Source organism: Oncorhynchus gorbuscha, linkage group LG24 (genome assembly GCF_021184085.1).
Source record: "Oncorhynchus gorbuscha isolate QuinsamMale2020 ecotype Even-year linkage group LG24, OgorEven_v1.0, whole genome shotgun sequence".
Lineage (NCBI taxonomy): Eukaryota > Metazoa > Chordata > Actinopteri > Salmoniformes > Salmonidae > Oncorhynchus > Oncorhynchus gorbuscha.
Window position 1 is genome coordinate 33,909,985 of NC_060196.1, and position 236,611 is coordinate 34,146,595.

At 42.6% G+C, this 236,611-nt stretch overlaps 5 protein-coding genes and 1 pseudogene across 5 annotated transcripts; 3 read left to right on the forward strand and 3 right to left on the reverse strand.

Annotated features, from left to right (window-relative positions):
• Positions 1 to 14,440: 14,440 nt before the first annotated feature.
• On the reverse strand, positions 14,441 to 35,757 carry dus3l (dihydrouridine synthase 3-like (S. cerevisiae)). Its single transcript, XM_046326471.1, has 16 exons — positions 35,634 to 35,757; positions 35,019 to 35,112; positions 25,205 to 25,475; positions 24,645 to 25,020; positions 24,126 to 24,205; positions 23,832 to 23,921; positions 23,606 to 23,647; positions 23,144 to 23,296; positions 22,248 to 22,364; positions 22,062 to 22,127; positions 21,798 to 21,908; positions 21,580 to 21,676; positions 16,194 to 16,269; positions 15,562 to 15,750; positions 15,153 to 15,281; positions 14,441 to 14,753 (listed from the first exon to the last, which is right to left on the reverse strand). The coding sequence occupies exons 2-16, from the start codon at positions 35,102 to 35,104 to the stop codon at positions 14,681 to 14,683; spliced, it is 1,956 nt and encodes a 651-aa protein (XP_046182427.1). The 5' UTR covers positions 35,105 to 35,112; positions 35,634 to 35,757; the 3' UTR covers positions 14,441 to 14,680.
• An 8,184-nt stretch (positions 35,758 to 43,941) lies between these two features.
• On the forward strand, positions 43,942 to 62,719 carry LOC124012638 (zinc-binding protein A33-like). The gene is made up of 6 exons (XM_046326479.1): positions 43,942 to 44,166; positions 59,647 to 59,742; positions 59,977 to 60,207; positions 60,581 to 60,603; positions 61,085 to 61,215; positions 61,393 to 62,719. Exons 2-6 carry the CDS (start codon positions 59,665 to 59,667, stop codon positions 61,941 to 61,943), a joined length of 1,014 nt encoding a protein of 337 aa, XP_046182435.1. The 5' UTR covers positions 43,942 to 44,166; positions 59,647 to 59,664; the 3' UTR covers positions 61,944 to 62,719.
• LOC124012634 lies at positions 44,068 to 48,167 on the forward strand (annotated as a pseudogene).
• Positions 62,720 to 65,636: 2,917 nt separating the features above from the next.
• LOC124012637 (transcription termination factor 1, mitochondrial-like) lies at positions 65,637 to 68,539 on the reverse strand. Its single transcript, XM_046326477.1, is given in 3 exon segments — positions 65,637 to 66,791; positions 66,794 to 67,451; positions 68,416 to 68,539. Coding segments are annotated over 2 exon segments (1,161 nt in total). The 5' UTR covers positions 67,422 to 67,451; positions 68,416 to 68,539; the 3' UTR covers positions 65,637 to 66,258.
• An 8,858-nt stretch (positions 68,540 to 77,397) lies between these two features.
• Positions 77,398 to 218,822, forward strand: LOC124012228 (A-kinase anchor protein 9-like). Its single transcript, XM_046325704.1, has 55 exons — positions 77,398 to 77,655; positions 99,092 to 99,370; positions 102,328 to 102,372; positions 102,939 to 102,998; positions 103,983 to 104,132; positions 104,725 to 104,880; positions 105,356 to 105,553; positions 105,817 to 108,861; positions 112,800 to 112,883; positions 113,998 to 114,145; positions 114,675 to 114,745; positions 114,928 to 115,057; positions 115,365 to 115,462; positions 116,015 to 116,126; positions 116,317 to 116,554; positions 134,516 to 134,576; positions 137,236 to 137,595; positions 139,355 to 139,648; positions 143,444 to 143,542; positions 144,514 to 144,641; positions 149,268 to 149,457; positions 150,401 to 150,428; positions 159,578 to 159,822; positions 169,236 to 169,398; positions 178,226 to 178,320; positions 179,254 to 179,371; positions 181,709 to 181,941; positions 182,206 to 182,325; positions 184,952 to 185,119; positions 185,806 to 185,910; positions 186,252 to 186,404; positions 189,322 to 189,408; positions 189,878 to 190,924; positions 191,129 to 191,269; positions 191,363 to 191,407; positions 191,578 to 191,694; positions 191,889 to 191,933; positions 195,300 to 196,031; positions 196,941 to 197,001; positions 203,810 to 203,931; positions 209,020 to 209,220; positions 209,363 to 209,530; positions 209,841 to 209,979; positions 210,625 to 210,778; positions 210,968 to 211,118; positions 211,320 to 211,676; positions 212,395 to 212,694; positions 214,815 to 215,044; positions 215,197 to 215,302; positions 215,552 to 215,737; positions 215,972 to 216,175; positions 216,350 to 216,582; positions 217,187 to 217,281; positions 217,600 to 217,839; positions 218,025 to 218,822. Exons 1-55 carry the CDS (start codon positions 77,608 to 77,610, stop codon positions 218,066 to 218,068), a joined length of 12,627 nt encoding a protein of 4,208 aa, XP_046181660.1. The 5' UTR covers positions 77,398 to 77,607; the 3' UTR covers positions 218,069 to 218,822.
• Positions 218,823 to 218,851: 29 nt separating this feature from the next.
• Positions 218,852 to 225,096, reverse strand: LOC124012635 (lanosterol 14-alpha demethylase-like). Its single transcript, XM_046326475.1, is given in 11 exon segments — positions 218,852 to 220,649; positions 220,947 to 221,115; positions 221,402 to 221,497; positions 221,832 to 222,027; positions 222,198 to 222,317; positions 222,618 to 222,792; positions 223,716 to 223,817; positions 223,820 to 223,841; positions 224,012 to 224,188; positions 224,375 to 224,473; positions 224,621 to 225,096. Coding segments are annotated over 11 exon segments (1,506 nt in total). The 5' UTR covers positions 224,792 to 225,096; the 3' UTR covers positions 218,852 to 220,470.
• Between the last annotated feature and the right edge of the window lie 11,515 nt (positions 225,097 to 236,611).

A 236,611-nucleotide genomic window follows, 5' to 3' on the forward strand; every position in this document is an offset into this window, starting at 1 on the left:
CCTCTGTGACGTGGATTATTTTCATATAACTCCAACCTGTTAATACAATGGCTACTTGCTATAGTAAACTAAACTAACACATGAACTGGTATAAATGTTTTCAGTTTAGAGAAAACGTATTGTCATCTTGCAGAGGGAAAAATACCCAGTCAGAGTGTGTTGGCAAGTTGCTTCGTGGTTCAGTCTTTAGATCAGTGATTTTTTTAGCAAATATCCCAACTAATGACTTGCATTGACCCAATCGTAACAACTTATATTTATCAGATGTGAATTGTACAACTTACTCTTACACTTAACCTTATTTGGATGTTTGAACTGTGATTCTGATGATTTATTGTTGTCTTAGGTGTTGCTGTCCACCATTAACTACACTGTTCTGTGACTTGCCACACCCTAAGAAATCGTGGTTGATTAAATACTGGTCTGGTTTGTCATTAGATGACATATAAGATGGCATGTTTTTTAGGAGTTGTATCACTCCCTGACGTCTCCCTGACGTCTCGTATGACGTTTAAAGGTGTTTGAGTTTCTTTTAGAATCTGCTCTATTGAACATACCTCTACATCCATAACAAGCAACATCCTCCTTGTTTCGAAGATGATTTAGAAGATAATTTAGAAGATGCTTTTATCGAAAGCAACGTACAGTAGAGCACGCATACATTTTTGCGTGGCTGACCCCAGGGGGAACCAAAACCACTACCGTGGAATTGCAATCGCTACACTCTACATAATGGTACACAATGCCCCTTTGAAAACTTTTAATGCTTGCTTTCATCAATTCAGACATGCAAGAATGCATTTTCTAAGTATTTGGTCCTGGGCCTATACACTGAGTATTTATTTATTTTTATTTCACATTTATTTAACCAGGTAGGCCAGTTGAGAACAAGTTCTCATTTACAACTGCAACCTGTCCAAGAAAAGGAAAGCAGTGCGACACAAGCAAAAAGACAGAGTCACTCATGGAATAAACAAACATAGTCAATAACACAATAGAAAAGTCTATATACAGTGTGTGCAAATGAGGTAAGATAAGGTAATAAATATGCCAAAGTGGCAAAATAATTACAATATATAAATTAAACACTGGAGTGATAGATGTGCAGAAGATGAATGCAAGTAGAGATACTGCGGTGCAAAGGAGAAAGAAATAATATAACAGTATGGGGATGAGGTAGTTGGATGGGCTATGTACAGATGGGCTATGTACAGGTGCAGTGATCTGTGAGCTGCTCTGACAGCTGGTGCTTAAAGTTAGAGAGGAAGATATGAGTCTCAAGCTTTTTATTTCACCTTTATTTAACCAGGTAGACTAGTTGAGAACAAGTTCTCATTTGCAACTGCGACCTGGCCAAGATAAAGCATAGCAGTGTGAACAGACAACACAGAGTTACACATGGAGTAAACAATAAACAATAAGTCAATAACATAGTAGGGGGAAAAATAATCTATATACATTGTGTGCAAAAGGCATGAGGAGGTAGGCAATAAATAGGCCATAGGAGTGAATAATTAGAGTTTAAAAGATTAACACTGGAGTGATAAATGATCAGATTAACATGTAAAGGTAGAGATACTGGTGTGCAAAAGAGCAGAAAAGTAAATAAAATAAAATCAGTATGGTAAATTGGGTGGGCTATATACCGATTGACTATGTACAGCTGCAGCGATCGGTTAGCTGCTCAGATAGCAGATGTTTAAAGTTGGTGAGGGAGATAAAAGTCTCCAACTTCAGAGATTTTTGCAATTCGTTCCAGTCGCAGGCAGCAGAGAACTGGAAGGAAAGGCGGCCAAATGAGGTTTTGGCCTTCTCTCTTTCTTTCTCTCTCTCTGAGGACCTGAGCCCTAGGACCATGCCTCAGGACTACCTGACATGATGACTCCTTGCTGTCCCCAGTCCACCTGGCCGTGCTGCTGCTCCAGTTTCAACTGTTCTGCCATATTATTATTGGACAATGCTGGTCATTTATGAACATTTGAACATCTTGGCCATGTTCTGTTATAATCTCCACCCGGCACAGCCAGAAGAGGACTGGCCACCCCACATAGCCTGGTTCCTCTCTAGGTTTCTTCCTAGGTTTTGGCCTTTCTAGGGAGTTTTTCCTAGCCACCGTGCTTCTACACCTGCATTGCTGTAATGAATTTCCTCCTCTTCTTCCGAAGAGGAGAGGCGAAACGGATCAGAGGACCAATGCGCGGCGTGGTAAGTGTCCATGGTTCTTTTAATACGTTAAGGTACACATGAACAACTGACTACAAAAAAACAATAAATGTGAAAACTCAAAACAGTCCTATCTGGTGCAATCACAGAGACAGAAACAATCACCCACAAACACACAGTGAAACCCAGGCTACCTAAGTATGATTCTCAATCAGAGACAACTAATGACACCTGCCTCTGATTGAGAACCATACTAGGCTGAAACATAGAAATGCCCAAAACATAGAAAAACAAACAGACTGCCCACCCAACTCACGCCCTGACCATACTAACTAAATACAAAACACAGGAAATAAAGGTCAGAACGTGACAATTGCTTGCTGTTTGGGGTTTTAGGCTGGGTTTCTGTACAGCACTTTGAGATATCAGCTGATGTACGAAGGGCTATATAAATACATTTGATTTGATTTAGACCTTCACAAGTCTAGTTCATCCTTGCGAGCAATTTCCAAATGTCGGAAGGTACCACATTCATCTGTAGAAACAATAGTATGCAATATAAACACCATGGGACCACGCAGCCGTCATACCGCTCAGGGCAGAGACATGTTCTGTATCCTAGAGATTAATGTACTTTGGTGCGAAAAGTGCAAATCAATCCCAGAACAACTGCAAAGGACCTTATGAACATGCTGGCTGGAAACAGGTACAAAAGTATCTATATCCACAGTAAAAATTAGTCCTATATCGACGTAACCTGAAAGGCTGCTCAGCCTTGAAGAAGCCACTGCTCCAAAACCGCCATAAAAAAGCCAGTCTACAGTTTGCAACTGCACATGGGGGCAAAGATTGTACTTTTTGAAGAAATGTCCTCTGGTCTGATGAAACAAAAATAGAACTGTTTGGCCATTGTTATGTTTGGAGGAAAAAGGTTGGAAGCTTGCAAGCCGAAGAACACCATCCCAACCGTGAAGCCCGGGGGTGGCAGCATCATGTTGTGGGGGTGCTTTGCTGCAGGAGGGACTGGTGTACTTCAGAAAATAGATGGCATCATGAGATAGGAAAATTCTGTGGATATATTGAAGCAACTTCTCTAGACATCAGTCAGGAAGTTAAAGCTTGGTCGCAAATGAGTCTTCCAAATGGACAATGAACCCAAGCATACTTCCAAATTTGTGGCAAAATGGTTTAAGGACAACAAAGTCAAGGTATTGGAGTGGCCATCACAAAGCCCTGACCTCAATCCTATAGAAAATGTGTGGGCAGAACTGAAAAGCCTACAAACCTGACTCAGGTACACCAACTCTATCAGGAGGAATGGGCCGAAATTCGACCAACTTATTGTGGGAAGGTTGTAGAAGGCTACCCAAAACATTTGACCCATGTTAAACAATTTAAAGGCAATGCTACCAAATACGAATTGAGTGTATGTAAACTTCTGACCCACTGGGAATGTGATGAAAGAAATAAAAGCTGAAATAAATAATTCTCTCTACTATTATTCTGACAATTGACATTCTTAAAATAAAGTGGTTATCCTAACTGACATAAAACCAGGAATTTGTATTCGGATTAAATGTCAGGAATGGTGAAAAACTGAGTTTAAATGTACTTGGCTAAGGTGTATGTAAACTTCCGACTTCAACTGTATAAGTATAAAATATAAATGATGAGCAGTGAGAGAGTGGCTAAGATGCAAAAGATAGTTAAGAATAGATAGTGAAGGATACAGTATACGGTATATACATATGAGATGAGTAATGCGAGATATGTAAACATTCTTAAAGTGGCATTATTAAAGTGACTAGTGTTCAATTTATTAAAGTGGCCAATGATATCAAGTCTGTAGGTAGGGAGCTGCCTCTGTGCTAGTGGTGGCTGTTTAACAATCTGATGGCCTTGAGATAGAAGCTGTTTTTCAATCTCTCTGTCCCAGCTTTGATGCACCTGTACTGACCTCGCCTTCTGGATGGAAGCGGGGTGAACATGTAGTGGTTCGGGTGTTTATTGTCATTGATTATATTTTTTGCCTTCCTGTGACATCTGTTGTTGTAGGTGTCCTGGAGGGCAGGTATTTTGCCCCGGTGATGCGTTATGCAGACCACACCACCCTCTGGAGAGCCCTGTGGTTGTGGGCGGGGCAGTTGCTGTACCAGGCGGTGATGCAGCCTGACAGGATGCTCTCAATTGTGCACCTGTAAAAGTTAGTGAGGGTTTTCGGTGACAAGCCACATTTTTTCAGCCTCCTGACGTTGAAGAAGCGCTGTTGTGCCTTCTTCACCACACGTTCTGTGTGTGTGGACCATTTCAGTTTGTCGGTGATATGTAGGCCGAGGAACTTAAAACTTTCCACCTACTCAACTCCTGTCCCGTCGATGTGGATGGGGGGGTGTTCCCTTTGCTGTTTCCTGAAGTCCACGATCATCTCTTTTGTTTTGCTGACAGTGAGTGAGAGGTCATTTTCCTGACACCACACTCGGGGGGCCCTCACCTCCTCCCTGTAGGCTGTCTCGTCATTGTTGGTAATCAAGCCTACCAGTGTAGTGTTGTCTGCAAACTTAATGATTGAGTTGGAGGCGTGCATGGCCACGCAGTCTCGGGTGAACAAGGAGTACAGGAGAGGGCTGAGAACGCACCCTTGTGGGGCTCCAGTGTTGAGGATCAGTGGAGTGGAGATGTTGTTTCCTACCTTCACCATCTGGGGGCGGCCTGTCAAAGTCCAGGACCTAGTTGCAGAGGGCGGGGTCGAGACCCAGGGTCTCAAGCTTAATGATGAGTTTGGAGGGTACTATGGTGTTGAATGCTGAGCTGTAGTCAATGAACCACATTCTTACATAGGTATTCCTCTTGTCCAGATGGGATAGGGCAGTGTGATTGTGATTGCGTCGTCTGTGGACCTATTGGGGCAGTAAGCAAATTGGAATGGGTCTAGGGCAGGGGTGTCAAAGTCAAATGGACGGAGGGCCAAATAAAAATTTTAGCTACAAGCCGAGGGCCGGACTGTTCGAATGTTCATTGAAAATTTTTTAAATGACGCATATAGTCTAGTGAACCTAATTGAACCTACTGAAAACCTAACAAATATATTCCAATATGATCAGATAAATAAAGCAATATTTTCTTATGGCTCTGTCAGTAATCTTTAATTTTCAACAGACACAAAAGACAAATTTCCTTTATATAAAAATCCCCATAACATGAACATTAAATTAAAGAAACCGGTATTCAAGGCACCATCAGTAGCCTATATTTTCTATTTTAGCAAAAGTGGGCTAAATTTACTTCAAAGAAAAAAACAATAATAGCAATTTTCTATCATCCACTCAACTGAAATATTTTAAAAATATAATTGGATTGAAATACAATAAAATAAAGTGCAAAAATCTATTAATCAAAAACAACACTTTGTTTAAGGAGAAGTAACATGCAGTGAAAACAAATATTAAACTTTAACTTTTAAACTTGAACTGAGTAAAAACTCTAAATATGTGATTGCACAGTAATGTTCACTTGTTTGAGGTTGAGGGTGATACTTGGTGGTGTCCCATCTTTTCCACAAGTTCATCAATGTTCGGGGTAAGGCTCTGAGCTGAGGAAATCCTCAGAATTGAGTGGAGGTGTTCAGCAGTAAGTCGACTTCTGTGTGATGTTTTGTTCAAGTTCATCAAAGAAAACAGTTGTTCACACAGGTATGTGCTGCCAAACATAGACAACGTTTGAGCAGCCTGGATGCGCAGCTGGGGCATTGTGTCGGGGAGGAAACGGGCGAACTCCGCAGCACCCACTGCCGCATATTTTGCCCTCAGTGCATCATTCCATTGGAGGTCAATCAACTCCATTTGGAGGTTTGGTGGTGAGCTTTCCACGTCAACAGCAAATGGGTTACCGAGCAGTTCCAACCTGCTTTTTTGTGCTTCAAAGTCAGCAAATCGGCGTCGAAAGTCAGCGGCAAGCATACCTATTTTATCAGCCAACTGTGCGCTCGGGAACGCACTGGTAGAGAGCTTCTCTTTCATGGTCTGGCAGCTGGGAAAGTGGCTCAAATTTTCTTTCCGCATCTGCGTCTCCCACAGAGTCAGTTTGGTTTTAAATGCCTTCACTGTACTGTACATATCAGAGATGACACGATCCCGACCCTGCGGCTGCAAGTTCATTGCATTCAGATGACTCGTAATGTCACACAGAAAAGCCATTTCACACAGAAACATTTCGTCTCGGAGTTGTGTTGTGTCTTTCCCTTTGCTGTCCAAGAACAGACAAATCTCCTCACGAAGCTCGAAACATCTTTGAAGCACCTTTCCCTGGCTTAGCCATCGCACCTCTGTGTGATAAGGCAAATCACCATGCTCCGTTTCTAACTCCGTCAGAAATGCCTTGAACTGGCGGTGATTCAAACCTTTGGCTCTGATAAAGTTAACTGTGCGCGTGATGATGCTCATTACATGCTCCATTTTCAAGGCTTTACCGCACAACGCTTCCTGGTGTATGATACAATGATAAGCTGTCAGCTCACCTGTCGCGTTTTCCTCTTGCATCTTTTCCCGTATCTTCTTCACCAGTCCGCTCCTGTGTCCACACATCGCAGGTGCTCCGTCGGTTGTCAAACCCACAAGTTTTTCCCAAGGCAGCTCCATCTCATTTACACATCTTGACACCTCTTCATACAAATCATGCCCCGTAGTTGTGCCATGCATAGGACGTAAAGCCAAAAACTCCTCTGTCACGCTTAGGCTGGAGTCCACTCCGCGGATGAAAATTGACAACTGGGCAATGTCAGAAATGTCGGTGCTCTCATCCACAGCCAAGGAATATGCAATGAAATCTTTTCCCTTTTTCACAAGCTGCTCTTTTAGATTGATGGACAACTGGTCTACTCTCTCGGCAATGGTGTTTCTGCTCAGACTCACATTTAAAAAGAGTTGCCTTTTTTCTGGGCAAACTTCGTCACAAACTTTAATCATGCAGTTTTTGATGAAATCCCCCTCCGTAAATGGCCGGGCTGATTTAGCGATCTCTTCTGCCAAAATAAAACTGGCCTTGACAGCAGCCTGGCCTTGTGATTTGGCTTTTTTGAACAGAGCCTGTCGAGATTTGAGGCCTCGTTTTAATTCCTCTGCCTTTTGTAGCCTTTGTTCCATGTCCATATTCTTGTTTTTGTCCGCGTGTTTCGTTTCATAATGTCGTCTCAGATTATACTCTTTCAGTACCGCCACACTTTCTCCACACAGAAGACACACAGGTTTTCCAGCTACCTCCGTGAACAAATACTCCGACTCCCACCTTGTTTGAAACCCCCGGTTCTCAGTGTCCACCTTCCGTTTTGCCATTTTTGATGGGTATCTGAAAGTTAATTTTACTGTGATGCTGACAACTGCTGTGCCAATAAATATTGAAATGAAGCAGCCTACTGCTCGGTGCGTCACCGTTGCATTGTGGGAAATGTAGTATTGGTGCGTGTAAAAGATCTGCGGGCTGCCGGCTTGCTGCGGTCTGCGGGCCGGTTCTAATAACAAATCAAGATCATCCCAGGGGCCGTAAAAAACCTTCTCGCGGGCCGGATGTGGCCCGCGGGCCTTGACTCTGACATATGTGGTCTAGGGTAACAGGTAGGGTGGAGGTGATATGATCATGACTAGTCTCTCAAAGCACTTCATGATGACAGAAGTGAGTGCTACAGGGCAATAATCATTTAGTTCAGGTACTTTGGCATGTAGGGACAGCCTACCGGGATAGGCATTGATTGAATATGTCCTTAAACACACTAGCCAGCTGGTCTGCACATGCTCTGAGGATGCTGCTAGGGATGCCAACTGCGCCAGCAGCCTTGCGAGGGTTAGTACGCTTAAATGTCTTACTCACTTCGACCATGGAGAATGAGAGCTCACAGTCCTTGGGAGTGGCGGTGGCCTGCGTCAGTGCCACTGTGATCAAAAAAATGTTGAAGCATGGATTCCAATTACTCAGACCAGCGTTGAACAATCATTACCACCCTTACTTCCGGTTTGAGTTTTTCTCTATAGGAAGGGACGAGCAGAAATGAGGTGTGATCTGATTTGCCAAAGGGAGGGTGGAGGTGGGTATTGTATCCGTCCTGGAAGGGAGAGTTGCAATGGTCAAGAGTTTTGATGAGCGTGTAGCACAGGCAATGTGTAATACTTTGGTTGCGTTTTCCTCAGATTTGCTTTATTGAAGTCCCCAGCTACAATAAATGCGGCCTCAGGATATGCGGTTTCTAGTTTGCACAAAGTCCAGTGTAGTTCCTTGAAAGCCGTCGTACTTGAGGGGGAATATACACAGCTGTGATGATGACCAAAGAGAATTCTCTCGGGAGGTAAAATGGTCAGCATTTGATAGGTCGGGTGAACAAAATCACTTGAGTTCCGATACCATACCACAATTACACAATGAGTAGTTATGATTATCATGGAACATATACCTCCATCTTTTTTTCCCCCAGGGAGTTCTTTATTCCTGTCTGCGTGATGTACTGAGACCCCAGTCCCTAATGTCTCCCTGGAAGGAAATCCTCTCCCTGAGCTCATCTACTTTATTGTCCAGGGACCAAACATTAGCGGGTAATATACTCAGAAGCAGTGGATGGTATGCACGCCTCCTGAGTCGGGCTAAAAGTCCACTCTGAATACCTCTTATCTGCCAGTGGCGTCGTGGAGTAGTCTCTGGGATAAGTGAAATCCCTTTGGGGGATACAAACAAAGGATCCAATTCAGGAAAGTCAGATTTCTAGGTGAAATGCTGGTGAGTTAACACTGCTCAAATAATCCAAAGGTATTTCTGGCTGTATGAAACAATGCAAAGACAAACAGGCGACCATGACTATCGGCAACATCTTGTAAACCAAGTTCAACACTTTCTTCAATTCATTTCAAAACAGCACATGGATTGGGCAAACGTCTTTGATTGCGCTGGTGAACTGCAGCTGACGTGTAGGAGCTTCCTGCAGGAATGTCTAGTCTTGCTGAGGTCTTCTCTGTTGCTAATTACCATTTAGAAGTTTTTACAGTAACTCGAGGCGAAAATATATTTTTTAGGGGGTATATCAGCTTTAATATTGAAGATAGATTGTGGCTTCCATCAATGTAATTGTCTGCATCATTTACGATCCCCCATATATATTTGTTTTGTAAAGTTTTAGAAAGTATTCAGACCCCTTGACTTTTTCCACATTTTGTTACGTTACAGCCTTAGTCTAAAATGGATTAAGTCATTTTTTTTACACACAATACCGAATCATGACAAAGCAAAAGCAGGTTTCTATAATTTTTGGCAAATTTATAAAAAAGAAAAAAATACAAAATACTTAAATTTACATAAGTATTCAGACCCTTTACTCAGTACTTTGTTGAAGCGCCTTTAGCAGCGATTACAGTCTCAAGTCTCCTTGGGTATGATGCTACAAGATTGGCACACCTGTATTTGGGGCTGTTTCTACCATTTTTCTCTGCAGATCCTCTCAAGTTCTGTCAAGTTGGATGGGGAGCGTTGCTGCACAGCTATTCAAGTCCGGGCCACTCAAGGACATTCAGAAACTTGTCCCGAAGCCACTCCTGATTTGTCTTGGCTGTGTGCTTAGGGTTGTTGTCCTGTTGGAAGGTAAACCATCAGCTTATTCTGAGGTCCTGAGCATTCAAGAGCAGGTTTTCATCAAGGATCTCTATGTACTTCGCTCTGTTCATCTTTCCCTCGATCCTGACCAGTCTCCCAGTCCCTGCCGCTGAAAAACATCCCCACAGCATGATACTGTCAAAACCATGCTTCACCGTAGGGATGGGGCAAGATTTCCTCTTGACGTGAAACTTGGCATTCAGGCCAAAGAGTTCAATATTGGTTTCATCAGACCAGAGAACCTCATTTCTTATGGTCTGAGTCCTTTGGGTGCCTTTTGGCAAACTCCAAGTGGGCTGTCATGTGCCTTTTACTGAGGAGTAGCTTCTGTCTGGCCACTCTACCATAAATGTTTCTCCCACCTCCACAGAGGAACTCTGGAGCTCTGTTAGAGTAACAATCAGATTCTTGGTCACCCCTCTGACCAAGGCCCTTCTCCTCTGATTGCTCAGTTTGGCCGGGCGGCCAGCTCTAGGAAGAGTTGGTCGTTCTAAACTTCTTCCAAATAAGAATGATCGAGGCCACTGTATTCTTGGGACCTTCAATGCTGCAGGCATTTTTTGGTACCCATCCCCAGATCTGTGCCTCGACACAATCCTGTCTCTGAGTTCTACGAACAATTCCTTCAACCTCGTGGCTTGGTTTTAATTCTGAAATGCACTGTCTGTCAACTGTGGGACATTATATAGACAGTTGTGTGCCTTTCCAAATCATGTCAAATCATTTGACTTTACCACAGGTGGACTCCAATTAAGTTGTAGAAACATCTCAAGGGTGATCAACAGAAACAGGATGCACCTGAGCTCATAGCAAAGGGTTTGAAAACTTATGTAAATAAGGTATTTCTGTTTTTTTATGATATAAATGTGCAAAGATTTCAAGAAAACCTTTTTTCACTATTTAATTGACATATTGTGTGTAGATTGATGAGGAAAAATATAATTTAATCAATTTTAAGAATACGGCTGTAATCATTTACATTTACATTTAAGTCATTTAGCAGACGCTCTTATCCAGAGCGACTTAATCAAAGGGTCTGAGAACTCTCTGAATGCACTGTGTGTGTATATATATATATATACAGTTGAAGTCGGAAGTTTCCATGCACTTAGGTTGGAGTCATAAAAACTTGATTGCTTGTTTTTCAGATTTCTTGTTAACAAACTATAGTTTTGTCAAGTCGGTTAGGATATCTACTTTGTGCATGACACAAGTAATTTATCCAACAATTGTTTACAGACAGATTATTTCACGTATAATTCACTGTATCACAATTCCAGTGGGTCAGAAGGTCACATACACTAGGTTGACTGTGCCTTTAAAATTCCAGAAAATGATGTGATGGCTTTAGAAGTAAAATAAGAATTTGAAAATAAAAATTTGTTCTTAACTGACTTGCCTAGTTAAAAAAAGGTAAAATACAATTAAAAATAATCTTCTGATAGGCTAACTGACATCATTTGAGTCAATTGGAGGTGTACTTGTGGATGAATTTCAAGGCCTACCTTCAAACACATTACATCATGGGAAAATCAAAAGAAATCAGCTAAGACCTCAGAAAAAAACTGTAGACCTCCACAAGTCTGGCTCATCCCAGGGAGCAATTTCCAGACACCTGAAGGTACCACGTTCATCTGTAGAAACAATAGTAAGTAAGTATAAATGACATCGGACCACAAACCCGTCATACCGTTCAGGAAGGAGATGCGTTCTGTCTCCTTGAGATGAACATACTTTGGTGCGAATCAATCCCAGAACAACAGCAAAGGTCCTTCTGAAGATGCTGGAGGAAAAAGGTACAAAAGTATCTATATCCACAGTAAAACGAGTCCTTTATTGACATAACCTGAAAGGCCGCTCAGTAAGGAAGAAGCCACTGCTACAAAACCGCAATACAAAAGCCAGTCTATGGTTTGCAACTGCACATGGGGACAAAGACGGTACTTTTTGGAGAAATCCTCTGGTCTGATGAAAAAAATATATAACTGTTTGGCCATAATGACCATCGTTATGTTTGGAGGAAAAAGGGGTGGGCTTGCAGCCGAAGATCACCATCCCAACCACAGGGGTGGCAGCATCATGTTGTGGGGGTGCTTTGCTGCAAGAGGGACTGGTGCACTTCAGAAAATTGATGGCATCATGAGGTAAGAAAATTATGTGGATATATTGAAGAAACATCTCAAGACATCAGTCGGGAAGTTAAAGCTTTGTGTCTTCCAAATGGACAATGACCCCAAGCATACTTCCAAAGTTGTGGCAATTAAGGACAACAAAGTCACGGTATTGGAGTGGTCATCACAAAGCCCTGAACTCAATCCTATAGAAAATTTGTGGGTAGAACTGAAAACGCGTGTGCGAGCAAGGAGGCCTACAAACCTGACTCAGTTACACCAGCTCTGTCAGGAGGAATGGGCCAAAATTCGCCCAACTTATTGTGGGAAGCTTGTGGAAGGCTACCCAAAACATTTGACCCAAGTTAAACAATTTAAAGGCAATACTACCAAATATTCATTGAGTGTATGTAAACTTCTGACCCACTGGGAATGTGATGAAATAAATAAAATCTGAAATAAATCATTCTCTCTACTATTATTCTGACATTTCACATTCTTTAAATAAAGTGGTTATCCTATCTGACCTAGATAGGATAACCTAGGAACAGAGACTGTTCCTCCTCAGTAATCTAGTATGGTACTGTAACGGTACAGCGCATTCGTAACGTATTCAGACACCTTGACTTTTTCCACATTTTGTTACGTTACATCCTTACTCTAGAATTTATTAAATTACATTTTTTTTCCTCATCAATCTACATCCAATACCCCATAATAACAAAGCAAAAGCAGGATTTTAAAAATGTGTATAAATGTAAAAAAAATATATATATATATTAAAAAACAGAAACCTTATTTACAATTCGTTTTCTGACACTTTGCTGTGAGACACAAAATTCAGCTCAGGTGCATCCTGTTTCCATTGATCATCCTTGAGTTGTTTCTACAACTTGATCAGAGTTCACCTGTGGTAAATTCAATTGATTGGACATGATTTGGAAAGGCACACAACTGTATATAAGGTCCCACAGTTGACAGTATATGTCATAGCAAAAACCAAGCCATTAGATCTAACAAATTATCCGTAGAGTACCAAAAAATGTCTGCAGCATTGAAGGTCCCAAGAACACTGTGGCCACCATCATTCTTAAATGGAAAAAATATGGAACGACCAAAACTCTTCCTAGAGGGGCCTTAGTCAGAGAGGTGACCGATGGTCACTCTGACAGAGCTCCAGAAATCATCTTTGGAGATGGGAGAACCTTCTAGAAGGACAACCATCTCTGCAGCGCTCCACCAATCAGGCTTTTGTGATAGGGTGGTCAGATGGAAGCCACTCCTCAGTAAAAGGCAGTGGTGGAAAAAGTACCCAATTGTCATACTTGAGTAAAAGTAAAGATAGTTTAATAAAAAATGACGAGTAAAAGTCTAAAAGTATTTGGTTTAAAATATACTTAAGTATCAAAATTAAATGTAATTGCTAAAATATACTTAAGTATCAAATATAAAAGTAGGAATCATTTCAAATTCATTATAAGTAAACGAGACATCAATTTTTTTTTTTTTTATGTATGGATAGCCAGGGGTATACTCCAACACTCAGACAATATACAAACAAAGTATGTGTTGAGTCAGTCTGCCAGATCAGAAGCATTAGGGATGACCAGGAATGTTCTTTTGATAAATGTGTGAAATGGACCACTTTCTGTCCTGCGACGCATTTCAAATTTAACTTTTGGGTGTCAGGGAATGTATGGAGTAAAAAGTACATCACTTTTACTTCTCTACATTCCTAATATAAATAGTAAAGTACAGATACCCAAAAAAACGACTTAAGAGATGGCGGAGTTTTGATAAATTAGAAAATCAGATTTTACGTGTCCATTTAAATGCTTTGTAAATACACTCCACAAATGGTCTATCAACTTGAAACTGTGTATTCATCAAATACATTACAATAATGAACCATGTTCCATTTTGCGTTGATATCTTTTAAAAAAATCTAACAATTAACTGTTTTGACTATGTAACACTAATGCTTAAAATAAATCATATCAAATCTTCTCATGGAGTAAAATTCAGATTCACTCCAAATTTGGTCCCTGGACTCATCACAATAGTCCCTAAAGAGAAAATAACATTGATACATTCAAAGATGGCCACTCTATACCAGGAGATGCATATTAGCACATACGCCAAAATATTCTCCCAAACCATACGAACAAATTGGAACGTCTAAATTAACTTAGTTGGAAAAAAAAAGCAAAGGGATTGGTCAAAAGATGACTGAGTTATTGACAAAATTCTGACTATCTGTCCATTTAAACCACTGTATATCCACTACAGTGGCCTACCAATTTGAAACTTGTCATAGCTATTATGAACATCCGTAACATGAACCACACTGCATTTGGTATTGATATCTCAAAAAACAAAACTATTAACAACTCATTCTTTGCAAATGTAATGCTAATATTGAAAGATATCTGCAATCCTCTTCTCATGACTCATGTCAGATTCACACTAAGACAGTTGTATGTTAAACGAGAGAATCAAAACTCAAACAAACATACTAATGTAAAAACTTCAAAAGATCAAAGTATTTTAGATGTATTTTATTCCATATACAGTATTTATTTGGTGCAATGGTAAAACAAATACATCTCCAAGTAAAAGAAACTCCACTCCAAACAAAGTTGAAATAAATCATTTACGTAATTTTTAAATTACTCGTGTATTACTCATGTAATAGGTATATTCAGGACTGCTGACTTGAATGGAAATAAAATTGACAAAAGCTTTGCCTTCATAACTTTTTGTTGAGCATTCATACACAAAATTCATTTGTAAGCATTTGCTTTATGCTTGGGCAGAAAGTTGAAATTCTTGGGTACAGGTCCAAGCAGCATTTCACTGTGGAGAAGGGGAAAAAGACCATTATTAAAACCCCCTTTTCCATGAAACTATTCAGCATGCTGTGTGTAATTGGAACAGATATTCAGCCTGTATAGATACATTAGTATAGAGGTTGTCTATACTAATTCAAACCAACTGAGAGATGCTAATGGGACTATTTTTTTAAGTGCATTAACGCACTCATCTTATTGGCTGGTTTAGCTAAAACCCACCATATAAAAGCCCTCAAGAATATGGATTGAGACACGAGACATCGCTCTTGCAACCTCCTACTATGCTATTTTTAATTGGAAGCTTCAACTACTGAGAATGATTCAAGAGGTCAGTGTGAATGAAAACCAGAATACACTGGCAGCCATAAGAACCTAGGTTAGGATAAGCAATAGTGATCTTCACCTGATCTTGATCCAGTCCCCTACGTGTTGACTGGCCATGAGAGACTCCATGTAGTCCCTGCCCATGTAGTAGGGTGGTCGCTCGTTGATCCTCTGGGGCACTTGTTCCAGCAGCCCAACTGGTATGTACCTATAAAGGAGAGAGGGTAAGATTGACATGTCCACATTAAATGTGTTATGGTGTTAATGTTTAATAAAGAACATTTTGAATTGGTTGAATTCTAGGTTTGTGAAAGACGGTAAATACAGAGAAAAAAAAAGATTTAGCAGCCCTGCAGGTTCTCGTTTGTCTTCACCTACATCAACATATTGATCAACCTATAAAGCACTAAAACAACTATTGTGTATGTTTCTAAGCATTATTACAGTGTGAATACCACCTGATACTTCGTGCCTATACGAGTACCCACCTGCACATGAAGGACAGCCATTCCAGCAAGAAGTTCCTGGTCTTCTCCAGGCCTTGGGTGTCCGAGCCCCAGTGCTCCAGGCCGTAGTGGGTGAAGTCCCTAAGGACATCCAGCCGCTCGCTGGACGAGATGTCCCAGTCCCGCCTCTCCTTGATCTCGGTGAAAACCCAGGGCTTGATGAGCGCGCCCCTGCCCGAGAGAAAAAGTATTACAACTAGAGCTGGAGTCGATTAAGGCAGGGGTTCTCAAACCTCCTCGGAGACTCCCAGCTGTTCCATGTATTTGAATTATTCACTGCTAACACACCTGATTCAAATGGTCAACTAATTATCAGCCCTTGACTAGATGAATCAGGTGAGTTAAGGGCTACAACAAGATTGTGAAATGTCATGGAGGTCCCTGAGGAGAGGTTTGAGAACCACTGAGATAAGAGACTGAATCTAGGGTGCTTCTCATCTCAAATCAAACCATAGCCCTTCATCAAGCCTCCTTATGCACTTCATTAGATCTGAAAGGGTTGGATAAAAAGTAAGCTATATGTTATCCACTCTTCCTATCAGAGCGCACTACTCTGATCAGTCAAATTGTGTGAAATCAAAAGCATGTCTATTCTTTTCCATTAAGATACCAACCTTGCCAGCATTATACCCGAAACTTCAGTCTCTCTAGCCTTCATGGCGTCATAATAAGACAAAATGTCTCCATTACCTGCATATAAGAGAGATGGGGTTTAACAGGTGCACACACACAGAAAGAAAAACACGCACGAACACACTAACTTTGTGAGATTGAGACGCCACACGACCCGTCCTCCATTACCAAGCATACTACTTGCCAATGTTCAATCATTATAGAATTAACTTAGTGAACTTAAGATCGAGGACCTCCTTCCAAATGGACATCAGATTCTACAACATACTTTGCTTTCCTCCGGCATACAAACTGATTATATACAACCAGTGGGTTTTACAGTTCATTGAGCGGATAGGAAGCGGGTTCTCTCTGGCAAGAACAAAGGCTTTATGACCAATAACAAGTGGTCCCACGGGGGAAACGTACAGGAACTTCCGAGCTTCTGCTCTCCCGACTTGTAATACATGTCGCCCTGTTTAGATTCTGAGAGAGTTCTCCGGGATTATAGCCATGTATGTGTAAGTCCCGCCCCAAGCAGACACCAAAAATGCTCTAAGATCTTCATTGGACCCTGAAAAAGATGGCGACCACATAACCAGATGCAGCATTTGTCGCAGTGAACTAAATCAAATCAACGTTTGTCACATGCGCCAAATACAACAGTATAGTGTATTGATTACTTACAGGCCCTAACCAACAGTGTGATTTTTAAGTAAAAAAATAGGTATTAGGTTACCAACAGATGAGTAAAGAAATAAATACAACAGTAAAAAGAGTGAAAAATAACAGTAGCGAGGCTATATACAGGCACCGGTCAGGCTAATTTAGGTAGTATGTACATGTACAGTGGGGAGAACAAGTATTTAATACACTGCTGATTTTGCAGGTTTCCCTACTTCCAAAGCATGTAGAGGTCTGTCATTTTTTTTATCATAGGTACACTAACTGTGAGAGACGGAATCTAAAACAAAAATCCAGAAAATCACACTATGATTTTTAAGTCATTAATTTGCATTTTATTGCATGACATAAGTATTTGATCACCTACCAACCAGTAAGAATTCCGGCTCTCAAAGACCTGTTAGTTTTTCTTTAAGAAGCCCTCCTGCTCTCCACTCATTACCTGTATTAACTGCACCCGTTTTCCACTTGTCACCTGTATAAAAAACACCTGTCCACACACTCAATCAAACAGACTCCAACCTCTCCACAATGGCCAAGACCAGAGAGCTGTGTAAGGACATCAGGGATACAATTGTAGACCTGCACAAGGCTGGGATGGGCCACAGGACAATAGGCAAGCAGCTTGGTGAGAAGGCAACAACTGTTGGCGCAATTATTAGAAAATGGAAGAAGTTCAAGATGACGGTCCATCACCCTCAGTCTGGGGCTCCATGCAAGATCTCACCTCGTGGGGCATCAATGGTCATGAGGAAGGTGAGGGATCAGCCCAGAACTACACGGCAGGACCTGGTCAATGACCTGAAGAGAGCTGGGACCACAGTCTCAAAGAAAACCATTAGTAACACACTACGCCGTCATGGATTAAAATCCTGCAGCGCACACAAGGTCCCCCTGCTCAAGCCAGAGCATGTCCAGGCCCGTCTGAAGTTTGCCAATGACCATCTGGATGATCCAGAGGAGGAATGGGAGAAGGTCATGTGGTCTGATGAGACAAAAATAGAGCTTTTTGGTCTAAACTCCACTCGCCATGTTTGGAGGAAGAAGGAGGATGATTTACAACCCCAAGAACACCATCCCAACCGTGAAGCATGGAGGTGGAAACATCATTCTTTGTTGATGCTTTTCTGCAAAGGGGACAGGACGACTGCACCGTATTGAGGGGAGGATGGATGGGCCCATGTATCGCGAGATCTGGGCCAACAACCTCCTTCCCTCAGTAAGAGCATTGAAGTTGGGTCGTGGCTGGGTCTTCCAGCATGACAACGACCCGAAACACACAGCCAGGGCAACTAAGGAGTGGCTCCGTAAGAAGCATCTCATGGTTCTGGAGTGACTTAGCCAGTCTCCAGACCTGAACCCAAAAGAAAATCTTTGGAGGGAGCTGAAAGTCCGTATTGCCCAGCGACAGCCCCGAAACCTGAAGGATCTGGAGAAGGTCTTTATGGAGGAGTGGGCCAAAATCCCTGCTGCAGTGTGTGCAAACCTGGTCAAGAACTACAGGAAACATATGATCTCTGTAATTGCAAACAAAGGTTTCTGTACCAAATATTAAGTTCTGCTTTTCTGATGTATGAAATACTTATGTCATGCAATAAAATGCTAATTAATTACTTAAAAATCATACAATGTGATTTTCTGGATTTTTGTTTTAGATTCCGTCTCTCACAGTTAGTGTACCTATGATAAAAAAGGACAGACCTCTACATGCTTTGGAAGTAGGGAAACCTGCAAAATCAGCAGTGTATTAAATACTTGTTCTCCCCACTGTATGTATGGTTAGAATGCCTACACCTATATGATAAACAGAGAGTAGCGTAAAGGAGGGGTTGGCGGGTGGCGGGACACAATGCAAATAGCCCGGGTAGCCAATGTGTGGGGGCACCAGTTAGTCGGGCTAATTGAGGTAGTATGTACATTAATGTATAGTTAAAGTGACTACGCATATCTGATAAACAGAGCAGCAGCAGCGTAAAAGAGGGGTTGAGGGAGGGACAATGCAAATAGTCCAGGTAGCCATTTGATTACTTGTTCAGGAGTATTATGGCTTGGGGGTAAAAACTGTTGAGAAGCCTTTTGGTCCTAGACTTGGCGCTCCAGTACCGCTTGCCATTCGGTAGTAGAGAGGACATTCTGTGGCTGGGGTCTTTGATCATTTTTAGGGCCTTCCTATGACACCACCTGGTGTAGAGGTCCTGGATGGCAAGCAGCTTAGCTCCAGTGATGTACTGGGCCATACGCACTACCGTCTGCAGTGCCTTGCGGTCGGAGGCCGAGCAGTTGCCATACCTGGCAGTGATGCAACCAGTCAGGATGCTCTCGATGTTGCAGCTGTAGAACCTTTTGAGGATCTGAGTACCCATGCCAAATCTTTTTAGTTTCATGAGGGGGAATAGGCAGTCTAGTGCAGTCTTAGTGACAGCATCTGTCTGTGAAGGTAAATAAACAGCCACGGAAAGTATGGATGAAAACTCTTGGCAAATAGTGTGGTCTACAGCTTATCATAAGATACTCTAGAGACTTTAGATATTGTGCACCAGCTGTTGTTTACAAATATGCACAGACCGCTCCCCCTCGTCTTACCGGAGTGTGTTTTTCTATCTAGCCGTTGCAGCGTATATCCCTTTTGCTGAATATCCATGTCATCATTCAGCCACGATTCCGTGAAACATAAGATGTTACAGGTTCTGATGTTCCGTTGGTAAGATATTCGTGATCGTACCTTGTCTAATGTATTGTCCAATGATTGCACGTTGGCAAGTAATATTGGCTAACGGCAGCTTTCTTTCTCACTCGCCTTCTGCGGAATCTTACGAGGCACCCCGCTCTGTGTCCTCTTTAACTGCGCCTCTTTCTCTTGCAAATGGCGGGGATGTCAGCCTTGTCGGGTGTTCGAAGTACATCCTGCTTGTTGAAGAAAAAAAAGTCTGTCTAATCCAAGGTGAGTGATTGCTCTCCTGATATCCAGAAGCTCTTTTTTTGCCGTAAGATACGGTGGCAGAAAATGATGTACAAAATAAGTTAAACACCACACAAAAAAAACAATAGCACAATTGGTTAGGCGCCCGTAAAACTGCTGCCATTTCTTCCTGCGCCATTTTCAATTTTTAAAGTAATTTGAAGTCCGTGCTCCTGAAATCAACACATTGACGGTCCAACACGCGCAAATTCCACACTTGACCACTGCTACACCGCTTTTCGACATGGGTATTAGGCTCTATTCCATCCTCAAATCTGACCGCGACTCCATTTTGCTCCTACCTACCTACATACAAAGACTCAAGAGGGATGTTCCAGCGGTCAGGTCTGTACAACACTGGTCCGATCAATTAGAATCCATGCTCCAAGACCATTTTGAGAACGTGAACCGAAGTATGTTCCAGATTGCCTCTGGGGATTAAAATTAATGAATACACCGACTAAAAATGTGATACCAACGATGTCTTTCAAAACTTATCCAAATTAAACAGTGGATAGATGACACCCGTGTCAGGAAACTGAAGAATGGCCATTTATCGTGTTACAGTTGTCAATATGTATATATAATGTAAGGGATAATTAACGAGGGGCTATGCATTCACTGGAAAATAATGACATGGAAGGTGTATGCTAGCGGATTGGAAATAACCTTTCACGGAGTTGCATTATTTCCCAGAGAACGCATAGAGCCCCAAGTTGATTATCCCTTTATACCATGGGTATAATTGAACACATTTACAGCTAGAAATTAATTAATTTGCAGGTAGAAATGTGTTCAACATCCAATGAAGTAGCTAACAAGTTTACTAGTGTTGGATTCTGGGTAAACTTTGAACACTGATTTTTCTAGAGACATGATAGATCAGAAGTATGGCACCTGAGGGATGATAATGGTTTTTACATCAGAAGTTAATGGTTATCTGTAGGAGTTAGATGGCTTTGGGAATGTGTAGGGGAGACGGGTGGAGATCTTAGAAACTAACAAGGTCACTGAGGGAGAGAGGGTGATGTATAAAGGTTACATTATGTCAGGATATGTTATTGTTAGCCATCAGGGATCTTCTGTGAAGAGAAGAGACAGTCTGGTATCATTAACCATGACAGCCTTGAGTTGGGTAGCAGTGAGCACTTTTGGGTAGAGGTCAGGTTAGATGAAGTGAGGAATAACAGATATAATTAAGGTTCTGTCTATCAACGGAGGTGCATTGGCTGTTCAGTGTGGAGGAGGAGACTCAACCTAGAAGTGTTAAATATCAGTGCTTGTGTGAAATGTGATGTCTGAATACAGCTGTGTCGACCCTTTGGGAAGAATTAAACTTGGTTAAGCTTCTCTAGTGTCCGCGAGTTATTTACTCTGAAAAATAAGAACCTAACACGAGATAGCGACAGTAGTTGCCTTAGTAACCAAACCATCAGTCCTAGCTTGCCATTACGGAAATCGAATTCAACAACGCCAATGTTTTCAATTAGACATCTTCTTTCAAAAGCAGCTCAAACATGTAAGAATTATAAGCCACTGAATTCTACCTTGCAAATACACTGTGCTTTATATATAAATAATGCATGCTCTAGAATGACCTTCAAGCCAATCAGAAATTAGTATTCAACAATGCCAGTTTTTATTGTTTCATTCACTTCACATTGACCTGCACTGTTGAATTTCCCTGTACCCTGCTAGATTTCCAACCCTGTGCATGTGACAAATAAACTCTAAATCCTACTTACCAAAGAGTGGGATGGGGCTGGCGAGTTGGGAGCAGGTATTGATGTAGTCCCAGTCAGCTGACTTAGTATATCGCTGTTCCCTGGACCTGCCATGCAACTGCATAGAGACTTGAAATTACTCTTATGCTACACATCCTTGCCTGTGACGAAACCAACACAGAACAGTTTACTTAGGCTAGATCGATTTAGGATCCAGCATTACATTCGGACAGACGTACCGTGATCATGGACACCCCCCAATTCTTCATCTCTGGGATGAGTTTATGTGCGATGTTGGCCTTCTCCTGAACACCGGTACGAATCTTGACAGTCAAAGGGACATCCAGAACCTGAGGAAAGAACAACAAAGTCCCTTTACATACCAGACCTGAGTTCAAGTAATATTTGTTTTCTTTCAAATGCTTTGAGGGTTTTATTAAGCCTGCATTAGCGCAACATCTCCAATACCATAGCTGAGCAAATAAGGAATTCGCATCACATACAGAGTTCATTCCTCGGATGATTTGCTCAAACTTGTTGGTGCGCGTCATCAGCCCACATCCTCCGCCCTAAAGAAAGGGAAAGGAAGATCATACTGATCATGTTTTAGAGGGCTGGTTTCCCAGACACATTAAGACAAATCCTGGACTAAAAAGTAAGCTCAATGGAGAATGTCCAGAAGATTACACCTTCTTGTATACAAGGTCAATAGGACACCCAGAGTTGATGTCCACAAAGTCCACGTCGATTTTGTTGTTGAGTAGCTCTGCACATCTGGTCATTGTGTCAGGAAAGCATCCCTCCACCTAAAAATGTAAATTATCAGACTTCAAGTACGGAACAAGCTAGAATCCTTAGTTGCTATATATATTTATTGATTTTCTTCTTATAAATTAATGATAAACCATTGATTCTTAGATAATATAAATTGTAAAGACCTCATGAGTTTAGTTCAACTGTCGCACCCCATCAGAACCCAAAATATACGCTTGTTTTACTCCAACATTTGTAAACCATGTAAATTTAAACAAACACTGTATAGCCCCAAAACATGGTTAAAACTATAAAGACATTATTTTATAATAATTTGGACATCATGTACGGTCAGTGCTTCCATCCATAGCTCTGTCTATGAATTTAGACCCATTCCTCAGCATTTTTACCAAACATAGGTGGGGTGATGCTTTGTTATCGCTTCAATTAAGGATTCTACCTTTAAAATTGAACCGTTTCAAAGATATTTACTTTGGGCTCAAATACCCTGGAGGTTCAATCTAAAATGATTGACTAAGATAATCCCCATCTTCCCCATTAATTCAGGATTGAGGCAAATAGCTAGATCTACGCAAATGAGGGACATAGGACTAAACTCATAGGAATCAAAAAAAATGTCTTGACAAATTTAGGAGTGATCTACTACCACTTCTATCACTTTTAAAACCGCCATGGGGTGGAACAAGCTCAAGCAAACTGCCCAGAACAAAGTACAATGAAGTGGAGATATCCCTGGGGAGCAATGGGCATAAGTATGTATTCAGATGTGTAAAAAAATAAAATAATTCTAGCACTTTCAGCCTGTTCTAACCTGCACACCAAAAATGTCCTCGCTCTCATGTCTCTTGAGGAGCGCCCATTCGGACGACTGGCCCTGCAGCAGGTTGGTACACATGGCCATCTCTCCGCATGTAATGTCAGCGCCGAATCGTTTGCATATACGACGGAAAGGCAGGTTTCCACACTGAGACAAATGTATTCATTTTATTAGATCATTCTAAAATACATAATGCAGAAAACAACAATACACACATAAAAAAATCTGATTATATCTAACAAAGTCACTTATTTTCATTCTGGTCCTCTTTGGTGTATGAAATATCAAGCCATTAGTGTGTGCACATTGGGTCGCTTTCCCGAACCCAAAACAAGCTTATTCCTGGACTAAGAAACCCTATTAAAAATTGATTTTCAGTTGAGCAGGGGTTTCAGTCCAGGAGTAGGATTAATCAGTCTGGGAAAGTGACCAATTCTGTTCCAAGGACCGACTTACCGTTGTTAAGGGAGCAAGATACAGCTTGTCTTTGAAGTCCACCTTCAGGAAGAATAAAAACAATTATTTCTATTCATAACGTTACTATTTGGTTTATACAACTTCTTAATATTAAAAATGGGCAGTTAATATTTAAATGAGATTAATATACAAAGTGCCACTCAGATGCCCGACATGCAAGACAAAATACCTAGCACTGTGTTTAAGTCAAGCGGCTCAAACATACCTGCTTCTTTTCACATTGTCGTAACTTTATAACATCATCATCAGTCAACGGCCCAATGGTTTTCACTAGAGCCAGGTTCTCCTGGCTAACCTGCAATTTTCCAAAAGGTAAACAACTTGAGGAAAAACTTCTAGCCACCATACAGTAAATCCCAAAATAGCATAGATTGATTTATTATATTTCCCAGCCAGGCAGTTTTTCCCTTGTCACTGTCAACTCTAATTACTTTTTGAAGATTAAGATCCAGGTTGCTGTTAAGCGCTTGTGACAAATGTAGTAGTGTTGCTACAGTACCTCAGTTCCCTGGTTGTCTGTTTGTGGTTTCTCCCCTTCAGAGCACTGAGAGTGCACCACCGCTGAACAACAGTTATCAACTAAGGAAGATAAAACATTGAACTATCAGAATAATTATCATCAACACCTGATTAGGGTGAAAATCAGATTATATAATAGCTGAATTAATCAATTTAATGTATTCTAACACCATCTCTGCACCTGACAAGTCTTTTACAAACAGTAAAGCCACTTGAAATGCAGTTTGGCTTTGAGAGTGGTACACAAAGAAAACTGTCCAAACAAAAATATGGCCAATTCTGCAACTAAAAACAGTGAAATTCCTGCAAATATCAGTCGCAAAACCACCAGGGATGTATTCACTAGTAACCAAACAGAAGCAAATAGGGAGGGACCTACCGGAATTTGCTAATATAAACTCTTGTTTCATTGCAAAACGTTTTGCTACGGTGTATGACTAATGAATATAACCCAGGCGACATATTGCTTCCACAAAATGGCAGACCCGCCGAGCCTTACTGTTCTCTGCTGTCGCAGCCTTTTTCCAGCCCTCTCCTGCTTTGTGTCCGCCTTTGAAAACGGTCTTCATGTAGGCGTCAGATGCTGTAAAGGGGACCACCTTCTTGCGAAGGCGCCACTGCAGGTCCTTGTCCAGGCTATTCCTCACGGGTGTTCTCCCCTCCATGGCTTTCACACGCTCCTCGTTAGCCAGGTTTTTTAGGTCAGCGCTGGTGTGGGCCCGGGCGAATCGGCAGCTCAAGCCGTAGTGGCACTTCCCGAAGGTGTCATAGAGGTAGCAGTGCTCTCCAACGTCAGCGGGCTTTAAGGCCATGTACTCAGCAACATCATGGATGAACTTGCATTTGTCGCCGTAGACACATTTGGTCTCACGCTCCTGGGGGAGTTCAATGAGAAAATAGAAAAAACAATTTGGTGTTGATAAACAATTAGGTCTACAGGAAACTCTAAGGAAAAACATATTATTGAAATGACTTGGGGGGGATTTCAAACATGGCAAGTCCCAGGTTGCATGAAAAGTAGTTGGCCCTTTCATCTAGTCGCTAAAGTGACAGTCCTACCTGAATTATGGAAGGACACAGTCGTCTGTTGTCGTAGCTCGTGGGTTTCATATGCGGCCGAGACTTGTTCTGTCCTCGCATTCGCTTCCTGTCCCGTTTCTCCTTCCTCTCCTGCTCATCCGGGTCCACTTTAATTTTTTTCTCTTGAGGCTCTTCCAGAGAGTCCTCTGCTGTCTCTTTTGGTGCTGCATCGTCACTGGCCTTGTCATCGTTAGGACCCTTCCCTCTAGAGTCCAGTAACTCATGGAACTTTTCTTTGGTTGTGAGAAACCTGAAAAACGAGAATGCTGATCACATTCATATATAATTGATACAATTCAACAAGTAGGCCTAATAAGTATAAATTATGGCTGTCCCCGAATACAAAAAATATTGGTCGGCCGAGAGTCATCTGTTCTTTTGGTCTAAATGTTTAAACGTGAATTTTTCCATATACAGACACGTCCTATGTGTTTTAATATGATTTAGTATGAATTTTAAGTAATTAATTTGCATTTTATTGCATGACATAAGTATTTGATACATCAGAAAAGCAGAACTTAATATTTGGTACAGAAACATTTGTTTGCAATTACAGAGATCATACATTTCCTGTAGTTCCTTGACCAGGTTTGCACACACTGCAGCAGGGATTTTGGCCTACAACTCCATACAGACCTTCTCCAGATCCTTCAGGTTTCGGGGCTGTCCCTGGGCAATACGGACTTTCAGCTCCCTCCAAAGATTTTCTATTGGGTTCAGGTCTGGAGACTGAACCCACTCCATGACCTTGAGATGCTTCTTACGGAGCCACTCCTTAGTTGCCCTGGCTGTGTGTTTCGGGTCGTTGTCATGCTGGAAGACCCAGCAACGACCCATCTTCAATGCTCTTAATGAGGGAAGGAGGTTGTTGGCCAAGATCTCGCGGTACATGGCCCCATTCATCCTCCCCTCAATACGACGCAGTCGTCCTGTCCCCTTTGCAGAAAAGCATCCCCAAAGAATGATGTTTCCACCTCCATGCTTCACGGTTGGGATGGTGTTCTTGGGGTTGTACTCATCCTACTTCTTCCTCCAAACACGGCGAGTGGAGTTTAGACCAAAAAGCTAAATTTTTATCTCATCAGACCACATGACCTTCTCCCATTCCTCCTCTGGATCATCCAGATGGTCATTGGCAAACTTCAGACGGGCCTGGACATGCTCTGGCTTGAGCAGGGGGACCTTGCATGCGCTGCAGGATTTTAATCCATGACGGCGTAGTGTGTTACTAATGGTTTTCTTTGAGACTGTGGTCCCAGCTCTCTTCAGGTCATTGACCAGGTCCTGCCATGTAGTTCTGGGCTGATCCCTCACCTTCCTCATGATCATTGATGCCCCACGAGGTGAGATCTTGCATGGAGCTCCAGACTGAGGGTGATGGACCGTCATCTTGAACTTCTTCCATTTTCTAATAATTGCGCCAACAGTTGTTGCCTTCTCACCAAGCTGCTTGCCTATTGTCCTGTGGACCACCCCAGCCTTGTGCAATTTTATCCCTGATGTCCTTATACAGCTCTGGACTTGGCCATTGTGGAGAGGTTGGAGTCTGTTTGATTGAGTGTGGACAGGTGTCTTTTATACAGGCAAGGAGTTCAAACAGGTGCAGTTAATACAGGTAATGAGTGGAGAGCAGGAGGGCTTCTTAAAGAAAAACTTACAGGTCTGTGAGAGCCGGAATTCTTACTGTTTGGTAGGTGATCAAATACTTATGTCATGCAATAAAATGCAAATGCATGACTTAAAAATCATACAAATGTGATTTTCTGGATATTTGTTTTAGATTCCGTCTCTCACAGTTGAAGTGTACCTATGATAAAAATGACGGAGCTCTACATGCTTTGTAAGTAGGAAAACCTGCAAAATCGGCAGTGTTCAAATACTTGTTCTCACCACTGTACTTATTCATTTTACCATACTAGAACTACTTTACATGTATAATGTTATTGTTAAATCTCATGAATCCTATTGAGAGGGCCAAAGGGTAAAAGTTTGGTTTCAGTCACTGATAAGGTTGGATAGCCGTGGATTAGGGAGGAGTGAGGAAGGTTAGCCGAGGTCAGGTCAGATGAAGTGACAAGAAACCGTTCTATTACGCACACACCACCTACGTTCCTGCTAGCAATAGAGATGTATTGGCTGTCTGGATGTCAAATCAAATGTGCCGAATACAACATCTGTAGATGTAACAGATGTAACCTTCCGTCCTTCTCCTCACCCCTACCTGGGCTCGAACCAGGAACAATCTGCACGCATCGACAACAGCCACCCTTGAAGCATCATTAACCACCCTCCTTCGTGGCCCTTTGAGAGCAAGGGGAACAACTACTTGAAGGTCTCAGAGTGACGTCACCGATTGAAACGCTATTAGCGTGCACCCCGCTAACTAGCTAGCCATTTCACATCGGTTACATAGACCTTACCGTGAAATGCTTACATAAAAGCCCTTTATTTCTTGAACTGCATTGTTGGTTCAGAAAATATTCACTAAATAAAGTGAAGTAAAAAATGTAATATAAAGTAACAATAAAGAGGCTATATACAGGGGATACCGGTACCGAGTTAATGTGCGGGGGTATAGGTTAAACAAGGTAATTTGTAGTACCAGTCAAAAGTTTGGACACACCTACTCATTCCAGGGGTTTTCTTTATTTTTACTATTTTCTACATTGTAGAATAATAGTGAAGATATCAGAACTATGAAATAACACATATGGAATCATGTAGCAACCAAAAAATGGTTTAACAAACCAAAATATATTTAATATTTGAGATTCTTCAAAGTAGCCACCCTTTGCCTTGACAGCTTTGCACACTTGGAATTCTCTCAACAAGCTTCATGAGGTAGTCACCTGGAATGCATTTCAATTAACAGGTGTGCCTTGTTAAAAGTTAATTTGTGGAATTTCTTACCTTAATGTGTTTGAGCCTATCAGTTGTGTTGTGACAAGGTAGGGGTGGTATAAAGAAGATTACTTATTTGAGCCATTTTGCCAAATAGGGCAAAGAGAAATGACAGTCCATGAAGGTCAGTTAATCCTGAACATTTCAAGAACTTTGAAAGTTTCTTCAAGTGCCTTCGCAAACACCATCAGGCGCTATGATGAAAATGGTTCTCATGGGTACCGCCACAGGAAAGTCAGACCAAGAGTTACCTCTGCTACAGAGGATCAGTTCATTAGAGTTAACAGCCTCAGAAATTGCTGCCCAAATAAATGCTTCAGAGTTCAAGTAACAGACATCAACATCAACTGTTCAGAAGAAACTGTGTGAATCAGGCCTTCATGCTTGAATTTCTGCAAAGAAACTACTACTGAAAGACACCAATAAGAAGAAGGGACTTGATTGGGCCAAGAAACACGAGCAATGGACATGAGACCGGTGGAAATCTGTCCTTTGGTCTGATGAGTCCAAATATGAGATTTTTGGTTCCAAACGCTGTGTCTTTGTGAGATGCAGAGTAGATGCAGAGTTGGTGAATGGACGATGTCCGCATGTGCGGTACCCACCATGAAGCATGGAGAAGGTGGTGATGGTGCTTTGCTGGTGACACTGTCAGTGGTTAATTTATAATTCAACTCACACTTAACCAGCATGGCTACCACAGCATTCTGCAGCAAAATTCCATCCCATCTGGTTTGCGCTTAGTGGGACTATCATTTGTTTTTCAACAGGACAATGACCCAATACACCTCCAAGATGTGTAAGGGCTATTTGACCAAGAAGGAGAGTGAGGAGTGCTGCATCCAGATGAAATGGCCTCCTCAATCACCCAACCTCAACCCAATTGAGATGGTTTGGGATGAGTTGGACCTCAGAGTGAACGAAAAGCAGCCAACAATATGCTCAGCTTATGTGGGACCTCCTTCAAGACTGTTAGAAATTCATTCCATGTGAATCTGGTTGAGAGAATGCCAAGAGTGTGCAAAGCAGCCATCAAGGCAAAGGGTGGCTACTTTGAAGAATTTCAAATCTAAAATATATTTGAGGATCTGGGGGTTCATGCCAAATCTTTTCAGTCTCCGGAGGGGGAAAAGGTGTAGTCATGCCCTCTTCACGACTGTCTTGGGGTGTTTGGAACATGATAGTTTGTTGGTGAAGTGGATATCAAGGAATTTGAAATACTCGACCCACTCCACTACAGCCCCGTCGATGTGAATGAGAGCATGTTCTGCACCCCTTTTCCTGTAGTCCACCATCAGCTCCTTTGTCTTGCTCACGTTGAGGGTGAGGTTGTTGTCCTTAGCACTACACTCCCAGGGCTCAGACCTCTTCCCTATAGGCGGTCTCATCATTGTCAGTGATGTGGCCTACCACTGTTGTGTTGTCAGCAAACTTAGTGATGGTTAAGAGTTGTGCTTGGCCAAGCAGTCGTGGGTGAACAGGGAATACAGAAGGGGACTAAGTACGCACCCCTGAGGGGTACCTCGAGACTTCTGTAATATTAGACATCGCGCACCAGCAGTTATTGACAAAAAAGACACCACCACCCCTTGTCTTACCAGTCATAGCTGTTCTGACGATGCACGGAAAACCCAGCCAACTGTACATTATCTGTGTTGTCGTTCAGCCACGACTCGGTGAAACAGAAGATATTACAGCTTTTAATGTCCCGTTGGTAGGAGAGTCTTGAATGCCGATCATCCAATTTATTCTCCAGTGATTGCACTTTGGCCAATAGAACTGATGGCAGAGGAGGGTTACCCACTCGCCGACTAAATCTCACAAGGCACCCCAACCTCCACCCCCTGTATTTCCATATTTTCTTCACGCGAATGACAGGGATTTGGGCCTGGTCTCAGGGAAACAGTATATCCTTCACCTCAGATTAATTAAAGAAAAACTCTTCATCCAGTTTGAGGTGAGTTATCACTGTTCTGATATCCAGAAGCTCTTTTAGGTCATGAGATAGTAGCAGCAACACTATGTACAAAATAAGTAACAAAAAATGTGAAAAAAACAAAATAGCACAGTTGGTTAGGAGCCTGTAAAACAGCAGCCATCCCCTCTGGCGCCATTCCTTTATTAGACAGGAGACTCTATATATAAATACTTGTGCTGATGGAAACATGTCTTTGTCTTCTCAGCTCTTTGACCCAGTGGGTGAATAAACTTGCTTTGACTAATTGTCCATTAGGTTCTGACACGGAGTGAAAAACTAACAGCTGAAATAAAAGGCCTCAGACATTATCAATAAGCACAACAAAAACACTCAAATTTTATGCACAAATTGTTGTTTCTATCACTGTCAGTGGCCATTTCTCCTTGGTCAAGATAACCCATCCAGCTGACAAGTGTGGCATATCAAGACGCTGATTAAACCAATTGATCAATACCCAGGTGTACCTTGTGCTGGGGACATTTAGAAGGCCACAAAAATGTGGTGTGTTGTCACACAACAATGCCACAGATATCACAAATTTTGAGGGAGTGTGCAATTGGTATGCTGACTGCAGGAATGTCCAACAGAGCTGTTGCCAAATAATTGAATGTTTATTTCTCTGCCATAAGCCATTTCCAACTTTGTTTTTAGAGAATTTGGCAGTACAACCTACTGGCCTTACAACCGCAGACCACGTTTAACCACGCCAGCCCAGGACCTCCACATCTGCGGCATCGTTTGAGGATGGGGTGCTCAGTTGTAGTTCTGTCTGTAATAAAGTCATTTTGTGGGGAAAAACTAATTCTGATTGGCTGGGCCTGGCTCCCAGTGGGTGGACCTGGCTCCCAAGTGGGTGGACCTATGCCCTCCCATGGCTGCGTCCCTGCCCAGTCATGCGAAATCCATAGATTAGGGCCTAATGAATGATTTCATTCTATTAACTGTTACTCAGTAAAATCTTGTGTGTATGACACTTTAAGCAAACATTTGATTGTGCCAGGCCAAGCTCAGACTTGCTGCCCTGTGTTAAAAATGACAGCGAGTGACTGTGTGACTAGCACCTGTTGTCTCTCTCGTCCCTGCTGCAGCGACCACCACATAAAATCAGTGTTTATCGTGGTGTCCGTGTTACTGAAGCTGCAACATAATAACAGCCATTTCTTAATGAAAAGTTACGACCAAAATCCCAAATTTATTTAGGAAAAGCATTCCCTATTACTTCAACCCTTGCTCTCATCACGTGACACATGTATGGATGTGACAAATAGAGCCTGACTTTAGCATATTACAATCACATGAATAAATTGGTTATAACCAACTATGAACACCGTAACACATGTGACAGCAAAACGGATGCAAATGACATGACAAATCGGGGGAATGTTTGGTTGCTCAGAAGGCAAAGGGAATGTCAGATAAGGAATAAATTTGACTAGTTGTGGAAAATACTGGAGCAAGTCCTGCATGCCAAACAAGTGCTGTTAGATTAAAATATAATTCTGACTGTATTGGAACAATGTAAACACGAAATAAATTATAACCAGTACCAGCTGGCTGGTGTGTTTACAGACATATTCAATCAATCTCTATCCCAGTCTGATGTCCTCACATGCTTCAAGATGGCCACCATTGTTCCTTTTCCCAAGAAAGCTAAGGTACCTGAACTAAATGACTATCGCCCCATAGCACTCACTTCTTTGATCATGAAGTGCTTTGAGAGACTACTTACTTACTTGTCCCCATGGGGAAATGTTGTTGCAGTGTCATGTACACGTTTAGATTGGCATTTATATACAAAACAAAATTGACAATACAACTTTCATAACAGTTACATACCAATTCAATAAAAAAAATGTTTTTAAAAAGACTAGTCAAGGATCATATCACCTCCACCCTACCTGTCACCCTAGACCCACTCCAATTTGCTTACCGCCCCAATAGGTCCACAGATGATGCAATCGCCATCACACTTCCCTATCCCATCTGGACAAGAGGAATACTTATGTAAGAACACTGTTCATTGACTACAGCTCAGCATTCAACACCATAGTACCCTCCACACTCATAATTAAGTTTGAGACCCTGGGTCTCAACCCCGCCCTGTGCAACTGGGTCCTGGACTTCCTGACGGACCACCCCCAGATGGTGAAGGTAGGGAACAACATCTCTACTCCGCTGATCCGCAACACTGGGGCACAACAAGGGTGTGTTCTCAGCCACCTCCTGTGCTCCCTGATCACCCATGACTGTCTGGCCATTCATGCTTTCAACTCAATCATCAAGTTTGCAGACGACACAACAGTAGTGGACTTGATTACCAACAACGAGACAGCCTACATTGAGGTGGTGAGGGCCCTCAGAGTGTGGTGTCAGGAAAATAACCTCTCACTCAATGTCAGCAAAGCAAAAGAGATGATCGTGGACTCCAGGAAACAGCAAAGGAGCACCCCCTATCCACATCGACGGTACAGCAGTGCAGAAGGTGGAAAGTTAAGTTTATCGGAGTGCATATCACCGACAAGCTGAAATGGTCCACCCACACAGAGTGTGGTGAAGGCGCAACAGCGCCTCTTCAACCTCAAGAGGCTGAAAAAAATGTGGCTCGTCGCCAAAAACCCTCATTAACTTTTACAAGTGCACAATTGAGAGCATCCTGTTGGGCTGTATCACCGCCCATTACGGCAACTCCACCGCCCACAACCGCAGGGCTCTCCAGAGGGTGGTGCGGTCTGCACAACGCGTCACTAGGGGCAAACTACCTGCCCTCCAGGACACCTACAACACCCGATGTCACAGGAAGGTTGTAAAGTTGTCTCGCGCACCTACAGTGCTGGTCATAAAAAAAAATCTAGCTAGCTCATGGATGCAAACAACGTTCTTCCCCAAAAACACAGCAAAAGACAGTTTCAGTAGCTATACTTAACTAGCTAACTATATAGCTAGGTGTTATCATCTAAAATAAACCTAATTTATAAGACAGTTCTTACTTGATCAACCCATCTATGTGAAGCTAGCCACAATAAGGATTAGCCACAATAGTGGACTTAGCAGTTAGCCTTCAAAATAAAGGTATAGCATAATTCTACTATTTGTATATATTTGCCCTTACTGTCAATGACATACGTCATGTGTGCATACATTCTACGTATGGGTGGTCCCGGGGATCGAACCCACTACCCTGGCGTTACAAGCGCCATGCTCTACCAACTGAGCTACAGTTCAATTTCAATAGGCGAACAACAAGTGGCATCCAAGCTAATACTTACAAGGATTCCTAAATCTTTGCTAAGAATAATTTAAATGACTGAAGTTTCTACTGGTCAGTGTTTTCAGGCTGGTTGTATTGGTGCTTTGGTTCTAGCTCGGTACCAAGCTAGCCTCCCCAGAAGTTGCAGTCGCGGTACTGTTGCAACGCGGTACAGAAGTTGCAACGCAGTATTGTAAACACATCGTTTGTGGCCAGTGTTTGCAAACTTTTTTGTACAGATTTGACAGTGCTATTGTATTTATTTTGACACGCAAAGACCCAAACGGCATTCCATAGTATGTATGTTGTGAAGCTAATATCAGCGATGCTATTACTGTGTAACTCCGGTAGGGCAACATCTGAAAAATAGAGCACTTGGTAGTGTGCACCGGTGCTCGACCAGTCGGCAAAAGCCAACATCACCCACGACAGAGAACGGTTGATTGTCAAGGGCAATGAATTCCATGATCTTGGCTTTAATGGATTTTGCCTTTTGAGTTGTCTCGCTAAAATGTTCTTACTCTTTCAAATGACTGCTGGACTTTTTGACTGCTCGATCCACACAGCAGACATTGTGGGCTAGGTTAGGAATGCTGTGTTACACGTGTAGCGCAACATTTTACATGGTGTCATTATGTCATGTACCTACGTTATATAGGTTAGCAAGTCTGCTTTGACATTAGTTTTGCACATCGGTGTTATACTAGATATCGGTCGATGCCGATGTTGGCATTTTTAGCTAATATCGTCCGATTCCGATATGTTCAAAGATATACCATGCCCCTAAAACTAACACTCAAACAGGCAACACAAGCAGGACCTGTCTTATTTCTGTAGCTAAATATATATGGATGATTTATAGGTCAGGCACAATTAACAGTTTGGCTGTTGATTATAGATCTATTTAAGTTGGTGTTTCCTCTCTCCTCACTTTTCTTAGACAATTAAGGCAAGGGCTGTTTTCTCATCTCATAACTCCACTGCTGCCTCCGCCGCATTGTTCTCAACACAAATATGCTGGGTGACATTGCTATTACGCACATAGCAAGATGTTCTTAGAAAAGGCACCAATTTAACAGCGCACTGATGTTTCAGAAGCGCAACCGCTATCAAAGGAAGCGCATTTGTTATAAAATAATATTTGTATTAGTGTTGCACCATTTGTTCTTATGTAAAATAATAATTTACAATTTCAGTAGCATGTCTTAAGGGGAGGGTTTCCCAAACTCAGTCCCAGGGCCTATCCTGGGTGCACGTTAAGTTTTTTGCCCTAGCACTACACAGCTGATTCAAATTATCAAAGCTTGATGATGAGTTGGTTATTTGAGTCAGCTGTGTAGTACTACGGCAAAAAAAAAACATGCACCCAGGGGTGGGGCCAGGTCAGGGTTTGGGAAAACCTTTAAGAGTGATCCCCACAGCCACCACAATGGATTAGTCCACTCAGACAAGCGCAAATCAAACTGCGACTAAAGAAATCTCGGTCGACCAACAGCCTATCGACCAGTCTTTTTTTTCATTGTATAGTTTCTCTCATTGAAGCCTGTTCTATCAGTACATGTCAGACTGGTGATGGTCTGGGGTCTGGGGCAGGGGTGGCCAATTGTATCCACAGTTGTGTGTGCAGGATTTTTTTCCAGCCAAGTAGCAACAGGAAGCACACTTACTGGGTTTTAATGGCAGCTCTGCCTTTATCAGTCCCATTCATCCCATGGCTTTCTGTGGGTATATTTGGGGTTGTCTCGGTCTCCATAACTCCCTCTGAAATAAACATTGCAACATTAGTTAGTAAGTAAGTTAGCTAGCACAGTTGCTTGCTTGAACACTTAACGTTAGTCGACACTGGACTCGGATTTTGGCTGGCTTGAACAAGGGTGGTAACTTTAATGCATTATGGCTACTGTAGCTAGCTAGAAAACAATGTCAGCAACAAAATACTACTGCAATGTTGCAGTAGCACATTAGGAAAAGCAACATTCATAGCTATCATGATTAAATTATACACTTAGAGATAAATCCATGGAAACGTCATGACAAGTAAAATTAAGCAAGCAAAGCTACTTAGCTACACTTGGCGAGCTGCATTTCATGACAACCCATGCATGACAGCTAGCCGTGCACTGCAGCTAACTAGCAAATCAAGTTAAGCTGCCCGTAACGTTAGCTAACCATGTCGCTCTCGAATAATTATGCGTTGATTAAGTGGAAGAAAGTCATTATACAAAAATAAAATATCACTAAAACTATGGTAATATGCTGAGGAGTACTGAATTGAAGAGTACCTGACAATCCAAAACAAACTAACTACCGCGGCAAGACAATCGACCCGTGCAACACCTTATATCGGTCCGTGTGACGCATTTTCTAAATATTTGGATCCAGGCAAATAAATAATTCCGTTAGAGGTTCAGTTGTCTTCAATCTTGCATATTTATTAATTGATACTATAATGTAAAAAATATATATTTATTAAAACCAACTGTCAATCACTTAGATCATGTAATTTCAGGTAGAGATATCTTACAAAGCAACTACTCTCCTATCAATTTCGCCTGCTTCTATTTATTTTATGTAGCAGGCTTGACTTGATTTATCTCTAGGAAACTGTGCATTGAGTCAACAATGCAGTTTTAAGAAAAAAAGAGATAAGAATAACAAATAAGTAAAGAGCAGCAGTAAATAACAATAGCAGGGCTATATACAGGGTGTACCGAGATAATTATGTACATGTAGGTAGAGTTTTTAAAGTGACCATGCATAGATAATAACAGAGAGTAATAGCAGCATAGAAGAGGGTGGGGAGTGGGGTGCAATGCAAACAGTCTCGGTTGCCATTTGATTAGCTGTTCAGGGGACGTATGGCTTGGGGGTAGACGCTGTTTAGAAGCCTCTTGGACCTAGACTTGGCGTAAAGTCGCACACTGTGCTGGCTGCTGTAAAGTCACACACACACACACACTTCAGCTGGCTACTGTAAAGTCACAAACTATAGCTGACTACTGTAAAGTCACCCACACACTATAGCTGGCTACTGTAAAGACTTACATTCACTATAGCTGGCTATTGTAAAGTCAGACACTATAGTTGGCTACTGTAAAATCACACACACACACTATAGCTGGCTACTGTAAAGTCACTCACACACACAGACACACGCACACACACACGCACATGCACACACACACACACAGCGTTTTCCTGTTTGCTTATGGCAGAATACAGCTCATTCAGTACGGTCTTAGTGCCAGCATCAGTCTGTGGTGGAATGTAGACAGCTATGAAAAATACAGATGAAAACTCTCTAGGTAGATGTTGTGGTCTACAGCTTATCATGAGATACTCTACCTCAAGCAAGTAAAACCTCAAGACTTCCTTAGATATCGTGCACCAGCAGTTATTTACAAAAATACATAGATCATCGTTTTTATTTTCCAAAGAATGCACGTTTGCTATCAGAATTGGAAGAAAGTGGGGGTTTATTCGATCGCCGACAAATTCTCTCCAGTCCGTGGTGAGTAATCGCAGTTCTGATGCACAGAAGTTATTTTCGGTCATAAAAGACGATAGCAGCAACACTATGTACAAAATAAGTTATAAAGAGAATTGCCCTATAACAGTGACAAACGGTTCCCACAACCTGTTATGGCCTACATAAAGCTGTCCAAGTGGCAGAGTCCCAACAGCAAAACCTTACCACTGCTACACCTGGCTATCAGAGGAACTGTGTCTGGCAGAGAAACAATTCTTTCAGCCTCATGTCCTGCCTTTAAAAAACAGCAAAGCTGATATGACTGACTTGCTTAAACACATGTAGTGTCTAGAGACAATTGAGATGTACAAACTATGGCCAATTTGTAAGTCGCTCTGGATAAGAGCGTCTGCTAAATGACGTAAATGTAAATGTAAATGTAAATGCATAAGGAGACGACGAGCGCATAAGAGGCAATCCGTAATTTTGATTAAGACATTAATGTGCGAGCGAGGACAGATGTAGTCAATAAAACTATTAGTTCAGCACTTTTGAACAGGACACTATGTACAGCACAGTACAGTACAGTATTCTCCCTGTTCACCAAGTCAGAACAGTAGGATAAATAAAAGGGGCATGTAAGCAGACATTGAAAGCTCTTACAAAATTTTGATGATGACATTTCTTTAAAACAGGCTATAGGCTACATGTACACCACCAAGTCAGAACAGTAGTTAGAATTATGAGTGAAAATGGATCAAATTATTAGGGTGAGGCTAACAGCTTACTACACAACATACACTTGATATTACTTTCTTAGTTACATTATACATATCTCCCTGGCATATAACTTCATTTACGCAGCAGCATGCAATGCATTTTTGGACTGACCTTGTTGTGCTGTGCTCACTTGAACAGGAAGGTTGTGTGGCTGTCCTTTGAGGGCAAATTTTGTCATCAAACTTTGTCATCAAAGTCTGGCATTCTCTAGATTTATGGTACTTTCAAGGCAACAAAGTTGACTCATGATGACATCAGTGACCTTCAGGCCCGAGTTCCCAACTTGAAATCCCAAGTTGGATGACCATTCAAAACCTATTTTCCCAATCAGAGCAAAAAAAAAATGAGTTCCCAGTTGTCTTGAACTCACTGAAGTCTGAGATTTCCCAATTCCGAGTTTCCATTTTTTTTTTAGCAAGGCAGAAGTCCTGCTGGATTGACAGCATGAGCACCGATTTGTTTTATCTATAATTTCTCTTCTTATTTTCTCTTCATATGACAAGGATTGAAAAGGATTCCAGTAGATTGTCGACTTGATTCATGATAACTGCTAGCTTGCTAGTTAACATTTTGAAAATATGATGTTGACATGATCAGTCCAATCAAAGCTACTGTAGATATAACGTAATTAGATTTTGTTTTGCCTTCTTGGACGGGCACTTCTAATGTAACTCTATGGCAGCACCTAAGTAGCTTGAATATTCGAGCTCTACCTGTAGATTTTGTGGTGACGTAGTGTCCCTATGAGTGACAGAACACTGAGCCAATCGTGGCGCAACTAGAGAACATTACCAGCCCCTACGCTCTGTATTTTCAGCTGGCTGCCCAACCACCACAGAAAGCTAAGCTGAAACACCTGCATTTTGGAGCTGCCTTACTTAATAAAGGAAAAAAGAGACAAAATGTGTATGCGACTTTATTAACTCAATTATTTAGCTCTTTTTTAAACATTGTTTGCAAACTAATATGTGACAAGTATTAATGCCAAAATAACATGCAAAACAGGCAAACATATATCTTTCTTTTTTTTAAGTATAAATTACTGGGGTTAACCCCCCACTGAAGAGAATACACAGTGAATGGCACAAAAAAAAGTGTTTTGGACAGAATTGACCAAATTTAAGTATGCATGTAGGCATACATTGTGTTTACACAATGACATCGATCAAGTTTTTCTATCCTTACAAAATATTTATTGCTTTTTATCATATTTTTATTTAAAAAATCTTAAATGATTTCAGAATCCCCTTTCAACACAGCCAGCCAGAACTTAAAAAGAACAGAAGATGCATTTCTTGCTTATAAAAAAATAAAAAGACAGAAGCTCCCAGTATGATCTGCAATGTTTTTCTCTACAAACTGGTGTGTGTGTTCACCGACAGTCCTTCAGGTGACATCCTTTTAACAAAATAAATGTTTTGAGATCGATTGACTCATCATGCCGGCATAGAAGGGTGGCAATTTTACGCTTGGTTGTTGGCTAACAAGACTCCATGCACAAGCAATTCTCAATTAAAGTCTGTCTGATTTGCAAGAGCTACAGGCTAAAATGAGGCAACTAAGGTTGCCGCGGAGACCGCCTGAATGGTTGCAGGCCTCCCATTGGTGAGGGGGATTGTTTCCTCCCAGCAGATGAAGGACAGATCTGAAATGAGGACTATAAACCCACTATTCACATGGCGAATAGGTTATACCAACATGGAACAAGGCAAACTTATAGGGGCCATATACTGCTAACTTGTTAACCCAGTCCTGATTCAAGGATGGTGTGTGGGGGATTTTGATGATACATCCCTGTAAGAAGACTTGCTGTGAGGGTCTGAGGGAACCGACGTTCAACAAACCGCATGCTCCCAACATGGATCATTAGAGGATGAATTTCCAGGCCCCCAAAATATACCCTAATTGTTTGGCTAAGTAGATCTGCTTGGCAGTGAGGCTGAGGATCCAGATTGGGATCAGGAAAAGGAGGAAAGAGGCGCTGTTCCATCCCAGTCTGATCCACGGATTACTCAGTTTGGAGCCCCATGGGTTACGTGGCATAGATATCAGGAACATAAGTCATGGAGAAGAGTGAGAGGAAAAGTGAGGGATGTAAAATGTGTCCGGAGTAATTAGGTTTTAATTTGAAACATGGGGGTTCAGTGAAGGCACGCAAGGAAAAAGCATGCATACAAATGCACACTCACAAACATATTTTCTCTTTTTCTCTCAACTATCTCTCTCACACACACACACACACACACGCACGCACGCACGCACGCACGCACGCACGCACGCACGCACGCACGCACGCACGCACGCACACACACACACACACACACACACACACACACACACACACACACACACACACACACACACACACACACACACACACACACACACTGTGTGTGCACACCCAACATGTTTTACTTAATTTTCCACCTGGAATGAGAGAAGTAGCCAACTTAAAACCAAGTATTTTGGCAATTTACCACAAGAATACTAAATGAATATATATTTCCAATCTTAGCCTATTTCCATCCTGTCTCAGTGGTCTGTAAATGCATGCAAGCACATTTCAGAGCTGATATACTTTTCAAGTCTCCTCTTTAATTGTTATGCACACAAATACATTCATTAAACTGACTGGGTAATTAGACAAGCACTGAGTAACCTAATTTATACACTAGAGACAATTTATAAATGTACGGTACTCTTGTCTCCAATGGAGGCTGGTGGGAGGAGCTATAGGAGGCCAGGTTCATTTCAATGGCTGGGACGGAATTAATGGAACATACCGTCCCATTAGTACCACATACCGTTCCATTAATAGTGTTTGACTCCATTCCATTAATTCCATTCCAGTCATTACAATGAGGCCATCCTCCTATAACTCATTCCACCAGCCTCCTCTGCTAGAGTCATAGTAGTATTAACTAAAGTATTAACTAAAGTTGACTACGAAATAAATAATAGATTTTTCTTCCTAGTTCCAACAATAGGGTGAACGAATAATGTTTGTTACTTTAAATAAACCCATGGCTTATACCTCGGGCTACTGTAACACACTCAATTCAACTGGACCTGCATTGCAGCATCTATTCTACGTTGTTCGACATCGTCTGAATTAATCTAAATCTCACAGCTGAGGTATAAGATACAAGGAGTAAAATGTCTCCTTAAGTTACTTCAAACCAAGGCACAGGCATAAACATAAGATACTTTGCATAGGAAACAGACCCTACACAGTAATTGCTACCATCTATCTTGGCATTTTAAATTCGACCAGAAAAATATCCCCTCTTCCAATGAATCTCTGGGTCCTTTCCCTACCTTCTCCCCCAGGACATGACCTAGTAACATTTCATTAACCCTCTCTCATAATTCCATATGCTTGTAGTCTGAGTAGGCACTATATGTTTTCTGTAAATATGGCAATTCTTCATTGTAAATATTTCTCAGTTAGAACTGCAGTACATCTACTCTACAGGGTATGAGATACAGTATTTACAGTATTCCCATTGCCTTTCTGACATAGTCAAGAGGTGAAACCAGAAACAGTAGATTGTCTCAAACACTTTTCTGTACACTAGTTAGTAGACTGAACAGGGGAACAGTCAAAAATACACTGCCAGCTCAAAACCTTATATACAATACACTGATGAAAACTACTATGCTCTTGTTCACACTCATTAACTCTGATTTAGAACAGCAACCCCATGAGTCTGCTGTACTGCAGCGCTCCTTAACCAGTGTTCTCAAAGACCTGAGGACATTCAACTTGATACGCCGTGTTCTTTAGAGCTCTATTTGTTGAAAATATCGCAATGGGGGAGAGGAGAGGAGGGAGGGGAAGAGTTTTCATTCTTGTCTGTCAGCTTGTTGCTCCAGGTATGAATGAGCTACAATACCTTTCCCATGCAGCGTTGGTGGAAGTGGCGCCCACTGGTGGACTACACTTCACACGCAGAATGCAGACTGGGAAAACTACACTTCACACGCAGACTGGGAGACTACACTTCACACGCAGCATGCAGACTGGGGGACGACACTTCACACGCAGAATGCAGACTGGTGGACTACACTTCACACGCAGAATGCAGACTGGGAGACTACACTTCACACGCAGAATGCAGACTGGGAGACTACACTTCACACGCGGCATGCAGACTGGGAGACTACACTTCACACGCAGAATGCAGACTGGGGGACTACACTTCACACGCAGAATGCAGACTGGGAGACTACATGGTTGTGTTCAATAGGCAGCAAACAGAATAAAACTGAGTAAAATGGGGAATTACCTGGACTTGTCCAATGACAAATTAAAACGTTCTTATTATGTTGAATGCACCCTAATGAACACGCCCCAGAATTACCCCTGACCTTTAACCCCTACATGGGCAATGACCCAACAGGTTCAATAGCACAGATGGTATATGGGGGGGAGCACTGTTCCCTGTGCGCAGAAGACGTGGATGTCGATTAAGGAAGCCCTACGCACCACTCTGATTCAGAGGGGTTGGGTTAAATGCGGAAGACACATTTCAGTTGAAGGCATTCAGTTGTACAACTGACTAGGTTTCCCCCTTTCCCTTTCCTTTCCCTTGCAGCAACCTAAAATAGTACGGAGGGGAGCTTGCCAATCAGAGGAACTGTTAGAATTTTATATTTGGTTTGGTACCACCACCAGCGTAGCTATGAAAATGTATTCATACATTCCCTACAGGCACCCAAATAATGATTCTCAAAATTTTACCAGCATGTACCCTCTAATTTTGAAATGCCATTCTCTCTGCATTTCAACTCAAATTGAATTAGGAACTAATCCTTTCACAGCAGAAAATGCCGGGAGCTGAACCTGTGTTCATTTCCTTAGTTTGTGGCATTTTGCTTGCCGGGTCAAGGCCGATAGCCGGGACAAGCTGTGTTTGCACACTGGCATTGCCAGTGCAGCGGGACTAACCTGTACCCCCGCACATTGACTAGGTACAGGTGTCCCCTGTATATACTGTGGCCTCGTTATTGTTATGCAGTTTTCTTGTGTTACTTTTTTATTTTATTTTATTACTTTAGTTAATTCAGTAAATATTTTCTTAACTCTAACTCTTGAACTGCATTGTTGGTTAAGGGCTTGTAAGTAATCATTTCACTGTATAGTCTACACCTGTTTTATTCGGCCCACGTGACAAATATATTTCGATTTGATTTGGTTTGTGTAATTAAAAGATACTGTGGCTTAGTGTGGAGACCGAGTATAATGTGTCCATTTCAGAGTGAGTTCAAGAGACACAAGATACAAGTCTAGTTTTTGCTCCTCTCTCACGAGGAGTGAGCTTTTGAATGGTCACCCATGAGGAACACTGGGGATAAACAATGTCCATCAAAAGTGGTGTTAATAGGAAATGAAGTAGGCTTACTGGGCATTGATACTTAGTAGTCAAGTCTGGAGATGTACTACAGTAGCAATGACACAATCATAATCAAGACAGTTGTTTTCATAAACATTATGATACCCTGTGAAATCCTATTTGAGTAATATGCTAGTTGTAAAGGTGAACAGTATGACATAATTGCACAATGAAGCTGTGAGGTTTGAAAATGGTTAATTAAAAGATCACCTTTAGCAAAAAGCAGCATTCGAAGTACTGCCTGTACATTATCCGTTTTACACTGCTGCCCATTACAAAACAAAAGATGTGTTCTTATCTGGAGTGCAGAAAATTACTCATTGTTAAAAAAGTGCAAATGTCGGGCTTTTTAAGACCCACATCTGTTGGGAAGTGCTGACTTCCAAAGCCAGGACTGGGAGGGGGGACTGGAAACGATGCATAATTCAGTAGGAGGAGCCATGAGGTCAGCCCATTAAGGCAAGATAATGTGGCCAGATCCGGACTGCTGCTGGGACTGCAGTGACAAACATAGAAGGATAGTGCTTTTTTGCTAATATTCATTAGTGTGTGCTTTTCGTGTGTGTGTGTGTGTGCGCGCGTGTTAAGTGTATGCTAACATGTGCTGCAATATTTCGCTTTCTCCACTTTTAATATTCCTTGGCTGGCATAGCTAAAGTCTCCCTAAACCCCCCTTCCACCAGCAGCCTGCAGGGTTACTGGGGCCAGCTGTGAATCTGTCACTCCACAATCGTCTTTAATTTCACACCTTCTCTCCACCAGGCCTTTAATCCGACCAGGGAAAGTGGCGTAGGGAAAGTGGCGTGGTGCACAGCAGTCTACTCTCCCAGCCTCCGAGGAAGAGGGAGGATGCAACTTTCAGTACCCATATGATACGATAATGACATGGTGATGGTAGAGTAGATACGTAGATGTAGTTTTCTCTCGAAAAATGCCAAATAAAATAGAATACACCAAAAGAATATTCACATTTTTGGACCAAATATTAACAATCTTGTAAAATTGAGATTATTCTAAAAAGTAACCTACAGTCTGTTTCAAGGCTCCTCCCTCCGTGAATAGTGGGGGAATCTAGAAACCTGACCGCAACCCTCACAGACAGTTGGAGGAGATAGAAAATGGCTACACACTGACAACAGATGGATTTAAAACCTCTTCCGAGTACCCGAGGTAAATTGTGGAAGCGACCACGCAAGGATATAAAGTAATGTATGTAGCCTGTCAGAAAAGTCTTGTCGTTTATGATTTTGTTTTATCCGGGAAAATAATCTCGTGGTCTCGAGCCTGCGTGTTTACGCGCGGACTAAAGTCTCGTGTTAGAATTAATTTGGAATGGGGAACAACCAAGTTTGTATAATATCTTCCCATTTGCTGGTTCTGATTATTCTTGCACTTCTACGGGGAGCAGATGGTCAGCATGGCCTCAGTGGAATGTCCGTTCCTGAACATGGCTTTTGCCAACCTATTTCCATTCCTCTCTGTATGGATATTGCCTATAACGAGACTATCATGCCAAATTTATTAGGGCACATGAACCAAGAGGACGCTGGGCTTGAAGTGCACCAGTTCTATCTGCTTGTGAAAGTTCAATGCTCTCCTGACCTGAAGTTTTTCCTCTGCTCCATGTATGCCCCCGTTTGTATGGTGCTGGAACAAGCACTGCCTCCATGTCGCTTGCTCTGCGAGAGAGCGAGGCAGGGCTGCGAGGCACTGATGAATAAATTCGGTTTCCAGTGGCCTGACAGCCTCTCCTGTGAATCGTTCCCTGTTCACGGAGGGTGAGTTGTGCGTCAGGCAAAACGTGTCTGGTAGAAGCACTCCTATTAATCATACCTCGGATGTAACAGAATCACCTTATGGGCAGCGTAGGGCTATAAAGGGACAGTTTCGATGCCCAGTTGCATTGAGAGTACCCCCCTATTTGAACTACTGTTTTCTTGGGGAGGAGGATTGTGGTGCACCTTGTGAGCCCTCAAAACCACATGGAATGATGTACTTCAATGAGGACGAGTTGAAATTCGCCAAGATCTGGATTGGAATATGGTCTGTGTTATGCTGCGGGTCCACTCTGTTCACAGTTTTGACCTACTTGGTGGACATGCAGAGGTTCAGCTACCCAGAGCGACCAATCATTTTCCTATCGGGCTGCTACTCCATAGTATCATTAGCCTACATTGCTGGCTTCTTGTTGGGGGACAAGGTGGTATGCAACAACCGCTTTGACAGCGACGTCAAAACAGTCATCCAAGGCACCAAAAAGGAGGGCTGCACCATTTTGTTCATGATGCTCTACTTTTTCAGCATGGCCAGCTCCATCTGGTGGGTCATCCGAGGCCATCGAAGCCAACACGCAGTACTTCCACCTGTCGGCATGGGCGGTTCCCGCCATCAAGACCGTCACCATCCTGGCGGTGGGGCAGGTGGACGGAGACGTTCTGAGTGGCGTGTGCTACGTGGGCATTAACAGCGTGTATGCTCTCAGAGGCTTCATTCTGGCGCCGCTCTTCATCTACCTCTTCCTGGGGACCTCATTCCTTCTGGCCGGCTTTGTGTCGCTCTTCTGCATCCGGACCATCATGAAGCATGACGGCATCAAGACGGAGAAGCTGGAGAAGCTCATTGTGCGCATCGGCATCTTCAGCGTGCTCTACACGGTGCCCGCCACCGTCGTCATCGCGTGCTACTTCTATGAGCAGGCGTTCAGGGAACAGTGGGAGAAGAGTTGGGTGAGTCGGACGTGTAAGAACTACGTGCCGTGCCTTGGGCACCACCACCCGCAGATGTCGCCAGACTTTACCGTCTTCATGATCAAGTACCTGATGATGTTGATTGTGGGTATCACCTCTGGCTTCTGGATTTGGTCAAGTAAGACGCTGAATTTGTGGAGGAGATTTTATACGAGACTGGCGAGCAATAAACAGGGTGAGACAACAGTGTAAGACCTAATACTGTTTGTTGTCCCCTGAACACACACACGCACAAACACAGATGCATGAACTGAAGAAAAAGCTACTGTGACACACTTTAAAAAAAAAGTTCTAAATAAGCTTTTTGGGGGAGACATTTTTACATATTTGTATTTAAAATAGCCCACACATCTGATTCTAATCCATCACACTTTGATATAAAAAGAAGGAAAGCTCTTATCTAGTTCAATGAGGAGAATTAGACTGTCTGAACTTTTTCATTAATTCCATTTGTGCTCCATTGAACTTTTTCATGTCATCCCTTTAGTGGTGTTTCATGTGAACTATGGGAAGATCTCAATTGCGTACTCCTCGCATCCTCATCTCCTTCTCAAAAATGAATTGGATGAGAGCCAGTGTACACTCCCCTGTGCAATTTAGATCTTCCCTGTATTTGAGAAACAGTCATCAAGGTTCTGTTGGACTTTTGCTGTATTTTATGGGTCATAATAACCTTCTTCACAATCATTCCATAGACCACTATTTCAAACCTGGTTACAGGCCACTTCATAGTTTATTCTCGTTTCTATTGATGTATTTGTTTTACCATGTGTTTTTATGGGATGTCTGAGCATTCATTTTTCTTTCGCCATGTGTATTTTGTGTTTTGGCGATATTTTACCATTAAAGTGAATGCAGACTTCTCCAAAGAAATATAAGATTAGCGGATGAGATCAATACCCCTTTGTGTAAACAAAAGCCTGTCGCTATTGAACTACTTTGAATTTAGCACTCATTCAAAGGCCTTCTACTTACGGGGATAGATCCAAAATGATTACTTTCTGCACACACAAGCTATATGACTGGAATTGACTTTGACAATAATGGAATGCTCAGTCCAGTGCCTTTGTTTTAAGAGAGTATGGGTTGAGTTATTGTCGTTGAAGTCCAATAATCCAGCTTTCCAGCTGTCTACACAACTATCCATCCTCTTTCTAGTCACCAAGGGATTGTTTTCTGCTGACTCCAAGCACATGATTCTGCTTAAATGGGTGAAAAATGTAGTAATACCGCACAACACTTGAATGAAAAACATGCTCAACTTTAATGAGGAGTCCTCCTTAGAAATCTGTCACACTGTAGTGCATGTTGCGCATAATGTCATATTCATTATTCTATAATTAAGGAATAAGGCACGGGGGGGGGGTATATGGCTAATATACCACGGCTAAAGGCTTTTCTTTCTGGATACAGGCCTTAGCTATGGTATGTTGGCCATATAGCGCAAAACTCTTGAGGTACCTTATTGTTATTATAAACTGGTTACCAACTTACATAGAACAGTAAAAAATATATGTTTGGGTCATACCCGTGATATACGGTCTGATATACCACAGCTTTCAGCCAATCGGCATCCAGGAGCCAAACTTCCCGGGTTAGTAATACAAAACAAAGCTTGCATCTGAATTTTTTTAGAGTCACAGCTCTATAATGGATGGTATTTTGAATCTCAATGAAAAATACTGATTAATTTTATAATTTCTTTGATAGAGCTCAGTCATTGAGCTTTTGTTGCCCTAATGCACATGGAGGGTTGCGTTCATTAGGCACCAAACAGAAGAAAACGGACAAACCGGGAGGGAATATATGGACTTGTCCAATTATCCTTTGCAAAATATTCTCTGTTGCATGGCCTAATGAACACGACCATGTTGTACACTTGTTCTTGATGATTCTTCATATTATGCATTGCTTCACTCCATTTATGCATTTTTGTCAAAGGCATCAACGCTGATATTGTTCTTTCTGTTTTAGCACAGTGGTATATTTTCTTACCCAGGGATTACATTTTCTTAATCAGAGCCATTCATTTTTTTATAGCACTATGTTTGTATTGAGGTCAATGTTGTTTGTATGCCGACCAATGTTTTTATATTGCATATGACTTTCTAACACCCCTTTTCTGTCTACCAATGTGTATATTAAACAGATAATACTAGCTTACCATTATTTAAATGAAAATAAAAGCTACCTCCAATGTATTCACTATAATTGTTGTTTGGACATAATCTTCCTTTGTGGTGAGAGTTACGAACCTTTTTAGATTTCGAAGAGTTTCCGCTAAAATATTGCCAATGTGGAAGTGTGCAGTATAGTGCTTTCTCCTTTGCTGCAGATCCTGGTTGTCTTTTTAGTACTGTAGCTAGTGTAACACTAATCTATCAAATGTAAGCCAACAAAGGTAACTCAAAGCTATTAGACTTTTTGTAACCGCTGACAGTCTAGTGGATTTACTATTGGGTCGTGTTCATTAGATACTAAATGGAAGAAAATAGGCTGAAACAGGGAGGCAAAACCAAGACTTTTCATTTTATGTTGCAAAACGTTAACTGTTCGCTGTTGTGTGCCCGAATGAACACAACCCTGGTGTTACTGAACAGAAAAGTATACATTGAAAGAAGGTAATAAAGTATACGGCCTAGACCATTGGTTCCCAAACTTGGGGTGAAATTTAAATGGTGTCCCCTGAGAAAATCTGTTTATATTTTCAAACAAAATGTAAGAACTTTCTTCTCTTAAAATGAGTATAGAATACAAACGTTTAGTGTGTTGAAACAGCCTGCTGGACCTAAAATTGAGTGGATATGAAACACACAGTATTAACTAGGGTCTAGTGTCAATTTGGGGTTATGTGCAGAAAAACGTTAGGAACCCCTGGCCTACACTAAAGACCACTGTCATGCTTGTAAATACTGAGTGCAATAATGGTCTTGTATCTACACTGACTATACCAGACATTAGGGCCCCTTTTTCCATCAGAACAGCCTCAATTTGTTGGGGCATGGACTCTACAAGGTGTCAAAAGCATTCCTCAGGGATGCTGGCCCATGTTGACTTCAATGCTTCCAAAAGTTGTGTCAAGCTGACTGGACATCCTTTGGGTGGTGGACCATTCTTGATACGGGAAACTGTTGAGCGTGAAACTCTGCTGTGTTTGCAGTACTTGACACAAACCGGTGCCAAGTAAAATCATGCTTTATCCTGTCTCCTCCCTGATTGAAGTGGATTTAAAGGTGCAATATGGAGAAATTCTAATAGTTTGCCTAATTTCAGTTTGCTTGTTTTGTCACAATCGTTCTACCATCTAAATCATTGTTGCCCATGAAAGTAAGTTAGGCTAGCGAGCAAGCATTTTAGCCAGGTAGTTTAGGACAACAAAAACTAAAAGTGTGTACTCTATGACAGTCATAGACCGTTTAGGCAACATGAAAGAGGAGGATGGCATTGGCTATTCTCTACAAGTGAGTGTCTACAAGTGAGTGTTATTTTCTACTTGCAAGCAGACACAGAAATCAGTACCATGGACAGCTACATCATATTTAGCTTACGTTGATTGGACTAAGTTGTTTTTGCTGTCTTTAGTCACTGTATTGGACGAAGCATAGGGGATTAGATGATGTTGAAATGGAGCTAGAATTGAGGAGGCAGCTCCTGTTTTCTTTGCGACTTGCTAAGTGGTTCAAAATCAATAGTTGTTTAGTGGTCCGAAAATGGTGGAAGGATTCACTTGCTTCACCATGCTGTACATCATGTAACTGTTTGTTACGTACAATATGTTTTGTGGACTTCACCAGACAGATGTTGCTCTCCGGTTTTGTGATGAAACAAAGGTGTGGTTAAATTTATTCTGCCACTGTGACTTCTTATTGTCTGGGCCTTATGCCTATATACCATGGTGGCAAAGGCATATGAACTAACCGGTTATAGAGCAAACAACGCAATTATCATAACACATAGGTTGTAATATGGAATTTGTTTCCTGGCTTGGCTTACCCCGTGATTTTACACATGCACCGCTACTGCCCAAAGGATATCTGTTACAATTTGTTTTCACTTTGCATATTTAAATGAGTATTATTGCACTTTTATGTAACTTGAATGTTTTGTCTCTATTTAAAACTTCTCCCTTAAACAGCATTGACGCCAGAGACTAAACTAAGAGAGGAAATACTCTGTAAAGCTTTTTTCAGACAAATAAATCGATGAGAGATGTGTTTTCAGGTTTTGTTTACTACATGTTTTGAAACTGAAAGTTGAAGGCATTTTTGTTAACTTTTTGGTGGGTCCCGTGTGTTCTGAACAAGAAGACATATCACACGTTACATGTTTCATATAGATATGGGGATAACTAAGCATGGTTCACAGAAAGTTCCACGTACATCTTCATACTTAGAAATGTTACTGGTTGCTTCATATAGGCCTACTACTACACACCAAGCCTATGCCTATTAGCCATAACTGTTATTGTGACCATGACCTGGAGAGAACAAGGAACAGACAGTTCCTGATCAGATGTGACTTTTTTTTGAGAGCCCAGCAAAACATACATTTTTACATAACATGATGTTAGTAGATTAGGTTTGTTATAATCTTGTAGTTTATGGATTTTATTGTGTGTGTGTGTGTGTGTGTGTGTGTGTGTGTGTGTGTGTGTGTGTGTGTGTGTGTGTGTGTGTGTGTGTGTGTGTGTACATTTCCATAGATTTCCATAGATGTTTCCCATTCATTTACTACTTGTGCTACTGATGAATTAGTGCAATGTATAAGGGGTGTTTGTGTTGCCAAGGTTGGTCTATAACACTGCCACCGTACATCTAACACTCTGGAACACCAATCAGCTCTCTCTCTCTCTCTCTCTCTCTCTCTCTCTCTCTCTCTCTCTCTCTCTCTCTCTCTATGTTTGTTTACCTGAATGTGACATTCCAGGTGGCATCAATCATCCCAATTGATGTCTCCTTATGACATGTGACTTAGTATAATTACTTTTTGTCAGAAGATAATGATGTGCATTTTTGCTTAACTAGTTATGCACTTTCCTCTGTCAGATTCACAGTTATTGGTTTTGATAGCATAGAGAAACAGCACTGCAAATGATAATGTTTAATCATTTATCGACTGTGCATACTGAATGATTTCCTGTTTTCCTACTGTATCAATGCCAATGAACCATGGGATTCTTCACCAACATACCTGAGGCATCTCTCTCTCTCTCTCTCTCTCTATAACGTTGGATTGTGCTCCCTCTAGACAAGACAGCTACACACTGCTGTCTTGGACCAAAATCGGGATTTAGAATTCCCATGTCTCCATCATCTGTCAACTCCAGCATTTGAATTGACGAAATAACAGAGCGATTGTAACATACTGACCCCTACTGGGCACAGAAGACAAACATCCTAGAGAGCTAAATTGAAGTAACCATACCCACAAAAAAAGTTATATTACAGGTTAAAGGTTATTTGAATTGAATTAGGTATTGAGAATATTCCTTATGAACCAGTTGCAATCCTAACCTGAGTTATGACACATTTCAGAACACCAGGTTTGGAACGTCTTGGGGATTTTACTGTAAAAGCTTTGAAATTAGAAATGGGCACGGCTATATGAATCAAATTAGAAGCCATGCCTGTACAGCAACAACTTGGAGCCTGTTAAACACATGCTTTTGCACACATTGTTCTAAGACTTACATGATGGTGGTGATTCTGCACATTGAATCAACAAATCATGACGGATAATGCTTTACACATTACTTTTTCATGTGCAGTATGGGCCTGTGTTCAGGAATGAATAGTAGTAGTGGACAACATGATATGACCCATAATAAAGCCATGTACATGTCAGATATAGAATAACAAATAGCTGTGTCACAAGTTAATAAAAAAAGTATAATAAGATTGATTTAAATTGTCAATCTTGAATTTAAAAAATGTAAGACCACAGGAGAGGACGGCAAATAGGGGGCAGTACTTCCTGGAATACACAAACACACACACACAGAGAGGATAAAATAAAGTTACCAGGAAATATATAAGCCCCATCATTTCTATTAACAGATTATTAATAGCAGTTTCATTTTGGACGCAGCGGGTGTATTTATCTACACACAATACCCCATAATGAAAAGTGAAAACTTGATTTAGAAATGTTTGCAAATCTATTGAAATTTAAATATATTTACATAAGTATTCACACTCCTGAGTCAATACATGTTACAATCACCTTTGGCAGTGATAACAACTGTCCCAGAGCTTTGCACACCTTGATTGTATAATATTTGAAAATGTATTATTTTTAAAATTCTTGAAGCTCTGTCAAGTTGGCTGTTGATCATTGCTATTCAGCCATTTTCAAGTCATGCCATAGATTTTCAAGCTGATTTAAGTCAAACCTGTAACTAGGCCACTCAGGAATATTCAATGTCATCTTGGTAAGCATTTTAGGTTATTGCCCTGCTGAAAGGTGTATTTGTCTCCCAGTGTCTGTTGGAAAGCAGACTGAACCAGGTTTTCCTGTAGGATTTTGCCTGTGCTTAGCTCTATTCCGTTTCTCACTAGTCCTTGCTGATGACAAGCAAACCCATAACATGATGCAGCCATCACAATGCTTGAAAATATGAAGAGTGGTACTCAATGAAGAGTGGTACTCAATGATGTGTTGTGTTGGACTTGCCCCAAACATAAAGTTCATTTGTTTACCACATCTTTACCACATTTTTTGCAGTTTTACTTTAGTGCCTTATTGCAAACAGGATACATGCTTTGGAATATTTGTATTATGTACAAGCTCCTTTTTTTCACTGTCATTTACACTGAACAAAAAAATAAACGCAACAATTTCAAAGGTTTTACTGAGTTACAGATCCAAGAAGGAAATCCGTCATTAGGCCGTAATCTATGGATTTCACACGACTGAAAATACAGCTATGCATCTGTTGGCCACAGGTACCTTAAAAGAAAGGTAGGGCGTGGATCAGAAACCCAGTAAGTATCCAGTGTGACCACCATTTTCCTCATGCAGCGTGACACATCTCCTTTGCATAGAGTTGATTAGGCTGTTGATTGTGGCCTGTGGAATGTTGTCCCACACCACTTCAATGACTGTGTGAAGTTGCTGGATATTGGTGGGAACTGGAGCACTCTGTCGTACACGTCGATCCAGAGCATCCCAAACAGGGCTCAATGGGTGACATGTCTGGTGAGTATTGTGGCGGATGAATCAGAATTAGTTGGGAAACATAGATAATTAAGATGTTTTATTTGCATAATATGCTTATGTGAGATACTTGTCATTAGAATGTATCCTTTTGAACTATAGTGTTGGCAGTTGCACTTTTCCCTCAGCTAGGGCTCAGTCACTTAAACCATGTGGAGGGATGGTGTGATTAATGGGGAACCAATTACTTGTCTCCACAATGTCTGTGCGCCAGTCACTCCCTCCTTTTCCCATTGTGGGGAGGTGTATGGCAGTGTCTGGAAATATTGTATGTCCTCTCTGATGCTGCACTTATGCTGGGACAGTGTATGACCTAGAGGCTCACTCCCCTCAGTGGGCTTGTTCAGGAGTGGGGTCAAGAGGGAGTCTACTTTAGATGGGGGTATCTAGAGTTGACAATTGAATTATGCCTTGGATGAGGTAATGGTTCTGTGCTATGAAGTACCAGGAACGAGATTAGAACCTCGTCTGAGGGACTAAAATCAACTATAATTAATAGTGAATGTTATCTGGCTAAGGGATACTCCTTTCTCAAGAAAAAGTATTTCTTTGTGAACAGTTCCTAAGATCTGTGATTCGTCATGTAAGTTGAGAGGGGCGTATCTTGGCTATAAAAGATCTTTGTACATTTCTGTTGGTACTTTTCAATGGTTCATTAGAGATGGCGCATCATGGAAAGTCAATGGCTATTGCAAAGCTCTTATTAAACAATATGTAGTTTAAGTATAACTCTGACTGGTGTGTGAAGTTTGTAACTCTCCTCATTTGGTAAAGCAGAAAAATGCCACGACAGTATGCAGGCCATGGGAGAACTGGGACATTTTCAGCTTCCAGGAATTGTATACAGATCCTTGTGACATGAGGCTGTGTGCATTATCATCCTGAAAGATAAGGTGATGGCGGCGGATGAATGGCACAACAATGGGCCTCAGGATCTCGTCACGGTATCTCTGTGCATTCAAATTGCCATTGATAAAATGCAATTATATTCGTTGTTCGTAGCTTATGTCTGCCCATACCCTAATCCCACCGCCACCATGGGGAATTCTGTTCACAATGGTTGACATCCGCAAACCACTCGCACACACGCTACACTGTCTGCCATCTGCCCGGGAAAGTTGAAACCGGGATTTATCCATGAAGGGGACAATTCTCTGGCGTGCCAGTGGCCATCGAAGGTGAGCATTTGCCAATTGAAGTCGGTTACGATGCCAAACTGTAGTCACGTCAAGACCGTGGTGAGGATGAAGAGCACACAGATGAACTTCCCTGAGACAATTTCTGACAGTTAGTGCAGAAATTCTTCGGATGTGCAAACCCACAGTTTCGTCAGCTGTCCGGGTGGCTGGTCTCAGACAATCCCGGTCCATTTTAAATTCAGTCTGAAACACAATAAAATGTGGAAAAGTCAAGGGGTGTGAATACAGGCAGTGTATCTGCTGTGTCCATGCACTCAATTCATAGTATTCGCAGTAACAGTGAACTTAAAGTGACCTTGTGTGTAACCTTACAAATTTTGCCCAAGTCTGCTGTAGTGGTTTAAAGCAACATTTAACACTACTCATGTCAAATAAGGGAATGATCAATTTAATTGTGATATAATTCAGAATTTGCTTGACTAAATAGACTCCTAAACCACGTAAACAGTATATCTTCATATTTGTTACGGTTAAAGTCTGACAGTATTTCAGTCATCTGCACTATTGAACCCGGACGTGATGGCCTTTTATAGATGAACCATTGAGCTGATGTGCAATGATATTGCAATAAACATTTGATCATATTATCTCAAATTGTTCCGAGAAGAAACGCCATTTCAAGGTGTAGACATGGCAGACTTTCTCCTTGAGAAATATCTTTGCTGCCATGTGTGTTCTGAGATTTATACAGACCCTGTGTCTCTTAGTTGCCTCCACAACTTTTGTTTCGGCTGTATTTCCAAGTTCTGGGATGAAACAAAAAATAGTAACTGTCCGATCTGTAAGAGAAAATCTTCCAAAGGGTGGATGCCTAACTTTGCCCTGCAGGACCTGGCAGACTCATACACAAAGAAGGAGAAAGGGGTATACGTCATTGACTCAATGACCGATGAAGTGATCGGATCTACAGGCTGTGGGAAGGAAGAGAAGAGGGGGTCCACCAGCTCAGAGAAGGAAGAAATGAGGGCGTCCAAAGATTTACGGATGGAAGAAAAAAGGGAGCCCATAGAATCAGGTGTGGGAAAAAAGAGGGGTTCCACAGGCTCGAGGAGGGAAGAAATAAAGGGGTCCACAGATTCAAGAACTGAAGAAAAGCAAGTTTTTCCTGGCCTGGCTGGACAGGTGTTGTGCAGTAAACATGCAGAGAAGCATAAGTGGTTTTGTATGGACGAGGGGAAAGCTGTGTGTAACGTCTGTGAAAATCCAACTCAACACTCTGGACACAAGGTCATTGATATAGAAAAGGCTGTAGTTGACCTCAAGGTAAATGTGTGCATCTGTTTCAAATTTCTACATGTTACTGGTATAATTTTGACATGGTTAGATTAAGTCACATCCCCTCTAACCTCACCTGGTGTAACCTGGTGTTGCTTGCCAATGCCACCTTAGCTGGCTTTTATCAAATCAAATATAAGTTTATTGGTTGCCTACACAGATTTGCAGGTATTATGGTTGTGCAGCAAAATGGTTATATTACTAGCTCCAACAGTGCACCTGAGCAGTGTCTGAATCCAGAATATTCAAATGTGGTATGTATTGAAAATCTATCATTTGGAGAAGAAAATGGTATGTACAGTAGTAGGTATATTAGGATGAGCTACAGTACAGTGCATTATCAGAAAGTACAGTGCCTTGCGAAAGTATTCGGCCCCCTTGAACTTTGCGACCTTTTGCCACATTTCAGGCTTCAAACATAAAGATATAAAACTGTATTTTCTTGTGAAGAATCAACAACAAGTGGGACACAATCATGAAGTGGAACGACATTTATTGGATATTTCAAACTTTTTTAACAAATCAAAACGGAAAAATTGGGTGTGCAAAATTATTCAGCCCCCTTAAGCTAATACTTTGTAGCGCCACCTTTTGCTGCGATTACAGCTGTAAGTCGCTTGGGGTATGTCTCTATCAGTTTTGCACATCGAGAGACTGAAATGTTTTCCCATTCCTCCTTGCAAAACAGCTCGAGCTCAGTGAGGTTGGATGGAGAGCATTTGAACAGCAGTTTTCAGTTCTTTCCACAGATTCTCGATTGGATTCAGGTCTGGACTTTGACTTGGCCATTTTAACACCTGGATATGTTTATTTTTTACCATTCCATTGTAGATTTTGCTTTATGCTTTGGATCATTGTCTTGTTGGAAGACAAATCTCCGTCCCAGTCTCAGGTCTTTTGCAGACTCCATCAGGTTTTCTTCCAGAATGGTCCTGTATTTGGCTCCATCCATCTTCCCATCAATTTTAACCATCTTCCCTGTCCCTGCTGAAGAAAAGCAGGCCCAAACCATGATGCTGCCACCACCATGTTTGACAGTGGGGATGTTGTGTTCAGGGTGATGAGCTGTGTTGCTTTCACGCCAAACATAACATTTTGCATTGTTGCCAAAAAGTTCAATTTTGGTTTCATCTGACCAGAGCACCTTCTTCCACATGTTTGGTGTGTCTCCCAGGTGGCTTGTGGCAAACTTTAAACAACACTTTTTATGGATATCTTTAAGAAATGGCTTTCTTCTTGCCACTCTTCCATAAAGGCCAGATTAGTGCAATATACGACTGATTGTTGTCCGATGGACAGAGTCTCCCACCTCAGCTGTAGATCTCTGCAGTTCATCCAGAGTAATCATGGGCCTCTTGGCTGCATCTCTGATCAGTCTTCTCCTTCTATGAGCTGAAAGTTTAAAGGGACGGCCAGGTCTTGGTAGATTTGCAGTGGTCTGATACTCCTTCCATTTCAATATTATCACTTGCCCAGTGCTCCTTGGGATGTTTAAAGCTTGGGAAATCTTTTTGTATCCAAATCCGGCTTTAAACTTCTTCACAACAGTATCTCGGACCTGCCTGGTGTGTTCCTTGTTCTTCATGATGCTCTCTGCGCTTTTAACGGACCTCTGAGACTATCACGGTGCAGGTGCATTTATACGGAGACTTGATTACACACAGGTGGATTGTATTTATCATCATTAGTTATTTAGGTCAACATTGGATCATTCAGAGATCCTCACTGAACTTCTGTAGAGAGTTTGCTGCACTGAAAGTAAAGGGGCTGAATAATTTTGCACGCCCAATTTTTCAGTTTTCAAATTGTTAAAAAAGTTTGAAATATCCAATAAATGTCGTTCCACTTCATGATTGTGTCCCACTTGTTGTTGTTTCTTCACAAAAAAATACAGTTTTATATTTTTATGTTTGAAGCTTGAAATGTGGCAAAAGTTCGCAAAGTTCAAGGGGGCCGAATACTTTCGCAAGGCACTGTACATATAATATACTAGTAGCCTTACAACTTTTTTATTTATTATCAATGCCAATGGGGTAGTTGAGCCCGTACGGGAGTTGTAGCGATGAGACAAGATAGTGGCTACTAAAAAACAATTAGAGGTGTGACTAGGGTGGGCAATCTATGTTTTCTATTTCTTTGTTGGCCGGGTATGGTTCCCAATCAGAGGCAGCTGTCTCTCGTTGTCTCTGATTGGGGATCATACTTAGGCAGCCTTTTTCCACCTGTAGTTTGTGGGATCTTGTTTTGGTACTGTGCTGTTTAGCCCTACTAAGCTTTACGTTTCATTTGTATTTTTTTCTGTGTTTATTGAATAAAATAAGATGTATGCCTACCACTCTGCACCTTGGTCCGATCCTTCCATCGACGAGCGTAACAATATCCACAGTAAAACGAGTCCTATATCGACATAACCTGAAAGGCCGCTCAGCAAGGAAGAAGTAACTGCTCCAAACCCGCCATAAAAAATTCAGACTACGATTTGCAACTGCAAATGGGGGCAAAGATCGTACTTTTTGGAGAAATGTCCTCTGGTCTGATGAAACAAAAATAGTACTGTAAGGCCATAATGACCATCATTAAGTTTGGAGGAAAAAGGGGGATACTTGCAAGCCGAAGAACACCATCCCAAATGTGAAGCACGGGGGTGGCAGCATCATGTTTTGGGGGTGCTTTGCAGCAGGAGGGTCTGGTGCTCTTCACAAAATAGATGGCATCATGAGGAGGGAAAATGATGTGGATATATTGAAGCAACATCTCAAGACATCAGTCTGGAATTTAAAGCTTGGTGGCAAATGGGTCTTCCAAATGGACAATGACCCCAAGCATACTTCCAAAGTTGTATCAAAATGAACAACAAAGTCAAGGTATTGGAGTGGCCATCACAGAAAAACTGACCTCAATCCTATAGAAAATTTGTGAGCAGAACTGAACAAAAGTGTATGAGCAAGGAGGCCTACAAACCTGACTCAGTTACACCAGCTCTGTCAGGAGGAATGGGCCAAAATTCACCCAATTTATTGTGGGAAGCTTGTGGAAGGCTACCCAAAACGTTTGACACAAGTTAAACAATTTAAAGGCAATGCTACCAAATACTAATTGAGTGTATGTACATTTCAACAATTGGGTTGAACATGGGTGATTGTGGAAGCCAGGTCATCTGATGCAGCACTCCACTTTTTTACAAGGATTAAATGTCAGGGATTGTAAAAACTGAGTTAATGTATTTGTCTAAAGGTGCATGGAAACTTCCGACTTCAACTGCAGATGCACTTGTTTTGAGATCCACGTGTGCACATTTGTTCATATCCTTTGCTAGTTAGTGAGTTATTAACCCAGTTATAGATCATTTGTTGTCAGCACTGGGGGAGTGACTGCTTCCTACAAGAGCACAAAATGTGTACATTTCTAGACATCTTTGAAAAGGGAGTCAAGCAAAGAACTTTGGGGGGCAGTGTTGTATTTTGAGACAGGCTTGAATAAGCTAAGTAGCCAATGGGCATGATTTGTCTGATTCTCTGTAATAATGGTACAGTGTGGATTTTATTTTGTAAAGTGGTTTCTTGCATCAAACAACACCTCCTTGTCTGAAGGACAAGTGGATTATTAGGTTAATGTCAAGCCCAGCATGTTTTTTTTGAAAAGTCTCGTGGAATGTAGGCCTACATTGAACACCACACATTGGCTGCTACTGTAGGCTGAATGACAGAACAGCTATTTCCATGTTGAAATGTTATGGGATGCATTTACTCCATTGTTTTTTATGGTAGGCCTACTTATGACCAAATAGCCACAATGGCCTACTTTACCACTGAAACGGCAACTTAAAGCGGGTACAGCCTCAGTGTTCACAGTAAACCTGTGCTGGAAGTTGCACAGAATTTTCGCAACCTTATATTTTGCACTCAGCAGCCTTGAAATGTGTTCAGTGCCTACATTTTTTTTGAGGAACCATTGCAGCTAAGCACAGGAAAAGTCCTTGCCATACATTTAGCAAATTCATAATATATACGTTTTTCAAATTCTTAACATATAATACGGATTGTAATTCGTAACATATCATACGAAATGGGTGATCCATTTCACATCCACGAATAAATACATACCATATGAAACAGAACATATACTAAATGGAGTGTCCTGGATTTACCTACAGAATAATATGAAATACTCAGACCAGGTTGGGCTATATTAACAACCTGTACAATGTCACACAGGAAAAGCTGAAGCTGTACATGAAGCCTATGCAGGACAATCTGAAGAAATGTACTGAGACTGAGAGAAAATACAAGCATATTGTTCAACACACAAAGGTAAGTGTATTGGCAATGGAAGCAACAAAATAAAATACAAATATAGAATTTTATCTGAATTAAATTGAACAGGCTTTTTTACTTTATACTTTTTTAATTGGTTAATTTGTGTTTTCTATTAATTGTTCTGAAATGTTCTAACTATTCTTCAATTTTTCTACCTTTCTAACAAAATCACGACATCATTAGCCCCAAACGGTTATTTTTGCTAATTAAGATGTTTCATTGTCATAGACACAGTTGGTGGACACTGAGAGGCAGATAAAGGAGGCTTTTGAGAAGCTTCACCAGTTTCTGAGAGATGAAGAGAAGGTCAGACTAGGTGAGCTGAGGAAGGAAGAGCAGCAGAAGAGAGATACTATGACCACAGAAATGAAGATCATTCACGACCAAATCTCATCTCTTACAACGGGTATCACTGCTTTGGAACATGACTTAAAGAAGCAGGATTTGCGCTTTCTGAAGGTATGAAACACAGTAATCCCAAAACTAGACTGCAAACATTGCATGTTGCATCTGTTAGTTAGGATAACGGACATGCAATGCTAGCGGTTTAGCTTGAGGGTACGGATTAGATCATTTTACAGTATCACCACCACAATATTGCAGTGCAATCAATGTGATTGTGAGTGACGTATACTCCCCAAGGTGCTGTTGCTGATAAGAATAAAGAGACATTACTGCAGCTTTTGGGAAGGTATCCATTATGGTGATGGCTTTGATTCCTTGTCTAAGGTTTAATCGGTTGTTTTCTGCCCAGGATATTCCAATGTGTTCTTGACTATATTCTAGCATAATATGATTAACATTCAGTTTTTCTCTGTCTTATCATTTCTAGAGCTACAAAAACATCCAAATGAGGTACGTCCAATATATTTTCTTTCTCAATATTATACGATATCTGCTTGTTACTGATATAGAGAAATTACTCCTCTTACACATACACGATATGGCCTAAAAATCACATCTCAATATTTGAATGGATGGTGTTCATGGATTGCTGGAAGATCCTTGGTGTCAAACTCAACCCCAGTATAATTGTACTGGAACACACCAATGTGCATCATCAATGCATGCAATGATCAAGCAGAACTATGGAATCAAGCTGCCATATTGGATTAGCAATAAATCAAAGCATACTCTTAATTGATGTGCTACTCCTAACTTGACCAAGTAGCTCAATGACTTGGTTTGAAGCATCTCAGATTGTTTGGGCATTAATTTAAAACATTTTGATATCAGGTTAATTGATTTCCAGTTTTAGCGGTTAGGAGGACACATTCCTTGTCCATAGACTCCTTACAAGCTAAGGAGAACACTCACCCATTATTATGATTTACAGTTGTAGGGCCCAGCTGCAGTGCACACCACAAGATCCTAAAATATTATCGGGAGTGCTCATAGATGTGGCCAAACACCTGGGTAACCTCAAGTTCGGAGTCTGGGAGAAGATGCTGGTGATTGCTAACCACAGTGAGTAACAGTTAAAAGAGAATATGTTTGTGATTAATATGTATTGTAGATGATAGAGTAGGTTTAACATAACATTTTATGTTATGTTTGTCTTTATAGTCAGTTTTCATGATGTAGCTATACCAAAGAAAAGGTATACACTGTATAGAACTAACAGAGTATCTCCTTATCTTCAAGCTCCTGTGATTATGGACCCCAACACAGCTCCCAGCTTTCTAACTTTGTCTGATGATCTGACCAGTGTGCGAAACTCAGGCACGCAGCAGATGCTGCCAGATAATCCAGAGCGATGCACGTTTAACGCAAAAATTTTGGGTTCTGAAGGGTTCACCTCAGGAAAGCACAGCTGGGAGGTGGAGGTGAGGAACCACCCCAGCTGGAATTTGGGTGTGGCAAAAGATTCAATCAACAGAAAAGATAGGACATTCGCAAATCCTAAATATGGAATCTGGGCAATAGGTTTAGAAAACAGTGAATATACAGATCCAGAGGCTAGGCTTCTTGCTCTGAAGAGGAGACCCCAAAGGGTTATGGTGCAACTAGATTACAGCGGAGGGGAATTGTCCTTCTATGACCCCCGTGACATGTCAAAAATCTACACTCACAAAGACACATTTAATGAGAGACTCTTCCCATACTTCTCTATTGGAAAATGTAAAGATGCCAGTGAACCTGGATTCATCCAGATCTGCCCCTCAAAGGTGTCTCTAAAAGTGGTGTCATCGTAAATTTAACAAGGAATTTTTCATAGATAAAGGCATCATAGAAAGCCTTTATAGTGGGATTTGGTACGTCATTCCTCGTAAAGACTGAATAGAAATGTTCATGAAAGGTAGTGTTTCATATTTAGTAGAAATTCAACAAATACATAATTTAGAGTCATTGCGGTATATATCATGAACATGTGGATATTCAAATATACAGAATTGGTGTCATATTAGTATGCTAATTCAACTTGAATGACAATCTAATCTACTTTAATGACAATCAAAGGGCATGTTATAAAACCCTTAAATCAATTATTAAAATGTAATAATTAAATTGCTGTGGGTAATGATTGCCTCTTGTACCCAGCTCAGCTTTTAGCTGTAAAGCTTTTGACACGTAGCGGTAAAGTTATTGTAACCTTTTCTTGATCCAATTCTTCCTTGTGTTCTCAGAAAGGAGGATGTATACGTAATGAAATAGTAACACATTTATGAAAGCAAGCATAATAAAGCTTTGGGTTGACATAATCTGACTTGAGTTATTGTAGTACCGGATTCTAACACCAGGGGGGGCCTGTTCATCATTGGAATAAAAATGGTCCTATTCTATGAATTAGATTTGCTCACCTGCGTCCTCTCGCCTCCTTTTGAAAAAGGTCCAAATGAATCGAAGAGTCTGCGAGGAGAGTGAACGTGGATGGAAATCTGATTGCTTGAAAACGAGACAGTCCTTCTCAACTCGCAAGTCATTAGGCAAATTACGTTTAAAGGGGGTGGAACCCAAAATAAATGTGTAAAGTGATAAAAACAAATGAAGTTAATTTTTTAGATAAAACAATAAAGTTCCTTTTTTTTAAACGTGTGCATATTTTTCTCCTCTGACAAAACTGTTAAAAACGTCTGCATACAAGTGTATAGTGTTGGATTCAACATTTTGAACATTGAGCCATTAAAGACATGATAGATCAGACGCATAGTATATTAAGGGGTGAAAGAGCCTAGGTCTCTGTAGAAAGACAGATAGCTGTGGAATGTGTTGGGAGACAAGAAGAGAGCGATGTGCTGATACAGGGGAGACAGATGGACCTCTGTGGATTAGATGAAGGATGGGTTAAGGTCAGGAGGTGAGGACAGATTCTCTTAAGGAAGTAATAAATGTTTGTTATCCTGTTACCCTCTTTATTATCTTCCTGTAGAGCCATAAAATGTAAGGATTGGAGAGAAGGAGGAGTGGAGTGTCTTAAGTGGGATATAAATATCTGGATGTGACAAATGTTGTGTTTTCTGATTACAGCTATCCAGAACTTTTAGGAATAATTAAACTTGGTTAAAGCTTCTCTAGTGTCCACGAGTTATTTACTCTGAAAAATAAGAACCTAACAATAGTCAATGAAAGTTGGCTATGGTGCTGGAGAGTAACTTTTACATTACTACATTCCTAATGAAAATAATAAACTTTTTCCTCAGTACATTTTCCCTGACACCCAAAAGTACTCGTTACATTTTGAATGATTAGCAGGACAGGAAAATTGTCAAAGTTACGCACTTAACATGAGGTCATCCCTACTGCCTCTGATCTGGCAGACTCTAAACACAAATGCTTAATTTGAAAATGATATCCGAGTGTTAGTCTGCCACTGGCTATCCGTAAATGTAAAAAACAAGAAAATGGTGCCGTCTGGTTTGTTTATTAAGGAATTTTAAATGATGTATACTTTCACTTTTAATACTTATGTATATTTTTGCAATTACATTTACTTTTGATACTTAAGTATATTTAAAACCAAATAATTGAAGACTTTTACTCAAGTAGTTATTTATTGGTTGACTTTCAATTTTACTCAAGTCATTATCTATTAAGGTATCTTTACTTTTATTGAAGTATGACAATTGGGTACTTTTTCCACCTACCAACAAATTGAAACACTCCTCGAACACTTATTGGTTTTACCGAAACAATCATCTCCCTCTTTCATTCTCTTGTGTTAGCAGAATGCCATCCATTCCTCAGTTCAATGAAAATTGCACTGTAGCCTTTCACTGTAGAATATGGATAAAGTTATATTGAATACCATTAATTGCAGGTAGCCTCTCTCTGCAGGTTTTCAGATAAACACACTCAATTCAAGATATAGAACTTTCAAAATACAGAAAATGACATTTTAAATCCATAAGGTTAATTAAGGTTAACGGTCATTTTATTACAGTTTATTGGCATATATTTGCATCAAACAGAGAACATACATAACTATTACTTATAGTAAACCGAATGCATCATATTTTGTGATGCAATTCAAACAACCTTGATTTTTCACATATTCATTCATTCAGGCAGATCCAGTGCATTCAGAAAGAATTCAGACACATTGACTTGTTCCACATTTTGTTACGTTACAGCCTTATTATAAAATGGATTCAATAGTCCCCCCCCGCACTAATCTACACACAATACCCCATAAAGACAAAGGAGCAACATGTTTTTAGACATTTTGAAATATGAAATATCACATTTTCTAAGTATTCAGACCCTTTACTTTGTTAAAGCACCTTTGGCAGCAATTACAGCCTTGAGTCTTCTTGGGTATGATGGTACAAGTTTGGCACACCTGTATTTGGGGAATTTCTCCCATTCATCTCCGCAGATCCTCAAGCTCTGTCAGGTTAGATGAGGAGCATCACTGCACAGCTATTTTCAGGTCTCTCCAGAGATGTTCGATCAGGATCAAGTCCGGGCTCTGGCTGGGCCACTCAAGGACATTGAGACTTGTCCCAAAGCCACTCCTGTATTGTCCTGTTGGAAGGTGAACCTTCGCCCCAGTCTGAGGTTCTGAGCGCTCCGGAGCAGGTACTCATTAAGGATCTCTGTACTTTGCCCCATTCATCATTCCCTTGATCCTGACCATTCTCCCAGTCCCCGCCATTGAAAAGCATCCCCACAGCATGATGCTGCCACCACCATGCTTCATCAAAGGGATGGTGCCAGGTTTCCTCCAGACGTGATGCTTGGCATTCAAGTCAAAGAGTTCAATCTTGGTTTAATCAGACCAGAGAATCTTGTTTCTCATGGTTTGAGAGTCTTTAGTAGCCTTTTGGCAAGCTTCTAGCAGGCTGTCATGTGCATTTTATTGAGGAGTGGCTTCTGTCTGGCCATTCTACCATAACTGCCTGATTGGTGGAGAGCTGCAGAGATGGTTGTCCTTCTGGAAGGTTCTCCAATCTCCGCAGAAGAACTCTGGAGCTCTTTCAGAGTGACCATTGGGTTCTTGGTAACCTACCTGACCAAGTCCCTTCTCCCCAAATTGCTCTAGGAAGACTCTTGGTGGTTCGAAACTTCTTCCATTTAAGAATGATGGTGGTTAATGTGTTCTTGGGGCCCTTCAATTCTGCAGAAATGTCTTGGTACCCTTCCCCAGATCTGTGCCTCGACACAATACTGTCTCGGAGGTCTACGGACAATTCCTCCGACCTCAAGGCTTGGTTTATGCTCTGACATGCACTGTCAACTGTGGGACCTTATATAGACAGGTGTGTGCCTTTCCAAATCATATCCAATCAATTGAATTTCCACAGGTGAACTCCAATCAAGTTGTAGTAACATCTCATGGATGATCAATGGAAACAAGATGCCCCTGAGCTCAATTTCAAGTCTCATAGTAAAGGGTCTGAATACTTATGTCAATCATTTGTAATACAACTAAAAACCTGTTTTGCGTTGTCATTATTGGCTATTGTGTGTAGATCGATGAGGATTTGTATTCATTTAATCAATTTTAGAATAAGGCTGTAACGTAACAAAATGTGTAAAAAGTCTAGGAGTCTGAACACTTTCCGAATGCACAGTAAGCTAGGAAGAAAGGAGTTTGGCTGATTTCTCATCAGACAGCTCATCTGGCAAAAAAGAAGTTTGAGAATCTGTCAGTGAAAACAGTGTACTGATGCCTCTTGGTAGTTTACAGTTCTGTAAAACCATTGGTAAGTTCAATAAGGTGCCTCAGAATCAATCATGAGAAATACATTGACACAGTATTACAATACACAGTTTGTTAGCTTACGTAAAAATCTAAATCATAGTTCAAATATAATGACACTACTTTACATACTCTTTTTGGTTCAAATTAAAATAAATGTTTCCTGATACTGACATGATTCTCTTTATCATTGACTTGTTTTTACCTACCGTATGTATACCTTGCTTATTATAGCTATGCACAATCAAATCCTATAGTTTAGGAGGAGGACAGTGATATGTAGAGGTTATGCTTCAGGCAGCAATGAAAAAATCTAGTGCAAAAAAATGTCTGATTCATTCTAAGCATAACCCAAATGTCGATACAACTCATTCCTCTGTCGAGAGAGCCAGTCTTTCCAACTTGGCGTCGAAACGTTTTCGGCTAGAGTCCAGAATGTTGATGCCGTTCTTTTCAAAGTCAAACCGGAGTTTATGCAGCTCCTCCAGTCGCCCTGTGATGTTCTGCGTGCTGTACTCCAGGACTTTAGGTTTCTCCAGTATCTGCCTCATAGTGATCCCTCCCTTTAATAGACAGTCCAGTTTTGAACTCAGCGTATCCGACCCGATGAACAGCACAGTGGGGTAGCAGACGATCAGTTTCTTGACGTCGACTTTCCGACAGCCGAGAGACGCCAGCTTCTCCTGAAGCATCTTGAGGTTTCTCTTCAGGTACTCGTTAGAGAGGTCCAGGATTTCTGCCCCAGCACCCTGCAGCAGAGCTAGCAGCTCCGGATCACTCATCTTGAAAGTCACCTTGAGGAAGTCAATGTTTGCCTTCACCCTCTTGGTGCTGCGGATGAGGATATAGAGGTTTCGGGAAATCACTATCTTGGCGAACTGCCCAGGGTCTTCTCCACCAACTCGGCGCACACATCTTCCAGGAACTCCACCATCTGACGGTTGAGCTCGACACTGTTGGAGAAGGTCCGTGGCGCCGTGGTCAGCAGGCGGTGGAGGTCCTTGGCGTTGAGGCCCAGCGAGCCCAGGAACACGATGTTCTTCTCCAGGTTGTCGTTGTCGCTCGAACGGAAGAAGGACTCGGGCGAGCGGTCCAGAATGCTGACGATTTCGCTGTCGCTCTTGAAGACACTCCGCCACATCGCCCAGCGTTGCTCTAAGTGCTTTCCCGAGCGAGTGATGGCTCGTGGGTACCGGGAGATGATGCCGGCCACCACTTTGCGGCTGGCGCCTTTGCCATGGAGAAAGTGAGCCAGACCTTGCTCATTGGTGATGATCTTGCGAAGCACTCCCGGTTGGCGCTGGCGCACCATTTTCACGTCCACCCCCATGAAGGTCAAGCTCTCCAGCAAGGACTCATTCTCAGGCCCCACTGAAGGCTTTGAGTCGCTGAGGGGTGCAGTGACGGTGCAAAGCCCCCTGGGAAGACCGACAGATGTCTGCTGGGCGGGAGATAAGACAAAGCGGCGAAAAGCTGGTACAAGGGTTCTGTGAAGGCCTAGCAGACCCTGGACTCCTGGCATTAATGTCATATTCAACACTGTTGAAACATGACATCAGACCTAGAAGATAAAAATACAAGATAATATTATGAATAAATTCTACCTCCAGTGAAATTATAGTAGACATTTAAAGTCTACTGAAATCATTAATGATACTGATCAAAGTCCAGCTACTTTGTGCATTCTCGAAGCAGGACGAGATATTATAAAAAAAGGTTTCTCCAAACAACTGTGCAGAGAATAGTCATTTTATAGGCCCTCAGTTTGTGCACCATTCAGCAGCACTGCAGTAGCTTCTAGCTATAATTAATACCAGTCCCACATATACAAGCTATCAGTGTTAACAATCTATTGTAAGTGTTTCATGGAGATAAGTAGCTAGTTATAACAGCCTAGCTAGCTAAATGTAAGCAAGTATTTAGCCTGCATGCTAGCTGACGTTGCTGGGAATTAGCTTGCAAAAAACGGAGCTAAATACAATTATATTTCAACTTACTCGGTCGATTGTCTATAAGCTTGATCCATATGCATTGGAGGGGACAAACATCTAATGGAACTTCATTACCAAACGTAGGCAGAGAGGAGGTAAATCTACAACAGACCCACGTTTGGAACGTTTGTTTAATTTATGTTCTATTAGATTATTTTTCTCAATTTCCCCCTAAATAACGACCAACCCTACGGACAATCGGCAATGTTTAAATTGAATGTTCCTTAACTTCTTTAAGTTAAGTTTTTTTGTAAGCTAATTCCAACGATAAAGTGTGTAAATACTAAGCGCTGCTAAAAGCAGTTACTTACGTTAGTCATTAGCTACTGTAAATTATGCACTACTGATCCTTAAGAATTTATGCAATACCAACCGGACATATTTAGTCTACTCTCCCATTGACAGTGCACGCTTTGTGCCACATTGAAAATGCTTTTAAATACATGAATTTGCTTGTGTACTATTACTAACATTAGCTAGCTACCTAAACAAATCCTTATTGAAAGTCAGCTATTTGTCTTAATAACTGCTCACCCTTCTTTTGTTTGGTTTCTCCTCTACCACACACTGCATACCGTTTCCCAATGACCAACAAACGAGGAACAAGCAGGTAGTTTGTTTACATTCATTTCCGGTCAAGCCTTTAGCGCTCTCTATCTGCGGGGGTGGACGTGCAGTTTGTAATTCCATGCAATATATAGCAATATATAGCAATAAGCTAGAGGGCGCCAGAAGTCCTTGGATGGCGACATTCAATTTCTGTAAGAGGTGTAAACATAAATAAACATAATATTTGTTATTCCTGCCTCCTGTAATTCTGCATTTGCTATCATATTTATATAATTGGCTTTCTTTACCATATGACAGAGTTATATAGGCATAACGTTATGCTACTGTAGTCAAAGTGTAGTCAAATTTGTTATACGCCACTGAAAGGGCTTTGGCCAGGGTAGGCCGTCATTGTAAATAAGAATTTGTTCTTAACTGATTTACCTAGTTAAATAAGGTTAAATAAAGGTTAAATAAAATAAAATAAAATGAACAAAAATATAAACAACATGTAAAGTGTTGGTCCCATGTTTCATGAGCTGATATAAAAATCCCAGAAATGTTCCATATGCACAAATAGCTTATATCTCTCAAAGTTTGTGCACAAATTTGTTTACATCCCTGTTAGCGAGAATTTTAAATTTTCCAAGAGAATCCATCTACCCGACAAGAGTGACATATAAAAAAGCTGATTAAACAGCATAATCATTACATTACACAGGTGCACCTTGTGCTGGGAACAATAAAAGGCCACTTTAAAAAGTGCAGTTTTGTCACACGGCACAATGCCACAGATGTCTCCATTTTTTAGGGTGTGTGCAATTGGCATGCTGACTGCAGGAATGTCCACCAAAGCTGCTGCCAGATAATTTAAATTAACATTATCTTCCGTAAACTGCCTCCAACGTCATTTTACAGAATTTGGCAGTACGCCCAACCGGCTTCACAACCGCAGACCACGTGTAACCACACCAGCCCAGGACCTCCACATTCGGCTTCTTCACCTGCGGAGTTGTCTGACTGGGGTGGAGGTGTTGCTGAAGAGTATTTATGTCTGTAATAAAGCCCTTTTGTGGGGAAAACTCATTCTGATTGGCTGGGCCTGGCTCCCCAGTGGGTGGTTCTGGCTGCCAAGTGGGTGGGCCTATGCCATCCCAGGCCCACCCATGGCTGCACGACATAACCTGAAAGGCCGCTCAGCAAGGAAGAAGCCACTGCTCCAATCCCGCCATAAAAAAGCCAGACTACGGTTTGCAACTGCACATTTTTTTTTTTTTTTTTATTTCACCTTTATTTAACCAGGTAGGCTAGTTGAGAACAAGTTCTCATTTGCAACTGCGACCTGGCCAAGATAAAGCATAGCAGTGTGAACAGACAACACAGAGTTACACATGGAGTAAACAATTAACAAGTCAATAACACAGTAGAAAAAAAGGGGAGTCTATATACAATGTGTGCAAAAGGCATGAGGAGGTAGGCGAATAATTACAATATTGCAGATTAACACTTGAGTGATAAATGATCAGATGGTCATGTACAGGTAGAGATATTGGTGTGCAAAAGAGCAGAAAAGTAAATAAATAAAAACAGTATGGGGATGAGGTAGGTGAAAATGGGTGGGCTATTTACCAATAGACTATGTACAGCTGCAGCGATCGGTAAGCTGCTCAGATAGCTGATGTTTGAAGTTGGTGAGGGAGATAAAAGTCTCCAACTTCAGCGATTTTTGCAATTCGTTCCAGTCACAGGCAGCAGAGTACTGGAACGAAAGGCGGCCAAATGAGGTGTTGGCTTTAGGGATGATCAGTGAGATACACCTGCTGGAGCGCCAGACACCTGGGGACAATGGTCGTACTTTTGGAGAAATGTCCTCTGGTCTGACGAAACAAAAACAGAGCTGTTTGGCCATAATGACCATCGTTAACTTTGTAGGAGAAAGGGGGATGCTTGCAAGCCGAAGAAGCACAGGGGTGGCAGCATCATGTTGTGGGGTCCAATTTGTAAGTCGCTCTGGATAAGAGCGTCTGCTAAATGACTTAAATGTAATGTAATGTAAATGTAATGTGCTTTGCTGCAGGAGTGTCTGGTGCACTTCACAAAATAGATGGCATCATGAGATAGGAAAATGATGTGGATATACTGAAGCAACATCTGAAGACATCAGTCAGGAAGTTAAAGCTTGGTCGCAAATGGGTCTTCCAAATGGACAATGACCCCAAGCATACTTCCAACGTTGTGGCAAAATCGCTTAAGGACAACAAAGTCAAGGTATTGGAGTGGCCATCCCAACCCCCCACCTCAATCCCATCGAAAATGTGTGGGCAGAACTGACAAAGCATGCGCGAGCAAGGAGGCCAACAAACCTGACTCAGTTACACCAGCTCTATCAGGAGGAATGAGCCAAAATTCACCCAACTTATTGTGGGAAGCTTGTGGAAGGCTACCTGAAACGTTTGACCCAAGTTAAACCATTTAAAGGCAATGCTACCAAATACTAATTGGGTGTATGTATGTAAACTTCTGACCTACTGGGAATGTGATGAAAGAAATAAAAGCTAAAAAAAGCATTCTCTCTACTATTATTCTGACATTTCACATTCTTAAAATAAAGTGGTGATCCTAACTGACCTAAGACAGGGAATTTTTACCAGGTTTAAACTGTGTTTAAATGTATTTGGCTAAGGTGTATGAAAACGTCCGTCTTCAACTGTATACAGATAAATAAATACAGAAAAAAGAAACAGAAGGCATTTTAATCCAGTCCGGTACAAAGAGAAGATTCATATGGGAAACAAGCCTATATACCAAGTTCCCAATTACATGTCAGAATGATTTAAGAGTGTTTTACTGTTGATCATGGTTCTCATGGGGTACAATGTTGGGTTGAATGGCGGGAACCCGGTTTCTGAGATTTACCAGGATTTATCATCCAAAACCACTCCCTTTTCCCGGGATAAATTACTGCGAGCAACCAATAAATTATAATAAGTTCTTTATATGAACAGCATGGCGTGAAATGGAACTGTTAAATGATATGCAATGTCTAAATCTGGCTTATTTATGGCCTCTACACAATGAATCAACGCTCGGGTTAGGGACAGACCCATCTCAGTATGGAGCGCAGTTCACAAAGCATCTAGACCTATCATCTCATCATGGTGACTTTTTTTCTTGTGACAGGTAAGCATACATTTGCTGCTAGCGTATTTTGTGCTACAGTAATATAAATACCAAATGCGCTTCTAATTTACCCATATCCATCTGGCTTCACCTTGTTTTTATTGCAGCAGCAGAGTATTAAAACAGCCTATCACTCGAATGCTGTTGCTTTAAATCAGTGCACTGGCGAGCACTCTCTCGCAGTCTTTCTCTCTCTCCATCAACTCCATTCAAATTGCATCCAAAATTGATAATCCTGTTCTAGATTGATCTATAGCCCTATATATAGATGTCCTAGCCAGTGTCGATTTTAGCATGTAAATATTTTTTGTTTGTTTATGCTTGCCAGCAAAGCCACAAGACAACACAATACATTACTAGCACTATTACATTGACAAACGATGCCCACAAACAGCACCATGGAGTGAATCCTTACCACTGCTACACCTGTCTATCAGCAGAGCCTTGTCTGGCAGCGAAACAGTTCATTTGCTTTCTACCTTTAAAAAAAAACATAGCTGATATGGCTGATTTGCTACTGACAATTGAGATGTACAAACTATGGCATAAGGGGATGGCGGGCGGATAAGAGGCAATCCGTAATTTTGATTAAGACATTAATGAGCGAGCTAGGATGGACGTAGTCAATATAACTATTTGTTTTATTTTTTAAATGTACAGCGACAGAATTCAGAACATGGGCCGTTCTTACAGTATTCTTCCTGGTCCTTCTTTTGGGCAAATTTTGTCATCAAACTTTGTCATCAAAGTCTGGCATTCTCTGGATTTATGGTGCTTTCAAGACTAGAAGACTGGAAACTGAAAAAAACAAGGTTGAATCATGACGTCAGTGATCTTCAGGTTGGAGCTCTAGAAAGAGGCCCGAGATCCCGACTTAGAATTCTGAGTTGGATGACCGTTCAAAATGTTTATTTCAGAGTTCCCAGTTGTCTTGAACTCACTGAAGTCTGAGATTTCCCAGTTCCAAGTTTCCAGTTGTTTTGAACGTGGCAGTAGTCATGCTGGATTGACGGCATGGCAAATGTATTCAACATTTTCTGGCCCATTGTGTTGCATGTGATTGTTTATCCTTTTAAGCTTGGAAAATAGACCTTTAAACTCAGACTTGGACCATACACCCACTCCACTGAATAGCAGACTAGTGATTGCTTTGCAACTCTTGCAGTTAGCCACTGATTCCTTCCAAACCACTCATTGTTGAATTTGCAACTTCCAACTTGTTGTGTAACATTTATGTCCAATTGCCAATGAGCAGCAATATGTTTTATCTATAATTTCCCTTCATTATTTCCCTTCCTATGACAAGGATGGAAAAGGATTTGCCAGTAGATTGTCGACTTCATTCATGATGGTGACTGCTTGTCTAGTTTTCTAGCTAAGATTTTGAAAGTATGATGTTGACATGATCAGTCCAATCAAAGCTACAGTAGATATAACGTGATTAGACTTAATTTGATCTGTGGCCAATGACCTTGAGCCTTCTTGGAAGGGCTCTTTTAATGTAGTTCTATGGCAACACCCAAGGCTTGAGTTTTCGAGCTTTCCCCATAGATTTTGCGGTGACATGGTGTCCCCATGAGTGACAGAACACTCAGGCAGTCACGGTGCAACTAGAGAACACTGCTAACCCCTACACTCCGCATTTTCAGTTTGCTACCCGACCACCACAGGAAGCACTGAGCTAGGCTGAAACACCTGCATTTTGGAGCTGCCTTACTCAAGAAAGCAACCCCTGTTTGTACGTGGCTTTATTAACTCAAATTGTTATTTTTATTACATTGTTTGCAAACTGATATGTGACACGTATTAATGCCAAAATAACATGCAAAACAGGCAACAACAACAATACAAATATGTATTTTTAATTTGTGTCAATTTTTTTGCTAAATAGTTTCTGCCTCACCTGCCCTGTGATCGTCTGGCCTCTCTTTAAAAAAACGCTCCTGACGCGTGAGTACATTGTCTATGCCAGGCAAAATCGCGCCTCATTGTTATGGATGTGTCCAAATGAATGTCACAATGAAAACAGCTTCAACAAATGCAAATGCAGCAACTTTGCTGTTATTCTGGTGCACGTTTTGACGTGACTGGAAGTTAGCCGTAGTTGGCTAACTAGCACGCAAGAGATAAGAACATTATAGATACAGTACAAAAAGACTGAAGACTGGGTCGGGTTTCTGGCAACCAAACCGATAAAAAGGGACTACCAGCAGGCCTGGGTAGCGACCCTATATTTGTGGCTGGACTATATCTTGTGGAAGGATTAAATAGTATGAATAAATCCATCAAAATAATGTTTTTAATTAAAATATTTAAATCATTATTTGAATATGTTGGTAATATGTTGTATAAAAGTGATAATGCCCTTGAAATCGGTGTTTGGAGGATATATTGGCATGGTTTGCCAGCCCTCGACTTGGTCTCAGGCCTAACAACACCCATGCAAATATATCCTCCAAACACTGACCTCTTGGTCATTATCATTTAAGTATAATACAATACAGTACAGTAAGACTATTTGGTCATTATCACTTAAGTATAATACAATACAGTACAGTAATACAGTTCACACTCAAAAAGATTAGCCTACTGGAGCTAGTTTCATTTATTTACCCAAGAGATGATATAGCTAGCTACTTCTATGGGCTTTTATGTTTTTCTTTCATGCATAATGTGCAATAGCCTATATCATACAGTAGTCTATATGTATTGAATAACGGCAAAATCTTTTGGGCATTTTTGCGCTTCATTAAATGTCATTAATGTAGGGCTCATAAAATGTATTTAATATATGGCTCATTAGGATCAGGTTTGAATTTTAATGCTGATCAAAGCTCTGATCAAATCCAGACATTTATTTGCTTCATAATGCTTTTGAATGACACTTCCTGTTTAGCGGGAAATACCTGGTTACCCGGGACAAAAGTCATTAATTCTCGGGATGGAACATTTGTAAAATACCGGGAAAATATTCAACCCTAGTACAATGACTGAAATGCACTTGGGATGGTCACCTAATCACATAATTATTGTTAGAAGAATATCTCTGGTAAATTGCAGCAACTTCTTGTGTATTGAAGGCCATCATGACCATGGGCTCCTCCAATCAGCCCATCTCAAGGCTGGAGAAGGAGAACTATCAAGATGTTGTTTGGCATTGGACAATGAGACACAAAGGCCCTTATACTTTATTCATGCCATCCATCTAAGTTTCAAGTTGTTATTGCCAGGTGCACAAGTACAGTGAAATGGCTTTCATTTTCAGTGCCCCAGCAGCCAGCTGACTCTGTGCACCTCTGTCAGCTGTCCACTTCAGTTGCAATCCTTGCAGCTCAAGAGCGCGACTGCGGGAAGAAGTATCATCCTCCATCTCTTCCTTGATGAGCCCCTGCGCTCATACATATTTTAATATGGCACATAGAGCTATCTTTATTATTCAAATGGTTTTTCTTCCACCGCTCGGATGTTAAAGGAAAGATAATGCTTTGTCAAGGCGCCAGTCTCTCTCCTAATTTAAGTCATGTCTGGCGTGAGAGAGGCTCAATATTACCGTTCTGTACACATAATCAGCAGTGCAGTATGTTTTTCATTATGATCGCCTTCGCTTCCTTATTCTCCCACTCGATCCACAGCTCATAAAGAGAGTCTCATCTGTGTCTCGTTACTGATGTGATGAACAGTTATTGTGTTGGCTTACACTTTTCTTTAGTTTGCTTGTTGTTGTTATGTTCATCCCAGTGCACATACACTTAACATCTTAACTTAACTTTCTCCATACCTTATGGTATTGCCTAAGTCTCCTGCTGAAATGTGACTGCTTTATTTGTATGCACACGCTTAAAAAGCGAGCTTATTCATATTTTATCAGACACTCTTATCTAGAACGATTTACAGGAGCAATTAGGGTTAAGTGCCTTGCTCAAGCCTACATCAATCAATTTTCACCTAATTGGCTCAGGGATTTGAACCAGAGACCTTTTGGTTACTAGCCAAACACTCTTTTCAACTAGGCTGTCTGCCACCCCAGTGAAAATCGGTGGAATTCAATTTATAGAGAGCATAAAGAGTTTCTTTATTTTTACTCGAAATAGGCCTACTCTATTGGTGATTCAGAAAGGCACCTAACCAATACATTTGTTTATTATTGTATCATATGGTTATTTATTCAAGCCTTGAATGCTTGTTTTGTTATAGTGCAAATCATGGTCTTGTAGCATTTTTTCCTCAAATGTATTTGTTAAGGGATTCTGTTGAGACCTCATAGGGCAGCAGCGGTATCTGATATGACTGTGCATATCCCATAATGCTAAAACCCACAGGAAGCTGCTGGGGGGAGAACGACTCATAATAATGTCTGGAACGGCATGAATGGATTCACTAATTCCGCTCCAGCCATTACCACGAGCCTGTCCTCCCCAATTAAGGTTCTGCCAACCTTCTATGCTATAGCTGCCCCTGGATTGGTCTCTCTGATAATGGCTTTTAGCAGGATTGTGATCCTCAAGACTAAATCAATAGGGAAATAGATATTGACCAACAGTAATGTACCAAAGCCTATTTTCAGGCTCTTCTCAGCCCTCGTTGTTTCTTTCAAGATGAACTGGAAACAAACAACCTCTACCAAAACAACCAAACTCCTATATTTTAAATGTCTATGTGGACTCTATGAAAACTGCCACTGTGTTGACATAATCTAGATCTGTTTCCTGATCCATTTGTTGATGCCCTGCAATCGTGGTGGTGCTTGGGTTACAGTGCCACTGACATAGTACTCCTCAGAGCCATCCATTATTAAAAGCCTAAAACTTTCAGATGGGCAGCAGGTCTTGCTGAAGGTGCTGCACAAACAACACACGTTCACAGGTGGGATCTGAGCTGAGGATGTCGAAGAGAAGATGGGTGGAATTCAAGATCTGCCAGACCATAAGCTGCATAGCTCCCATCAGTCGAAGACACAGACCCCCTTCTCCTGCTGCTGCCGGTATGTAGGTGTCACTGTCTGTGTAGAAGCTTCAAAGGTTTGATGTTTCTTTTCTGTGAGCTTTCTTGACCTAAATCACATTTCCAATGCTGATTATCAGGGTCTGCATGGTTTTCCAGCGCAATGGAGAATCCAGAGAATGTTCCTAAATGCTCTAAGTGGTATAATTTGTGATGAGGTTGGGTTGGAAGCATTGACTGTAAATGTCAGATGGACATATTCTATGATTATGTGCAAATTGTGCTCTCATTTATTATACGTTTTAATACCAAAATTGCAGAACTAATCATTTGGAGAGACCACTATAAATTCGTCATGATATTATTATTAGAATACGAAAACTTTATTTAAAAAAAAACCTCTAAACTCAGTTTGAACAATATTGTGAATGTTTTAGATCTGTTCTTAACTGGGCAGTGTGAAATTAATCACGATTGTGGTCCTTCTGTAGCTCAGTTGGTAGAGCATGGCGCTTGTAACGCCAGGGTAGTGGGTTCGATCCCCGGGACCACCCATACGTAGAATGTATGCACACATGACTGTAAATCGCTTTGGATAAAAGCGTCTGCTAAATGGCATATATTATTATTATATATTAATTGTGCAACAGAGACCTTGTTTGCACCTACACAGAAATGATTTTGATTTACTCACGCATATGATTTCAATCAATGTATATTTAATTTGTATACAGTATGTTTCCCTCTGTAATCTGTTTTAATCCAATGACACGTTTTGACATTTCCTGCAGTACGATCCTAAAGGGGCGTAGCAGCAGAAAACAGCCACCTACGTGACGTAAACGCAATCGTGTTTACGTGGATAACATGGCGGCGGAGATGTGGTTGTAGCAAGGACTATGTCTTCTCCTAATGCAAGCCTGTCGCAGTGATATGAAACCATTACTAAACAAAGTGAATGTCAACAAACAGAAACTTTCCCCACAGACTCTGGGCTAATTCGCTAACTCTTCGCATGAAGCCCTTTTCCTCTTTTCTCAGCTACATACAACGGTAATGGAAGACGAAGAGAGGCAAAAGAAGCTCGAGGCCGGCAAGGCAAAGGTATGATAGCCTACTACTAGCTATCTAGCCGAGGTCAATTATTTATTTGCGTTTCAAAGTTTCTGTTAGTCTGGCTTGGGAACCACAATCATTGCTGCACGTGGTTCCCGTTATACATGGGCTTACATCGTTTTATTTAGGAGCTGTTTCGGGAGCCCCTTCCGTGTTCCCCTCCCTGTCAGCTGTCACTACTAGAAAACATGCACCCCCATGGCATGGATGACAGCCTGGGGGTCTTAAGTGTCTGTGTTAGCCAGCTAGCAAGACTTCCTTTGTCATGTGAAGTTCCATTGGTATCTCATAGAAACGTGCTGTTTCCTCCTAATATGTAGCTACCAGTTTTGAAGAGAAGTATTAATTTGAACTTGGATAGTTAGCGAACCAATTCATCCTTTCCTGACAACGTGATTAACACCACGTGATTGAAATCTTGAGATTCTTGTGTGACAGGTTCAGGACATGCCCCTAGTTAGCTTGAGTAAACTCACATGTTCCATACGTCACGGATTCTTGGCTTCTTTTTTTATGCACGCTAACGTTACTGTAACCACCAGTGCTACAAATGAGGTCATAACAACCATGTTGAATGATATGGAAAAAAAGGTGCTAACTGCTAATCTCATGCAGAAGGCGAGGTCACACAAGCTCTGCTCTCCATGAAACCAATCAATTTAGCTTTGCAATGCAACATATGCTCACCTCACATACTATTTCAGTGTATGATTTATTTTAATCAGAATTTAATACAATTTCGAAATATCCAGTGCACAGGCACAATAGCCTACTTTATGATGATACGATAACCCACCCTCATAGTTAACTGAGAAGGATGATGATGATAGTGTAAAAATAGAATAGTCACTTCCCTGCTGGAGTCCCCAAAATATATAAAAGGGTGCTTGTAGGCAGATGGAAAGAAAGTAGACTGGACTGTTAATGCAGGTTAGCCTCTACAAATCTGAGAGTGGAAGACTCCTCCCTCATCTCATACATGTAGGCTCACTTTTTGTGAACAGTCAAGTCACAAGTCAGACTATTGAATAAACTTCATTTGAACAAACTTCATTTGAACATACTTCACCTGTTGTCTGTTGATTTTGTCCATATGTAGGAGGTAATCTGAGACAATATCCACAGAGTAGTGTTATTAACACAACTTTCTGTACGCTGGTCTGTATGTCGGTTTGTATTTTCAATTCTGACATAATACGCACGAGATTTGCATATGTCAACAATGGCAGAGTTTAACTGAAGCACAGACCAAAATTTGTCCCATGCAATGGGCTAGCAAATTTCACAAGCCCTTCCAGCTGATTGCGAGGTAACGTGCTTTGGTCAACAATATTTGGCTATTTGTTTACATATTGTGCATCATGTGAAATTCATTGGGAGATGGAAAATACAAGTAACGGAACCGACCAGCGCTGCAAAAAAATTGAGTAAACAACACTTTCCTGTGGTTACCCTATCTCTACTTCCTACTGCCAAAAGGACCAACAGCATGGACAATTGGTAATGTGCATTTAAAAATGATTGTATTCAACCTTCTGGCTTGTAGAGACTATTGCATTATTTTTACAGTGACTTCTTTCAGACTGATATCCATGGAGAAAGCATGGTAACAGTCGAATGTTTGGACAAACTGAAAGTCCTTTCAGAATTTGAGGTTACCGACCTTTGCAGTGTCATTCCCCTGCCTAAGTCCCTTAATGAGCTTATGCCCTAATGAAGTTTATTTTGAGTCATGAATCTATCTATTTTGAGCCAGCAGTATTTATTCAGTATTTGAAGGCTAGATCTATTGAAAGGGAAAACACTTTTGGAACGTGCAAATTGGAACGTGCAAATTTAAACTAGACTGTCTCAATAATCAACTAGCAAGGCTATATTTAAATGCTCAGTAACAATAGCAGTAAGGCACCACTACATCGCAGTGTTGTTGCAATACAGCCTGGGGTTCGATCCCAGGCTGTCACAACCGACCATGACTGGGAGCCCCATAAGGGGGTGCACAATTGGGCCAGTGCCGTCCGGGTTAAGGGAGGGTTTGGCCAGAGGGGGGCTTTCCTTGTATCATCATGCTCTAGCGACTCCTTGTGAACAATGTTTCCCCTGACTCATTGGTGCGGCTGACTTACGGGTTAAGCGAGCAGTCTCTTAAGAAGTAGGCGTTCAGGCGTTTGGAGGACACATGTCTCGACCTTTGCCTCTCCCAAGCCCATTGAAGTTTCAGCGATGAGACAAGGTTGTAACTAGCAATGGGAGAAAATATGTTAAACTACTTCAGAGTGGTTGCAAAAGTATAGGTCTAGGCCATCCGTCCTCTCCTCGACTCCTTTGTCCTCCTCTGATTGTGGGGATTTAGCAGGCCCCACAATCAGATTGAATTATTTTCTATGGAAAGGGAGGCATTGCTACTAATGTTAGTGCTATCTGTTCCCATAGACTTTCAGTCATTGAGTAATTGAGACTATTTAAAAGCGTGTCTCAGCAGAAATATATAATTGTTTACATAAAAAAAATCTCAATTAATATAGGGAAAGCACTAAACTCCAAGACCTTGAATTCCATCAAATCAAAATGTATGGTAATCAACCTAAGTGGAGGCTCAAATATCTTCCATATTCTTGAGTGCGTCATCTTCAATCAAGCAGGATGTTTTCCTTTTGCGTGCCATCATTTTATCTGTGAATGCACACAACTTTGCATCTGGAAATTGTGACATGGAAACAAGCATCACCAGTCAACACTTAATTGCTATGATGCATATAGTACTAGGCTTGTAAGTCTTTCAAAGACACTCGCCAACTAGCCAATATGAGACATTAGTAGACCCAGACCTAGCCTTTAGGTTATTGATGACAGAGGTACCCAGCATAACCTGCTTGATTAAGGATAATCCCCTGTCAGGACACAGATCATGGCTTTACCTCATTCATCTAACTATAGGCTATATTATAGAACAAAACATCTTAAGCTGTGTTTCTTTCAACACTTATCTTAAACTTTGATAGTTTATCTTTCATAGAGCTCTCCCCCAGCTCAGATTCTCTGCTATATTAACGTTAAAAAAGGACTGCTAGGTTGATTTGGAATTTGATGGACCAGGGGAAAGAAAGACTGAAAATGGTTTTGTATTAGCTATTTAGAAATCAGTTAAATCAGTTAATCTGCACATAGCCACAAGTTGAATGATTCCTCAACAATAAACAATTATTTTCACAAAATATAATCCATAGGAGGGTCCTTTTGGTGGAAGGATTTTTGACACATATTTGTATCTTAATAAATAGTTGAAGTTGAATATTTGCAACATTCTGGCTTTACGCAGGCCTCCTTTAAGACTATAATGTTTCTTCTGTAGGTGCTACAAAGCAATAATTGGTGTGATATGAAGCTTTACCGCTTTCTCTGTATTATGAGTAGTATTTTGATATGACATTTTATACAATAAAATGTCCATAAAACGTCCATAAAGATGGCAGAGTACAGATAATTACATTGTTTTAGCAGTATCCACATTTTTTTAAATGACATGGTTCAATGCACCAATAAATCAGCACAATCTACTTTCTCAGTTTTTCAAATTGCTGACATCTTCGAGCTAGAATTGTGATTATGCTAATGACGATACAAAAAGTAATGTAGAGCAATTTACAATCTGCCGAATTTAGCACATGTTTGCCATTGGCATAGTAGGCAATGTAACAAATCACCAGCAGAGGGCAAACATTTTGAATCCATTTTACATTTACATTTTATTAATTTAGCCGACGCTCTTATCCAGAGCAATTTACAGTTAGTGCATTCATCTTAAGATAGCTAGGTGGGACCACCACATGTCACATTTACTCTGTTGGTAGCATATATATATATATATATATATATATATAAAATCATATTTTGAAACGGAGCCCAAGCACATACACACGTGTACAGACCAGACACTCTAACACACACATTATTCTTTAGTTGTATTGTTTGTACAGTATATAGTTGTATTTTAAAATTGTGACTGTCCTTGTGTATCAGTGTTTTTCTTGTTTTTTTGTGAACCCCAGGAAGAGTATTTACAGCTTCTGCAAAAGCTAATGGGGATCCAAATATACAAATCCAAGCTCATGCTTTTTTGATCCACGTTTCGTCTTTCCCTACCCTCTTTAGTTTGTTAGGGAGCAGCCGTAGTGTTTTCAGCATGATACCGATAGAAAATCCAAATCCTTTTTTCACAAGCATGTGTCTCTCGTGTTCATATATCACATCCTCTGCAGACTTTTGTAGTTGCCGATACGAGATCGGGCAAAATAATAGGCCTACACTTGATTTATGCTACATTATTGCATGCTAAATGTTTCTGATCAGTGATAAATGAGCAAACAATAGATTAGTTTATACCACCTCCACTTATTTGCCCAGTCAGAAACCAATTAACCAAATAGCCTATACAGGCAGATTCAGTGAAACAAATTTACATTGATTGATTATCAGACAAGTCAGTGAATTCACAGGCTCTTGGTCGGGAGTAGCCCTAGGCTACCAAGCAACTGCAAGTGAAGAGTAAAATATTCCACTTGTTAAACTACATAACATGCTGGCACAATTTTCTAATACATGAGCCAACTAGACAAGATGATCATGAGCAGCACTCCCCTGAACTTAGCTAACGTTTCCCCAACCTAATTGTAGCCTAACCAATATCTAAACGGAGATTCAGTAAAAACTCAAATCTGACCTTATTGATTTATCAAGACGAATTCCCACCCTTGTCTCAAAGCAGCGCGACGGCACTGTCCCAATTAAAATAGTGCTGAAATGATCAAGTTGACCACTAGGTAGGCTATTGCTTCAAATTTATTTCAAGGATTGGGTGACTTTGGGAGATTCAGAAAGCAACAATTTGCCTAACCTTTCAGACATAAAGAAGAGATGGAAAATTATGGTAAAGTTGGCAGAAAAACATTTTTTTTTTTAACCAGGCAAGTCAGTTGAGAACACATTCTTATTTTCAATGACGACCTGGGAACAGTGGCTTAACTGCCTGTTCAGGGGCAGAACGACAGATTTGTACCTTGTCAGCTCGGGGGTTTGAACTCGCAACCTTCCGGTTACTAGTCCAACGCTCTAACCACTAGGCTACGCTGCCGCCCCAGCAGCATATAGGCATATAGGTCATAAAAGGCATATAGGTCATAAAAGGCATATAGGTCATAAAAGGCATATAGGTCATAAGGTGGCTTTGAATTTGCCATAACCCCCTAACCTTTTCAGATATATGAAATATGTATGATATGATATATGAAAAAGCTAGTATAAAAAAGCAGGCATGGTAAATTAGTGCGATTTTGGTCTGTGTATGAAAATAATAATACAGTGATTTCCTTACCAATGCTCAGTTATGTTGTCTCACCTGAAGGAATTTGACCTCCATTGACTTCAATAGAAATGTTTTGAAGTTGGCTTCCATGGTGGCTGTTACAGGTTCCTCTGCACCCCGCCATCAACATTTTGTTTTTAGGGAAAACATTGCAAGTGCCTTACTTTTCCTATTTCCCATTCACCCAGGTGGCTTTATCAAACCTCATGTGTTTTACTGAGTATATAGCCTATTCTACAGTCAAGTCAAACCCTCTGCTCCATGGTGTTGTAATTGTGCCTCAATAGCTTCTCCTTTCACCATTTTTTTGCGGGTCCTGATATTATGCTAAATATTTAAAGGACTGGAGCCATCATGTAGTAAGTTTGTGGCTGAGGAGAATCATAAAACCCACCATGTTCTCTGGAGCACAGAGGCCCAAAAGGCTCTCGCTTAAAAATAATACAGAGGAGCCTCTCAACAGTCTGCAATGGAGAACTGTTGGAAAAATGAGATGTCTCATTTATTTTATTTCAATTGCAATACTGGCCTTTTTAGATCATTGACATGTTTTATTTTTTTCCCCTATTAGATTTTGCTGCCTGTAGCCTATGCTTTTTTTTGATGGTGTCGGAATCACTGTGTCATGACTGTGTTGATATGCCGACTTTTGATTGTCGCAGCACCAGTCAAGATGGCTGTCAGGCATTGTGCCAGCAACAGCAAGTGGCTTTCCTCATCACTGGAACGACACTAATAGTGCTTTAGAACTCTGACACAGCCCATTTCACTGATCACGGAAATGGAGTTTAGGGCTAGTTGATTTTATTCATCAGGGATTTTTCTGCCATTGAAATCCTTGGGTGAGCCGCCTAAGCGTTTTTTTTGCATGCAATTCCAAACTGTGAAAAAAAATATATATATACACTACCGTTCAAAAGTTTGGGGTCACTTACATTTTTTATTGTTTATCAAAGAGAAGCAAAAAAAAAAGTCCATTAAAATAACATCAAATTGATCAGCAAAAATACAATGTAGACATTGTTAATGTCATAAATGACTATTGGAGCTGAAAACGGCTGGTTTTTAATTGAATTTCTAAACTCATCCAAAAAAAACACCCTCTCACTGTCAACTGCGTTTATTTAAAGTAGACTTAACATGTGTAAATATTTGTATGAACATAAGATTCAACAACCGAGACGTAAATTGAACAAGTTCCACAGACATGTGACTAATAGAAATGGAGTAATGTGTCCTTGAGCAAAGGGGCGGGGGGGGGGGGGGGTCTAAATCAAAAGTAACAGTCAGTATATGGAGTGGTCACCAGCTGCATTATGTACTGCAGCAACTCCTCATGGACTGCACCAGATTTGCCAGTTCTTGCTGTTGTTACCCCAGTCTTCCACCAAGGCACCTGCAAGTTCCCGGACATTTCTGAGGGGGATGGCCCTAGCCCTCACCCTCTTATCCAACAGGTCCCAGACGTGCTTAATGGGATTGAGATCCGGGCTCTTTGCTGACCATGGCAGAACACTGACATTCCTGTCTTGCAGGAAATCATGCACAGAACGAGCAGTATGGCTGGTGGCATTGTCATGCTGGAGGGTCATGTCAGGATGATCCTGCAGGAAGGGTACCACATGAGGGAGGAGGATGTCTTCCCTGTAATGCACAGCGTTGAGATTGCCTGCAATAACAGCAAGCTCAGTCCGATGATGCTGTGACACGCCGCCCCAGATCATGACAGACCCTCCACCTCCAAACTGATCCCGCTCTAGAGTACACGCCTCGGTGTATTGCTCATTCCTTTGATGATAAACGTGAATCCGACCATCACCCCTGGTGAGACAACCTCGACTCGTCAGTGAAGAGCACTTTTTGCCAGTCCTGTCTGGTCCAGCGATGGTGAGTTTGTGACCATAGGCGACGTTGTTGCCAGTGATGTCTGAGAAACTGCCTTACAACAGGCCTACAAGCCCTCAGTCCAGCCTCTCTCAGCCTATTGCAGACAGTCTGAGTACTGATGGAGGAATTTTGTGTTCCTGGTGTAACTCAGGCAGTTGTTGACGCCGTCATGTACCTGTCCCGCAGGTGTGATGTTTGGATGTACCAATCCTGTGCAGGTGTTGATACACGTGGTCTGCCACTGCGAGGACGCAGTCTCGGTGTAGCGTCTTGTCTCCGTGTAGCGCTGTCTTAGGTGTCTCACAGTATGGACATTGCAATTTATTGCCCTGGCCACATCTGCAGTCCTCATGTCTCCTTGCAGCACGTTCACGCAGATGAGCAGGGACCCTGGGTATCTTTCTTTTGGTGTTTTTCAGAGTCAGTAGAAAGGCCTCTTTAGTGTCCTAAGTTTTCATAATTGTAACTTTAATTATTTACTGTCTGTAAGCTGATGGTGTCTGAAAGACTGTTCCACAGGTGTATGTTCAGTAATTGTTTATGGTTCATTGAACAAGCATGGCAAACTGTGTTTAAACCCTGGATTTTTAAGAATTATCTTTGAAAGACAGGGTCCTGAAAAATGTTTTTTTTTGTTGCTAAGTTTACATAGGTGTTCAGAGGCCCATTATCAGCAACCATCACTCCTGTGTTCCAATGGCACCCTGTGTTAGCTAATCCAAGTTTATCATTTTAAAAGGCTAATTGATCATTAGAAAACCCTGTTGCAATTATGTTAGCACAGCTGAAAACTGTGGTGCTGATTAAAGAAACAATACAACTGGCCTCCTTTGTACTAGTGGAGTATCTGGAGCATCAGTATTTGGGTTCGATTGCAGGCTCAAATTGGCCAGAAACAAAGAGTTTCTTCTGAAACTCGTCAGCCTATTCTTGTTCTGAGAAATTAAGGCAATTCAATGCGAGAAACTGCCAAGAAACTGAAGATCTCGTACAACACTGTGAACTACTCCCTTCACAGTACAGCATAATTGCAAAAGCCTTTTTTTAAATGATCAACTTGGATTAGCTAACACAACGTGCCATTGGAACACAGGAGTGATGGTTGCTAATAATGGGCCTATGTAGCTCCAATAGTAATTTACAACATTAACAATGTCTACACTGTATTTCTGATCAATTTGGTGTAATTTTAAAGGACGAAATTAGCTTTTCTTTCAAAAACGACATTTTAAAGTTGACCCAAAAACAGGGACATTTTTAAGTTACCCCTAACTTTTGAATGGTAGTGTATATATTTTCTGTGTTGGAAAAATGCTTTTAAATGACTACAACCATATATAAAGTACATAGAAAATACCTGATATATATTTTTTAAAAGCTGCAATATGTCACTTTTTGGATGACTTGATCAAATTCACATAGAAATGAGAGTTATAGATCTGTCACTCATTAAATGCAAGTGTAAGTGGTAGATCTGTTTTATGGGCACTAATTCTATGTCTCCCGTTCTTAAGTTTTGTTTTTGCATCTTACTTTTGAGTTTTGTACACCTGTTTCAATCAGCTGAAAATACAATATTTTTAGAAATTGAAAATATATTTTACAACTGTTTAGATGTTACTGTAAAACTCTACACTATGCATTGTTTTTTTGTTTGTCACAAACTGAAATGAGTTCCAACTATTAGAATTTCAGCATCCATCAATAGACAGCGCGATTTCAGCAAATTGCACTTTTAATAATATTATCTTTGAGAATTTACAATCACCAAAATAAAAGCTAGACAGGTTGAACTGCCCCCCCCCCCAAAAAAAAAAATACAATGTATTGATTTTGTTTGAGCAAATGAACACAGCATTAGCCATGGCAGAATGCATAGAATTGCATGAAATTTGCTTTCAAACGGCAACATTTTCTCTTAGCTCCATGGAGATTTTTTTTGAATTGCAGGAAATTTGATGAAAAATTGTCTCTACTCCACCAAGATAGGGGCCTCTAAATACCTACCACTTAAGCTCCTTTCAGCAAGATCCTTAAAGTAATAGACCTATCTTTACTTTGTGGGTGTATGACATTTTCTTCTGCTCTTGGAGGTGGCATGTTGAATCAATCCTGCAATTCCTATAGTAAAACTGTCTGCTACTTCCAATTCGCAAGCAATTACAAGTTTGAATCAAGGTTTAATACCCCGTATGGTGGTCACACTCTGTTTAGTCCATATTGAGCGTACGTTCGGAGCCTTTGGGTAATTAATCAGTCTTGACTCTGCTAATGACTCCATTTCGGTCTAAAGCTATCTTGTGTAATGGTCTAGTCTCCAGAGCCAAGTGCCCTTAGTTCAACCACAGCCAACTGAACATATTCATGACCATTTAGAGGTACAAAACTTTTAGGCTACCTATACATTTTCTGTTTGTACAATCAGCTGTGTTTAGTGTGTTGTTTTGCCTTTTGCTTTTGAGAATCTAATGCTATAGCCGAAGTCATTCTAGTATTCATCTTGGCATTAAAGACGGGTGTTACAATTGTGATACGGGTCCCATGTATTTAGGCCTATAACTACACTACCGCCTAATTGAATCTGCTGTTGATCGTTATTCATTGTCTTTCAATCAGTGCTTGTTACAACAACATAAAATTCACAGTAGCCTAGTGGGCACAGAAAACAAGCTATCTATAGTGTGATCTTACATGTTACAACAACATAAAATTCACAGTAGCCTAGTGGGCACAGAAAACAAGCTATCTATAGTGTGATCTGTCTTAAGTGAACAATCATTACTCACATACAGCAAACATTACTCAATGTGCCATAATTGATCAAATAGAAAGCCTCAAAACACTGAACCTAGTATGGTACGGTGTTCGATGTTAATTGTGTTTATCTATTGTTGGTATCAGTGGGGGATAAGCAGTGACACTGAGTAACAGATAATCGCTCTCTTGTAATGGTGCCAGCGGCTGAATTAGCTAACCTAGACCTTTTGTGAAACAACTCAATGATGGAATGCTTGATGCAGAAATCTCTAGAATTATTATCCAACAAGCCAATGTTTTGCTTTGAAGTGCTTGGAGTAGCATAGGAATAAGCACTGAAGACTTAATTACCTGTCTGTCCTAGATAAAGAATGTTTGCAAAACAATATCAGAGTTACTCCATCTTTGAGACTGCAGATGGCATTATACACCTACTACGCAGGTCATCTTAAATAACTTTTTTGCCCGCTTTGAGGACAATACAGTGCCACTGACACGGCCTGCAACGAAAACATGCGGACTCTCCTTCACTGCAGCCAAGGTGAGTAAAACATTTAAACATGTTAACCCTCGCAAGGCTGCAGGCCCAGACGGCATCCCCAGCCGCGCCCTCAGAGCATGCGCAGACCAGCTGGCCGGTGTGTTTACGGACATATTTAATCAATCCCTATACCAGTCTGCTGTTCCCACATGCTTCAAGAGGGCCACCATTATTCCTGTTCCCAAGAAAGCTAAGGTAACTGAGCTAAACGACTACCGCCTCGTAGCACTCACTTCCGTCATCATGAAGTGCTTTGAGAGACTAGTCAAGGACCATATCACCTCCACCCTACCTGACACCCTAGACCCACTCCAATTTGCTTACCACCCAAATAGGTCCACAGACGATGCAATCACAACCACACTGCACACTGCCCTAACCCATCTGGACAAGAGGAATACCTATGTGAGAATGCTGTTCATCGACTACAGCTCGGCATTCAACACCATAGTACCCTCCAAGCTCGTCATCAAGCTCGAGACCCTGGGTCTCGACCCCTCCCTGTGCAACTGGGTACTGGACTTCCTGACGGGCCGCCCCCAGGTGGTGAGGGTAGGCAACAACATCTCCACCTCGCTGATCCTCAACACTGGGGCCCCACAAGGGTGCGTTCTGAGCCCTCTCCTGTACTCCCTGTTCACCCACGACTGCGTGGCCACGCACGCCTCCAACTCAATCATCAAGTTTGCGGACGACACAACAGTGGTAGGCTTGATTACCAACAACGACGAGACGGCCTACAGGGAGGAGGTGAGGGCCCTCGGAGTGTGGTGTCAGGAAAATAACCTCACACTCAACATCAACAAAACTAAGGAGATGATTGTGGACTTCAGGAAACTGCAGAGGGAACACCCCCCTATCCACATCGATGGAACAGTAGTGGAGAGGGTAGTAAGTTTTCAGTTCCTCGGCATACACATTACAGACAAACTGAATTGGTCCACTCACACAGACAGCGTCGTGAAGAAGGCGCAGCAGCGCCTCTTCCACCTCAGGAGGCTGAAGAAATTTGGCTTGTCACCAAAAGCACTCACAAACTTCTACAGATGCACAATCGAGAGCATCCTTATTCATCTCATATCTATACGTATATACTGTACTCTATCATCTACTGCATCCTTATGTAATACATGTATCACTAGCCACTTTAACTATGCCACTTTGTTTACATACTCATCTCATATGTATCCAATTTGTAAGTCGCTCTGGATAAGAGCGTCTGCTAAATGACTTAAATGTAATGTAAATGTATATACTGTACTTGATACCATCTACTGTATCTTGCCTATGCTGCTCTGTACCATCACTCATTCATATATCTTTATGTACATATTCTTTATCCCCTTACACTGTGTATAAGACAGTAGTTTTGGAATTGTTAGTTAGATTACTTGTTGGTTATTACTGCATTGTCGGAACTAGAAGCACAAGCATTTCGCTACACTCGCATTAACTTCTGCTAACCATGTGTATGTGACAAATAAAATTTGATTTGATATGATTCCAGGCTGTGTCACAACCGGCCGTGACCGGAGGTACCATAGGGTGGTGCACAGTCAGCCCGGTTAGGTGAGGGTTTGGCCGGGAGGGCTTTACTTCGTTCATTGCGTTCTAGTGACTCCTTGTGGCGGGCTGGGTCCCTGCAAGCTGACTTTGGTTGTCAATTGAACTGTTAATCCTACGACACATTGGTGTGGCTGCCTTCCAGGTTAAGCGAGCGGGTGTTGAGAAGCACGGCTTGGCATGTCATGTTTCGGAGGACGCATGACTCAACCTTTGCCTCTCCCGAGCCTGTTGGAGTTGCAGCAATGAGACAAGATCGTAATTGGATTGAAATTGGGGAGAAAAAGGGGGAGAAAATTTAAAAAAGGTAGCATGTACAGATTTTAAAAACAATGTTTTAAACTTGCATCCTGTTTGCAACAAGGCACTAAAGTAATACTGCAAAAAATGTGGAAAAGCAATTAACTGTTGTCCTGAATACAAAGTGTTACGTTTGGGGCAAATACAATACTAGACATTACAAGGGTACAACTCTCCATATTTTCAAGCATAGTGGTCGCTGCAACATTTAATGGATATGATTGAAATCGTTAAGGAATGAGGAGTTTTTCCAGACACTGGGAGATGAGTTCACATTTCAGCAGGACAGTAACCTAAAACACAAGGCCAAATCTACGCTGGAGTTGCTTACCAAGAAGAAAGTGAATGTTCCTGGCCGAGTTACAGTTTTGACTTAAATTTACTTGCAAATCGATGCCAAAACCTGAATGTTTATCTAGCAAAGAATGTGCAAATATTGTACATTCCAGGTGGGCAAAGCTCTTAGTCTCACAACTGAAAGAAATACGCACAGCTTTAATCACTGCCAAGGTGCTTCTATGAAGTATTCACTCAGGTGTAAATACTTATCTAAATTATATATTTTTAAATTTTTTAATACGTTTGATAACAATTCTGAAAACATGTTCTCACTTTATCTTAACGGGGTATTGTCTGTAAATGGGCAAGGGGGATTTAAAAAATAAATACATTTTGAAATCAGGCTGTAACATAACAGAATGTGGAATAAGTTAAGGGGTATGAATACTTTCTGAAGCCACTGTACATAATGATATATGCAAAGGCTAAGGGCATAAACTACACAAGTACATTTTTGTCTTTTATATATAGTACCAGTCAAAAGTTTGGACACCTACTACTTTTTTCTTTATTCTTACGTTTTTCTTCAATGTAGAATAATAGTGAAGACATCAAAACTATGAAATAACACATATGGGATCAAGTAGTAACCAAAAAAGTGTTAATCAAAATACATTTTATATTCAAAGTAGCCACCCTTTGCCTTGACAGCTTTCTTTGCACACGCTTGATAATCTCTCAACCAGCTTCACCTGGAAGGACATATTTACACTGGTCTAATGGCCATTGCTCATGTTTCTTAGACCAAGCAAGTCTTATTATTGGTGTCCATTAATAGTGGTTTCTTTGCAGCAATTCAACCATCAAGACCTGATTTCTTGAAGTCTCCTCTGAACAGTTGATGTTGAGATGTGTCTGTTACTTGAACTCCGTGAAGCATTTATTTGGGCTGCAATCTGAGGTGCAGTTATTATAATGAATTTATCCTCTGCAGCAGAGTTAACTCTGGATCTTCCTTTCCTGTGGCCGTCCTCATGAGAGCCAGTTTCATCATACCGCTTGATGTTATTCAATAACAAGGCTATATGCAGGGTGTACCGGTACCGAGTCAGTGTGTAGGGGTATAGGTTAGTTGAGGTAATTTGTACATGTAGGTAGGGGTGACGTGCCTATGCATAATAAACGAGTAGCAGCAGTGTACAAAACAAATGGAGGAGGGTGTCAATGTAAATAGTCCGGTGACCAGTTGATTAATTGTTCAGCAGTCTTATGGCTTGGAGGTAGAAGCTGTCAAGGAGCCTTTTGGTCTTAGACTTGGGGCTTCTAACACCAAGCCATAAGACTCCTGAACATCTAATCAAATGGCTACCCAGACTATTTGCATTTCATCCTCCCTCTTTTACACCGCTGCTACTATCTGCTGTTATGTGGCCATAGTCACTTTAATAACTCTACCTACATGTAGTCACAGATTCTGGATAAACAAGCTTCTGATCTTTCTATCAAAAAACACCCTACTGCCATGTGTGAGGAATGCATTTCTGCATATATTTCTAAGGTTTCACATAATTTTCAATATGTCAACAATGGCTTCAGTAAAAGTCTAAAGAATGCATATCAGAAAAAGCACACACAATGTAGTTAATGCACGTTTCTGAAGATGATATCCGACCGTTACATCATAACGCTGAAAAAGGATACGGACAATAAAAAGAGAAACCAATTATAGACCATATAAAATCTTTATCAAAGTTAAGCTTTGCAGAGAAAGTTTCAAAACGATCAATGTAAAGAGCGTGTTTTACAAAAACGTAACAAACAAGGTGATCAAATACTTATGTCATGCAATAAAATGAAAAATAATTACTTAAAAATCATACAATGTGATTTTCTGGATTTTTGTTTTAGATTCCACCTCTCACAGCTTAAGTGTACCTATGATAAAAATGACAGACCTCTACATGCTTTGTAAGTGGGAAAACCTGCTAAATCGGCAGTGTATCAAATACTTGTTCTCCCCACTGTATATAGCTGCATGCACTAGGTAGAGCTGCATTGAGGTCTAGTGCTTTAGGATAACCTCAGTCTGGAAATGTGCCCTCTTTTAAGCTACGTTGTCTGACGGTGCAGTCAGCCCCCCCAGGTAAGTGGGGTGTAGTATCCTTGGCAACAGGGGCTACCTGTTGCTCGCCATGCCGTGTGACATCTGCTGCCCATAATAGCCTGCTGTGTGAGCTCCCCTGCTTTCACCCAGCTCCCATAGCCGGCCATTCAGTTCACTGACTGAACTCACTCACTCACTTCACCCCACTCAGTGGCTGTCACCAGTCCTTCATCCATAATGGATATCAGGGCTTTTACTGTCCAAGTCATGTAATTAGTGCCAGCATTCACTTATGGCGATTAACTGTACAGACCCCCTGCTGTTGGTGCACAGAGGGAAATTACGTTTGTGGGTGCGGACTGCACACTGAGGGACGTTTTTTGTGTGTGTGTGTGTACACTGCTCAAAAAAAATAAAGGGAACAATGTAACTCCAAGTCAATCACACTTCTGTGAAATCAAACTGTCCAATTAGGAAGCAACACTGATTGACAATACATTTGTTGTGCAAATGGAATAGACCGGTGGAAATTATAGGCAATTAGCAAGACATCCCCCAATAAAGGAGTGGTTCTGCAGGTGGTGACCACAGACCACTTCTCAGTTCCTATGCTTCCTGGCTGATGTTTTGGTCAATTTTGAATGCTGGCGGTGCTTTCACTCTAGTGGTAGCATGAGACTGAGTCTACAACCCAAACAAGTGGCTCAGGTAGTGCAGCTCATCCAGGATGGCACATCAATGCGAGCTGTGGCAAGAAGGTTTGCTGTGTCTGTCAGCGTAGTGTCCAGAGCATGGAGGCGCTACCAGGAGACAGGCCAGTGCATCAGGAGACGTGGAGGAGGCCGTAGGAGGGCAACAACCCAGCAGCAGGACCGCTACCTCCACCTTTGTGAAAGGAGGAGCAGGAGGAGCACTGCCAGAGCCCTGCAAAATGACCTCCAGCAGGCCACAAATGTGCATGTGTCTGCTCAAATGGTCAGAAACAGACTCCATGAGGGTGGTATGAGGTCCCGACATCCACAGGTGGGGGTTGTGCTTCCAGCCCAACACCGTGCAGGACGTTTAGCATTTGCCAGAGAACACCAAGATTGGCAAATTCGCCACTGGCGACCTGTGCTCTTCACAGGTGAAAGTAGGTTCACACTGAGCACATGTGACAGACGTGACAGAGTCTGGAGACGCCGTGGAGAACGTTCTGCTGCCTGCAACATCCTCCAGCATGACCGGTTTGGCGGTGGGTCAGTCATGGTGTGGGGTGGCATTTCTTTGGGGGGCTGGACAGCCCTCCATGTGCTCGCCAGAGGTAGCCTGACTGCCATTAGGTACCGAGATGAGATCCTCAGACCCCTTGTGAGACCATATGCTGGTGCGGTTGGCCCTGGGTTCCTCCTAATGCAAGACAATGCTGGACCTCATGTGGCTGGAGTGTGTCAGCAGTTCCTGCAAGAGGAAGGCATTGATGCTATGGACTGGCCCGCCCAGTCCCCAGATCTGAATCCAATTGAGCACATCTGGGACATCATGTCTCGCTCCATCCACCAACGCTACGTTGCACCACAGACTGTCCAGGAGTTGGCGGATGCTTTAGTCCAGGTCTGGGAGGAGATCCCTCAGGAGACCATCCGCCACCTCATCAGGAGCATGCCCAGGCATTGTAGGGAGGTCATACAGGCACGTGGAGGCCACACACACTACTGAGCTTCATTTTGACTTGTTTTAAGGACATTACATCAAAGTTGGATCAGCCTGTAGTGTGGTTTTCCACTTTAATTTTGAGTGGGACTCCAAATCCAGACCTCCATGGGTTGATAAATTTGATTTCCATTGATAATTTGTGTGATTTTGTTGTCAGCACATTCAACTATGTAAAGAAAAAAGTTTTTAAAAAGTATTTAATAATATTTCATTCATTCAGATCTAGGATGTTATTTTAGTGTTCCCTTAATTTTTTTGAGCAGTGTATATATCTTGGTCGACCGTAAGTCATCTGTTCCTTCGACCTATCGATTGGTCGAAATGTTTAAACGTGTTTAAAAATATATATATATATTTTTTTTTATATTTTTTTTAACATATGTTAAAAATAAAATAAAAAATGTGTTGCTTTAAGCTTATGGTTTGATTAAATAAGACAAATGTCTTGAGGGCGCCAGAGATCTAGATAACCAGAATGAAAAGTAACTTAACCTGACCCAACTTTTCTCCTCCCGCTCCTGCTGGCTTTCACAGATTCTACCTTTGCTCTCCTGACGTTGCCGCTAATAGGCTACACAAGGAGTCGGCAACCTTTCTCACATGGAATGCCAATTTATCTTACCATTTCTACCGATCTGCGTGCCAGTTATGGTTTTCATATGCACATTTTCGTGAGTTTAATTTAATTTATAATAACGTCTTCATATCTCAAAATCATTGTCATGTGGTTCGTCAAAATGGTAACCAAATGAAAATGATACAAACCTAAAAAGGAACTTCTATTGCCATTACCAACTATGTAAAAATAGCCTACATAAAGCCAACAAATAAAAACATTGCAGCCTGCAGGTAGAAAATATCCTGAAATATCCTTAAAAATAAATATCCTATAAATCACATTGGCTACACATGGGCTGTCTGCTATCAACTATTAACTTGGGTCCGGCTGAAGCGTGCACTAGCAAACTTGCAACATTGTGTAAAATATTCTGGGCCCACAGAGTCCTGTGCCAGTGAGCTCAGAACAGACACAGCTGTAGGCTATTTGCGCAGGGGATAAGAAGCAGTGCTTGAGTTGGCAGGAGTTTACCAGAGCTAACCATCGGCCCCTTAAATGTTCTACTGCTAGAGCTCCTGTTCCTTTTATAGACTATTAGCTCAAAAGACTTGTGGAGCACCTGCACCTAAATATAAACAGTACCAGCACCCAAAATGGGTACCAGAACCTATTTCAGTCGAGCACTGATAAGAAGTAATCAGGTAGTCCTATTTTATGACATTTCCACTGGATCAGAGCATGACATTTTTTCCCTTTCATGCTAAGTTGTTATCGAAAGGGAGAGAGCTGGAAAGATTTTTCAAAAACGTTGAGGAACTATTGTCATTCTCAATGGATGTAGAGAGATACTTCGTGTGCTTGCTGTTTGAAGTGAAGAAAACATTCCTTTGAGAAGCTCCACAGGTCATTAGTGGTGGTGCGTTAATAAAGCCTATCAGAAACACCAAATGGGCACATTTGTATGCCTACCTTTGTGCGCAGCCACGGTAGCTTGTAGGCCTATTTCAATGAGTGCTTGTCCTAACTCCTGACAGGAGTGCTCCAAACAAAAGACACTGACTAAATTGACAAAACTCTTAAATGGAATGAAATGAGCCTAAACGTGTTCCTCATAAGTGTAGCATAGGTTGTGCGCTCTGCAAAGAATGTGTCCACTCTGACAATGATAAGGGGAAGACTGGAATAATAATATTGAATGAATTAACAGAAATTACCATAACCAAATTAACAAACATTGTAGGTTAGGAATTCATTGTAAATGTACTGCTGGTGATATATGTAATGGGGAGTTGATATACACTAACAATCAAATGCAAACAATTCACACAATGAAGTTATGAAACAATGAATGTGCACAAATTGTCGGGAGAATGCATTCTGGAGAGATTGTGTGCATCTGGGCGCATGGTCTTTCCGATGGCAGCATTTAATGTGATATGGCCTCAACGGAAGTCAGGGCATTCATACTTCTTGCGCTTACTGGGCGGTGCAGAGTTGTTGTCAAGGAAGTGAGTTTGTGCTTTCTGCAGGACCTACTGCCTCCACCTACCTTCAACCAATCATGTCAATGCAGAGCTATACAGAGCCCTCCGCATTGTTCCAAAATTTGTGTGGTACATGGAGATGCGGTACGGAGGTTGATTTGGCCTCTGCTTGCCTCTCGGGTTCCGCAATTACAACACACCCTCCATATGGAGCCTCCAAACACATTTCCGGATCAAGTATTAATTGGATTTTAGTCTAGAAAGAGAGTGTATACATACATTACATAACATACATACAGTGGGGCAAAAACATATTTTCCACCATAATTTGAAAATAAATTCATTAAAAATCCTACAATGTGATTTTCTGGATTTTTTTTCTCATTTTGTCTGTCATAGTTGAAGTGTACCTATGATGAAAATTACAGGCGTCTCATCTTTTTAAGTGGGAGAACTTGCACAATTGGTGGCTGACTAAATATTTGTTTTGCCCCCACTGTGCATAACATACATACACATTAGTACCAGTCAAAAGTTTGGACACCTACTCATTCAAGGGTTTTTCTTTATTTTCACTATTTTCTAAATTGTAGAATAATAGTGAAGACATCAAAACATAATATAACACATGGAGTCATGTAGTCCCCAAAAAAGAATATATTTTAGATTCTTCAAAGTAGCCATCCTTTGCCTTGATCACCTGGAATGCTTTTCCAACTGTCTGGAAGGAGTTCCCACATATGTTGAGCACTTGTTGGCTGATTTTGTTTCACTCTGTGGTCCAACTCACCATCTCAAATTGGGTTGAGGTCGGGTGATTGTGGAGGCCAGGTCATCTGATGCAGCAATCCGTCACTCTCCTTGGTTAAATAGACCTTACGCAGCCTGGAGGTGTGTTTTGGTTTATTGTCCTGTTGAAAAACAAATGATAGTCCCTCTAAGCGCAAACCAGACGGGATAAATCACACAGTGTCACAAGCAAAGCACCATCACACCACCTTCATGCTTCGCGGTGGTAAACACACATGCAGAGATCATCCGTTCACCTACTCTGCTTCCAAAGACACAGCTGTATTTGTTGTAACCAAATAGCTCAAATTGGGACTCATCGGACAAAAGGACAGATATCCACCGGTCTTAATGTCCATTGCTTGTGTTTCTTGGCCCAAGCAAGTCTCTTCTTATTATTGGTATCCTTTAGTAGTTGTTTCTTAACAGAAATTTTACCATAAAGGCCTGATTCACGCAGTCTCCTCTGAACAGTTGATGTTGAGATGTCTGTTACTTGAGTTCTGAAGGATTTATTTGGGCTGCAATTTCTGAGGCTGGTAACTCTAATGAACTTTTCCTCTGCAGCAGAGAACTCTAGGTCGTCCTTCCCTGTGGCCGTCCTCATGAGAGCCAGATTCATCATAGCGCTTGATGGTTTTTGAGATTTAATTTGAAGAAATTTCTTGACATTTTCGGGATGGACTGACCTTCATGTCTTAAAGTAACGATGGTCGGTCGTTTCTCTTTGCTTATTTGAAATATTCTTTCTATAATATGGACTAGGTCTTTTCCCAAATAGGGATATCTTCTGTATACAACCCCTGCCTTGTCACAACACAACTTATTGGCTCAAACGCATTAAGGGAATATCTTCCACAAATGCACTTTTAGCAAGGCATACCTGTTAATTGAAATGCATACCAGGTGACTATCTCATGAAGCTGGTTGAGAGAAGGCCAAAAGTGTGCAAAGCTGTCATCAAGGCAAAGGGTGGCTCTTTGAAGAATCTCAAATATAAAATCTATTTGGATTTGTTTAATACTTGTTTGGTTATTACATGATTCCAGATGTGTTTTTTCAAAGTACTCACTATTATTCTACAAATATAGGAAATGATCCAAAATAAACTTGAATGAGTAGGTCTGTCCAAACTTTTGCCTGGTAGTGTGTGTGTGAAATATATATGGTTAAATACAATTTATTTAACCCTTATTTTACCAGGTAAGTTGACTGAGAAAACATTCTCATTTACAGCAACCTGGGGAATAGTTACAGAGGAGTAGGATGAATAAACCAATTGTAAACTGGGGATCATTTAGATAATCCCAAAACCGCCATTCACTCAATTAGCGTTTGGCCATCTTTCGAGACTTTCATAGATGCAGACGTGTTCAACCTTGCCGAGCCAAACAGTTTTTCTTCCCTTTGTTCCTAAAGACATCACTTTGCACACTAATATTTAGGAAAGGGAGGATCATTTGAAACGGTAAAAGCTTTACGGTGGGTGAAAACTGCGGCTCATCCATACACCCAATTACCCATGCGTTTCAGTCATTAGATGTTTGACGTCTAGGAAGTTTTAAAAAATGGTCCTTTTAATGGGTATTTAAAAGATCAGGGGGAGCCACAACAGGAAGCAAACTTGTTTATTATGGGCCTATGTACGGCAAGGATTCACAATCGCATCGGAGGTTGATAGCTCCGGGGACACATGCAATGTTTCACACCAGGTTTACCAAGTTATGTAGCACTACTGTAAGTATTATTCTGCTTTGCAATTTTTTTACCCCCTGACAATTATTGAATTTGAGCAGTAGTTGATTCTTGGGTAGGCCTAATCTTACAGAAAAGGCTAATTGAACTAATGATCAAAGATCATTTGAAGTTGATTGTGCTTGCTTTTTTGAAGGAATGTAAAGTGTAGCATTTAGCGTAGTTTGTTTTGGTAAATAGTCAGTGTTCAGTGTAGCATAGCATTTGGCCTTAAACCTAGAATTTAGCCAAGTTTGTTGGGCTGCCTCTTAAACAGCGCAGACACACTGTAATCTCTGTATTTAACCTCACTGACCCTGCCTTGCCTTTTTGTCTGTCCTTCTTCCCTGTTCTCCCTGTGTGACCCCAGTTGGCTGAGTACCGGCAGAGGAAAGCTCACGCAGACAGACAGAAGAAGCAGAAGAAGAAAAAGAGGAGAGAAACAGACGACGACCCAGGTGGAGATGGACCGGGGAGAGGGGAGGCCGAGCAGGAGTTGGATCAGTCGGTAGGGGAAGAGGTGTCGGGGAATAGGGGGGTGGTAGGAGGAGGAAGAGGTGAACCGGACCCCCCCACCACAGAGTTTACCTTCGCTAGGACACTGCGTTGTGGTGAGCCTGTCAAACACGACCAGACGTACACCATAGAGGTAAGGCCAAAAACCACTGGACTTATTGAGCTAATTTACTGCTCAAGACTTAGATTAGTTGAATCATGTACGTTAGTGCTATGATCTTTCTTTTGCTGATACTATGGTAGAGATGTATTGTAAGCAGTATTGGCCCGATATTTCTGTGGCTTCCTGTATTGTCCCATACTGATCACCTAGTAAAATATCATGGTAACTTCAATCACAAATATGAATTAATGCTAAATATACTATTTTATTTCTAAAGCATTTCTACAGTTTTAAGGTGCACATTTTTGTTTGCTTGGCTTGAAAAAGTATGAAAATGTATACACCCACTACTGTAAGATGCTCCGGAGAGTGTCTGCTAATTTACTAAAATGTCAATGTTAAATAGAATATTACAGTAGATAAATACAAATGCAAAATATAGTGGTCCAAACATGACATAAAAAGGTTTTGGTTATAACGCATACAGAGAGATATTCAATGACCCTGATAAGCGATTCACATTTTGTTGCATCAAAGCCATTGTCTGAATCCATTTGAGCAGATATCAAACAAGTAGTAACCTGAAGTAACCTATGCAGTTGCCATGAGCTACTTTTGTGCGTGCCGATTTTCAATGGTTCAATATTAAACAGTGGAGTAGCCAATAAGTGTCCCTGTAAGCTCTTGATTTGCTGAATCACAACACCTTTTTTAGCAGAATTTGAAGTTACAGCTGGCAAACTGCATCTCTTTCTATTTGTGAATATTGTTATTGTGCTGGGTTAAAGTATTATTTAGTGTGTTTTGTTTTTCTTCAACTCTGGTTAGATAATGAGCAAAATAATAATTGTTCAGGCTGCTTTTCCCAGCTTTTCAGACATTTGTTTTTAATTGCTTCATTGCAAGCTCGCTCGCTCAATCAATCTCTCCCTCTTTCAAATGACCGCCTTAGTCTGCCGTTATTAATTTAACTCGACTCGCCGTTACATCGTCAATGTGAAATATTTAATGCGTTTCAAAGACAATCGGGAAGCCCCTCACAACCTTGAGCTTATCCGCAGGTGTCGAACAAGGTGCATGTACCATGCCACCCCCAATTCCGCATTCCACCTACGCCGAACAATGCAAACTCCCCTTTCCTCCCTCCCTTCTGTTCTTTTGTAGCACTTGTGTCACGAACAGCATTAATCATTTTCATTCCCTCTGTTGCTGAAAAACCACACACATTTTTTTCCTCCCCTTGTCGCCCGAATGTGACTGGGAAATGATGGGTTGCCATGGCAACATACATTTGCCTTTAAACAGGTTGAGCCGCCTCATTGTAGTGTTGGAAAGCTTCGTGGCCTTGTAGCACAAAACGGACCTGGAGGTGATTGAATAGAGTGGCTGCTGCCGGTTTTTTCTTTTGGTGGTCAGTATTCTTGAGGTATAGCTCAGCACTTTTTCCATCGTGACTACTGTATTTCTGTCGGCATGCAGACATTTTGATCAGCACCGTGCCTAACTGTTTGTCACGAATTGCCACTTCTGTCATTTTAATGGTAAAATGTTCATAGGTCCAAGGTGCTCATGAGTTTGGACTCATGCCGTTGAATTCGGACTCATCTGAATCCATATTTGTAATAATGAGACTGATAAACGGTTCAAACATTCAGTTGACACTTTTACATTTTTTTGTCTGTCTTCTCACAATTTGTTTTCATACCCAAGACAAAGGGTGTAATTGGCCCAGGGCGCACCATTGAATTAACACCGACGTTCCTAGTAGCCATGCAACTTCCCTTGCAGTGAGGGGTTGCTGTGGAAACACCAGCTTCAAAGTGTTCACCTCCAGAGCACTTGTATAGATAGATGGCTTCACAAAGATCTGTGTGAGCGCTAACCTGTTGTATAGTCTCTCACCTGCGCATATCTTAAACGGATGAACTGCATTTCCCATCTGACACAAGTGGTATAATAGAGGCTGATTATCTGATGTTTTGACGTCCTGATACAGTCAAATCCATGATAAGCTGCTTGACTATCTTTGAAATTCATATTCACGTTTCCGATTTCATAATTGTCAAGTGATAGGCCTAACCTAGATAAATGTTATTCCAATCCCCCACAGGATCTTGGACATGTGATTTCTTAAAGAGAAGTGTCAAATTGTTTACGTTTCATGCTTGCAAAAAAATGACATCTAGTGTTGCTACTAAGCTACATCCAATGCCGTTTCCTATTCTACCTTTCCCTAGAATCACCAGAATTCAACAAGCAGTCCAAGCAATATAGGCTAGACTGTTGCCGATACCAAAGCCATTCTCGATCCTCATGAAAAGGAACTATTGGCCTAATGTGCCATTTAACTCGGACAATAAAACCTCTCATTTAATTTCTCCTCGTCTTGCCCCATAGTGTTCTAACTTTTTATCTTGTTAAAGTGAAATTAGCCCATTTATAGAAAAGACTCTAATGATCTGCCATTATTCAATTGAATAAAAAGTAGGTTGCGGCCCGTAATTGAATGTGGCACAGCATGTTTCCAAAATGCCCCATTGGATCTAGGTCAAAGGGGCAGACAGCATTTGACATCGCCATTATTGACTTATTCTTCTCCAGAAACTGACAAGAACTTGCCACACAAAGACAGAATGGAAATGAGAGAACAATAGGCTTGTCATATCATGAACTGCTCCCCCAGAATGTCCCTCTCTCACTGTACTTTCACTCTTGAAGTAATGGGACTGTCAAACAGAATACTAACTGTACACACAATGTTGACCTAGGATGGGCTTGTTTTAGCTAAAACTGTTGACTCATGTAGTTATGGTCCTTCAGTTTTAATGCACTTTCAAGCTTTGTTTTTCCTTCTTCTTGTTGTATTGTAATGCAATCCACTCTGCTCCGCTGGTGGGGCTGTGTTTGTGTGGGCCACTTGTTCTGGTGACACACGGTGGGCCTATTATGGTGAGTCTGATGAATCCTCCTGTTGTTTCCTATGGCAGCCAGATAGTGAAGTGTCCACCACAGCCGAAGACTACTCCTCCGAGGTGAGTTACTTTTGTCATAGTTTACAACAAACAGAGAACACTCTTTTTATTGGTGTTAATATACTGTACTTGTAGGGATAGTTCACCCAAATTGCAAAATGTCTTATTTCCTCACCTTAAGTATTTGGTTCAGATTTGACAAAGGGTAAACTGACCATAGATCTGTTACTGAGGGCTTCTGCTGTTGAGGATTAGGGGCTTAGGTCCTGCCTTTTCCCAGGTTTCCTCTTGGAACAGACCACGTGACTTGGCTAGCTTGTTGCCAGGCACTCTCAGCTCTCCAAGTCTCCTTCTGTCATTTATCTGAACTTGACAAGTCAAAGTAGTCATGGCGCACCTCTCACCTCCCCCTCTTCTACATGGCCGCCATTAAAAGCTCTGCCTCTGACACCAAGTTTAATGGTTTGAAGAAGGCGGCAGTCATTCCATTAAGTCTGACATGTACGACGGAACCAAAATACCACATTTAATTACATCCTTCACTCTGTGCTTTGTACATGAGTGAACAATGGGAAGCTGAACCAAGAAATCCTCCTGCTTTACCAAACAGTATTGTGAATTAACAGGTGAATGGCTGCCTTGAGATGACCGAGATCCCAATGGAGACTTCCAAGGAGTTTATCTGGGTACAGTATGACAATTGACTAGACAACGAGCCACTGTTTTTCGTTAACAAGCCAACTCACCTCTGCACTGACTGCACTCTTTTTTGAAAATGTAACATGTTTTCTCTGTCTCCGCACTGCATTCTGACCTCCTAACCCTGAGATTTACCCCAGACTAACTCACTAACCAAGTCCCTTTTATTCTTTGCTTCTGGGATCCTCAGCTTGTGAAGTGGCTTTAATTTGAAGGCGAAGGACTGCAGAGCAGCAACAGCAGCATTGTCGGCGGGCTGCTGCTGTCATCCTTTAACTTCCACTCCCCAGTTTAACAGCAGGGATGGGGAGTAGGGAAATTGACATTTCAGAGGTGCAAATTACTCTGGAAGTCAGAAGAGAAAGAGGAAAACAGGGAGGAAGAGAAGTCGAAAAAGAGATTGGGGATGGAGTGGTGAAGTGGCTAGAGAAGGGGGCGTTGGACAATTATACAAGAGCTGCTCATTTGCTAAATCACACGTAATCTTGCCATTTTCAGGTAGGAAGAGCGAGGGATGGTAAGAAAGAGGGGTTAGAGGCTGAGAAAAACAGCAAATTAAGTAATTGACTGTGATTTTGTTTGAGAGTTAAGAAGTTAAAACCATTCTGAGAACGAAAAGAAGAGAACTAGGTAGAAAGAAAAAGGGAAGTGTGACAGATAAGGTAACAGTAGTGAAATACAGAGCTAATGCGAAAGAGGGAACCATTGCCAGCACTGTGCTCTTTAATGGTAAATTTATATAATTCCCCTCAGTTCTGTGACGGTCTTGGATGCTAACTAATTGCTTCAGTAGTGGTTTTTGAGATGAGCTATTTGCTAAGCTAGCTACTATTTCGCCCTCAGCTCTGTGGCAGTCTTGGATGCTAATTTTTGCAAAGCAAGCTACAGCTACCATTTCCCCCCTCTGTTCTGTGGCTATTTTGGATGTTAGATTATTTCTCATCTAGCCATTGTCACCCCCCACACGACAGGAGGAAGTGGACCCTGTGCAGCAGGAGGCGAGGGGCGGAAGGGTACAGGTCATGGAGGAAGAGCTGGCTGCCAAGACTCTGGTGGTGGAGGAGCTGAGCCGACAGCTGGAGGAATTTAGAGCGGCCTTCGGCACAGAGGGCGTGCAACAGGTAATGTGCTATGTGCACTCTGTGTATGTATGAAGGAATTCAAATTGGTAGTTAAAGAAAAAAGTAAATAACCTGCTTCCCCTGTTAACTGCAAAAGTTCATATAACATTAAAAATGTTTGAGTCTAATTCATCAAGCAGATTGCATAAGGGATTGGCCTTGCTTACCCACGCTGCTGGGCTGACCTTTGGTTGAGGATGCAGCTTAGAAATGGTTAGGGTAGCGAAGTTATTAGCAATATGAGAGCTCTCTTATGTTCTGATATTCAGAATACTACTCAAATATATGAGAGAACTCTGTAAATATCAAGTGAAATATATCACACATGTAACGTGCATATAAACTATTGTTGGTATTTCCCTTTTCAATGGAATACATCACTTTTCTTGTTTGGTTTAAAAACATTGATCTGTGATCGTATTACCACCCATACTCCTTTACCCTCAAATATCCCAAACTAACTACTTCCATTGTTGAGACCACACTTTGTCAAGCCAGTGTACGATTTTCTTTCTCATAGTAAAGTGTGACTTGTGAATCACTGCCGTTGACTATGCAAGGTATACACAATGTACTCTTTTTGATCCTCCAGCTGCAGGACTTCGAGGCTGCCTTGAAGCAGCGCGACGGCATCATCACACAACTCACAGCCAATCTGCAGCAGTCTCGCAAAGAGAAGGATGAGGTCATGAGGGAGTTCCTGGAGATGACTGAGCAGAGCCAGAAACTGCACATTCAGTTCCAGCAGGTAAGACATTCTTGCATAGACTATAACACTACCCTATAACATATTATCCCACCCTAGTCTATAATATAGTAAGAAAAATACATTAGGCAGGTGAGGTAGAAACCCATGACAAGCGTAGGGTTAGTTGTAACTTTCCCATAATTCCCAGGTTTTCCAGAGAACTTGGTTGGAAGATTCCCATAAACGGGTGTGAAAAAGCAGGAAATCTGGGTATCCATCATCTGGAATTTCTGGAAAACCTGGGAATTTGGGGAAAGTTACAGGAATTTTCCAACCCTAGGTTAGACATACCTGTACCAGTCCTATTATATCGTATTTTTCCTATGTCATCTTATTGTCTCGGAAGCTTTTCCCTGCTCTATCAACATTTTCATATATTTTATTACCGTCCTAATAATTATACAACAGATGTGGTGGTGATGTTGTTTTCTGTCATTTCCATGGGAACATGAACGCCCTCTGGTTTGATTGACAGCTGCAGGCAGGTGAGACGCTGAGGAACACCAGCCACAGCAGCACAGCGCAGGACCTCCTGCAGGCCAAGCAGCAGCTTGTCCAATACCAGCAGCAGCTGGAGGAGATGGACAGCCAGGTCAGAGGGCACCATGAGTTGAACGAGGAGCAGCTGCTGCAGATCAGCCAGCTCCAGCACCGGCTCAAGGAGGCTGAGATGGTGAGGTGGCTGCCTAGTTGGTGTTAGTCAGTGCCTGTCATTCATGTGAAAACGTCTGCTTGTTTTGATCTATTTAATGGATCTGTTTTAAAGGTGGTTGATTACCAGGTGTGTTTTAAAATCTGATTTAGATTTCTTATTATTATTACCTTACAAAAAAACAATTTAGTTTAAAGGCTGTTTGTAGAATTATTTCAGTCGTTTAAAATATGAGGCTTTAATTACATTTTACATTTATGTCTAATAATTACTTTTCCTCATAGGTGGAAAGAAGAACAGCAGAGTCATTTGCACAAAGGTTAAATGAGAAAGACCTGTTGATTGCTAAACAGGAGAGAATTATGGCAGAGCATGAGCGTTCCCTAATGCAACTTAGAAAAGATCTCACACATGTGGGCAGAGGGGCTGAGGAGTCACTTGCCCAAAGGGTAAATGAAAAAGACCTGCTGATTTCAGAGCAAACTGCAATAATAACAGAACATGAGCGTACACTGACCATGCTCAAGGTGGAGCTTGCACAGGTGGGAAGAATGACTGAGGAGACTTTTGCACAAAAGTTGAACGAGAAAGAACTGCTGATCGCTGAGCAAAAGAGAGTCATGTCAGAACATGACTCCTCCCTCCACCAGTTAAAGGATGAGTTGACAACCTCTGAGAAATGCTTAAACGACCTCAACCAGCAAATTACCGCAAAGGCCCAAGAGCTGGAGAGCTGTAAGAGTAACTTGGATAACTGTAAGAGGGATTTAGAGAGTACTACGAATCAGTTGAATAGCTGTAGGGTTGAGCTGGAGGGCAGTAAGGGTGAGTTGTATAGCTGTAGGATTGAGCTGGAGAGCAGTAAGGGTGAGCTGGATAGCTTTAGGTTTGAGCTGGAGAGCAGTAAGGGTGAGTTGGTTAGTTGTAGGGTTGAGCTGGAGAGCAGTAAGGGTGAGCTTGAGAGCTGTAGGGTAGAGCTGGAGTCCTGCAGGGGCGAACTCTCAGCCTCCAGGCAGAAGGAGCGGATGTCCTCCAGCGAGATCCAGCAGCTGATGGGTAGCGTGGAAGACCTCCAGAAGCGATGCCACCAGGGCAGCGTGTCAGAGTGTGACACCCTCCAGAGGATGGAGGAGGACTCAGCCCGCAGGCTGGATCATCTCAGGACGGAGCTAGACGAGATGTACGGTGAGCAGATAGTCCAGATGAAGCAGGAGCTTCGCTTGCAGCACTCTGCGGCTCTGGAGCGGGTCACGGCGCAGCATCGCAAGGAGCTAGAGCTTCTGAAATCCCAGCAATCCGTGACCAGACCTAGTCCCGAGGTGGTGATCGAGCTCAAGGGCAAGATCGTAGTGCTTCAGCAGAGGCTCCAAGAGGCCCAGGTGCTCCGTGAGAAGACCAGACAGGAGCTGTCCCAAGTGGCACAGGAGAAGCTCAACCTCCAGGGTCAGGTGGTTGACCACCTCCATGACCTCCGCTCAGCCCGGTCCAAGGTGGAGCAGGCCTCCAAGAACATCGCTGTCCGTGAGAGTCTTCAGGGCGAGCTGCAGCTCCTCCAGGAAACCATCGATGACCTGAAGGCTCAGCTAGCCACCGCTGCGGAGTCGGCAGTAGAGATCGAGGCCAAGCATGAGTCGGAGACAACCAACTACAAGATCAAACTGGAGATGATGGAGCGGGAGAAGGATGCAGTGCTGGACCGCATGGCTGAGTCACAGGAGGCAGAACTGGAGAGGCTGAGGACACAGCTCCTCTTCAGCCACGAGGAAGAGCTCATTCTCCTTCGGGAAGACCTCCAAAGGGAGAACCAGCTCAACACAGAGAATCTCCTTAACGAGGCATCCATCCGGCATGGCCGGGCTCTGGAGGAGTTGCAAAACGTGTACAAGGACGAGCGGGATGAGCTGTTGCACCAAATCTTTGCACTGAAAGATGACTTGAAGATGGCGCTGCACAGCTCGAAAGCCGAAGAGCTGGTGGTGCAACTCAAGGATGTTCAAGTTGAGGAATTGAGAAAGGGTGGAGAAGAAAGGGTCAGAATGGAGAGGGAAATCCAAATGCTGCTGAAAAAGAATGAGCTGCTAGAAAACCAGTCCAAAGAGCAAGAAAAGAGCTGGGACAATAAGTGGAGGAAGCAGGAATCTGAAAAGAGGATTTTGATGGAAACCAACAACGCCATGAAAGAGGAAGTGGAGTCCAAAATGGAAAAAATCCAATCCTTCATGATAGAAAATGAACAAAAGCAGAGACAAGTAGTGGAGTTTCAAGAGGAGATTGAAAAGCAGAGGAATACATTCTCTTTTGCAGAAAAGAACTTTGAGGTGAACTATCAGGAGCTCAAGGAGGAGTACATGTGCCTTGTTGAGGTAAAGGCGCAGTTGGAGGAGAGGATTCTCAAGGAGACACTTGTGTATGAGTCTAAACTCGCTAGCCTCCAGTCGCAGATTCAGGAGCTGAGGGAGAACAAGGAAACTAACAAAATGGAGGACAAGTCCAAAGACAACTGCGGTGCGTCGATAGAAAAATACAATATTGAGCTAACGGAGAAGCTGAAGGTAGCTCTGGCAGAGAAGGAGGAACTGGCTATGAGGCTGTCTAAAGTTACTGAGCAGCTGACTGTTACAGAAGGTGAATTGGATGAGCTGGAAGTAGAGCTGAGTCAGGTCAGGAGAGAAAACAAGGAGGTAATCGCCCAAAATGAAAACCTGGAGGAAGAGCTCGAAAGAGAGTGGGAGACTCTGAAGGAGAGAAAGGGAGAGATAGAACTGCAGAGAGAGGAGGGAGGGAGAGCTGCTCAGAGCCAAGCGAAGCTCCAACAGAGAGGGCAGCCTGTTCAGTCTGCAGCCCCAGCTTGCTCCATCGAGGATCATCACCTCCAAATCGAATCTCTCCAAGGGGAGGTAGTGGTCCTCCCCTCCTCCATACAGGCCGCCGAAATAGAGCGAGACCGCCTCCGACACACCCCGGAGGCTTGGCACCAGAGCCAAACGCTAACTCTATCTGCAGCCCCATCTCAGGTCTCAACTGTTGGAGAGGGACCTGTTGAGTGTAGCTCCGCTTTGGAGCCTTCAGCCTCTGGGTCACACAGGCGCAAGACACAGCAGCGACGAGGAAAGAAGAAGCGCCAGAGCTCTGCCCAGACAAAAGAGAAGAGGGAGAAGGAGGAGGTGGCGGAGAGAAACAAAGCTGGAGGTGCTACTGCTGCAGCAGAGTGGGACGCACGGGCTCGGATGGAGAGCCAGGTTCCGTCGATCTCGCAGCAGAGGACCGGGAAGGATGACGCCACAGACGGGTACCACGGTGACGGAGAGAGAGACTGCGTTGGGAAGCAGGTAGGCATTCACACACAGCTGCTGCTGCAGTCTCTTAGCTGGAATAGCCCCCGCTATGGAAACTATAATTGCCATGCCTTTTATTTTTTCCTCTTTCACTCTCACTAGCTCTCTCAATCCCTGCATTTTCATAAGTCTGAAATTATCTTTCTGATTGAGCTGTTAAAATGTTTAATAGAGTATATTCATTTTGGTCTTATGTCAATGCACTAATTGACTATTGTTGAAATAACCAGCAAACAATTGATCATGATCATAACCAGTACTATGTAACAATGTATCATTACTCCCTTGTTAAATCTTACAACTGTTGATCATTACTCGATGCAGGTGAATGGAATTTGTGTTCATACACTACATAGACTGAATTATTTAAAAACCTGGCTGAGGTGAGGTTTGCCTGTTTAGCACTAAACAGTTAAAAAAAAAATATTCAGCCAATCTGTAATGACTGATGGGCTTGATTACAAAGTGCCCGACAGAGGCTGGCTCTCATAGGCAGTGAATAACAGAAGTACATCCTTAGGTAAAAATATTCAATATTTTGTCATTGATTGTCAGGCCACGCATACCACTCATTTTAAAGCAGGAGAGGCTGAATGGGAGGTATCAATTGGATCAATGCACAGAGATTCTGAAGACTAGGAGAGGCTGTTGCATGAACACACAGAGCATTTAAATTATTAAGTTGAAATCACCATTAGGCTTTACTCAAGCAGTTATGTAAGAATTATAATCAGCCTTCATAGACTAGGCTCTTATCTTCAAAGCTAAAACGATCCATGAAAAGACGTATGTTGTTATCTCTCATGAATATCCTTTTCTAGCGAAGGAACGTCTTTGCTTTTATGTAGAGAAACGTATACATTATAGTTTCTTTCCGTTCTGCAGGGAGTAAGTGCTCAAAAGTTGAGAAGCCATTTTGTGTCATTGCCAGTACCAGTCAAAAGTTTTGACACACCTACTCATTCAAGGGTTTTTCTTTATTTTTACTTGTTTAACATTGTAGAATAATAGTGAAGACAACAAAACTATGAAATAACACATATTGAATCATGTGGTAACCAAAAAAAGTGTTAAACAAATCAAAATGGATGTATATGTCCAAGGCTTCACATCAGTAGAGCAATGTCAAGGATGCATAGAATTTTGCCCTCATCTCGCATCAGTGCACCACAGTATGTTAACTTTCACTTACTGGGAAGGACCCCTTAATAGCTTACATGAGTCTTTCTATAAATTAGGCCTAGGACTGTATGTCCTTCAAGCAGGGTTCATACAGACATTGGCAAGTCAAATTCAAAGACTTTCAGGGACTTTTTCAAGCACTTAATTGTGTTTTTCAGGGGATGTCAATGTTATACATTTGTATAATTTATATAATTAAGAATAAGAATAATGCATTGATATTCCAATGAATGTTATTACGTTCTAAAATATGTGAGAATAATACGGACTTGTCTTACTAAATAAATTAGATGCATGCATTGCGTTGTTTGCTCTATAAAACGTTAGTTCATATTCAAGTTTTTTTTTCTCTAAATTACATTTTGCTTTTGGGGTGATGTGATTGGTCTGAAGCCAAATCGAAACGTAACACTTTTCTTTGGTGTGCCAGGATCATTCACAGTTGTGCTCACTCAGTTTTGCTGAATGCTGATTGGCTATAATTTCATTTATTTTCGTCAGGGGGGCCAAATGTTTCGCTTGCTCGGATGCTTTCTCCACTCTTGCGAATTTAAGGAAGTTTATGAACCACAGCGGGAAGAAAGATTATTATTATTATTATTATTATTTTATTTTTTATTTTTGGGGAAGCCTGGCTTCCCCTAGGCAACAGCAGTGGTGTCTATTCATGGATGCCAATGTGACCAACGCAGGCACACATACTTTAATAAAGCCATGAGTAGTGGCTGCGTTAATCTTACCATCGTTGTTTTCATACTGAGAAAGCAACCAATAACCAGGTTCATTTTGTGAGGGAACGGTTTTCATGGAAAGCCAAGTTGAAGCCAGCATTAGATGTTGTTGTCCTCCATAATAACCACACATGGTTTTACCTCAACAGAGTAGCGCAACACCCGTCAATTGAAGCGGTGGGAAACATACAAAAGTGGCCACATCGCTTACAGAAACGGCTCAAAGAAAATCACTGATAATTATAAGGGATCAGAAGATCTTATAAATTGGCTACAATAATTACAAGTACTTTTCACATACCAAATTGATGATTTATGATTTTCAAGGTAGGCTATTCCAGTACTTGGATTTCTGAGGTAAAAAAAATTGTGTTCAAGTGGGCTATTTTAAGCCCCATTTGTATTGTTTATAAATGCAGGTGTAACATGGAAACCAAAATGTATTTGTCATGTTATTTCATTCCCAGATCATAGCCTAATGAGGTTCTTCAGAATATGTCATGTGTTGTCTTTATATCTAGAATAATGAATTGGAATAGTGTTTGGTGTTGTTCAATACATAATTGCTCACAGTAGACTGTGTCTAATCCGAGGCACAAAAACATGAACTCATTAACTTGATGCTTCTTCTGTTAAATCTGCTGTAAAGTAAGCAGACCACAACAGATGATCAACATCGATTCCCTAGGGATTTTACATTTAAGCACAACTGTCTTCACCGGCGTGAAGACACAAACATTTTAAGGACTTTCTTCGCGAACAACTTTGTTTCCCAACACCTGGCACATGCAACAGCTTATCACAACAGCTTTTTGTCACTTGACTGTCATTCAGAAAATTCCTTCTTGAATCAGATGATGATGTGTGAAAATATCATGGTGTAATTACAACTTGACACCAAATGCACATCCAACAAGTATTATCCATAAATATTGAAGAACCACGTTAATGACATTATTGATTTAGGTTTTAAGTATAAAGGTAAGGTGACTTTTGTTTAGAAGCATTCGATTTTGCAATTACATGGTTTTTGGGGGATTTGTTTGCCCATGAACTGTTTTCACCGCATAACATAAGGAGACATGGAATGTTATGTAGTCAAACTGCATTTCTGACATCTCTTTACAAAAAACTTTCCAACAGCTAGACCCGGGTATGTACAGGGTTCAAGTTCAATGTCTAATTGAACTGATTACATTTTTTTTTGGACCTTTTATTTAACTAGGCAAGTCGGTTAAGAACAAATTCTAATTTTCAATGACAACCCACTGTTCCTAGGCTAACTGCTTTGTTCAGTGGCAGAACGACAGATTTTTACCTTGTCAGCTCCGGGATTCAATCTTGCAACCTTTTGGTTACTAGTTCAACACTCTAACCACTAGGCTACCTGCTTAATATATGATATAATAATATATATCATATATGCTTAAGATATGATAAAACGACAATTTAAACTGCCATAAATGCATCGACATAAAAATGTTTTATGTCACACTATTTTGGACAAATCCACCAAGACACCAACCATGAGAAAGGGTTAAACATGAATTTTAAATCAACTCATACATTTTATTGAATATAGCTAAGCTATGGTATGTTTCCCCCTTAATGTAATTACATTTTTAAAATGTGCATATTATCAATGACTTATTCATATCTGTGACAACTTGTCCAGCGTAGGAGATCCTCACTGGTAGCGTGGTTTATAAAAATACCCACATTTATAAATGCTTATATAAAAAAACAAGAAAATATTGCTATTGCATCTTGTTCTACGTATCAATAATATGTGCAAGTGAATTACATAAGCATTCATTGCTATGAATAAATTGCTAATGAATATGAAATGCTTCCGAAGCGGTCTTAGTCTTTACAGTGTGGCCTTCTCAGTAAGTGTTTCATTGTGTTTTATGCCATACGTACTTACTGTACTGTTGTCGCCAGACCCCGTCAACATTGTTTTTTTATCAACTTTTAATCTCTTCTGTTACAATGGCTACTTTTTTCTCCTCTTTTCAGGGGAAGAGCGTAGATGGGATGGAGTGTTGGGTGGACTCTGTAGCGAAGCAAGAGGAGGACAGGGACAGCGAAACCACAGAGCATGTAAATGTCACCTGAGCTCAAATCTGCCTGTGCTTTTCACTCCGGCCTGAGTTGCTGTCTTAGTACAGTGGGTTTGGAAGGTCAATCAACCAGTGGAAAAACTTCATACAGAACTATGGGCACCCAGTAGTAAGACCATGATGAAAGGCAAACCTTCCTTTTGTCACCCATTTGTATTATTATGAGTCATGCTTGGTTGTTGTGTCATCAAGTGTTATACTGCCCACTCTGCTAATAATTAGTGTGAAATAACCAAAGAAAGAACTATGAATCTGTTTAGGAAGTTTCAGTATGCAGTTATTCATCTTTGCAGTATTTTCAGTGTCAAATTCTACGTAGCTACATGCATTAGGCTACTAAGCATGTGCTTGACATCAATTTGCTACATGTCCAACTGTAATATGTATAGTGCTTGAGTGGGCTGGATAAATTGCAATCAAACAAAGCGTTATGAAAGTAAGTGTTATTACCATTCCACACAAAAATGCATTGCACACAGCAAATAGAACTGTCATCAAAGAAAAAAATAATGATTTCACGAGTGTAGCTGCAACACATCTGCGTTTCCACATCCATCCAAGGATTAGAGGAAAGACCTGCCGTATCCCCATTATTTTGGCTGTAGAATAGATATCAGCTGGCCCCTCGTTTGTTGTGCTGAAGCCCAGGTGCTCCACCCGGTTTCTTTTATAAAATTAGGGCAACAGGCATTCCCCATTTCCATTCAAAACAATGTCCTGTGGTGGGTGGACTGGCCAACATATTTGGGGTTGCACCTTTTGGAATGTATGTTTAAATGTACACTCAAAAATATGGCATCATACAGCAGGCAGACTTCCTGCTTACAGATAAACAACAACTGGCAAGCCTAAAGTACATTTGGAGGGGCCTATAGTGGTTGACAATCATCTTGTTAATATGTGTATGATGTCATATTGCTAAGAATACCTTCTATTCATCATGTGTAAGTTGCAACGAGCACATTCTATTCTTTGGAATTTGTGTGTCTTACTCCTGAAACAATCTCTATTGTGCAACCATAGGTGGACTGAGGGATTATGTCCATTTTGGTTTATGTAATTCTATGCTTTCTTTTCTCTCTCTCTTTGTGCAGGTGGAGTGCAGGCTGCAGCTGGAGGCCCAGCGGATCAGCCTATCTCAGATGCACGCTGCACAGCTGGAGCTGCTCCGGGAGCAGACAGATGCCCGTGTCAGCACACTTGAGCAGGAGCTGGGTTTCTTGAAAAAAACATGGGACAAAGGTATGTGTGTGGTTTTGAGTGCAGGTCGATGTATGGATGAGTTGTTGTCTGGTGGTGGGGTTGAGATAGAGATATGGCAAGTGTGTTTGTGTGGTAGGAAACCTTGTGGTGGTTAGAGGTGTGTGTGTGTGTGTGTGTGTGTGTGTGTGTGTGTGTGTGTGTGTGTGTGTGTGTGTGTGTGTGTGTGTGTGTGTGTGTGTGTGTGTGTGTGTGTGTGTGTGTGTGTGTGTGTGTGTGTGTGTGTGTATATGTTTTGATGTGTGTGCACTGTGCACCTGTATATTTAATAATGTATGTGTATCTGGGCGTGTGGGGTTAGACGGGCCATGTTGATTTGGTTTATTTTTATCTATCATTCGTGATGTCATCCATGCTACAAACTGTAGATAGAAAACAGGGGACTCACATGGATGTTATTCAGTCTCTTTTGCATTCATCCTATTTTAGTAATTGAATGTTTGTGTACCATGTGTGCTCAATATAAGCCAATAATAATGTATGCTTTTGTTGTTTTTCTCGGACTTCACAGATGATCTCAGAAGCTCTAAGTACCAGAATGTGGTGCAAGTTGTGTCTGAAGAGTGCAAGCAACTCATCCTGGTAGTTAACATTCATCACACACACACAAAAGAAAACAAGTATTGATTAATGTTCCTTTGCACTGTCAATTACTTTTGATATGAGAACGGTATTTGACAGAATTATTTCAGATTCAGACATTGATTCTTACTACTCGAATGAGTGTTTTGTTTGAGAGCTATTTTGCTGTTCTCTTTATACAGTCCTTTGCTAAACTTTTCGGGGAGGAGTTCTTGGAGTATCTCCACCCCACTGATGTCGAGGACTGGAAGATTCATTGGTTTGAGAAGGAAGAAACCAGGGATCCCAGTGCTGTTTTACAGGAGGCGAAAGGTGCTTTATTGGTTGTGATGTCTACCAAATGACAGCAATACTACATAAAGAACACGCAGCCTATGAAATGAGTGGCTGACTAATGAAAACGTCTAAATAAGTCACACGCCGATCTTGACTGCTGCATGATAAAATGACAAATTAGTACATATTGTGTTTTGTGTTCCGGTTTACATTTGCGTACGCACATCAAATCCAGCTACATCAATGATAAATGGGATCTCTTATAGTAGTGAAGATACTTCACAAACTGAGACTGCATGACGATGTATTTGTAAAGGACATTTCTTCTGTCTGGTTTCTATAGAAATGTATAGAGACCTTCAGCAGGTGAAACAGAGGATTGAACAGGAGCACGGTCGTCTCCTACAGCTCCAGTCCTTACTGAAGGCAGATGGCAATAAGGTAGGATGGACTGCTACATACTGTGTGTGTAAAACTGTTTATTTAGTTAGCTCTTTGTGTCAAACTCATTCCACGGAGGGCCGGGTGTCTGCAGGTTTTTGCTCCTCCCTTGTACTTGATTGATGAATTAAGGTCACTAATTAGTAAACAACTCCCCTCACATGGTTTTTGAGGTCTTAATTGAAAAGTAAAATCCCAAAACCATCTGACATTAGGCCCTCCTTGGAATGAGTTTGACACACCTGCTTTAAGGGGTTTAGGCCAAGAGTTTATGAATTGGTGGGGGAAAAAACATATAAGTCACTTATTTCATTGGATATGTTTTGATGTCACGACACCAACCTCGTTATTGTTTGAAATGTAATCACAGTATTATGACGGGGATGAAAAGCAACAATAATTTTATTTGGCTACAGTAATTGCTAGGACACTAGCACTCAGCTTTTACATTTTTAACTCTGCTAGTTAATAATGATATGACGAATGAAAGCTAATTGGCTTTAATGATAACGCCAACAAACACTGCTGTCAAACTCTTATTGTCATTCTTAGATTGAGGTGATGCAGCTGATGTACGATGAGCTGAAGCGCAGCAGTGAGGAGAAGATCGCCAGCCTGCGCAGGCACATCGAAAGCTCCAGCATCTCTACACACAATCTCAAGGGTAAATTTAGATATATACTGTATGTCTAAACCAAAATGGTGCTGGGTTATGTGGTGTCCATCTTCTACACAATCTGTTGTGCATTTGGAAAGTCTGCGAGCCTCAATCCCAAAATGAATGGGAAAGACGGGCACTGTCTACCACCATCTACATAGTCATGCTAATGCTAACACCATTGCTCTCTACCCAGATCTGAGGGAGCCGACCGCGGCCTCGCCCTCCTCCCACACTGCTGAGGATATCCAGAAGCTGAGGGCTGACGTCCATCAGCAGCGGGCCCAGTTGGAGGAATGCCACAGAATGGAAGTGGAGCGCCTCAGGGCCTACTACCAGCAGCAGGCCAAAGCGACTGAGGAGCACTATGCTACCGAGCTCATCATGCTACAGCAGCACCTCGATGAGGTCACGGGCACCGAGGCCCTGTTCAGGTAATAGTGATGATGATGGTCATGACTAAGGTGTAGAAGTGGCCCTACATAAATCACATGCAAGAGCTTCTCACAGTGCGTTTATACTAGCCACTACAACCTACAACCTATCGATTTCTGGACCAATCAGACTGTGTTCGCATTCGGTGTAGGATTGGGGAGGTACTCAGATCCAGACTCATTGCAGAGGAGAAACTAATGTTAGTGGGTGTGGGGTAATGTTTGGCTAGAGCAAGGAGTCTGGGTAGCCAGGCAAGAGGAAAACCCCATCATCAACCCTTTCACATGGCATGTAATCTTGACACGAATTTTAAACTCAAACTAAATCCAACTCATGAATCCAACTCAACATATGAATTGGTTAGTCCACAAGCACATCATAGGTAATACATATTATCGAAGAAACACAGCCACCGGTGCACAACTGAGAAAGTACATTTTCCCCTCCCCCATGGGAGTTTTTGAAACAGTCATGAGAAGGATCCTACTCCTGTGTGTGTGTGCGCATAGACAGTGCAGCAGCACTTCTCAGATCACTGTGACCCGATACCACCGGGTATGAAATTCTACAGCTGCCATTCACGCCCACTTTAATTGCCAAGGCATTAGCAAACTCCTTATTCCTTTGAAAGTAGATTTCAGTTTTATTCAATCCCTCCTGGGTCCATTATTATTAGCATGGCTTTAATCTCCTGATATCTCTCCCCCAGTGGCACAACAGTCTAAGGCACTGCATCGGAGTACTAGAAGTGTCACTACAGATCCGGGTTTGATCCCGGGCTGTGTCACTTCCTGGAGCTACCGGGAGACGCATGGGCAGCGCACAATTGGCCCAGCGTCGTCCGGGTTAGGAGAGGGTTTGGCCGGCTGGGATGTCCTTGTCTAATCTCACTCTTGTGAATCCTTGTGGCAGCCGGGCGCATGCACGCTGACTTTGGTCGCCAGCTGTATGGTGTTTCCTCTGACACATTAGTGCGGCTGGCTTCCAGGGTAAGTTGGCAGTTAGTGAAGAAGCAGTGCGGCTTGACAGGGTCGGGTTTAGGAGGACGCATGGCTCTCGACCTTCCCCTGTCCCGGGTCTGTACGGGAGTTGCAGCGATGGGACAAGACTGTAACTACCAATTTGGATATCACAAATTAAAAAAAATAAATGTATCATCTCCTGATATCTAAATTATTTTCACTATATAAAAGGGATGTAACATTCACGCATCATCCCAATTAAATGTCGGTTTTCGGAACCAAACCAATCCAAATCTAGCATGCATCCGTCAGAAAATCTATTCAAAAGTTATAAATAGCTTTCACAGTTTGTTTGGACTTGTATTTTCAGAATGTAGAAAGAATGTATTATATCTCGTCTTTTGTGACAACGTATGCGTCCTTTCCTTCAGTGTTGAACTGCATGTAACTGTGTTGAGTCATTGCTCTACAAATGATTTTGCATGCCGGACAACCCCAGGTAATACCAGTAGGCTAGACAAATTGTGCACAGCTTCGCGCCTGACCAACGAGAGGTAAGCCTATTCCTGATCTGACACATCTGCGCGTCACCATTCAAATGTTTTTAAAATGGCTTCTGCAATATTAGGCTTTATTAGTTGAGTGACTACCAATGTAATTTGCTAGGTTGTTTTTATCAAATGCTCTGTTGAAAAGTTGTGCTTTACCAAAATAAAAGCAAGCTACTGGAGACCACTCTTGTGTGGCTATATACCTGCTAAACAGGGTTTACAATATATTTTATTTTGATCAGGTTCACCATCAGCAATAGTTTTGATAATTTTGCTGTGAACAATCAATCAGTGTATGTGGTCATTTTTAGTTTGTGCCTTCAGAAAGTACTCATACCCCTTGACTTTTTCCACATTTTGCAGTGATTTTTTTCTGACCTATGTTCGCACAATGCCCCATAATGACACTAAAAACATGCTTTTATACATTTTTGCAATTCTTTACAAAAGTAACTATTTACATAAGTATTCCACCCCTGAATCAATACATGTTTGAATCACCTTTGGCAGGGATTACAGCTGTGAGTCTTTCTGGGTAAGTCTTTAAGAGCTTTGCACACCTGGATTGTACACTATTTTCCCATTATTATTTTTTAAATTCTTCAAGCTCTGTCAAGTTGGTTGTTGATCATTGCTAGACAGCCATTTTAAAGTCCTGACATTAGATGATTTTCAAACCGATTTATGGCCAAACTTTAACTAGGCCTCTCAAGAACATTCAATATCGTCTTGGTTTTAGGCCGTCAGTGTTTTAAGTTTTATTTTTTTATTTCACCTTTATTTAAACAAATAGGCCAGTTGAGAACAAGTTCTCATTTACAACTGTGACCTGGCCAAGATAAAACAAAGCAGTGCGACAAAAACAACAACATGGGATTAACAATTGTACAGTCAATAACACAATAGACAAAATCTGTACACAGTGTGTGCAAATTAAGTAAGGAGGTAAGGCAATAAATAGGCCAGTAGTGGCAAAGTAATTACAATTTAGCCATTTACGATGGAGTGATATATGTGCAGATGAGGATGTGCAGGTAGAAATACTGGTGTGCAAAAGAGCAGAAAAATAAATGTGGGGATGAGGTAGGTAGTTGGTTGGATGGGCTATTTATGGGCTGTGTACAGCTGCAGCGATTGGTAAGCTGTGCTGACAGCTGATGCCTTAAGTTAGTGAGGAAGCTATAAGTCTCAAACTTCAGTGATTTTTGCAATTCATTGCAGCAGAGAACTGGAAGGAAAGGCGGTCAAAGGAGGTGTTGGCTTTGGGGATGACCAGTGAAATATACTTGCTGGAGCGCATGCCACGGGTGGGTGTTGCATGGTGACCAATGAGCTGAGATAGGGCGGCACTTTACCTAGCAAGGACTTATAGATGACCTGGAGCCTGGACCAGGATCGGTAGGATAGTCAGTTTTACGTGGGTATGTTTGGCAGCATGAGTGAAGGATGCTTTGTTTGTGAAATAGGAAGCCGATTCTAGATGTAATTTTGGATTGGAGATGCTTAATGTGAGTCTGGAAGGAGAGTTTACAGTCTAACCAGACACCTAGGTATTTAAAGCTGTCCACATATTCTGAGTCAGAACCGTCCAGAGTAGTGATGCTGGTCAGGTTGGTGGGTGCGGGCAGCGATCGGTTGAAGAGCATGCATTTAGTTTTTCTTGCATTTAAGAGCAGTTGGAGGCCACGGAAGGAGTGTTGTATGGCGTTGAAGCTTGTTTGGAGGTTTGTTAACACAGTGTCCAAAGAAGGGCCAGATGTATGCAGAATGGTGTCATCTGCGTAGAGGTGGATCAAAGAATCACCCGCAGCATGAGCGATATCATTGATGTATACGGAGAAAAGAGTCGGCTCGGGAATTGAACCCTGTGGCACCCTCATAAACTGCCAGAGGTGCGGACAACAGAACCTCCGATCAGACACCTTGAACTCTGAGAAGTAGTTGAACCAGGCGAGACAGTCATTAGGGAAACCAATGCTGTTGTCCTGCTGAAAAGTGAATTCATCTCCGTGTCTGGTGGAAACCACACTGAACCAGGTTTTACTTTTACTAGGATGTTGCTTCATTGCATTTATTTTTCATCCTGAAAAACTCCCCAGTCATTGACTATTACAAGCATACCTGTAACATGATGCAGTTTCCACTGTGCTTGAAAATATGGAGAGTGGTACTCAGTAATGTGTTGTGTTGGATGTGCCCCAAACAAATTTTTGTCCTTAATACAAAGTGTTCATTGCTTTGACACATTTTTTGAAGTATTACTTTAGTGCCTTGTTGCAAACAGGATGTACAGTACCAGTCAAACATTTGGACACACCTCCTCATTCCAGGCTTTTTTTGTTGTACAATTGTCTACATCTTCAAAGCCTTGATGACAACTTTGCACACGCATGACATTCTCTCAACCATGCATTTCAATGAACAGGCGTGCCTTGTTAAAAGTCAATTTGTGGAATTTCTTTCCTTAATGCGTTTGAGACAATCAGTTGTGTTGCGACAAGGTAGGGTTGGTATTTTGAAGATTGCCCTATTTAGTTAAAGACCAAGTCTATATTATGGCAAGAACAGCTCAAAACAGCAAAGAGAAATGACAGTCCATCATTACTTTAAGACATGAAGGTCAGTCCATCCAGAAAACTTCAAAAACCATCAAGCGCTATGATGGAATTGGCTCTCATGAGGACCGCACCTCTACTGCAGAGGATAAGTACATTAGAGTTAACTGCACCTGAAATTGCAGCCCAAATAAATGCTTCACTAGAGTTCAAGTAACAGATGCATCTCAACATCAGCTGTTCAGGCCTTCATGGTCGAATTGCTGCAAAGAAACCACTACTAAAGGACACCAATAAGAAGAGTCTTGCTTGGGCCTCGAAACACGAGCAATGGACTTTAGACCGGTGGATATCTGTCCTGTCGTCTGGAGTCGAAATTTGAGATTGCTACCGTGTCTCTTTGAGATGCAGAGTAGGTGAACGGATGATCTCCGCATGTGTGGCTCCCACCGTGAAGCATGGAGGAGGAGGTGTGATAGTGCAGGGGTGCTTTTCTGGTGACACTGTGATTTATTTCGAATTCAAGGCACACTTTACCAGCATGGCTACCACAGAATTCTGCAGAGATACACAGTCCCACTGAGCGCAAACCAGAATGGATAATCATTTGTTTTTCAACAGGACAATGACACAAAACACCTCCAGGCGGTGTAAGGGCTATTTGACCAAGAAGGGGAGTGATGATGTGCTGCATCAGATGACCGTGCCTCCACAATCACCTGACCTCAGCCCAATTGAGATGGTTTAGGAGGAGTTGGACCGCAGAGTGAAGGAAAAGCAGCCAACAAGTGCTCAGCATATGTGGGAACTCATTCCAGACTGTTGGAAAAGTATTCCTCGTGAAGCTGGTTGAGAGAATGCAAGAGTATACAAAGCTGTCATCAAGGCAAAGGGTGGCTACTTTGAAGAATCTAAAATATATTTAAATGTGTTTAACATTTGTTTGGTTACTACAGTCGTAGCCAAAAGTTGAGAATAACACAAATATTAATTTTCACAAAGTCTGCTACCGCAGTTTGCATATACTCCAGAATGTTATGAAGAGTGATCAGATGAATTGCAACTAATTGTAAAGTCCCTCTTTGCCATGCAAATGAATTCCCCCCAAAATTTCCACTGCATCTCAGCCCTGCCACAAAAGGACCAGCTGACATAATGTCAGTGATTCTCTAGTTAACACAGGTGTGAGTGTTGACGAGGACAAGGCTGGAGATCACTCGGTCATGCTGATTGAGTTCGAATAACAGACTGGAAGCTTCAAAATGAGGGTGGTGCTTGGAATCAATGTTCTTCCTCTATCAACCATGGTTACCTGCAAGGAAACATGTGCTGTCATCATTGCTTTGCACAAAAAGGGCTATTGCTGCCAGTAAGATTGCACCTAAATCCACCATTTATTGGATCATCAAGAACTTCAAGGAGAGTGGTTCAAATGTTGTGAAGAAGGCTTCAGGGCGCCCAAGAAAGTCCAGGAAGCGCCAGGACCATCTCCTGAAGTTGATTCAGCTGCGGGATCAGGGCACCAACAGTACAGAGCTTGCTCAGGAATGGCAGCAGGCCGGTGTGAGTGCATCTGCACACACAGTGAGGCGAAGACTTTTGGAGGATGGCCTGGTTTCAAGAAGGGCAGCAAAGAAGACACTTCTCAGCAGGAAAAACATCAGGGACAGACTGATATTCTGCAAAAGGTACAGGGATTGGACTGCTGAGGACTGGGGTAAAGTCATTTTCTCTGATGAATCCCCTTTCCGATTGTTTCGGGCTTCCGGAAAAAAGCTTGTCCGGAGAAGACTAGGTGAGCGCTACCATCAGTCCTGTGTCATGCCAACAGTAAAGCATCCTGAGACCATTCATGTGTGGGGTTGCTTCTCAGCCAAGGGAGTGGGCTCACTCACAATTTTGCCTAAGAACACAGCCATGAATGAAGAATGGTACCAACACCAACAGAACATCTACTTCTCCCAACCATCCAGGAACAGTTTGGTGACGAACAATACATTTTCCAGCATGATGGAGCACATTGCCACAAGGAAAAAGTAATTACTAAGTGGCTCGGGGAACAAAACAATGATATTTTGGTTTCATGGCCAGGAAACTCCCCAGACCTTAATCCCATTGAGAATTTGTTGTCAATCCTCAAGAGGTGGGTGGACAATCAAAAACCCACAAATTCTGAAAAACTCCAAGTATTGATTATGCAAGAATGGGCTGCCATCAGTCAGGATGTGGCCCAGAAGTTAATTGACAGCATGCCAGGGCGGATTGCAGAGGACTTGAAAAAGTAGGGTCAACACAGCAAATATTGACTCTTTGCATCAACTTCATGTAATTGTCAATAAAAGCCTTTGACACTTATGAAATGCTTGTAATTATACTTCAGTATTCCATAGTAACATCTGACAAAAAATATCTAAAGACACTGGAGCAGCAAACTTGGTGGAAATTAATATTTGTGTCATTCTCAATAGTCTTGGCCATGACTGCACATGATTCCATGTGTGTCATTTCATTGTTTTGATGTCTTCAAGGGTTTTTCTACATTGTACAATAATAGTGAAGGCGCCTCCCGAGTGGCGCATTGGTCTATCATTGCAGTGCTAGCTGAGCCACTTGAGATTCTGGGTTTGAGTCCAGGCTCTATCTCAGCCGGCTGCGACCGGGAGACCCATGGGGCGCCACACATTTGGCCCAGCGTCGTCCAGGTTAGGGGAGGGGTTTGGCCGGCAGGGATGTCCTTGTCCCATCGCGCATTTGCCACTCCTGTGGCGGGACGTGCGCGGTGCACACTCTGACATGGTCGCCAGCTGTACAGTGTTCCCTCAGACAAATTGGTGCGGCCGCCTTCCTTGGTTAAGTGGGCATTGTCGAGAAGAAGTGTGGCTTTGGGTTGTGTTTCGGAGGATGCACTGTTCTCGACCTTCACCTCTCCTGAGTCCGTACGGCAGTTGCAGCGAAGAGACAAGACTGTAACTAGCAATTGGATACCACCAAATTGGGGTACATGCGTCCTTTTCATTGCGATTAGTATTGTGGAGTAACTACAATGTTGTTGATCCATCCTCAGTTTTCTCATATCACTACCATTAAACTCTAACTGTTTTAAAGTCACCATTGATTTGCCTCATGGTGAAATCTTTGAGCGATATCCTTCCTCTTTGACAACTGAGTTTGGAAGGACGCCAGTATCTTTGTAGTGACTGGGTAGATACACCATCCAAAGTGTAATTAATAACTTCACCATGCTCAAAGGAATATTCAATATATTTTTTTTTACCCATCTACCAGTAGGTGCCCTTTGCTTTGTCTTTGAATCTACGGTGTATTCAGAAAGCTTTCAGACCCCTTCCCTTTTTCCACATTTTGTTACATTACAGCCTTATTCTAAAATGGAATAAATAAATATTTTTTCCACACAAATCTGACCTGTAATGACTGAGCATAAACAGGTTTTTATAAATTTTTGCAACTATTTAAAAAAAAAATGGATACCTTATTTATATAAATATTCAGACCCTTCGATATGAGACGTGAAATTGGGCTCAGGTACATTACATTTACATTTAAGTCATTTAGCAGACGCTCTTATCCAGAGCGACTTACAAATTGGTGCATTCACCTTATGACATCCAGTGGGACAGTCACTTAACAATAGTGCATCTAAAACTTAGGGGGGGGGTGGGGTGAGAGGGATTACTTAACCTATCCTAGGTATTCCTTAAAGAGGTGGGGTTTCAGGTGTCTCCGGAAGGTGGTGATTGACTCCGCTGTCCTGGCGTCGTGAGGGAGTTTGTTCCACCATTGGGGGGGCCAGGGCAGCGAACAGTTTTGACTGGGCTGAGCGGGAGCTGTACTTCCTCAGTGGTAGGGAGGCGAGCAGGCCAGAGGTGGATGAACGCAGTGCCCTTGTTTGGGTGTAGGGCCTGATCAGAGCCTGGAGGTACTGAGGTGCCGTTCCCCTCACAGCTCCGTAGGCAAGCACCATGGTCTTGTAGCGGATGCGAGCTTCAACTGGAAGCCAGTGGAGAGAACGGAGGAGCGGGGTGACGTGAGAGAACTTGGGAAGGTTGAACACCAGACGGGCTGCGGCGTTCTGGATGAGTTGAAGGGGTTTAATGGCACAGGCAGGGAGCCCAGCCAACAGCGAGTTGCAGTAATCCAGACGGGAGATGACAAGTGCCTGGATTAGGACCTGCGCCGCTTCCTGTGTGAGGCAGGGTCGTACTCTGCGGATGTTGTAGAGCATGAACCTACAGGAACGGGCCACCGCCTTGATGTTAGTTGAGAACGACAGGGTGTTGTCCAGGATCACGCCAAGGTTCTTGGCGCTCTGGGAGGAGGACACAATGGAGTTGTCAACCGTGATGGCGAGATCATGGAACGGGCAGTCCTTCCCCGGGAGGAAGAGCAGCTCCGTCTTGCCGAGGTTCAGCTTGAGGTGGTGATCCGTCATCCACACTGATATGTCTGCCAGACATGCAGAGATGCGATTCGCCACCTGGTCATCAGAAGGGGGAAAGGAGAAGATTAATTGTGTGTCGTCTGCATAGCAATGATAAGAGAGACCATGTGAGGTTATGACAGAGCCAAGTGACTTGGTGTATAGCGAGAATAGGAGAGGGCCAAGAACAGAGCCCTGGGGGACACCAGTGGTGAGAGCGCGTGGTGAGGAGACAGATTCTCGCCACACCACCTGGTAGGAGCGACCTGTCAGGTAGGACGCAATCCAAGCGTGGGCCGCGCCGGAGATGCCCAACTCGGAGAGGGTGGAGAGGAGGATCTGATGGTTCACAGTATCGAAGGCAGCCGATAGATCTAGAAGGATGAGAGCAGAGGAGAGAGAGTTAGCTTTAGCAGTGCGGAGCGCCTCCGTGATACAGAGGAGAGCAGTCTCAGTTGAATGACTAGTCTTGAAACCTGACTGATTTGGATCAAGAAGGTCATTCAGAGAGAGATAGCGGGAGAGCTGGCCAAGGACGGCACGTTCAAGAGTTTTGGAGAGAAAAGAAAGAAGGGATACTGGTCTGTAATTGTTGACATCGGAGGGATCGAGTGTAGGTTTTTTCAGAAGGGGTGCAACTCTCGCTCTCTTGAAGACAGAAGGGACGTAGCCAACGGTCAGGGATGAGTTGATGAGCGAGGTGAGGTAAGGGAGAAGGTCTCCGGAAATGGTCTGGAGAAGAGAGGAGGGGATAGGGTCAAGCGGGCAGGTTGTTGGGCGGCCGGCCGTCACAAGACGCGAGATTTCATCTGGAGAGAGAGGGGAGAAAGAGGTCAGAGCACAGGGTAGGGAGTGTGAGCAGAACCAGCGGTGTCGTTTGACTTAGCAAACGAGGATCGGATGTCGTCGACCTTCTTTTCAAAATGGTTGACGAAGTCATCTGCAGAGAGGGAGGAGGGGGGGGAGGGGGCGGAGGATTCAGGAGGGAGGAGAAGGTGGCAAAGAGCTTCCTAGGGTTAGAGGCAGATGCTTGGAATTTAGCGTGGTAGAAAGTGGCTTTAGCAGCAGAGACAGAGGAGGAAAATGTAGAGAGGAGGGAGTGAAAGGATGCCAGGTCCGCAGGGAGGCGAGTTTTCCTCCATTTCCGCTCGGCTGCCCGGAGCCCTGTTCTGTGAGCTCGCAATGAGTCATCGAGCCACGGAGCGGGAGGGGAGGACCGAGCCGGCCTGGAGGATAGGGAACATAGAGAGTCAAGGGATGCAGAGAGGGAGGAGAGGAGGGTTGAGGAGGCAGAATCAGGAGATAGGTGGGAGAAGGTTTGAGCGGAGGGAAGAGATGATAGGATGGAAGAGGAGAGAGTAGCGGGGGAGAGAGAGCGAAGGTTGGGACGGCGCGATACCATCCGAGTAGGGGCAGTGTGGGAGGTGTTGGATGAGAGCGAGAGGGAAAAGGATACAAGGCAGTGGTCGGAGACTTGGAGGGGAGTTGCAATGAGGTTAGTGGAAGAACAGCATCTAGTAAAGATGAGGTCGAGCGTATTGCCTGCCTTGTGAGTAGGGGGGAAGGTGAGAGGGTGAGGTCAAAAGAGGAGAGGAGTGGAAAGAAGGAGGCAGAGAGGAAAGAGTCAAAGGTAGACGTGTTTGCATTGATCATCCTTGAAATGTTTCTACAACTTGATTGGAGTCCACCTGTAGTAAATTAAATTAGTTGGGCATGATTTGAAAAGGCACACACCTGTCTATGTAAGGTCCCACAGTTGACCGTGCATGTCAGAGTAAATACCAAGCCATGAGGTCAAAGCAATTGTCTGTAGAGCTCTGAGACAGGATTGTGTTGAGGCACAGATCTGGGGAATAGTTCCAAAAAATGGCTGTAGCATTGAAGGTCCCCAAGAACACATTGGCTTCATTCTTAAATGGAAGAAGTTTGGAACCACCAAGACTCTTCCTAGAGCTAGCCACCTGGCCAAAGTAAGCAATCAGGGAAGAAGGGCTTTAGTCAGAGAGGTGAGCGAGAACACAGTAGTCACTCTGACAGAGCTCAAGAGTTCCTCTGTGGAGATGGATGAACATTGCAAAAGGACAACCATCTCTGCAGCACAGGCCTTATGGTAGAGTGGCCAGATGGAAGCTGGGGTGAAGGTTCACCTTCCAACAGGACAATGATCCTTAGCTCACAGCCAACACAACACAGGAGTGGCTTCGGGACCAGTCCTGAATGTCCTTGAGTGGCCCAGCCAGAGCCCGGACTTGAATCCGCTCGAACATCTCTGGAGAGACCTGAAAATAGCTGTCAAACAAAGCTCCCCATCGAACCTGGCAGAGCTTGAGAGGATCTGCAGAGAAGAATAGGAGAAACTCCCCAAATACAGGTGTGCCAAGCTTCATACCCAAGAAGACTCGGCTGTAATCGCTGCCAAGGATGCTTCAACAAAGTATTGCGTAAATGGTCTGAATACTTATGTAAAATGTGATGTGTTTAGGTTTTTATTTGTTATCCATTTTCAAATAAATTAGGAAAACGTGTTTTTGCTTCGTCAATATGTATGGGGTATTGTGTGTAGACTGAGGAATATTTAAAAAGTAATACATTTTAGAACAAGGCTGTAATGTAACAAAATGTGAAATAAGTCGAGGGGCCAGAATACTTTCCGAACACACTTATTATACCAATCATTAGGAGCACCTTCCTAATATTATAAATATTTGCGCTCTAAGCAGCCTCAATTCGTTACGGCATGGACTGTGTCGAGAGCATTCCACAGGGATGCTGGCCCATGTTGACTCCAATGCTTCCCACAGTTGTGTCAAGTTGGCTGGATGTCCTTTGGGCGATGGACCATTCTTCATACACACTGGAATCTGTTGAGGGTGAAAAACCCAGCAGTGTTGTAGTTCTTGACACAAACCGGTGCGTCAGGCACCTACTACCGTACCCCGTTCAAAGGCATTTAAATGCTGTCTTGCCCATTCACCCTGTGAATGAATGGCACACATACACAATCCATATTTCAATTGTTTCGAGGCTTACAAATCCTTACTTTACCTGTCTCCTAAGTGTATTTAACATATGACATCAAGAAGGGATCATAGCTTTCACCTGGATTCACTTGGTCACTCTATATCATTGAAAGAGTTGGTGTTCTTAATCTTTTGTATACTGTCATTCCTTGGCTATGTCATTACTAATTTGAAAAATATAAATACTGATACATTTACTACCTCAAACACTTAATCTGCAAACATGGCAAGTTTAATTAGTGGGTGTTGGTGATTTCAGAACCAAAGTGGAGGCACAAAAAACAGGCTACATCTTCCCCCTAATCTGATAGTGGTAGATGCCTAGTCTCCCTTATGGCTCAGCTCAGGTGCCTAAATACAGTCGTACATACACCATAGACATGCATCATTTACACACCACAAACACACAGAAGTCAGCTCAGAGAGGCCCAGCTCATGAGCTCCATCAGTAGCAGATTTTATTTTAGAAAGGAGAATGAATGTGTTTATGCAACAAATGTTAGTGTGTCACATCTGTCGATTTGTTCTCTAATCAAACTGAATCACAACTAATCGTTTCAAACTAAAACATATCATTCCTGTATCATGTCGGAGCTCACCTATCTAGATGCGTTATCAAATCTTCTTGAAAGGGAAAGACGTACATCCCTACTATATAATAATAATAATAATATATGCCATTTAGCAGACGCTTTTATCCAAAGCGACTTACAGTCATGTGTGCATACATTCTACGTATGGGTGGTCCCGGGGATTGAACCCACTACCCTGGCGTTACAAGCGCCATGCTCTACCAACTGAGCTACAATGGTGTTGGTACAATTGACAATGAGGATCCATTTATTTATCCATTTACTGTTTTAAATCTGGATTACTTTGATACAAAAATGACCAAATTACCTGCTGTAGGTATTATCAGCCAGGTTTTAGCTTGTATTATTTTTGTTTGATACAGTATTCATTATTACATAGGGCTCTGATTATGTCTGTCGCAGTTGAATCTCATTGAATAAACTTTATTGATCCCCAGAGGGTATAATAAAAACAATAGTTACGCTTTCAGACAGTAGCCAATTTGAATGCTTCAGGTTGACCTTTTGATATACAGTGGTGCAAAAAAGTATTTAGTCAGCCACCAATTGTGCAAGTTCTCCCACTTAAAAAGATGAGGCTTGTAATTGTCATCATAGGTACACTTCAAGCATGACAGACAAAATGAGAAAAAAAAATCCAGAAAATCACATTGTAGGATTTTTAATGAATTTATTTGCAAATTATGGTGGAAAATAAGTATTTGGTCAATAACAAAAGTTTATCTGTAACGAAATTCGTCTGTTGTTTGTAGAGAGTCAGACCGAAATGCAGCGTGTAGGTTACTCATGACTTTTAATGAAGAAAATGATGTACATGAAATAACTGAAAATACAAAAACAACAAACGAGTGAAACTAATTACAGCCTATCTGGTGACTAACACAGAGACAGGTACAATCACCCACGAAATACAACGCGTACTCAGGCTGCCTAAATACGGTTCCCAATCAGACAACGAGAATCAGCTGACTCCAATTAGGAATCGCCTCAGGCAGCCAAGCCTGACTAGACACACCCCTAATAATATACACTCCCAATTAATACAAACCCCAATACGAAATACAACATATAAACCCATGTCACACCCTGGCCTACCCAAACATATAACAAAAACACAAGATACAATGACCAAGGTGTGACAGAACCCCCCCCCCCCCCTAAGGTGCGGACTCCGGGACGCACCTCAAGAGCATAGGGAGGGTCCGGGTGGGCGTCTGTCCATGGTGGCGGTTCTGGCTCGGGACGTGGACCCCACTCCATAAATGTCCTAGTTCCTCCCCTTCGCGTCCTAGGATAATCCACCTTCTCCGCCGACCATGGCCTAATAGTCCTCACCCTGATCCCCACATAACTGAGGGGCAGCTCGGGACAGAGGGGCAGCTCGGGACAGAGGGGCAGCTCGGGACAGAGGGGCAGCTCGGGACAGAGGGGCAGCTCGGGACAGAGGGGCAGCTCGGGACAGAGGGGCAGCTCGGGACAGAGGGGCAGCTCGGGACAGAGGGGCAGCTCGGGACAGAGGGGCAGCCCGGGACAGAGGGGCAGCCCGGGACAGAGGGGCAGCCCAGTACTGAAAGGAAGCTCAGTACTGAGAGGAAGCTCAGGCAGGTAGTAGGCTCCGGTAAATCCTGGCTGGCTGGTGGACCTGGATGATTCAGGTTGTCTGGCCGATCTAGAAGATCTTGGCAGACTGGCACTTCTGGCGGATCCTGGCAGACTGGCACTTCTGGCGGATCCTGGCAGACTGGTGACGCTGGGCCGACTGGCGGCGCTGGGCAGACAGGAGACTCCGGCAGCGCAGGAGAGGAGAAAGGCTCTGGCTGAGCTGAACAGGCGGGAGACTCCAACAGTGCAGGAGAGGAGAAAAGCTCTGGCTGCGCTGAACAGGCGAGGCGTACTGGACGCGCTGGGCCGACTGGTAGCACTGGACAGACAGGAGACTCCGGCAGCGCAGGAGAGGAGAAAGGCTCTGGCTGCGCTGAACAGGCTGGAGACTCCGATAGCGCAGGAGAAGAGAACAGCTCTGGTTGCGCTAAACAAGCGGGAGACTCCGGCAGCGCAGGAGGGGAGAAAAGCACTGGCTGCGCTGAACAGGCGAGGCGCACTGGAGGCCTGGTGTGTGGTGCTGGAACTGGTGGTACTGGCGCGAGGACACGCACAGGAAGCCTGGTGCGGGGAGCTGCTACCGGAGGACTGGTGTGTAGAGGTGGCTCTGGATAGACCGGACCGTGCAGGCGCACTGGAGCTCTTGAGCACCGAGCCTGCCCAAGCTTACCTGGCTCGATGCCCACTCTAGCCCGGCCAATAGGAAGGGCTGGTATGTGTCGCAGCTGGCTCTGCACCCGCACTGGAAACACCGTGCGCTCCATAGCATAACACGGTGCCTGCCCGGTCTCTCTAGCCCAACGGTGAGCACAGGGAGTATGCGCAGGTTTCCTACCTGGCATAACTATTCTCCCTTTTAGCCCCCCCCCAATATTTTTTTGGGGGGTGACTTTCCGGTTTCCAACCGCATCGCCGTGCTGCCTCCTCATACATGCGCCTCTCCGCTTTAGCTGCCTCTATTTCCTCCTTGGGACGGCGATATTCTCCCGGCTGCTCCCAGGGTCCTTTACCGTCTAATTCCTCCTCCCATGTCCAAATCTCCAAATGATGCAGTCTCTCCCATTGCAACTGCTCTTCACGATTAACAGGGAGAGTAGGCTCAGGTCTGTTTCCTGACTCAGCCACTCTCTCTCTGCGCTTTCCCCTGTTACCTTCGGTTTTCGCTCTGTATAGCAATGCTTTCCTTCTCGATTCCATACGTGTATAGCCCTCTTCGCATTGCTGTAGGGAATCCCAGGCGGGCTCCTGCACTCGCTCTGGGTCGGCCGCCCACCTGTCGATTTCTTCCCACGTCGTATAATCCCTGCTTCTGCCGTCCATAGCGTCCTCCTTTAGATCCTGCCAGTTCACACGCTGCTCAGTCTGTGAATGGTGGTGGGTGATTCTGTAACGAAATTCGTCTGTTGTTTGTAGAGAGTCAGACCGAAATGCAGTGTGTAGGTTACTCATGACTTTTAATGAAGAAAATGATGTACATGAAATAACTGAAAATACAAAAACAACAAACGAGTGAAACTAATTACAGCCTATCTGGTAACTAACACAGAGACCGGTACAATCACCCACGAAATACAACGCGCACTCAGGCTGCCTAAATACGGTTCCCAATCCGAGACAACGAGAATCAGCTGACTCCAATTAGGAATCGCCTCAGGCAGCCAAGCCTAACTAGACACACCCCTAATAATACACACTCCCAATTAATACAAACCCCAATACGAAATACAACATATAAACCCATGTCACACCCTGGCCTACCCAAACATATAACAAAAACACAAGATACAATGACCAAGGCGTGACATTATCTCAATACTTTGTTATATACCCTTTGTTGGCAAAGTCAGAGGTCAAATGTTTTCTGTAAGTCTTCACAAGGTTTTCACACACTGTTGCTGGTATTTTGGCCCATTCCTCCATGCAGATCTCCTCTAGAGCAGTGATGTTTTGGGGCTGTTGCTGGGCAACATGGACTTTCAACTCCCTCCAAAGATTTTCTATGGGGTTGAGATCTGGAGACTGGCAAGGCCACTCCAGGACCTTGAAATGCTTCTTACGAAGCCACTCCTTCGTTGCCGGGGTGTGTTTTTGGGATCATTGTCATGCTGAAAGACCCAGCCACGTTTCATCTTCAATGCCCTTGCTGATGGAAGGAGGTTTTCACTCAAAATCTCACGATACATGGCCCCATTCATTCTTTCCTTTACACGGATCAGTCGTCGTGGTCCCTTTGCAGAAAAACAGCCCCAAAGCATGATGTTTCCACCCCCATGCTTCACAGTAGGTATGGTGTTCTTTGGATGCAACTCAGCATTCTTTGTCCTCCAAACACGACGAGTTGAGTTTTTACCAAAACGTTATATTTTGGTTTCATCTGACCATTTGACATTCTCCCAATCTTCTTCTGGATCATCCAAATGCTCTCTAGCAAACTTCAGACGGGACTGGACATGTACTGGCTTAAGCAGGGGGACACGTCTGGCACTGCAGGATTTGAGTCCCTGGCGGCGTAGTGTGTTACTGATGGTAGGCTTTGTTACTTTGGTCCCAGCTCTCTGCAGGTCATTCACTAGGTCCCCCTGTGTGGTTCTGGGATTTTTCTCACCATTCTTGTGATCATTTTGACCACACGGGGTGAGATCTTGCGTGGAGCCCCAGATCGAGGGAGATTATCAGTGGTCTTGTATGTCTTCCATTTCTTAATAATTGCTCCCACAGTTGATTTCTTCAAACCAAGCTGCTTACCTATTGGTCTACAATTTTGTTTCTGGTGTCCTTTGACAGCTCTTTAGTTTTGGCCATAGTGGAGTTTGGAGTGTGACTGTTTGAGGTTGTGGACAGGTGTCTTTTTTATACTGATAACACGTTCAAACAAGTGCCATTAATACAGGTAACGAGTGGAGGACAGAGGAGCCTCTTAAAGAAGTTACAGGTCTGTAAGAGTCAGAAATCTTGCTTGTTTGTAGGTGACCAAATACTTATTTTCCACCATAATTTGCAAATAAATTCATAAAAAATCCTACAATGTGATGTCATAGTTGAAGTGTACCTTTGAAAATTACAGGCCTCATCTTTTTAAGTGGGAGAACTTGCACAATTGGTGGCTGACTAAATACTTTTTTGCCCCACTATAGTTCTTCACATGCAAAACACTGGGAGGGTCTAGTGAAGCAATGATAGCTTATCTGCCAGCAGCACAGCCCAGTTTATGAAATATTTACATGGTGTTTAAAAGCATGTTAATTACTAACCCACAAAGTACGCTTTCTCTTGCCCAACATCTCTAGGCAAAGACCAAAAACATCCGTCTCCCCATTTGGCCATCCTCAAGGTGTTTCCATATCAATAGAAAATTGAAGGGATAATTCTCCCAAATTTGATAATCATATTTGTTTACCCTGTTAAGTAGTCCATGGACACAGACTGCTGTCTTCACACTTTGGGGTTGTTGCTTGTTAATTTGGGGTATTTTGACTTCCACTGGTGAGTAGTCTTGCTAACCAGCTACTGTAGAGGACAGTCTCACTATGATCACCCTTAGCGGCATTGTCATAAAAAGGATCTTTCTGGCTTTTAGGGATACACTATTTTCAACGTTTTCCCCTGAAAAATGGAAGTAAGGACTCTACTCAAGTGACTTTCTATGCATGCTACGTTAGGTTATGCTATGATAAACCATCTTCTAATCTAATGGGTATGATTAACTGATACTACTGCACTCTGCTGTTAAATTATATTAATACTTTGAGCCTTTTGGTATCGAAGCCTGAGGACTTATTCAGGGCAGGGCTCGTTTACCTAACGTTCAGATAGAAATGTATCATGTACAAAAATGATTGCTTATCTGAATAACCCTCAGAGTACTTCTGTCATGTAGAATAATCGGGAATTGTATGTCGGTTCTATGCATTACATTTCTATCTGCAAAGTTTCAAATATTACAGCCCACTGTACATGCCCCATGATGACATTGATTGATAGAATGGTGCCAGTTAGCTAATCCCAAAGGGGAATTTAGACAGGGCACTTTCACACACAGTGGGGGGTTGAAAATTAACTGAACTTCAGACTTAAAGTAAATCATGACTTCCAATCTCCTAAAAAAAAAAAAATCAGATGTTGAAAAATAATACCTGTAGATTCACTAGTACGCTGTCTTCAGTATGGTGGATGTTTGTTTACCCTTTACCATTCACTAATGTCTTCGGTCTTTATATTTAATTCTGCCTTGTCTTTCAGCCTGTCCAGTGCTGCCCAGCTTGGCTTGCGGACCGAGGAAGAGGACGCAGAGGAACTACAGGTTTGCTCCCTTCTCACTTAGCCAAATCTTCTCCTGTCACACACCATCTCTTCTCGAGGCAAAAACCCTGATTTGAATTAAGACACTCCATTAGCCGTCACTACGAGCGATGGAGGAGGGGGATGAATGGAGTGGTGCCTTTGGCTAAAATCTTCCCCAGATCCCTGGGTGGCAGGCTGCAGTAAAACGCCATGCGTTTAAACTGATTTTTATCCGAGGGGAAGTTGAAGAGTCGAGGCGCCGGTTATGTAAGCGGTTAGCATAGCGTGGATGCTAGCGTTAGCTCCAGTTGAAGTCCTAAGTTTACATAGACTTAAGTTGGAGTCATTAAAACTTGTTTTTCAACCACTCCACAAATGGCAAGTCTGTTTGGACATCTACTTTGTGCATGACACAAGTCATTTTTCCAACAATTGTTTACATGCAGATAATTTCACTAATAATTCACTGCATCACAATTCCAGTGGGTCAGAAGTTAACGTACGCTAAGTTGACTGTGCCTTTAGACAGCTTGGAAAATTACAGAAAATTATATCATGCTTCTGATAGGCTAAATGACATAATTTGAGTCAATTGGAGGTGTATCTGTGGATGTATTTCAAGGCCTACCTTCAAACTCAGTGCCTCTTTGCTTAACATCATGGGAAAATCTAATGAAATCAGCCAAGACCTCAGAAAAAAATTGTAAACCTCGAAGTCTGGTTCATCCTTGGGAGCAATTTCCAAATGCCTGAAGGTACCACGTTCATCTGTACAAACAATAGTACGCAAGTATAAACGCCATGGTACCACGCAGCCGTCATACCGCTCAGGAAGGAGACACGTTCTCTCCTAGAGATGAACGTACTTTGGTGCAAAAAGTGCAAATCAATCCCAGAACAACAGCAAAGGTCCTTGTGAAGATGGAAACCGGTACAAAAGTATCTATATCCACAGAACGAGTTCTATACTATATCAACATAATCTGAAAGGCCGCTCAGCAAGGAAGACGCCACTGCTCCAAAACCGCCATTAAAAAAGCCAGACTACGGTTTGCAACTGCACATGGGGACAGAGAATCTACTTTTTGGAGAAATGTCCTCTGGTCTGATGTAACAAAAATGTAATTGTTTGGCCATAATAATGTTTGGTAGAAAAAAGGGGGAGTCTTGCAAGCCGAAAAAACCCATCCCAACCGTGAAGCACGGTGTCATGTTGTGGGGGTGCTTTGCTGCAGGAGGGACTGGTGCGCTTCAGAAAATAGATGGCATCATGAGGGAGGAAATTTATGTGGATATATTGAAGCAACATCTCCAGACATCAGTCAGGAAGTTAAAGCTTGGTCGCAAATGACAATGACCTCAAGCATACTTCCAAAGTTGTAGTAAAATGGCTTAAGGACAACAAAGTCAAGGTATTGGCATGGCCATCACAAAGCTCTGACCTCAATCCTATAGGAAATTTGTGGGCAGAACTGAAAAAGCGTGTGGGAGCATGTAGGCCTACAAACCTGACTCAGTTACACTAGCTCTATCAGGAGGAATGGGCCACAATTCACCCAACTTATTGTGGGAAGGTTGTGGAAGGCTACCTGAAACGTTTGACCCATGTTAAAAAATTTTAAGGCAATGCTACCAAATACTAATTGAGTGTATGTATGTAAACTTCTGACCCACTGGGAATGTGATGAAAGAAATACAAACTGAAGTAAGTCATTTTCTCTACTATTATTCTGACATTTCACATTCTTAAACTGAAGTGGTGATCCTAACTGACCTAAGACAGGGAATTTTTACTAGGATTAAATGTCAATAATTTTTAACTGAGTTTAAATATATTTGGCTAAGGTGTATGTAAACCTCCGACTTCAACTGTATATACTATTACGGTAATCAAGTCTTCGCCTACATTAAAGGACGATTCTCTCTACATGAGTGACCCGGTCCGTTTCAGTCAAGTCTCACGATCAATCCACCTCCCGCTTGTTCACTTGCTCTCGCTACCTCCCTTGCTTTCCGGTCTAGCAGCGTGAGACGCTGATTCTCACATCAGAGAAGAAAGCCGGAGAATAGAGGAGCTCAGAGATTGAGGGAGACAGAAAGAAAAGACAGAAATAAAGGGTGAGAGAGGGAGGAAAAATGGAGAGCTGTCTGGTGAGAGAGAGAAAGATGTAGAATGCATGGAGTAGACTGAAAGGTGGAGGGAAAGGGGGAAGTAGATGGAGTGTGATAGAAAATGAGTAATCGAGAGCAACCAACACCAGGCGCTATTATAGCACAATAACGATTCACTAATTGAGAGGCATAGCTGAAAAAAAGAGAAAAGGGAAAGACTTACCATTGTAGCTTGACGTAGTGGTGCTCTAGCCGAACTGAAACTCTCCTCTATAGGATGTATGACTTCTATTTATCAGTGCATCTTTCAGCCTTGAAGGCATAGGAAGTAGAATCATTGAATTTCTCTCCAGCGGGTGGCTGAGGAGGAAGGGAGGGGGCACACACTCTGAAAAGCCTCTGGATCTTTCCCTCTTTTCTCCTGACTTTTGCTCAATTCCTATATTTTTCTCGCCTCCTCTCCTATTTTTCTTCCATATACATTTCCCTCTGGTTAATTTATTTTTATGTCTGTGTCTATCCTTTCCCCATCCTATTCCTTGGCCACTCCTCCCCCTCGTCTCTAGCTGGTGGAGGAGGATGCGTTGTTGGTGGGTCTGGACACGGAGCTACGCGGGCCAGCCAAGTCTATGGGCATGATGGCGCTGCTGCAGACGCTGAGGACAGCTCTCTACCACAAGTACCACCAGGAGGTGGCAGCGCTGAAGGAACAACACTGTGCTGAGCTCAGCAGACTCAGAGAAGAGAGGGTGCAGGAAAAGAGCGAGAGATTGAGGGAGGAAGGAGAGGAGGATGTGCGGTTGCAGGTGAAGCCGGACCCGGAGGGCATCAACGGGAGCAAATGCTATATCGAGGGACCCAGCACGGAGGACCAAGGCGTGCAGGAGAGGAGACACCAGGAGAGGGTGGAGGAGGAGATAGCTAAGGTAAGAAGTTAACTGCCGAACAGGGACAATTATAAACCCCCCCCGAAAAACAGGTATTATAAAGTATCTAGATACTTTTGCTAGCAAATTTTACATTTCCGTGTAGTTTACCAAATAAATGGTCTGACTGAGATGTGGAAATACCCGGTTTACAAATCCCAAAATAAAGAAATTATCTTACTCCAGTAAATGTTTATAGAAAGTTAGCAAAAATAGATAAGATCTTGCAACCGTGGAAAGGAAAATACCTGTCTCTTTGTGGAAAAATCATCAAATCAAATGTATTTATATAGCCCTTCGTACATCATCTGATATCTCAAAGTGCTTTACAGAAACCCAGCCTAAAACCCCAAACAGCAAGCAATGCAGGTGTAGAAGCACGGTGGCTTGGAAAAACTCCCTAGAAAAGCCAAAACCTAGGAAGAAACCTAGAGGAACCAGGCTATGTGGGGTGGCCAGTCTTCTTCTGGCCTCCCCTGATGAACTCTTTAGTCATATCACAGTTTACCTGTTTGCTTATAGTTTTGCCTACACCTATTGACCTGCTTTTTAAATTATATGAACAAAAAATATTCAATTCTATTTGGAATGGCAAGCCAGACAAAATTAAAAGGGCCTATTTATATAATGAATATGAATTCGGAGGGCAGAAATTATTAAAGCATTAGACCTCTCACGAAAGGCATCAGTCATAGAAAAGTTATATTTAATCCAAACTGGTTCTCTAGAAAATTGGTAGGAATGTCTCATCCTATGTTCAAGAATGGCCTTTTCCCTTTATTCAGATTACACCTGCTCATTTTCGGTTGTTTGAAAAGGAAATAATCTCCAATATCGTAATTTTTTTAAACAAGCCTGAGAAAGTTGGTTGCAATTTCAGTTTAATCCACCTGAAAATAAAGAAAAAATTAATGCAACAAATATTGTGGTTAAACTCAGATATACTAATTGATTAACATTTTTGTGAATGATATCATAAATAGGACTGGTGGAGTTATGTCACACATGCAGCTAACACGGACATATGGGAATGTCTGCTCTACCCAAAATTACAACCAACTAATTGCAGCATTACCACAATAATGGAAGAGGCAAGTAGAAGGGGAAAAAAGTAAGGAACTTTTGTCAGCCCTGTATTAAAGAACATAAATGGTTAAAGAAAAGTGTGATAAGTAAAAACATTTACCAAATTAATTTAAGGACCAAAATCTGACAGCTGTGCCGTATAAATTGTAAAATAGTTGGGTAGAGATTTTCGATGTACCCATTTCATGGCACATGGTTTATGAATTGATATGCAAAACAACGACTGAGTCAAAACTTCACATTTTTCAATTTAAATTACTATACAAAATTCTTGCAACCACTGGAATGTTATATATATATATATATGGGAGATACAATCTTCCCAGCTCTGCAGATTTTGCTGTGAGGAGGCAGTCATTAGATAATTTATTTTGGTATTGTTCATATGTAGCTCTTTTTTGGTCACAGATCCAGGAATGGCTGAAGAATTGCAATATTTGCCTAGAGCTAATGCTGCAGATAGCAATACTGGGGATTTGAAAAGCCATAATCAAACAATCAATAACATCATTATTTTAGCACAACTGTTTGTAAATGAAAAATAATCTGTAGAAGCTCTGTATTTATTTTTAAATTTATTTGAAAATATACATTTTAAAATGTTTTGCCTTTCACTTGTCAACATTACATTTAAACCATTCCACTATGATTGGCTCATACGCATATCTCCTAGGTCATAGTTCAGATGTCGGTGGAGTTTGCTCAGCAAAGCGAATTGGCCCGAATCACGAAGAACGCCCGCGAGACCACCTCAGCCATGCAGACCCAGTCCGAGGAGGATGAGGCAGGGGTGGAAGAGGAGCAGCAGACCCCTAGGAGCTCACTCACCAAGGGCATCTCTCTGGAGGAGGTGCAGAGGAGGATCGTGGAGGAAAAAGAAAGGCTGGAGATAGAGCTGGAGGAGAGGACTGCGGAACTACATGGGATTAAAGAGCAGCTTCGCCGTAGAGGTCCAGGATCTGAGCAGGTTAGCATTGGGTGATTTCTGGATAGTATTTGATTTGCACAGTAGCATGTGTTCACTGTTTGTATTTGGGGTTATGATACCGAGGTTGGCATTAGTTTCTAAGATGCACAGGCTTAGGACTTGGATGAGTTTTTATGCTCTTCGAAACATGCAATCTAACCACATAAAACCACTCTCCGTAGAAGCTGATTGTAGTTCTGTGTTAAATGACAAGTTTGAAAGTGGAGTGATTTTCATTCACCAGCCAAGTATTGTCTCGTCTAACCCATTGCTCCTCATATTGAGAAGCACTTAGTGGGTTAAACCACTTGATCGCCTAGGGAGGGATATTATTATACCTCACATGGTGTGGTTTGCTTTGTACAAACCCTTCAGGGGCCTTTTGAAGGATAACACTGTGTCCTTACACTCGTTGTCTCCCTCACTCCTTCTCCTTCTAGCTCTTTTTCTCAATACTTTTTTAGCCTAAGCCATAGCCTACTATCACGTCATGTCCAAAGTGTTCCTATTCGAAGAGGCTGTGACGTCAAACCAAAGATGCTTCACTCAGCTGCAATATTGGCTACACCCACAGGGCGCTTATTTTCATTCGGAAGACCTTAGCCTGTTTGCTAGCATTGTCACCAAAAGTATGTATGAGACATAAACTAACGCAACGCCAAAAAGTATATGCCATAGTAACTTTTAGTTTAGATTTTTGGCATTGCTAAAGGGCCTAGCAAGCCTCAATGTAATGGTGCTTGGGTCGGGGCGGCAGCGTAGCTTAGTGGTTAGTGTTGGACTAGTAACCAAAAGATTGCAAGTTCAAATCCCGAGCTGACAAGGTACAAATCTGTTGTTCTGCCCCTGAACAAGGCAGTTAGCCCACTGTTCCTAGGCCGTCATTGAAAATAAGAATTTGTTCTTAACTGACTTGCCTAGTTAAATAAAGGTAAAATAAATACTTTCCCTGAAAGCTTACAGTAGATAATTCTATGTCCTCATAAGTGATAAGTTTGGGAGAAAATATAAGCACCGTTGTGGTATGATCTGAGTACTTGAGCTGTCATTTGAGCCCTGTGTTTTACACGCTTGAGATACAGTATTTATGCTGAATTAAATATTCATTTATTTTGAAAGCTCACTGTGTGGATGTCCTGCCCACAATCATGGTGTGCTGCTGACACACACACACACACACACACACACACACACACACACACACACACACACACACACACACACACACACACACACACACACACACACACACACAAACACAAACACAAACACAAACACACACACACACCTTGCAACGCCAGGCTTTTCAAAAAACATTGCATGATGACATTGAATGCCGGGTTGTTCATAATGTGACGAGAGTCCTCCTAACACACACTAAAGAGTAATCCTGTAATGTTGAAGACAACTTGGAAAATTTGTTGTTTACAGTTGAAGTCGGAAGTTTAAATACACCTTAGCCAACTACATTTAAACTCATTTAACAATTCCTGACACTTAATCCTTGTAGAAAGTATGGGTAGCCTTCCACAAGCTTCCCACAAAAAGTTGGGTGAATTTTGGCCCATTCCTTCTGATAGAGCTGGTGTAACTGAGTCAGGTTTGTAGGCCTCCATGCTCCCACACGCTTTTTCAGTTCTGCCCACAAATTTTCTATATGATTGAGGTCAGGGCTTTGTGATGGCCACTCCAATACCTTGACTTTGTTGTACTTAAGCCATTTTGACACAACTTTGGAATTATGCTTGAGGTCATTGTCCATTTGGAAGACCCATTTGCAACCAAGCTTTAACTTCCTGACTGATGTCTGGAGATGTTGCTTCAATATATCCACATACCATTCCTACCTCATGATGCCATCTATTTTGTGAAGTGCACCAAACCCTCCTGCAGCAAAGCACCCCCACAACATGATGCTGCCACCCCCGTGCTTCACGGTTGGGATGGTGTTCTCCGGCTTGCAAGCCTCCCCCTTTTTCCTCCAAACATAACGATGGTCATTATGGCCAAACAATTCTATTTTTGTTTCATCAGACCAGAGGACATTTCTCCAAAAAGTACAGTCTTTGTCCCCATGTACAGTTGCAAACCGTAGTCTGGCTTTTTTATGGTGGTTTTGGAGCAGTGACTTCTTCCTTGCTGAGCGGCCTTTCAGGTTAATTTGAAATAGGACTTGTTTTACTGTGGATATACCGTAATTTCTGGACTAATAAGCACACCTGAATATAAACCACACCCACTGAATTATTTAAAAATATGTATTTTGTACATAAATACGCTGCACATGTCTATAAGCCGCAGGTGCCTACTGGTACATTGAAACAAATTAACTTGGTCACTATCTTCCTCCTCCTGTGCACTGAAACCACTGAAGTAATCTCCTTCGGTGTCGGAGATGAATAGCCTCAGAGTTGCTTCATCCGATGCTGGATCGTTTTCATTGTCGCTCTCGTCACTTTCATCCGGAGGCAAATACCCCGCTGAGCTCATGCTGCCCCTTCAACACGCAGCAGTCCAGCCTTTCGAAACCCGTTGATGATAGTGGATTTTATGACCATGTTCCACGCTGTCAGGACCCACTGGCAGACTTGACCATAAGTTGCTCTTATCATGCAGCCCGTTTTATAGTGAAGGATTTCTCCCCACTTGTCATCCAAGACTCCCACTGAACAAGGAGCGCCACCTTAAATGCACGATTTACACTGATGTCGAGTGGCTGCAAATACTTTGGGCCATCTGCTTTTCTTCCCTCTGAAAGCCTTTGTTGTCTTTTTGCACTGAGTCAGTTTTTCACGCTGCTGTTTCCAACATCTTATCATCGACTCATTAAGGCCAAGCTCCCGTGCAGCAGCTCTCTTTCCTTTTCCAACAGCCAGATCGATCACCTTCAACTTGAAAGCTGAATCATATGCATTTCTCCGTGTCTTTGCCATGATGAGTGTGACAAAATTACTACAATAATCAAAATGATGGGAAGTTTGAGCGCGCTCGATTTTACGTCACATTATGTGACGGTGCTCAGTTTTTTGGCAGCATGAATCTTGTGTACTTGCGTACTATTGTTTGTACAGATGAACGTGGTACTTTCAGGCATTTGGAAATTGCTCCCAAGTATGAACCAGACTTGTGGAGATAGATATACCATTTTTTTCTGAGGTCTTGGCTGATTTCATTAGATATTCCCATGATGTCAAGCAAAGCGGCACTGAGTTTGAAAGTCGGCCTTGAAATACATCCACAGGTACACCTCCAATTGAGTCAAATGTTGTCGATTAGCCTATCAGAATATCAGAAGCTTCTAAAGCCATGACACAATTTTCTGGAAATTTCCAAGCTGTTTAAAGGCACAGTCAACTTGGTGTATGTAAACTTCTAACCCACTGGAATTGTGATACAGTGAAATAATCTGTCTGTAAACAGTTGTTTGAAAAATGACTTGTGGTTGAAAAATAAGTTTTAATGACTCCAACCAAAGTGTATGTAAACTTCAGACTTCAACTGTAACTGCAATTGCCTTATTGTTCATAGCTGGAGTTTGCATGCATTTAGGCTACTTTTCCCCCTTGTGTGTGTGTGTGGGGAAGAGGTTGCATGTATAGAGACATTCACCACCAAGTTGACAAACGTGCACAGGCGATGGTAGGGGTTTGCTTAGCTACCACATAGTGTTCACGCCACTGCATCACAAGTGTTTTAACATTTTGAGTCGAAGCATCAAACAGCCATTTTATGTTATTGTGAATGTTATCGTTTTGGTCATTGAATAAATTAAGGCTACTTGCTTTTTTATTGCAGATGGGATATTCCTCTGAGGGAGAGAGTGAGAGGAAAGCAAATAGAAAGAAGGAAAGTGAAAAAGTGCAAGTGAAAAGCAGAGTCTCACAGAAAGAAAAGGTAATGTTTTTATTTTACAGTTCAGTTGCACCTCTGCTACTTTCCACCTCAGTGTAAAAGACATCAGAGTTGAGACATCAGAGACATCAGAATCCATAGTGATGATGCAGTTTTTCAGTGTTTGATGGAGACTTACTCTCAGGAGTGCTAGTTGGAATTTCTTCGGAGTTGTTTTCAGAATCCCAAAATGTTATTCAGTGTTTGATGAATGGAAACTCACTTTCAGTAGTGTGAATTGAAATGTCTTCAGGCTATTTTTATTCAACCAGCCCCCGAATGCCCATGATGGCTGTCGCTTTTGGCACCTTGATGTGTGTAGTTATTAATATGTTATACCCTCAGTACATTAAATCCTGTTAATCTATTGACTGCATTTACTGATGTTCAGTTGGGACTATGTGCTCTTTGCATAATAGCCTAACTTATTATGACATGAAGAGTACCTACTCTTTTCGTTTCTAATTTAAATGTCAAACTGTTAAATCTCAACCAAATGATGAAATATAAAGATTGAAGCTCAAAGGTAAAGAGATTGTGGCAGAAACCTCATCAGCCTTCACCAGTACACACAATGTGGTCATTTATAAATCAACATGAACATCTTTAGATTAGTATTCTATCTGAATGAGCAGCATTTCTGTTCCCTCACCATGAGAGGGAGCCACTCTACTTCCTGCATCAGCCCTGGACTCTGGTGCACCTGTTGCCATAACAGCACAAAGATACTAGTGTTTCCCTAGCTTCTATGGATTTGTGTAAGTGTGTGTGTGTGTACTGGTGCGCGCTGCGACTCTCGTCTGATTTGAATCCACTTTCCATGTAATGATCATGTCTTCAGCTTGCCTGGCCGTCGCCGTCTCATGTTTCCAGGAATCGTCAACACAGTGTGAAAGTCTGTGCTTGTCTGTAAATGGGTGATAATGACAGGGCTGTTGTCGTTCTTCTCCCTCCTGCCGGTCCATCCACTGAAGAAGAGGGGAGAAGAGGAAGGTGAGAAAGATGAAGAGGTCAGGAGGAAGAGGGCCATGGGTGGAGATATCTCGTCACAAGATCGAGAGGATGACTCTTGTCCAGATCATCAAGTCATCACTACTGAGAGGTATGACTAGAGAATGATAGAAATGTTCTGTACTTTCAGTTTAATTTATATTGTAGAGAATATTATTAACTCCTCTGCACGTGTCATGATTTTACCTCTGCACATTTATTGTATATTCTTTACCAGAGAATTGTTTTATTTTTTTATACCCACATTCAGTGCCTTTGGAAAGTATTCAGACCCCTTGACTTTGTCCATATTTTGTTACGTTACAACCTTATTCTAAAAATGATTAAACATTTTTTTAAATCCTTAGCAATCTACACACACTACCCCATAATGACAAAGCAAAAACAGTTTTTTAGATTTTTTTCCAAATGTATTAAAAAAAATAAAAAAACACACATTATTTACTTAAGTATTCAGACCCTTTGTTACGAGACTCGGAATTGAGCTCAGATGCATCCTGTTTCCATTGATCATCCTCCAAATGATTGCCTCACCTGGTTTACCAGGTGTCAAATCGGAGGGCCTGTTGTCCGGACCTCTGGTAGTCTCTATGGGGGTGCCACGTGGTTAAATTCTCAGGCCGACACTCTTCTCTGTATACATCAATGATGTCGCTCTTGCTGCTGGTGATTCTCTGATCCACCTCTACGCAGATAACACCATTTTGTATACTTCTGGCCCTTCGTTGGACACTGTGTTAACTAACCTCCAGATGAGATTCAATGCCATACAGCTCTCCTTCCGTGGCCTCCAACTGCTCTTAAATGCAAGTAAAACTAAATGCATGCTCTTCAACCGATCACTGCCCGCACATGCCCACCCGTCCAGCATCACTACTCTGGATGGCTCTGACTTAGGTGTCTGGTTAGACTGTAAACTCTCCTTCCAGACTCGCATTAAGCATCTCCAATCCAAAATTAAATCTAGAATCGGCTTCCTATTTCGCAACAAAGCATCCTTCACTCATGCTGCCAAACATACCCTTGTAAAACTGACTATCCTACCGATCCTTGACTTTGGCGATGTCTTTTACAAAATAGCCTCCAACACGCTACTCAGCAATTTGGATGCAGTCTATCATAGTGCCATCCGTTTTGTCACCAAAGCCCCATATACTACCCACCACTGCGACCTGTACGCTCTCGTTGGCTGACCCTCACTTCACCCTCATCGCCAAACCCACTGGCTCCAGGTCATCGACAAGTCTCTGCTAGGTCAAGCCCCGCCTTTTCTCAGCTCACTGGTCACCATAGCAACACCCACCCATAGCACACTCTCCAGCAGGTACATCTCACTGGTCACCCCCGAAGCCAATTCATCCTTTGGCTGTCTTTCCATCCAGTTCTCTGCTGCCAAAGACTGGAATGAACTGCAAAAATCACTGAAGCTGGAGACTCTTACCTCCCTCATTAGCTTTAAGCACCGGCTGTTAGAGCAGCTCACAGATCCCTGTATATAGCCAATCTGTGAACAGCCCATCCAACTACCTCATCCCCATATTGTATTTATTTATCTTGCTCCTTTCCACCCCAGTACCTCTAATTGCACATTCATCTTCTGCACATCCACCATTCCAGTGTTTATTTCTATATTGTAATTTCTTCGCCACCATGGCCTATTTATTGCCTTAACTCACTTATCCTACCTCATTTGCACTCACTGTATATAGACTTTTTGTTTTCCTTTTTTTTCCTACTGTAATAGTGACTGCATGTTCGTTTATTCCATGTGTAACTCTGTGTTGTTGTATGTATCGAACTGCTATGCTTGATCTTGGCCAGGTCACAGTTGCAAATGAGAACTTGTTCTGAACTAGCCTGCCTGGTTAAATAAAGGTGAAATAAATCCCCCAAAAATTCTACACCTAGATTGGAGTCCACCTTTGGTAAATTCAATTGATTGGACAAGATTTGGAAAGGCACACACCTGTCTAAGACTCTTCCAAGAGCTGGCCTCCCATCAAAACTGAGCAATCAGGGTGCTGACCAAAAACTTGGTCATTCTAACATAGCTCTTGACTTTCTATGTGGAGATGGGAAAACCTTCCAGAAGCACAACCATCTCTGCAGCACCCCACCAATCAGGACTTTATGGTAGAGTGGCCAGACGGACGCCACTCCTCAGTTAAAGGCACATGACAGCCAGCTTGGCACCCAAAGGACTCTGACCATGAGAAGCAAGATTCTCTGGTCTGATGGAACCAAGACTATTTGGCCTGAATGCCAAGCGTCACTTCTGGAGGAAACCTGGCACCATCCCTCCAGTGAAGCATGGTGGTGGCAGCATCATGCTATGGGCATGTTTTTCATCGGCAGCGACTGGGAGAATAGTCAGGATCAAGTGAAAGAGGAATGGCGCAAAGAGATCCTTGATGAAAACCTTCTCGAGGCTGTAATCGCTGCCAAAGATATTTCAACAAAGTAATGTGTCAACGGTCTGAATACTTATGTAAGTGATATTTCAGTAAATGTTGTATTTTTTATGAATTTGCAAAAAATACTAAACCTGCTTTTGCATTGTTCTTGTGGGGTATTGTGTGGGGATTGATGAGGGGAACGATTTTAATCAATTTTAGAATAAGGCTGTAATTTAACAAAATGTGGAGTGGAGTGGCGTCCATTTGAATACTTTCCGAAAGCACTGTATAAACAGATAAAAGGTGAGACGGACAAGGGACCCGTTCTATACTAAAATGTCTTAACTATAAGATGTGTTTTTGACTGACTATGACAATGTAATACTTTTATATAAGTGGGTTATTTCAGCAGGTGCTCTTTGAGCAAAATTAAGTGATTTTAGCTACTTTATTTTTATTTTTCGACACACAAATGTATTCAAAAAGAGATGTATGCAGTGAATATGACCAAGCACCACGTTTCAAGAAATAGTTTGTGATTTCGGCATATATTTGTAATAAAATTTGATCTGATCTTCATCTAAGTCACACCAATAGACAGAGTGTGCTCAAACTAATAACACAAATTCTTGTATTTTTCTTGTCTATATTGATTACATAATTTAAACATTCACATTGTAGGTTGGAAAAAGTATGTGAACCCCGAGGCTAATGACTACTCCAAAAGCTAATTTGAGTCAGGAGTCAGCTAACCTGGAGTCCAATCAATGAGATTGGAGATGTTGCCCTATAGAAAACACTCCCAAAATGTTGCTTTTCTTTAGTTATTTTTAAATAAAAAATGCACCTTTATTTAACCAGGTAAGCCAGTTGAGAACAAGTTCTCATTTACAACTGCGACCTGGCCAAGATAAAGCAAAAACAGTGTTACAAAAACAGTTACCACATGGGATAAACAAACTTAGTCAATAACAAAATAGAAAAATCTGTATACAGTGTGTGCAAATGAAATTGGGAGGTAAGGCAATAAATATGCCAATAGAGGCAAAGTAATTGCAATTTAGCAATTTACACTGGAGTTATATATGTGCAGATGAGGATGTGCAGGTAGAAATACTGGTGTGCAAAAGAGCAGAAAAACAAATATGGGGATGAGGTAGGTAGGTAGTTGGTTGGATGGGCTATTTACAGATGGGCTGTGAACAGCTGCAGCGATCGGTAAGCTGCTCTGACAGCTGACACTTAAATTTAGTGAGGGAGATATGTCTCCAACTTCAGTGATTTATTTTTCAATTTGTTCCAGTCAGTTTTACAAGGGTATGTTTGGCAGCATGAGTGAAGAAGGCTTTGTTGTGAAATAGGAAGCCGATTCTAGATTGAACTTTTGGATTGGAGATGCTTAATGTGAGTCTGGAAGTTGAGTTTAAAGTCTAGCGAGACACCTAGAATATGTGGACAACTATAAATACCTAAGTCGGAACCACAAGAACAAGAAGCATTTCCTAATTTGAACCATGCCTCGGACAACGGACATCTCAGAAGACCTAGGATTAAGAATTGTTGACTTGCATAAAGCTGGAAAGGGTTGCAAAAGTATCTCTAAAAGCCTTGATGGTCATCAGTCCACGGTAAGATGAATTCCCAAGTTTATCAAGACATTTTGCAGGAGAATGTAAGGCTATCTGTCCGCCAATTGAAGCTCAACAGAAGTTGGGTGATGCAACAGGACAACAACCCAAAACATAGAAGAAAATATGCCTTCTGGAGTGGCCTAGTCAGATTCCTGACCTCAACCCAATTGAGATGCTGTGGCATGACCCCAAGAGAGCAGTTCACACCAGACATCCCAAGAATATTTCTGAACTGAAACAGTTTTGTAATGAGGAATGGTCCAAAATGCCTCCTGACCGTTGTGATCAGCAACTACAGAAAACATTTGGTTGAGGTTATTGCTGCCAAAGGAGGGTTTTTAAATCCAAGGTTTCACATACTCTTTCCACCCTGCATTGTGAATGTTTACATGGTGTGCTCAAAGACATGAAAACGTATAATGTGTTATTAGTTTAAGCAGACTGTCTATTGTGACCTAGATAAAGATCAGATCAAATTTTATGATCAATTTATGCAGAAATCCAGGTATTTCCAAAGGGTACACATACTTTTTCTTGCCACTGTACATATGTAGTTAACCAAAGCACTTGTGCGGTATGCGTCTTGCCAACCTCACCCGTAACAAAAATATTTGTTTTAAGTGAATGAAAGATCATAATCTTTGCTCCCACCAACATTTCATATTTTTGTTTATTTTCTTCTTTCCACAGGAATCTGCTGCGTAAGGCTAACGAGAGCCTCCGACAGGTGCTGAGTGATGTGCTCAAGACCACAGCGGCCGCTGAGGAGACCATCGGATGCCATGTGGAAGGGCTACTGGTACCCCCTCCTCCTCACAGAGACCCACCTGGCAAAGAGCAGCTGGCGAGTCCTTTAGGCCTGCCACAGGGGCAGCTGAAGGTTTGTTGAGCAGCCAATTTCAAATCAACCCCTACCACCTATGCATGTTATGAGGAGTAAAATGGGGTCAGCAATATTGCTCCTCAGGGCCTTACTGGTGTCACAGTTAAGCTACATCTCTAACAAATACATCTGATTACACTTAACTGAATTCCATGATTAGTAGCTAGGGCTGCGACAAATGTGTGACACCAATTATTATTTTATTAAAAATTTATTTAACCAGGAAAGTCAGTTAAGAACAAATTCTTATTTACGATGACGGCCTAGGAACAGTGGGTTAACTGCCTTGTTCAGGGGCAGAACGACAGGTTTTTACCTTGTCAGCTTGGGGATTTGATATAGCAACCTTTCAGTTACTGGCCCAACGCTCTGAACAGTAGGCTACCTGGCGCCCGTCAAGCCCCCTTGGGGATCGGAGTCTTGGAAAAGCACAATAGCACTCCATCAAGATGATTTAGATTTAATTAAATAGAGCCAGACAAAACCTAAACATACAATGAACTAAGGGAGAGAAGAAGAGGTGCAAGGGTTGAGGTCTGGGTGTGTGACAGAAATATACACAGGAGAGGAAAGAAAGATGGAGACAGAATACTTATTGCCAAAAATGCCCATAGTGAATATCATAATTAATGAAGTCCTGCCAGTTTCTAACCACTATTGCCAGTCTAAAGAGGTCCTGCCTGACTGGTTACCTGCTGCCTTTCTTTATGGAACCTTTTTCTTTGGGACCTATGCATCACATTGAATTAATTGTTGATGTATACTCACCCCATTCATGAAATTTGCTAGCGCTTATAGACAGAGAGTCACATGGCCGAGGCTTGCTGTATAAAGCAGGCAGACAGGCAGTGAGGCATTCAGTTCCTGTTCGATTGAATGTTAGAATGAGCAAAGCGAGTGACCTAAGTGACTTTGAGCGTAGTGTGATCATCTGTGTCAGGCGTGCCACTTCCAGTATCTCAGAAATGGTCAGCCTCTTGGGCTTTTCACACACGACAGTGTCTAGGGTTTACCGAGAGTTGTGTGACAAAAAAAAACTTCTGGTTAGCGGTAGTCCTGTGGGTGGAAACCGCTTGTTGATGAGAGGTCGAAGGAGAATGGCAAGAATCGTGCATGCTAACAGCGGGGCCACAAACAGGCAAATAACGTCGCAGTACAACAGGGATGTGCAGAATGGCATCTCTTGTTGGTCCTTGTCACGGCTGGGCTATTGCAGCAGATGACCATGCCGGGTTCCACTCCTATCAGCTAAAAACAAGAGGAAACTGCTCCAGTGGGCACGCGATCACCAACAGTAGACAATTGAGGAGTGGAAAAACATTACCTAGTCCGTTAAATCCTGGTTCCTGTTGCGTCATGCTGATGACAGAGTAAGGATTTGGCTTAAGCAGAATGAGTACATGGCCCCATCTTGCCTGCTGTCAATGTTAAATGCTGCTGGTGTGGGAAATGTTTTCCTTGCACTCGTTAGGGCCCTTGATATCAATTGAGCAACATTTCCATGCCCAAAATATTTCCAGCTGTTCTCTGGGCAAAGAGTGTGTACCTAATAAACTGCCCACTGAGGGTTTAGCGTTAACTTTGCCAATATTCAAAACTTGTATACAGTTTGTGTGAAAGTCAGCTGCATACCCAACCAAGCTGCGAAAGATACAGGGGGATAATTCCTATACTGAACAACAATATAAACGCAACATGCAACAATTATTAAGATTTTACAGAGTTACGGTTCATATAAGGAAATAAATCAATTGAAATAAATTAATTAATCCCTAATCTATTCATTTCAAATGGCTGATGAGGGGAGCCGCCAATCAGAATACGTTTTTCCCGACAGAAATACTCCTCAGCATCCCCTCCACCCCTCAGATGATCCCGCAGGTGAAACTGGATGTAGAGGTCCTGGGCTGGCGTGGTTACACGTGTGATTGTTAGGCCGGTTGGACGTACTGCCAAATTCTCTAAAACTATATGGTTTATGGTAGGAAAAAATTAACATTTAAATTCTTTGGCAACAGCTCTGGTGGACATTCCTGCCAATTGCACGCTCCCTCAACTGGGGACATCTGTGGGGTTGTGTGACACCCCACTGATGTGGCCTTTTATTGTCCCCAGGACAAGGTGCACCTGTGTAATGATCATGCTGCTTTTGTTTGTATTTATTTCTACATTTCATGGTATCCAATTGTTACTATCTTGTCTCATCGCTACAACTCCCATACGGGCTCGGGAGAGACGAAGGTCGAAAGCCATGCATCCTCCGAAACCCAAACAAGCCGCACTGCTTCTTAACACAGCGCCCATTCAACCCGGAAGCCAGCCGCACCAATGTGTCGGAGCCTAGCATCGCCCTAGACCACTGCGCCATGTAATGATCATGCTGTTTAATAAGTTTCTTGATATGCCACACCTGTCAGGTGGATGGATTATCGTGGCAAAGGATAAATGCTTACTAATAGGGATGTAAACAAATTTGTTCACAGCATTTGAGCGAAATAAGCTTTTTGTGCTTAATGGAACATTTCTGCGATTTAAAAAAAAAAAATATATATATATACAGTGCCTTGCGAAAGTATTCGGCCCCCTTGAACTTTGCGACCTTTTACCACTTCAGGCTTCAAACATAAAGATATAAAACTGTATTTTTTTGTGAAGAATCAACAACAAGTGGGACAAAATCATGAAGTGGAACGACATTTATTGGATATTTCAAACTTTTTTAACAAATCAAAAACGGAAAAATTGGGCGTGCAAAATGATTCAGCCCCTTTACTTTCAGTGCAGTAAACTCTCTTCAGAAGTTCAGTGAGGATCTCTGAATGATCCAATGTTGACCTAAATGACTAATGATGATAAATACAATCCACCTGTGTGTAATCAAGTCTCCGTATAAATGCACCTGCACTGTGATAGTCTCAGAGGTCCGTTAAAAGCGCAGAGAGCATCATGAAGAACAAGGAACACACCAGGCAGGTCCGAGATACTGTTGTGAAGAAGTTTAAAGCCGGATTTGGATACAAAAAGATATCCCAAGCTTTAAACATCCCAAGGAGCACTGTGCAAGCGGTAATATTGAAATGGAAGGAGTATCAGACCACTGCAAATCTACCAAGACCTAGCCGTCCCTCTAAACTTTCAGCTCATACAAGGAGAAGACTGATCAGAGATGCAGCCAAGAGGCCCATGATCACTCTGGATGAACTGCAGAGATCTACAGCTGAGGTGGGAGACTCTGTCCATAGGACAACAATCAGTCGTATATTGCACAAATCTGGCCTTTATGGAAGAGTGGCAAGAAGAAAGCCATTTCTTAAAGATATCCATAAAAAGTGTCGTTTAAAGTTTGCCACAAGCCACCTGGGAGACACACCAAACATGTGGAAGAAGGTGCTCTGGTCAGATGAAACCAAAATTGAACTTTTTGGCAATAATGCAAAACGTTATGTTTGGCGTAAAAGCAACACAGCTCGTCACCCTGAACACACCATCCCCACTGTCAAACATGTTGGTGGCAGCATCATGGTTTGGGCCTGCTTTTCTTCAGCAGGGACAGGGAAGATGGTTAAAATTGATGGGAAGATGGATGGAGCCAAATACAGAACCATTCTGGAAGAAAACCTGATGGAGTCTGCAAAAGACCTGAGACTGGGACGGAGATTTGTCTTCCAACAAGACAATGATCCAAAACATAAAGCAAAATCTACAATGGAATGGTTCAAAAATAAACATATCCAGGTGTTAAAATGGCCAAGTCAAAGTCCAGACCTGAATCCAATCGAGAATCTGTGGAAAGAACTGAAAACTGCTGTTCACAAATGCTCTCCATCCAACCTCACTGAGCTCGAGCTGTTTTGCAAGAAGGAATGGGAAAAAATTTCAGTCTCTCGATGTGCAAAACTGATAGACATACCCCAAGCGACTTACAGCTGTAATCGCAGCAAAAGGTGGCGCTACAAAGTATTAACTTAAGGGGGCTGAATAATTTTGCACGCCCAATTTTTCAGTTTTTGATTTGTTAAGAAAGTTTGCAATATCCAATAAATGTTGTTCCACTTCATGATTGTGTCCCACTTATTGTTGATTCTTCACAAAAAAATACAGTTTTAAATCTTTGTTTGAAGCCCGAAATGTGGCAAAAGGTCGCAAAGTTCAAGGGGGCCGAATACTTTCGCAAGGCACTGTATATATATTAAACATGGGACCAACACTTTGCATTTATATTTTTGTTCAGTGTACATTTAATATCAATGCAAATGTATCTTTATTCCACCAAGCTTTCCGTCAAACTACCCTCGTCAGGGTCACCAAAACTTGCAAAATTGATCTCATCTGTATATTTTCCTAATTACAGCCAATGGCTACTAAGTACACAAGAATCCGTTTCAGTGTGAAGACTGAGAGAGCAATACATAATAATATCCCCAGGGACTATAGCATTCATGGCAATTTCATCCCAGCGCCAAACATTATTAAAAGTCAAGTTCCCACAGTTACCAGAGGAAAATCAGTCCACACAGACTGACACTCCTGTCAATAGTAGGCAGTGTTTCAGAAGCACGTGCTGAAACTAATGAATCTTAGGAATTAATGTAACTCTGGAGGTGGCATAGCAATCCTTAGCCAATACCTTTTAACCAGACTCGTATTGTAGGGCTCAGAGTTTTTCCAGTTCGCTGCCCCATACGACTACCTGGTATTAACAAAAAGTATAATTGCCTCCCGACAATACTTGCTCATAAACTTCATTTCACACATCATAGCTGAATTAAGCTATTGAAGTCAGGTGTACTTGCTCAAGGGCACAACAGCAGTATACCCTACCCTGGACAATTTTATGGTCCACCCATTCCACCAACCACTCCTGAACTATCAGACAATAGTGGTAATACCATTACACTCCTTAGCGTCTGTATACTCCTCTCATCTCTTGATATGTGGCCTGAAGGTGGAGTCCCCAAACATGACAAGTGTGTTTAAGACACAATGCCCTGCCCAGCTTAACAATATGCAGAATATTGCAGTATCCCTTTAAGTGGTAAAGTCTGCTCTAGTGTGGGAACATCTCCCCCAATTTAAACATCTGCCTGCCCTCTGTACACACATGAGACACACACACACACACACACATGCGTGCTTGCATAACTAGGGTTAATTATTGTGGTTAGATTTTACAGTTCAGAGAACTAGTTAGTTAACCAACCGCTTGACTTTTTTGTTTGTTACCTTTTTCAAATGCTCTGGTATTTTATCAACTAAGTATAGCTGTTGACGGCTTATTTGACTGTGACGTGAACTGAAAAATAATCAATGTGCACAATAGTACTGACTCCTTATTGAGATTTTGTTTTCACAAAGTACATGACATTCAGGGTTCTCCTCTTCCCCCTTCACCATCACCTCATACTCTTGTATCAACCACACATATCCTGTGGCATGTGTATTTGCATTTAAATTTGGTTAGCAGTCATGATAGAAGATGCCCACTGATCCATCCTCTTTCCCTCTGCATTCTCTTGCTAGAAAAGTGTGTACCAATGCACTCAAAAGAGATGTGTGTCCCTCCTGAGAATAAAGAGGCAATTGTGGATCATTCAGTAACATAATGTCTGTTCTTTCCTGTTTAGTTCTGTGTGTGGTTGTGTCTGGGGTGGTACTACCAGTCAGCTAGGATTGAGACTGTAACGCGCTGTTTCATGTGATATTGCAGCTGGGGATTTTAACAAAGCAAATTAAGGATAACGCTACTGGAGTTCTATCAACACATTACCTGTAGTACTCGCGCTTCAAAAACGCTCGACCATTGTTACTCTTCCTTCCGGGATGGCTACAAGGCCCTCCCCCACCCTCCCTTCCGCAAATCAGATTACGACTCCATTCTATGCTGAAGACACATTTGACCAGTTGGCTGGAGTGTTCACGGACATATTCAATCTCTCCCTATCCCAGTCTGTTGTTCCCACATGCTTCAAGATGTTCACAATTGTTCCTGTACCCAAGAAAGCGAAGGTAACTGAACTAAATGACTATCACCCCGTAGCACTCACTTCTTTCATCATGAAGTGCTTTGAGAGGCTAGTTAACAATCATATCACCTCCACCTTACCTGCCACCCTAGACCCACTTCAATTTGCTTACTGCCCCAATAGGTCCACAGACGATGCATCACACTGCACACTGCCTTGTCCCATCTGGACAAGAGGGATACCTATGTAAGAATGCTATTCATTGACTACAGCTCAGAATTTAAAACCATAGTACCCTCCAAGTTCATCATTAAGCTTGGGGCCCTGGGTCTGAAACTCGTCTTGTGCAACTGGGTCCTGGACTTCATTACGGGCCACCCCCCAGGTAGTGAAGGGAGGAAACCATACCTCCACTTCGCTGATCCTCAACACGGGCCCCACAAGGGTGAGTGCTCAGCCTCCTCCTGTACTCCCTGTTCACCCTCCCTGTTCACCCTACCACAACAGTGGTAGGCCTGTTACCAACAATGGTGAGACAGCCTACAGGGAGGAGGTGAGGGCCCTGGCGGAGTGGTGCCAGGAAAATAACCTCAACGTCAACTAACTGCAGTGGAGTAGGTGAAAAGCTTCAAGTTCCTCGGCGTACACATCACTGTCTGAAATGGGCCACCCACAAAGACAGTGTGGTGAAGAAAGTGCAACAGCGCTTCTTCAACCTCAGGAGGCTGAAGAAATGCAGCTTGGCCCCTAAGACACTCATAAAACATTTACAGATACACAATAGAGAGCATCTTGTTGGGCTGCATCACCGCCTAATACGGCAACTACACTGCCCTTCAACCGCAAGGCTCTCCAGAGGATGGTGCAGGCTGCCCAACGCACCCAATGTTACAGGAAGGTTCACCCCACTTTCATCTAGAAGGTGAGGTCAGAACAAGTGCATCAAAGCATGGACCGAGAGACTGAAACAGCTTGTATCTCAAGGCCATCAGGCTGTTAAATAGCCATCACTAGCCGGCTACCACCCGGTTGATCAACCATGAACCAGTAATTACATGTACATAGACATGGAATCACTGGTCACTTTAATAAAGTTTAGATGCTGTTTTACTCATTTCATATGTATATGCATAATTCTAATGTATTTTAGTCAATGCCACCCCCGACATTGCTCATCCTAATATTTCTTTATTCCATTCTTTAGATTTGTGACTTGTTAGATACTACTGGACTGTTGGAGCTAGGCACACAAGCATTTCACTAAACCGCAATAACATCAATAACAGATGATGCAATCTCTATTGCACTCCACACTGCCCCTTTCCCACCTGTGTGAGAATGCTATTCATTGACTACAGCTCAGTGTTAAACACCATAGTGCCATCAAAGTTCATCACCCAGCGTAGGACCCTGGGACTAAACACCTCCCTCTGCAACTGAATCCTGGAGTTCCTGACGGGCCACCCCCAGGTGGTAAGGGTAGGGAACAACACATCCGCCACGCTGATCCTCAACACGGGGGCCCCTCAGTGGTGGGTGCTCAGTCCCTTCCTGTACTCCCTGTTCACTCATGACTGCACGACCAGGCCCGACTCCAACACCATAATTCAGTTTTCCAATCGTACAATAGTGGTAGGCCTGATCACCGACAATGACAAGACAGCCAATAGGGAGGAGGTCAAAGACCTGGCCATGTGGTGCCAGGACAAGAACCTCTCCCTCAATGTGATCAGGACAAAGGAGATGATTATGGACTACAGGAAAAGGAGGACAGAGCACGCCCCCATTCTCATCGACAGGGCTTTAGTGGAGCAGGTTAAGAGCTTCAAGTTCCTTGGTGTCCACATCACCAACAAACTAACATGGTCCAAGCACACCAAGACAGTTGTGAAGAGTGCACGACAAATCCTATTCCCACTCAGGAGACTGAAAAGATTTGGCATGGGTCCTCAAATTCTGAAAAAGTTCTACAGCAACACCATCAAGAGCATCCTGACTGGTTGCATCACTGCCTGGTATGGCAACTGCTTGGCCTCCGACCACAAGGCACTACAGAAGGTAGTGCGTATGGCCCAGTACATCGCTGGGGCCAAGCTTCTTGCCATCTAGGACCTCTATACCAAGCTGTGTCAGAGGAAGGCCTTAAAAATTGTCAACGACTCCAGCCATCCTAGTCATAGACTGTTCTCTCTGCTACTGCACGGCAAGCGGAACCGGAGCGCCAAGTCTAGGTCGAAGAGGCTTTGAAACAGCTTCTACCCCCTAAGCCATAAAACTCCTGAACATCTAATCAAATGGCTACCCAGGCGATTTGCATTGCCCCCGCGCCCCCTCTTTTACACTGCTGCTACTCTGTTATTATCTATGCATAGTCACTTTAATAACTCAGTCTATATGTACTTTTTACCTCGACTAACCGGTGCCCCAGCACATTGACTCTGTACCGGTACCAATGTACAGTCGTGGGCAAAAGTTTTGAGAATGACACAAATATTAATTTCCACAAAGTTTCTACTTCAGTGTCTTTAGATATTTTCGTCAGATGTTACTATTGAATACTGAAGTTTAATTACAAGCATTTCACAAGTGTGAAAGGCTTTTATTGACAATTACATGGAGTTGATGCAAAGAGTCAATATTTGCAGTGTTAACCCTTCGTTTTCAAGACCTCTGCAATCTGCCCTGGCATGCTGTCAATTAACTTCTGGGCCACATCCTGACTGATGGCAGCCCATTCTTGCATAATCAATGCTTGAGGTTTGTCAGAATTTGTGGGTTTTTGTTTGTCTTGCCCGCCTCTTGTGGTATGACCACAAGTTCTCAATGGGATTAAGGATTAATTTCCTAGCCATGGACCCAAAATATCGATGTTTTGTTCCCAGAGCCACTTAGTTATCACTTTTGCCTTATGATACTGGAAAAGGCATTGTTCGTCACCGAACTGTTCCTTGATGGTTGGTAGAAGTTGATCTTCTCTTGATGTGTTGGTACCATTCTTTATTCATGGCAGTGTTCTTAGGCAAAATTGTGAGTGAGCCCACTCCCTTGGCTGAGAAGCAACCCCACACATGAATGGTCTCCGGATGCTTTATTGTTGGCATGACACAGGACTGATGGTAGCTCTCACCTAGTCTTCTCCTGACAAGTTGTTTTCTGGATGCTCTAAACAATCGGAAAGGGGATTCATCAGAGAAAATGACTTTACCCCAGTCCTCAGCAGTCCCAATCCCTGTATCTTTTTCAGAATATCAGTCTGTCCCTGATGTTTTTCCTGGAGAGAAGTAGCTTCTTTGATGCCCTTCTTGACACCAGGCCATCCTCCAAAAGGCTTTGTCTCACTGTGCCTGCAGATGCACTCACACCTGCCTGCTGCCATTCCTGAGCAAGCTCTTTACTGGTGGTGCCCTGATCCCGCAGCTGAATCAACGTTAGGAGACGGTCCTGGCGCTTGCCGGACTTTTTTGGGCACCCTGAAGCCTTCTTCACCACAATTAAACCGCTCTCCTTGAAGTTCTTGATGATCAGACAAATGGTTGATTTTAGGTGCAATCTTACTGTTGGCAATATCCTTGCCTGTGAAGCCCTTTTTGTGCAAAGCAATGATGGCACGTGTTTCCTTCAGGTGAAAATGGTTGACATCGGAAGAACAATGATTCCAAGCACCACCCTCCTTTTGAAGCTTCCATGCAGTGGACATTTTTGGGGGGATTCAGTTCATTTGCATGGCAAAGAGGGCCTTTGCAATTTCTTACTTTTATCTCTTATTCTTATTTTTTTGTGGGAAATATAGTTATTTTTAACTGCATTGTTGGTTAAGGGCTTGTAAGTAAGCATTCCACTAAGGTCTACACCTTGTGACAAATACAATTTAATTTGAAAAATACGTGTATGTGACCAATAAACATAAGGACAGTGCTCATACTACTATGCCAAGGAAGGGATGGGCAACTCCTCGGAAGCCTTGTGTGATTAAGACCTGGGATATCATGCCTTATATTATAATTGTTGATGAATGCTTTGCCATAAAATTAATCATTGGATGAAAATTATTAAATTAATGACTGGTTGATATTGGTGACAATGAAAACAATATTTTTTTCCAATGAAGTGTATTCTCTTGACAATTAACTTTGCCCTCCATTTTTCCTGCCCAGATGCGTCAACCACTGAGAGTTGCCATGGCAGTGAGACTGGGGTTGGTGACGTGAGCATGTGGTCGGGTGAGACAGCGATGGACGAGGACCTGGAGTTGTCCCAGCAGATGATGACTGACTGCCACATCCTGTTGCCAGGAGCGGAGCTTCAGCTGGAGAATGAGGAGTACCTCATGAATATTAGCTCCCGCCTCCAGGCCGCCGTAGAGAAACTGCTGGTGGCCATCACAGAGACGACCAATCAGGTACGTCACAGCAAGGTTCACTTAGTAAGAGCGTGGTGTGCTCAGCACAAAGGTTGTGGACCACACAGAAAATGAATCTGTTCTATAATTTTGTATTATCTTTTTCAAGTTGATCGTCATTTAAAAGGCTGCTGTTGATTAAAGCATTGTGGCAGAAACTAAAGCCTCTGCTGTATCTAGCGGTAGGCTACATACTATAAATACACCATTCCGTGAACTGTGTGTGAGCGAAATACCATTGCTATACAACGGTTGGAAATGTATTAATCACCTAAACATTCTCTTGTTGACAGTCCCGTATTGTTGCTTGTTGCTGTAAAGTTTTTGAAGTTACAATGACATGGGCTACATGCGCTCTTTGTCAAATACATAAATTACATCCACTCACTGATAATACACTGTATTTTACACAATCATAACCCCCTGTGGTTTTTTTAGTCTATTCACACATAGTCCCTTTAGAGATGAGACTGCAGAATCCTATTCACTATTAGATAGCCGGAGCTAGAATTAATTCACCACACAATAGGGCTGGTTCAATCCCAGCGGTTGCCTACAGATAAACGTGGATTTGCATAGAGCGTTGTCTCTCTTCTTCCCCCTAGCCTATTATAATCCAGCTGGACTCCGATGACTCCTACCCCTCAGGCTACTGCATCGCAGTGCTAGAGGTGTCACTGTTGACCTGGGTTTGATCCGGGCTGTATCATAACCGGCTGTGATCGGAAGTCCCATAGGGTGGCACGTAATTGGCTCAGCATCGTCCATGTTAGGGGAGGTTTTGACCGGGGTAGACAGTCATTGTAAATTAGAATTTGTTCTTAACTGACTTGCCTAGTTAAATAAAGGTTAAATAAAAACTAAAGACTACTACTACCCATTCACTGTGTGTGTGCCCTCTGCCAGCCTAGAGATACTTTATACATCATTAAAATGTGGTACAGTTTCTGCATCATACTGCATCTTCTGTTCTGTTTGTCCTATATTCAAGCATTACTCATGGTGTAGTGGTTGTGCATGTAAAAATAGCTCAGAAGATATTCAAGGAAATGCACTGACTTTTAAATATCCCTATGTGGCTAGTTGGGAGCATCTGTAAATTACACAATGTACAGTTGAAGTCAGAAGTTTACATACACCTTAGCCAAATACATTTAAACTCAGTTTTTCACAATTCCTGACATTTAATCCTAGTAAAACATCCCTGTTTTAGGTCAGTTAGGATCACCAGTTTATTTTAAGAATGTGAAATGTCAGAATAATAGTAGAGAATGGTTTACAATACACTCTATTAGTATTTGGTAGCATTGCCTTTAAACTGTTTAACTTGGGTCAAACGTTTTGGGTAGCCTTCCACAAGCGCCCATAATAAGTTGGGTGATTTTTGGTCCATTCCTCCTGACAGAGCTGGTGTAACAGAGTCAGGTTTGTAGGCCTCCTTTCTCGCACACACTTTTTCAGTTCTGCCCACAAATGTTCAATATGATTGAGGTCAGGGCTTTGTGATGGCCACTCCAATACCTTGACTTTGTTGTCCTTAATCCATTTTGCCACAACTTTGGAAGTATGCTTGGGATCATTGTCCATTTGGAAGACACATTTGTGGCCAAGCTTAAACTTCCTGGCTGATGTCTTGAGATGGTCCTTCAATATATCCACAGAATTTTCCTCCTTCGTGATGCCATCTATTTTGTGAAGTGCACCAGTCCCTCTTGTAGCAAAGCACCGCCACAACATTATACTGACAACCCCGTGCTTCACTGATGGGATGGTGTTCTTCAAGCCTACCCCTTTTCCCTCCAAACATAACGATGGTCATCTCCAAAAAGTACGATCTTTGTCCCCATGTGCAGTTACAAACCATAGTCTGGCTTTTGTTATGATGGTTTTGGAGCAGTGGCTTCTTCCTCGCTGAGCAGTATGACGGCTGCGTGTTCCCATGGTGTTTATAATGGCGTGCTATTGTTTGTACAGATGAACGTGGTACCTTCAGGCACTTGGAAATTGCTCCCAAGGATGAACCAGACTTGCGGAGGTTTACATTTTTTTTCTGAGATCTTGTCTGATTTCTTTTGAATTTCCCATGAAGTCAAGCAAAGAGGCACTGAGTTTGAAGGTAGGCCTTGAAAGACATCCACAGGTACACCTCCAATTGACTCAAATGATCTCAATTAGCCTAACAGAAGCTTCTAAAGCCATTACATAATTTTCTGGAATTTTCCAAGCTGTTTAAAGGCACAGTCAACTTCTGACCCACTGAAATTGTGATGCAGTGAAATAATCTGTCTGTAAACAATTGTTGGAAAAATGGCTTGTGTCATGCACAAAGTAGATGTCCCTAACCGACTGGCCAGAACTATATTTTAACAAGAAATTTGTGGAGTGGTTGAAAAACTAGTTTTAATTACTCCAACCTGTATGTAAACTTCCGACTTCAATTGTTCATGGGACAATGTAAAGATTCAAATAGCTCCACATTTCCATAACTTAAAAGCCTTAAACCAACCAAGTTGGAGAAATTCATATACACTTTTTGAAAGTATTTAATGATAATGAAAAGGTGTGCAACATGAAAATATTCTCATTACATTGTGTAATTTGACGGTCACTAACTTGCCCCGGAGATAGGCTATCCAAAGTCAAACCAACTTGACACGGTCGGCACACCAGCCGGCAGAAGCTAATTGGCAAAATAATTTGGCTAACTCTTCCCACCTACGAACACACACAGTAGACACCCACACAATGATGTGTATAAACCCTGGATGACTGACAGGAGGCACTGTATTGTAGCCACCGCACAGCCAGCTTGGCAAAAAAGCTTGTAAAAAAAAAAAAAAAATAATAATAAAAATAATATTTTTTTTTACATTTCTTAATGTCTACCTTTTTGTTTTTGACACATTTCTTCTATTACTGACACTTTGATGCATATGTTTTAATTATATTATGTGAGATAAACATACAAATGTAACATTTATATTCAAATATAACATATTTTAGTGCTAATGTTAGTGCTTATGTTACTGTCCCCGCTACAACAAGCAATAGTTGTAATTTTGTTCTTGAAACATTTAATTGAAATACTGTAGAATTCCATTCATTCTTAGGAATGCTCCCACTGGAGAGTGCCACTGGAGAGTGCCAATATGGCCGACGGGTGCCTTCATAACCCTTCAATGGCCAATACATAGCGTCAGCCAATCCAGTGTTTATATATACAGTACCAGTCTTAAGTCTGGACACCTACTCATTCAAGGGTTTTTCTTTCCTTTTTACTATTGTCTACATTGTAGAATAATAGGTGACAACCACATGAAGGTGGTTGAGAGAATGCCAAGTATGCAAAGCTGTCATCAAGGCAAAGGGTGGCTCCTTTGAAGAATCTCAATTATAAAATAATTTTTGATTTGTTTAACACTTTTTTGGTTAGTTCATGATCCTATGTGTGTACTTTCATAGTTTTGTTGTCGTCACTATTGTTCTACAATGTAAAAAATAAAGAAAACCCCTTGAATGAGTCGGTGTGTCTGAACCTTTGACTGGAACTGTATATACAGTGCATTCGGAAAGTATTCGGGCCCCTTGACTGTTTCCTCATGCAAAGGCTGAACTTTGCATGCAACCTGTGTGTGAGAACATCTATTGAAGCATGTTGTATGATATACGGTAGGCCTATTCCAATACACATGTAAAAGAGGTGATTGCATCTATCAGGCGTTTTAAAGACCTAACAAGCCACTTGTAACCTTATCGGTGTGTATAAAATAAAAAAACTGAGTGTCTGTGTGTGGAGGTCAATGCAATATCTCTTGCTCCCTACCCCGGACAGCCCAATAAAAGTCACCGGTTTGTGTACTCTGAATCAGTGGGTGAGTGTAAAGTTGCCAACGGTCCAACCTTAAATCAATAAAAAGCCTATTTTATATTTGGAATGTTGACCAGGGTATACTCAAATACATGTCAAACACTGTGTCACTTCAAACTGGGGATTACTGCCTAGTGATGGGACGCTAAGCTCACAAGACCTAACGTTACTGGTTAATTTAAAGGGATATTGGGAATTTGGGCAATGAAGCCCTTTATCTACTTCCCCAGAATCCAATGAACCTTTGGATACCATTTGTATGCCTCTGTGTTCAGTTTGAAGGAAGTTGCCAACTAGCATTGGTGCAATTGCCAACTAGCATTGGTGCAATTGCCAACTAGCATTGGTGCAATTGCCAACTAGCATTGGTACAATTGCCAACTAGCATTGGTACAATTGCCAACTAGCATTGGTACAATTGCCAACTAGCATTGGTGCAATTGCCAACTAGCATTGGTGCAATTGCCAACTAGCATTGGTGCAATTGCCAACTAGCGCAATGACTGGAAGTCTATGGAAACACCTGGCATGCTAGTTAGTATTGGCTCATGTTCTTCTGATCTTGTGTGAGGATAATGTTCTATACACTGATCTTTACAGGTAACCTACTGATCGTAACAGTTTGAGGGCTGATAGTTGTCTCCCGCTTCCCTTGAAAAACAAAATTCAAATGATCAGATTAATTCTGCCATTGAGAAAATTCAAAACAAACCGAGACATGATCTTTTTCAAGGACAGCCTCGCAAAAAGAATCATTCTTGTGTTCTAACTACCCGCTATTCAAAATGCTCTGAACAAATTAAGGGACTTGTTCACAAACATTCGCACATTCTAAGATCCGATGACCGTATCGGTAATGTGTTTTCTGACCCTCCCTTGGTCGTGTTCTTGTGGGTCAGAAATCTCAGAGATCAATTGGTACACTATGATTTACCACCCCAAGATATCCCTGCACAATGTCTATTTGCGCCCCTACTGGATGAAAACTACAAGTGTAATGGCTGTGCTCAATCGAATGGCACTTATAAATGTAGAGCCTTCAAACACCGCCAAACAGGGAAACCGATCCCAATCAAAGGTGTTATCGTGTGCTCTACTAAGGCCGTTGTTAACCTTATAACTTGTCCTTGTGATGTAAATTATATGGGTAAACAAAGCGCAATTTATAAGTATGAATCTCGGAGCATTGTAGCACCATTAGATGCAAAAACTCGACTTATCCAGTTGCAGCCCTCTTTTTAGAACCAAACCACTTCGTCCCTACATTATATCGGCATCGAACACGTCACCCTCCTTAGAAGAGGGGGTGACATTGACAATTTATTGTTAATATGTGAGGCTGCCTGGATCTTTAATTTAAAGACACTTGCCCCCTTCGGTCTCAACGTAGACTTTGATCTGAAGCCATTCTTGTGATTATTGTGATTTTGCTATTGTAAATGTTTGTAGGCCTATGTTGCCAAATTGTATCTATGATCGTATGCTTTCCTTTCGTGTTTGTGGTATGTTATTTTATATCTGAGAATGAACCAATGATATCAGGCCACACCTGGCAATGATTACAGACACCTGTGTTTGTCCTTTGACACTATATAAACTAGTCACCCTGTAGTGTTTGTAATTTTACCCTGAAGCTTGTTTGTCGAAACGTAGGTTATTAAAATATTGCATCTGGGCTCCTAGAGTGTGTGGCTCTCCTAGAATTTCTCAAGTATTGGCTCACAAAACTACCTCTTAACTTCCTTCATACTGGTCACAGATGCATAAAAAATGTATACGTGTTCATATAACTGGAGAAAATCCCGAACTACCCATTTAATGGTTTCTTTCCTGACAGAATTGACTAATTAGTTATTTGTGAGTGAATGATCGTGGATCGTTGTTTCCTGTCTGTATGGCCTGGTCGTGTGAATTATGCTTGATTGTAATGTGTTTTTCTGGAATGTTAAGTGTCTCGTCGGTAGGCTTTGGAAATAATTTGCTGTAGCAGGGGTTGCTCACTTACCCTTGTATTATACATAGATCAGTGAGTGACATTTAAGGCCAACGTGTTGATTGTGTAATTCCATGATTGTTTTACGGTTCACTTGCTCGCGAGACCAGGGCGGCTACGGCGATATTTTTAGGAAACCTGTCTCAGTCAGTTCATCTACACTGACGGAATATCAATTCTGTTTGACAAGCTCCTCCAAAAAGGATATGTGTGTGTGGGAGAGGGAGTGTGTGTATTTGCAAAGCTATACCTGCCCCATTAGCCCGGGGGGGTTGAAATTACGCTAACTATTCCCTCCCCCTTTTCGCTGAACAATATCCTGCCCATGCTATCAATCCGGAAGTGAAGAGGGAGAGACTCAACAATTTAGACCACAACCTTCTTTTATGTCTGTTTCGAGAGGGATAGAGCGAGACCGAGATAGACATTGACATGTAGGCTGGTGTATAAGGAGAGACCGGGAGAGAGAGAGAGAGAGGGAGGGACATGGAACTAGAATGAGCTAGAAAAGTGTGGTGACAGAGACTTAGAGGGGGCTACAGGGATAGATCAAGAATGAGAGGGTGACCGAAAGAGGGGGAGAGATACTGAAAGGAGAAGCGCAGCGAGAGCCCCACTGGATCGGGCAGCTTCAGAGTTAACACTTGGTTGGCTGCTCCATGTGTAAAGCAATTAAGGGGGGACCGGGAGGCTTCCCTTCCCTGCGGGTCGGTGTTGCGTTGCCGTGGCGGCATGGAATTGTTAATGAGCTTCCCGAGGGAGAAAGAGAGCGAGGGAGTGGGAGTGAGTGCTGCTGAGGGGCAAGGTCACGCTGTGCTCTGAGATAGTGAGGAAAACAGACAGAGAGAAAAGTCTGTCAGAGGTGCACAGGATATTAAAGCTAGGTCTTGCTTTATTTTACCCCCCTCAATCACTGCCAGGATTCAGGAATGCCTTTTTGTCCCAGGTACAATATGTGACTTTGGACTTTCTACCCCACAAAGGATTACTTTTCTCCTACACAAGGAGAAGCACTACCGGTATCTTTTCTTTTATGACTTGAAACTTTGTTTCAAGGAGGACCTAGTTCTCAGTATTTACTTGGGACCTTTTATTGTCTCTTCAGCACGCTATGCGTGTGGTTCTGATTCTGAACTGAGACGCTAGTGTGTTTCCCCAAGGCTCTGTGCCTGGCAGCTCTGTAGAGACTGTTGTCTAGAGCCCGGCTACGTAGTCGGGACTCATCTGCCCTCTGATGCTCTTCCCTCTTGGGCTCTCCCCCTGCTTTGCTAGTCTCAGCTGAAGACTCCATCCATCGCAGCAGGTGCACTGTAGATGCTGAAAGGATCACCGGCGAATTCATACAATCCGTGGAAATTTGTAGGGAAGGGAGGGCGCTACAAGGATACACTAGTTGGTAATTGAAAACCCTTAAATTGTCCACCACAATGGATTCCTACCGCTCGTACTGGAATTCGAGCCACCAGGCAATGTGGGTGGAAGGGGAAGATCAGGATGTGTACGAGGTGGAATCTCGCGTGCCCCTGCCCCGACCTTTCCCCCTCTCCAGCGTCCTCAATGAGAAAAACTCTGTGGTGGTACAGACGCAAATCTCGCATGTCAACCACAGGACCAATGGTCACCTCCTTAAGGTGATCTCTAAGATCTCCCTGCCCACGCCACCCTATACAGTAAGTTTACGTTCAGCTGCTGACCTTCCATGTAACCTATATGGAACTGTATAACTAGTGAAGTAAATATGACTCAGTCTGGACAGTTACTCTTTCTCATTAATCTGAAAGTGTCTTTCATTTGGCTCTAAACAGCAATTTTGGCCATTATTGTATACAGTTCATAACATGACCTACATACAACCCCTCCTATATAAGAGTCTACACTAGTGCGTTATACAGCGAACTTGCTTGACAGCAGTATTTTTTGACTGGGCAACTTATACAGTGAAAAACACAGTGAGTAGCCTATACAGTTCAAGATAGGGCGGCGCTCAATTGGCCCAGCGTCGTCTGGGGTAGGCCATCGTTGTCAGCTGACTTGCCTAGTTAAAATGAAGGTTTACACATCTCCCTACTCTGCTTTCATCTGAGCAGGTAATCATGTGACGTGAGCAAAATATTACTCCAAGATTTTGGGGTGGCATGATCGCCTGACTACTTCCTGGCTGTCATAATGTTGCAGTATTGTCTTTTGCTGCTGTGGGAGATATGGAAGTCTCGCTATGTAAAACCAACTGCATGTGAATTGTGGTGCTTATACACTACATGACCAAAAGTATGTGGACACCTGCTCGTCGGTCCCTTTTCTGTGAGCTTGTGTGGTCTACCTCTTGTTGGTCCTAGACGTTTCCGATGTTGGTCCTAGACGTTTCCACTTCACAATAACAGCACCTACAGTTGACCGGGGCAGCTCTAGCAGGGCAGAAATTTGACAAACTGACTTGTTGGAAAGGTGGCATCCTATGACGATGCCACTCCAAAAGTCACTGAGCTCTTCAGTGAGGCCAATGTTTGTCTATGTAGATTGCATGGCTGTGTGATTGATTTTTATACACCTGTCAGCAACTGCAGTGGCTAAAATTGCCGAAGCCACTAATTTGAAGGGGTGTCCACATACGTGTGTGTATATATTGTGCAAGTCAGTGGTTTATTGCAGAAGAGCAATTCTATGCTAATTCAGCCAGGATAGAAAGCTTTTGTGAACACGTCATTGTGCAACGTCTACTAGACCTGTCATTTGTTTTCAAAGTTAAAGGGCTAAGAATTAAATGACAGGTCATACATGTTGTTAGTTCCTTGATGAATGTCAAACTGGGGTGTAGGTTTACTAATTTTAGCTATGCAGGTTCTGTATGTGAGTATTTGAAGCGAGTGAGAAAATATTTACACTGTCATGATGTGCCACTGTACAACTCGGGACTTACCACTGCACCTCTTTGTGCATTGCCCTGTAGTTGTTTTTGGGATTCCCTTCTCATTTAAGCATAGCCACACAGGCCGTGTGTGTTGTGAACCCTCTGTGTATCTTATGTGCTAGTGTAGTTTTGTTCCACCCATTATCCTTAAGTGGGCCTACTGCTTTGATTGATTGGTCCTCATGTTTGACTTTCACTTTGGACACTAACTGGAAACCATGACTGGTGATCATAAAATATTCCCATTATACCTACTGTCGCAAGGCAGCATATTGTCCGTAGAGGGAGGTTATGTCCGTAAATGACAGCAGAGTATTCATTCATTCATGACATTGGATTTTATTTAATAATATGCCATGTGCCATTTTAGCAGATTATTTTATCCAAAGCAGTTTATAGTGCACTGAGTATATACATTTGTTTGTACATGTGATCCCAGGAGCATTTGAACCCACAACCCTGGTGTTGCTAGTGCCACACTCTTACAAACTGAGTCAGTCTGTGTGGACAAACTTACTTTAAGGCTTTGTGTATCTCAATGTTTTATTCAGAATTATTCTCCACCTCAAGTATTTCCTCAAATGCTCTTTGATCACTAAAGTAATGGTCTTTGTCTCGCCACCTATCTTCCCAACCCTGATCAGCTGGAACATGCGCAGATCACCCAGACGGAGCTGATGCGCGAGTCCTTCCATCACAACCAGGAGATTGGCGATCTTCTGCGGCGGCAGGAGGATCTGCAGGAAAGGCTGGGGGAGGAGGGGCGTGCCCGTGAGCAGCTGGCCCTGGAGCTCCACAGGGCAGAGGGTGAGTGGGGGGGTTGTTTTTAAATTTGGGTGGGTGGGTGTGTGGAGGGTAGTGAAAGTGTGTGTCTGGGGTGTTTGTGGGGGATGGTGTGTTTTGGTGAGTCAGGTGGCTAGGGAATCTGTGGGTGAAAGGGAAAGTGAATATATGGAGATGGGGTGTGTGTGTGGGTGGGTGAGTTTGTTCAATCCCCAAAAGTCCCCTCAAGGATAGTAAAACAAGGGAAAAACATCTGATACGTCTTCATTTGACATGCGACTCACAGTAAAAAAATATTAAATACACACAGTCAAATGTAGCTGGCCAAATAAGATAGTAAATGTTGCTGCCTCCACATTTGGTTTGCATTTGCTTTTTTTCTTGACTCACACACAGGATAGAAGGACATTCTCATTAACGGACTCGTACACAAACAAAACATCACCCAGATTTCACGTGACCTGCGGTATTAGCCTACATATTTCAACATGCATTTCAGGCGCTTAAAAGCTTTCGAAGATGCCTCCAACCCAAATGATGCCTTGTCTTCCTCCGTTGTGTTTGCTCTTCCATCCACGTATTCAAACATTGTTAATGTCAAGCCGAAATAATGCCCTCCTTTTGTCCTGTCTAATTCACTCTGTAATACCTAGCTCCTGGTGTGGTGTGGAAAACTGGTTTCAATGAAGATGGAGGAACAGGCTTGCTTTTGCTTAAATTCTGAATAATGTTCCATTCTGGCAGAAACCATTAGCCAGGCTCTGAGGCCACTCAAGGTTCTCAGGGGGAGTTAGGATGTATTTCTGTATTATGTTTTGCAGAGGATAGGTTTACCGTAGAGCATTCGAGAGAGACGTAGGCCTATGGGAAATGTAATGGCATCGTGATGCCATTGTGGACAATTGTAGCAAGAGGGGTGTGTTGATACAATTCTGAGCAAAGATGACCTATTTGGTAAGAGAGTGTTGGCCTTTTATAAAATTGTCTTTAATGCAAGAAAGGTGATGTGTGTGTGTGGCAGGGTCAGCACTGTGGTTAGTTTGTTTTGCAGCTTGGTTGATGGTGTTCTGTTTGCACCTAATTGTACTCAATCGGTTTCCATGAGACGGAGACAACAGATTCTCTCATGAGACTAGGAAAGGAAAGGGGATACCTCGTCAATTGCACAACTGAATGCATTCAACCGAAATGTGTCTTCTGCGTTCAACCCAACCCCTCTGAATCAGAGGTGCAGGGGGCTGCCTTAATCAACATCCACGTCATTGGCGCCCGGGGAGCAGTTGTAGTTGGGGGTTGACTGCCTTGCTCAAGGGCAGAATGCCAGATGTTTCCACCCTCCACCACTGGCTCTGGGATTTGAACCTGTGATTTTTAGGTTACTGGCCCAACACTCTTACATTTACATTTAAGTCATTTAGCAGACGCTCTTATCCAGAGCGACTTACAAATTGGTGCATTCACCTTATGACATCCAGTAGAACAGTCACTTTACAATAGTGCATCTAAATCTTAAAGAGGGGGGGGGGATTACTTATCCTATCCTAGGTATTCCTTAAAGAGGTGGGGTTTCAGGTGTCTCCGGAAGGTGGTGATTGACTCTGCTGTCCTGGCGTCGTGAGGGAGTTTGTTCCACCATTGGGGGGCCAGAGCAGCGAACAGTTTTGACTGGGCTGAGCGGGAATTGTACTTCGTCAGTGGTAGGGAGGCGAGCAGGCCAGAGGTGGATGAACGCAGTGCCCTTGTTTGGGTGTAGGGCCTGATCAGAGCCTGGAGGTACTGAGGTGCCGTTCCCCTCACAGCTCCGTAGGCAAGCACCATGGTCTTGTAGCGGATGCGAGCTTCAACTGGAAGCCAGTGGAGAGAGCGGAGGAGCGGGGTGACGTAAGAGAACTTGGGAAGGTTGAACACCAGACGGGCTGCGGTGTTCTGGATGAGTTGTAGGGGTTTAATGGCACAGGCAGGGAGCCCAGCCAACAGCGAGTTGCAGTAATCCAGACGGGAGATGACAAGTGCCTGGATTAGGACCTGCGCCGCTTCCAGTGTGAGGCAGGGTCGTACTCTGCGGATGTTGTAGAGCATGAACCTACAGGAACGGGCCACCGCCTTGATGTTAGTTGAGAACGACAGGGTGTTGTCCAGGATCACGCCAAGGTTCTTAGCGCTCTGGGAGGAGGACACAATGGAGTTGTCAACCGTGATGGCGAGATCATGGAACGGGCAGTCCTTCCCCGGGAGGAAGAGCAGCTCCGTCTTGCAGAGGTTCAGCTTGAGGTGGTGATCCGTCATCCACACTGATATGTCTGCCAGTCATGCAGAGATGCGATTCGCCACCTGGTCATCAGAAGGGGGAAAGGAGAAGATTAATTGTGTGTCGTCTGCATAGCAATGATAGGAGAGACCATGTGAGGTTATGACAGAGCCAAGTGACTTGGAGAATAGGAGAGGGCCTAGAACAGAGCCCTGGGGGACACCAGTGGTGAGAGCGCGTGGTGAGGAGACAGATTCTCGCCACGCCACCTGGTAGGAGCGACCTGTCAGGTAGGACGCAATCCAAGCGTGGGCCGCGCCGGAGATACCCAATTCGGAGAGGGTGGAGAGGAGGATCTGATGGTTCACAGTATCGAAGGCAGCCGATAGGTCTAGAAGGATGAGAGCAGAGGAGAGAGAGTTAGCTTTAGCAGTGCGGAGCGCCTCCGTGATACAGAGAAGAGCAGTCTCAGTTGAATGACTAGTCTTGAAACCTGACTGATTTGGATCAAGAAGGTCATTCAGAGAGAGATAGCGGGAGAGCTGGCCAAGGACGGCACGTTCAAGAGTTTTGGAGAGAAAAGAAAGAAGGGATACTGGTCTGTAGTTGTTGACATCGGAGGGATCGAGTGTAGGTTTTTTCAGAAGGGGTGCAACTCTCGCTCTCTTGAAGACGGAAGGGACGTAGCCGGCGGTCAGGGATGAGTTGATGAGCGAGGTGAGGTAAGGGAGAAGGTCTCCGGAAATGGTCTGGAGAAGAGAGGAGAGCGTCTGCTAAATGACTTAAATGTAAATGTAAATGGATAGGGTCAAGCGGGCAGGTTGTTGGGCGGCCGGCCGTCACAAGACGCGAGATCTTATCTGGAGAGAGAGGGGAGAAAGAGGTCAGAGCACAGGGTAGGGCAGTGTGAGCAGAACCAGCGGTGCCGTTTGACTTAGCAAACGAGGATCGGATGTCGTCGACCTTCTTTTCAAAATGGTTGACGAAGTCATCTGCAGAGAGGGGGGAGGGGGAGGAGGATTCAGGAGGGAGGAGAAGGTGGCAAAGAGCTTCCTAGGGTTAGAGGCAGATGCTTGGAATTTAGAGTGGTAGAAAATGGCTTTAGCAGCAGAGACAGAGGAGGAAAATGTAGAGAGGAGGGAGTGAAAGGATGCCAGGTCCGCAGGGAGGCGAGTTTTCCTCCATTTCCGCTCGGCTGCCCGGAGCCCTGTTCTGTGAGCTCGCAATGAGTCGTCGAGCCACAGAGCGGGAGGGGAGGACCGAGCCGGCCTCTTAACTACTAGGCTACCTGCTGCCCCTAGAGCCTTGTGCTTTTCATTCTTAAGGGATTCCATCCCAAAGGTGAGAAAATGAGATTTGATCAGTCAAGGAAATAAGTGCTAAAAACGTGTTGGCTGACTATTTAAAAAGAAGATGGAAAACAAGTTATAGAATGACAAATAGCTGAGTTTTGGCGCCGGTACAGACGACTAGCGCTAGCTAACGCTACCTAGCAACAAAACAAGTAATAATAATTTGAGTCAAAGTAATATATATGGTCCAAAATAATATTGCGAAATGTGTGCTGATGACACCCCCCCCCCCCCCCATCACTATCCAGAGGGCAAAACTGCCATTTCTAGTTGTAATGAGATCACGTCAACCAGTTTTGACTGTTGCTGTACCAGGTAGGAGGGTGAAGCCAGGAGGCCATCACAAGCTTCCAGTGTTAGGCTATATCAGACATAATCGGATATTATCAAGATGTGTACAGGCTTCATGACTGTGGCTTAATACAATGACACAATGCTTAAGACCGGAGCCATCTCATCAGTAGTCAAATATCACCTTTTATTTTTGTCAAGATTTATTAGAAAATATAACTTCCTTGAGAGAGTGAATTGATGGTTGGTGGATCGATTCTGACAATTAACCTCTTATGACCATCGGAATGCAGATCCAAGAGTGCTGAGTTTCTGGTGAACGGCCAAGTTCTCATCTTGCCACGAGCAGCAGCATTCCATGTTTCAGCGTATGAGTTAGTTATTATGAGTTATTGTTTGAACTACTCTGATGTGGTTTTAGTTCTGGTTGCTGACATGGAGCATAGTTACAAGTGATCAATTAATATACTGTTGTTGTGCTTGTAAAACTTGACAATTTAACACGCAAACAATATTTATAAAGATGACGCTAGCTAGGTTTCCATCCAATTGGCAACAGATTTGCATGCGAAGATACATAAAAAACAATATGCACATTTTCCCACCAGAGATGTTCCATAAAATTGAATTGTTGCGGATAAAAGGCTGTGCGTGATGAGGTAGTGGGCATAAAAATAACTTTTACGGTTAAATTCCATTTCCATTTTTTCCGAATTTAAAAAATAATAATATAGGTTAAGTGAGTTTCCACCATGGTTTTGTCACTAAAAATGTTGCATTTGTCTTGGCATGTAATAATCAGAACTTAAATAGTCATTGTACGTAAGAATGTGGTCTTAAATGACTCGCCTGGATTAAGGTTCAATGAGAAGAGAAAAAATGTATTTTGTTTTGTCAACATTTGTAAAGTTTACGGACAAATGTGTTGTTTCCATAAGGGCTGTTTATTCAATATGTACTTTACTCACATAAAAGGTTTGATGGACACCTGGTTAGTGACAGCATTATGCAGAAGGCTTTCTTGGGAGTGGTCTCATCCACTGCAAATTATGAATTTTGGGGATGGTACTAAGGTACATTAATTTGTTGTGAAAATGTGTTTTCCACTATAACGTGGGCTCGTATACTTTTGTAGTAATAACATCATTCACAAAGACACAAGGGTAGAGCCACCCATTCAAATGATTTGTTGAGTTTACGGTAAACAAAGAGATCAGAATGAGGCACAGCAAGCTTAACACACATCAGCACAACAATGTTCTTGGAAGAACATCAGACAGTCATCTATGATTAAGTGTATTCACTTCACCTATTTAGTCTAGCTGCTACATACTAGTACTAGATAGAGATTACTAATGAAAACCTATCAGATCTTTGGGAACATTGCTAGTGTGCAGTCATGTCTTCCAAACAGATTTATCATCAGCTGAATTTACATGCCAGTAGTGCATTTATCTAGTGACCTGTAACAAGGGTAATAATAGAATTTTTAAATGTGTTTGTTGGCAGCATAGCCCTCTATAGTACACTCTGTCAAGCAAAATGGGTCAGGACATTCTGCCTGTGTTTGTTTGTTTGTCTGAATATTTGTTTGCGTTAGGGCTTGGCGATGATATCAAATTCATTTGATTAGTTCTAATGTATGTTTTATTTAGCATCTTGTTCCAAATGCCTGTATTGCAAGAATTGAGGTTTTACTTTTTTTAAAGTTTGTATTTTTGAGTGTGTGTTTTTGGTCTCGTCTCTTTCACTCCTTCTGTGTTGTGTGCACTGTGCACCTTCCCACTCGCACACAGACACCCCTCCCCCTGTCACTCACAACAACAAGAGATTAAAGATAATTTCTTTCTCTGACAACAAGCAGTTTCAACTCTCTATTTGTAGTTGAGGTTTGGTCCAACATAATCGGTCATATGTACACCGAAAAACATTGAGACATTTTACTGTATTAGAGGAGAACTTACCCTTAATAACAATATCCTTTTTAGGTGTCAACTCTAATGTTGAACAGTACAGACCCTACTTGGACAGGAGTATTAACATGATTGTGGAAAATTCTTGCTCGGTTTCTGTTGCACGCAGTTGTCTAGTTTTTGTTTTATAAATGTGCAATGAGAGAATCTTTTTCTTAGTTGAACATGTTTTTAAAATCAATTATTAAACCATTATTTAACTAGGCAAGTCAGTTAAGAAAAAATCTTATTAAAGGCCTCCTGCGGGGATGGGTCTGGGATTAAAAAATAAATAAAAATATAGGACAAAACACACCTCACGACAAGAGACAACACTACATTAACCTCTTGCTCCTACCTGACACGCAGGCGTCCCATCTAGACATCTGGAAATGCAAATGCGCTACACTAAATGCTAATAGCACTCGTTTAAACTCAAACATTCATTAAAATACACATGCAGGGTATTGAATTAAAGCTACACTCGTTGTGAATCCAGGCAGCAAGTCAGATTTTTAAAATGCTTTTCGGCAAAAGCATGAGAAGCTATTATCTGATAGCATGTAACACCCCAAAAGACCCACGGGGGACGTAAACAAAATAATTAGCATAGTCGGCGCAACACAAACCGCACAAATAAAATATAAAACATTCATTACCTTTGACCATCTTCTTTGTTGGCACTCCTAGATGTCCCATAAACATCACTTGGGTCTTTTTTTCGATTAAATCGGTCCATATATAGCCTAGATATCGATCTATGAAGACTGTGTGATCAACGGAAAAAATAGCGTTTTAAAATAACGTAACGTCATTTTTTTTTATTAAAAAAGTCGACGATAAACTTTCACAAAACACTTCAAAATACTTTTGTAATGCAACTTTAGGTATTAGTAAACGTTAATAAGCGATCAAATTGATCACGAGGCGATGTATATTCTACAGCTGTACGTCTGGAAATAATGTCCGGGTAAATCTCAACCAAAATATCCAGTCGGAGACCTGAAGAAATGGGCTGTCTCTTCTTCGTTTGACCAAGAAACAAAGCCTAGGCAAATGACAAGACTGTTGACATCATGTGGAAGCTGTAGGTATTGCAACCTCGGCCGCATTTAATGTGGTTCGCCTTTATCAATGGGTTGAAGTGGCGGATGGATATATTTTTCCATTTTCTGTGATCAGATTTTCCTGCACTTTTCGATGAAACGCACGTTCTGTTATAGTCACAGCCGTGATTTAACCAGTTTTATAAACGTCTGAGTGTTTTCTATCCACACATACTAATCATATGCATATACTATATTCCTGGCATGAGTAGCAGGGCGCTGAAATGTTGCGTGATTTTTAACAGAATGTTCAAAAAAGTAGAGGGTCGACTTAAGAGGTTAAGAGAGACCTAAAACAACAACACAACATGACAACAACATGGTAGCAATGACACGATGTCATGTGACTGGCAGAATGGGTGTTGTATGTGGAGGATGAGGGCTGCAGTAGGTGTCTCAGATAGATAAGGGGGAGTGAAGCCTAACCAGTGGATCTTGCGATGAGTATACAGAGATGGCCAGTTTACAGAGTAGTGTAGAGATGTGTCCTATAAGAAGAATTGGTGCCAAATCTGATGTCTGAATGGTAAAGAGCATCTAGCTGCTCGAGAGCACCCTTACCTGCCGATCTATAAATTGTGTCTCTGTAATCTAGCATTGGTAGGATGGTCATCTGAATTAGGGTTAGTTTGGCAGCTGGGGTGAAAGAGGAGCGATTACAATAGAGGAAACCAAGTCTAGATTTTAATGGATGTCATAAGGTGAATGCACCAATTTGTAAGTCGCTCTGGATAAGAGCGTCTGCTAAATGACTTAAATGTAAATGTAAATGTAACCTCAGCCTGCAGCTTTGATATGTGCTGAGAGAAGGACAGTGTACCGTCTAATCATACTCCCAAGTAATTGTATGAGGTGACTACCTCAAGCTCTAAACCCTCAGAGGTAGTAAACACACCAGTGGGGAGAGGGGCATTCTTCTTACCAAACCACATTACCTTTGTTTAGGAGGTGTTCACGTGTTCAGAACAAGGTTAAGGGCAGAGAAATCTTGTTGGATACTAAGAAAGCTTTGTTGTAGAGCGTTTAACACAAAATCCTGGGAGGGGCCAGCTGAGTATAAGACTGTATCATCTGCATATAAATGGATGAGAGAGCTTTCTACTGCTTGAGCTATGTGGTTGATGTAAATTGAGAAGAGCGTGGGGCCAAGGATCGAGCCTGGTGGTACTCACTTGGTGACGGGCAGTGGCTGAAACAACAGATGTTCTTATCCAGGGAGGCAACTTGATTTTAACATTTAAACAAGCTATGTTGTTAAAACAGTTGGAGATGGACAGGAGGGTGTATTCATAACAATTCATCTGTTCTACTTTGTTAGCAAGCAAATAGATCTAAATTGGCTAGACTTTAAATATAAAGATTAGCTGGCTACTCACTTGCAGTTGGCTTGTGCTTGAGAGATTGTTTGAGACCTGTGTTAAATTTATATAATGAAGTATTTAGTCAGCAACCAATTGTGCAAGTTCTCCCACTTAAAAAGATGAGGCCTGTAATTTTATAGGATTTTTAGGCCGTATCGCCCAGCCGTAGTTTGTACTTATCTTACTGATATCTGATATTTACAGTGAGAAAAATGTAAAAGTTAAATTGTTTCACAGAGTTCTCAAAATAGAAATTGTCCAAGAAATATACATCAATTGTTGATTTCTTACTTTGTGACAAAAATGATGCATCATGAGAATGGCTGCAAGTATTCAGATAATTATGAGGTTATATGAGGTTATATAATTATGAGGTTCCCCTTTTTCATTCTATTTATTGAATATTGGTAGAGGTCAATATCGTCCGATAGTACCGGTGAACCGATATATTGGTTGGGCTCTAACTGTGAGTGACGTGTTAACGTGTCATTCAACGATCGCTAAATCTATATATTCCCTCACCTCTCTCTCTCCCCCTTAGGCCTGATCGATGGCTACACGGGTGAACGGGCCGCGCTGGAGTTGGAGTTGCATCAGAAGGAGGAGCTACAGCTAAGCCTGGCGCAGGAGCTGCAGGTGAGACACAGGCCCAGTCTACAACCACCATTATCACTGTGTTTTATAACCGTTTACATTTACATTTAAGTCATTTAGCAGACGCTCTTATCCAGGGGGACATGCTCTGTCCACTACCCAGCTAGCAGTCTCTGTCATAATGATAAAATTTCAACCAGTAATGCCTGCTAGGTAGGATTGCAATGCTACTGGTAGTTTACCAAAGTTACCGTAATCTTCAGTAAACTTTGGTAATTTATACTTGAACTTTTTTAAAATGTATATATTTATAGTGTTCTTTTTTTATATCAGCCTCCATATTGTCCATGAGTTTCTAATAGATAGATCATATGGTTGAAGAGAAAATAACATCATTTATTGAAAATAGCTTCTAATCAGCAATGGCATTATTTTCAATTAACTCTGCAACTCTTCCAACTATTTACTTTTTTCACTGAAACCGTAATATTAAGTTGATGGTTTTATATTTAGGATGATATTTTACAGCTTTCATTATAGTTTTTATTTGAAAATCATATTTAAAATCATATTTTTATTTGACAAATCATATTTAATTTAATATATTTTACATGTGATAAACAATATGAAGTACCCAAAAGGGCCACTAGATGTCCTGTGATGGATTTCATAAAATCCTTGAAAGATACCAAAATTCTGGAAGTTTACTGGTAGGTTTCCATTAATATACCCTCCCTTTGCAACCCTAATACTAGGTAAATATTTTTTGTCCAATATATCTCAACCACTATGCAGATTTAAAGAAAACATTGGACAATTATGTTTCAAATTGTTTCCCATCTGTTTAAAATGTTACCGGTATGTCGGGCAACTTCGCACACTGCAAGGGCAGTTTTTGTGTGTCTGAGTTAGTGTTTTTAATTGGCTAGCCACATTGTCAACCTGCCTCTAACTAAATGTCATTGGCTCCTGCAGGTGACAAGCAGCCGTCTACACGAACTGGAGCAGGAGAGGCTGCAGATGCAGGAGGAGCGAGAGATACTGTCACGGCAACAGGATGCCATGAGGGAGCATGCCGGCCCGCGCGAGTTACGTATGTACCCCACCACTTATTTTCTTGTTGGATCTGAATGGAACAAAATATACAGTTTGACAAACAGTCAAATATTGCTTGTGTTCACCTAATACCTTTTTTGCAATGTTGGTTAGAGCCTGTAAGTAAGCATTTCACTGTAAGGTCTGTATTCGACACAAGTGACACACTTTGAATTGATTAGTTTTCTAGACCGTGAAATAATGGCGAGAATGTTACCTTCATATCATGTAAAGTGTATTGGATATGTGCAATGCCTATTCCAATAGAGATGCTGAAAAACATGCAGTTGGTGATACTAAAGAGCTATGACTACATATTTATATGACATCACTACTCCAAAGAGTGGGCAGAGTGAAGTGAGTGAAGTGGGGGTTGTATCATTGAAATAGAAATACTAGCATTACTGAGAGAAAAACCCCTCAGGCCATGGCAATTTATCATGTCCGTTCTAGTAATTATATTTCTGTGGGTCCTATGACAAAGATAAAACAGGCCCATGTTATTTTGCATACAGAAGGTTGGTGTATTTTCTTGATTATATCTACATTTGATTATTTGTGTGACTCATTGTCATTGTCATTATCATCACACACTGTGTCAGCTTGAGAGTAGCCACTCATTGTTATCATCTTATCACTCAATGACTTTTTAACGAAATCCTTGTAATTTTAATTTATATACTCTGTTATTACTGTGCTTTACTGAATTCCTATAGAAACGGTGACCGTGGTGATTCATTCATGTTGTAATGAAGTTTGCAATTGATCATTGTTTTTGATGGAAATCCTCTGGGATAAAACGGAATCCTGGAACACATGTACTGTATCTGACAAAAGTCTCACCTGGGTTGTGTTCATTAGGCCCCAAACGTAATGAAGTGGACTGAAACGGGGAGGAACTACCTTGATTTGACCAATGGCACACTTGTTTTCCATTGCAAAATATTTTTGAAGCATTTTCCGACGCATTACCTCTTTCCAGTACAATTTCAAGGTATTCCATAGGTTAATGAACAATCCATAAGGAAATGGCAAGTATACAGCAAGGACATGAATTCAATGTACAGGGAGCCATTTCAATAACACCTCACTCCTGCTCTCACCTCACTGCATTGGCTTATCCATCCTCTTCCGACACAGCTTTAACCAATACCATGACAGCACATGCAGGGAGGCCCCGCCCTCTTGTTTTCACCTCTCGCATCCTTTCTCCTCCAGTCTTCCTCCTTTTTATGACAAAACAAGTGCATGTTGAAATACTGTGCTTTCTTATTCCTCCCATAGGCCTAGTTGAAGCTGCAGTCGATGCAGCACCTGAAGCAGGTGTGTCCCACATCAGAGCATGGCCAGTCTATCTATGTTACCTTTTAGTCTCTAGTCGATTGGCACTTCACAAATATATTTTTTAACCCCCAAATACAGCAACTCACAAAACAATGTTGGCGCTTGCTATGGGCTCACTCACTCAATCACTAACCCTTGCTTACGCTTTTTCTTTTTTGATTCACTTTTCTACGTCATGGTTTGTCATGTTAATGTCTTATGGGTCAATGTGATCATTCTCATTTGATTTATGATTGAGCATGATTGAAGGAATCGGATAAGCTATATTTTGATACGTAGATACTGTCAGCTTAAGTATTTCCTCATTGGCAATCATCTTTGCTCCTAGAGTTTATCTCACCCTAACCTTACTTCACATTATCCATGCTAACATCGTGACAATGTCCACTACCTTTGGAGTTAAGATGATTGCTCAATTAGGAATTTGTCCCACCCCTTGCCTGCAATTGCATATGAGGCATGGATATTGCAATGTCTCAGCACTGTCTATGTGCTTGGTCTGTGGTTTGCACTCTCTTACCCTTTTATCTGTTGAACTAATACAATGGGGATTTTGATCTCCTGGGTGAAGCAATGTTGGTTGGTTGGTTTAATGTTGGTTGGTTGGTTTAATGTTGGTTAAATGATAGCATCGGATTAGTATATGTTGGGAAGATACTGGGAGTGAGATTGTTAGATATGTTATACGTGATGCTGAAATGGCAGACTGTTTTTGGGGCATTTTGTTAAAAGCGGCCATCTTAATAATGTAATAATTTAAAAATGAATAAAACACAGTTTTAGAACTTCTGAGACAAAAACCGCTGAATATACTTAGGTTTTACATTAATAGGCTGTAACTGAGTCCACAAGAACTCCATCTCAGCATCCTGTCCTGTCCATTGATCGAATGAAACCTCTATGTCCAAAATCATTGACTCCTCCCTTCTAAAGCGACCTTATGTGTGACGCCTTCTGTCCTTCCCTCCCGCTCTCCCTCCCTTCCCCCCAGACCTCCTGGAGGAGACGGAGAAGCTGATGGCTGAGAAGGTAGAGGTGCAGCGGCAGGCAGAGAAGGAGAGTCTGGGCCTCCTGCACCAGGTGAAAACACTGGAGGCTGAGCTGGAGGAGCAGGTCAACCGGGTCATCGAGCTGGAGCATGCCCGCAAGACGGAGACTGGTGACCTGCTGCAGCAGATCCAGGCCCTGGAGAAACAACTGGAGAAGAACCGGAGGTTCCTGGATGTAAGAGAAAGAGGGGAAGGGAGAGATGAGGGAGGGGGGATGGATGCATGACTGGATGGATGAATATGGATAGAGAGATTGGAGAGATGGATGAATGGGGAGGAGTGGATGGGGGAGGACCTTAGGAACTATGTTTTTAAAGTATACAGATTTACACAAATGTTACATGAATGTGCATGTTGGTTATTGGGGATTAGGCAGTGCATAAGGTATTTCCCTTAGGCACTCTCCTTTAAAGGCTTGGTCTTAAAATCTGATCCCCAGGAGCAAGCCATCGACCGGGAACACGAGAGGGATGTCTTCCAGCAGGAGATCTTGAAACTGGAGCAGCAGCTAAAGAACAGCCAGAAGCAGCAGCCCGGCTCTGAACAAAGAAGCAGAGAGGTAACAATTCAGTTCCACAATGGCCCCAGCATTGAGCCCTGTGGGACCCCACAGTCAGTTTCTCCCTCCTTTTGTTCCGTCACAATGGGAAAGGCAGTAATGTAGATGCTCAGCTTGTAAAAGTGGACTGTTGTAGCTTTTTACATGAGGACTCAGTGTCTTCCAGGACAATGGGGAGGTATAATTTCCTATGTTTACCAGAATATGATCCCAGACTAGTTAAACTGGAATTGTTGCATCAACATGTATTGTGAAGGAAAATGTACGTATAGTATTTGCTGGATGGGGTTGTTTTTGTTGTTTTTTTCCGGTCGAGGGTTGATTTGTCGATCATCACCATGGTGATTTATATTGAACTGTAAGGGGGTTGTGGATATGATGTGATTTGTAATGCATTTTGTAGAACTGTAGTATTTAAGGTTTTTGAATTTAATATTTTATTGGACATAATAGGTTTTAAGTGGTTTTGCCCATGTCACTAAACACTTAATATAGTCTTTCGAAAAAGCAGATTTCATGGCGAGGTTACTCTCACACAGTGTTGTAAGCTACCTTTCTCAAGTAAATATCATTAGTTACAGTGGGGCAAAAAAGTATTTAGTCAGCCACCAATTGTGCAAGTTCTCCCACTTAAAAAGATGAGAGGCCTGTAATTTTCATCATAGGTACACTTCAACTATGACAGACATAATGAGAAAAAAAATCCAGAAAATCACATTGTAGGATTTTTTATGAATTTATTTGCAAATTATGGTGGAAAATAAATATTTGGTCACCTACAAACAAGCAAGATTTCTGGCTCTCACAGACCTGTAACTTCTTTAAGAGGCTCCTCTGTCCTCCACTCGTTTACCTGTATTAATGGCACTTGTTTGAACTTGTTATCAGTATAAAAAAAGACACCTTTCAGCTAAAAGTCATTATAATCATAGCTCCACGTTTCTTTGACATGCAGTGGCTCTGCTTGCTGTTGCCATCAGCTGTGTTTTACATTAGTTACCATGCTGCTGTTCATGTTCAGAGTCTTCAGCTGTATTATAGTGGCATGTGTTGTGGAAACGTTTCACTAAAAGTCACTCAGAGTTAGTTGAATTGAATTATAGTTGTCTCTTTTTAAACATCATTGTAGATACTGCACTGGCCTGTTTTTGCTAAGCTAAATGCATTTAGCTTTATCACAGCAGCCTTTCTCTGCTATCATAATCTTAGCGCCATTCCTTCTCCCTCCACCTTCTCCTATTAGTCACTGCTATGCTCATTAAAGGCCATTCTCTCTCCTTCCCTCCTCTCTCCCTCTCTTTGCCTCTCCTATGGCAGGTGGATCAGCTGACCTCCCAGGTATTGCTATTAGTTGCATTGAAACAGCCTCTCTCATTAGCAAAACTCCATCAGTTGCATGGTAGCAACCTGTCATTGTAAACCACGTCAGATCCCCCCATTTTCCCTTCCTCTGCTCTCTTTCTCCTTTTTGTCCCTTTAAATATTCCTCTGTCCACCATAGCAGGTGGATCCGCTGCCCTCCCAGCTATTAGTGCTGCAAGCATCATTGAAAAGGCTCTACTAATAAATATCATTAGCTGTACTAAAACCCAACCTCTCCCTCCCTCTTCCCCTATTTTTCTCCCTTTCTCTACCATGTAGCAGGTGTGGATCCTCTGACCTCATAGAATTGCTCCCGCTTACATTAATACTGCCGTTGTTCAGCCGCACCATAGTCAAGCCATCCTTGTTTCTCCTTCCCTTCTGCTCCTCCCCTCTCCCACACGGCAGGTGGCTCAGCTAATCTAACAGCTATTGCTAGTGGCTATTGCTAGTAGCTAACATATACTGAAATGTAGCTTCTCTCATATTGAAGCATATCATCTATTCTGCATTTTAATTAATTTTCTTATCTAACTAGGCAAGCCAGTTAAGAACAAATTCTTATTTACAATGACGGCCTACCAAAAGGCAAATGACAGGTAGACTTTCTTTTCCATCCTCGCTGAAGCTCTCCTCATTCCCTCTACCCCTAGTGATGGACGGGGAAAATCGCTACATTTAATTATCGTAGTATAATTTTTTTTATATCAATGCTTAGACTCCAAGTATCGATTGGTAAAATACGCAATTTTTATTTGTATTTATTTATTTTTAAATTTATTTTGTTACTTAGCATTAGCTAGCGCTATTTGGCTCTACCTGTGCCAAAACTCTGCTTCTTTCTAAATAGTGAGCCAACATGGTTCCAGCACTTTTATTTCCATGAACAATCAAAATAAAAAATTTCTCATGCGGTCTTTGAGCAATATGTTTGGAACATCAAATTGCAATTTGATTGCAGTATCGAATAGCAATAGAAATAGAATCACGAGAATTGCAATATATATCGTATCGGCACCTAAGTATCTGATAATATTGTACCGTGAGGTCCCTGGCAATTCCCAGCCCTACTACCCCCTCTTTCCCTCCCTCTTTTCCAAACGGCAGGTGGATCAGCTGACCTCCCAGTTACTGTGTTGTGTTGCTACTAGCTAGCCACATTGATACATTGAAGCTACAGACTGTACGATCCTCACTGAAAACCCCTCTTTCCCTCCTTCTCTCCTCCCGCTCCTTTCTCCTCCTCAACCCTATCCTCTCCCAGGTGGATCAGCTGACCCAGCAGCTGAGGGAGAAGGCGGACTGGTGCAGCGAGCTGCTACTGGCGTCTGAGCAGCTGCAGCGCGAGGCGGGCGAGCGCAACGAGGAGATCGACAAGCTGGAGGGCCGCATCCGCGAGCTGGAGCAGGCTCTGCTGGCCAGCACAGAGACGGTGAAAGAGACGAAGGGGGGGAGGGGTGGAGAGAGACAGGGGAGGAAGATGAAAAAGAGGAGAGGAACAATGGAGTGGGAATATTTAATGATGCTGTGTTAATGTTAGCGGGGGTGTGTGAGTGAGAGAAGATGGAGTGTGTGACTGTTTCAGAATGAGAGTTTGTATGTTCTGGTCGAGTGTGAGAGAATGACAGCGTGAAGCTACATGTGTATATGGGTGTTTGTGTGTGTACATTAGTAAGAAAGGAGACTGTACAGACAGTCCCTGATGTCCGGGCTGAGAATGTGTGTGTGCGCCCATAATAATGAGTACTGCACCCAAGTACTGCACATATCAAACTCATTCCACGGAGTGCCCAGTGTTTGCTGGTTTTCGCTCTACCCTTGTACTTCATTGATTAATTAAGTTCACTAATTACTAAGGAACTCCATGGAATGAGTTTGACACCCCTGAAGTACCGCAACCAATATCACTGTTGGCAGGCTGAAACACTGAGCAGTGAAAGAAATGTCCCCATAACTTGCTACTGCACAGATGATTAAGTGTATGAGATCGCAGCTACTGTATATGATGTATGGCTGTGCAGTTGTGTGTGTGCTTGCGTGTATTATTGTGTGTGTTCGCCACGCATGACCTGATTGCTAAATAATAATATTGTGGCGTTGTGTGCATGTGTGTTTCAGGTGGAGGATAAGAGGCAGGATGTGTCTGTTAGTGGGCCTGGTGACTCCTCACTGGAGGCTCAGCTACAGACTGAAAGAGAGGCACTGGACAGGAAGGAGAAAGAAGTAATGTATTAGACTTCTTCTTTCTTTCACATGTTTGGAAGGGAATATATAAGTAGCCAATCCAGCAAAGTGTCAAAGCTAGCCAGCAAAAATCTTGATTGGTTATCACGCCCCCAATGATTTACACAAAATGGGCCATTCCTCTGCTTGTTGCATCCCTTTGCCTGCCATCTTTCATCTCGCCTCAAATCACACTCCTTCAATTACCAATGATGTACACAAGACAGGTCCCAACTTGGATTTCAAGTCCCCTGTTCATGTGTCGATGCCTTGGTCCTCAGTTAGACAAGAACACACAACACGCCAGCCCTGACTCCCCCCTTCCCACTCCTCCCCTCCAGATCAGTAACCTGGAGGAGCAGCTTGAGCAGTTCCGGGAAGAGCTGGAGAACAAGAGTGAGGAGGTGCAGCAGCTCCACATGCAGCTGGAGATCCAGAGGAAGGAGCTGAGCACCCAGCAGCAAGACCTGGAGACCAAGGACAGCATGCTCCAGGTAACCGGCCAGCACATAGCTAGGCTAGCATGTAGGGAGCCTTTGTCCCCATACAGCTAGGCTAGCAGAAAAAAAAAAAAATTTCCTCTTGCTGTGAACTGCATTTATTTTCAGCAAACTTAACAGGTGTAAATATTTGTATGAACTTAACAAGATTCAATGACTGTGACATAAACTGAAAAAGTTCCACAGACATATGACTAACAGAAATTTAATAATGTGTCCCTGAACAAAAGGGGAGGGGGGGGTCAAAATCTAAATTAACAGTCAGTATCTGGTGTGGCTACCAGCTGCATTAAGTACTGCAGTGCATCACCTCATGGACTGCACCAGATTTGCCAGTTCTTGCTGTGAGATGTTTCCCCACTTGTCCACCAAGGCACCTGCAAGTTCCCGGACATTTCTGGGGGGAATGTCCCTAGCCCTCACCTTCCGATCCAACAGGTCCCAGACGTGCTCAAAGGGATTGAGATCAGGCTGCTCTTTGCTGGCCATGGCAGAACACTGACATTCCTGTCTTGCAGGAAATCACGCACAGAATGAGCAGTATGGCTGGTGGCATTGTCATGCTAGAGGGTCATGTCAGGATGAGCCTGCAGGAAGAGTAACACATGAGGGAGGAGGATGTCTTCCCTGTAACGCACAGCGTTGAGATTGCCTGCAATGACAACAAGCTTAGCCGGATGATGCTGTGACACACCGCCCCAGACTGTGACGGACCCTCCAGCCACAAATAGAGTACAGGCCTCGGTGTAACGCTCTTTTCTTCAACGATAAATGTGAATCCGACCATCACCCCCGGTGAGACAAAACCGCGACTCGTCAGTGAAGAGCACCTTTTGCCAGTACTGTCTGGTCCAGCGACAGTGGGTTTGTTCCCATAGGCGAAGTTGTTGCCAGTGATGTCTGGTGAGGACCTGCCTTTACAACAGGCCTACAAGCCCTCAGTCCATCATTTCTCAGCCTGTTGCGGATAATCTGAGCACTGATGGAGGGATTGTAGATATTCAGATTGCAGATATTCTATTAAAAATCAGCCGTTTCCAGCTACAATAGTAATTTACAACACTAACTATGACTACACTGTATTTCTGATCAATGTTATTTTAATGAAGAGAAAAAATCCGCAATTCTTTCAAAAAATATATAAAAAGTTGTACCAAAGGATACAAAATGTCAGAATAATAGTAGATAGAAAGATTTATTTCAGCTTTTATTTCTTTCATCACATTTCCAGTGGGTCAGAAGTTAACATACACTCAATTAGACCTCCTTCCCAATGAATGTGATCCTGGATCAGTTGACATGCCGGTAAGTGAAATCGAACAGCTGATCAAGCTGTCGTGACCGAATGCTGCAGACTTAACGCATTCACAGGTCACTACCGAGGAGTTTTGGTTCTTGACTCAAAGGGAATACCTTGACGTCTCCCGCTGAGCATTAATGCCGGGTTCAAAACAACCAGGAGCTCGGAACTCATATGACTTCAGTACGTTCAAGACAACTGGGAACTCTGAAAGAACGACTGGGAAAAAATTGGAATTCCAACTCTGGCCTCTTTCTAGAGCTCTGACTTTCCGACCTAAAGATCACTTGCATCATGATTTGACCTCCTATCCTTCAGATTTCCTAGTTGTTTTTAAAGCATCATAAAACTCATCGCTGGCTGCCCTTTTTGTTAGCTAATGTCTGTGTGATGCTGGATTTAGTGCTCCCATTTGCATTTAAACCAAATGGGCCTGTCGATCCAGGTTGGATGAGACAGCAGAGATGCGTGCTCACTTTCAACCACGCCCCCTGACTTGGAGAAGCTCCGACACGACATGCGTCAAGCGCACCCATCTCTAGTGGTGGTGAGATAAGAGACATTATGTCAGATTAATTTGCAATTGACTGCCTCACATTAAAAGTATGTGATGGTGAGTTGAGGACAATCAGAAATACTGTTAGAATGTTTTTCAATTGACTGCCATAGCCCCAAATTATAAACGTTAACATTGGCTGTGATTTTATTCACATGGGTGGGGTTGTGAGAATTTTCAGATGTCAAAATGGAGTTGAAAAAGTTTGGGAATCCCTGTACTATAGGTAATCCTTAAAGCAGCAAGGTTGACACGTGGTATCCATCTGCTAAACAAAGCTACATAAAGACAGACCATTCAAATGATATATCAAAGGATAAAATAAGTGTGCTATTAACCGTTGCTACACTACAAAAACATATTACGATGTTTATCGATACTGAAAAACCTGCTAGTAGATTAAGACCAATCATTTTATGTAGAATGGTTCATGTAGACTTTTGGTCAAACTGATAGGTCTGCACCTGGGCAATATTTGCAGCTAGCTAATAGATTAAAAAGAGTGTTAAGTGATAATAACATTACATTTAACCTTTTTTTAAATGTATAACTTACCTTTCGGTCTTTCCTTTTTAACCTTTTGGAAATAACAAGTGTTAACAGACTGCACCGGTGCAAACTGGCCCTAATCAAGTGAATAGTCCACTGTGACACTAACATAGTCCATTCTAAAAGACAACCTAACTTTAAAAATGGCTAATATGGACTCCTCTAGCTACAGTATATTACATAGACATTTCGGTCGCAATTTTAAATGAAAAATATACTTTTAAGATTTAATGTAGCTTTCATAAACCTGTTATAATGCCTGTATAGATGCTACAGAAGTAATTTACAAGCAAATGCTATATATATGCCACATTAGCCAAAGCACCAAATGTGGTACCTGTTGGGCTAATATTGTAGGGATAGGTAATATCCCCACCCAAAGATAAATACCCCCCCCCCCCCCCTTTTAATGTTCCCTACTGTTTTAGTCCCAGTTTAAGGGTGATATTTTTTGTGTGTTGAGAGCCTGCAGATTATAATCTCCGACATATGATAAACTTTTGAAGGTGATGGAGGAGAAACACAGGGAAATAGCTCTTCTTAATGAGCAGATGGCTAAGCTTCAACACACGGAAACAGCCCCTGACAACAAGGTAACCCCATATACATATACGTTAGACAGACCACTTGTTCTTCTGTTCACATATATGTATATCTTTGTGATAGTGGATAAGTGTTTGTGTTGTGTAACAGCCGTTCCTTTTATTTAGTATTTTTGTTGTGGCGTAACCCACCATTTTATTTTAGGCTTTGGTAAGTAGGCCTCTGTTGTGTTGTGAATTTTTCTTTAAGTTGGCTTACTGAAGAGACACTTGGAACACCCTAGAAGTGTCCAACAAATCATAATTGGTACCTGAAGTACCATTATTACAGTTGTCTCAACCAAACATTTTACCTGATTGGCTGAGACTCATAGATAATATATATCACATACATATTATCAATAACTATAATGCCGTGGCACAACTGTGTCTCAGAGGTTTAACAGAAAGCATGAGCCGGTATTTTTCCTCCTCACCTTCGTCCTTATTCCTACATTCACTGCTCTGTCCTTCCCTTCAGGAAATCAATGCGAGGGATGAGCTACTGCGAGATCTGGAGTCCCAGGTGGAGTGCATGCGGAGCGAGCAGCAGCGCCTGAAGAGGAACAGCGAGGAGGAGTTGGAACAGCTCAACGCCGTTATCGACAAGCTCCAGGAGGAGCTGGCCAACATTGAGCGGAAGAAGTTCTCGGAGATGGAAGAAGAGCTCAAGCGCCAGTTGGAGAGCCAAGTCGGAGGTCCCAACAAGGAGGAGTATGACGAAATGAAGCAAAAGATGGACCTGGCCACACAAGAGCTGGACACCATCAAAGCCGAGCACTGCTCGCTCCTGGAGAGGTACCGATGCTTGCAGGAGAGTAGACTAGCATTAGCCGAGTCGGAAAAGGAGCTGTCGGATGACATGGCGATGGAGCTGCAAGATGCCCTGAGGGATAAGACGGCGGCGTTTGTAGTGGTGCAGGCTCAGATCCAGGCACTTGAGCAGAATGCCACCTCCAGGGTGAAGGAGCTGAGCCTTAGCGTCCAGAAACTTGAGGCCTGTGTCACAGAGAGAGACTCTGAACTGACCCGCTGCCGGTTCCTGGTGGAGCGGGCCCAGGAGGACGCTGACGACCTCCAGCGCAAGGTCCAGGACCTGGAGGACAAGCTGAGGGAGAGGGTGGCCACCGCACTTGTCAGCCAGGCCCAACTGGGCGCCATCCAGCAACAGCTGCATCAATCACAGCAGTCCAAGGGCCAGAGAGCCAAAGAATCCGTCCACCAGGATCCCAGGGGACAGATGGAGATACCAGACTTTGGGTTTGCAGGAATGTCCCGAGCAGTGGAGATCCAAGGAGCCAAACATGGCCCCACTGGGAAGGTGGTCCTCCTGACAGAGAAGCTCCGCGAGCTGGAGGTAGGCCTGAGCGGCATGCATAAGGACCAAGAGCTGCAGAAGCAGTTACTCTCCAGCTCCGAGGAGGAGGTGCTGGAGTACGAGAGGAGGCTGGTCTTGCTCATGGACCTGCTCAATCAGATGAGGACGACCAAGCCTGTAGGACGCCAGAGACCATTTCCAGCCACAGAGGTAGTTAACTTTAGCCTTGACTATTGTCTCTGGGGTTAAATTAGCTGTAGCCTGCACCACATTCTATGAATTTGTTTTTGTGGGGTAGAGTTAGCCTGCTCTAGTTTCCATGGATGAATAAATTTGCTTACACCTACACTGCCTAGAGACGTTTTTCACAGGTTAAATGCTGACAAGCTGCTGTCTCTTTGAACTCTGAACCAGACTGCATCTTCTGGAGGCAACAGGCTGGCTGTGTCTGAGATTCTACAGGAGCTACAGAAGGTCAGGGACGAAGCTTCAGCCACCAAAGAACAGCTCAGCAGTTACAAGGAGAGCAGCAATAAACTCCAGCAGGAGCTCAAGGTATGTAATATCACACTCAACAACCATGTTAGATTAATCCTCTGTTATTATTGCATGAGAGGGTGTTACAATTGTCACGTTTTACTTTTTTAGGCAAAAGAGGTCGCAATAGCCAACCTTCAAGAAGACCTTCAAAGGGTAATTAACTAATGTGAAAGGGATTTCCTCCGATTGCCAGACACAGTACAATTCTACTTTGCCTCAGATTTGCTCAAGTATTGCAATACTTTCTTGTTCTTGACATTATCTTAAATCCATTGTCTTGAAATCCAAGTTTTAGAATTTCTAACATCTTAACTATTCCCCAGGTGTCATCGCGAGGCAGTGAGGCGAAGATGTCTGAGCTCCATCGGGAGCTGAAGGAGGTCAAAGAGGAGCTCAGCAGCTACAGGGAAAGCTGTGACAAGCTACAGGAGCTTCTACGGGTATGAACAGTCACATTCAACCAGTGTTCAGCAAAGGAAAGAACTATGGGAGTCGCAGTCTTCCAGTGCCGAACTTCATTTGTTGATTTATTAATTGTACATTTTTTGTGGATAACAGTACATTTTGAAAATGTTGACCATTTTAGTGATTAACCAATCTGACCATTTCATATTTTTTTTAAATTGTACCAAAGGAGGGAGAGATGACCATAACACATCTCAAGGGAGAACTCTACCGGGTAAGTACAGTTGAAGTCAGAAGTTTACACCTTAGTTTACACCCTAGCCAAATACATTTAAACTCCGTTTTTCACAATTCCTGACATTTTAATCCTAGTAATAATTCCCTGTCCTGGGGCCTCCCGGGTAGTGCAGTGGTTAAGGGTGCTGTACTGCAGTGCCAGCTGTGCCACCAGAGACTCTGGGTTCGCGCCCAGGCTCTGTCGTAACTGGCTGAGACCGGGAGGTCCATGGGGTGGCGCACAATTGGCCTAGCGTCGTCTGGGTTAGGGAGAGGTTGGTGGCTAGGGACAAGATATCCTTGTCTCATCTCGCACCAGCGACTCCTGTGGCGGGCCAGGTGCAGTGCGCGCTAACCAAGGTTAGCACGGTGTTTCCTCTGACACATTTGTGCGGCTGGCTTCCGGGTTGGATGCGCGCTGTGTTAAGAAGCAGTGCGGCTTGGTTGGGTTGTGTATCGGAGGACGCATGACTTTCAACCTTCGTCTCTCCCAAGCCCGTACGGGAGTTGTAGCGATGAGACAAGATACCACGAAATTGGGGAGAGAACTGAGAAAAATTCATTACAATTTTAAAAAATTCCCAGTCTTTAAAAAAATATATATATATTTTATATATATATTTCACCTTTATTTATTTAACCAAGTTGAGAACAAGTTCTCATTTACAACTGCGACCTGGCCAAGATAAAGCAAAGCAGTTTGACACATATAACAACACAGAGTAAAACAAACATACAGTCAATAATACAGTAGAAAAATAATATATACAATGTGAGCAAATGAGGTGAGATAAGGGAGGTAAAGGCAATAAATAGGCCATGGTGGCGAAGTAAATACAATATAGCAATTAAAACCCTGGAATGGCAGGTTTGACAGTAGATGAGTGTGCAAAGTAGAAAAACTGGGGTGCAAAGGAACAAAATAAATAAATACTGTAGGGAAGAGGTGGTAGTTTGGCCTATTTCTAGATGGGCCATGTACAGGTGCAGTGATCTGTGAGCTGCTCTGACAGCTGGTGCTTAAAGCCAGTGAGGGAGAAGTGTTTTCAGTTTCAGAGATTTTTGTAGTTCGTTCCAGTCAATGGCAGCAGAGAACTAGAAGGAGAGGCGGCCAAAGGAGGAATTGGCTTTGGGGGTGACAAGTGAGATATACCTGCTGGAACGCGTGCTACGGGTGGGTGCTGCTATGGTGACCAGCGAGCAGAGATAAGGTTGGACTTTACCTAGCAGGGTCTTTTAGATGACCTGGAGCTAGTGGGTTTGGTGACGAGGGCCAGCCAACGAGAGCATACTGGTCGAAGTGGTGGGTGGTATATGGGGCTTTGGTGGAAAAAACGGATGGCCGGATGGCACTGTGATAGACTGCATCCAATTTGTTGAGTAGGGTGTTGGAGGCTATTTTGTAAATGATATCGCCGAAGTCTAGGATCGGTATGATGGTCAGTTTTACGAGGGTATGTTTGGCAACATGGGTGAAGGATGCTTTGTTGCGAAATAGGAAGCCAATTCTAGATTTAACTTTGGATTGGAGATGTTTTATGTGAGTCTGGAAGGAGAGTTTACTGTCTAACCAGACACCTGCAACAATTTCTGCAGATCATTTTAGAAAGAAAGAGTCCAGATTGTCTAGCCCGGATGATTTGTGGGGTCCAAATTTTGCAGCTCTTTCAGAACATCAGCTGACTGGATTTGGGAGAAGGAGAAATGGGGAAGGCTTGGGCAAGTTGCTGTGGGGGGTGCAGTGCTGTTGACAGGGGTAGGGGTAGCCAGGTGGAAAGCATGGCCAGCCGTAGAAAAATGCTTATTGAAATTCTCAATTATAGTGGATTTATCGGTGGTGACAGTGTTCCCTATCCTCAGTGCTGTGGGCAGCTGGGAGGAGGTGCTCTTATTCTCCATGGACTTTAAAATGTCCCAGAACGTTTTTGAGTTTGTGTTGCAGGAAGCAAATTCCTGCTTGAAATAGCTAGCCTTGGCTTTTCTAACTGCCTGTGTATATTGGTTTCTAACTTCCCTGAGAAGTTGCATTTCACGGGGGTTGTTCGATGCTAATGCAGAACACCACAGGGTGTTTTTGTGTTGGTTAAGGGCAGTCCGGTCTGGAGAGAACCAAGGGCTGTATCTGTTCCTGGTTCTAAATTTCTTGAATGGGGCATGCTTATTTAAGATGGTGATGAAGGCATTTTTAAAGAAAAACCAGGCTTCCTCTACTGACGGGATGAGGTCAATATCCTTCCAGGATACCCGGGCCAGGTCAATTAGAAAGGCCTGCTCGCTGAAATTTTTCAGGGAGCGTTTGATATTGATGAGTGGAGGTCGTTTGACCGCTGACCCATTACGGATGCAGACAATGAGGCAGTGATCGCTGAGATCTTGGTTGAAAACAACAGAGGTGAATTTAGAGGGCAAGTTGGTTAGGATGATATCTATGAGGGTGCCCATGTTTACGGCTTTGGGGAGTGAGGGCCTGGATAAGGTATAATGAGAAGGGCAAGAGGCTCTACAGTGAAATAAGCCAATAAATGCTAACCAGAACAGCAACAAAAAAAACATCCGCACCACATTTGGTGAGGCGGGTTGCAGGAGAGTGTTTTGAAGTTGAGTTTTTAGAGAAAAATATATTAAAAGTTACGTGAAGAAAAATACATAAAATATATATACACGGGACAAGACGAGGACAAGGGACATCTGATTGCTACACCATCTTTGAAAATAATCTTTGTCTTAGGTCAGTTAGGTTCACCACTTTATTTTAAGAATTTGAAATGTCAGAATAATAATAGAGAGAATGATTTATTTCAGCTTTTATTTATTTCATCACATTTCCAGTGGGTCAGAAGTTTACATACACTCAATTAGTATTTGGTAGCATTGCCTTTAAATTGTTTAACTTGGGTCAAACGTTTTGGGTAGCCTTCCACAAGCTTCCCAAAATAAGTTGGGTGAATTTTGGTCCATTCCTCCTGACAGAGCTGGTGTAACAGAGTCAGGTTTGTAGGCCTCCTTGCTCGCACACGCTTTTTCAGTTCTGCCCACACATTTTCTATAGGATTGATGTCAGGGCTTTGTCCAATACCTTGACTTTGTTGTCCTTAAGCCATTTTGCCACAACTTTGGAAGTATGCTTGGGGTCATTGTCCATTTGGAATACCCATTTGTGACCAAGCTTTAACTTCTTGACTGATGTCGTGAGATGTTGCTTCAATAAACATTCTACTTCTACTGTACATCTTGCTGCAAAGCAGAATATTCCAACTTTACTCAGCAATATGGAAAAAGATCTGACTATTGACATGTCTTCACTTGTATGGGTTTGGGTGTCCCCTAAATTCATCTTTGATAAATCTGTCCTTTCACCTCCCAGGCGTCATTGGAAGGTGACTGTGCTTCCACATCCGAGCTTCTCCAAGAGCTCCAGGAGGTCCGAGACGAGGCAGCCGCTACCAAAGGACACCTGAACAGCTTCAAAGAGTGCAGCGAGAAACTCAAGGCCGAACTCCAAGTCCGTGACCTGTCAATCGCTCAGCTCAAAGAGGAGCAACAACAGCTCAGAGTAGCCTTGGCGAAATCCGCGGAGTCACTGTCAACACTATCCCCAGTATCACCATCTCAGTCTCCCTCACTCGATCAGCAGCAGCAAGCACCACCCTCCCATCCGAAAAAGAAAGGCAGCAAACCGCAAAACCAACGCCAGGGGTCCAAGGGAAAAATGGCTGCCAAAGACAAACCATCGCTCTCCAGGAAGAACTCTGCCGCGACAAACCAAAAGTCTTCCGACAAATTGTCCGGTCAATCGTCTGATCTTAGTGGATCTCAACGTCCGCCACATACAGACGCTGGCACCCAGACGGAGACATTTTCCTCCCAGACATCTGGCCAGCCCAGATCTGTTTCAGAGGAGGAAGAGGTGGAGGAGATGATCGGGGAGTACCAGGAGAAGATCGTACAGATGCAGGAGCTGCATGCGGCAGAAATCCTGGACATGGAGGCCCGGCACATCACAGAGAGCGAGGCCCTGAAGCGGGACAATCAAATACTGGAGGAGGAGTGCAAGGCTCTCAAGACCGTCATCGATAAGCTGCAACGCTCCCACGAAGTAAGTCCATTGGATGACATCAAATCAAACCTTTTGTCACATGCGCCGAATGCAACATGTGTAAGCCCTAAACCAACAGTGCAATTCAAGAAAGAGTTAAGAAAACATTTACCAAGTAAACTAAAGTAAAAGATTATAAAAAAGTAACACAATTAATTAACATCGGGGCTATATGCAGGGGATACTGGTACAGAGTCCATGTGCAGGGGTACAGGTTAGTCAAGGTAATTTGTACATGTAAGTAGGGGTGAAGTGACTATGAATAGATAATAAACAGCGAGTTGCAGCAGTGTAAAAAAACTAATAGAGGGGGTGTCAATGTAAATAATCTGATGGCCATTTGGTTAATTGTTCAGCAGTCTTATGGTTTGGAGGTACAAGCTGTTAAGGAGCCTTTTGGTCCTAGACTTGGCACTCCGGTACCGCTTGCCATGCGGTAGCAAAGAAAACAGTCTTTGACCTGGGTGACTGGAGTCTTTTACAATTTTTTGGGCTTTCCTCTGACACGCCTAGTATATAGGTCCTGGATGGCAGGAAGCTTGGCCCCAGTGATGTACTAGGCCGTACGCACTACCCTCTGTAGCGTCTTACGGTCAGGTGCCGAGCAGTTACCATACCAGGCCGTGATGCAACCGGTCAGGATGTTCTCGATAGTGCAGCTGTAGAACTTTTTGAGGATCTTGGGACCCATGCCAAATCTTTTCAGTCTCCTGAGGGGAAAAAGGTGTTGTAGTGCACTCTTCACAACATCCCAGCAGAAACCCGGTTTCAGTCTGTTTTCTTCTGTTTGGTGCCTAATTTAACATGACCCACATGATTTAACATAATGAGCTTGACATTTTTATGGGGGAGTAGGCCGTTTTGGAACTCAAACTCTTCTGTACACTGACCTGGTTTCATGCCCTCTAGGCCCCCTCATCGAGACCAGAGCATCTCGCAGGATCGCAATTCAAAGACGGCTACACCAGTGGTAAGTTAATGTAGTGTCACATATCCCACCTCCATGCCGAATTGTTCTTGAGGTCACGTGTTTTCCCTAGTAATCACAATACCCTAGGCCATGGATCATCAACTAGATTCAGCTGCAGGACAATGTTTTCTGAAGCGGATGGTCAGGGGTCCGGAACATAATTACAAATAATTTGTTGACTGCAAATTGACCTCAAGTAGCCCAAACAGATATGTTTGACAAAAAACATAATTATTTCAAACCTTGCTTACATTTGTATAAGATCATGCGTCTCCCTGTTATGCGTAGGAATACTTGGGAACAGTATAAAACCACCCGTTAGCTAAATTCGCCCCCAGTTGGTGAACCCTGCCATAGCCTATATAACACTTTCACCATTTTTGGACCGAGTAACCTAACCTTTACACAAATGCAGAGTAATATATATAGCTTATGCTCAGTCATGGTTGCGTCAACCCCCCTCATGCAGACCAAGGAGCATCATAAGCCACCCTGGCTTCATCCTGTCAGTATCTGCACGTGGGCTGTTGTCTTAACCCCACCCTGGCTTAGTTTCCCAGATGCAAGGATGATTTTGAGACAATGAGGGATTTTTCTACTCCTAAGCTTTCTCTAGTAAAACACATTCTTGGCTATGTAATGCAGAATTTAACTAATTTGTCAGCTCAAGCCATCTCCAGTGACCATACGCCCAGATTAGCTGCAAGGAACTAGAGTGGCACCCATGAAAATGAACGCTAACAGGACAGAAATGGTTAAATATTAATTGTTAACCATTAATATTAAAAAAGGTAAATACGTAATGTTTTTATCACAACACTCTTGGCATTCTCTCAACCAGCTTCATGAGGTAGTCACCTGGAATGCATTGCAATGTGTGCCTTGTTAAGTTAATTTGTGGAATTTATTTTCCTTAATGCGTTTGAGCCAATCAGTTGTGTTGTGACAAGGTAGGGGGATATACAGAAGATAGCCCTATTTGGTAAAAGACCAAGTCCATATTATGGCAAGACCAGCTCAAATAAGTAAAGAGAAACGACAGTCTATCACTACTTTATGACATGGTCAGTCAATACTGAAAATTTCAATTTTCTTCAAGTGCAGTTGCAAAAACCATCAAGCATTATGATGAAACTGGCTCTCATGAGGACCTCCACAGGAATGGAAGACCCAGAGTTACTTCTTCCGCAGAGGATAAGTTCATTAGGGTTACCAGCCTCAGAAATTGCAGCCCAAATAAATGCTTCACAGAGTTCAAATAACAGACGCATCTCAACATCAGCTGTTCAGAGGAGACTGTGTGAATCAGGCCTTCATGGTCGAATTTCTGAATAAAATCTCTACTAAAGGACACCAATAAGAAGAAGAGACTTGCTTGGACCAAGAAACATGAGCAATGGACATTAGACAGGTGGAAATTTGTCCTTTTGGTCTGGAGTCCATTTAGAGATTTTTGGTTCCAACAGCCGTGTCTGTGATCAGCGGTGTGGGTGAACGGATGATCTCTGCATGTCTATTTCTCACCGTAAAGCATGGAGGTGGAGGTGTTATGGTGTGGGGGTGCTTTGCTTGTGACACTGATTTATTTAGAATTCAAGGCACACTTAACCAGCATGCCTACCACAGAAATCTTCAGCGATTCGCCTTCCCATCTGGTTTGGGCTTAGTGGGACTATCATTTGTTTTTCCAACAAGACAATGACCCAACACACCTCCAGGCTCTGTAAGGGCTATTTTACCAAGGAGGAGAGCGATGGTGCTGCACCAGATAACCTGGCCTCCACAATCACCCGACCTAAACCATATTGGGATGGTTTGGGATGAGTCGGAGCGCAGAGTGAAGGAAAAGCAGCCAACAAATGCTCATCACATGTGGGAACTCCTTCAACATAGTTGGAAAACCATTCCAGGTGAAGCTGGTTGAGAGAATGCCAAGAGTGTGCAAAGCTGTCATCAAGGCAAAGGGTGGCTATTTGAAGAATATAAAATATATATTTTGATTTGTGTAACACTTTTTTGGTTACCACATGATTCCATATGTGTTATTTTATACACTGCTCAAAAAAATTAAGGGAAAACTTAAACAACATAATGTAACTCCAAGTCAATCACACTTCTGTGAAATCAAACTGTCCACTTAGGAAGCAACCCTGATTGACAATACATTTCACATGCTGTTGTACAAATGGAATAGACAACAGGTGGAAATTATAGGCATTTTTTTCACCTTTATTTAACCAGGTAGGCTAGTTGAGAACAGGTTTTCATTTGCAACTGCGACCTGGCCAAGATAAAGCATAGCAGTGTGAACAGACAACACAGAGTTACACATGGAGTAAACAATTAACAAGTCAATAACACAGAGAAAAAAAGGGGAGTCTATATACAATGTGTGCAAAAGGCATGAGGAGGTAGGCGAATAATTACAATATTGCAGATTAACACTGGAGTGATAAATGATCAGATGATCATGTACAGGTAGAGATATTGGTGTGCATAAGAGCAGAAAAATAAATAAATAAAAACTGTGGGGATGAGGATATTTGAAAATGGGTGTGCTATTTACCAATAGATTATGTACAGCTGCAGCGATCGGTTAGCTGCTCAGCTAACTGATGTTTGAAGTTGGTGAGGGAGATAAAAGTCTCCAACATCAGCGATTTTTGCAATTCGTTCCAGTCACAGGCAGCAGAGTACTGGAACGAAAGGCGGCCGAATGAGGTGTTGGCTTTAGGGATGATCAATGAGATACACCTGCTGGAGCGCGTGCTACGGATGGGTGTTGCCATCGTGACCAGTGAGCTGAGATAAGGCGGAGCTTTGCCTAGCATGGCCTTGTAGATGACCTGAAGCCAGTGGGTCTGGCGACGAATATGTAGCGAGGGCCAGCCGACTAGAGCATACAAGTCGCAGTGGTGGGTAGTATAAGGTGCTTTAGTGACAAAACGGATGGCACTGTGATAAACTGCATCCAGTTTGCTGAGTAGAGTGTTGGAAGCAATTTTGTAGATGACGTCGCCGAAGTCGAGGATCGGTAGGATAGTCAGTTTTACTAGGGTAAGCTTGGCAGCGTGAGTGAAGGAGGCTTTGTTGCGGAATAGAAAGCCGATTCTTGATTTGATTTTCGATTGGAGATGTTTGATATGGGTCTGGAAGGAGAGTTTGCAGTCTAGCCAGACACCTAGGTACTTATAGGTGTCCACATATTCAAGGTCGGAGCCATCCAGTGTGGTGATGCTAGTCGGGCATGCGGGTGCAGGCAGCGATCGGTTGAAAAGCATGCATTTGGTTTTACTAGCGTTTAAGTGCAGTTGGAGGCCACGGAAGGAGTGTTGTATGGCATTGAAGCTCGATTGGAGGTTAGATAGCACAGTGTCCAATGACAGGCCGAAAGTGTATACAATGGTGTCGTCTGCGTAGAGGTGGATCAGGGAATCGCCCGCAGCAAGAGCAACATCATTGATATATACAGAGAAAAGAGTCGGCCCGAGAATTGAACCCTGTGGCACCCCATAGAGACTGCCAGAGGACCGGACAACATGCCCTCCGATTTGACACACTGAACTCTGTCTGCAAAGTAATTGGTGAACCAGGCAAGGCAGTCATCCGAAAAACAGAGGCTACTGAGTCTGCCGATAAGAATATGGTGATTGACAGAGTCGAAAGCCTTGGCAAGGTCGATGAAGACGGCTGCACAGTACTGTCTTTTATCGATGGCGGTTATGATGTCATTAAGTACCTTGAGTGTGGCTGAGGTGCACCCGTGACCGGCTCGGAAACTGGATTGCATAGCGGAGAAGGTGCGGTGGGATTCGAGATGGTCAGTCACCTGTTTGTTGACTTGGCTTTCGAAGACCTTAGATAGGCAGGGCAGGATGGATATAGGTCTGTAACAATTTGGGTCCAGGGTGTCACCCCCTTTGAAGAGGGGGATGACTGCTGCAGCTTTCCAGTCCTTGGGGATCTCAGACGATATGAAAGAGAGGTTGAACAGGCTGGTAATAGGGGTTGCGACAATGGCGGCGGATAGTTTCAGAAATAGAGGAGACACCCCCAATAAAGGAGTGGTTCTGCAGGTGGGGACCACAGACCACTTCTCAGTTCCTATGGTTCCTGGCTGATGTTTTGGTCCATTTTGAATGCTGGCGGTGCTTTCACTCTAGTCGTAGCATGAGACGGAGTCTACAACCCACACAAGTGGCTCTGGTATTGCAGCTCATCCAGGATGGCACATCAATGCGAGATGTGGAAAGAAGGTTTGCTGTGTCTGTCAGCGTAGTGTCCAGAGCATGGAGGCGCTACCAGGAGACAGGCCAGTACATCAGGAGACGTGGAGGAGGCCGTAGGAGGGCAACAACCCAGCAGCAGGACCGCTACCGCCTTTGTGCAAGGAGGAGCACTGCCAGAGCCCTGCAAAATGACCTCCAGCAGTCCACAAATGTGCATGTGTCTGCTCAAACAGTCAGAAACAGACTCCATCAGGGTGGTATGAGGGTCCGACGTCCACGGGTGGAGGTTGTGCTTACAGCCCAACACCGTGCAGGACGTTTGGCATTTTCCAGAGAACACCAAGATTGGCAAATTCGCCACTGGCGCCCTGTGCTCTTCACAGATGAAAGCAGGTTCACACTGAGCACATGTGACAGTCTGGAGACGCCATGGAGAACGTTCTGCTGCCTGCAACATCCTCCAGCATGACCGGTTTGGCGGTGGGTCAGTCATGGTGTGGGGTTGCATTTCTTTGGGGGGCCGCACAGCCCTCCATGTGCTCGCCAGAGGTAGACTGACTGCCATTAGGTCCCAAGATGAGATCCTCAGACCCCTTGTGATATATGTTGGTGTGGTTGGCTCTGGGTTCCTCCTACTGCAAGACAATGCATGTGAGACATGTGTCAGCAGTTCCTGCAAGAGGAAGGCATTGATGCTATGGACTGGCCCGCCCGTTCCCCAGACCTGAATCCAATTGAGCACATCTGGGACATGTCTCGCTCCATCCACCAACGCCACGCTGCACCACAGACTGTCCAGGAGTTGGCAGATGCTTTAGTCCAGGTCTGGGAGGAGATCCCTCAGGAGACCATCCGCCACCTCATCAGGAGCATGCCCGGGCGTTGTAGGGAGGTCATACAGGCACATGGAGGCCACACACACTACTGAACCTCATTTTGACTTGTTTTATGGACATTACATCAAAGTTGGATCAGCCTGTAGTGTTGTTTTCCACTTTGATTTTGAGTGTGACTCCAAATCCAGACCTCCATGGGTTGATAAATTTGATTTCCATTGATCAATTTTGTGTGATTTTGTTGTCAGCACATTCAACTATGTAAAGAAAAAAGTATTTAATAAGAATATTTCATTCATTCAGATCTAGGATGTGTTATTTTAGTGTTCCCTTTATTTTTGTTGAGCAATGTAGTTTTGATGTCTTCACCATTATTCTATAATGTAGAAAATAGTAAAAGTAAAGAAAAATCCTTGAATGAGTAAGGTGTTGTAAAAATGTTGATGATTGATTATAGAAAAGTATGTGGACACACCTTCAAATCTGTGGATTTGGCTATTTCAGCCACACCCGTTGCTGACAAGTGTATAAAATCAAACACACAGCCTTGCAATCTCCATAGACAAACATTGGCAGGAGAATGGCCTTACTGAAAAGCTCAGGATGTCACCTTTCCAACAAGTCAATTCGTCAAATTTACACCCTGCTAGAGCTGCACCGGTCAACTGTAAGTGTGGTTATTGTGAAGTGGATGCGTCTAGGAGCAACAACGGCTCAGCAGCGACATGGCAGGCCACACAAGCTCACAGTATGGGACCGACGCGTAGCACGTAAATATTGTTTGTCCTCGGTTGCAACACTCACTACCGAGTTCTAGTCTTCCCCTGGAAGCAACATCAGCATAAGAACTGTTCGTCGGTTGCTTCATGAAATGGGTTTCCATGGCCAAGCAGCTGCACACAAGCATAAGATCACCATGCACAATGCGAAGTGTTGGCTTGCTACCAGTGGAAACACGTTCTCTGGAGTGATGAATCACTCTTCACCATCTGGCAGTCTGATGGACGAATCTGGATTTGGCAGATGCCAGGTGACCGCTACCTGCTACCTGCCCCTATGAATAGTGCCAACTGTAAAGTTTGGTGGATGATAAATAATGGTCTGGGTCTTTCATGGTTTGGGCTAGGCCCCTTAGTTCCACTAAAGGGGAATCTTAACGCTACAGCATACGGTGACATTTAGACAATTCTGCGCTTCCAACTTTGTGCCAACAGTTTTGGGAATTCCCTTTCCTGTTTCAGCATGACGAAGCGAGGTCCAGAAGTAGTTTGTCGCGATCGATGTGGAAGAACTTGACTAGCATGCACAGAGCCCTGAACTCAACCCCATCGAACACCTGTGGGATGAATTGGAATGCAGACTGCGAGCCAGACTTAGTCACTCAACATCCGTGCCTGACCTCACTAATGCTCTTGTGGCTGTCCCTGTAGCAATGTTCCAACATCTAGTGGAAAGCCTTCTCAGAAGAGTGGAGGCTGTTATAGCAGCAAAGGAGGGACCAACTCCATATTAATGCCCATGAGATGAGATGTTCGACGAGCAGGTGTCCACATACTTTTTTTGTCATATAGTGTATATACCATACTGTTTCAACAAACACAGAATTTGTTAGTCATGGCATGACTCTTTTGAGTTGATGCACATGTTTTCTGCTGTTCATAATGATTGATGCTTTGCCCATTCAAAGAAAGTGTTTTGCTTCCATTGATATGCAATGTTAACCTTGTGTGTAACCTATTGCAGACAGCAGTTCTGAATGGAGTCAGCGGACAGGCTACGACCTGCCTAACCTGCAGCAGGAGTTCAGGACCACACCAGAGGGAGCCAGAAAAGAGACAGACGATGCACTGCCTGACAGAATTAAGGTACAAGAACTGCACTTGGCAATGTAAAGTTAAGCAATCAAATGAATTTATAAAGCCCTTTTTACATGTCACAAAGTGATGATGTCACAAAGTGCTATACAGTGCTATACAGAAACCCAACCTAAAACCCCAATCAGCAAGCAATGCAGATGTAGAAACACGGTGGATAGGAAAAACTCCCTAGAAAGGCAGTAACCTTGGAAGAAACCGAGAGAGGAACCAGGCTCTGAGGGGAGGCCAGTCCTCTTCTGGCTGTGCCGGGTTGAGATTATAACAAAGCATGGCCAAGATGTTCAAACGTTCATAAATGACCAGCAGGGTCAAATAATAATCACAGTGGTTGTAGAGGGTGCAACAGGTCAGAAACCTCAGGAGTAAATGTCAGTTGACTTTTCATAGACAATCATTCAAAATTAGAGACAGTGAGATAGAACTGCCAAAGGGGGAGGAGTCGCAGTCTACTGCAGAGATAGCCTGCAAAGTAATGTCATACTTTCCAGGTCCATACCCAAACAGTTCGAACTACTAATTTTGAAAATTACTCTCTCCAGAAATAAGTCTCTCACTGTTGCCGCCTGCTACCGACCCCCCTCAGCTCCCAGCTGTGCCCTGGACACCATTTGTGAATTGATCGCCCCCCATCTAGCTTTAGAGTTTGTTCTGTTAGGTGACCTAAACTGGGATATGCTTAACATCCTGGCAGTCCTACAATCTAAGCTAGATGCCCTTAATCTCACACAAATCATCAAGGAACCCACCAGGTACAACCCTAACTCTGTAAACAAGGGCACCCTCATAGACGTCATCCTGACCAACTGGCCCTCCAAATACACCTCCACTGTCTTCAACCAGGATCTCAGCAATCACTGTCTCATTGCATGTATCCGCTACGGAGCAGCAGTCAAACGACCACCCCTCATCACTGTCAAACGCTCCCTAAAACACTTCTGTGAGCAGGCCTTCCTAATCGACCTGGCCCGGGTATCCTGGAAAGACATTGACCTCATCCCGTCAGTTGAGGATGCCTGGGCTTGACAATCTGGACCCTCTATTTCTGAAACTATCCGCCGCCATTGTCGCAACCCCTATCGTCCGAGATCCCCAAGGATTGGAAAGCTGCCACAGTCATCCCCCTCTTCAAAGGGGGAGACACCCTGGACCCAAACTGTTACAGACCTATATCCATCCTGCCCTGCCTATCTAAGGTCTTCGAAAGCCAAGTCAACAAACAGCTCACTGACCATCTCAAATCCCACCGTACCTTCTCCGCTGTGCAATCTGGTTTCCGAGCCGGTCACGGGTGCACCTCAGCCACACTCAAGGTACTAAACGATATCATAACCGCCATCGATAAAAGACAGTACTGTGCAGCCGTCTTCATCGACCTTCTCAAGGCCTTCGACTCTGTCAATCACCATATTCTTATCGGCAGACTCAATAGCCTCGGTTTTTTGGTTGACTGCCTTGCCTGGTTCACCAATTACTTTGCAGACAGAGTTCAGTGTGTCAAATCGGAGGGCATGCTGTCCGGTCCTCTGGCAGTCTCTATGGGGGTGCCACAGGGTTCAATTCTCGGGCCGACTCTTTTCTCTGTATATATCAATGATGTTGCTCTTGCTGCGGGCGATTCCCTGATCCACCATTCTATATACTTTCGGCCCGTCATTGGACACTAGCTAGTAAAACCAAATGCATGCTTTTCAACCGATCGCTGCCTGCACCCGCATGCCCGACTAGCATCACCACCCTGGATGGTTCCGACCTTGAATATGTGGACATCTATAAGTACCTAGGTGTCTGGCTAGACTGCAAACTCTCCTTCCAAACTCATATCAAACATCTCCAATCTAAAATCAAATCAAGAGTCGGCTTTCTATTCCGCAACAAAGCCTCCTTCACTCACGCCGCCAAGCTTACCCTAGTAAAACTGACTATCCTACCGAACCTCGACTTCAGCGATGTCATCTACAAAATGGCTTCCAACACTCTACTCAGCAAACTGGATGCAGTCTATCACAGTGCCATCCGTTTTGTCATCTACAAGTCCATGCTAGGTAAAGCTCCGCCTTATCTCAGTTCACTAGTCACGATGGCAACACCCTTCCGTGGCACGCGCTCCAGCAGGTGTATCTCATTGATCATCCCTAAAGCCAACACCTCATTTGGCCGCCTTTCGTTCCAGTACTCTGCTGCCTGTGACTGGAACGAATTGCAAAAATCACTGAAGTTGGAGACTTTTAGCTCCCTCACCAACTTCAAACATCAGCTATCTGAGCAGCTAACCGATCGCTGCAGCTGTACATAGTCTATTGGTTAATAGCCCACCCATTTTCACCTACCTCATCCCCATACTGTTTTATTTATTTACTTTTCTGCTCTTTTGCACACCAATATCTCTACCTGTACATGATCATTTATCACTCCAGTGTTAATCTGCAAAATTTTAATTATTCGCCTACCTCATGCCTTTTGCACACATTGTATATAGACTCCCCTTTTTTTCTACTGTGTTATTGACTTGTTAATTGTTTACTCCATGTGTAACTCTGTGTTGTCTGTTCACACTGCTATGCTTTATCTTGGCCAGGTCGCAGTTGCAAATGAGAACTTGTTCTCAACTAGCCTACCTGGTTAAATAAAGGTGAAATAAAAAAAACAAGGCTGCCATGTCCGGTGAACAGGTCAGGGTGCTGTAGCTGCAGGCAGAACAGTTGAAACTTTAGCAGCAGCATGACCACGTGGACTGGGGACAGCAAGGAGTCATCAGGCCAGGTAGTCCTGAAGCATGGTCCCAGGGCGATTCCCCCGGACAGGGCCAAACAGGCATGTTATAACCCCACCCACTTTGCTGAAGCACAGCCCCCACACCACTAGAGGGATATCTTCAAACCACCAATTTTACTACCCTGAGACAAGGCTGAGTGTAGCCCACGAATATCTCCCCTACGGCATGAAGACGAGGGGTGCGCCAACCCGGACAGGAACATCACGTCAGTGACTCAACCCACTCAAGTGACGCACCCCCCTAGGGACGGCTTGGAAGAGCACCAGTGACTCAGGGTTAGAGTCAGAGAATCCCAGTGGAGAGAGGAACCAGCCAGGCAGAGACACCAAGGGCGGGTCATCGCTCCAGTGCCCTTCACCCTCACACCCCTGGGCCAGACTGCACTCATAGGACCTACTGAAGAGATGCGTCTTCAATAAAGACTTAGTGTCTTGCTTAAGTATTCATCACCCTTTGCATTTTTCCTATTTTGTTGCATTACAACCTGTAATTTAAATGGATTTTTATTTGGATATCATGTAACGGACCTGCACAAAATAGTCCAAATTGGTGAAGTGAAATGAAAAAAATAACTGGTGCGTGCATATGTATTCGCACCCCTTTGCTATGAAGCCCTTAAATAAGATCTGGTGCAACCAATTACCTTCAGAAGTCACAAAATGTATATATCACACAGGTGGACATTATTTAAGTGTCTCATGATCTCAGTATATATAAACCTGTTCTGAGAGGCCCCAGAGTCTGCAACACCACTAAGCAAGGGGCACCACCAAGCAAGCAGCACCATGAAGACCAAGGAGCTCTCCAAACAGGTCAGGGATAAAGTTGTGCAGAAGTACAGATCAGATCAGGGTTGAGGGTTTAAAAAATATCTAAAACTTTTAACATCTCATGGAGTACCATTAAATTCATTTATAAATCAAATGGAAAGAATATGGCACCACAACAAACCAGTCAAGATAGGGCGACCCACCAAAACTCACGGACCAGGCAAGAACGACATTAATCAGAGCGGCAGCAAAGGGACCAAAGATAAAGCTGCAAAGCTCCACAGCGGAAAATTGGAGTATCTGTCCATAGGACCACTTTAAGCTGTACACTCCACAGAGCTGGGCTTTATGGAAGAGTGGCCAGAATAAAAGCCATTGCTTAAGCCCCAAAAGGCATGTGGGAGACTCCCCAAACATATGGAAGAAGGTACTCTGGTCAGATGAGACTAAAATGTAGCTTTTTGTCCATCAAGGGAAATGCTATGTCTGCCTCAAACCCAACACCTCTTATCACCCCGAGAATACCATCCCCATAGGGAAGCATGGTGATGGCAGCATCATGCTGTGGGATGTTATTCTTCGGCAGGGACTGGGAAACTGGTCAGAATTGAAGGAATGATGGGGTGGTGGTAAATACAGGGAAATTCTTAAGGGAAACTTGTTTCAGTCTTTCAGAGATTTGAGACTGGGACGGAGGTTCACCTTCCAGCAGGACAATGACACTAAGCATACTGATAAAGCAACACTCGAGTGGTTTAAGGGGAAACATTTAAATGTGTTGGAATGGCCTAGTCAACGCCCAGACCTCAATCCAATTGAGAATCTGTGGTATGACTTAAAGATTGCTGTACACCTGCGGAACCCATCCAACTTGAAGGAGCTGGAGCAGTTTTGCCTTCAGGAATTGGCAGAAATCCCAGTGTTTAGATGTGCCAAGCTTATAGAGACATACCCCAAGAGACGTGCAGCTGTAATTGCTTCAAAAGGTGTCTACGAAGGTTTGACTCGGGGGGGAATAGTTATGCACGTTCAAGTTTTCTATTTCTTGGGGGGGGTTTTCACAATAAATATATATATATTTTGCATCTTCAAAGTAGTAGGCATGTTGTGTAAATCAAATGATACAAATCCCCCCAAAATCAAATTTGATTCCAGGTTGTAAGGCAACAAAATATGAAAAATGCCAAGGGGGGTGAAGACATTCGCAAGCCACTGTAAAGGTCGAGATCCAGTCTGTGTCTCTCGCATAGATAGGCAGACCATTCCATAAAAAGCCCTGCCTCCAGCTGTTTGCTTAGAAATTCTAGGGACAATAAGGAGGTCTGCGTCTTGCGACTGTAGCGTACGTGTAGGTATGTACGGCAAGACCAATTTGGAGAGATGGCTAGGATCAAGCCCATGTAATGCTTTGTAGGTTAGAAGTAAAACCTTAATGTCTTTAAATGGCAATTTGAGTGTATTGGTGAAGATGTCTAGTTTGCACGTGGTTTAATGTTCATGAGATGAATGTCTGTACATATGTGTCCACTCCAGAACCTGCTGCGCGAAGTGCACCAGGAGGGCATGCAGGTGCTGTCCCTGTCGTCGCTTCCAATCCCAGAGGGCGAGGCTGACCCAGCCAGCCTGTTCGACCATTCCCAGGGCTGGCCCAACGAGAGAGAGGCCTTGCTAGCAACCGTGGAGTCCCTCAAGGCCCTCATAACCCAGATTCAGGCACACAGCAGGGAAACACAGGTACAGGACTGGTAGCATCTGTACATTGTAGCATGGATACTTTGTGCTGGTAGCCTTTCTTAAATACAGTAGAGGTTTTGTTGGTCGCAGTTTAAATTAAACATAGCTTTTAAGGCATGTCTATGTGCTTGTGTATGTTCAGACCCCAGGTAGTGCGGACTGGCGTGGAGAGCTGCTGGGGGCAGTGCAGCAGGTGTTTGTGAGGGAGCGGAGTGTGCTGAAGAGTGCTACCTATGCCCGACTGGACCTGCTGGACACTAGCGACGCAATCATCCACCTCAACCAGCTGGAGCACAGGCTAGCCGAGCAGGTCACTGAAAAACGATGTATACTTTAGCCTAACTGCTGGCTAACCTTAGCATTAGCCTCAACTAGCTGGAGCACAGGCTAGCCAAGCAGGTAGCAACAAACACTTGAAACTCAAGTTAGCGTTACCTGCTTATGTTATTATTAGCATATTAACTAGCTGGAGAGGGGGAAATAGCCAACAGGTAACAGAAAAAATATTGAGCCATTTTAGTATAGTGCCTGTTTCTCCACTTGTAGAAAAACTTGGTCATATGTATTTGTGTACATTTGTTTTTAAGTTCCAAGGCTAAACTGGCTGTGTGTATCTATAGGACACCCATCACAGAGATGCCATGGGGATGCTCCAGACTGCAGACAGAAGCAGTTTGCTGACAGAGGTCCGGCAGCTCCGGGCCCAGCTAGAACAAATCCAAGGCCAGGAGCCTGGCAGGAGAGGCAGATCCAATCATGGTCTGTAGTCTGGCTCTCCAGTGGTTTCTTCTGCCATTTGTGTGTTAGTTGTAAGGACACATAGGGATGATGGATGAATGGCTGGGGGGGCTGAATGAGTGGAGGCTGGATGGATGGATTGATTTATTGACTGACTAATGTCTATAGTAAATAGACAAGGTCACAGTTATTCAACTCAGTGCAACCGATTTCATTTACGAAAATTTAAGAAAAAAAGAAAAGATAAACAGCAGCTGATTCTAATGCCTTGCATGTTGTACTACCTGACATGATGACTCCTTGCTGTCCCCAGTCCACCTGACCGTGCTGCTACTCCAGTTTCAACTGTTCTGCCTTATTATTATACGACCATGCTGGTCATTTATGAACATTTGAACATCTTGGCCATGTTCTGTTATAATCTCCACCCGGCACAGCCAGAAGAGGACTGGCCACCCCACATAGCCTGGTTCCTCTCTAGGTTTCTTCCTAGGTTTTGGCCTTTCTAGGGAGTTTTTCCTAGCCACCGTGCTTCTACACCTGCATTGCTTGCTGTTTGGGGTTTTAGGCTGGGTTTCTGTACAGCACTTTGAGATATCAGCTGATGTACGAAGGGCTATATGAATACATTTGATTTGATATTGTCTGGCTGTTCGTCCCCCTCAGGTGTTGAGCAGCAGAGGGAGAGAGGTGGTGTTCCAGAGCTGCAGGCTGACAGGGCCCTGGAGGAGCTGAAGGGTGAGCTGGCCCAGACCAAACTAGAGCTGGAGACAACGCTCAAGGCCCAGTACAAACACCTGAAGGAGCTGGACACAGTCAGGTAAGGTTTTAATGCACGCTCACACACAGTTTGACGCATGAAAGAGCAGAACATTGTCAGGTATGACTATTTAGGGATACAGAAACAAACATCGACTCTCCTTCCCAGCCTCGGTAATACACACGTGTAGTTTACCTTTCTAGTTGCTGTTGGATGGATTCAGCCCAGTGTCATTGTCTTTGTTTCTAGAACGGAGATGTCACACAAGGCTGCTGAGGTGGACACCCTGACGGACAGACTGGCAGACGAACAGAAGAAGGCCAGAGAGCTGCAGTGGGCCTTCGAGAAGGAGAAGTGTAAATCAGACAAGAAAGAGGAGCTGGAGAGAGAGGAGCTGGAGGTAAGACAGTTTGTAGTGAAGGTAGAAGACTACTGTCCCAGTGTGTTCAGGTATAATTGCCTACTTGTTTCCACATGTCTTCACTTTAGTGTGGGTTTACTTGAATGTAGTGATTTACTGATATGTTTACCTTAGTCACTGAGATATTATCTACTCAAGTGTGTTTCACAAGTATCTCTGTCTTTACACCCCTTCCTCCAGGATCTCAAACTGGCCCTGGAGGAGCAGCAGAGTCTCGTAGCCCAGCTGACCTCAACCCTAGGCCAGGAGCGCCAGTCTTCCTCCCAGCTGTCCCTCCAGGCCGAACAGGAGCGCTCCAGGCTGCAGACCCAGGCCTCGCAGCTCCACGTCCAGTTAGTGTCGGAGCGAGCCCGGGCCCAGGAGCTGAGTAACGCCCTGGGGAGAGAGAAGGAGCATCGTCACTACGGCTCCTCCTGGAGAGAAAACCCAGAGGGGAAGGTGGCTGAGAAGGGGGAAGATGAAGTGGTGGGAGGCGCGATGTCATCCGAAGGTCTGCTGGAGGGTCTGCAGAGGGAGCTGGACAAGAAGCATACTCAGGTGGACTGTTTGTTTGTAGATGAAGCAGACGCACACCTACATACACACTAGTTACAGCAAGTCGTATGATGTTCTATGGGTATGTGATACAAGGCACTATCAATGTAGTCTGGCTAACTCCTAACTCAGTCCACCTGACTTTAGTCTGGAATGGCTGTTTTGATGTTGTTACGATGTGTCGATAATGAAGGGGGCTGTGTTTATCCTGGTTGGTTCCTCCTCTGTGTCTTTTTCACTCCAACACTCACAGGCACGGCCACACATTGCCCCCCTTCCATTACAACTGTTGGATTTTCAAATCCAAACGAGTTCTCAAATTAACATTTGAGAGAACCAATCAATGAGTCAGAATTTCAGTGCAGAATTTCTGAGCAAATATTGCATTAACAAACAGCCTCCCTTCCCGACCAGTGAGTCACAGCTCTTCCTTGCTGTGTGGCTACGTGGATCTCGTCAGCCAGTCTGCTATCAATGCCCTGCACACAGGAGATTCACATAAAGTGCTAGTGAAAATATAGTGTTGGCAGTGTGACTAGTTATGTGATGTGATTCTGCACCCCCACTAAATTGCACGACAAAGTGGCTCATCATATGGTGCATATGCTTTCTCCAAACTGTCATGACGACATTACATAGGCATTACTGCTATAGTGACTATATTTACCTTTACTACTTCTGCATTCCCACTAAATCCTGTGACCATCTATTCCCTCTTCAGGTGGTTAGTCTGCTGGACGAGGTGGAGGCCCAGAAGCTGGCGGCGGTGCAACGGGAGGAGGAGCTAACCTCTGCAGCTCAGAGGTCATGCAAGGACCAGGAGGCTCTGCGGGAGGCCAAGGGCCAGCTGGAAAGCCTGGGGAAGCAGGCACGGGAGGCCATGGAGCAGCTGAAGAGAGAGGTCCAGCAGGGGATGCGGCTGGAGCAAGAGAAGGAGAGGCTCCAGGAGAGAGTGGTCCAGCTGGGAGAGACGAGAGAGGGGGAGAGGAGCGGGACGCTGCAGCAGCCTGATAACCAAAATGTAGGTCACATTTATATATCCTACATTCATACACATTGAATGAACCAAATACAGCGCTTTAGTGTCAGATAATACAATTTAATTATGCTTTAGAGAAAATATGTTTTAGCTATTGATACTACGATATTGCGTCTATTAGCCTGTCTTGTTGTTAGAACCCAGCTATGTATGATGATAAAATATTCTATAGTACATAGCCTTGTTAACTCTGTTGTGCTGTGTTGCTCTATTGCTGACCCTGTAAAACAACACATGTAAAACTGCACCTATCCATGTATGTGACAATCAAGCATACAGTGCATTCGGAAAGTATTCAGACCCCTTGACATTTCTTCCTTCACCAATCTACACACAATGCCCCATAATGACAAAGCGAAAATAGGTTTTTTGAATTTTTTGCAAATGTATTAAAAATACAAAACCGATACCTATTCAGACCCTTTACTAGGAGACTCAAACTTGAGCTCAGGTGCATCCTGTTTCCATTGATCATCCTTGAGATGTTTCTACAACTTGATTGGAGTCCACCTGTGGTAAATTCAATTGATTGGACATGATTTGGAAAAGCACACACCTCTCTATAAAAGGACCCACAGTTGACAGCGCATGTCAGAGCAAAAACCAAGGCTTGAGGTCGAAGGAATTGTCTTGGGTCCCGAGACATGATTGTGTCGAGGCACAGATCTGGGAAAGGGTACCAAAAAATGTCTGCAGCGTGGAAGTTCCCAAAGAACACACAGGCCTCCACCATTCTTAAATGGAAGAATTTTGAAACCACCAAGACTCTTCCTAGAGCTGGCCGCCTGGCCAAACTGAGCAATCTGGGGAGAAGGGCCTTGGTCAGAGAGGTGAGTGAGAACCTGATGGTCACTCTGACAGAGCTCCAGAGTTCCTCTGTGGCGATAGAGAACCTTCACACCTTCCAGAAGGACAACCATCTCTGCAGCACTCCACCGATCAGGCCTTTATGGTGGAGTGGCCAGACGGAAGCCACTCCTCAGTAAAAGGCACATGACAGCTTGGAGTTTGCCAAAAGGCACCGAAAGGACTCCTAGACCATGAGAAACAATATTATCTGGTCTAATGAAACCAAGATTGAACTCTTTGGCCTGAATGCCAAATGTCACGTCTGGAGGAAACCTGGCACCATCTCTACGGTAAAGCATGGTGATGGCAGCATCATGCTGTGGGAATGGTTTTCAGCTGCAGGGCCCGGAAGAATAGTCAGGATCAAATTAAAGATGAACGGAGCAAAGTACAGAGAGATCCTAGATGAACCTGCTCCAAGGTGCTCAGGACCTCAGACTGGGGCAAATGTTCACCTTCCAACAGGGCAATGACACTAAGCACAAAGCCAAGACAACTCAGGAGTGACTTCGGGACAAGTCTCTGAATGTCCTTGAGTGGCCCAGCCAAACCCAAGACTTGAACCCGATCAAACATCTCTGGAGAGACCTGAAAATAGCTGTGCAGCAACGCTCCACATCCAAGCTGACAGCTTTCGAGGATCTGCAAAGAAGAATGTGATTAACTCCCCAAATACAGGTTTGCCAAGCTTGTAGCGTCATACCCAAGAAGATTCGAGGCTATAATCACTGCCAAATGTGCTTCGACAAAGTACGGAGTGAAGGGTCTGAATACTTATGTAAATGTTATATTTATTTATATATATACATAAATATGTGCAAAAATGTCAATAAACCTGTTTTTGCTTTGTCATTATGAGGTATTGTTTGTAGATGTAATCAATTTTAGAAGAAGGCTGTAACGTAATAAAATGGAAACATTTAAGGGATCTGAATACTTTCAGAATGTCTGTATATTTAAACAATAAAGCCCGGTGGGTGTGGTATATGGCCAATATACGACGGCTAAAAGCTGTCGTATATTGGCCATATTCCACTGAGGTGCCTTAATCCTATTATAAACCGGTTACCAACGTAATTAGAGCAGTACAGATAAATGTTTTGTCACAGCCGGGAATATGGTCTGATATACCACGGCTGTCAGCCAATCAGCATTCAGGGCTCGAACCACCCAGTTTATATTTTTTTATAACCTTCAGGCTCTGAATGGTAAGTGATCATAATGACATTTCTGTACTGTGTCTGTGACTGTAGCAGGCTGTGTGGCAAGGCGAGCCCACAGACCGGACCAGAGACTGGGTGTTCAAGCAGAAGTCTGGCGACACACTGACTGTCAACCCCAGCACACCTTCCCTCCTCAAAGTCACTGGGACAGGGGGCAACCTCGCCCCCCACCATGACCCCAAACACTCAGACAAGGTCTTGGGCAAACTGCAGCTCATCGCAGCCAAGATCCGAACCATGGTCAGCAAGGGCTCTGGCAGGTTTGTCACAGTTTAACAAGTTTCTCAAAACATTTGTACATATATTCACGACTTCAACATTTGATTGATGTGAACTGTTGTAGTGACTGGTAAATATATGTGCAGGTGTAGATTTATGTTGTGGTTGTGTGGATTGATGCTTGTGTGTGCAGGCTGACTACGGAGGTGGACAGTGAAGGACTGTCGTGGCTGCAGTCGAACATTGATGAGGTCATCACTATGCTGCAGCAGTCTCCAGCGCTCCCCTTGGTCCCCTTGGTGAATTGACACTTCTCATTTCAGACTACTTAGATTAGATTGATGTTTATTGTCCTACACAAATATCTTAGCACAGCTCACACATTATACATAAACCACATTGAAAACCCAACAGGAAACAAACTAAATAGTCACCCCCTGCCCATCACCTGCACATGTAGGAGGAAGCTACTCTACTTGATGTATATAGTATTTGTATGACTTCAGTGGCTAGTGAGCACTGGTATTTGTTCTCTGCTGTGTCCACAGAGCACCGCCCATGTGGCGGGAGGCCAGTCCAGCTCCCTGACAGAGCGGCTGCTGAGGCAGAATGCTGAGCTCACAGGCTTCGTCAGCCGTCTAACAGAGGAGAAGAACGATCTGCGCAACCAGACCCTCCGCCTGGAGGATGAGCTTCGACGTTACCGTCAGGCTGGTCTGGGATCAGGGGGCAGCGTGAGTTACAATACTAGAACTAACGCAGCTAAGGGCTAGTGACGGGTCTGGGATCAGTACAACACTAGTCAAATACTATACAAGGCCAGTGGCAGGTCAGGAATTTAGGGACATGGGACAGAGTACAATGCTAGATTGTGGAGGCACCTAGAAATGGCAGAGAAGTAGCTTGTGGAGACATTGCTTTAATTTACACCAACCTAACACGACCCCTCTCTACCTCATTCCCTCCAGTCCAGGAGAGGTGGCGCGGACAAGCAGCAGGAGCCGGCCAGCATTCTGTTCTCGTCGGAGCGCGAAGCCTGGACCAGGGAGAGGAGCCGGCTGGAGAAGGTCCTACGTCTAGCCCAGGCAGAGGTGACCCGACTTAGAGCAGAGATCAGGACAGAGTCCCTCAGAGACATGACCGGACCGGAGACCGACAACTCCACACTGACGGTGAGCTCAAATCTGCCCTGCATTTCTCCATGACACTTACCTCTTTCAAATCTACCGCTTTTCCACTCTTTGTCAAAGTTGAATAGCAAATACGTTTTTGCACATCTATACAACCCACTTAACTATCACACCTTTTCAACCCTCCTTTCGCTCTCTCTTATTCCCCTTCTCCAGAAGATATATGGCAAGTACCTACGCTCTGAGAGTTTCCGCAAGGCCCTCATCTACCAGAAGAAGTACCTGCTGCTGCTGCTCGGCGGCTTCCAGGAGTGCGAGGAAGCCACGCTGTCGATCATCGCCCGCATGGGCAGCCGGCCCTCCAACTGCAGCCTGGAGTCCCTGACACAAAGCCGCCGGGGGCTTACGCGCTTCCGCTCGGCCGTCCATGTCTCCATCGCCATCTCCAGGTAAACAATTGGAACTGGAGTGGTAGGATAGCGTTGCACCTGTTAGAAGGCTATAGGATAGCTGGTTGCTTACGATCATATGGGTTTTATTGTTAGCATGTCTCCCTCTCCTGTCGCCCTCTCCTGAGCAGCGTAGACTGTTGTTGTTGTGAGGCTATAGCTGTTAAATTATAATGCTCTGCAGTTTAAAGACCTTTATGAGGAGCTTATAGCTAAATTATACTTTAGGTTTATTTAAGTTTATAGCTGATTAGTTAATACTTCAAAACAGGTGCTGGATTGTGAACGCCTGTTATTATGAGTTCATACAGCATCATATAATATCAGTAGTTATTTTAATAAACACAGATGGATTGTTCTGATTGTACTGTAGGCTAATGGTCCTCTGTAATGCAGTTGTTAAACTCATTCTATGGAGGGACTGTGTCTTCATTTCGATAAGGACCTAGACAACCAGGGAGAGGAGTTTCTTACTAATCAGTGACCTTAATAAATTAATCTAGTATAAGGGAGGAGCAAAATCTCACATACACTCGGCCCTCCGTGGAACGAGTTTGACAAGTGCTGTAGCACATCTTTGAATCAGACTGTTCTGTTCTTCCAGAATGCGTTTCCTGGTCAAGCGATGGCATAAAACTACGGGGATGAGCTCCATAACATCTGTCAACGTGAACAGAAATGACCTGGGGCAGTCAACGGGTATGGAAATCACATTTCCTCACACTATCCCAACAACAGGAAAATATACTGGGAGAATCACATGGAATGAATGGACTGGTTGAGTTAAATTGTAAAGAACCAAGCTAGGCTAACCTAGACTTACACACTTGTAGTCAATGAAGTGCTGATTGATCAGGTGGTCCACAATGTTAGCTAACCTAAATAAATAACCTGAATATTCTAAAATGCCAGGTTCAATGCAAAGCAGAAATGTATAATTACCTTTTCGTTGACTGGCTCATTGATCCTGTTTTGTGAGAGAAAACAGAGGACTGACAACTGTCTCTTCCAATTCAGGTAATGAGGTGAGGACAGACTCGCCCTACCTGCAACCAGGGAGTGTGGAGGTGTACAGAGAGAGGAGTGGGGCCTCCCCCAGGTCCGCCCTCTCCTCTGCACAACACAGGTTCCACATGGCTGGGGACTCTGGCCCTCTGACCTGCTCCCACCTCCAGAACTACGACCCTGACCGAGCGCTCACCGACTACATCTCCAGACTGGAGGCCCTGCAGAGGAGACTGGGGAGCGTGCAGTCAGGTAACAGACACACACACACTTCCAACTGTACTACTTCACACCATCTAGAGTTAAATAATGTAATGCAAAAGCAGAAATTGCCCTCTCATTCAATCACCCAAGAAAATATGTGCAGATGATGCTTGAAATGTTATTGTCAAGAGTTCAGTCTTGGGATCTAAACCACTTCATTTTGCCCTTCCTAGGTTCTTCTTCATATGCTCAATTGCACTTTGGAATAAAAAGATAGAAGTCCATAAATTACTTTGGAACTGGCTTGAAGAAACTCAGTTGCCTTTTCTTGTGCTGAGCTTCGGTATTTTGTATCATTCTGCTGTGTACAGTATATTACGTGGGGACCAAAAAACATTTTGTTGTGTGTAGACATCTTATAATCAGGCTTTTTGTCGCCAGCACTTGAAACAGCTTCTATGTTTGTAAACTTTGGTCTGCCTCTTTGTTGTGGGTGAACAGAATCGCGTTAAATGTATATTTGTGGAATGATAATTTAAACGAAAAACCTGGAATAATTTAATTTATACTGTGTATGTTACTTTGTGTGGGTGGAAGACTACGTTGAGCAGGCTTCTCCGGAGAACTCCAGCCCTGGATAGGAACCGGGTGGGCGTGCAGGTCTTTGCGCAAGCCCAGCACTAACATGCCTGATTAAAGTAACTGGTTTCTTAAATGGAAGTCCATGATTGATGAATTATTGGAAATGTTGGTTAGCGCCGGGCTGGAACAAAAGCCTGCACACCCAGTAGCTCTCCAGGACGGGAATTGGGAGAACTCTGCCATGGAGAATTTGACTTTACTGTTGAGGCTGCTACATGATCTATATACACCACACTGTGTTTTATTAGAATGGTTTCTTGGACAGACGACAGAGGACAATTTGTAGAAGACATATTTTTGTAAAGGTAGGAGCTTTGAATTTTCTGGGTATTTTGTCAAAACTGAAATAAATATGAATTTTAACACTTGAAAGATGTGGTCGCACTGTTTTTTTTCTCCAATTCCACTGACACAACAATTTGATTTTACAGGTACACGTTTAATTAGTTCTAATGAGCTAAAATGTGAATCTGGTATGGGGGAAATGTACAGTCAATAAAATTATGGTGTGAAGACAAATTGAACGATATTTAGATTTTTTTTTAAATATATATATATATATAAAGGACCAATGTTCACAACACTAGGCTTCAAATAGTCAAATCAATCAAAAACAAAATGGACTAATAATTTTCCATTGTCAAGGCACTACATGGGTCAAACTGACCCATATTACCCTGACCGTCTAACATTCCCACTCAATACACTTAGTCGTGTTTCCAGGGCACACAACAGAAAACTGACATTTGTCTCATTGAGCAAGTGCAGGTTGTCCCTCCATGTTTCAAGTCCGTTTTCTTTGTTTGACCCAGCCCAGGTTCTCTATCTTTGTACAATTATATGAATGGACAGTAGTACATACAAAGTCAGTGCTCGTCAGTTTGATCACTGATCTCTATGAATCAATGGATAAGGATCAGTGGTTTTTACTATTTCTCACTGCTCTGTAAAAGGCAGTGCTTTTTACTCTAGTAATATCCATCCTTACTGTAATAGTGTCACTCATACACACAGGAGAATATCACATTTCACACAGTGGAAGATTGAAAGCCTACGCTAAGCACCAAAAGTATTGGGACAGTGACACATTTGTTGTTTTGGTTCTGCACTTTGGATTTGAAATGATACTATGATATTTATGCCTCTTAACTTTCTCACTGATTATTCATGATTGATTCAGTATTATCTGTAATCATGTTAGCATCCACATTAATGTATAAGTGTTTAGAAACCTTATGTTTTTATATACAATAAATGTGACTCCAAAATGACAATACATTATCTACCATTAATTTCTATTGGGCACAAAATTATCTGAAACACAACCAGAACTATTAGCAAGTGCATCTAACAAGTTTGCAGTCACAAGGTTAATGTAATCTTTGCATGCTAATACTAAACTTTCGACTACTTTAAAACACACAAGAATTTCTCCCAATACTTTTGGTCCCCTAAAATTGGGGGGACCAAATTAAAGCTGGAAGTCTGCACTTTAACCTCAAAGTTACCGAGGCATAAATATCATAGTTATTGTAGTGTTTCAAATCCAAAGTGCTTGGAGCACAGAGCCAAAACGACAACAAAAAATTGTCACTGTCCCAATACTTTTGGAGCTCACTGTATATGTATTACCATGACAGTTGAAATAGAATGGACAAAAGATGAAGCTTTTGGCCAGATCTGTTTGTGCTGTATACTGTAGCCAAATCCTATGGCAATTGGCATGACTGCACAAACAGATCTAATTTGGGATTAGACTACTACAGAGAAGCCGTTAGTGAAGAAACAAACTGATTCAGTGTACATTCTAACAACTAAACAACAAGGCACACATAAGGTGGGGGGGGCAACAAAAAGTAAAGTTGTTTCATTTCCAGCCAGAACTCTGTGCATTAACTTGCACAGTTCCTAAATTCAAGTACAATAATTTCCTCTAAAAATGAGTACACTATAGAATAGGATGCCATTTTGGACAAAGCCTTGCTCTTCTCCTGCGTGTAACCTCTTTTCTCTGCTGTGTTTTGCGCTCAGTGTCTCTTAGTGTTGCCTCCTTTTGTATCTGATGACGGGGTTGTGTGGGGTGTGGATCATGGTTGTGTAGTTGATTGTGGGGAAGTAGCCATCGACCAGGTCGAACTCGTAAAGGCGCAGCATGGTAGACCAGATGGTCTTGATCTGAACGTAGGCAAAGTTCTCCCCAATGCAGCGGTGACGGCCTAGAAGACAGAACATCAGTGTTTTTTAATGAGTCATGGTAATGAAGGTAAAATCAGGTGATACTTTGTGGCATGAGACAGCTTTGTATGGTAGTAAAGTCCATATTTGTATATATTGAGCAAGACCCCCACCTACTGACAAAATACTTATTTACTTATGAAAACACACTGTATGACAGCTGTTTCCCCTACCATTGTGTATATGCTTTGACACTTCAGTTTTTTCTTAAAGATGGCAGATCACCTAACTTATTACATGCTGTTAAAAGGGAGGAAATAACAAGAAAATATTCTTACCGGCTCCAAAGGGCACATAGGCAAATTTCTCAACTGCGGCAGGGTTATCATTGAGGTAGCGGTCAGGCCTGAACTCCATCCTCTCTGTCCAGGTGTCCTGCAGACGGTGGTTGACCGTCGGGGACACGCACACCTGGTGGCCGGCTGGGATGGTGTAGCCTGCTGCAGTCTGGGGGTGGATGGAAGTAAAGGGTGAGGGTTGTTCAATGGTCACTCATCTATTATACACATGCATTTATCTGGGTTGGGGCTCCATTCCATTTCAATGCAACAAAAAATGTATATATGGACCATTTACATTGTGGCCATTTCTCTCTCAAATTCAGTGTCCCAAAATGTTTGTTTTTTAATTTTTATTTACTGGTATAAGGGAATTGAAAAAATGTCTATGAAGGTAGTAGGAATAATTTAATGGGCATTCGTAACCGCCCAACAAATAATGACATCGATCTTACCTGAGGAGAGCGTGCCATTCTCATCATGGTCATGATGGGTGGACGTAGTCGGAGGGTCTCTTTCAAACAGCGGTCCAACAAAGTCAGGTCCTTCAGCTGATTAATGAACAAGAGACCAGGTAAGTAAAGAGCATGTCAAATATTTAGACGATCAAAACCGTCCAAATGAATAGCTGAACGTATGGTTTAGCAGTCTATAAAACGGTTCTAAACTGAAGTTGCTCACATACGATATCCAATTACCCAGTTTTAAATAGTTTATTTTTTGACCATATTCTATGATCTTAATAAGTTTTAACAAAATAATTTATAAAAATTAATGTACATTTGTAAGCCAATGTAAAAACATTATCCATATTTTCAACAAAGTTCTAGTGTAATCTATGGCCATTTATGTGCAGTTGGCAAAATGTCAGTTATGGATTCTGACCTGGTCAAAGTTGAGTGGGGGCAGGTCTTCTCCGCATGCTGTTTTCTGTTCAGCGTAGCAGCGGTCCTGTAGGGCCTTATCTTTGCCCAGAAAGAAGCCCAACCAGGAACTAGTGGTAGAGGATGTGTGCTGTCCAGCCAGGAGTAGACCAATCAGCATACCTGCTATCTCATCATCATTCAGGGGCCGACCATCCCTTATAAAAAGGCAGAAATAGTTAGGCCTGAAATGAGGAATCAGTCTAAAATGGTTAAACAGTTGTAGAACACCTTTAAACCAAACGCTCATTCACTTCAGTCCTGTGGGGAGGCATAGATGCTTGTCCCATATGTATTACTACTGGCATCTGTCCCACTTATGTCTTACTTGTAGGTGGCATCTATGAGGGTCTGCAGCATGTCGTCCACTTTCTCTCCAGAGCTTCTGCGTTTCTGGGTGACTTTGTAGAAGATGTTCTTGATCTCCCTGTGTGCTCTATCCCTTCGTCTGTACAAAAATGACAACTTGTTTTTTCCTGCCTTAATTAACGAAATAAGACATTCTCGTATTGCTATTACAGAATGAATACAGTAGAATTAATTCCAACTCAGTCTATCACCCAGAACCCTAACCTGAGGATAGAAGAATAAGACAGTATAAATGAAGTTTCAAGAGTATTAATTTCCAGCAATCATTCTGGTAACTTAGTCTAACTTGGTCTTTCACACAAAAAACCTAACCTGAAGGTGGAACAGTTTGAATTGACCCTTGGTTGAGAGGACAGTATGAATGAAGTCTTTCTCTTACCTGAAACTAGGCAGCGGCAGCCAGCCGGGCAGCAGCCAGGCAGCATGGCTGAAGCCCCCGTCCAGGTCTGCGTAGAGCTGGGCCACCTTCTCGTCCAACATGCTGCGGATCTCCTTCCCATGCAGACAGGCACTGGCCGTCAGGATGATCAGCTCCGACAGGGCCTCAAACAGGTCTGAGAGAGGGAGGAGTGGAAGAGATGGAAAGACAGGAAGGAGTAGAAGAGATGGAATGAGTGAGAGAAAGAGAAAAGAGGTCAGAATTGCGGACTGGGTAACTTTGACTGTGCAGTACGGCTCAAATGTTATGACGTGTAACAAGTGATATGACGTCTTCATAAACAGCAACGCCTCGCAAACAGATTCTAGCAAGAGCGTGAAGCAAAAGACTGCAGTCATTAGCAACCCATTAAGCATCTGTGCATGGGTGATCAATGCACTCTTGAGCCACGTAATAGCTACAGTACGTGACAACAAATTTTGACTAGATTAGCCTTTTGCTTCTTACTCATGTCAGAAGTCGCTCTGTTAAACACTACTTTTGGTAATGTCATATCGCTACCTTACCTTTACAGGAAAAAAGGAACTATCTTAAAATGGATAGCAAGGTTCAAACTGTATTCAGGAGTTACAACACATTGATTACATGTGTGTTGTTTTGTATTGCTAAGTATTACTGAACTGTTGGTGCTAAAAGAAACAAGCATTTCGCTGCACCTGCAATAACATCTGCAAGTCTGTGTAGGCGACTAATACACTTTGATTTAATTTTGTTATAATATACTTGAGAACTTGTTGATGGGAAATTGTGCTGAATTGTCTTAACAGTTGACATTGTACTTCACCCAAGTCCCTACCCCGTGAGCTCTTATAGGTCTGAACGGATTAGATAAGTATACTGTACTAATAATTCCGCTCTGCAATCTGATAGGCCAAGTGGAAAATGTGTAATTCTGCTAACATCTTTTCAATCCTTTTAGGTCTACATTAAGTGGCTACAGTAGGGACTAGAAGTCGATTTGGAGCTGGGCATTTGGATTTAGTTTCTACAGTATTCCATGTGAAAAGATCAGACCGGTTGTAATGTCTGGCATCTTACTTTCTTCCCCGCTGTCTCCCCATCTCGAAAAGTACTCTTTAGTTTCCTCCTCGATGATTTCAACGTGCTGTTTGAAATGGGCAATGTTCAGTCCTGTCTTAAAATCTTCTTCTGTTCCAGGAAAATCTACAAAAGAAAATGAGTGGCAAAATATTCACTGAATTCACTAAATCAATACTTTGTTTCAGCTCATAAACCTATCATAAACTTCTGACAAGACTTCTTTATGTGGGGGGGGAATTCTCTATATTTGTGAGTGTGAATGGGAGTATCTGAGTAAGTATTTATTTGCTTACATGGTTAGGTACATCGTATGCAACCCCTTTGCCAAAAACTGGTGTGGTCAATCGAGAATAGACATCCTCTGCATTGAGATCTTCGTTCTTGCTGTTGAACATCAATGTGGCAGCCTCACTACCCAGAAGGTAGGTAAAGGTTTTGCCCACCATGGTAAAGCTGACAACGGGCCCATACTGTGAATATAAAGACAATAAAACTTGTTTTAGCACCTACTATAACGGGCACTTTCAAATGGCACTATACACCAGTAAGGTTCAGAAGCTGTATGATAGGAAACGTTACTGTAACATTTTGTAAACAAAAGTAAGTAGCACTTTAGAGCACTAACGGTATTCTTTTCAGCAGTACTGTAGTCTTACCTTTTCATATGCATCCTCCAGAAATTCAATGGGACTTTTCCCGAATGCTATGGCATGACCCAGAAATGGAATGCTAGAAGGTATGTATGGTGGGTATTTCTGAGAGAATAAAATACACAAGGCAATTGATTATGCACAATATGCAATAGTCTTATGAATGCGGCATGAAACTATAACATTCACTGTCGCAGCCCTAATAATAATGTAATATATCTCAATGATGGGTTGCTTATGCACATAACGTACCTTGTCTTCGTCGGAAGAAGATTGTGACTGTTTGAGCACCAGTTTAGAAATATATCCCAAAGTTAGGGTGATCACAAACACTGCAAGAACCACCGATGTCACGTTGTCACTAATTTTCCCGACGGTATTTTCTAGTAGCATACTACTAACTTGATATAAATGCATAGCCATTGTCACGTATTCTGTTTGTTTCAATCCGTTGTAAAATATTATAGGCCACTGCGACAGACCCCTTGCGTTTGAAACAAATAAAAACAATTGTCACTTCTACACCATCTAAATCGGTTTTCTACAAGGCACGGGGCCTTGTATAAACGGAAAATATTGTTGCCAAAAGCACAGTCAAATCCTTCTTGATTCCAATATCATAGTTTATTCCAGTATAACGCTAAATGATAAGTGACTGCTAGTACTGTAACCCAGCATCTCTACCTGTCGATATTAAATTAGTCCTGCCCCCGCCTGACAAATAAAGGCATTTCATTGGCTATTCGCTGTGTGTCCATCAGCTCCGCGGCTACCTTCCTGAACTCTGGTTGGCTATCACAACCTGGACTGATGTCTGGCTATATGATGTCATAGCAGAGGACCAGTCGACACATTTTAACTCCTCCTCCACATTTACCGGATTGGTTCAACGGTGCCGAAGAGACCCTCCCCCGAAATAGTTTATGTTCTTCTCAAAACAGTGCGATGCTCGAGAGTATCAAAACGAATGTTTCGATTGCTGACTAACTGTCCAACAAATCAGCTTGCGTCCAGTAGCGATGCATGGTTTATCCTCCTGCTGTGTTCTGGTCGAATTGGACCGATTTACAAGTTTTCTCTCTGAAAAATGTAGTTCATTTAATCTGATTGTCATAATGTTCCATAACTTTGTCCACACAGGGCACCTGAACACACAAAATATATTTTTTTAATTATTTTCATAAAATGTGTTTTATTGAATTTTTGTACACCTGTGGTGTTCCCGGTCAAAAATGACGTCAATAGAAATGAATGGGCGAGACTACAATTAGTGTATCAAATTGAGTTCCATTCATCAGATGGACACACTTACTCTCCCAGACCCCCACATGCATGTGTGTTTGAGAACATACACACCTCGCTCCCCTTCTTTGCTTCCATGGCAACCACCACAAAGCAAAAAACATTAAACAGATACATGACCTACAGCATGGTCAAGCAAGTTGATGTTTCTGACATTTTCAGACTACTAAACGAGGATTGATTTAGAACCATGGAGATTTACCTACAGCAAGTCCAGGGGCACAATGAGAACTTCCATCCTCTCAGTCCAGGGGCACAATGTATACACTCATGGTTGGATCAGAATCACCATTATATTCCAGGGCCAGTACGGAGAGTTAAGTAAAATCACAAATCCAAATCCAATCTCCATCCATGGTTAATTTAGGAAAGGGACAATTTTAGCTAGCTGTCCCCACAGGACAACGACACAACCGAGATGCAACAATTCAAGTGTTTCTGTCAATGACGTTTTGCTTTTGATGTAATTGGTGTGAAGACAAATCCAAATTGCCTTCCCTTGAACTTTTTTGGTGCGCCAGGACCATTCACAATTGATCTCACTCAGTTTAGCTAAACACAGATTGGTTATTATTTTATACTTTTTTTTAATCAAAGGAGGGCAAATGTTCACTGACTTCCCTTGCAATCAATGCTACAGGCGCAGGCAGCACAATGTAATACTCTTTTTGACCAGACAGCATCAGATAGATACCTACACCTACAGAGATAGAGGGGCTCTGTTTCGCTCACTGGGATGCTTTCTCCAGTGAGATACATTCAGCGTCTTGCGAAATGAAGGAAAAATATTAAAAAAACAGAGACAAAATATAAAGTGTTGGAAAAAGTACCCAATCGTCATACTTGAGTAAAAGTAAAGATACCTTAATAGACAATTACTCGTGAAAGTCACTGTTGATAAAAGGATATGTAGAAGGGTGAGCTGGTTATGGATCGATTCAGACAAGGTGGTAAAATTGTACTACAAGCGACAGTTTATTCAGAGTGAGAATATCTGGTACACGTAAATACGGCTCTCCCATTCGCTCGCACAGAACAGCAGGAAAAGAGAAAGAGTGAACCGCTACACACACAATTTATACAGAACGGAAAGTAGGTTGATCCTGGAATATCAGATCTTTGGATTGGTTCAGCTGGGGTGTAGTCTGTAGTCTTCCGCCATTGGCTCAGTTGTCTGTCCGTCATCCTCTTCGGGCACAGTGTTCGACTAAAAGGGAGATTATGTGTGTAATGTGGGAGCTATCCTGTAGGGGACCCCACAGGCTTTACTGTGAGTTGTAGCCATGTATTTAGCAGTAGGCTGATCACTTGCATAAGAAATAGCAATTCTTTACAAAACCCTCTCTTCACGTCTCACCAGAGACGTGACACAACCTAACTAGATCCATACACAAAAAGAAACTTCTCCCAAAGGGACTATGAAATAAGGCACGGTATTAAACAGAAATAGATATATATGTATTACCATCATGTTCTCCATTCAATCCCACTATGTACTAAGTTGGCTACCAGCCACCTAGGAACTTTACAACCCTCATTTAACAGAGCGGAGAACAGCTCAAAATAAAAGTAAAATGATTGTCCACATAAGCCAACTTTTTCCAGCAGGAAAAAGTTGTGATTCCCTCTCTTCACATCTCCTAAGAGATGTGATATAGTCCAGATACATTACTCCAAGCAAAAACGAAAACATAATTCAAAAAGGAAAAATAGCCTATACTAGGTAAGTCTATACGGAAATGGCCCACAAAGAAAAATAATTTCCCCCTCTTCCCATCCCAGATGGGACACGACATACAATGGAGAAGCTTAATCAATAAAAGCAACTGGATCCCCCTCCTAAAATGGCTGCAAAACCTGAAAGATGGGTCTCATGCTCCATACCGTTATCTCGCACCTGGCTCCTGTTATCTAACAAAAAGACCGCTTGTTCTCGCAACCCCACGCTCTGAATGTGCCCTCCCTTCTGTATTTTTCCAGCATGAGAAAGTTCCATGGCCCTGATACTTTTAACAATGTTTCAAATCAGCTAGGTAGCATAACACATACATACCTCCACACAAGGCAACAGCAGATAATATTCAATCTTATATATGGTAATGGCTATAATGTAAAATAACCCCAAGGGTGTGAACAAAAATTCAGCAATGAATCATATAACAGTTACAAAGTTTAAACTACCTTCATGTCAAAAGAGAACAGCTCATTCAAAAACAGAACAAAAGAAAATAGTGTGAAATGTAAGTCCCGCTTTTGACACCCGCTAGGTTGTCACTCATTATCCTTTATTTCAGCAGTCATAGCATTACATGAAAATAATAAAAAGTTTATTATTAATAACAAGTGATATATGCCTTTGTTGTATGCTTTTGTTTCCCCCTTTTGTCACCCACAAGGGTGTCACTTATCAAAAACAGGATAAAACTTTATTGTTATTGACATGTAAGATGTAGGATAAAACTTTGGTCATGGAAAACAGAGTAAAGAATTATTAGAAACCATCTGGTCCTCTCAGCTACTCCTATCTTGTACCAGGTGGGCTCCTTGCCACCCAGGGACTCCAAACCTTCACAACAGGGAGAACAAACATACTGGAAAGAAAACCTATCATAAAAATGTATAACAAGGAACTGTGGTGGTGTAAAATCATTCTACTACCTCACCCACAGCATAACATGTGTCATCCTCAGTCAGTCCCATCCTCCCTGAAGCCTTCATCACATCTGTAACAGACTTCTTAAAACACAGTATGATGCAAGCAGCACATCACATCGATAACAAATAATACAAGAATTAGGGTCAGAAATCCAGTAACCATCATACCAGTGTACTTACCAAACCAGGCCAAGAGAACAGACTCCTCCCCCCCCCCGTGGACCTCATCTTAGCAGATAGTGCATCAAGCCCGCCTTAGATATACCACCATCTGGACTGGTATTATTAGGAATATACGTGCAACATTGTTTACCGAACATCTTGCAGACGTCCCCTGACTGGCAAGAAGCATATCCAAGGCAAGTCTATTCTGTCTGGAAACCCCAAATGTGGCCTCAAGCTGTTCAGACATACCAGTGAGTGCATCACGGGAGTAATTCACCAAACGCTGTTGATTATAGTAGATATAATTAATCCATGCAGTCTGTCTAGCATCCACTATGGCTGGACCCATAATAGGTAGTAAGTGCCAGAGTCCATCATTCCTACCCAAGGCCTGAAACTCATGAGGAATCCCCACTGGCACTCCCAACAGGTTGGTGTGTATGTCAACTACATCCTCTGTCCATGGAGCACTACATCTATGTCTCCCATGGGATGGAATGTTTTCAGGTCCCCTGGTTACAGAACTCAGCAGCTGTTCAGCAGCAACATCAACAATGGTCAGTGGAATTATCACTGGTCAGACCACACGTATCTTGCCATTCTCCTCTAAGAATGGGTCTCAGCACTCTTTTGCATCAGCCAGACCACTAGTTTGGTTTAGTCCTGTAACTGGCCAAGTGGAATTAATGGTTATGTTACTACTGCAATCAGCTTCAGGCAATCTCCCATAATCAATGCCATTACCTGTACCCGTGATGCACTCGTAATTGCCCCCATATGCCCCAAGAGGCCCGGTGAGGAGGTACTGCAGGAAACACAAGGCTCAAAGAGGAACAGCGGGTTGAATTGGGCTTAACCTGGTAAAAACTTCTCAGAATACACAACCACCCCCTCCTTCTCCTACAGCAAATGGGTGTGTAGCCAGAACAGGTCTAGCATGACTACAAATAATGCAGTCCTTTCTTCTCAGGGTTTTAGCTGTGTACCTCATATAAGACAGCCACAAATTGTCCCTACCATCAAAACCAGTCCCAGTTCCTAATTGATCAATAGCCGAATAGTCTCTAACATTAATTACCTGAATGGTATTTTTAACACAGTGGTGGTAGAGGAGTGTGTCCGGTTACCTCTGGGCTTGGCAGTACCTTAATAGAAAACACACCCATCATGTCTGTCCTCGTCCTTTGTAGTCCGAGGGTGTGAGTGCCTGCATCAGAGAGCTTAATATTTTTTATGGTTAGTAGGATTTCATCACCTTTACAAAGTTCAACATTGCTCCCAGGTTTCCCCATATCATGGAAAACCTATCCACCTTTGTGGGATCCTCTATGCTATAAGGATACCCTCTTCTCCAATCCTAGAACAGTCCGAAGTCGGTTATCATGTAATCTCTACTCTAACTTCCTGTCTACCCAGATCTAGGGATCTCTTATGTTCATTTTGGAACAAAATACACATCACTTAGCCAGAGCCAGACACATCTTCACTTCTATGAACAAAAACAGGGGTGATAGGTCAGGGAGGGTTACTTCATTCGAGAGTTGGCCCCCGGAATTCTGTTAATTCCAGTTCTTCTCCCGAACTCTGTTTATTGTCCGACAGTGAAAAAGTGTCTTACCCTTCCGCCGTGCGATATGAATCTGGGTAGCTCTTTCAGCTAGCTGTCACCAGGGGTCTTCTATGGTCCCCAAGCCTCTGGGACTGGATTGAGTGACTTCACCTGTAGTTCACCTGTAATGCATAAAATCCTGGGCATACAGGCTTGGTTAACAAACAAACAAACCATTTCTCATATGTTTTATCTGATTATATCTTTAACTTCTATGTCCATTTGTTAGCTACATTTTTAAATTATTAGTTTCTTATCCAATAGTCCCCATCCTATCCTAGACCACAATTTACCCATCCCCCTTTTGATACCTGGCTCTGCACAGGTATCAACCTTACCTACTCTAAATAATGACTTAGGTAAGATTAGTATAGTATCCTTATGTTCTGACATTATCCTGTAGGAGCGCCCCCTACATTTTCCACATGTCCAACTCTCCCCCCTGTCTCCACTCAGCAACTGCTATCATTGCCTGTCCTGCCCCCCCCCTTTCCAAAAACCTCTCCTCTCTTCTCTCCAACTTTCAAGGTCTCTGCAGTGCCTTTTCCCCTATCTGTAAAATACCATGTCTCTGGGAACGTGAAAATCCCCTTAACCCAAACGTTTACTACAAAAACAAAACCTATTAATTATGATAATCCCCTCAAACTCAAATAATTTGTCTCTGTGTTTCATGTTTTATTCGTGTTTCTCCAAATTGTCTCCCCAAAAATACTTCTTAAATCCCCAGCCATTAGACACACACACTACTGTGATAAATGTGCACTGTCCCTTTAACATAAAAACCTCAGCCTGCAATCCCCTCTGCGGGCATTTCATTGTTCCCCATAATGAAAACAGATTCTAATGTTAGTCTACCTTAACCTCCTGTTTAATTTCAGTGGTGTTATCTGAACAATCAAACCAAAATCAATAACCGGGGAGTACTTGTGTAAATTAATTAAAAGAACAAAATAAATCTACATTATTTCTCAGCACTTGGTTAGAACACCACTCCCGTCTTACATCGACCACACCCGTCGCCCCGTACCTAGTGTATATCTTATCTATTACTCAGTGGCTCAATTAATGTTTATCATAAGTATGTTCAGATGTTGATTATGTAATTCCACAATATTAGTATAGTTCAAACCTCATAATATAACTCTACACACAGAATTTTACGTTAATAGAGTATAACACCTTTTCCAACAGTCATGCACACCCCCTCAATATTCTATGATATTACTCTCATCAGCAAGCCTGCGACTTTTTCAACATTCTCACCGGTACCAGCTCCAACTGAAATACCTAATGTACCACACTCGCTTGGTCCCCGACCTCATTCATACCGATATTAGTCCCCGACTGAATATCAAACGTATTTCATGCACACGATTTGAGTCTCACAAATCTTCATTTACGCCAGTAAACTTCAATTTACACCAGACACACACAAATCTTCATTCTCCCCAGCAAGCAGACCAGTAGGAGATGCAATAGCCCCACCTTCTGTCCATACTCTGTACAGCTTCTCACCCAGTCTCCTCCACTCCTTGCCCTCTCTGCCTTTATTTAATCCTAGAGTGGACTTCAGCGTTCTCAACACCTTTTCCATTTCCAACGATATTCCATGTACACTACAATACTGCCAACAACCCATGCCTTTACTGAAACCCAAGTGATACCCTTTCCCTACGGCTAAATCGGCCCCCAATTAGGTCTAAAGTAAGAACTCAATTATGCACTGTGGGTCCCCTAGGGTATTAAGAAGTCTAGTGTCCCCCGGATTATCACCTTTACTTCACTACCCAATGTACTTCACACACACTTATGCTTTGTTAGGACCTTAAGTTATGGTCTAATGTTGTTATGGTCTAAGACCCTTTCCCTAAGGCTAAATCGGTCTCAAGTCCGAGTATTCAATTTAAATATCCGTCATTCACACTTGGCCCTGCCTAATGCATCACGTTCTAATGGTCATCATATGGACTTTCTATTCGCATTTTGGTGATCACTCGCATATATTATTATTATTATTACCACTCATACATGTGGTCCCAGACTATCCATTCAAGCTTTGGTGGCCACCCGTTACCCATCATTCATACATGTGGTAAGTGTTCTCTGTTACCACCTACCAACCAGGCATACTAGTACATCCCATACACAATGCACCATTAAGTATGGTTGATCAATAATAAAATTGCAGTTGCCAATGGAGATATTACTTTCTCAACTATTTTCCAATCTCACACATCATAATAGTTTAAATTTAGTAACTTACATCAAACAGGTGTCTCACAAAACTAAATTTGGATAACTCCAATGTGCAGAACTTTAGTTTTTCACAACAGGTGTCTGCTTACCCTTTTTAGTTGACCGGTCAGGATTTGTGAGACACACCGTCCGACGACAGTACTGGCCAATCGGCTGGCACACCAATGTCCAGCTATGTTTTTTTTACCAGATCACGTCGGGGTCACCATTTGTCATGTATTGTATGTTTTAGTAAATATATATGTATATTTTGACCAATTGAAATATATATTCAGTTGTACCCTGCGTGTCTCTTCGATAGCCCAAGTGTCCATTTTTAACTTCAATCCCTCCCAGACTTTCTTTATAGGCTTCCATTGTTCCTTTCCCCCTGATCTATATTCCATTTTTTGGTCTAGGAACTCATTAAACTTCAGCTTTGGAGTATTGGGGGTCGCCATTGTGAATTTATTTTAATCGTAATTCAATTTAATTCAATCGGAAATTAATCGTAACTTAAATCGGAATTTTACCAGACTACTTGAATATAATTAGAATATACTTAGCCCGTCGTTAGTTAATAACAACGATTTATTCGAGGAGACACTATTGCTCGCACTCTGCCTTATCTCAGAGCTTCTCCTTTGTATATTCAGTTCGAGACAAACGATTGGGTTGGTATAGCTTTTGTGGAGCGCGCAACCAAGGGATCTGTTCGACTATATAGTCGCAATATTAAATATTATACTCAGATCTTATTTCAATTATACATCAGTCATTTTGTTCCTGATTATACATTTAACACAGATTTATCAAATAACCCTTCTTGAGTTCTCTCTTTCTCCGTCTCTCTCTCTCTCTCTCTCTCTCTCTCTCTCTCTCTCTCTCAAACCATCAACAATCTTAATGGAAACGATTACAACCACATTACATTTTAATATGAACAGTTACAAATACACGTTATATATCTGACCCCTATCAGCCGATCTCTATCATTGGACCTCTTATCAGACTGGTCTTCGACCGAGTCGCGGGACAAAATTACAATTTTTCCCCTCGGCGCCAGGTTTAATGAATAGTAATTAGCTATTCCCTTACTGATCTCTATCCCTGACCCCTATCGGAACTAATCCAGGCCTCAAGTGATCCCTCATCATTGAAAGCTATCAGACTGCACTGACCGGGTCGCGGGACAAAATTACAATTTATCCCCTCGGCGCCAGATTTAATGAATAGTAATTAGCTATCCCCTTACTGATATCTCATCAATGATTTAATCACCCGACCGTCGCCGGTTTGTACCACATATGTTCACTTCACTGTTCTTTGACTCGTCAGCAAATTATAAATTTACACAAGAATTCATACTTACTCGGAAATACTGATCAAAATTTAGACAGACTATACGACAATATGCAAAGTTTGCTTACCTTGTTTATGGTGCACCTTTTAGATCAGTTTCCCGAGTTGAGCAGAATTTTTGTCCTCCCCGAATGTCTTCACCCGTCTTCCTACAACCGTCCTTCCGTCACTCTCCTTCTCACACCCAAATCAACTCACTTCGACCGGACCGTTATTAAACCATCCTCTGCTACCAAGTTCTGTTGATAAAAGGATATGTAGAAGGGTGAGCCGGTTAAGGATCGATTCAGACAAGGTGGTAAAATTGTACTACAAGCGACAGTTTATTCAGAGTGAGAATATCTGGTACACATAAATACGGCTCTCCCATTCGCTCGCACAGAACAGCAGGAAAAGAGAAAGAGTTAACCGCTACACACACAATTTATACAGAACGGAAAGTAGGTTGATCCTGGAATATCAGATCTTTGGATTGGTTCAGCTGGGGTGTAGTCTGTAGTCTTCCGCCATTGGCTCAGTTGTCTGTCCGTCATCCTCTTCGGGCACAGTGTTCGACTAAAAGGGAGATTATGTGTGTAATGTGGGAGCTATCCTGTAGGGGACCCCACAGGCTTTACTGTGAGTTGTAGCCATGAATTTAGCAGTAGGCTGATCACTTGCATAAGAAATAGCAATTCTTTACATCACCCAGTAAAATAGTACTTTAGTGAAAGTAAATGGTTTTAAATATAATTACGAATCAAAAGTAAATGGAATTGCTAAAATCTACTAATGTATCAAAAGTAAAAGTATAAACCATTTAAAATTCCTTATATTAAGCAAACCAGACAGCACAATTTTATTTTTAAAATGTATTGGCGGATAGCCAGGGGCACACTCCAACATTCATTTGTGTTTAGTGAGTCCGCCAGATCAGAGGCAGTACGGATGACCAGGGATGTCATCTTGATAAGTGTGTGAATTGGACCATTTTGCAGACCAAATGTAACGAGTACTTTTGAGTGTCAGGGAAATGTATGGAGTAAAAAGTACTTTTAAAGTATTTCCCTTAATAAGTACCTTACACCACTGAAAATTGTTTTTTATTTTGTTATTTTACAGATGCCCGAGTGGAGCAGAATACCTCAAGAGGAGAATCACATTGGTTAAACAGACTATAAGTCTGGATGTCTCAAAGTTCATTGGCTACTGTAGTCTACTAAAACCGTATGCAACAGGGGCGTATTGATTACGCCGATTCTATTGCAAAACGTTTCTTAAACGGAAGTAAAAAGGAACGAAAACGCGAGGGACCTACCTGAATTTGTCCCCAAAAAAATCGCGTTTGGCTCTGTTTGTTTCCGCAATGAATACGCCCGTTGTGAAATCATGAAACTTGACATTTCAAACAATATGGTCAAATGGAAATCAAAATTGTTATACCAGTGAACGGTTCAAAGCAATATTCCTAGATGTAGGCTAGGCTATGTTAATGTCGTTTACACGGATATACAGTGTCTGGATTAAATCTATATTATAATTTATTTCATAATCCATCAATACCCACTCTCATACAATGTTGATACATATCCAATTGAATTTATTCACATGGTCAAACAATAACCAATATTTCGTTATGGACTTCCCTTGGTAAATGTACAGTACCAGTCAAAAGTTTAAATACAGCTACTCATTCCAGGGTTTTTCTAAAATAAAAATTCTACTTTGTAGAATAATAGTGAAGACATCAAAACTATGAAATAATATAGATTTTAGATTCTTCAAAGTAGCCACGCTTTACCTTTGACAGCTTTTCACACTGTTATAGTTTTCTCCAGTGGTTTGAAATTAATGTACTGTTGACAGGTTAAGTAATTTATTTGAGCAGAGTGCCCTCATGTGGCAGCTACTGCTGTTATCTTGCCAGTCCTTGGTCTGATTTCTGACATTTTCAAGACAAATTGAATTGTTTTGGTCACATGCGCCAAATACAACAGGTGTAGACTTTACTGTGAAATGCTTACCTGCAAGCCCAACAATGCTGAGTTAAAAAGTTTGCTAAATAAAAAAGGAAACAGTAACACAATAACGAGGCTATATACAAGGAGTACCAGTATTGAGTCAATGTGCAGGGATACGAGGTAATTCAGCATGTACATGTTGGTAGGGGTAAAAGTGACTAGGCAATCAGGATCTTAGTTTACAAAACATTAATAACATCTTCCTAATATTGAGTGCGCTCAGTATTGCCCAGCCTGAATTCGTTGGGTCATTAACTCCACAAGGTGTTGAAAATGTTCCACTGGGATGCTGGCAAATTAATTTGATTTATCTGTTATTTTACCAGATAAATTATCTGTGGGGAATATTTTGAGCCAATTGTAAACTGGGGGTAGGTGAATGGTTTGAGGGCCAGATTGGGAATTTAGCCAGGACACCGGGGACGATAAGTGCCATGGGATCTTTAATGACCTCAGAGACAGGACACCCGTTTAACATCCCATCCCAAAGACAGGCACAGGGCAGTGTCCCCAATCACTGCCCTGGGCATTGGGATATTTTAGACCAGAGGAAAGAGTGCCTCCTACTGGCCCTCCAACACCACTTGCCAGCAGTATCTGGTCTCCCATCCAGGAACTGACCAGGACCAACCCTACTTAGCTTCAGAAGCAAGCCAGCAGTGGTATGCTGCTGGCATCCCACAGTTGTCAAGTTGGCTGAATGTCCTTTGGGTGGTTGACAATTCTTGATACAAACAGGAAACTGTTGAGCGTGAAAAACCCAACAGCAGTTCTTCACACTACCATACCCTGTTCAAAGGCACTTAAATCTTTTGTCGTGCCCATTCACCCTCACCTTACAAAAAATGTGGTTTTGAAACTGTCGTAAAAGTGCAGTAACTTGAATGAGTAGGTGTCCAAACTTTTGACTAG

What these genes read in the sequence shown, in the direction of transcription:
- dus3l (XM_046326471.1), bottom strand. Translation starts at nt 35,104, where the DNA reads ATGGAGACCGAGACAACCCCAAATATACCCACAGAAAGCCATGGGATG. An exon ending in CAGCCCCATCCCACTCTTTG is followed by an intron (nt 16,270 to 21,579) that starts GTAAGTAGGATT and finishes TCTTATATGCAG; the next exon opens with GTAATGGAGACATTTTGTCT. An exon ending in GGGGACTGGATCAAGATCAG is followed by an intron (nt 14,754 to 15,152) that starts GTGAAGATCACT and finishes CCTTCTCCACAG; the next exon opens with TGAAATGCTGCTTGGACCTG.
- LOC124012638 (XM_046326479.1), top strand. Translation starts at nt 59,665, where the DNA reads ATGAAGCCTATGCAGGACAATCTGAAGAAATGTACTGAGACTGAGAGA. An exon ending in ATATTGTTCAACACACAAAG is followed by an intron (nt 59,743 to 59,976) that starts GTAAGTGTATTG and finishes TCATTGTCATAG; the next exon opens with ACACAGTTGGTGGACACTGA. An exon ending in AGGATTTGCGCTTTCTGAAG is followed by an intron (nt 60,208 to 60,580) that starts GTATGAAACACA and finishes TATCATTTCTAG; the next exon opens with AGCTACAAAAACATCCAAAT.
- LOC124012228 (XM_046325704.1), top strand. Translation starts at nt 77,608, where the DNA reads ATGGAAGACGAAGAGAGGCAAAAGAAGCTCGAGGCCGGCAAGGCAAAG. An exon ending in CCGAAGACTACTCCTCCGAG is followed by an intron (nt 102,373 to 102,938) that starts GTGAGTTACTTT and finishes GTGAATTAACAG; the next exon opens with GTGAATGGCTGCCTTGAGAT. An exon ending in CAAGTCATCACTACTGAGAG is followed by an intron (nt 144,642 to 149,267) that starts GTATGACTAGAG and finishes TTCTTTCCACAG; the next exon opens with GAATCTGCTGCGTAAGGCTA.